Consider the following 259238-nt stretch of genomic DNA (forward strand, 5'->3'; position numbering starts at 1 on the left):
AATTAGAAAGAAGAATCTGAGTTTTATTTTCTAATTAAAAAGAAAAATTCATGTCCATGAAATCCATCTGGAAAAAACCCTCAAAACTATGGAAAAATAGCCATTTTCTTCAATGCAGAATTAAGAATTATTAAATCCTACCCGTATATTTTTCTGAAGGGTTTTACAATAAATCCAACATTTGCTGTAATAGATCTTTGTAAGATACTGTAATAGGATGTTTTGCCCTTTGTGTCTTCCTTTTAATCAATATAATTCTAGTATTTATTATTTCCATATCTCACTTTACTGTAGATGCATGCAAGTCACATTGCATCTTGAGACAGAAATAGAGAATAAAAGGATCCCCACATTGGTGTTTGGCCACAAAACCTTGCATTTCCAAAACATACAATGAAATTGTGAGTTAATATAAACAAGGATGACTGTTGCTTTTCACATGAATGAAAGGCAGTTACTTTAGCTTTGTGTCCCTGAGAAATCACCTACTTATGTTGCAGCTGAACAGGAAAACCAGCTTTTAATTCCTAAAGTAGAGCAACCCAGCCTAGGATGCTCAGAAACTAGGGCACCATTGCTGATTGTCTCAGTGCACAGTATGGCAGCTTTAGCTGAAACCCCCAGCAGCCGACTGTTTTCCTCAAGCATTGGCATCTCAGCTTCTGAAGTCCAGCTGCAATAAACCCTCCAGTTCAAAGAAGATCTACATTTTGTCCTGTGCTAAGTTCCCCTCAATAGGGAAGGGGCAAGTTACAACCCAGAGAATCTGCTTTAGAGAAGAACAGCACACTGAGAGATGTGTATCATGGACATGGCCTGGCATTACCCTCATGGAGTAATGGCACTGCCCACTCCTGATTCACCACATGGCAGACAGGCATGAGTGATCTTGGGTGCCAGTGAGGGGAGGCAGCAGCACTGCACCAGCAGTGCAAGAGCTGTGGGTGATGTCAAATGAGACAAGAAGATTTTGAGTCAGCCTGAAGCTTCCTGAGTCAGGGATCCATATCCTGTTTATTCCTAAAATGTTTTATTGTCAGTGCAAATGTCAGATAACAAAAGGTGTAAAGCTCTACAGTCCTGCTTTCTCATTACCCAGTTTATGGGTTTTGGGGCCTCACTACTCCAAAGTTTATGGCATCATTTACAAAATCAGAATTGTATATTAACAAATCAATATATCAATACACATGGTAAAGCATGGGGCAGAGGAAACACTGACCTTCATATGTAATTGTTGAGCACTGCTAAATAGCAAACAAGGGCACATGCAATAGCTGGATACATGAAATAAAATATGGTGCTTTCATTAGCACAGTTGACTATAAAAGTGTTACTGTTCTGTTCTTGATATTAGACATGTTTTCAATTGAAACTCAAGGTGAGTGTAAAGTAAGGTCTCTTTATGGACGGAATCACTCTTTTCCAAGTATCTGATAAAGAAGAGCATACATTTTTTCTAATGCAGAAGACCATGATTTGACTGATGGGTGCTGGTGACAGTAATAAAGATGGAGACAGAAAGGCTGGGCATTTTATCACATTAACTAGAAACCAGAAATAAAACTCTACACTTCAGACATGCTACAAAGTGTGCTTATGAATCATAAAAAGAACCTGTAGTCACAGTGATTTGTACTTCCAGTAGAATTCTGGTGGCTGAAGGACTTGGGGTAGTTGGTTTTCTGCAGTACAGGAGCAGGGGAGTGAGGGAGCACTACATCTGGGACTTCACAAATTTACATTTAGACTATGGCAGTGAATCTGCCTACATACTTGCTTCTAGCCTGACTCCCCACTAGCTGCTCCTTAATGTACCCACTTTGCAGACAGTAGGAAAGTTGTTACTAAAATGGCAATTCTAAAATGCTAAACAGAAGTCTGTAGAACAGGTCTTGTACCAGAAATTCAGCTTGACATGTAGAAATTTTAACAAAAAAAAAAAAAAATTCCATTGCAGAGTTTGATAGTAAGGAAAAAAGCTGAGAATTGGTTCCTCTTGTGGATGCAAGAGACACAAGTTTAATGCCTGCAGTAGAACCAAACTCAAGAATATCCAAAGTGGATACATTTTTATTTGAGTCACAGAATGGTTTCTTTTGGAAGGGACTTTTAAAGGCCTTCTATTTCAAGCGTCCTTGCTGCAATAACCAAGGATGCTTTCCTCTTGATCAGGCTTCTCAGGGCCCCATCCAACCTGACCTTGAACGTTTCCAAGGATGGGACACCTACCACCTCTCTGGGCAACCTGTTCCACCCTCACCATAAAAAAACAGGTTCCTTATATCTAATGTAAATTACCCTTCCTTCAGTTTGAAACCATTACACTTTGTTCTATCACAACAGGCCCAGCTAAAAGTCTTTCCCCATCTTTCCTATAGGCCCCTTTTAGGTACTGGAAGGCTGCAATATGGTCTTCCTGGAGCTCTTTCTTCTCCAGGATGAAGACCCCCAACTCATTCAGCCTACTTACCTATAAGTAACTATACCAAACTGATGTGTGACTCAACAGACGAGCAGCCACAATGCTGCAGAAGTATAGCTGCTTTGCAGACTTTTACTATGCTTAGCAATTAGTAGTGCTGTGTTAGTGATTCGAGGAACCTTGCATAAAACTGTAATTGGGGTGGGGACATATCACATGCATGCATAAATATTTACCCTTGTATTCTATACTTTTTGTCTTAGCCATCTACTCATTTGGCATGAGCAGGTCATTATTTTCAGAACATCTAGAACAGAAAACCAAAAAAGTTAACTATAATTATGCAAACATCTTGGTTTCTCCATTAGTTTCCTCTGGACCTCTCTCAGTTTATGACCTCTCTTGTTGGGATGCAAAGTCTAGATTTCAGCAAGTCTCTGTAAACACATTCTGGTTTAAGGAACTGTGCTTTACCGACCTGCATTACTAATGCTACTGATGGAAGGAAAGTACAACCATGGTGACCAGATTTTAGAGAGCAATTCCACTGCCTGAAAATGATACTCTCCGATAGGCTGCTTCTGATCTCGGTCTCCACCAAGACAACCAGGATTGGGGCAGGAATGGTCTGTAATGCCTTTTCACATCCCAGCAGTCTCTCAGCAGTCTCTCAGCTTGCCCTGTCTGTGGACTGGAGAGGGAGGCACAGAGATGATAGGAAGGGCCAGCTGTGCGTGCTGGAAGCCATGCCCAGGGATGGCCGGAGCCAGATCCCACAGCACTGGGCCAGCGCTGGCCCAGCACACCCAGCGCCTTCCTACAGTCACAGGCTGTGCCCCTTCCACCTCAGCTGATCCTTGCTCCTGCTCCTTGCCCTGTTGGGGCCCCCGCCCCCCCACACTCCCTGCCATGTTCCGAAATCTCCGGAGGCACTGATGTCCTGAGCTCCGGTTGCCAGGCAACGCCGAGTTCCTCACTCTTTGCCAGGGACTAGGTCCCGCAGAGGCTGCCGTGGCCGTGGGTCCCTGGGGCTCCCTCCATAGGCTGTTGTCCATAGCCCAGGCCACATTCCCTGCGCTGCCCTACGTGGTTATGAGACCACTGGCCACTCCGCGGCTCTGAAAAGCACAATGAGAATATCTCGTTCATAGTTTTGTTCACTAGAAGCAGAACCTGGGCGTGCAGGTGGGATGCACTACCCAATAGCATGCACCCCACTGTGGTCACGGTTCAGCCAACAGGCAGATGTGTTAGTTCCATGAATGTCATACGTTGGCAGAGTTAGTTTTATCTGAGGGGACTTCAGGGAATTGAAGAGTGTTTGCACATGGGCGTGCACACGCCTGTGGAGGGTCAGAGAGGAGACATCACGAAGGGATCATCTGGGATGGGAAATAAACCCCTAAAAGCATTTGGTTTCCTTTTCTAGAAAAACTACACTTACCATTTACCACTCCACCAGTGAATTAGCAAGTAAGTAGTGTGTAAAACCATGGTTGTAATCCTTGGCAAGAAGCAGAATGGTATAAGGGAAACTCAAAACCCTTCTTGCAAATTGACTTTACTTTTGAGTAATTTGAAGAAGCCGCTTTAAAATTAGAGGGGCAAGGGCACTTAAAAAGACACCAGCCCGCAAAGCACAAGAAACTTATTCATTCAAGCAAAATCTGAAACAGCACAAACCTATGACCCCTTTGCAACATGTAGGTGGCTTTCCTGGATAAACAGCTTCACCTCCTTTTCAGTATAATTGTAGGGTAACTTCAGTTCTTACAGTTTTGATGGATACATATAAAACAACTTTGGTTTTCTGCTGTTGTTCCAATGCTTTGTGAAGGTTTGTGAATTGGTAGCTACATAGTTCTTCACTGTTTTGCTGTTGGGTCACCAAAACTGTGACTGAACCTGCTTTTTCCTCAGCTGAGAAGCTCTGAAAAGTTTCACATGTCTGGTAGAAGTGGAAAACCATGGACACACTGGCAAAGAGTAAGGCAAAAGAGATACCAGAACCTGGAGTTGAGAGATACCAGAACCTGGAGTTGCTGGAGCAGGTGAAACACAGACGTGCCTTGAGGACACATCTCAGAAATAAATGGGCTGGACATTAGCAGGAGGGTAGAACAAAATGCAGAAATACACAGAAGACTGTAAAGAAATGGGCCTAAAATCTTCAGTAACCAGAAACGGGGTGATGATTTACCTGAGGGTTTCATTCCTTTTGGTCAGAATTTTGTCCCCTGATGGTGACTTGTGACCAGTTTCCAATACAATCTCAAAATATATTTTTGTGGGTCAAGTCTTGGGGACAGGACTGAAAAAGTGATTATGAAGAGGAGGATGCAAAGAAAGAAAAGGTAATTGAATAAATTTTATTAGTTAAGCAGGATTTAACAGATATATTCTTTCAAAATATATCAAATATTCAAGTGGTATTTCTGCAAATTATTTCTGTAGTTGTTCAAGTCTGTTGTTAATCAAAGACTGTGTGGAAGGTATGTTATTTCAAGTGTTGTGATATATTTACTTTCTGTCATCTATCACACAAAACCTTTTATTTTGGAATCTTACAGTGTTACTGAGGTCACACAATGAGTATTTATTGGTTTAAAAATGTCTTTATTTTCAATGAAATAAATGTTAATGTTTTTATTAAGTGGTACTAATACAATACAACTGAAAGTAATGCATAATTTTCTTTCACAATAAATTCTAAAGAGTAGCATTGGCATCTGAAAGTTGGGTGAAAACGTAAAATAAAGCGTGAATTTGCTCAAAGATATTATAAGCATTTAGAATGTGCTGTTGAATCACAGAATCCTAGAAGTGTTAAGGTTGGAAAATACCTCTAATATCAAGTCCAACCTTTAACCCAGCACCACCACATTCACCACATTCACCATTAAACTATGTCCTCAAGTGAGTAGCAGCACAACATCTGGCATATATCTATGGGGTTTTTGCACGAGCCATTTCTCTTCCTCCAGCTCCAACAGGGAGATTTTTCCTGCAGAAAAGACTGTGTTACAAATATGGTTCTACCCTATCATAATGAAGAAACTGAGAATGATGAGAAAATGTTTTGTTGTGAATTTTTCTAAGTCATTCACCTCATTTTGAGACAAATGAGCTACATTTGAAAAGATTATTATGTTAATAATTAATATTTTGACTTACATGATGAGCTATGTCAAGAAGACATTAAAATTCCAATTTGTAAGATAGAGCAGAAAAAGAGAAACAAAGCAAGAACCTGTACCACCTTGTGTTAAAACGAACAAATATTTCAGCATTTTTATCAAAAGACAAAAATAAAGGAAAATACATTATTTATTATACAGTAATAACTTTGGGTTTTCTTAATTTAAGATAGGAAAGGCAGAAAGATGTTTTAATTTTTGTACTGCTCATTTCCCAATCAATTCTAATGGGCAATAAATTGATGTTCCTCAAGTCAAGTCTGTTTTCCAAGTAGTAGTACCTGGTAAGAGATTTCACTGTCTATCTTGACTGTCCTAAGCTTGTCCACCCTGTTTTTTCCAATTGGTCCTGTTCAAGAGGGGGAGTGAGAGATCAGCTGGGTGTTAAACAAGGCTAAGCCACTAGTTTTGCTGTCCAACATGTGGTTGAAGGAATTAGAGATAATGACAGTAATTGGGAGAGGCAATCTACAAAACTTGAACTGGACAATGCCAGGGAGTGGAGTAATTTGGGGGAGCTTTTTTTTCATGTTGAAAATTAGTTTTGTGGAGAATGGGGATTAATGAATATTTTAATGACAAAAGTATCTGTGATTTCAGGTTCCTGTATCATACGGAATGTCTCCATAAGAGGCCTTTGCTACAGAGGGATAAAATTTTTTCTATACGTACATGTTAGTTTCTTAGACAAATTCTAAGTTTTCTCGTCAGTGGCTCCTTCTTTCCACCACTTCCTTCCTTATTTCTGCCACTTCCTTCCAACACTTCCTTCAGCCACGTCCTTCCTTCCTTCCTTCCTTCCTTCTTCCTTCCCCTTCCTTCCTTCCTTCCTTCCTTCCTTCCTTCCTTCCTCTTCTTCCTTCCTTACCTTCCTTCCTTCCTTCCTTCCTTCCATTCCCTTCTTCCTTCCTCTTCCTTTCCTTCCTCAGTCCTTCCTCCTTCCTTTCCTTCCTCCTTCCTTCCTTCCTTCCTTCCTTCCTTCCTTCCTTCCTTCCTTCCTCCGCCACTCTCTTCCTTCCTGTTCGCAGTCGCCATACTTGAAGTTCCAGATCCTCCTTCCGCCACTACATGCTTTTCACATCCCCTTCTCTAAGGTTCAAGAAATATAGCATGGATCGAAAAAACTCGGAAATCCCAAAAGGAAAATCCGCCACTTGTTGTCCATTCCTATGAACCTTCCTATATCCATCCATATTCCTCCTTGACACTGTACCTTAATCCTAGTCCGCTCCTTACCTACCTCCTGTCCTCCTTCCAAGTGATATCTTCCTTACCTGAGAATTCCGACATTCGCGTCGTCCTTCCTTATCCTTAGGCCCTATAGTGATTAGTCCGTAATACCCGCTTCCGTGCTTCCGCGTCCTCTACCTTCCTCCTTAGCCTTCCTTCCTCGCTATGCCTTCCTTCCTTCCTCCTTCCTCCTTCCTCCCTCCCCCTTCCTCCCGCCACTCCTTCCGCCAATTCCCTCCGCCCTTTTTCCCTTCCTCCCTTTCCACCCTTCCTCCTTCCTTCCTTCTTTCCGTCCGTTCCTTCCTATGCCTCCTTCCTCCTTCCTCTCCTAGTCCTCCTTCCCCTTCCTTCCATTCCCTTTTTTTCCTTCCTATCCTGTCGCTCCTTCCTTCCCCTTCCTTCCTTCCTTCCTTCTTCCTTCTTCCTTCCTTCCTTGCTTCGCTTGCCTTCCTTCCTTCCTTCCTGCCTTCCTTCCTTCCTTCCTGTCCTTCTCTTCCCTTCCTTCCTTTCACTCCCCTGTAGTCTCTCCTTCTGCCACTTCCTTCCTTCCTTCCACCCCTTCCTTCCTATCCTGTCCTATCTTCCCCTTCCCCTTCCTGATTGCGTCCTTCACCCACTCCTCCGCCACTAACGAGCACCTATCTTGATGAACGTGAGGAAGTAACTTCCTAACTTGCGACGGAAAGGAAGAAGAATTAACCGAGTCCATGTCAAACGTGGATCGGAAAATCCAAGACGACAGACAAGGTCCCATGTAGTCGACAGGCCCCTAGCAACAAAACTAATCCTTAAAGGAAAGCCTCCCTCACCGAGGGATACTTACAAACTTCCCCCGACAGAGCCTATCCTGATCGCCTCGTCCAAGGGCTCGACATCCGCTATTCCTAACCCACCCCCCTCGCGGGGAAGCTCTCTTCAATGTGTCCGGCTACCTATGAGGAGTGAAGTAATAGTCGATTTATAGTCCTTCCACCGCCCCTTAGTCGTTCCGCCGAGAGCTCCCAGGCCGTAAATACGCACTCCCATGTACAATCAAGCCGCGGGGTCCCAGTCTCGCTCCTCCTACTTGCCTGCAATTCCTTCACTTCCTACCTTACCTTCCCTTTCACCGTTCTCCTTCCTTATAATCTACACTATCCTTTCTCTAGTCCTAGGTGTCCTATACAGATAAATGAAACCTTCACCACTGTCCCTTCTTCCTTCCTTCCTCGCTTACCTACTCCTTCCTTACCTGAAATATCCTTCCTCATCCTTAGCGCAGGATGTGTTATTATTTCCCCTTCCCTTTCCTTTCCTCCCCTTCCTTCCTCCTTCCTCTCCCTTCCTCCCTTCCATCCTCTCCACTTCTCGCTTCCACTTCCACCGCCCCTAGAAGTATGAGAAGCTGGAACGAAAAAATCCCTAGATGACGTCCCACAGGCAGTCCAAATCTCACTTACGTGCTATTCCATAAACGTAACCTAAGAGGAGGGAGTGGTAGGACATCCTCTCGACGGCTTCCTCCCATTCCTTAATACCTTCCTTCCTACCTGTACCTTGTCCCTTACCTAGAGGGGTCACAATCCTGTCCTGTCCTGATCATTCACTGCAGTTCCTCAGAGCGTCCATCGTAGAGTGGATCCGTTCCCCTATCCTTGACATCCTATCCATATCCGATCCTCCTAATATCCCTTTCCTCTCCTTCCTTCCGTTCCTACCAGTCCTTCCTTACCTATCCTTCCGTATGAACCTGTTTGACCTAGTCCATGATCACGAAAGGCAAGGCAGGTAGGGGAAAGAGGTCCTCGAAACGTCGTCCTTCCGCCACTTCCTTCAACCCACTCAAACAGACAAAGGGAAAAGGAGAAAAATTAATCGGGAATCCTTCCATTCGCATCAACCCTAGATCGACTTCCTAAAAAGTCCTTCCCTTATCGCTTCCGCCTTCCGATCCTTCCGATTCAATGCTTACGCATATCAAGAATCCCTTCCTTCCTGGATCGCTGATAGTCCCTTTACCTGTTCCTACACTCACATATCCTTCCTTCCACTCCCACAGTAGAGGGGGTACAATTTAGAAGGGATCCAATTCACTATTCCCATCCCACCTAGTTAAAGAAAAAAAAAAGTACCGAGAGTCCTGTCCACGTCCAATTCCTTCCTGATCTTCCTCTCGCAAAGCCCCTATCCTTCCTGATCCTAATCCTTTAAATCTCACAATCCTCACCTGGTGGAGATGGGTTAAGGCAAAATACTAAGGGCATAAGATGATATAATAGTAACCACATATAACGCCGCCTAAACCCCTACCCTACGAGGGCTTATATGAGCATATACACTTAAAGGAGGTCCTACTTAAAAGACCTCGGTTCCATCCTTCCAGTTCCTTTCCCATTTCCTTCCTTCCCTTCCATCCTAACGAAAATCCTTCCTGTCCTTTTCCTATCCATGAATACCTTCCCCTTCGCTTCCTCTTCTAACAATGGACTGTCCTTTCCCTTCGCTTCCACTTCCCATTAATCCTTCACACCCTTGCCGTCCGTAGTCTGAGGGTTCCGTTGCGCCTATCCTTGCACGTTCCTTAGTATCCATCCTTCCCCTGCCCCTTACGAGCCACTTCCTTCCCTTCTTCCTTTCCTTCCTTCCTAAATACCTTCCTTCCCCTTCCTTCCTTCCTTACTATCCGATCCTTCCGTGAAATCGCTTCCATATCCCTATATACACGTACCTTCCCTTCCGTCCTTCCTCCCTATCACTATCCTTCCATGCCTTCCGCCTTCCTAATGCACTATTCCTAAATCCTTCCTTCCCTCGCTTCCTGACCTTCCTTCCGTCCTTCCCTTCCGCCACTTTCCGCCACTTCCAGCCACTTCCGCCACTTCCTTTCCTTCCCTTCCTCCGCCACTTCCTCCGGCCACTTCCTTCCGCCACTTCCTTCCCCTCCGCACTTTATTCCGCCACTTCCTTCCGCCACTTCCTGGTATTTCCGCCACTTCCGCCACAGAATCCAATTCTCATCTTCCTTCGCGCCCCTTCTCCTTCTTCTTTCTCCCCGCCTTCCTTCCTTCCGCCACTTCTAATCCGTCTGCCACTTCCTTCTGCCTTCTTCCCTTTTCCTTCCTTCCTTCTTCCCCTTCCTTCCTTCCGCCACTTCCTCCCCGTCCTCCCTCCCCTCTCTCTTATTCGCTACTTCCTTCCACCCCTTCCTTCCTCCCTCCCTCCCTTCCGCCTCTTCCTTCCGCCACTTCCTTCCGTCACTTTTTTCCTTCCGCCACGTCTTTTCTTTCTCTCTTCCCAACATTCTGTAGAAATCACCTAAACTTATTCTACTAAGTAATGGAAATTAAATGGACAGTTAAGTAACAGCATGGTAACTGCCAATAGGCAGTGCTGACTCCTCCATTTGTTGATGACTTTAATCAGAACCAGTGAATATCATGTGTTTTGGTTAATTGCATGACTCAATATTGGAAGAACGGTTGGATATTATTTAAGCTAAATTTATACAAGAAATATTCATCTTTGTTTACCACATAACAAAAGCCTACAGGAGGAAGTAATGACAAAGTACTCAGAATATTGCCAAAAAATACGAGATGACAACATAAATTAGGAAGAGGCTTTAAAGGAAGTCAATGTCTTCTAGCAAAAACAGTGGCCAACTTAATACAGAAAAAAATCAAAACTTGATGGGGTTTTGTTAGAAATATGATTGCTGTTTTAGGTTTGTACAAATACAGCAATGTTTAAGTTATCCTTCATTTCTACTTTAAGCCATCATGGAGAAAATTCAACGCAAGCTGGAAATACAGACGTAACAAAACTGATAATTATAAGTAAATAAATCCAAACAAGCTCTTTCTTACATTCCACCCTTCATGACAGCAAATATTTTATTTAAAAAGTCTCCAGCAAGTCTGTAGAAGGTTGATCATACTGGGATTGAAGAAAAAAAAAAAGACCTTTTAAAATACAATTGAGATAATGAGATACCTCAAGTCCCAGTTATTATGTAATTAACATCATCTTGAAAAGTTCACTGCTGCTAAGCCCAAGTATTTTACCTTTCAAAGTTGTTACTAAATCACTCTGCATCTGATTCTTCACTGGCAATTTCCTCCAGATACACATAATTTATTGAGACATACCACTGCAATTAATTAACCCATGAGTCTTCCACTTTCTAGAAGGATCTAAAGCAGGTCTGACATTGAAAAAAGCCTAAGGCTTTTTTCTGAGCTGAGAATAAGAAAACTGAGAGAAGAATGATTCACCCTGAGGGTAAGCCTTTTTACTAGTATATTTCTGTTGCTCAACATTCAAGGTCAGTGTTTTTTCATTTATTTTTCATTTATTTAGACTAAGTTAGGATAGACAAAAATCAGCCCACACATTTCAGATGATTTGCAGATGAGATGATCAGTTTATTTACTGAAAACATCCAGTATGCATCTAGTATGTCTGAACATTCCAGACATGTTCAGACAGATTCCTTCTAACAGGTCAAAATGTATTCCCAAGAAGGAATCATATCAAATATTCCTTACATTTCTTTACCCAATTCTAAAAATACTGATATTGGATAAAACTCAATGAGACACATATTCAGAAAACTGTGTAGTTTAGCAATAAAGCATCCTGCATCTAAGAAGTATAATGGGAGCTAAAACTGAGTACTAATTTCTCAACTTGTACTGCAATAACAATGCTCCTTTTACCTGATTACTTTTTATTACTTGTCATTTTTAGAGGGAGAAAGACATCTTCCAAAGCAAGCTACTCCTAGAGCAATTTTCCTGAAGTCATGGAAAGAGAACTGTGTTCAGGAACTAAGTTTCAGTCAACACAATGGCAACCAGCTTATTTCATGGCCAAATGAATACTTTTAGTGATTATAGCCTGTATATTAGGTACCGGTTTTACAACTGGGTTTCCCAAGTTTCTCATATCAAATGAGACAATACGAGACAAGCGATTCCTTCCAAAAAACATTCCTGATTGGTGCTCAGAATTGACTGTATTTTTAGATTGTATTGGAAAGGATGTTCATTTAATAGATTCCAGTTGTCAATTACATCACATTTTGTAAAAATCACTTTTTCTTTCAAAGTCTGATAGACTTTTTACTAGATGTTAAGCACAAAAATTGACAGATACTTGCCTGTATCTCAAAATACTGGTAATTTAGTAGAACAAATTTTAAAAGCTGCAAAAACATGGTTTTGTCACTAATTGGACTTTGCTCTTACCACTGAACCATACAAATATCACTGCTACAGAGTAAGATTTTCTTATTAAAACCAGAAATTAGGTTAGCTATAATTTGTTAAGGTGGAGGCAGAAGGTAGCAAAGTGAGAGAGGACAATTCAGTTGAAAAAAATGACTGGAAGGTGTTTAAACTAAATATGTCTGCTCAGCAAATAAATTAGTTAGTTACTACACCAAAGTCACAACAAAGTTTGATCAAAAACAGCTGAGCAGGAGAACATTTATTTCATAATTAGTAAAATTTATTTTTAAAAACTATCATAAAATCAGAGAGGAATAGAGAAGACTTAGGAATTTCCCCCAAATCCTCTTATTAGCCTTAAAGATAATAGATAATAACAGCATATTTTACAAAATTCACATTACAGGAAGGTACTTAATCTACTGTGAAAAGTAACCTAAGTGCAAATGTCTCAACTAGCTTTAATTCATTAGAGGAAAATTTCTTAAAGCATTTTGGTTATATTCTCCATGTTTCTGCTTTTTGTTCTTAAAGTTAATATATTTAAAAGATTTATAAAATGTTTAACATAAATTCATAGATGTAATTAAGGTTTTGTATTAAAAAAAGGTGCCCTTGTATGAAAAAGGAATTTTAAAAGCTTTCTGGTTTTCTTCACCAGAAAGTTAATGTGCAATTACTTTATCAGTGACATTTTAAGCCATCACAGTGAAATTCTTGAAGACTGAAATCAGAGAAACGTTAATGTTGGAAAAGACCTCTATGATCAGCAAGTTAAACCATTAACGTAACAGTGCCAAATCACAGATCGGGTTGTCAGATAAGGATTTATGTTTTCTTACCAAAAATGTATCTGTTACTGAAATTATTTTCTGGTATTATGGTGTTTCTTTTGACCCGTGTAAGAATTGTTTATAATCAGATAAATTTTAATCATTCCATCCTATTAGGCAATTAATATGTAAGAAATACTGATTAACCTAGTGATTTACCAAAAAACAAATAATGTAAATCTTACTGGCTCAAAAGTGTCATCCATGTAGCAAAGTGAGGTCTTTAAATACATGTTCTCCAGTAATTATTTAAAATTACTGGAAAGAAAATTGCTTTTTTCCTCTTATATTTCTTACGATCATCTTATATTTCTTATGATCATCTTTTGTTTTTATTAAAAGTCAGCAGTTATCTTTACAAAAAAAGTACATTTTCCTATTGAGAATTGTGCCTTTTTTTATGCATCACTTTCCTTTCTTCCTTTTAGCATTCCCACTGTGACCCTGCAATGTCTCCATTAACAATTACAAAATCATATGGGGAGAGTTAATATTTTGAAAATATTCATGGTGTTAATATCACACTTCTACCACAATCTGACAGATAGAGAAAAGGATCGTGCAATCAGATTTCTAGTGATATTCCTAGGTTGGAAGCTGTCCTATAACACTACCTGGAAATAAGAAAGCTAAATAGTGTATACAGATTTTAAGCCTTGAGTTCATTGGAGAATTGGAAATCAAGAAGAAATTTTCTGTTGCACATGACATCTTAAGTCCATTGGAATATATTTTTTCTCTGTTTATCATTACAATGCTTAAACACATTAACAGAGTAATCAGACAGGAAACTAGATAGATATCTACTTTCTTGTGATGTTAAAGTTCTGTATCTTGTAATTTAATTCCAGTGCACTGTTTGCTTTGCACACTCCTTTTACAGCAAAACCTTCACATCTTGCAAATAGAGAGAAGTTGATGAAGTTGTGGTTTTCTAAAAGTTTTATTTCAACCTTCTTCTTGCAAAGATGCCGAGCAATATAAACTGATACTATTGCTTTTCAAATTTATGAACAGTCATAGGAAGAGTGACTGACAAAAATCTGGACTTCCATTTCCTCAAATTCCTAATCTTGTAATTCAATTATCTTTTCTTCAAATTTAAGCATACAGTCCTACTACCACTGCTGGTATCTGAAATGCCACAGCAGGGCACTAACTTGCTATAACACTACATTAATCCAACTTCCCTAACTCCTCTTCATGCCAATTCCTCAGGTCCTGTCTGCTTGTCAGAGAGAAGAGATTGGTGCCAGCTCTTGTTCTTAACTCTCTCTTTACTACTGAATTGTACTACATTGAACAAAACTACATTGCCGTAATGGCTTCTGCACTAAATTAAGTTTGGAATAATGCGAGTCGTTATTCAAAGAGATTATAGAGATTGAAGAGACTCACAGTCTTCTGAAAACTCACCTTTTAGCCAGAAAGCATTCAATCCTGATTGATTCCCAAAGGATTTATATGCAAGGACCCTGCAAAAGTGCTCACCAGAAGTGAATTTACAAGTTAAACAACAGGCATGGCTAGGAACTGCTCACTTCTGGGTAGTTCTGGCATCTACTTTCTGAAAATCCTTGTTCTGTGTACACAAAAGCTCAAAAGACTCAACTTCAAATTCATGTATCCCTTTTTCAAGACAAAATATTTCACCATGGCACTGTAGCTCAACAATGAAAGTTTAAGACATTATGGTTACAGGTTTCTGTCACACTTTCTCTTAGAAACTGTCATGCCTGTAGCAAAGACAGCAGAGGAAGATGCATGTTCCCATTTCAGCAGTTCAAGTTCCAGATTAGAACCCCTTCTTAAAGCCCTGTTGCAGATGTGTTTGCAAATTTATCTGCACTTGTACATTTTCTTGTTTCATTTTGGCTGTGCAATGGAAACATGTAGCAGGGAGATCAGGCAAATCACTGGGAATGGAGGAACCCTAAACTACTGCCCCTCAATCTGTTGAGCAATACTTTCAGTGCAGGTAGCTCAGTGTGTAGCTGCAGTGCAGCTGCAGATTGAGCTCTGGGGGACAGGAGCTCCAGAGGAGCAAGAGGCTGTGAAGTGGTGGCAACCCTTTGCACAACAATGGAAGCAAAGGGCCTGTGGCATTGGCCATGTGATCGGGACACTCAGAGACATGGCAGGAGCCAAGGACTCAGCTGGAATACCTCAGACTATAGTGCACATAGAATGAGAGGGTATAAAAGCCCAGGGCTTCCTTTGTTCAGGATCCCTCCACCAAGGTCCCAACTACAGCTCTGATTCTGTTGTTGCACTGTTATTTTATTAAGGATCCAGATATTGGAAACTCTGCTATTGGAAGCTTGGGGTCAAACCAGTAAGGAAACCTGGTCTAACTGTGAGAGTGTGGGGAGGGTAGGGAGTCAAGGGGAGCACCCATTGGTTGCTGGAGCTGTGAGGGTGAGGCAGCTTCAGTCCCAGCTTTGGTGGTGCAAGTGTGACCGCCAGAATGGTTCGTGGACAGTCACACAGGAAAGTTTCTTTAGCCCATCCACCAAGCACTCCTGACAGGACTCTCACGAGGGCTGTGTCATAGACACTGTTTCACAACATACCTGCACAGAGAAACCTATTGACCAGCCTGGTCCATATATGACTGACAGAAATTTTATCCATATTTATCTTAATTTTCAAGAAAACAAATAAAAATGCTGGTTTTCACACCTTCAGTTCAAGAAGAATGTGACCTTTCTTTGCCTTAACAGAGACAGAACAGGATTCTCTACTACCACCTTAGCAGGGGACTGGTACTTCTGACGAGAAGTCTACACCATGCCCTTCCATGGGCACAGCCACGGGTTTCTCTCCTAGACCTGACCCACGCCTCATGGCACAGACCACCTATGCTCAGTTCTGCCTTTGGCTGTGGTACAAAGAACACCAAGTTCCAGCTCATGTCAAAGCAGGCCATGCGTCTTTCTCCCCCATGCCACATGCAGAAATGGAGGGTGGATGGGTAATGGCCACTTGTGGTTTTGACCTGAGGCTCACCCAGGATAACCCATGTGCTTCAGGTTTACCTAAAAGCAGAGCAAACAGGCACCCTTTGGTTTCTTGGCACTCTTGAACCTCAATGTGCGTTATCAAATTACTCCAAACCTCTGGGCTTTGGTCAGGCACAGCCCCAGCTCACAAACGGGACACGAGGTGCGATAAGAGATAAGCAGTGAGCATTGCAGGTCACTGATAAAGCAGCCTGGCGGATTGCAGGCGGGCTTTCGAAGGTGTCAGAGAAGCTGCAGGGCCATGTAGCCTGAAGCTCCTGTGGCGGGAAGCTACGAGAGGGAAGGGAGGGAAGGAGAAAGGAAGTGAGGGAGGTAGGGCTGGCTGCTCCCGGCACCGCCCTTTGGTGCGCCACAGCGCCCCCTAGCGGCAGCGGCCGCGGCGCGCCCCGGCGCTTAATGTGCCTTCCTTTGCACGGCTGCGAGCCAAGGGGCGGAGCCACTGCTCATTTAAATATCACGGAGGCTTATTTGCATGCCTCCAAGATGGCCAGCCCTGCGATTGGCCGGTTCCGGAGCAGCCCCCCAATGCAGGCCCCTGTGCCCACGGAGGAGGAGGGGCCAACTGAGAGAGGGGAGGAGAGATGGGGTTCATTTGCATAGCGGCCCGGCGTGTGGTGACGGGGGGAGGCGGTGTTGGCGCCCGGAGCGCGTTGCGAGTTTGAATCCACGGCGGCGGCGGCGCCGGCGCCGGCGGCTGCTCGGGCGGGAGCTGCCGCGGGACGTGAGGGCGCAGGTACATCGGGGCGCGCTCGGGGCGCGGGGGCCGGGCGGGCAGGGCACGGCACGGCACAGCGGCGGCTGTGCTCGCTGGTCCGCGCGGCGGCTGCAGCGGCTGCATCAACAGTGCGCATGCGCCGGGAAGCTGCAGCGCTGTACACGCGCATGCATGGGAGCACGTGACCCGGCTCCAATGCAGCGGCGGTGGCGCGCGTGCGCGTCCCCGTTGCTTTCGCGCGTTGGCGGCGGCTGCGGCGGCGCGGGCACAGGTGGGTCTGACGGGGGCGCGCACCGGGAGCAGCGGGCACCCGCCTGGGCGCGACTCGACTCACGCGGCCCGGGCGAAGCGAGCGAGGTGAGGCGCGTGTTTGGGTGGGACAGGGGCGCGTCCGGCGCCTCGAGAGCGTTTCCTCGCTCCGTGCCGGAAATGGGGTGGCGTCGTCTGGCCTGGGTAGTGCTGGGCGCCGCCGGAAAGGGCCGCACCGGCGCGGCGGGCATGGGACGTCGCAGCGCGTGGACTGTGGATGGCATGAGGGGAAAGTGGTGGTGTTCCTACACTGGCAGGAACCAGGGCACCATATTTGTACTTTACGGATATCCTTGTTCCTTGGATACAAACAGTTTCTGTATGGGAACCGTGAAGGCCGAGTTGTGCTTACTCCTGTGAGGCCACCAGTAAACAAGGCCCAAGTGGCTTCTCGAGGTGTCATGGCCGCCCCCAGCAGGCAACATGGCGAAAGAGTCTAAGCCATGTGCTAAGTTAAAGAAGCTACATTCTAACCTTTTTCATAAGCTAAAATATTTTTAATATCAAAACTTTTCACAGTTAAGTGCTTTTTTTCTTTCATTCTGAGGCCTGGTGTAGCTCTGCCCTTGAGTAGTTTGTTTTTCTAGCAAATCCATCTTTCTGGATTTTGCAGTCATTGGCAGGTATTCAGTGGAAATGCTGATAGTAAGATATTTTGTTGCTTAACAGTAATCTTGAAATCATTCTAAGTATGTCACATGACTGCAAGCCTTACCATAGATAGACTTACTGGAAAAATTGGATGGAAATGTTGGTGGAAAATTACCTGTTTAAAATAAGGGGGTGAACAGCTCTGCTATTCCAGGAAGCAGTCAGTGAGCTTAAAAATGCAAGCTTTAGCCACAGAAAAACGTCACTTTACGCATCTAGATACTTGTGATGCTAACCAGCGGAAGTAAGAGCACGTTAATGTTTGTTTACTATCCCAAACTATACAAGGAAATGCAGCATTATTATGCATAGGTTTATTAGAAGTTAATCCTGCAAGATGAAAATATTTTACAAGCATGCTCTTTGTCTCTCTTTTGCAAGTTAAAATATAGGCTTGCGTTTGTTACAGTTCATAATGCTTACATTCGTATTTTCAAAAGCAGAAGAGTGAAGAATGTTCTTGAGCTCTGCTTAAATGTGGAGTGAATAAGTTAATACCTATAATAATGAAATACCTATACACTTATCAGCTATCAATGTAAAAAATAAGTGGCTTTCTAATTAGGTGCTGATTTTTTCAGTCCTACAGGAAGGTATGAAGGAGAGTGTGACTGCAGATATTAAGAATTTCTTGGAGGGGAAGAAACCAAACACAAAAATCACTGCTGTTTGATACATGTTCTTGGGTAGGTAATTTCTCAGTTTCAGATCTATGAAATGGGGCTAATGATTGTTATCAGGCCAGTTGTAAAATAAATTTGCTGATAACTGCATGATGATTTATGCAATCCTCATGAATCGTGGTAACTGCACCCACTATTTATTCTTGACATATGACAATTTTTATTTTATATGCTCCAGAAGTACCAAGTTAAATTTCTATGTCTGTATAATCTAGGGAGCATTATATTAACAATTTTGGGTTCTTGTTATAATTTTAGTTTAGAGAACTTAGTATGTTGCTTGGAGTAAACATTTCTATCAGCTGCAACCTTTCTACCAACTGTAGCAGTGCTGAGCTGGTGCTTTCTGTGATAATATGGAACAGTGTTGTATTTCGTTGTATGAAATAATTTAGCAAAAGTGTGTTGGATGTTATGAAACTTACCACAGCACCATTCATTAAGTGATACAACAATAATTATAGGCATCAATTGTTATTTTGCTGACTTTTTTGTGAGACCGTTTATCTTCTACCCCATTGGTAGTCTGTTTTCAAGAAGATGCTGATTCCAATAGATATGCATATAAGTTTTGCCACATTTCTTGTACCTTTATAAGCTGCGGCCTGTATTATTGTGCTCATTTCACTAACTTACACAATCAACATTTACTATAGTACGTGAATTTCTCTATAAAAGCTCCTTTAGTAATGCTTCCCTCGGGGACATAAAACGCCTAAGCATATGCTTTCCTGCCATCATGGAAGGTGATTCTGCCAGCCAAGAAAGAGCCTGAACAACTTAATAAAAGTCACTAGTTAATAATTAAATACTGATTTTACAGAATTAAGTGCAAATAGAAATGCTGTACGTGTTCAATGAATTTTAAAATACTGATTTGTCATTAGTAACTTGATTTTCATTTTCCTTGTATTTGCATGTGTTTCCTGATATAAACTAGAAATATTTTTGCCATGAAAAGGAGCTGACTAAGCCAAATACTGTATTTTGTTTTCAAAATAAGGGGAGGAAAAAAATTTCATTCCTCACTATCTAGATGTTTTAACGGTATAACTATTTATTAGTTTATCTCAACTTAGTTGTCAAAAACTATACATATGGGGAAAATGTCAAGTTCGTGCATGGAATGTAAGCAGTAAGGCCAAAAGATCCTTTAGACCAGTATATTCTTTTTACTTAGTAGTTTGCACATTAATGTTTTGTGGGTTTTTTTTCTATTTGTTCTACTCTGAATGTTTTTTTCTGTATTATGGGTTAGTTCCGTCTTTAAATTATGATTTTATTTTGGGAGTTACAGCAATGACATGTGTTCATTGCAATTTTCATAAGGGGTAATAAATGAAGAAAGTAAGCTGCAAGTTACAAAACTGTTATGTGAATATGGGAAGTTGGGATTTTTTTCCCCTCCCTGATGTGTTTTTATTTAACACTGCTCTTAAATACAATGAAATGTAATATTATTTTTGAGAAACATATCTCATTGGTCTCCTTGGTTTTCTCTAGTACATGACATTCCTCTGAGAGATTGGCCTATTCACATAAAATAAGTGGGAGTTTGTAAACTGGTCAACAAAAATGCTGCTTTCATGATGTGTATTTGTAGTCCCGGTGTTTCAGTTCTATTCACTGCCCTGTGTGTACTGCATGAAAAAGTTCTTCTAGTTCTACTGTACTGTAAGCAGCTGTTTATCAAGCAGCACTGACTTATCCAAATACAGGATGGGGTGTGTAAGATAGGGCTGTTGTGTGTGGCAAGTTTTTCTTGGTGTTTTGTTTTTTTGGGGTTTTTTTTGGGGTTTTTTTTGACAGTTCATTAAAAGCAGAAACTTAGGTTGTTTCCTGAAGTTATATTTTTCTGGTCAAGTCAGATAACTGTAGAATATCTTGATCTCTGAATATGGTTTAGATATGAGTTGTGTAATACCTAATATTCAATATTTCTCTACTCTGGCTTTGGTTTAGATACTAAAGCCTATTGGATGATGCCAAAGGAAGTAACTTAAAATATTTTTAATTCTTGGGTAGGGGGATCTTGTGTCAACTTTTGAGTTCTGGTTATCCTCTTAAGAGAATAATTTTACACTGTATTGTGGGAATCTTAGTTTTTATTTGTCTGAAAACATTTTGTGTATTGTTGGTAGCATTTTTAGATTTTTTCATGTTTTGTTCGTGTTTAGGTTTTTCTAATTTTTTTCTCCATTTTGTATTTTTATAGTAATGGCAGTCAAATTCTTGATTTTGTACGTATAATGTGTAAGTTTGAAAACTTTTAACTGCAGTACAGTATCAGTCTACATTGACTGTAAAAGTGAGCATCATTTGTTGTAGATATAAAGTACTGACATTCATTATCTAAAAACTGGATCTTCAGAACGTATTAATATTTTACTGTGGCGAACCATGGAAGTGTGAAAGAAGAGTCTGCTTTGTTATTTTGGATTTTTTTTTTTTTAATCTTAAAATGCATATTCTGGTTTTAATGAATGCTCTAGTTCTTAGTACTGTTCTTCCTTGGCTGTTTGTCTGGAGATATATATCGGCCAAAAAGCATTCCAAAGTTGAAAGTAGATTTCTCAGTTGCATGTGACTTCTATGTAGCTTCGTATTTCATGCTCTCATCTGCTGTTTTATTAGATAGTGTTAAAAAAGCCAGAATATTTTAAGTGAAAAATAAGTCATAATCATAGAATGGTTTGGGTTGGAAGGGACATTAAAAATCATCTATTCCCATCTGCCCTGCAATGTGCAGGGAAACCTTCCACTAGACCTGGTTGCTCAGAGCCCCATCCAACCTGACCTTGTAAACTTAACACGGGTGAAGCATTCCCAGTTTAACCATCTCACAGTACAGTGCCTCACCACTCTCACACAAAGGGATTTTTTTCCTAATATCTTATGTAAACCTACTGGTTTTCAGCTTGGATCCATTACTTTTTGTTCTGTAACTACCTGACCTTGTAAAAAGTTTCTTTCCAGCTCTTTTGTAGATTCCTTTTATAAAGGTACCTACAGAGCCTTTTCCAGACTGAACAATCTCAGTACTCTCAGCATTTTTTTCTGGGGAGAGTTGATCCATCTCTCTAATCATCTTGGTTGCCCGCCTTTGGACTCACTGTTTCATGTCCTTTTTGTGCGGAGGACTCCAGAGCCATGCAGCTGGGGTCTCAGCAGAGCAGAGGGGCAGAATCCCTGTCCTCACTGTGCTGCCCATGCTGCTCTGGATGCAGCCCAGGATACAACTGGCTTTCTGGGCTGCAAGCGCACATTGCTGGGTCATGTCCAGCCCCGATCCACCTGCACCCCCCCAAGACATTCTCAGCAGGGCTGTTCACCATCTGTTTATCCCCCAGCCTGTACCAATACCAGGGATTGTGTTTACATGCAACTTTAGCATTACATGGAGGCATAATTTTCAGGCTCGCATAAAACTTTAAAATACGCGTAGATAAGGTTATTAAAGTGACGCTTACAAATTCTGCTAGGAGGATAGGTGAGTCTAACAAGTTTATTTTTCTAGTTAAACAGAAAAATTGCAGTGCAGATATGTGGCAAAAATTTCAAATTGTGCCACAGTCCTAAAAATTTTAAAAGAAGCCTGCTCATTTCTAGCACAGTAGTCCAGTTTTATGTGAACATGGATTGCCAGTTGTTCGTAGTAGTTCTTGGAAGACTTGTTGGTTTTCAATAAATCTAAAGCGTAGTAAACATCAAATATAATTATTAATTACTAGTTATTAGTAATTAATACCTGCAAACTTTGTGAAAACAAACAGCTGGAGTGAAGAGAGGCTACCAGTGTTGGCAGCGATGGAGCTTTGAAATTATGTGGTGTTTTGGGGGAGTAACTTGCTGTCAGTCAGTACATAGACCAGTGTCCAGTGTTCACTTGCTTGGTAGCAAGGCACCAGTGATAACCTGAATAAAAAGTAACAAGACAATGTTTATAATCTGTAGGAAATGTAGATTCGCTAGTTCCTTGTTCACTCCTTGTTTAGTACTGCTGGTGTATATTTTTTTAATTGCCTGTATATTTAACAGCAGGTCTGCCCTCCTGTTTCCATTCCTCTCCCCGTCTTTCAGGGGGTTTTTTGAAAGCAAAAACTCCCTTGTAGGTGTAGCTGAGAGCATGGTACTAACTATATGGTATTAAATAATTGCTTGATTTTCAGTTGTATGTCAGTTTCCATCCCATCATAGTGGAAGAATTCACAACATTGTTTAAGTGTATGTATGTTGTATAAATACCTTTCATGTTTCTCTGGGAAAGTTTTTGTTTGGGAAACAAAAGTAAACTATGCCTTTTGTTATATTTTAGCTGTGCTTGTACAAATGATTAGCTATGATTGTACAAATACAGTTTTTAATCATTTGTACAAGCTGTGCTTGTACAAATGATTAAAAACTGTACATAGGAATTAATAGCACTTCTTTCATTAACAAATGTCAAATCATTTGAGAACTTAAGGAATTAGATGGCTGGGTGCAAAGTACTTTTTTTTGATGTATTTTAAGAAATATTTGTCTCAACTAATAGAGGTACTTTGCTATGGGTAACATGAATTTTTGCAATACAGGAAAAATGTTTTCTTCTTGATGTGGTTTCTGAAAATGCTTTCAAGTAAACTCCCATAGTCAATGCACAGATTTTATTAATTATATGGCTGTGGATATGGGAAAATACACAGGTTATTTTAACAACTGTCATTTTGTGCTGTCTCAAGAATTATCTTTCATTTCACAGTAGTGTAAAGAAATGTTATGGTAAAAAAACCCCAAACAATTTCCCAAACAAAACCACATCTCTCTTGTCTCCTCCTCCAAAAGAAAAACAATCCAAACAATCCAAAAGCTCCATGTTACTTCTAGCTTTACTTCCAACATGCTGCAGTTTCCATAAGATCATTTTTAAAAGAAGCTGCATTCAATTTTTTTGTTTTCTTTCAGAAATGTGTTTAAACACATTAATATAAATGCTTGCCGACTTCAGTCAATGCACTGAAAATTTCCCTCTTTGGTCCTACCACCAAGCAGCTTGGAATAATGAAGTGTCCTTAAATATTGTGAAGACCTTTGTTTTTCTTAATTTTAGTACTCCTTGTCGTATGATTATAAGCTCTTTTCTTTCCCCCAGCAGTTTAGGTAGTGTTTATTTGTGAAGTCCTAATGAGAGCCAAGATGTTTCTTGAAGTCAGTCTACTGGTCTGTGTAAAAGCAGGAATAAAAAAGGGTTTCAGTGGATTCTGTTTAGAGACTTCAGTTGAAATGCATACAAATGGTAGTTTCTCCTGAATTTTGTCAATGTAAGAGTTGTTTTGTCTACTTAAAGTTAACTAACATATAAATCCCCACACCACAAAACAAAAAAGAGCAATAAGGGAAGAGGGTAAATGAGAAAAGTGAATAGGATGTGGTTTGGACACAAGGATTTGTGGATGATAAGTCGCTGTTTTCTAAGCATCTAATTTGAGGAAAAAAAAAAAGTATTCATGCTTTGGCTCTTCTCTCCTGCCCTTGTTATGTTTAAATGCACAAATCTTGTCTGAATGGGCAGAAATTTCTCCTTGTCCTTGAATCTTAAGGGAAGGAGCCCTGGTATGAACTGTGGCTCTCTGTAATGGTATTTAAGAGGTGTGTGCAAAGGTGATGTTACTTACACAGGACAATACCTAGAGAAACAACAGGGTGCCATTCTCCTGCGGTTCTTGTTTGATGTTCATGAGAAATTTGGAAAATGGAAGTCCTGTTTTAATTTATGGCTACAGTAATTGAACTTACTGAGATGATATGGGAGTGTTTTGGCGTATTATCAAAAGAGGGCAGGATTAAAGGTTGTTTGAAGTTCTTATCATAACTTCCATTGTCTAGTCATATAAAAATGCTTTATTTTCTTGGGATTTTGACTTGAGAATCTGTATGAATGCCGTGCTAGATAGCAATGAAAAAACTGTAGTCTTGTACTGGTATAGAATTACACATTCGTGTAGGTTCAGTCTAACATTTCCTGCGCCAAAGTAGTCTCAGAGGACTTTCTCCACTCATAAATCTGTGTTTACTTAAACATCAGGTTCTATTTTAAAATTAGTTTGATTAATAACTTTTTACACACTTTTTAACATGCTTTTGTGTGATAATGGAGGTATATTGAACTGGACATTTAAGTTAATGCATTTGATTTCTTACTATTCAGTAAGATTTTCTGCATCCATGTGTCTGTGTTAATGTATTAGTGCTTCTGCATGTTCCTGAAGCTTTCTGACAAGGCAAGATGTTTGTAGCAACAGGACTGTCATGGACTCTGTTTTCTCTGGCTCAGGGAAAGTGTTCTGTGAAATTTTTTTGTGAACTTCTTTTGCTTGTTCAAACCTATTGTCATCCATACATCAAGCTCCAAGACTCAGCGTTACATAAAACACAGTGTTGTACAAATGCAACTTTTGGATTCTGGGTTAGAATATCTGTGTTTTTGCTGATGTTCTTGAAATTGTAAAACTTGAAGTCAGAATTCACATTTTGATGTACAAATTTTGTAGATATACTAAACACAGAATTCTATTTAAAACGTAGTTACTGAGGAAATCATATATGTATATTTGTTATACAAATGGAAAATTTAAGTTTTAATTTTGGAGTCTTACAAGTTACTGTAAATTTCCACAAGCTAATGGCATGGTGTACAGATTAAGCAATGTGGGGTATATAATCAGATAATATAAAATTTTTGTTCTGAATTGGTTGTAGACTTGATTTTTACTTTAATACACGGTGTTGGTGAAAAAAAGCTTCTTTGTAATGGATAGTTTTAGATTATCTGTTATGAATTTGTTCTCCCATGTTCACGAGTTTCTTTTTGCAAAATATGTCTTTTGAACTTCAAATTTATTTTAATTTAGTTTTCTAAATCTGTACTGTACTATCAGAGACAATCAGTGGAGTGGTCTTCTATGTGGCATGTGCCCTTTCTTGTACTGCATGTCATGGTAATACAAGGACAAAAGGAAAAGCCAGATGGTGTATTTCACCATTTTTAAAGTTAGAAATACTGACTGTAGTGCTGATGAGTGCATCAGACAACTACTGCTGGCCTGATTAATCAATCCTGAAATAACTAGCTACAGCTGGCAACAGACATGAACAGTTACATGAGTCTAGACCTTTTCATAATTGGAGTGGTTGGCGGGGGGCATGTTCTTCTACTTTTTGGGGAGGTGACTTACTATGTTTGGCTAATTTTGGATCACAAAGACTATTTTTTGTTAGAAGACTAGGTATAATTCCACAGTAATTTTCTTTAGAATTGCCCCATAGACTCTTGCAAGTATTTTGTTTTTAAATAGACAAATTTTGTTGATGTAGAAGTGAGGTAGATATAGAGGAGCTCCATCCAGAAGTGACCCAGCATTGCCTCTGTGAGAGTGTGTGATTGGTTATTATTTATGATATTATTACAATTAATATTGTAATGATGATGATGATGATGATTATTATTATTATTATTATATTGTTATTATATTACCATAAACAGATAGTAGAGCAGAACCTGTATTTGATTTAATTTTATATTAAGCTTGTGTCTTTGGTTAACAACCCCCTTCACCCCACCATAGGTTCTCAAACCAGTTCTTTAGGAACTGCCCTGTTACAAGATTCCATCAAAATTCCTTAAGTTATTCCAGATACAGCTCTTCCTTGAAAAACTTAGCCAACAAGCTACATTGCACTCATAAATAGTTAGATACTTGATTTCTGCAAGCGCTGAAGTTCTGGAATGTTCTTGGGATTTTTGCTAGCTTTCTTTTAAAGTGAACATCATTTTTTCCTCCCCAAGTAAAATTTCTATTGGGCAATTAATACTGCAGACTATTTCAAAGTAGATGGAGCAGTATAAAGCTATAGATTAATTTCTTAAGTGGGTTGTTTTGGGTTTGTTTTTTTTTTTTTCAGAAGCATTGAAGTGAGCCTGCTGTTGAAAAGCATTCCCAAAAGTTTGTCAGCTCTGTGCATGATCCGGCTCTGTATCCGTGACTGTTAATCTGTGACATGAATTCATGAGTTCTGGACTGCCTTGCAGTTGTGAGAGATTTGAAGCATGTGATACAAACCCTGGATCACAGGCCTAGAAGGGCTGCCTCTTGCTCCTTTTTGATTTATTTTGATTTTCTCTTTATCAGTGGTGCTAGGAAGCTGCAGTGCTGCAGCTGTGCATTAACCACTTCCTGCCTGTCAAAGAAACCACTCCTCTGGTCACATGTACCCACCCCTTCCACCTCTGCAGTTTGTTGCAGTGTGGTAAAGCCAGAGGTGCTTTGCTGTGTAAATGTTTTACCTCCTGCTGAGTTGTCACTGATTGGCTTGAGTGAGCACTGCAGCCATCTTAGTCTTATTTTCAGTACAGCTGAGACAGAGCAGTTTCAGAATGGCTGAGAAAGTGCTTTTCAGTGTAGCAGTTCAGCTTGACGGTGTGCAAATGAACAGAGCTGTTATTATCATCACGTGCTCCAGACCTTAGAGGTGAGCACCAGCTCTACTCTGCTGCAAAGCAATTTAAAACCTTGGTTAGGCGCAGTTAAAACTAATTCTAAGCTATATAAAATACGTTGAAATGCTGTTGGGGTTTTTTTTGGTCAGTTGTAGTGGGTTTTTGGGTTTTGTTGATTTTTTTTTTTTTGATAGTGGTTTTGTTTGGTTTTTGGAGTTCAGTTTTCCGCGGGTTTTTTTGTTTGTTTGTTGGTATTTGGGATTTTTTTGGTTTGTGCTTTTTGTTTTCTCTTTGCTTTCGCACTGAATTAATTCACAGACCTCTACCTTGTCTCAGTTACAGGATAGATTAGATGGGACAGGTTAAATATATCTGTCTTGCTAATAAAATTACTTTGTTTTGCCTTATCTCCTTAGCAGGCCAGAAGAGCACTCTTTCTGTGCTGTCCCCTTCTCTAATGCTTTCCTCATACTTTAATTGAAAAATGAAATAAACTCTTTACAAACGTCATTAAACTTTTGAAACCAAGCAATTAGATTTATCATGTTTTCAATACGTAACTTCTACAATGGTAGATAATTACAATGCCTGTATGAATATATTAGAAAAACAGTCATTATATAAATGTTAACTGTTCTGCAGGTAGCACTTGTTTGCTACCCAAGTATAAGACTTACAGATTTTATGGAATTACTACAAATGAGAAGATGGAATTTTGAGGTTTATTGTTATTTCTTTTGTATAATTTAACTGAAATCTGAGTTTCAAAGTGTTAGTGGGTTCACATGGCCTCATGTATTCTCCTGTGAGGTACTAGTTGGTAACCTAGCTGTCATCCTTAAATCTCTTCAGAAGGTACTGTTTGTGTCTAGAGAGATGAAGAAAAGTAATGCTCAGCTTTTTTTCACTGGGGAGTTGGACAACAGAAGTGAAGAAAGAAGGCATTTTTGTTCATGACTCTCTGTATTGTTTTGTGTCTTATACCTGGTTCAGGTCTTCATGGGTTCTCTAAGCTGCACATAACTTAAACCAAGAGTAAGTAAACAGGAAGCTTCTTGAAGTTCTCCAGAAATATCAGGAGCAGCAGATGAGCTGGGTAACTCACCTGTGGGTAGGTCCGTATTATTAGTATTTAGTATTTTAGTATATATAATACTATTTTCCTGGCTGAAGCTGAACTTAGCTAGGGCTGTGAAAGCTAGTCTAAATGCTGACACATTTAGTCCTTCGTCAGAATTTCTGCATATTAATTTGGTGCTTTCACCAAGCATTATGCTTTTGATCCATAATGCACCATGGTGCTTTCACCATTAATTATGCTTTTGATCCATAACAAATCACTTAGTGATTAAATTAGTAGTAAACATCTCTTCTGATATATTATCTTACACAGTTAATGGCAACACAGTATTTATGAAGACACTGAGTATTCTGTGCAAACATTGCATGTCAGATTCTCAGGAGACATTGTTTCTTCATGTTTATTTTGTTCATTTGATAAAAAGAAATAAAGTCAATAAAATCCAGAATTTTTAAGGCGAGATGGTTTGGTGACTTCAGTTAACAGTAATTTTCTAAGCAATTAGTCAAATAATTTTGCTGCTTTAGGACAAGAGATAAGAGTATGTGCAAGTATGTGGTTAGATGAGGTGATGAAAAGCAGCTAGTTTTATTTTTTTTATTGCTAGGGGAACTTCGTTCAGTGACTTTGATTTACAGCATTTTTTAGTTTGTAGTGGCTTCTTTTGATTGGGTAAGATCCTGGGAACATTTGGGTCCTTTAAAATGTCTGAAAATTCAAACCACAAATTCCAATTAAACACATTTATCATGATAAAATTTGCCAAAGATTTACGTCATCTAATGAATTTAGATTAATAACAATTTAACAAAATAATAAATTAACAATAATTTTTCTGGTTTTCTGCAAGATACTGAGTTATCCTTACCCCAGTCTTACAAACGATTACTGACGTTTGTGTCTGTGTGTTTTTTAGTCAGTTATTGTTCATTAGTTCCAGATGTTTATAACTTGTATTGTTCAAAGGAAGCAGAAACATTTCATTCTTTGAGATCACCAAACTCCTACTTATAATCTCTGAAGGGGGTGAAATTTTATGTCTAAAACATGCTTTACCATACACATCCTGAGGTGGTTTATTGGTTTTTTTGGGAGTTGGGTTTTTGATTGGTTGGGTTTTTTAAAAAAAAATAGCAGGCATATAAATATTGCCAGGTGCTCTTTGTTTTGTTGATTTAAGATTTCTCTGTTAAACTCTTGCTTTAATGGAAGTGTGAAAAGTAGAGTATTTTGGACAATCACTATAAGGAGTGGTTTTTTAATATGTATTACATTTGAATAAAATACTGTATTTTCAGACCAGGTCTTTTATATAGTCCTTCTAGTGACTTTTTGTTGGCCATGGGTTTTTTCTGTGAGCTGAGTAAGCTTACTCCCATTTTGCAGAAAATGAGTGGAGCAATTGCTAGAGCTCAGAGAAAAGCTCTTGACTCTGTGTGTCCTGTTCCCTTTGGTTTTGGTTTCCTTTGCTTTTTAACAGGCCATTTTGAACATGGATACATTTTTGGAAGTGCTGTACAAAATGTGACTGGCCCAGCAGGGAGCTGTAGTGTTTTGTTCCATGGGTAGTGTGGTTTGGTTTGGGGTTTTGTTGGTTGGTTTTCTTTTTTCTTTCCTTAAGTAGATGGTGGAATGCTAAAAGTATGGCAGGTTTTGCATATGGAGTACATTCCCGTTTTCAGAAATCCAAGTACATTGTAGTGCTTTTTTAATGATTGTACTAGTAGCTGAAAGCATAATCTCTTCCCTCTTCACTCCCATGGTGCTAATAGTTTGGGTCTTACTAATCAAAAAGAAAATTAAAACCACCAATTTATGTGTGAAGGAACAGGGTACTTGAGCGGATCCTAAAACACCCCCTTCCCCCCACTGCCTTTTTTAAATACCTAAATTAGATGTTCATGCTTTGAATTAGAAATAGATGCATGCAATGAAGTAATGACTTCAGCTGCATTGATTGCTATACAGTTTTAATGCAAGATGCGTTGTCAGACTGCGGTCAGTATTGTTGTGTCTGTGTATTCTAAAAGAAATAGCTTTGTACTGCTGGCAGGTAAACTAAGGATAGACTATCAGGAGTTAGCTAAATTTCTAACAGGGTAGTAGTCTCAAATCTACTTGATTTTTCCAAGGGAAATACAATTTCCAAAAGAAAACCAGTAGTTAGCTCTGAAAAAATTTATAAACTCCCTTTTTTTTTCCCCTTGCAAATCCTGTACTTTAAAAGAAGAATTTTCCTGTAATGACTTTATTTTTTCATTTATGCACCAACTTATTTGGATAGTTTTTCACTACTAAATCATAGTTGCTTGGAACCATTGTAACATGGCTTGATTATTTTTTATGTTCCTCTTAATATTCTGAATTGTTTGGATTTGTACAGCTGCATCTTCTATTTTGATAGAAATTTGGGAGCAAACAATTTCAGGCAGGATTTGCAATGGACTGGAACAGACTGCTGAATGAATTCAATGCTGTTTAATACATGGAAATCAGTTTAAAACAGCTGACTTGTTTGGTTCTTTAGGTGGAAGTAAATGGTTACCAAGTTCTTAGAACTGTCTGGAATCTTAAATACTTAATCATGTTATGACTCTTATTGAGTAGTTGAATTAGACCTTTATTTTTTAGCTGTAAAATTTAGTCGATTTTTTAAGCATGTACTGTCTTTGAAGGAATTATGAGTAAGCCTATTATTTACTGTCTTCCATCATCTTGATTTTCGATTGAGATCAGTCAGCTGTTTAGTAAATAACAAAATTCTGCATGTCAATTTAAGTGAGCAAAATGTGGGAGTTCTGAAGTTGATGAGAATACTCATACTGAGGATTTTCCATTTCTAGAAGAAAGGGACTGCAACATATTAGACTGTTACAGCCTGGAATTTACCCAGGTTAGACACTTTGTCACCCATTTTCTACAACAGAAAAGCAGATAGAATTATTTTCAGTCCTCCCTCCCCCATTTCCTGCCCTTCCTGTTCTTTCTGCTGATACAGGCTTCTGCTGTAAAATATCTTCAGATAAAACACAGCAACTAAGATAATGATTTGATAGATGGTTTTCTGCTTCAGGAATGTACATCATTTTCTGTGTCTTTCAAACACTAATGTGAGAATTTTTGGAATTACTAAACTTTTAGCTGACTCTTAAGTGAATAGTAATTTGATCTCTTTTGGTTTGGGGAAGAAAAGTCAGGGAAAGGAATAAGACAATTTTGGACTAGTGTCAGAATTTCAATTTCATTTACTCTGTGGTGGGTGTTTGTTTAAGGTTTGTTGTTTTGGTTTGGTTTGGTATTTTTAGGTCAAGGTACTAGTGACAGATTTCATAATGGTTGGATTTATGGTTTGTTGTTTTTTTTTTTTTTTTCCCTTTTATTTTAAACAAACTTTGTCAATTAAATGCTTCAATATTTAAAATTTTCTGGATTGGGGAAATCATTTTGTGTGACTTTTTCTCTACCTATTTTGAGAGAACTGAGCTGGTATTTTAAGATGTTGTCTTTGATTAGTACCTATTGAACCCATTCAGTTAAGTTATTTTGAAGATCTTACTACTTTTGAGTGCAACATCTGCTCTTTAAGGTCACTTCTCGTGGGGGAGTAGGAAGGGGTTTGCATGTTGGAGGGAGAGAACTTGCTCTGAGACTGTAAAAGCCTTTAGGCGTTTCCACCGACACGGGCAAAACGTGCACAAGGCATGCAGACATTTTGGCTTTTTCTGTAGCGGCAGTCACCGGAGAATTATGACTTAGTACATGATGATTTTATGGTTTGTTGTTTCAGAGTCTCCTATTAAAAACAAACAAAACAAACTACAAAACAAACCATGCTCCCCTCCCCCCTCGCCCGAGGATGGGGAAGGGGGGAAAAAATCCCGCCCAAATCCAGTACTTGGGAGGCTGCTGAAGGGTCCCTGTACTTAATTTGGGGTCGGGTGCGAGCCCTGTGCGCGGCAGACAGAGGCTGCCGCTGGTCGGGGCTCAGCCCCTCTGCCCTGCGCGACCGAGTTCGTGCGTTTCTAACTCCCCGATCAATGGCTCCTCCTCTCTGTGAAAACGTTTTGTGTTAGAAACTGAGCTTTGTCATAGCCAGTGGTGTGAGAGGGAGGAAGGCGCAGCCGGTGGGGGGGGTGCGGGTGACTGCCCGAACGTTCTGGAAGCGGGGTGGTGCTTCCCGCAGACTGCAGATGCAGCGCTCGCCCGCGGGGGCTGCCGGCAAGTTCAGGCGTGGACTTCCCATAGCGGACTGGAGCCTGGAACAGAAAATGCTCCAAGGCTCTTAGAGTATGTGTTTTAATGTGTTAAGAACCATACTATTATTCAGGTATTCTAGCATAACGCAGTAGAGCTGGGGGAAGGGCAGGAACATGGCTATATGTGGGAAATCTAAGGGGTTTAATTGTTTGGGTTTTTCTCTAAGCAGCACTGGTGCCTTTTCTTTTTAAACTCAGAAGCTGTTAATCCGATGATTCATTCTGCAAATGACAGCAGAATCACTGAAAGATGTATTCTGCATGCGCTTAGACGCTCTAGCATACATATATCAGTCTGAAAGTAAGGCAAATCAAAAGATATAGGTAACATAAAAGGGATGTTAGTGATTGTCACTTTAATGTGACAGGCATTCTGGAAAAATAATTAGCTTTCCCTTACAAATCACTCTGGTGTTTTGGATGCAAAAGGTGAGGATAAATTATAACAAGAAGTTAGGGGTACTTTACATTGCTAAATATTTTCAGATACAAAAATAATACCTTTTTGACATTACAGATGAGCATATTGTGTTATGCTCAAAAAACCTAGAACCAGCCATAATGAATAAATTATGCTTGCAGCAGAAAATGGGACATATGATTTGACTGTATGAAGCCTTGACACTGTTGGCATTCTAAAGAGGAACAATGCAGGGAACTAGAAGAGGCCAGGGGTGTAAAGCAGGCTCTTTTGGTCCTTAGATGCTCTGCCATGTTCAGATTAATAAGCATCCCTGTCTCCATTACTTCGCTTTTTCACTAAATGGTGCCAGGCTGCAACTACAGCTACATATTGCTAAATGTGTAGCTAGCCAAACTTGATTTTATTTAAGGTTTCACAAATTTGTGTTTATAGCTAGTATAATAATGTACCTATTTGTACTGTTCTTTCATACCCTAAGAGGTCTTGCAAGGCAGCAGGTGAGGAGGGGTGAGGTATTGGCGAATTAATCCTTTACACACACACACACACACACACACACACACACACACACACACACACACACACACACACACACACTCACTCTTAAAGCCTGGCTTCTTTTTTCTTTCCCCAAAAAGAAGTACAGTGACTTCTAGAACACGCATTTGTCAGATGTAACATATTCATTTACGTAATTGGACTTTGACTGGAAGAAAAAAGATAAGAATTTTAAAATAAGGTATTAAAAGCCAAAGTGAGGCTGAAACCCAAGCTTCTGCTGCCACTTGTCACTCTACCTTAGAGGTACTTGAAAAAATAATGATGGTTGAGAGATTTTTTTTTTCTTTCACTCCTACACCCAATTAAGAAAAGTTAAATGTGAAGTAGAGACAACAAATTAAATGGCCAGACATGTTACTTTCAGTATTAGGTTAAAAATAAATTTGTCTTACTTGGAACTAGTATTTATTTCTTACTGGAGATCTGCAAAATAGTAGGTTAAGAATACGTGGTTGCTGAGCGAAGTGTAATTTTTCTGGTGTTATTTCTATTACTGCACAATGACTGCGAACAGTGTGTAGCATCCTCCTTGAAACAGGCTGCAAGGTGAAATTTATTTTGCAGTCACTATTGTCAATTTTAATTTATATGAACGAGAGCAGCACTTGACTTCTGACACGGATCTGGATTATTAGTAAGCAAATACCTAGAAAGGTATATTCTAGAACCTGTGGGAGGGACAAGGCTTTGCTCAGCAATATCCTGCTGCAATTTAGTCTTGAAATCAGGCCCCTTTATGTAAATGTTACTGGCGCCAGCTAGCTGTAACTGCAGTCTGGCTCCCTGTCAGCAGCAGCGAACATGTGTCATGGACTTCTCCTTCACACGGGCTCAGGAGCACTCTGGCTTCCGGACAGAAAAAGCAGCGCTGATGAATGTGGAAAGATGTACAAGGAATCTAGGTGTAATTAGATTGCTAGTAAGTGAAAATCCTGAGGGAATGTCAGCTTTCTTGGGTTTTTTTCAGTGTGCTGTCTTGCGCTGTGCTGTAATAAATCTTTGCCTGTTGGTACTACTGTGTGGTGTGTGGGAGGTACTTCACTGCACATAGCTGCTGCAGCACTAATAGTTGGCAGCACAGAAGGCAGTACAAAGAGTACAACTGGAGGCACTTGCAGTTGCAACAGTTTCCTTAGAGGCTGTGGCATGCTCGGTGAGCTGCAGGGGCACTCTGACGCAGTCAGCTACTATGTGGAGAAGTAGGAATTCCAGCAGGCTTTAACAAGCAGATGTAGGCTACTAGCTGAGAGGTGTAACAGCATAGCTCAGGCTAGATGGAAGCCAGTACTCATGCTGCTGTGTAAACAAAACAAGATCTTAGTATCAAGATGGCCGACCTGGAAGTCTACTTGTAGCTCATAATACTTATGCAAATGAGCTGCATGTCAGTGGCTTACTCAGAGGAGGAAGCTCATTTTGCACGTGCCATCTTCTCACCAGGTAAGAGAATCAACTCATTTTCTACATTCACATTTTAGAGGACTTGGAAGTTAATTTTTCATTTAGGTCCCATCCCCTCACTTTGGCACAATGCCAGGAATTAAATTTCAATGTAAGTGGCATTTTCTGGGAAACTCAAAAGTCATTTGTTCTGGTTGTAATTATATTTAGGCTGCTGTTTTTAGGGGGAATGTTACCTAGAAATTATTGTAGACTATTCACTTTAGTAAAACTAAGTAGTTAAAAAATATCAAAATTTCAGTATGTAGTTTTTGTTGGTAATGCTACTGCTTTTGTTTGATTCAGATCTCCACTGTTTTGCTAGTGTGTTATTTTTGTCTCTATACTGACACTGGTTGATGCACATGGAGGCTTAGCAATAGTGAGAGCTTACCCTGGAGGGGGTGTAGGGTTGACAAAGTTGAATCCACCAATTGTGTTTCGGCTTCATGGTGTTATGAAAGATCTTTGTTATCCTGGTTGTAGTGTGAATTTTCTTCTTCTTGAGATTACAAAGCTGTTAAAGCAATTAGATACTGAACTGTTGTCCATGAATCTTTTAGTAGATATACCTTCTTAAATGCCTGTATGTACATTTTAAAAAGCTGGTTTTGTAAGAAGGGAACTAGATCAGAATAGGGTGTTTTTGTGATCCCTCCCCCTGAGAAGACAATAACCTTGAAGTATTGCTAATTACGAATTGAAGTATTGCTAATTACATAATATGCTCTATTGTGGTTATGCATGTAGTGCATGAAATGGCTGCATGGGGCAGATGTGCTGGTTCTGCACAAATACATTTGTGTTCTTTCTATTTTACAACTCAAAGTGATGACAGCATGGAAGACTGGAAAGGAAAGATGGTAGAAGAAAATTAGTTGAAAGGATGGTCACTGACCTAGAGAAAAGAGATAATTGGAGATGCATTAGCAAGCCAACAAAACATGGCTACTTAAAGGCAGACATCAGTTCAAGATACACATATGGAACTGGAAGTAGACAGGCCAGATCTGGTTGAAGGAAAAAGAAGATTAGTTGAAGAGAATGACACTAAAGAGGTGGAAGGACTAAGTAAACAGAGAAATTATTACAGCCTAAAATGGCAGTGATAGATACTGAAAGCATTGGAGGCATTCTGAAATGGCCTGGGAATTAAGGCTGAGAGAGTAAATGTGCTAGGAAGGAGAACCGTAACTGGTTGATATTGTGGACGAGAGAATTTAGTGGTAATAGAGAAAGGTAAATTTTTGCATTCATATGGCAGAGAAAAATGCTGCATGCCTACAATATGGGCCAAATGAGTTGCAGTTAGTAGATAGCTCATACACTTTGAAACCTTCCTTAACTTTTTAGTGGTAACTTAAGATTTTAGATGGACAGAATTTTGCTTGTCTGCTTATATGCGTGTCCAGACTACAAAAAGTAGAAAAATAGTTATGTGTGTGTGAGAGTACAAACACAGGTGTATGGTAGATTTCCCCACATAAATTACACTAGGAACATTTAACGCCTATAAAGTTTTCCATAAATGTCAAACTCTGTTAGAACCAGTCTTGCTTTCATTGGTATATGAAGGAAGTTTAGGGCCCCTCCCTCTTTTCTGTGAAGTGTGAGTGTTAGTATGGTAGAGGAGAAATGGCACTGAGTGGGGCATGAAAAATGTAGAAAACTGATTAAAATAAAACGTTCCTGAGAGGAAAACCTTGACTGGTAAAGGAAACAATAACAAATGTGATCTTTGTTAAGAATTGAGGATTCTACCAGTAATGTAGGTGATAATAACAAAATCATAGTGAAAGAAAAAAGATATATCACAGATATATCTATAAGATACATCTAAGAGATACATATATCTATAAGATATATCTAAGATATATTTATATCTAAGATGTATTTAATATATAAATATTTTGGCATTATTTTACATGAAAGTGAGATTATATTATGAGGTCATGTAGACAACGTAAGTTTTTGAAGCGTTGAAGTTACAAGGAAGATACTAAAGATTCCATGATAGATATTTCTTAGCAAAAGTTATAAGGAGGTCTTCGTAATCTGCATCCAGGAGTTTTAAAAGAATTGGCTGATAATTCTGAGATCCCTCCCAGTAACTCAGTATAAAGTTGGAATTGTGAAAGACCCTGAAGACTTTTTGAAAAGGTCTGGAGAAAAATCATGGAGGATTAACAGTGTGTTAGTAAATGTGAAAGAATATTATTTCTGTCAATGTGGAGGTGATTTAATTGCTGAAATACTATTATAAAAAAAAATCCTAATTAATTTGTTTTAGAACAAAATTCTTCGGTGCAAATACCGAGTCTCTGTAATGCACTTACTTCTTGATACTCCTTAAATAACAACTTCTCCTCCCCAAATCCTGCATCAATAAAACATTAAATTGATTTTTAAAGCTTTTGAAGGGGAGAGGGTAGCAATCATGCTCCAAGTAGTTTATGGTTAGTATTGTAAAATAGTTACTTCTTGTTAACTTACAGAGGATGGAAAGATTGACTCTTACGGAGTCATCAGGATAATTTGCTTAGTGAGACCCAAACACCATTTATTAGATTTATTAAATTGTGTGTGTTACCCTTGCACACCAAAATCCAATTTATACATCTATAGACAATCCATTGCTTGACAGGACACTCTGTCCTGGAAATAAGTGGGGATCACACAGACAAAATAGATAGGTAAAGCCCAAAATAGACAGGTAATGCAGAGGGACTGAGATTCTACAGCATACAGAGAAAGAGTAAGGAAGTCATATTCTTTATGAAGTTTTGTTTCTGAATTACACTAAATACTGATGATGTCAATTGTGCCTCAATACAGGTTGCAGTCCTGTTGTATTGGTATTTTAGAATGCTGAAAAATTAGGAGGGGTCCTGGCAAAAAGCACAAGAATGATTATGACCTGGTCATATTCACCTTGGAGCTATATAGATAAAATAGTTTTATGGTTGCAAATGCAAGCCTGGGAGAGGTGTTCATTCATACAAATTCAACAGGAGAGTCTGTAGTTAGTCTGGAAAATTATCAGGAAATAGTTCAGCAACGCTATGTGCCAGCACATGAAGAAAGGATGTATAATGATTCTTCACTTATTCAAAGAAAAATCTAGCCTTTGATTTTTTTGGGTGAGGTGAAACTGCAGCCTGTCTTTTCCAGGAAGCAAGCAACCATGTTGGCTTGCTGGGTCACTAGGCAAGAGACAGACTGTGGACAAGTGTTCCTTTTGATGTTAAAGGTTTCTGGGCAGAACCTTTCTGGAGGTTGACTTACAGCAAACCTTAAATGGTCAAAATTAAAGATGCTTTCCTTTGTGTCTTTTATACATTTTATTAATTGAGGCATTTTTAAGTATAATTCTTACTGTCTGCTTTTGGCATCTAACTCTGAGTCGTATTTGGGAAACTTCCAGGCAAGAAAAATGAAGTTTCTTTTAAATGGTCACCATGAGTGATTGTGTAGATGCATTTTTCTCCATATGATTTTTTATGAAATTTGGGAAGGCAAGCAGTCTAAAATAGCTGTATAAATTTTTTATGTACTTCTCTGTCTCTGAAATGGTATTACTGGATTGTTGCTTCATCAGCTGCTTTTCTGCCTCAGAAACAGTAAAATAAAGAAATTTTTTTTTAGTATAACTGCTTTGAGCTCTTCACTGAAGAAGTCTTTTGCAGACCAAGTACTACCAACTCATGAATGCATTGGACAGTATCACTGCAGCCTGGCCACTGTTTTTTGGGACCAGGCTCAAAATATTTTACATACCGTTCTGGTAAAATCATTGCCAAATAATGTATCAGAAGAGGTAAACTTGCAGCTCTTTTTTTTGGTATTATATTATACTGTGAATCCTAGTTTGATGTTCTGCGCAGACTATCAATGCTTCATGAATTTGTAATACTGTTTTCTTTATTTTTGAAAATTTGCATTAGCAAGCAAAACAATGACCTCATTACTGGAAAAAGTGTGTTCTGCTTTTGATCACTTCCATCCTTTCCACTTAGGAATGCAACACTGGAGTTGGCGGTGGCTCTAGGCCTGGTTTTTCTGGTGTCCTAGACAGGTTATGTATCTAGGTGCATTTCAGTAGCTCACTGAGTTAATGTCTGATGTCACCAGTCAGCATGAACAAAATGTTGCTGGCTGACTTCAGTCCACACATCTGCTGCCAGCAACCATGCAGAGGTGATGGTATTGAGTAACTGCAAACTGGGGTTTATGAAAAGAATTCATCAGGAAAAAGAAATAAAACCTGTCATCCTAGATGTGAAGTTTAAGCCCGCAAAGCCTTCCTGAATTACTTGTGTGTCTTGCATAATAGCAGGTCTACATTGAGGTCATTAATAAACAGGCATAAGAAATACTTTGGGAAGTGTAAGTTGATCTCATTTGAGGCCTGTAGCTTCTTAATCTAAAAGACAAAGGTCTTTTATTGACTAGATGGATCATATCTTCAATCTTCCTTTTTATTTTGCTTTTGTGTCCTCTAAGAAGCAAAGCATGAGAACTTGCTGACCGCTGTGGACAAAGAACACTTAGTGTTCTTTTTCCTGCTTTCTTCTTCAGCAATCTTAGACTGTGAAACCAAGGACACACAAAGATTAATTCTTCCATTGTTATGGAAAAGAAATGCCTTCAGACTACAGATTTTAATTTCAGTCTCTTATGTTTAGAAGTCCATATTCCTCTGTAATATTAACAAGCTGAAATTCACAGAAAATACTTACACTCCTTTTACTAGGATTTTGCTTCAGATATGGCTGACATTTGGTCGTCTCACAGCACAAAAAATAAATAGTACTTAGCAGCTAAAGTGATACAGCACTTGCTAGTTGACTCCCTTTTATTAAGATTCATACTGCAAGATGAGAAAATCCAATAGCTGAGTTGCTTTTAGTTAATTGGTTTTTTTACTCTACGTCTTTGAGGCTTCTGTGTAACATTCGGTTTGTCATCTCCTATTTCAAATGGGTAATTAAGCACTTGCTTTTTCCCCTGATCATTTTAAGGTAATGATTTGAAGACCTGTTGCCTGAAGTGCATGCATGATTCCACTTACTTAGTATTTCATAAAAACATAGCTATTTGCAGTTCTTATCACAAGAGTGATACACCTAATTATTTGCATTTCATCCTCTCCCCTTTCTTCCTCAATCATTGCTTAATCTAAAGGGAGATGTCACAGTATTTAGTTAATGTAACAGAACCCTTTTAAGAAGACACTGAAGAGTACTTCTTAATGCTTAAGTGCTAGGTAATAAAGACAGGAGAGAATGGGACCCTGTGTATGGATATTGACTGAACTATTTAAGATGGTACTGCGTAGCAGTGGTGGTGTTTATTCTGCTAGAGTTCTGAAAAGCTTGTTGCCTCTTTTGAATATTATTACTGAATGCAAAGTGTGCAGAGTAGCTGTCCAGGGCATAGGATGCTGTGTTGTTGCATAAGAAACCCCTCTGGATTAGATGACAGTCAGTGTGGGCAGTCTCTCAAGGAGCAGTAACCTCATAGCAATATTATCTACAGAAATGTTGACTGCATGGATTTTTCCCGTCTGTTTTCATTTCCTGCCACTGTGAAATCTGCTGCTTGATGTATGTGTATTGGTAGAGTCACTCAAAGTCATTTATATTGGCTCTTTTTTGTGAGGTAGAAGGAGAATATGTATGAGCTCGTGTCACATTCTTTAACTGAGGAGGCTCAATCTTATGTATCAGAATAGTATTTTACTCCATTGTAGAATAAATCTAGATAATATGCTAATTGCTATGGTATGTTATTTTTTTATTCCTGTTAGTATGAAGTTCTCTACTTTCTGTCCTTGCTTAACTTAGGTGAAGAAACCAGAAATCGGGAAAGGTAAGATCATTGCTGAATGTCTGTGGGGTTTCTGTAGCAATTCTTGTCACATGCAAATATTCTAAGATATTTTATCTACACATAGATTCTTAGAAAAGTATAGGAAAAATGAAGCTTCCCCCGCATCCCCTTTTCCTCTCTGAAAAATCTATTTTATTGCCTTTCATAAAACAGTTCTGAAAGGAATGGAATGAAATGAGGTTATTTAAAGAATAAGTAGGGTTCCAGTGCATATGCCAAAATGGCAAATATCAAAATTGAGATGAAACTAAGATGTTGCTTAGCAACTGTGGTAGTCTCTGGTAGCCACAGATGAATACACTGCTGCTGTAAAGTGAGTCTGTCTGAAGCAGGATTTCTAAAGAAATCACTTCATGAAATTTTATCCTGATTTATTCCTCATTTTGGTGAATCTTTTAAGTGTCTTTGTCAGGGTTGGGAAACAAAACCCTGGCAATAAAACTTATTTTGGAAATTTCTGTTTTTCTAGAGATAAACAAGGCTTTCTACCATATATTTTGGTTTTACATTTTATATTATCATAGCAATAAACTCCAGCTTTCCTGTTCTTTGACTGGTATTCACAATTGATGTGGGATTATACTGGATTAGTCATGCACAGGCTGCAGTTGCAGAACGGGGAGAAAAAATTATTTCATTATATCTGAATAATATAAATTGCTTTCAATATTTTTCCTCATTGCACCGTATTTTGAAATCTAACTTCTTAATTGTTGTGAGCTGTTTGAAACATTCTTCTGAAATGAAATTTTGCAGGTGGAAGATGGGTTATGATGGTTGAAACCTATGTATGAAAACAGTTTAAATTTGTGGGAATTTTAAGAGTGCTCATTTTAACCAAGTTGTGAAAGTATGAGGAGCTTATAGGAAAAATGTGTTATATTTCATTGCACTTCAAGTTTATCCTGGGTTTTTTTTTCCATGGGAATTCTTAGAATTAAAAACCCACCCAAAAAGGTGTTATGTTTTTGACAGGCTCTTAAAGAATTTGTCCATTTCTTGGCGTTCCCTAGTCTGGACTTCCAAAAAAACCTTTCCCATGTAAAATCGGATTCTTGGGCCTTGCAGTATACCTTGCCCTAAAAACAAAGACATTCATAGCAGTTTATATTTGACATCCTGTTTGTCTACGTTGTTATTATGTGTATTCATAAAAAAGAATTGAAAATAACTTTGTATAAGCCTGTCAAACTTGATACTCTTGCAGTGTCTTTAAATCTACTTCTCTGTATTTTTAGCAGAGGTATTTACTCAATGAATAGTTTATATTGCCACGTCAGAATGAATTGAAGAAAAATATGCAAAATGAGCCACTCATTCAGTTGGTTGACCAAAGAAGGGAAAGTGAAGTGCTTGGAATCCATATCTCAGGTGTGATAAAAGTCGGTATCTTATGAGTTAGAAATTAAGTTTCAGAAACAATCTTACTCTAGCTGTACAAATTTTTTTTCATATCTGACCAGAGACAGGAAACAAGATTAATTTGTTTTTCTGGGAGAAAATTGCCTTAAGGATAAGGTCACTTATGCTTATTTCAGCCTGATGGTCTATTGTCTCCATATATTTTTTAGCTTCCATATACAAGAATTACATTTAAAATGCTATACAAATAAAAGTAGATCCTGAAGTTCACACCTAATTACCATTTTAGGCTTTTCTTACTATAAACCATCTGATCATGTTTTCCTCAGCCATATGTATCTATATAAATACAAAATGCATGAAGTATATAAAATGTCTATGTACATAATATATTCACAGAAGAGGGGTGTTTTGTTGTTTTTTAATGACTTAGCTTATTAGTAGAAGATGGCCTATCTTGAAAGGTACCTTCTCAACTGTGCAATTACTGCTCTCTTGCTTAAGATGTAACAGTCCTTCAGAAGACTGGTGGACTAGTCATCTGACCACCTTTAAAAGTCCCATTTTAGAGGGGTTTTAATATCTGACAGTTAATACGGATCTTCTGATGATTGAATCAGTTGTACAGCTTAGTTTATAGAATATCTTAGACTGGAAACAGCCTTAAAAAAGATCATGTGTTCTGGTCTTTCTTGGCAAAGAGAGCCTAGATGAGATTATCTGGCATCCTATCCAATTGCATCTTGAAAACTTCCAGTGATGGGGATTTTGCCACATCCTTGGGGAGGTTGTTTCAGTAAATCATGTTCGCCTTGTTAAAAAAAAGAAAAAATGAAAAAAGCATCTGTCTTATATTGACACACAAGTCTTGTGTTTTCCCGATTTTTTACCTACCAACTGATTTCAGCTAAACTTTAGCCCCACCCAGGTAAAAGAAAGGGATTTTCCCATCAACTGTGTCACAACTTTCAGGACACTACTCTCATCTTCCTTTGTTTTTGTTTAAATAGCTTTGTTTTTCAGAGTGTGAGTTGACAAGAATTGTTAGCATTAGGTGTAAGCATCTCAGAAATGAACACACTGTGCTTTGTTGCTTAAGGTGCTGCTGATATAGGTCAATACAACTGTGCCACTTAAAACTAGAGAGGCATCATTTCAAAACTTATTCCTGCTGGTATTGAATTTAGAAGTCTAGCCACAAGATGATAATCAGAAAAAAGTGTCTCTTATATGGTAACAATTAAATCTAGAATATTGCATTTGGTCTCCTAATGAGTCAGGTAAATGGTATACAGCGAGATCATATGTCTGCTGTCTATGCAGTAAGTATGGTGAGTAGGTGGGTGTGTCACAGGTTCTAGACAGGAAGAATACAGTAAGAACTGGTACCCTTTCAGGCTACTTTTTTCATTAAAGCCCCTTTCAAAGCTAGTTTTGTTTTTCTTATTTATTTCTAATTGGAGCTATATTAAGAAATCATAGGTTTGTTTACTTACTGCTTCCTGTTCCTTGGGCAGTTTAGCAAATAATTATATCTGGCAATCTGTGACTCTAGAGCTTGTTCCAGACATGCTGAAGTTAAAGAATCATCTATGCAATGGTTGTTAACATATTAGCTAATCAAACATTTAAAGTGACCTTCTGGGTGACATCTCAGGTAAATTTTGTTGCAAGTCTTTACAAATGTGAGATGTGACAAATCTTTGCCTAAGAGCAAATACAGAAAAATAATTGTCCACCCTCTGACCCAACATAATTTAATCTGCCATTATAGACTTTTACTAGAATAAGTAAGTCTTACTCTGGTTGTATGCTTTGTACTGTAAGAAAATGATTGCCATAGAACTTTATTAGAATGCAGCTGTTTATCATTGTAAAAACATGAATTATGTGCATTATCTGGGGTCCTTAGCATATTAATACAATGTGTTACCAGTACTAAAAATGTGCCTTTTTTTCCTTCTTCTGTATCTAGTAATGAATAGAATATTAGGTTGACATTTTCTTCCCTAGTTACCATCATTTCAGAACATCAGTTTCCTTTGGAAAACATTTAGCCTCTGATAAATGAAAAAATGTGTTCTGTAGGAGACACAGTTTCTAGTAAAATGCATTAGGAGTAGTTAGTTAACATCTATGCAGTAAGCTACCTTTCCTTGAAGAATGCTTGTGACAAGCAGTCCTAACACTAGGTACAGGTAATAAAGTTTGGGTAAACTGTAGTTTTCACAAGAAAATGTGTGTGTTTTGGTATGTTTGGTGGTGGTGATGGTGGGGATTTCCCCCTGATTTTATTTTCAGGCTTTTTTATACGCAAATTTTTGTCTAATTTCACTTTGTGTTGGGATTTCTGTTTAATTTTTATGATTCTATTTTATTGAGTCATTCAGAAGATACCAACTGTTTTCAGTGATCTCTGTGACCTACCACCTGCTTTGGCCACTTTTTTCCTGATCTCCTTATTGAATTGTGACAGAGAAGATACCGTGTTTTCATTCTAGCAGCGCTTGTGAGTACCCTGTGTATCAGGTGGCACGTTTCAGGCTGCCCAAGAGCTAGGTTAACTGTACATGTCCTGTGTGCACTGGCTGCTTCATTCACCTTACAATGTTGGCTTTCACCTGCCTTTACCCGTTCCATGAAACAGAAACCAGGGGCGGATGTGTTGAATAAAAAGGTGTGGGAACCTCTTTACTTGCTTCTGCTGCAGTCAGAAGAGTTTATGCTATCCGTTTCAGTGAAAATGAAACTTCTGTAGATGTTTCCTGTTTTGTAGGTTGAAGTAATAAAATTATGTACATGTAGGTTATTGCTGGAGTTACTATCATAGAACATGTACGTACATAGTATTTTTAAGATTTTGTGTTTTACAGGCTTCATTTTGTATCTGAATTTTATTCTTAAAATGCCTTCTCTATTTACAGAGGTTTTTTTTCTTAGTTCATCCTGCTTGCCCTTCCAAATCCCACACAGTCTTTAGTTTCAAGTGGAGGAATGGTACAGGTGTTTCTGGTGAGGTGTGATTAACAAGGGGTAACTCAGGAGCCAAGAACTTTGTGTGGGAGTCCACATCTAGTGAGGATTGGGTGTCATTTGTTGCAGGTGTTGTGGATTACTCCATTGCCGTCTCACTATACCGACATGGGATAATTACAGTCAGAAAGATGGTTTCTGTTCCAGCTTGCCTGGAAACGAAAGTGAGAAAGAAGATAGTACGCGGATTATCACAGTTTGTTTTGATTTGAAAAGAGAATTACTTAAGAATTTACTGCTGTCACTCAGAAAGCCCCACCGAAACCCCAAGGGAGGTGAGTGCGCCGTGCCCGCCCGTACCGTCACGGTAGGATGGCTGCGCGTGCCTTGGCCCCTCGCGTGGGGCCCGCCGCGCTCCCGCCCCGCTGCGCTGCCGCTCCCAGCAGCGGGGCGGGCTATTTTTAGCCTGTTGCTAGGCAGATTTAGTTTATGCAAAGCAGCTCTGCGGCAGCCAATCCCGAGCGGGTATGCAAATCTCCGTCACTCCCCGCCGTCGAGGAGGGAGCCGACGAGAGGACAAGATGGCTGCCGAACTGCTGCCTTGCCCTGCCTCAGACACTCCCTGAAAGAAAACTCATCCTTTCAAGTGGGAAACGGGGAATAGCCTCCTTGCCCCGAACAGCTCAGAGTCCCCACCAGGCTTCAGTTTCTGGAAGAGCTGGTTTCCTCACACCCTGGCAGCGTGCCCCTTCCATCCTGTGTGCTGTGCCAGTGCGGGGCAGGCCTGGTGCGGGCCAGGCAGGGTGTCTTCCCCGGGGGAAACCCTCCCAACACCCAGCTTGCCAACTGCTGGTTCAGTTCCACTTTTAACTTGCTTTTTAAATGTAATCTTTGCAAAAAAACCTCATAAAAGGCGCTTATGTGCGTGGCAAACGCTTACTAATTTTCCATGCAGCATTGCCTCTTTTGTTGCAAGTTTTCTTTTCCCTTCTGCTGCTGCTGGCATTGGAGAAGTGACTCTTGGGATCCCTGTCAGCATCAGGTAGCTCACTTCTGAATTCTGATGTCACTGAGCAGCCAGTTGGAAATCTGAGGTTACATCGCTACAGCTATAGTTGTGTATGTGATACGGGAACTAATCTAGACAATAGAATGTTCAGGGTAAATATGTCTGGTTTTTCATTGTAATAGTTATTCTGTATTTTATCTAACAGAAAACAAGGGATGCAAATGTGCATATGTTAGTGATACCGTGTCAAAGTTGTAGCCTGTTGAATTACTGAAAGTTACTCATTTAAAATTTATAAAGAATTTCCTTATGAAAGGAAAAAATAATGTATTTTATAATGCTTAGAAAAGCTTAAGCATGATCAGAACATCTTGCCTTTTTCTTGAGATTGTTCTTTTTCCACAGAATGTCTCATAATTTTTGATCTCCGTGTGCATGAACAATTAATTTAGATTGTTCATGTTTAAAGTTTGGAATATCAGAAGTTGAGTAAGTTTTTTGTTGTAGATGTGTTTTGGCAGTAGCTGACCATACCTATGGAATTATTAGTTCCTACTCATATTCAAGGATAAGGGAAAGGAAATTCAAGCTGTTTATCCTATGCCAGAGATCTGCATAAACTGCAATCTAACATTGAGACTGTGTATAATAATATTCATCAAACGGATCTTTAAGTGCACAAATTCAACTTCATACTCCATAAATCCTTTCTTTTTTAATTTAAAAAAAAACCCAACTTCTTTAGTGTTTGAGCTTGTGCTAAAAAAATCTTTCTATAAGAAAGTGCAATTTTGCTGTTACCACTGTTTAAAACAGCAGGATTTGTTTAGTGTTTGGAGATGTCACAGCTGAATTGAAAGCTGATGTTTTGAATTGTTGATAAAAGCTGGAATCTCTAACACTTGTGGGAAGTAAGAAAACTCATTATCACAGCCTTGTTGCTCTGGCTGAGTTCCAGTCATGCAGTTTTATTAGTTTAATAATCTTAAGTAGCTATTAAAATTCAGTATACAGAAAAAGATAAAGTTTTTTTTGGAGAATCAGCCTAAGCTCCGTGTACTAAATAGTCGGTGTTTCTAAGGGACTTAGTTGCTTGTAAAAGTTACGTAGGAAAGACTCTCCACTTGTTTTCCATTTTTCCATGTTCCAAAGAATGCAGTTATCTAGGCATAAAGTGATGAACATGTAAGAAAAACTCTGCAAAACCACCAGCAGATGAAATGTCTTAGCCAGGTAAATAGACCTGTCAGTCATTTTTGTCCCATGAGGAATTCATTTTTCCCACAAGGCATCAAAGCATCATGGGGGAAAAAAGCCTCACAAGTTTAGTACAAGAAATAGATTAATGAGCCAGTGTCAGAGGAAGTATTATCCTCTTGAGGTAGAGGAGACACAAGAGAAGTGCTTAACTTACTGTGATGTAACGTAATGAGAGCATAGTTCAAGTTAGTACATGACGCCATCACATATACAATAAACAAAACCAACCTCTTTGAAATTGTACTGTGAGTTTACTCTGGTTTAAGAAGGCTTTAACCATATAGGTGCCTGGTTTTTTTAGGCAGAGATACATGTGTGGCCTTAATATTTTGCTGAATTTGAGAAGGCAGTTTTTTGCAACGGCAGGGGAGATTGGCTTTTCCTTTCAAGGAAGGAGTCATACTGCAGTCATGACAAAACACCAATTTTGTGTTGGAATACTAAAAAAGCTGCAGAGGATCTGAAGAAAAGAAGGTTTTCCAGATGCCATACTTAAACCCAGGATGGATCTCAAGAGGTTTTTCTGATTCAGCATTCAACATCCCCGGAATTCAGGGATCGCCTAACAATGCTCACTCGCATTAAACACCCGTTTCATATCGCGGTTGTACACCCGCACTCGTGGGTTAGCGCTGTTGTGCAACTCCAGGACTCAGACGGAAAGCCCTTGGCTTTCTAGAGTGCCCTTTGGAAAATCCCGCTCCTTTAATGCGCGCCCCCGCGCTCGTGCCCGCGCCCGACGTCTGCCGCGTGGGGCTTGTTGCTGGGTGGAATTTAAGGCACTCCCGTCTGATTGGCTGCCGCGCGGCCGCTCCGTTCAGCCAATGGGAGGCGGGCCTGCCCGTCCGTCCCGTCGCCGCGCGGGCTGCGGCCAGCGGGGCCCCGCAGGCGCCCTCTGGGGAGCGCCCGCGCCACTGCAGGGCTCCGCCGCAGGGGAACGTGCCTCTCGCTGCGAGCCGCAGCGCTTCGGAATGTGGCGGGAGCAAATGAGCCGAAGGGGGTTTTAATTACAGTTCACCTTGTTCTGCTGTGTGTGCACTAGGTGAAATAGGGCAAGATGGTGACGTGATTTTTTTTTCTTAGAAAATTTTATATTTTTCTCCCTACTCTTAGCTAACACAAACATAACTTCAGCCTAAAAGGGACAAAAACTAAAATCTTCTGTGGTGTGCTAGAAGAGCTATTATTTGCACATACAATAATAATGTGATTCTATTTTGTTTATTACATTTGAAAACAAAGGCACAATTTTATGTGGAGCTCAGTAAGCTGGTGGTCTGTATTACATTCAGCCAGATCAGTGGACTTGTATTGGTAGAAAACCAAATTATTGGTGCATTATTTAATTATGTCTTTTATAAGAATAGGTCTCAAACAATATTTTTTTTCTTCTTTGAAAATAGTTCATAAATTTCTGAACACTTGTATCAAAATTGCTATGGAGGATTTCAACTGACAACTGCTTTTTATGAACCACTACTTAAAAGGTAGGTTTTATTCGCCACTTTCATTCTCTGGAAGTCTCCATCTAGAACACAATACTCATGACCATTTGCTGCTTCACTTTCTTTGATTTGGCTATGCTACATTTTAAGTAGGCTTGCACCTGATGTTCATTATTAGTGAATTTTACTTCTTCCAGGTAGTTCTCGTGCTTTGACAAACGTTTTATGGTTGTGGCGCATTTGGCTGGTGCTGCATGCCCTCGAGGACCCCTTGGCTGGTGCTGTTCTAGACCCGTGATGTTATGCAAACCCCATTATGCACTATTGTTCAGATTGCAGCTTCTCCCTCTCCCCCCCCCCCTCATTTTTCCATGACCTTCCCTTTGTCTGCTGCCTGTCACTAGGCAGGATTCAGGCATCTCCGTGCTGATTGGCTTCTCTTTTTGAGCAGCTCATGGGCTGCTTACCTGAGCACATGATTGTAGGCTGATGTATACTAGCTAATACAATCCTTTATTGCTTTAGAACTATGGTCTCTTTACTGAGTAAGAATAATAAAAAATAAGGAAATAGAGGGGAAATGGCTCAGAAGGGAGACCATCCCACATTCCTAGCTGCACAGGCACGTTTTGTGCCATGTAACACACATTTCATCATGAGAAGAATTTCTAAATTTTGGAGGGAGGTGCCTGATGATGTGTTCATGTCTCACATGACTAATTATGTATGACTTTAAAGCTTAAAATGAAAAAGGGAGTTTTTGTATCTAAACAAATGAACTCAGTGTGTATGTTGGCCTGTCAAAATTGTTGACTTTAATAAAACAAAAAAAATCAGCCCAAAGCCTACGTCCTTATTTACGGCATTTAATCCTTACACAGGTAGCTGTACATGCCAGAGTCATTTTGTGCTGATGCATACAAAAGCCATTCTTTGAAATAAAAGGTGCTACTTGGTTGGCTTGGTGCCTGGGCCGTTGGTTTCCTCCTTGTGGCTTGGTCACAGGATGAGTAAAAAAGGAAAACACCCAAGCATCAGATAAGGGAGGTGCTTAACAAAAATGGCTGAACTTCATGTTGTTAACTGTAAAGAGAGACTACCAAATTGCATTTTTTTAGAATAGTAGTAGCTTGATAGGTTTTATTTGAAGATAAAATGACTGAATCCATGTAATTTGCTCTGTTGCTCCCTGAAGGGGTGCACCTTGCCCCTTTGAAAGACTGGCAACCAGTATTTATCAAATGGTGGCTGACTGGCTTACACTGGTGTGACCAAGTCTGTCTGGACTGGCTACCAGTTGATTTATTTCTTTACACTCAGCTGTCACATGAGTCTGTTCTTTGGCTGCACTGTGCTCCTTTGTGGGTATGGCTGGAAATGCTTTTAAAGACTGGTCTGCCCTTAGAAAATATTTTAAAACATCATTTTCAAAGATAAACCAAAGCACTGGTTCATCTCATCTATGCTTATAATTTTGTCACAGTAGTTTTTAAAGAGTATTTTTTGGTAGCTTTAATATAATACTCTTTGATTGCAAAAGACTGGAATTGAGCAGGAAAATACGTGTAAGTTACTCTCATAACCATTTAACAACAGAATTTTGAGAAGCCTGTATTTCCTACAGGTTCTTTCTAGAACTGTGTTCGTGCTTTGTTTTTATCCAGATTTTGGATAATATCTGAAGTTAAAAAGTAAGCACAATTTAAAAATATATAAGCAATTCAAGTTTGTTTCTCCAATTTTTTTTTCAATAAAAAGTAAGGATGCATCAATATAAAGGGATTCTGATGTTTGAATTTTTTTAAGACTGTTCTTCTTGGCAGATGTAAAAAGAAGTATCCTTTACTTTCTTTGTATTTACTCTGTATTAAAAATGTTAATGAAAACTGCTTAGATGACTTAAGGAAATTAGAACAGCAAATTTTAGTTTAAATTATGATTATTCAAGTGATGCACTTACAGATTTGATTTTAAGACATCTGTAAATGTTACATTAATCCGTTAGTGTATTTTCTGGTCATAGGAAAAGTTAAGACTGTGAATTTTGTAATATATTTTGCCAGTTCTGGGTAATGCCTATAAAAGAGCACACTGTAGTCTGGGAGATTGAACTATCCTATTGTAACTTTGATGCAGAGGCCCTGTTCTTGTACTCTGCTACCAGGGGGTTCTCACTAGTTGCTCATCTATTGGGAGTTCTGGGACTTGTTCAATGTTAGCCAAGCCTGATTTCTTTCTCCAAATTGCCTTGACAAGCTAAATATCTGTAACAGCATGTGTGTTGGTTGTAGGGATTTATATGAATGAAGGGGTTTATATGATGATGTGAATATGTCTGCCTTCTATTCTGAGTTTTTGGGAAGACAGAAGGGATGTGCTTCCCAAAACTGTACTTGAACTTCCAAAGTATTACAGATCTTTACGTGCTTTTTGTACTCTCAGGTCTAAAGGTCTTGCTTTAAATGTATTCTCTTCTGAAGGAATATGAAGAAGTTGTATTTAGCATGTAGACAGCTCTGGATAGGCATTAACAGCTCACCTGGAGTTCATAAGTCATCTGACTGAAAATGGTTGTGATGTGAACCTTTTTTCAACTCATGTAAACTGGTGTTTCAGATCAGTGTTTCTGTAGGTGTTCTTTTTTGCTCCCACTAGTGGCAATGCACTAGTAGACAATCCAGTTCAGAAAATTTAGGTCAGAATGGAAAAAAAAGTCATCATAATGGTATTATTGCGAGCTCATAAATAGACCTGATACAACTTTTTGTCAAAATTTGTTCATCTGTTTTGAGGTGTGAGTCAAACTGTTAAGTACTACCAGTAACACAAATCTGAGGATTCTAGATTGTTTTGTGGAAAAGAACTCAAAAAAAGGGTAAGGGAAGGTCAGTGCTAAGTTACAAGGAGATAGAAAAAATTGCTTTGTGCTTTGTCTCTGTTTTTGTCAGGTCGTGTTAAAATAAGCCTTAGAATTGTGTGGGGTTTACAGTAGCATTCATATTGTACTTTAGAATATATATTCTTACCTTACAATATAGAATGTAGTTAGGGATAAATGCTAAATAAATTTCTTCACAAAAAGTTATTCCACATAAAGTAGGAAAGATCCAGCAAACCAAAATGTTAGGAGCTAAAGCGTGTGACCCATGATGAGATGCTGAGGGAGCTCAACAGTTTCAGTCTGCTGAAGAGAAGGCTATAGGGCAATCTTAGCATTGCCTAGATAAAACTTGTAGATGAGGTCGGCTACAAAATAGAGTGGAGCCATTGTTATTTAGAGGCTGTGGCATCTGTGTTCTGAATTTTGCAGCTAGGTTTGTAGAATTGTCAAATATTCTGAGTTGTAAGGGACCCACAGGGACTGAGTCCCAACTCCCTGCATGGCACAGGACACCCCCAAGAATCATTCCACCTGCTCAAGAGGGTTGTTGAGACACTCTTGAATTTGTGGTTACACAAAACTGTCATTGATCTGAGTTGGTGTTGGCAGTAGTCCTGCTTTCATTTACCAAAAAAATATAAAATAATTTATATCCCACCTGAATAGACAAAATGCAATCTATTTATTAATTTCTTAGCTCTGTAAATGAAAATTAATTGGGAGCTGACACAAAATGAATCATACTAAGTATTTAAAGTGCATCATTTCCCTAATAATTCTCCTGCGTCAGTGTTATAAACATTTGTCTGTCTGGTTCTTGTCGCCAAAAAAGTCACATTGAGATAACTGTCTGATGATTTTTCTCTTTTAATTACTGTTAATATAATTTTTGCATGTTTTTGAAAAACTTAATAAAGCTGTATGCTTGATGCGAGTAACTTTATGGTGGTTTGTAGCTTCACCAGATCTAAACTGGTTAGCATTAACTGGTTCAAGATCTTAGTTGTCGAGTTACATTTAGGATATAGGAACTTTCTTAGCTGCCTTCTGCTTTTGAACATTATCTTATGTAATCCTTTAAAACTGGACCATTAAGCAAAACCACGTAGGGAAAAATATATTTTAAAAATCCTTATGGATTTGTTTTGTTTAATGGAAACAAAGGAAATCAGATTTTGGTGTATTTCAACAAAATCATTATAGTTTCCTAGGTAATGCTGGATTAAACTCCATGTTTTGATTTGATAAAATATTTTTTCTAATGTTTTTCTTACACTTTTTATAAACATTTATATTTTTCTTAATACTTGTGTGAGTGGATGGAATGAATATTTCTGTTGAGGGCAAACCCACCAGTTTTCCTTGAAAGAGGGAGTTTTTCTACAAGGTGCTCCAATAGCTGTAGTTTTTATATCTACAAACAGTCTTAGTAAAATGTTACTGCAAACTGAATGAAAGTGGTCTAAAAATCCAAGTTCATTTAACCATTGTATAGATGTGGAGGATGAAAGTCTATTGTATTTATGGAGAAAAAGGTATCTTACTGATACATTAAGAAATTCTTTGTGTATAATGAAGTTTTCTTAAAAGTGATTTGATATCCATCAGTTTCCATTTATTTTTACCTTTTGATGAGAAGAGAGGCTGCTGGCTCTTACCTTAGTATAACATCTATTTTTAATAGAATACTATGAGACAAGTGGTCTAAAATGTGTAGTTAGAGTATTACTGCTTGATGTCTTAGTGTGACCTCTGTGACCTTTGCATAAACGTGTTTGTGCAGCATATTGAGAAACTTGAATTCACTTTTTGGGAAGTCAGATAAAATTTAGCATTGACAGGTGTTTCTTTGTTTTTGTCAGCACCATTTCAATTGGTTTACTTTAAAATGTGCCTAATGTTATCATCTCTCTTAGTAGCAGTGTAATATGACAGTGATAATTCTTTATCCTCACAGTTCTTTCTGAATTTTTTGAAGGGCTAAGATGGATAGCACAGAGGAACCTCAGAAAAAAGTCTTTAAAGCACGAAAAACAATGAGAGTAAGTGATCGGCAACAACTTGAAGCTGTCTATAAGGTTAAAGAGGAGCTGCTGAAGACAACTGAAGTGAAACTGTTAAATGGAAAACATGAGAATGGAGACTCTGATATAAATCCCCTTTTAAGCAATACAGATTGTACGGAAGTCAAGAAAGAAATTAATGGCGTGGTTGACTTGGGTGTTAACTCTGAAGAGGGAAGAACAGCTTGTGATGAAATTAGTGAGACCAAAAGACCTGAAAGTGGGGCAGGAAACACAGTCAATGACATAGAATCTAAACCTCTAGTGCTGTCTTCAGAAAATGTTACTCCTGAACAAGCTAAAGATACTGACATTGCAGTATCTTTCAGTGAGGCTGAAAATGGAGTTGGTAGCAGTAAAGATAACTTGCATGAAGAAAATGACAGAAAAGATCATTTGGACCAAAGAAAGAATGATATCCCATTGGAAGGTGAAAGTAAACCAGTCTGTGGTATTAGTGACTCTTCCGAAGAGAAGGGAGAAACAAATTATTTACCTGTTAACTCCAGTTCATCTGGTGAGGAAAAGAGGACTGAAGTAACTGTTGAAGAGGTTGTTGGAGAAGCAGCCATCTCTAGCAGTATGGAAGTTGACCAGGAAAAACAGGAAGGCAGTGCAGGACCTGCAGAAACCACTGTTTCAAAAACAGCAGATGAGCCAAGTGAAAGTATCTTGGACAATACGGACTGTATGGAAACAGATGACATTATTCCAATTCTGGAAAAACTAGCCCCTGCTGAAGATGATCTGAGCTGTTTTTCTAAAAGTTCTCTTCTACCAGTGGATGACACAGTCCCAGATTTAGAAGAGAAAATAGACAATTGTTTGGGTTCACCATCTAAGCAGGAAAGCAATGAAAGTCTGCCAAAAGAGGCTTTCTTAGTGCTGTCTGATGAAGACGATCCCTGTGATGAGAAGGAGGAACTTGTTGAAGGGATATTGCCAAACAAGTCAAGTCTTCCAGGTAAGAATTTTCTAAATCATTAATTTCTATTCAAGTTTGGGATTTTGTTCATTTCTTAGAATGACACACTTGTGTCAGATTTCAAGATCAAAGAGGCAATCTTACCCACCAATATTGTTATGGAGTCTTAGTTTTCACGGGTGGTATTTGAGGCACAGGAAAAAAAAACTTTGCACTGAAAAATGGTATTAAAATATTTTGATATTTTTAATTTGGTTTGGACTTAGGTTTTAGTGTTTGTTTGTTGTTTTCTTGTTGGTCTCCTTTGGGTTTTTTTTCATACTCTATAAATTTGGGTGCCAGCTTGGGTGAGGTAGTGGGTAGAAAAAGAGGAAAGATGAGTAATTGTCAGAGAGGGAACAGAATGTTCTGGGGGAAGAGGAACTGCATTCATTTACAGCTTTCACAGGGAAGAATATTTCAGCTTTCTTTAGCTTGAAAATAAATGATAAGGAAAACACACATATAATCCAGGTGTGCCTCATCTTCTCTTTTAACTTTCTTTTTCCCATTGAAAGACAGTATTGGAAAAGTTTAATGAAAAATGCATGTCATGTATTGTTTTTATATCATATAGCTTTTATTCATTTAACTCAGTGGTTTTTATCTAAGTTTTCTTTAGTGATTATGGCAACTGATTGAAGCTTTTAAATGTTAAGTGTGGAATCTCTTCATGTAGTTAGCAGAACATTTTTCTAAGTTAAACTCTATGGATGTCCTTTGTAGTGTACTGTTTAATAGAGTTTTGTAAGCTTTTTTTCTTTTCGACAATGGACAGTCATTGTTATACTATTGCACTTCTGAAAATAAAACAGATTAATAATTTACAAATAAATTGACAATGTTCTTTTATCTGTAATTAAGAAAGATGTTTCAGATTATTTTAGGGATGGAATTTTGTTGGGTTTTTTTCATCCCCCTCTTCTCCCTACCCCACCCCCCGGTATAGCTGTTATTAAATTATAACCATATTAACCCAAGTGTGTTTAAATGTGGCTGACTGTAGAAATTTCATAGCTTATATAAGATTCAGGTTTTAGTCTGGGAGGTTAGTGATTGTAGTTTCTTAAATCTTGTTTTACTAATACCAGACTGTGGCATTCTGAGTCTTTAGTCTCTAAAACAACTGGAGAAACAGAGATAAGAACGTCTCTTCAGTCCTGTTTTAGACTCCTCCTTTTCTAGTATTTACCTTTAATAATGCTAGTTAAATAGAGATAAGGTAGGTTCCATAGTTTCTGCTAAGGATCTTATTTAGGCATTAGCTGTTGTCAGTGAGATTGAAAAAGTGATACCATTGTTCTGCACTGAAAATCTTCCAGAAACTGTTGGAGGTGGGGGAAGCAGGGGGAAAGAAGGTTGTTTGTAGTTGTGTCAAAATTGTAGTGTTACGAGTCCCTTTTATGAAATAAACAGTACAAATAAATTGGTTATCTTTGTTCTCACTGCAGTTTAAGAGTTTTCTCATTGAAGCCATTAAGTTTACTTTTTTCATCTTACCAATGAGAAAACACTCTGATATCACAGAGGAATTTGCTATGGAGCAAAAAGATTGAAGTGAATATTAAGTACTGGACTACAGTTTGAAGAAGCTTAAAATTAATGTATCCAGCAATAGATTTTTAAGATTCTAAATTTTGGTGACCAGACAAATTCTTTTGACTAGTTGTTTTATTTATTGGCTAATAATAGTTTATGACTCCAACAGTTGTGTGGCTGTAACTGATGCTGTTTATGAAATGAAAATTGGTCACTGTGATGTTCTGCCTTAACCAGCAACAAAGATAGTAGCAGAGAGGGTGCATAGGCAGGAAACAGTTGTATGAGAAAACAGGTAGAGTTACTTATAAAGAGTAACTTTTGGAGAGGGTCTGGGAAAATTAAAACTGGAGACCATATGGAGATCATTTCAAGATGCTATATTGGAGATAAAGTTGCAAACTGCTCAGTTAAGAAGCAAGATTTCAACAAGTCCAGATAAAAACCAACATGGCTAAACAACAGTGAAAAAATGGTACTAGAAGACTTAATTCAGATGGACAGATTAATAGAATCTTTCCCAAGTGGAATTAGTAACTATAATAGTTGTGTTGTCACAGATTTTTGTAATGAAAGATCAAACATCAGAAAGCCTTGGAGCTTTTTGTGTAAGCAAACAAGCATGTGACAAGGAAGCCCTGATGTGAATTCTCTTGGATATCCAAACAGAAGTGATTTCTTACCAAGAAATTTTGGAAATGAAACAGTAAAATGGAAAGTCCTGAAGAATAAAAAATAAATTTAGAGTTCCAGAGACTAGTTCCAGAGACTGTGCTATATGACCAAATTAATAAATTGCCTTAAATGAATGGTAACTAGTGATGTCACAGTTTCCTGATACAAAGAACTGAGGCAGAATTTTACAATGCTGATTGACTGAGAAACAAACATGGCAGGTGAAGTTCATTGTGGATATCTACAAAGCGGTGCACATGAGTACAAAACTCATAACTGGGTCAGAAGGTAGAACTGACCACTCAATAAAAATATTTCAGGATTATAGTAGGTGCTTTTGAGGAAACCTTGATAAAATGGCAGCTAAAGAAATCAAGTGAAAAATGATTGGAATAAATTAGGAAACAGGAAAACTTTAATATGACACACCAAGCTCAGGGGGGGCAGACAAGGTTGCATTCCTTGCTTCTGCTTGTCTAGCATCAAGATAATGAGATCACAGCTTAGCAGTGGAAACTGAGCTGATAGCCAGTTGTGAAATCTGCTCCTTAACTGGAGAGTTCAGCTGTGCATCATGCTGAAACCACTTTTAGTTAAATGACTTAGATTTGTTCATAGTGATGGAAGTTAGTAAGGAAAAGGTCTTCTCATCCCTGAAATTACTTGTCCTATATATAGAGGTTTTTTGGGGAAAAAAAAGAAATATTTTTTAAAAAAACTTTATGTATGTGTGTGTGTGTATATATATATACATATATATATATATAAAAGACCTTAGCTTTGAAGCTTGTAACATGTTTTAAAGACATTCTAGGTATGTGTATCTTTCCATGGAATATTTGTGTCTTTCAGCTGAATATTAAAATCTCTGAATTGTGGGAAAAGTTGTCTTAAACTTAGCGATTGTCCTTTAGATTTATAAGTAAATGAGTCCTATTTTATTCATAGCAATTAAATACATAAAATTTATATATAAGTCTTAAAAAGCAGGTGGCATAGGCATTATGCTAATTTATTACCTTAAAAGTAAATAATATTTGGATTGAAGATTTTGTATTATGAATATTATTTTTACATTTATAAGAAAAATGAAAATTTCATAGTGCCAGGTTATTGGGTTTAGACTCCTTCCTTTTTCTGATGTATTAGGTAACTTGTTTTAAGGAATTTTAAATGTTCTTCAAAATAGAAGGGCGACTTAATGTTAAGAGAGCATCAAGAATACCTTTGCAACCAGAACTTTCCTTAGAAAAGCTAGTAAACTCTGCTGTAATAACAAAATGAATATAGGCAAATGAAGATGTGTACAGGTCAAGATGTGCATAACAGTGCTTACTTGCTCTCTTATATTCTGGATAGAATTTGCTGTAAGCTTAAAAGAAATAGTTATGTGTTGTATCTAGCAAGCACAGAAACACATAATGGAAGCTTGTTTCATTCACATATGTACAAAACACATAATGGAAGCTCTGGAATATATAATAAAATTTTTCAGGAAGTGCTACCATTTTTATCTTTGTGTATTTGGTGGCTTCAGAATTTTCTTCTTTCAAGCATTTCCTAAACTGAATATTTTTAAATGGCTAGTCCTAAATTGTGATACTTTGTATTAGCAAGAAACTTCAAATTAAAATTCATATTTGTTAACCTAAATCTAGGCCTTTCCCACCAGTAAGATTATGATTGAAGCTGCCAATTGTAACTAGAGAAACCTATTAGTATTTTAGTATTTTGTTACTGAAATTTTTATGCTTTGTCCCTAAGTGGAAAAGTAAGCTAAAATAAATTGTTGAGAACTTCAGCTGCATGAAAAATAGATAATTTTGTTTCAGAAGTAACTGAAAAACATGTTTCCCTTATAATTACAGTTCAGTAATTCTGGTTAGAAAGTTTAGCAAATTCAAAATTGAGTCTTAATGTGTTGCATGATAATTCAATTTTTTTTTGAGGGTATTCCCTTATTTTTTCATATCTGCATTCCCTCTTTGTCATTTCTCTTGCCTTCCCTCACATGTTTTTTTTTTTAATATGTTTTTTAAATTCGTTTTTCAAAACAGGACTGTTAAAAAACTTGTAGATCTGAGAAAGTGTCACATGGATTTTTTTTTCTTCTGTTTATAGAAGAGGTGGAGGGGGAGAAAAAAAAGGAGTGTGAAGATAAAGAAGTAGAAGAGACCCACAAAGAAGAAGAGAAACAAATAGAGAAAAGTATGTAATGTTAAAACCATTGTGTTTCACTGTGTTGTACGTGTTAGAAGCCCAGAATCATTAGGTTTGGAAGGGACATTTGATGATTATATAGTCCAATGCCCCTGTTAAAAACCAGGGCAACTAGAAAGCAGTTTGCCCAGAACTATATCCTGACAGGTTTTGAGTATTTCCACAGGCTAAGATTCCACAAATTTCCTGTGTTCTGATCCCAGTGTTTGACCCTCACAGTAAAAAAAGTTTTAAAATGTTTGAGTGGAAATTCCTGTATTTCAATTTACATCCATTTCTCTTCTCCTGTCACTGCTACTCACTAAGAATCTGTTCATTCTCCACCTGTCAGGTAATTCACACAACATGATAAAATCTCCCCTAATGGCCTTCTCCAGTTGAACAATTCCAGCTCTTGATGAATGCTTCTATCCCTAAAACATCTTGGTGACTCTACACAGCACTCTGAGTATGCTCACATATTTTTTTGTATTTAGAAACCCAGAACTGGACAAAAGACTCAAGGTCAGGCTCACATTTCCTGGTTAGAGGGGAATAAATACCTACCTCAACCTTCTGTCAGTACTCATTCTCAGGCAGCCAAGAATGTTGTTGGCCTTCTTTGCCAGCAGGGCACATTGCTGGCCCATGTTCAACTTCATGTATGTGGAGACCACCAGGGTCTTTTCTGAAAAGGGGTTTTCCAACCAGTGAATTCCCAACCTGTACTAATGCATGATTTTATTGCTATCCAAGTTTAGCACTTGGACATCTCCTTTTCTTGAACTTCATGAGGTTCTTGTTTGCCCATTTCTCCAGTTTATCAGTGTGACTCAAAACGGCAGCATAACCACTTAGGAATATACAAATCACTTATTCCAGTTTTCTATCACCTGCAAGTTGCTGCAGGTATCTTCTTGCCCCATTATCTAGGTCATGAATGAAGATGGTGGTGTTGGTACCAGTAGCATCTGCTGGTGTGCATTACTGAGCTCCAGCTGGACTAGTTACCAATCATCACAGCTCCTGGAGCCCAGCAATTGAGCCAGTGCAATTATCTAGGCCATACATCAAGAATTTGAGGATGGTTTGGCTGTCAGAAGCATTATTAAAGATCTTCTCCTCTCATCCCCCAAGCCTGGGATCTCATTGTAGAAGGCTGTCAGGCTGATGGTTCCTGATTTCCCCTTGATAAATCCATTCTGTTCCCCATCACTGCTTTCTTGATAGGCGTCGAGATGATTTCTATCTCAATTTACTTGCTCCATCATGTTCCCAGGGATTGAGGTAAAGCTGATAATCCTGTGGTTCCTGGGTTCTTATTGTGTAATCTGAAGATCATTTAAAAGCAGATGTCCCTCTTGTCCTCAAGAACATTCTGGACACATTGCGGAGCTGGAGGAGTGAATGAGGTCTCTTTGGTTCTTTTGTGCTTCATCACTGTTATTAAAAAGGATTTTTATAATCTAGTTCTGTTTTGAGCCTGTTCTTTTGTTAGATTTTTACTTTCCATTTTAACCAAAAAGTGAAAAAAAAGTTTGAATCGTTTTTCAGTCAGGTGTTGGAGGTTAAAACTTCATGGCAGGTAAATACAGTTAATTGCTGGCATAGTTAAATGAGATGTAGTTTTATTTGGCTGGAATTCTGAGAAGGGGATTCCTTTTTCAGAATAAGGTTTTCTTTTGCTTCGCAGAAGCCATTTCTCATTACAGGATGGTGCTCATAGGAGTAGGAAGAAGTAGAGGAGGTTCTGAGAGAGGTCTGGTGGTAGTAGTAGAACCATTTTGCATTTGGGGCAGCAACTGGGTGAGTCACAAAGGAGAGTTCACTGACAGGGCAGTAATGTACAGATACCAGAAGGACTGGTTTTGTACTTTGATGTCATCAAGCACGTTTTGCCAAAGGCATTCCTACTGGTTAGCATGAAAAAGCTTAAACTGAGAACAACTTTATGGTAATTATGGCATTCTGAAGATACCTGTTTTTTCAGGAGTTCCTCATGAGGAGTTGTATGTAATTGTTCCAGGTGAAGCATCAAAGAGAAAACGTTCCAAATCTGAGGACATGGACAATATTCATTCTAAACATCGTCGGTACATGGGAGAAGATTATGAAGCAGAGCTCCAAGTCAAAATTACAGCCAGAAAGGATGTTGACCTAAAATTACAAAAGGTAAAATAGAGGTGCAGAGCAAAGAACATACACACACATCTGTCACTTGTGTTACCATCTTTGAATTAGTAGTCGTTCTGCATACGCTCTTTGTCCCCAAACATTTTCTCTTTTTTGTGGTTGAAATTGGATGTAATTCAAATAACAAAGGAGCTTAATTAATACAAAGTTCTACATAGCCCTCTTTTTAAGAAGAGACCAAATACCATTTGAAAACTATGCTGCAGGAGTTATATTTGAAATATATAAAATACTTGAAGTCTCATGTGACTCTGGATGGAAAACGTTAGTGAAGAATGTATTTCACCATGATGATTTATATGTGATGCACTTTATTCTGTGCCTAGCTTTTAAAAAAGGCGGTCTCCAAAGAAGAGTGTAATCCACCTGGCATTTTGCAGATTTCTGTAGAGCTGTTAATAGCCTGATTGAACCATTGCTGTATAAGGAACCTGTGGTCTTGAAGAAAAGAAAATTGTGCTGTTCTTCTGTTAGTTTGTTAGCTAGCATATGTTGTAATTTCATTAATTTAGGATGGCAAAAACTGAACCACATTAGCAGCTTATTTATTTTCATTTCTTGTGAAAACTTTTTACAGTGCAGTAGGTATAGATGGGAGAAAAACATTAAATAATAACTTCTGTCAAGTAAACTTTGTGAAAACCAGTCTTTTCTTCTTATGTTTTCAGCTTCTACAAGAAAGGCAACACTGAATTTTTGCTAGGAGAAAATATATCTCAGAAAAAAGTTTTTGTTGAATGTCTTTAAGTTTCTGTTCTTTGAATGCCAATGTCCCTCTCAAAAATAGAAAAGTAAGAAGAACAATTAACTTGCGTATGCCCTGCACTTTAAAAGAATACCTTCTGTTGTTAAGGTTCTTTTTATATATAGTAAGATTTTATACCCTATTATACTGCAAGGAAATTAATTTGTTGAATTAATGGCAAACCATTTCTATTTTCCAAAATGATGTCAAAACTTAGCTATGCAACCTCATGCTTATTGCTGACTCTAGATTTATTTGATTGACAAGGTACAACAGTTGTCATTGTTCTGTTTATAGCAAGATATTTATTAAGAGTTGAGAATATTTTTATTGGTGGTCCCCCAGATTTTGGGATTGCATTGTTGTATTTTTTATATAACAATTTTGCAGATTATCCAGAGACTGTTAGAAGAAAAACTTACCACTTTACAGTGTGTGGTATTTGACAAGACTCTGGCAGACTTGAAAAACCGAATGGAGAAAGTAGAATGCAACAAGAGGCATAAAACTGTGCTTACTGAAATGCAGGTGGGTGTTTGTGTGTTCAGCTCCATATTAGGGTCAAATTCAAAAATAACTTCCTCAATGTTTAGTAGTAAGGTTCCTACAGTTGCCAGTAGGGGAAACCGTTTTGACACTGCAAGGGGAGGAGGTGGGGGAGCAGCAAATACTATTGTTCCTTTTGAGTTGTAAAAGTATTTTCCTCCTTAGAAGGAGGGAAGCAACCAGTTAATCATACAGAAACCCCAAAGTGGATCTTCCATCTGGCAAACTGATTAATTAGCTGTTAGTAGCCTGCTTTTCCAGTCTTCTGTTCCATTTAGGCATTTTCCAAAAAAATTCCAAGTATGAAAATATCTAAGGTCTTTATGAAGCTGGAAATTTGCTTAAAAATGGGAACATGCAGAAGGGAGAGGACAGTTGCACTGGATTGAACATCCTACATCACATGTTTCCCCAGAGTGTAAATAGTTGATGCTCTAGCAAGGAGGCAAATAGCTAGTGTTGAGTGCAGCAGGCTTTCCTGCATTTTTAATAGAAACTATGTACATAGCAGTGACATGAAGAACATCACAAAAAATAATTTTGAACTGACAAGACAATTAAAAAGCTTATCTCATAACAAATCAAACCAGAAGGCCATTTTACTTTTTTCATTAAGAGAAATATGGAGTTTGCCAGATCAGTTCTACTATACAACTCTTTCCTCTTGTTGCCACAGACGTTTTATGTTGACTTTTTAAGGACTTTCTAAGATGCTTTCAATATACTTGTTTACCAGTGTTTTTAGCCATCAACCAGAGTGTCAAAGTAATAACATCATATAAGGGTTTCATTTATGTTGTTTTGTGTGAACGTGTCAGATGGATTCAGTTTGTGCAGTTGTGAATAGAAAGGAAAATAATTAAACTTGTCTGTCAGGTATCTTGACTGTGATGCATACATTTGTCTTTCTGCTATAATATAGCTAAAAATATAATAATATAGTTGTACTGGATTTCAAGGAAGACTAATTTCTCAATATGAAAATAGCCTTTGACTTAACAATGTCTTAGTTACATATCTTTTAGTTTATAAAATTTCTTTGGTTCTTGGGGATTTATGGTTTTGTTTGTTTTCATCTTTTCCTGTTTAGGCTAAAATTGCAAGATTGACAAAGCGGGTTGGAGCTGCCAAGGAGGACTTGAAGAAGAGACAGGAAGTAAGAACTAGATTTGTTGGGGTCTGGGGGTTTTTTCTGAGTTAGTCTAAACCTTGTGTTGGAAAACAAAGAAAATTTATATGCAGAAAGATGTGACTTGTTTATTCAATTGCATTGACAAATCGGGTTTTTCTGGTTTGGTTAAAGAAGTCTTAACATCTGTTAGGTAATTCTGAAGCTTCTTTAGCTGTTTCTAATGTGAAGACACCTTAAACTGTATATAACTGAATCTAATTTATTTCAGTATGAAGAGTACCATGTAAATAAAAGTGCATCCCACTACTATGATTCTGAGGGATGAGAGGGGGAAGAGGAAAGAGAGGATATAGGAGAGGGAGGCAGTAGGACCAAGGAGATTTTGTGTAGTTGTAAAATATGTCAAATTCTCCTGCAATGTTGACTTCAGAAAATGAATCTCTCACACAGCAGTTAATGGATATGAAATAGAAAGAAAGCATAAGTTTGCAAGAGTTGTTCTGTTATGGCCTCTCTCTCTCATTCTTTACAGAATGTGGCAAATGCACCTGTATCTCCAGGGAAAGCAGCACCCGACACTGCACATGTAAACAATGCCACACATCGGTAAGCAAAGCACATCACTGGGACCGTGTTAAAATGTACAACAGGACATTTCAGATAATCTCTGTAGTTCCTTTTTTTAAATTTAAGTGGTTTTTCCTTTTCCTTCATTGCTCTTCACTTGTAAAATTTGATTTTTTGTCATCAGTTTCAGTGTTTAAAAAAATTATAGATAATAGTGGAAGTTTAATTTCAAGAACATGAAAATTCTAATGGTGCAAGACAATCTTGGTGCAAGGAGTTGAAAATTTATAAATAATTCCATACTTCTTTTTATTTGGGAAATAGCCAAATTTCATTTGCCTGAGAAGCAAAAGTGGGTTTTGAAAAAATAAATCTCAAAGAAAAGAAGAGCTGTAAAATTAGGGATTTTTTTCACCATTGTACTGTCCATAAATACACCTTATGTGGCTTTTTGAGAGAAATGCCAACTCAGATTTTGTTCCTTAGAAACGCTGGCACAGTAAGGCAGATGCTGGAGTCAAAGAGGAATGTAGGAGAGAGCACACCAGCAACTTTTCAAGCCCCTGTAAATCCAGGTAAGAAACTCCCTATGGACTATAAACACATTTCTTAAAAGTTCTGTTGCTTTCCATTAAAGAAGTAATAACCAAACAGAGAAAAACTGATTTTACTCCTTTTTTTCTGACCTAAAAAATCATTATTTTTAGTTCTCTAGTGCATTCCCTGTTTATATTTGTGTAGTATGCTTACCAGGTATGGGAAAAAATGTGTTGATTTGGCCAAGCTGAACTTGTGGTAAATTAGATGTTTCAGTAGACTGCATGCTGGGTATGGTAGCAAAACTGGCTGTCAAGAGCTGAGACATGTCTCAGGCTTCTAATTGTACTTGGTCATAATAGGATGCTGATGATAGCCTTCTCTCTACCTAATGGCTATAGAAATTAAGTGGAAAACTAAGCAGCAATTATAAACCACATTTCTTAGAGGAGTCATGTTGAAAAATGGAATTTCTAGATTAAAATTTTGTAGAGAATATAGACTCAAACTCACCATTAATTTATTCATTATGGTCTTCCTGTCCTTGGTTATAAAAATAGTTTAATATCAAACGCTGAATCTTTCACACAGGATTATCATACAGCTTGTATGTACTGGCTTTCAGTAGTGTATTTTGCTCCTGATGTTTAGAATTAGTCCTGAAATTTTGTTGCATAGAAGTCAATATCTTCTCTGACACATTAATACTTGGTTTTGGTAGAACCTTCTGGATACAGTGTCCTACCTATGCAAGACAAATTAGTTGTAACTGAAATAGTTTTTCTTTTCTTGTGTTTTGTGAAGCACCAGTTGCTCTGCCATTTCTATAATGGGTGCTTAAAATGCTGTATTTTATGTTTTCAGCTAAATGCTGTATTTTATGTTTTCAGTTAAATCTTGGAGCTTTATGTGTCATAATTCTTCATATATCTTTTTTCCTGACATTTCTTACAAACAGAAATGCAGTGTTGACTGTATCTTTAACCAGACCATTGAACATGAGAGCGTACAACAGAAAAATAGTGCCTATAGCCTTTATTTGCAAAAAGAAGTAATTATACACTACTTTTTTTCATAAAATCGTAGAAGTATTTGGGTTGGAAGGGACCTTTAAAGATGATCTAGTCCAACCTTCCCACCATGGGCCAGGCCATCTTTCACAAGATCAATTTGCTCAAAGCCCTGTCCAGCCTGACACCGAACACTTTAAATGATAGGGCGTTCACAGTCACTATGGACAACCAGTTCCAGCGACTCACTGCTATCATCATAAATTGTTTCCATTCGTTTTCTTTGCAGTGAAACTTCCCACTTGATTCAAATGCTTAATTTTTTTATTTATTTTTTGTGTGTAGTGCCTGCTTCCAGTCTTGCTGCTTCTCCAGCAGTTGTCAGTGGACATCCTAAGCTTCAGACTCCAGTGTCCTCCACCAGCTCTTTGACAACAGCAGTGCTTCCCACAGCTAACACAGCTACAGTTGTAGGCACTAACCCAGTGCCCACTGGCAGCACTCAGTCAGTGTCAGTCTCATTGCAGTCTTTGCCTGTAATCCTGCATGTACCTGTGGCAGTGTCGTCCCAGACTCAGCTTCTGCAAGGCCACACAGGGACTTTGGTCTCTAACCAGCCGTCAGGCAACGTTGAATTTATATCTGTACAAAACTCCTCTACAGTTGGTAGCCTTACCAAAACGACAGTGTCTTTGGCATCAACTAACACAACTAAACCAAATAACATCCCACTTGTGCCCAGTCCTGGTATTCTAAGGAACTCTACAGCCAGTGCTGGGTCAATAGGCACAACGTTGGCAGTACAGGCTGTTCCTACTACACATCCTGTTGCCCAGACCACAAGGACTTCTTTGCCCGCAGTGGGTACTCCAGGACTTTATAATGCGACTGCCAGTCGAGCGCCCCTACAGATGAAGCTTCCTCTCCCTGCGTTTAGTAGTACAGCTCCTACTGAACCACCCACCATTGCACCACCCAAGATTGGTAAGTTATGCTTGAATGTTGGCACTGGCAGAGGAAAATAGTGGTCACAGGGAAACATAAAATTGCACTCTGTGGAAAATTGTTTCTTAGTGTTTTACAGAGATGGTTCTTCTAGATTGCATTTCTATTGAAATTTTCAAGATCAAAATAATCTCTATGACAGATCTGTTTCAGACATTGTTGAAAGTAAACTCCCCTTGGAGTCAGCAGGGTGGCTTTGTAAGCTTTGTTTTATTTAGAGTTTGATTTATATTATTCCTAGCGTGAAGTAAGAAACTCCTGTCATTAAGAACTTGGTATTTAATTTTAACACAGCCTCTCAGAATAATATGAACTAGCTTTTTAAGCAAAGGCATACTGAAAGGAAAGTATAATTGTAACTTAATTTTCACAACACTTAAAAGTAAACAAATTAGTAGGAAAAAACAACTGAATATTAACCTAGTTCCAAAGGAGTACACTTACAGTATTTAAAAAAAGTCTCTAAATACAATAAATGCTCAAATAACAATAATTAGATTAATTATTTTAAATACTTTTTCTCAGTCTTTGGTCCTGCCCTGATGGTTGTCTGCACTTCTGATTTTAAGTACCTTAAATTTGTTTTATAATAGGTGGGATTTAGGATTTTTTATACTAGGTGGGATTTCAGGATTTATGTGTTGGAGTTAAAGCGAGTATCTCATTGGCACAATATAAGCTAGAAGGATCTCAGGCAGAACTTGACATCAGAACTAGTTTCATTTCATTTGTTTGTGTCTAAGTTACATATGCTAAAATACGTGCTCTGTAGAGTTGGACATTTATGTTTTATGTTGGCTCTTAGCTCTAAAGCAAAAAGAAGTGATTTAAGACAACATAAAAAGGGTTGTGGCTGATGAGATACAGTGAAAAAAGGGAGGACCTATATGTCCAAAGAATGTCTCATTTTATGCAGTTTCCATAGATTTACTTTATACCCTAGCAGTTTTCTTACCAGAACTGATTTGGGCCAGCACTGTTGCTGGTGAGCTCTCGTTAAAATGAAAAGGAATGAGAACCGAATTTGAATTTACATATTTGCATCAAATATTAAAGCAGCTTCTTAAATTGCTAGTTTAATGTTGGATGAGCTACTAAAGATACTCAGTCTCCCTGCCTCAGTTACATATTTTGCAGTCTGTTTAAGCATCCTTTCTTCAGTCAGGTCTTTTTTTGTATGGAAATATTTAACAATTGTATTAATTTTTAGTTGAATAGCTTATCAATATGCATACAGGGGGAGGAGAGGTTGGAGTTATACTTTGTGCTCAGGCAAGGAAAGTTTTCATAAAATGCTTTTTAATATATTGTCAAACGTACAAGGAAAGGAACACATTAATCAAATTTGAATACTTATAATTGAAAATAATATAAGAGGGCTAAATATAAGATATGTCACATATTGAATGTTTAGTGTCAACCAGTTTTGAATATTGCCTTCAAATATGGCTAGTGGGTAGCAGTAATTAGTACTGAGTAGATACTGCAAATGAACAATTTTTTGACCCCTCAGAAAACCAGACAAGCAGGCCACCAACAGATACTTCGGCAAACAAGCGACCTGCTGAGGGAAAAACACAGGTAGGCTGTTGATTGTTTCTGTATAAAATTCTATATAAAGTTACAATCCACAGGAGATTATCTTTATTGATTATAATTGAACAATTTTAGTTTCTTTTGTGCCATTCTTTCTACTTTCTCTGTTTATATTATTCTTCTTTTGATTCACTGTTACTTACAGCATGAGCTTCTGATAATTTTTTCAGAAGTGTTCTGATGGGATTTTTGTAGGTAGACGAGTTGGTAAATTAGGAGCAGACTAAAAGTTGTCTGCTAAAACAGAGCTAACATACAAAGAAAAGACTGCCCAATCTTTTTCTGAATGGCTTGAACTTATATAGCTACAAATATTTTATAAATTATCGCAGCGCTCTCATTCCTACACTAATACAGAAGTTAAAATTGGAATTCTAATGTTTGCCATATATCATGGGAGAAACAAAGAAAGGAAAAGAAACCTTCTTCAGGAATAGCTACTTCATTATAAAGGGATAGCTTGCAATACTTCTGGATTCCTTGTCTAAAATTTGTTGAACTTGCTTTGAAATGTAAAATTTGAAATTAAGCTATTTAAAATTCTTCATAAATAATTTTCTTTCTGTCTATAGATGTTTCAAAAAGCACCTCATACTTAGCTCTTCCTATTAACTAGAAGTCCTGTTTTTAAGAGGAATAAAATTAATTTCTTCTATACAACATTTCCAAATTCATTACTGTTTCAAGGTACAGTTAATCTAAATTGTATTTCAAAGCAAGAAGAAAATATACTGGACAATATTCTGGTTTTCACCTGCTGAAAGTAGTCTGGCAAAGGTAGTCAGTATTTTAGAGTATAAACTATGCCTCACTCTCTTTCAATTAAGATAAAGGTTGTTTGGAACTTCATTTTTCAAAGATACCTGTGGATTATAGCTATTCAAAATCCTTGTCAGTACTTGATACATAGTAAATCCAGTACCATAATGGATGAAAGTAGTACAGTTTTACAGTTTAATTTTCAGTATAAGATGCATATTTTGGAATTTTTCTTCAGTTAGAGCCTGAAACCTGGAAAAAAAATTGGAAAAACAGATTGTGTATGATAATGGTATTTAGCAGTGGAAGATGAGCTAGAAGGAGGTAAATAAGACATAGGATGTTTTGTGGTTTTCAGTCTTCTGTTGTGTAGTGTATGTTCTAGGTTTGCTTTCTGTGAAATCAGTTAAAGCATGTGTAATGCCATGGTTATAAAAGAAGAACCTGATGCATTTTAATTGGCTAGTGAGGTATGGAATTGACGTGCCGTTCATTTGAAAACCCAGTTAATGCCACCTGCTTTTTGTTACGTAAAATCCAAAATACTGTGTATTACTCCGCACTTCACAGCTCTCAGATCATAAAGTAGTTCGCTGTGTGCCGTATACCTGTGGCATATTTGATGGTACAACTTTGATCAATTGTTTCGAAAAGCAGTTGAAACAGGAAGAGACTCCATCAGAAAATAAAGAAGCAGTAGAAGCAGCACAGATGAATTTTAACTTCCCTGAGGATGTCCTCTTTGGCTTGGAGGAAGAGGAAGAGGATGCTAAGAGCATCAAAAACACCCACAAACAGACTGGCTGGGCAGCTAACCTATTAAAACAGTGGCTGGCCAAAAATGGCAAGGATCCCAGCTTTGAATTGGTCCCAGTAAGTGAACTCAATGATATCTTAAGAGAGTTTTATTACACAATAAGAAATCACGATGGAAATACCTACAGTGTGGCAAGCTACAAGTCAATGCGCGCTGGCTTAAACCGGCATCTCAAAATGCCTCCTTATAATCGTCAGATTTGCTTAATGAAGGACAAAGAGTTTGCCAGTGCAAACATGGTGTTTGTGAGCGTGCTGAAGATGCTGCGCATGCAGGGGAAGGATGAGACTCACCACCATCCTCCTATAGCTGCCGAGGACTTGCGTAAGATTAAGCAATCTGGTGTGCTGGGTTTGCACAGTCCCCTGGCACTCGTCAACAAGGTGTGGTTTGATTTGCAATTGCATTTTGCCAAGCGAGGGAGGGAAATTCTAAGAGATCTGGCTCCAGATGCATTTGTGGTTGAGAAGGACAAGAACGGGCGTCGATATGCTATGTTTAGATATCCTGGCAAAGGCAAAAATGGAGAAGATCCTCATAAAATGGGTAAAATGTATGATATGCCTGGGGACCCAAACTGTCCTGTATTTTCCTTGGAACTTTATTTGTCCAAGTTGCCTCCAGAGCCCCCTGCCTTTTACCTGCACCCTCTAAAGCTAACATCAGAGCAAATGCAAGAACAGCCTGTCTGGTACAAAAGAGAACCAATGGGTGTGAACTACCTGGGTACCATGATGCCCAGGATAAGTGTGGCAGCCAGGCTCTCTCAGCGGTACACCAATCATTCTCTCCGGACTACCACCATCCAGCTACTCTGTGAAGCAGGACTGGGGCCTAGGGAAATAATGGCAGTGACAGGCCATCGCTCCGAGTCTGCTATTAGGCACTACTGGGGATCTGCAGAGGTTCGCTACAGGGCCTGGTCAGATATAATGGAAAACAATGGCCCCGGTTATCGATATAGCAAGATCCCAAATGAAGTGATAAAAGAATCAGTATCTGGTGCATCCACCTCCTCTGTAAAACGTACTGTTCTAGAACAAAACAAAATTTTATTCCCTGCAAAATCTGTGGTGCCACCTGGCACTAACTCTGTGGCTTTAGTCCCTGAGGGACACCCAGGTCTGAATTACAAAAGCCCGGTCCTATTGAACCGCAGTTCGTCCAAGGTGTTTCTCTCCAAGAGCATGACCAGTGGGAACCTAACGGCTGGTCCCCTTCAAGGCTGTTGTAGCAAACCTGTCTTTATAAAGCGTGTGATAAAACAAGAACCTATGACTTGATGCTTCTGTAATAGAACTGATTTCAGATTAATTGCTAAAATGGAAAAATTATCAGATTTGGTTTTTTATTTGGTCTATGAAGGAAATTCTTTATGGTCTAATTCAGCAAGAAGTATCCTGTTTGCACTCAAGATGTCAGCTATGGAGCAGAAATTTAAACTGAGGAAGGCTTGGAGTTTCTATGACTTTTTGTGGCAGCTGGGACTCTTCCAAGTGGCTGAGCAGAGTTATTTAAAATCATTAAAGGGAGATATTGATTTCCACTTAGCTGAAGATGTGCTTTCTTCCCTAAGAATGTGGCTTTTATATTTTGTGAAGAGTGTTATTTATCATATCATTTTGTGACTGCTGGCACTAATGTAGCATCTTACAAATCAAATACTTGATTACTGAAGAGCACCAAGAAAGTAGGAGCTGAATGAAATAGTCACAGATGCACTACAAATATATACATACGCATGAAAACACCTGGAATTACTTAACCACTGTCACCCTCTGTTCAAATTCTTATCAGACCTACCAGAGGACTGTGCCTTTGTTTCCTTTTTTTTTTTTTAACCTTCTAAATTGATTTTCTCAGTGAGCTGCAGATTTGCATTGGAGGTCTTTCCTATTTAATATTTTTGGCTTAAGATTACAGTCATTCTGTTCTCTGAGGGCACTATTGATACATGTGGTATTAAAATTGGGATCTCTTTGGTTGTGCATGAAATGGGGAAAACATTCTCAAAAGAGCTGAAAACAATTTCTTGCTTAAATGCCAGGTAATTAGTGTTTGTGTTGTCTCTGTGCCTAACTTGTGAGAGGGTTGTTTTTTAATTTCCTCTCACCAACCCCCTTCATTACATGTCACATAATCTTTGCACTCTAGTCTTTATAATAGTATATATAATATATATAATTCAATAAGAAGTACATCTTGTTCTTCCCCACTGAACCCTGTCCAAATATTTTTGGTTTTAACTTCTTCAGGTCAGTAAACTGATCCTGTCATTATCTTTTCCCTAGATTTTTACAGATTAGAAATTCTCAGCATAGTGGATGTTAATCATTTTAATCATAGATTCTGACAAGAGATCTTCCAGTAAATAAAAATAGGAAACTGGTTATAGAATGACACGGTTATGGTTGGTCCACTTTGGAAGAAGAAACAGTGTAGCATTTAAAACTGTTTTCCATAAATTAACAATGAAATAGAAATTTGTTTGTCCTTTTCAAATGTCCTTACACAGATGTACTTCACATAGTTTATCATACTAAGGACTTCACTTGAAGTGTTGATGTTGCTCAGCAATGGACAAAATAAGGAAAAGTCCCAACTGAAATGACAAATTTACCATGATAAACTCTTAATTCTGCAGAGAACTTCCCTGCTGGGATAAGCTTTCAAATTTTGAATGAGATTTATCACTCTGCTATAGTGTTTACTCAGTATAGACACTGCTATAGCCTGTACAGAGGCCTTGATGCCTGATGTTGGAGTTTTTATCTTGGCTGATAATATTTACCTTTGTGACCTTGTGTCAGTTATTCATACTTACTGCATCAATTTTCCAAAGTGTAAGACCAATGCAGTGCTCTGTTTTCTAATGGATCATGATAAAGGTTAAAAGGTTTTAAAAAAGTTCTTTAGTGATCTTATACTCATCTGTGGTTGAGATAGTTGATCAGATGTAATTGTTATTATAGAAATTACTTCTACACAGTCCTGCTTCCTTAGTAGGAGCATTAATTCATGACATAAATGACTAGAGGAAAGAAAGCACGGGTCATCTTGTCAAGCCTAAAGTAAATCAATTAGAGATGGTCAAGAAATGATCCTTTCTAATGACAAGAAAAAAAAGTGAAAAACAAAGGGCAAACAGTTCTCAAAATATAGGAGAACTGTGCAGTAATTTATTCCAGGATATTTTAGGTTAACATAGATTGCAAAATTTTAGGGATTCGTAGAATTAATAACCCAGCAAAACTAGCAAAATTAATCTCTAATCTAAACTTCCACCAGGATGGGTATGTATTATTGTCCTCCCCCAGAAAAAAGTTCCCATCTTTGTCTCAGGTAGTTGCTTCTTCCAGTATATTGGCACTGAACATTTCTCCTCCAGCAACAAGTAAAGTGTGTTGCCAGATGACTCTGTGTTCCCTCTTGTTGCATACTCTGGTCATACTGACCACACACCCTGCTCTGGTTCTAACTGCATCTGGGTGAATTGGGGCAACAGCAAATTGCTGATGGCTTCATTCTTCAACACAAATCTAGTTGGTGATTAAAAGAGAAAAAGGGACTCTCCAGGCCATTCTTGGCATGTCTCTCATTCTTTTTGATTATCATTTGGCTTCTAACTTGACTTCCATTTTGTTGGCTTATAATTGGGTTTTTTTGGATTCTCATTTGTTAAATTGTAATTCTGTTGGCACCAGTTATACAGTGCCCTCTTACTACCTTCAGTTTGAACCTGATATTTCAAAGCTACTGACTGCAGTATTACTACCAAAAAATCCTGCAGTATTACTACTACAAAAATCCTTCTGGATTTTTGTATGGGAGAATTTTTTTTTTTTTTTTTTTTTGGTTTTTAATAAGAAAGTATTCCTCATTTGGGCTGAAAGTATCGTTGCTTCACGAGACCTGACATCATTATTTACTAAGTTTTCTGGTAAACTTTGATTTCTAATTAGTAGAACATCTTTCTAACTTTCCAGAACTGAAAAAATCTTTCTCCTGTTTCCCCTCCCACCTAAAGTGTTAAATATCTCTTTCCTACATGTATTTTATTTCTGGAAGAAATGAACCAAATGCATATTTTCCAGCTTTTGTAAAGTCAATTTTGGCTGTGAGTACAGTGATACAGGGAGCAGGGAGTCAAGTCAGTGCTGTTCATGGCAGTACAGCTTATGTATGCTCTGTGAACATAATGAATTCTATCAAAATGGACATGAATTGTACTCTTCAGTTGCAGTATCAGCAGAGAACCTCAAAATAGCAAGATAAGATAACAGTTTTTGGGTCTTTTCCCATTATTTTTCTGCTATAAGTGAACCTGTTTGGTGAACCATCAGGTTAAATATAGTTTGTTGTCTAAATTTAGATTTAGACAAATCTAAATTTAGACAACAAATTTAAATGCAAATTTAATGCAAAATCACCAATAATCACTTAAAATTAATTTTAAAACTCTGAATATAAGAAATATTCTTTGAAAGAAGTTTATCTCCCATGATTCTTGAGTTTTCTAATTAGATCTTCTCCGAAAATAAGACTTTCATTTCGGTTGCAGAAAAATCCCTAAAAAGCAAAACCAACCAACCAACCAAAAGCCCCTAACCAAAAAAAATCCCAAAAAACAAACAAAGAAAACCACAAAAACCCGAAATAACAACAACAATAAAACCCCCCAGCACTTAGTCCAAGTCAACTAGATTAATAGTGACTGCTATGTTATTGATTACATTCCATTTTCTTTGATGGAGATGATCCTGAAAACAGTGGAGAATAACTGGTTCCTTATATCATGCTTCCATAAATTTAGTTTTGCATCTCATTGTCATAATTCACCTTTGTACTATTGTTGTGAATATAGGACTTGTTTTCCCTGTGCTTTCCTGTTAAGTTTGGAAATCTCAGCTGTTACTTTAAGGGGTACTCTAATTACTTCTTGTTTATATGAAGTTGGCATGGTATCTTAAAGTATGTTACATTTTCTTTGCTTCTCTGCACCTTCTCTGTACCATGTGAAGTGCTCCACTGTGCAGTGTTGAATACCTGAAGGCATTGGAAGGATGCTTTGAAATGGAATTTGTTCTTGGGTTTGTTGTGGTTTTAGTCTAGTACCTCTGGTTATCCTGAAGTGAACTTTTTCTCTCAGTAGTTGATAAAGTTGTCCATAAGCAGCTTGGATGTATGGTTTTGCTGTATGACTGTTTTCTTCTTTTCAGCCTTTCTCTCTGCTTCTTGCTCCAAAAGGAGTGGCTGCAGGGATGTGGAAGGGGACATCTTACTACTTGTATCAGTCTTTCATCTTCAGCTTTTTCCTGTGTACACAGAAATTTAAGGGTTGTTATTTGGTCCCAGTCAGTTTATCCATGGCCATTCCAGTGCCTCAGGTCCTTGAGTTGCATTTCTGGAGACATGACAAACACTTTTACTGCATTGGGGCAAATGTTATTGTTACAGAGGCCGAGGCATTTTTAATTATATAGCAAATCTTTAGAATGGTTTTAAAGTATTTCAGTACAAATCCCGGTTATAGATACAGGATTTTTATATATTATATATAATATATAAATATAGCTATGGTATACTGAGAGAATCTATGAAAGCAGTTTTATTACACTGTAACATAAAGTAACAGTGAGCAAATCTTAACAGGATTTGATGTGTTGAAAATGTCTGGCATAAGTCAATCTTCAAGAATTGTTTGCATTATATTTATTAAATTACCAGGTCAGGTGAATAGTCTTTTTTTTCCTGTTCCTACTTTGTGTGCAATTTATCTTCTTGAGGAGTAAATCTGTTTTTAGTCTAAATTTCATCTGTGCATTTCAGTTTACAGCTACTATTAGTTTATTAAATAAAAGTCCACTGGTGTCCTACCCATTTCCAATTGTTTCTGACACACCTTGATGTCTTTGGTTGAACTACAGTTTAATTTAAGCTATTTTGCTGACTATTGGAAATTGATCTCGTAAAACATTAATAAAGTATATTTATAACTCCTATCACATTACTCTGCAATGTGTAACAAACTTTGTGAGTGTCTCCTAGGAAATAATGTGAGCAAAGTGAGTATGTCAGCGTACAATTTATAAGCAGCTATTAATACTATGTTGTTGAAGCATTATTGATGAATATGTTTCCTTGCATTTCATGGTTTTATCACTCAAAATAAACATATATAGTTATGTATGTAAAATGGGCTGCTTGACTTTTGTCTCTGACCATGGGGTTATGTTCGGGCTGCTTAAAATGCCACTAGCTCTTATTTGTGAGGTGGAACCTTTGCCTGAGACTAATAAGAAAACTAAATTGTTAAAGTTGTTAGCAGGACATCATGTGGCTGAATTGGATGGCTGTTTTAAGGAACACAGAGTGAATCCTTGCTCATGTGACTTTTAAAGTGATTGTCTTTCCCTGCGACTGTGTCTGTGTTACTTAAACTACCCCAACTACTGAGAGCAGTTTTTAATGAGTAAATATACTTGTATATTGTAGGCTCAGATTTGTCATTTGAGGCCAAAGAATTTGGGGGAGATTGTTTTAATATATCCATGCCATTGCTCCAGGCATGGATAATAGCTTTTAAAAGCTGCAGAAAACTAATCTGAAAAGTATTATAAAAATATTTACTGTTCAGTAAGGTGGCCAATATCTGCTCTTTGCGCCAAAGAAATGAGAGGGTCTATAATACATAGGGGTTACTAGAACTGATTATTCATTTTTTCCATGCTTGCATTGTTCTTGTTTGGTAGGAAGTGTAGCACAGTACCAGTTAAGGGTAAGGGGGATGGAGCAATTGTGTGAGTGCAATACATGAAGTGTCTGTTAACAGTATTTTTGAGTATTACACAAATATGCAACCACACACTATCAAAACATGTATTGCAGCACTGTGAAATTTTGTTTGTGTGAACTTTGATCTTGGTAAACTGCTTCCTTTAATACATTATCATTTTCCTTTTATCTTGGTAAGAGATGACAAATATGTTTGGTACCTGGTTGAGTAGATTATCATGACATCTTTGGACGGCTGGAATAATTACTTCAGTTTTGTGGGAGTTACTGCATTGGAAAAAATAACGGTTGAGAAGTGATAAATCTGACACTGAAACAGTCTGTGGCTGAAATATGCTCAAAAATGTATAAAAAAAGTAATTTTCACAACTGCTTAAACTGTGCTTGAAGTCTGTAATTTTGTATACAGATTACTCAAAATGAAATATTGACCTTATAATTATGCATACAAACTCAGTATTGCCACCCTCTCTACATGCATTTCATTCCCAAGACATATTTTTAACATCACTCCCCATAATTTAAGATTGATTTTGCTATTATATAACGCCTTGGTGCGTCATCTATTATTGTGGTGGTGTGATGCTTCATTAATTGTCTGGTTTACAACCTCCAGATTTTTTTCTAGTTTGTTATAGTAGAAACTATTAATAAAATTGTCTGCATTGTGTCAATGTGCCACACATAATCTTCAGAATTTCAGTCTTTACTACCCTGAAACTAATTTTTTACTTTGCAATGTATTCTTTTGTTGTTGCATTTTTTCCCCTTAATTTTTCACTCTTACATACTGAAATGTTCCTTTATGAAAAGCAGGTGGCATTACAATCAATAATGTGATGAACTGAACTGTGGCGTTATATAATACCAAAACTTTTAGAATCATTTATATCATATGTGAATAGAGAAGTGCATATTCAGAACTTTCTTCAAAATACCAAGTTGTAACTTTTGGTTTTTCATTTGGTACAATACCATGTGCATGTTGTTGAGTTGTTCCATTTGAGCTTTAGAAGTTTCTTTCCTAGTTTTCTACAGTAGTTTGCCATTGGCCTATATGTGCTTTGGTGTTGTAACTTTTTCTGTGGTAAATTTCCCAATTGCAGTTATAGTGGGAGATAACTTCTTTTCTCAATATCATGTCTACCAATATGTGCTTTGGTCCTTAAATTGTCTCCTTCCTTGCCTGTGTTTTCCTTGTGATATCAGAATAGAAAAAAATCATGGGGATGGGTGTCTGTAAAAATGCTTTCTCTTTCTTTTCAAAATTGCAAATAAATCAACCTAATTTGCAGCAGTAATGATCTGAAAAAGTTGCTGGATAGCAAAGCTAAGGTAATATGCTTTCTCCTACTCCATGGTATTTTACAACACTGTAAAATGCTCTCTGCAAGTAGAAAAACACATAATGCTACTAGGCTGTCTGAATGTCCCTGCTTTTCTAGAGGCAGATGAGGAAACTGCTTCAGAATCACTTGAAGAGACAGGGGCTCTTCAAGCCTTGCAGTAAATGAAGGGCTGCCAGAGATAGCCCTTCATTTATTGCAAGGCTGATGCCCTTCTGATTTGCCTTTGTTAATATATTGTTTTCTTGTGTGTGGATTAATTATTTGACATTGCAGTCAATGACATATGGGATATTATGACAGTCTTCCAATAGCAGGGAAAAACTTCCTAATTATAAAACATTTGCATTGGTTTTATTGCCAATCTTAATTGGAACGTCAAGTTCAGGTGACCCTGTATTTACCCATTTTTGACAGGTTCCATGATTTTTATCTTACCTCTAAGAACCCCTTTTCTGTTATACTTACTGTTTAAATTTCTTTAATATCCATATGCTATCCACTGGTTTTAGAAAGTCAATATATAATTACTTTCTTTTTCAAGGAAACTGTATCATTGCTGCTTTTTCCTAGCAATTATCCCCACAAGTATATCTTATTTGTCAGTCCATTTATTTCTCAGTACTTTCTTCCATTCTTAAAGAGACTTAAGTGGCTGGGATTGGAAGAAAGCAATTATGTTGTCTATGCACACACAGTAGAAAATGCAAGAAATTGTGAGTATAGGTAATTTTTACTGATTCTTTTTAGAAAACCCTGAATTGAAGTGTAATTACTAAAATATGAATAGAGCCTTTGTGTAATTAAATAAAATTTTGTTCCTAGTAGTTTTCATGGTCAAGAAAATATGAAAATGTTAGTTTTAAGTGAAAGCTTTGCAATTAGTAGAACACTTAGAAGTACCAATTTCTAATATGAAGTAGAAAAAATGTACAAATTTGAGTAGTTGCATTCATTTTATGCATACTTTTCATTGTTTTCACTTCCATATGCACTATAAAGCAGTTTTCATGTAACTGATAAAGAGAAATTTAGAAGAGGTTATGATGTCTATTTCCGGACTTGACAGGTTTCACTCAGATACTTCAAAGAGAAGAGTGTTTACACTTTCAGTTCTGCCCTTTCTTGTAAGGTCTTTCAGCTGCTGCTTTCACAAGTTCTGTGCTTGCCATTAAAATACTTTTCCTTCACACTTGCCAAGTTGATGCTTGCCTGGGGCATCTGACACACAAACAGATCAGATCATTTCATGTTGGTAGTTGCAATAGGCGTGGACATGACTTTGCAGACTAAAGCAGCTGGGGCAGAGGGCCTGCAATTTGACAAGCTTTTCTTTAAAGAACACACTTTTCAAAGCAGATCAAGACTGTAAATGCCAAGGGCCTCTCCTCAGTGGGCTGTTTCAGGGAAAATACACAACACTGGGAATAGCGAAGTAACTTTGCAGTACACTTGCCCCATCTTCCGATGTTTGTGGTGGTGCAGGCTCAGTTGCTGCAAGGCGTGTTATTTTCTTTTCCCCTACCACCTTTCTTCTTCCTTCTGCTTCGTTTTTTCACCTTTGTTTCTGCTCTTAGTTGTACCTTGCGGTCCCCTCCCCCCACTTCACCTTGTGTTTTGCCTTTCATCTCCAAGTTGTTATGTGTTGTCTTGGGCTGGAGCTACATGAGATTTCAGTATGAAATGTTCAATTACAGGACACATTGCTTTTATGCAAACATTTTAATTGCAATTTGAAGTGCACCTACCAGCTGAAGACTAAACATGTGGCCATATTAAAACTGGGAAGTCAGGAAAAGATGAAGTCTTGTATTTTTCTTACTTTCATCCTATTTTTTTTTTTACATACGCATTTAAAACTATGGCATTTCAGAGTGGGATTTGTTATGGTGGATTTTTAATTCCATTTTTAATTCACTTTTCTCATTCCACTGTTGTGTGTTAAGACTGTTACACTGCTGACAGCCATATGAAAGGAGAGATTCTTAAGCTAAGGCAGCTCAGATACAGTTGTGATTAACTGGATGGTTCAGTCCATGATGTTGCTATTTCCAGGCTATGCAAGCTTTGCTCACCTGCTGAGATAACACAATATTTTGGAGGATTTCTACTTACTTGGAATTTCAAGGCACACACATTAAGATACATGAGCTGTGAAAGTATGGGAAAGGGGGTTTGGTAGTTTACATTTCTTTTAAATCTCAATGTAAACTTTTTTTGCTAGATTACTAGAAATTGCCCAGATGCTGTGTTAAACAATCAGTTTTAAGTGCAGCTTCTCTTTGGTCTGGAGACAGGTGCACTGATTCTGACAAAGGATGACAGGTTGGCTTGTAGGGTTGTGATTTTGTTCCTTTGCTTGGGCTTGTTTGGCTTTGTGTTTGTTATTTGTAACTGTGACATTTTAAATATATGTAGATCACTTTATGATGCCGTGGTTGTTTTGTTTCTGTTTCAGCTTCTTTGTGTTCTAAGGTGTGTGAATCCTTTGTTACTAAGACTTGCTGGGCAGTATGTAAACCAAACCATCAGGCAAGCAAATGTTTGAGGTTCTCTTTAATGGTTTTCATTATTTCACTGATGTGGCTGCACTGATAGAAAGGTGTTAAAATGGCATCATCTGTTCTTCTGCAGAGATCAGCTGAAGCAGTTTCATGTTGTTGGCTTCCTGTGTGTCTGTGTGTGGAAGCAGAGAGCAGACCAGAATGCTTTGACTAGACTTTTCTGCTTTACTAGTTTCTACCTAAATGCTTGCTGAAATCTAATATTAGGAGCTGAAAGACTTGTTCTCTTGTTTCAGTTTTTGACACAAATGGAAGTGTTGTTCATATATGACTGAAAGTCCAGTGCCAGGCTTCTTCTTGACTTCCTCTGGGCTGCAAGCATTCTGAAGTTGTCTTCTAATTTTTCTCAGAACAGCACATCTGAATCTCCATTTTTTACGTGTAACATGGCAGCCTTGTCCAAAGAATGCAATTCCTTCCTTTTCATGGAAGAAAAGAGCAGTTGTTTCTCTGTAGTTTTTCCTCAGACATAGTTCTGTTGTAAAGTGGAGTTTTCACAAGTCCTTGTACTACAAAAAATTTCCCTGAGAGAATTTCTGGGTGAAATAGTCATGATACTAAAAAAGGGTGGTTTTATTTTGTTGTTTGGTTGGCCACAGGGTTTTCTGAAAACTCCTTATTGCTTGCATTTCACAGAGATGATGCCCTGTGGTTAAATAGGGTTTAAAACCTGTAGGTTTTAACCATTTTGGTGGAGTCAGTACTCCAGAAGCATCTGGATAAGGTGATAAAATTGCTCTTTCAGATCATGGTGATGCTTAATTTCACCATGGGGAAGTAGTGTGGACCAGTCCTCTAACACCAGATTGCCAGTTCTTCTTGGATTTCCTTTTCGTTCTCAAATGAAATCTTGAATTTGAGAAATCTACAAGTATCTGAAAACTGTGTGTTCCAGCACAAGGGGATATGGAAATGGATACTCTTCCTTCTCCTTAGGAGTGTAGGTGGATGCTGCAAATAGTCAAAATCCTGACCTTTATGACAGGCATAATGAGCAGTCTGTTCTGTTTGGGGATGCCCTGCCTACACCATGCTCTTCTAGGTAGGAAACACTATGTTCAGCCTTTTTGGTTTTTCAAGTTTCCTTAAGATTTTCCTGTACCCCTAAATTTCATTTGAGGGAAATGCACGGTTGGTGAAGTAAGGGGGAATCTGGCTGGAGACTTCATGATGTGCTGTGTATTGAGTACAGCATCTGCTGGGGGTAGCTGGAGTGTCTTGGAACCAGGACTGGGGGTGTTCCACAGAGCTCTGCTCAAAGGCTGCCCTGCAGATCTGCAGCTTCTGGGGATATGGGGTGGGCTGCAGAAAGAGCCTAACTGCTTCTGGATAGCTCCTGTTGAGGAGATTGCTGTCCAGGGTCATTTAATAAAAAACCTTGAATAGTGTGGCCAAGAGAAGGTCTTTCTTCCTGAGAATTGTATGTATGAGAGCTTGTTGACTTAATAAGCCTGTTTAACTAAGGCTTATTCAGGATTTTGGCCTTCCAGACGTATCAAAATAAAGAAATGCATGCTGTGACACTTGCTGACTTGGAAATTCAAAGAACTTTCTCAACTGGCACAGTCAAGCAGGGCTTCAGAACAGTTAGCTGTCATACAGAGTATTTTTCTAAGGATTTTGATTTCCTTGCAGAAGAAGAATTGAAAGGAAATTACTTCAGACTAATGTATTTTTTAGTGGGAAGGAATTAATAGCTTGATACTCAGTTTTCTTCTTTTTGTAGTTCCTTTTAAATCTCTCTCTCCATTTATCAATCTGCTTTCTCCTGGCAGAGAGAGCCATGGTTCAAAATACACATTGTTGGCTGGGAAGATCATTTAGTTGGAATGAAATTCCTCTTGACTTTATGCTAATCAATTTATCATTGATTATTTTAATGTGCCTTTTTCTTAAGCTTCACATAGTTAAATCAGCTCATCATAATAAGAAACCTGAAGCTAGAAATTCTTCGAAATAGAAACCACTCAACAGAAGAATTCTGTGGTTAATAATTCTGAAATATGTTTCTCTATGTATTGGAAAGATGAATCCCTATAGAGATCTCTTCTCTCACCTGTGAATATAAGTAGTTAGATATTTTGTACTTAATTTTGGTATTGTATTTTATTAGCAGAATTTCATCAGTGCCAGCATCAGTAAGGCAAAGACAAAAAGGCAAAAAGAAATCAGGTTGTAATAATGGCTAATGAAGAGAACTGTCGTGTCAGGCACTCCAAATTCAGTGACTGATAATTCAAGCAGCTTCTACTTGCATTTAGTAATCATAAGATGCCTCTTTTTGCCTCTCCTTAGAGCCTTGCCTGTGTGAGGATTGCCTTTAGGCCTTCCTTAAAGGCTTAGTTTTTCCAAATGAAAGATCATAGAACAGATAATCTCAATGCTTAGGCTTTGTGCATCTGTCACCATCTGACTGCACAGAAAAATCTCTAATATTCCTAGGGTGTATCATGTCAGCATTTGTACAGACCATGTGGGTCTGATAACTTACACTTTTTTCCCCATGTTAATTGCTCAGAGATATTTGATGATTATGGTGTTTTTCTTACTCTTTGTCTTTCCTACGGAAACTTGTTGACTCTAATCCATAAATCTCTAGCAGTTCAATCCAACAATCAGTGATAATCTCTCCACAAAACAACAACAAAAAGAAGAAACCTCAACTACTTTTGTAGCAAGTTTAAGGAAGTAGAAATTCATATAATCATGATTGTTTTCTAGAAAGTGTCTTTAAAATCACAAAAATATATAAGACCTCCCCCATATTTTTCTCATCACCTAAGGGAAAATGTTAGTGATCTCTGCAGTCTGACCAGCCATGGGACAGCAGTTGATCTAGAAGATAAATCTTGGTTGGTGGTCTTCTAGGGTTTTTTGTTAAAACATATAACCTGGGCAATAGCTTGAAAAATCCCTTTATGCTCTCTAAGGGAAAGTTTAAAAATAGGTTTGTATGTAGAATAATCAATGCTAAAATTTGTCATTATGGATGAGAATACAGTAATGAAATTACTGAATACAGTTGGAGTTTTCTGATGGTTTTTGATGTATTTTGTAAGCATACAAGTTCCAGTGTAGCTTTTCCTTTTTCTTAATGTCAAGTCAGTGTCTTCATAAGTACAGAGGCAAAGCTGTCTCAAAATAAGTAATGCATTGTCTGATGACTGCTCTGTCAGAAAGTTATGCCACTACAAAGGAAAGGACAGATTACAACCAAATTAAAATGTTAGGAGTCATAGTTGAAATATACTGTATACCAGCAAATTGTTATGCATTTACCTGTAAAACAGCAAGGTGCTACTATTCATCAGGGGGTTTTACTCCTTACAAAGCTGAAAATACTTTATTACTTGTTTCTGCAATACAGTCGTTTGGTTATGGCCCATTTTTCCTGGGATATTCATCTGAAATTACCTTCTCTTGATCATTTCATCAGTTCCTTTCTAATAAATATCAATTCTGAGACCTCTCCTGAATGTTCAATGTGTCCCTTTTCCACCTGTGTTCCCTGGATCTGCTTTTGCAAAACAAAGGAGTTTTGTCTTTCAGAGCGGGAAGTTCACAGGAAGTGAATCGGGAGGTGTCATTGATCTTACACTGGATGAAGAGGATGACAGCTGCTCTCAAGGTAGGTGAAAATACTTTCCTAGTTGCAGGGAGAGTTGAGCTACTTTCTGTGAATGGCAGAAAGGAATAAACTTCTGTTTCTGCTTAGTGTATTTTTTTCCTTTGGTGTTTCAGTTAGATAGGACTCTTGTTAAAAAAATTATGTTAGGTATTAAAGAAAAGGAATTTTGCTTACAGTCTTAAAGATTTTTACTATTACTTTACTTTAAGCATTAGTGCTATCTGTGCATAAATACTTCGGCTTGGGGAGTAATTTGAGATGTTTGAGTTCTTGATGATCTTTTCAAAAACTCTTCTGGATGTATTTATTTTTTCTGTTTACTGATTATAATTAAAGGCCTTTTAATTCTACAGTTGATATTTAGGCATTAGAGTATTACAGCTTCTAATCTTTTGTTTAACTAACACTTTGTGTGCAAGAGTTTAAAGACTGAATGCAAACTTGTTTGCTTTAGGACTGTGTGCCAAGAGCAGAGTAAATATAGTTATGCTCTTATGTACTTTGGCAGTGTGGATGCACTTCATCATTTAAAAGAACACATTTCTTTTTATATAAATCTTGTGTAAATGTAGGCCAGTCTAATTATAGTTAGCATTGGATTAGTGAAGAATGATGGTACTTCACAGAAGTAATGAGTCTCTACTTAAGGCCATGTATTGTGCTGTCATTTCCATAGGAAAAAAATCATGTGTCTACTACTGGAGGTAAAATTTTTATTCTGTTTGGTCTCTAAATGCATGTCCCTGTGCTACATTCTGAAGTCCAGCCACCAAGAAGTTTGATTTGTCTGGGCAACCTTGGTAGTTATTTCTCTAGCTTGTCATTCAAGTTCTACACAAACATTCTTATTACCTTGACTTGGTTTGCATTTGTATGACACAAATGTAGAAAATAATTTTGGCATGTGGTAGCATTTCTTCAGTAAGAAAGAAATCACAGAGTTTATAGAATGGTTCAGGTTGGAAAGGATCTTTAAGGTGATCTCATTCCAGCCTCCCACTAGCCCATGTTGCTCAATGCCCCATCCAGCTTGGCCTTGAACAGTTCTATGTGATGTTATCACCAAAAGGGAGTGTGTGAGGTACACAAGTATTAGGGAAGCATGATGCAATTCAGATAGCTGACTGTCTCCTTTTCTTATCAGTAGAGGATATGTGGTGCACAGTGAATTGAGTATGAGCCAACAGTGTGTTCTCATTTCAATTTAAGTATTCCCCCAAACTGACACTGGTGGAACCACAGCTGAAATAGGGTGTCCAGTTCTGGCTCCCTTTTCTTCAAGCTCAGAAGAGTTGTGGTAGCACTGGAGAGGCCCCCCGATGGTGTCAGGATGGTGAAGGCCTGGAGTGCATGACCTGTCAGAAGAGATGAGACCAGGACACGTTTGGCAAGGAGCTAAGCAAGAGACAGTGTAAGGGCAGCCTACAGCTCCTTGGAGGATAGTTACAAAAATGACAGAGCACAACTCTCTTCAGCAGTGCATTAAGGGGCCGTGCTCATGAACTACAAGTTCAGGAATGAGGAGGAAAGAAATCGGCATACTGCTGCACAGAGGGATGGTAGAAGCTGTCCTCTTGAATGTTTTTGAGGTTTAGTAGGGCAAAACCACAGATAATCTTAGAATAAGTTGCTATTGACAGTCCAGCTTCAACAAGAAATTGGACTACACAGCCACCAGAGGTCCTTTTCAGCCAGAATTTTGACTTGACAAGCTGAGTGGCAGAATAGCTGAGGCAAACAAGTTTTTATCACTGTCATCTCTTCTCAGGGTTAGTTCTCAAAAAGATAAAAAGGTGGATGCCTTGAGACTGTGCAAGCCTGTCAGACAAGGTTAACCTCCCCAGTCCTATTTAATATTTTGTAAAAGACACCCAGCAGATAGGAAAATATTAGCTGAAATATGTTACAATACTGTGACGTGCTACTTTAAAATATACCACAAATCCATTTTAATCTATCTTAAAAGTTTCTGAAAATAACATTTTCCAGAGAGCTTTTTTCCTTCCTATTTGCATTAAGTAGATGCTCACCTCATAATTGCCATAAAAGATCAATACCACAGTTGCACATACAATTGTAAGACTGCTTCTGTAGGTAGGAGTTGTATGAGTTGTAGCTCCATTGCAGCTTAATTCTTCCTCAGTTTCTTTGTTGTGTCTTGAGCCAGTATCTTAAAAATTTATGCAGTGGGATATTCTGAGATTCTTTCCCCTTAGTTGTCAGGTCTTAGAATACTGTTCTTCCATTAGGAGGAAGGTTAGTGGAGTACTTTTGTGCTGGGTTAGCTTCCGTGTGTCTCTTCCCTGCAAAGCAGAAGCTGATAGTCTGAAGCCAATGCAGATTAGTTCATGTTTAGAATTTGTGTGAGAAATCAGTGTTTTTTTATAAATGCTGTAGAAACATAGGAAACCCTAATAAAAGCTTGAGATTCACCCTGCAGTGAGAACACAGCACTAGGATTTTGGAGCAAGTTTCTCAGGAATGTATTCTGGTAAAAACTTCAAGGTTAAACAGAGGAAGAGTACACTTGTAACAGCTTTTGCATGATCATAAGCATCTATATACCTTTGGCCAAGTGTTATTTCCACTGAAGTTTGTGTACAGAAAATGTGGAGCAGGTTTTGTTTTCTCCCAGATTTACACAACCTCAGGATAGAAAATACTTTCAGTATTATGTTGTGTTCTGCAGGAATATTAGCTCAATACTAATTCAAATGGAAGATCAACACTTACATAGTGTTGGGAACACTCAGTTCCTGATTACGTTTTTACAGCATTGTCACCCACATAAAAAGTAAGCTTAATTCTGCTACTTATAAAAGGTATGTAAATAGATCTTAATATCTGCTAATATCTAATAACATCTTCTGATTTGTGTAAAAATTATGAATGAAAAGGGTGTGTAATTTTTGAGAAACCATGTTAAGAGTAATCTAGATACTTTCCTGTCTGCAGGTATATTGCAATATTTGCACTTTGGACCTTGCTGGCCTTTTTATAAAAGGATCATCAAATTATTTTGTATTAATATTGAAACAATTAATAGATTTAGTCTAAAGTGGGCCTGTAGTCTAAGAAAGATATGTAAATGTACTCTTAAATTAAAACAGCTATGTTCTGCTTTTTTATTATTTTGTAAGAAAAATTATTAAATACATAATCAGTTTTTTTATTTTATAAGGTGTTTTATCTGATTAACAAATCTGTAGTTCTCTGGATAATTTTTTTCTTATTCTTGAACATGCCTGTGGCATGCTTGGAGTTCTGTAATCCACCTATACCAGTTAGGCACTAGAACACTGTTCAAAAGTCCTTTGTGCTGTAACTGCAGTGTTGTAGACTGTTTTTGGCATGGGAATTTGTCCCCCTTCTGTTTTGTGTATTAGAGTAGGAGTTTTGCTTACACCTCCAATAGTAACAATTTCCATTTTATGCTTATTTCCATAAATCATACATTTCTGTCTCCTTTAGGTCCACATTTGTTGTGAATATGATGCTGTTGTCATTCAGTATTAGAAACTGTTCCTTAATGACCTCTAACCTTAGTCCTGGGCTTACTATGTACCCAGTCTTCCTCACTGTTTTTTGGGTTTTTTTGCTTAAATAGCCTTTGCCTCTTATTTCCATTTATTTAATGAAGTCTAGTTATTTATCTGTCATAATTTTCTGTGGGTGGTGCAATGCTGACCTAGTTTCCAGTCACTGGAATGTCAGCAGGGCTCTTCTTGATTTGTCAAGGGTCAATAACCTTTGCTCTGTGTGAAATCAAAAACAAAAGCAAAACTGGAAAAGCCCTGTTGTTTGTTCAGACTGTCATCTTTTCTTGAACCACATTTACAGCAGTAGACTGTGAAGGTTTTTACTTGTTGGACTGTAAGTGCATCTCCTAAGTCATGACCAAGAAGGCACTCAGGTCACTGAAATGATTCAGTAGTAGTTGAGATGTGCATCAGTCTCTAAACATTTGAAGTAAACAGATGTGTATACATGTCTGTAGGAATCTCTTTGGAGTCAAGTAGTTTATTGAACACTGGGAAATCTCTCATAATTGTGGACAATAAAAGAAGCTTGAACCAATCACAAGGCCCATTAGTTGATCAAAGAGCAGGAAGGATCTCACCTTTTGTTTTCAAAATAAGCATCCCTTCACTGCTCCGTTCATGGACTTTGGAAAAAACAAATAAACAAACACAGTATATTTTCATCCAGTGGCTTCAGTGAAGTAGCTTGGCTGTTGGGTCTACAAAAAGACAAAATGGGCTGCAATTAATACTATGTTTTATTCTTGAGGTCTTGAATTTGGGGGTATGGTCTGGGGGTGATTATGCTGGTGCTGGGTTGATAGTTGGACTAGATGATCTTTAAGGCCTCTTCCAGCCTTGATGATTCTGTGATTCTCTAATTGTGTCTCATAGAATCATACAGCAGTTTGTGAAGGTACTGCTACTTCCAGCTGTTAGCAGCTAGTATCAAACACAGCTCAGTGAGACCATCAAAATAGTCTCAAACTGCCAGAAACCCCAACACTTTGAGCTGTGCTGGCTTTAACCCTGTTCTTAATGCTTTGAAATCTAGTTGGTATGCTTAATTGGACATTTTAAATATGGTCCTCCCTATATTGTTTTATTTTCTCAAGAGTAAAATGAGTATTTACATATTGTCATCTTTATATTCTATGCTCTTTTACTAAATTAGTGGCTGATGTGTGTACAGTTTTATTAGGGGAGAATCCTTCTGAGTGTCAGTCCTTAAAATCTACTCCTTTATCTTGTGGCCTTTCGTTCTTTAGGGGTGCCTCCTCTGCCCATTACTGCTTTAATGTCCAGATGAAAACTTCTCAATTTTCTCTTATTCAACTTGTACAAAGTCTTGATTAGATACAGACTTGCACTCTAATCAATATTTGATGTAGCCACAAATAAACTAAAGCAGGAAAAAGTATTGCAGTAGTCAGCTACAGATACAAGCAATATTTGTCAGTATCACAAGTCAGTAAGTCATGCTGAGGAGGGTGTCAATGTGATAAAACAAATTGTCTTTTTAAAATTTTCTATAAATAATAAAGCAATTTTTCCCTTTTTAAGTAAATACTGTGAAAATTCAAAATAGCAGCAAGAGGACTAAGAGATTGAACAAAGGAAAGCACAAATAAAAAGATGTAAACATCAAAGGTAGACAAGACTTATTTAGGGAACAAAATTTGAGTATTGCAGTGCTCAGGCCTTTAAAGGTTTCAGGATTTCTTTTTAATAACAACTTTTAAAAACTTTGGCACAGTGTTCCCTTGAATTCAGGTTTCGAAATTGCTCTGAAATATGCAGACTTCATGATAATAGAATAAAACATTGTGGAGTGTGTCTGGGCAGGGGAAATTGCAGTGATGAAAGTGAGGAGAATTAAATGAGTTTTCTGCAGATTTGTTTGTGTAAGCAAAAAAGGTGTGAGAAATGTCATGCTTTGAATATCCTCACCAGTCTGTAAATGGGAGAGGGAGGAAAGGACTGTAAAACTTTGTGATGCTTGGAACTGTGATTCAGAAATAAAAATTTCTGTTTGCTATTGCCTATATCTTTTGTTTCTTTTAAAGCAGATGGCAAGAAGCAGAAGCAGAACCAGAGCCAGGCACCTGTGACAGGACTGAGCGTACCCACCCAGCCCTTGACTCGACCCCTGCAGCCTTTGCCACCTTTGCAGCCAAGCCCTGTGCAGCAGCCAGGTGTGCCAACAAGTGGCCCTTCCCAGACCACCATCCATGTATTACCAACAGGTAACTTCACTTGACATCACTGTGTGAGTGCAGTGGCTGCTTTTTTCCTTGAATTAGACTGCTGTGTGCTCTACATTTTGCTAATTTTTCAAAGTGAATATGCAGAATGTTTGAGTCACTTCATCATCTTTCATTCTAGTCAGTTTCCCATAACATTTTTTCTTTTAAACTGATAAAGGGGAAGGGTAGTACTATTAATTTGAAAAGAATTCAGGATCAATTTTATTTATGGAGAGGAAGAAATCCTGCTAAGGATAGTCATGGAAGTTATTAAATATATTATTGTTGGTAAAAGTGAAGGAGAAGAAACCTGTACCTCCTTTAAGTAATGGAGGAAAAACATTACCAGCATCACTCCTGTGTCCCTTGGCAGTTAATTCTTTTGGCAGAGGGAATGGCAAGGCTGACATTGAAGTTCTAGCCCCAGTTAAATATTACTTTGCAGTGTGATTGTTTTCTCCTTTCTAAAGAAATGTAGATCCTCTTTTTTCTTTCTTTTATTCTTATTTCTGTATGTGATTGCTGAAGATTAGTTGGCATTGGAATTCCCTTATGATTACTGTGTTCTGAAGACTCCTTGGTGGATTTTATAGGATTTTATATTCTTCCACTGTCCTTACATGCAAGACCTTTGCAGGGAGTGGGGGAGATACTATATTTATCTTTTCTGTTAGGAAGATGTATATATATTGACTTCAATATTTCAGTAAAATACCATTTAGGCTGTTTTCACTTTTCTTGCAGTACCCAAAGCAGACGGTTTTTATTTTACATGGCTCAGATGAGTCAGTCCTTTCCAAAGGAGATGTGTACTCTGGAATAGGCATATGAGTCAGGGAGTTCAGGTTTAGGGTGTGCTCTGTCTTTTTTTCAGCTTCGACAGCAGTGAATGTAACTCATCGACCCATGGCTCCAGCTAATCCCAAGCTGCCTATCCCAAGAACTCCTGCTAACCATCAGGTGGTCTATACCACTATTCCTGCACCACCAGCTCAGAATCCTGTAAGAGGAGCTGTCATGACCAGCCCAGGCTTAAGGCCAGTCACCCCACAGACTGGAGGTAAGGGATGATTCCTTCCATGTGCTTCTTACCGTGACACAGCTTGGTACATCCTACCTCATGGATGTGGCATTTAGGTTTTTGATTTGGGTGTGGTGTTTGGTCTTTTTACAGTACTGGTACTAGTTAGAGAGTTTAGGGGTTTTTTCCTAGTTTACAGAATTTAGAAAATTCTTAGGCTACTAAGAAATTCTACTTGCAGCTATGTGCATGAGGAGAAATTGGAGATAAGTCATCCCAGGCACTAGCTCTGCCAATTAAGTATCTGTGGTTGACACACCCCATACTTTACAAGGCAGTGGCAGGTAATATGACAAGCATCACCGTAGAAAATCATGTTTGATTTCCTGTCTAAAAGTTATATTTCTATCAGGCATCCTAGTGTAATTCCTTAGCAGTCTCTGATGTCCTGTGCTCAGCAAATTTCTTTCCTTTCTCAAGGCCTCAAGAGATGAAATTTCTTACTGGATGTATCAGAAATTGATACATGCTTGAGTTTCCTTGAGATATTGGCAAGTTCCCCTTGACTTGGCAAATGCATAACTGATACCTTCTCCTAGCAATAAACTCATTTTCAATGAGTAATAGATGTCAAAAATAAAGAACTTAAATGATGTTTTGTTACAAAGTGGTGGATTTTAACTGGGTTTTTTTTTTTTTTTTCTCCCCACAATTTCTACACTATGGTTATTTTAACACCTTTATGTTTAACATAAATTTCCATATTTTATGAGTATGTGCCTACTTTTGTGATGTCCTGGTAGTAATGCTGCTACTGATGTATATTGATTTATGTTATTGCAGCAGCCTTTAGTGCCAGTAGCAGATGCTTCTTGAGTAAGAGTGCTGCTGCACATTGTCTTTGAAAAATTGAGAACCCATCCAAAGTGTTTTGCAAATTGCAGTTTTGTACTTCTGCCTCAAGTGAGTAGTATCCCTATCTAGAAGTGATGCTATGTTTGTATCTTATATCTTAAGGCATTTCTGACCATCTTCAGATGGTTGTAGTTTCCTGAGACAGAACTACAGTCATACTAAACCAGTGTATCTTACCAGGTTCTCATAGAGGAAAAATAGTCAGCTCAGGTGACAGTTTAAACCACAGGAGTTCACACAGCTTCATCAGCTTCTTAGAGAGACTACAATAAGAAAACAAGATAGAAAGCACCTGCCCTGTGTTTAGCACTTTATAATTAAAGCATTAAGATTTAGCACTCTGAGCTCCCTGCCTTGCACTCACAGATTACACAGACTTCTGACCCTCATTCCCTATGGATTGTGGCTTGATGTGTGTTTATCGAGAAAAGAAATTGCCATACAATAACTGTGGTTTCCTGATAATGTGTTGCTTTGTGAGCTTGTCTTCTGGAGTATAAGAATGCTTCAGTCTTACACAAGTGTAGAACTATAGGGTATCGTAGAGATTGCCTCAAATCCTGTATTTCCAGACAGAAATGGAGGGATAACCCAGGCAATCCATAACAATGAGCAAAGGCTTTAAGGTCACAAAACATAAATGTTCCAACAGTGAATAGATAAAGTGTTACTTAAGATAATTAGATGTGTTATAAAATGAATGAAAACTTGGTAGCTTGCAAGAGTTTTGGCTATTATTTACAAGGCTGTAAAACTGTCTAGTTACTCCTGCCAGGCAGGTCAGTTTGCTGTGGGAATGACTGAAATGGTGATGCCTGTGAGTAGTGTCCATCATGGAGTCTGTTCTGGGAGGGAGGACAAGCTTCTTGGACAGTGACTTAGCTTTTTTGCTGTCAGTGTTATCCACAGCACAGCCTTCTGAGTGGTTAACATTGTGCTGCAGCAGCATTTCTCTTTTCCTTTCTGAATCCCAAAATTATGTAATTGTACTTTTCATACTTAAGCTCCCTGTATCTCCCACGCTTTTCCTCCTCACCCATTTCTTTCATGCTACAAAGTGCTAAAATAACATTCTGTGCCCTCTGCAAACACAAGGGCTCGCTCTCTCTCACTTTTACAGCTTCAGGGGATGGGAGGTGATTTTGTTGTTACACAGAGCTTCATCAGTCTGCTGGCAGCTGGAGGAGTCTGTCTGAAATTTGGCTTCTTGCAGCCGAACCAAGGAGTTGGTCTTCCAATGTTGTGTTTAGCTGCCTGTGAGTATTGAATACTCAGAGTGTTCGTTGTGCTCCTGGCAGGTGTGACCGTGCGGATGCCTCAGACAACCTACGTGGTGAACAACGGGCTGGCCCTGGGCTCGGGAGCGCCTCAGCTCACAGTGCACCATCGACCGCCGCCGCAAGTGCACACTGTGAGTGGGGCTTCCCAACCACCTCGTCCAATGTGCAGCCTTGTCTCTGCACTGGGACTCAGGCTGCTGTTAGTGTGAGCTGCAGAGCAGTCAAATGCCTTGTTGACACTTCACAGTCAGTTCTGCGCATGGCACCACCCAGTCACCTACAGCAGCTCCTGCCCAGAATGGTAAAAGCTGTGCAATCTGTTGGCACACCCTGGCCTTCACCAAGTTACCAGGAGAACATACTGAAAATTAGTGCGTGAGTTGTCTGCAGGTGACTCATGGAGTCAAGCATACAGAAAAGCTGCCAGTAAAATGTTTTGTCATGGTTTGGCTATGAACTGGGTGGCCACTTTTTAGTACACCTCTTTACAAAACTGAGGTAGGGGAACAAGGTACAGACCAAATCTCCAAGGTTGCCAACTCCCAAACTCCAGAGGTTTTTAGTCAGTGTTGAGAGCGATCACTTCTGCATCACCTAAAACCCCTTTTGGTTAGAATTTGAGAATTTTCTCTTACACATTTAATTTCATTTCAGCTATGTTGCCTGTACACTCACTGTTGGGCAGTCATGTTACTTACAGTGTCCTGAAATGGTAAATATATTGTCAGGAAGGTGACTTACCATCCTTTCAGTCTAGACATAATCAGCTCAATGTACTCTTCCATGATAAATAATGAGAATAAAAGAAGCAAATATCACACAGAACACTTAAGATGCCAAAAACTGCCCCAGATTCCAACCTGAAGGATCTCAGGCTTGAAGCACGGTAACCACATTCCTAAATTCATCTTAACTAATGTAAATGAGAGACCTAGGACTGTTTTTGCAGTATAAAAAAGAAGTATCACTGAAAAGACACATTTGTGCCCTCATTTCAAAAGTTTCTGGAAAGTGAGGCTGAGCTTTTGTAATCAATTTAAAGTGATAGAATCTATGTGGGATCATTACCCTGTCCTTCTTTTGTGACTGAATACCTGTCTGTAGAAGGGATGATGAGTTGTCAGCTTAATGCCCTGTCTGGAGTGCCAGGTAACGTGGGAACAGCAGCTCAAATGTAGATTGGTGAACCTGCTTGCCCAGTCCTGGTAAAGGGCACAGTGTTGAGTTCATCCCCTCCTGGCTGGGAAGCAAAGAAGATACAGGGAAACTACTGTGGCATGATCATTTGCACAACTAGGGATGTAAAAATGTAAGAATGACGTAAGAATTTATGGCATCCTTGCTCCCACCCCTTATCATTTGCAGCTGCTGCCTTGCCTGTGCACACAGGACTGAGAGTTCTGATGGCTGGGTGATTGCAGGCTCATCTGCTTCCACTTACCTGGGGAATGATGAATTAAAGCCTCCTTCCATTGCTGTAGATTCTGACCTCTCCCTTATTGCTCTTGTGCTGCTTAGGAGCCACCACGCCCCATACATCCCGCTCCACTTCCAGAGGCACCACAGCCGCCACGTCTGCCCCCCGAAGCTGCCAACACTTCTCCACCTCAAAAGCCACAGCTGAAGCTGGCCCGGGTACAGAGCCAGAATGGGATTGTGCTGTCATGGAGCGTGATGGAGGTGGACCGGAGCTGTGCCACTGTGGACAGTTACCACCTGTATGCCTACCACGAGGACCCCAGTGCCACCGTGGCCTCGCAGTGGAAGAAGATCGGGGAAGTGAAGGCGCTGCCGCTGCCCATGGCGTGCACTCTGACACAGTTCGTGTCTGGCAGCAAATACTACTTTGCAGTCCGGGCTAAGGATGTCTACGGACGCTTTGGACCCTTCTGTGACCCCCAGTCCACAGACGTGATCTCTTCCCAGAGCAGTTAAACTAGAGATCCTTGGACCCTTTAAACCTGTCCTGCTATCAAGAATTACCCCAGATTTGGGAGGAGTTGATCCCATGCATGTAATTCACCTTTAAATCCACTCTGCAGGATTATTTTAGACAGTTGTGTGATACACTACATGCACTCAGAACCAAAAGAAAAATAAAGTCTGACCTGCAGCAAGAGAGCCTGTTTTTTCTAAATAGTTCATGCCATTGGCCATTTGAAAATTTTGTTTTTCCTTCCGTGACAGGTGTTCCACCTAGATACCTACTATCCTTTATCCAAGAGCATCCTGAATGCCTGGGGTTCTGCTTCAGAGTGAAAACAAAATAGTAAATTGCAGTTTGCCTGAAGTAAAACATACACATCTGTAATGTCTAGTGAGACACCAACACAAGGGCAAAAATGATCTGCCTCTTGCCCCCCCAGCATTCTGTGAGCAGAGGTGCCATGAAGGGTGATCCAAGGTCTCACTTTTTGTACTGGAGGCTTGAGTGGTCTGGTCTTACCTTACAAACTGTAATAAGCTCTCTGAGGGGAGGGAAGGGAACTTGAGTCTGGCCAGGAACCCATGTAAATTTGGAGGTGATAAAGAAAAAAAAAATAATCACCCCACAACCTCCTACCTTTTCTAAGTAAGAATGCTCCTCTGTTTTCACTATCCTGCCCTACTCACCCTGGGAGCATTCCCAGATTCTGAAACTGGATTGTAAAGTCTCCATTCATACCTTGATAGTTCCGGCAATTTCTCTGTCCCTCCCCTCATACATCCAGCCCTATTTTTTAGATTTATTTTGTGCCTTAAAGAATAATTTCAGAAATAAAATGTAGCCAGATACCTTGTGGTGTTCTTTTATTTGCTTGGAGTTATTTTTCCTTTTACCCTCCTGGTCTTTTATCAGTGCTTCTCATTTCCAGGCCTGCAGTAATTGCTATTTATGTAAAGACAAGAAAGTGTAACATCTGCTGATTTTGAATTTGTTCTTATCTGCAGTATCACTCAACCCTTTCCTTACGGTAATTCCTGAGTAGTTTTTGTCCTGTCAAGAATATGGAGTATACAGACATTATTTTCCACCAGAGCTTTTCCTGGTTCTTTTGGGAAAGCTGCAATTCAGCCAAAGAAGAAACCCCCGTGGTGTGGTGCCATGAAAGCTTCTGCCTGTTTGCACTCATTTGGATTCTCAGTGAGCATGAAAGGAGGAGCTGCTTCCCAGTGTGCTTCTCTCTCCCATCACCTGCCTGCCTCTGCAGAAATCAGATGTCACCAAGGGAGTTTTAGAAACTCTTTTAGACACTGGCCTAAACCTTGTGAGCGATTGCAAATGTTAATAGATGCTTTCATGAAGCTTCTGAGCTGAGAAATTGGTGCATCTCCCCCACCGTCATTGACATGTTAAACTTGTTTTTTGCAGAACAAAATTGTAACGCACCTGGGCTAGAAAGTAGATGCAAGATTGAATTTTGGCAATTTTCAGTTGCATTCCTACCCAGTAGAACCAAACAGTGGGTTTAGAGGGGAAAGATTTTTTTTTAATCCACTTCACCGTATAGCAGAGCTGCAGACTGTGACATTTTTTCATTTCAGTGCTCTCTTTCTCAAAACCAGCATGCTGAAGTGTGAAGCAAGATTGAAGTATTAGAAAAGCTCAATCCCCAAACCAGGCTGATGAAATATGCTAAGATATTATGGGTTCTGTAGCTGTTGTTCCTTTGTTTAGAACCTTTACAATGAATGAAATGGCACTGTAGACCGCTGTCTGATTTACTGCACTACTTCATGTAACTGGGAGTGTCACTTCTCTCAGGTGAGTTATACAAGGCTCTGTATGGAAACTTGCATTTAAAAGTTGACTTTGGCAAGCAAAAGTTCTGGGTAAATCCAAGCATCCTCACAGAAGGTTCACACTGTGGATGAACAATGTGTAACCTTTCCTTTGAACTGCAGTTGTCCCTGTATTTCTGGTGCTATTATCAAAAATTCCTTGAATTTTACTGTGTTTAAGTAAATGTTCTGTTTGCTTATTTTAAGGAATAATTACTTAATAATGCATTTAGTTTGTTTGTGGAAATAGACTAAGTTATGATTCTTATAAAGACAGTTCTGTAATAGAGATTAGAACAGTTATTTCCAGTTTATGGCTGTCAAATCCTTGGGCAATTTTTTGTTAATGTCTTTGAGGTGGTACCAAAGAGCCTTTGGCTGTATCAGTAGTATGAAATTTTACAGTTTGAAAGTTGAAATAAACATGAGGATACAACCTAGAACTTCATTTATTTAGTTGTGATTCCAGCCCAAACTATAAGTGAGCTTTGTTATAGTTTGAGCTTCCATTTAGATATCCCTTGTTAGGTTTGTCTCCTTTGGGATAGGCAGGGGGTGAAAGTCCTGCATTAGAGTATTTTCTTTCCTCCAGTGGAGGTATTAAATAGGGACAGTGCATCATTCCATTTGGAGATTTTGTGGGCTGCATCATTAGAGAAAGAAGACTCATACTTACTAAAGATTCAGTTCTTAACTGACTGTAAAAAACTGGCTTCTGTCTTACCAGATCCATTTCTGGTCTGTATGGCAGCAGTTGAGTTTTTGGCAGGATTTTGTGAGACACCTTTGTTGACCAAAGACATCGCAGTTCTGGGGTAAATGATCACTTCCCTGTTGTTTCATCCCAGCAGGGCTGTTAAAGGTCAGATTTCAGTATCTTGAGCAAGTACTGGTGGAGAGGTGTGTGATAAAGCATGGCTTGACTTTGAGGTGGCTGGTGTGGAGACCTCCAAGGGAGCTGGTCCTAAATCACTGATGCCCAAAGAGAAAACTTTGCCAGTTTTGTGCAGTCACGGTCACTGTGGAGCAGATCTCTGCAGTGAGTTTGCTAACAAATACAAGTAGTGCTTAATTCCTTACCTCATGGCAGTTTTTCCCATGTAGTTGAATGGGTGATGGTTTTATTATCCTTTACCTCCCATCATGATTAAAACTATGGATAAGCTTTCTGCTAACAACAATCAACCAGAAAAAAATTGTTTCTTTTATAGACTTTATTTGAAAGTATTACCAAAATATTTGGCAACATTCAGTACAGGTCTGTTAATACTCTGCTTCTAGACTTCTTTAAGGAAAAGTATCAATCGCTGAAGCCTTCCAAAAATCCACTTTTAAATACGTTAAAAATTTCTATATGGTTTTTAAGTGGAAGTGTTGAGTTTGGTTTCTTCTCTGCACTTAATGCAAAATTTTCCATCTTTCAATAGCTTGGTATAAAGGTGTTCCTGATTCTGTGTCTGAATTTTGTGATTCTGTATTTTGCTGCTGCCTCTGGGCATGTGACATTTCAGCAGCACTGCCTTGGTCTGAGTTGCCCATGTTTTAGCAAACACTGTAGCACTGACTACAGCTGTGTTTTCCATCCTCATTTACTTTCGGTTGTATTTTAGGTTTGAATTGTTTTCTCTGTGTGTGATACAAGGGCATCTGGATGTCCAGGTTGAAACTAATTTGAGTTAGTTCATCTTCTTGGAGAGGATCCCTGCTGTGGAGTGTTGATGGCAAAATGGCATTCTGCATTTCTCCTACTCACAGCTTCACTGGCCTGTTTTCTTGCAGTATGGCTAAAAAACTATTGGATACAAAAACATAAATGCTAGGAGGGGACAGACTGCAGCTGTGGCATCAGTACTGTCTCTGGTGACAGCTTCAGAAAACACAAGGATGCAGATCTCTCAGACTGTAATTATTTGCAGCTTCCCTATGCATTGGTCTGACGTTGCTCCTCGGAATTGTCTGTGCTGCCCTTGGCCATGTTAGATCACTGAGCACAAGCACTGTGACACTCATTCCAAAGGTTTTTAGCACAAGGCTGGAAACACTCATGGTGTTCTCCCAGTAAAATTAAGGGGTCTTACCCTGCTTCCTTTGAAAACAAAGGCAAAACCCCTCAGTCTTCACTGGGACCACGACTCAGCTCAGTAGTAGGATCTGAACATCATTTTGTACTGTAACAGAAATAACCACTTCAGCTCTTCCTTGATGCTGTTAGTCTTAAATGTACAGTAAATAAAACAAATATTATATAAAGGGATGGGTCGCATCTGTTCCTGGTCCCAAGACAGCCATTCCCCAAGATGAGTATTGCATAAACTGTACAAAATCAAGCTGTGATTCTGCCTTCTTATAGACCCTTTGAGTATTCTCCTTTTGTCAAAAATATCTATGCAGATATTTTAAATAGAAGCTTGATATATTAGATATATATTTTTTTAATTTGTTGATTTGGGTAGGGGTGGGCATTGTATGAAAACAGTGGAGGGAGAAGAGATTAAATGACACTAAGGCAGCCCTGCCATGAAAATCTATTCCCTTCCAAACACCTTCTGAGAGGAGAAGGAAAAAATTAAGGATAGCTAGGAGAAAACAAATCAATGAATTTTCCTTTTCATCTTTTTTAAGTTAAAAAGGCATCTTTCTTTCTCATTGTCATTATGCAGGCTGAGCATTCTTTTCTTCTTTTATATACATATGCCTATATATATATGTATAGATGTGTGTATATATACATATATATACACACACATATATATTTGTATTGCTGTCTTAAACTAATAGGGTGTAGCTGTAAATAAGATAGCTGAGTAGTAGTTGTTCAGGGATTCCTGTTCAGCTTTAGTAATTTATTGGTTATCAAAAGTCAAATGTGCAAAATCCTTTGTTGGAAAATTTCAAATCTGATTTCTTGTTTTGTTTTGCAGTTGGAACTGTAAATACAAAGGAAAAAAATGTAGGACTGATTTAATGTCCACTCTAAACTGGGCAGTTGCCAGCTTTCCCCATTTTTGTATGTACTATAGATTAGTGTGTGTCTGTGTTAACTGTTAGTGGGGTTTTGTCTGACAAGCCTGGAATTTATACTTTGAAATAAAACTACTGGGTTTTTAACATTTTGAGTCATCTGTGCTTAGTTCGTGACACCACAGGAGGCAACTCAAAAAAGCCTGCTCCTCCTCTCCAGAGGTGTTGCCACCTTGCTCAACCAACACTGAGCAGCAATGCTTGGGCTCTTGGTCATTCCCAGGAAGTCAACTGCATGGTGCTGCCCTCACAGAAGCAAAAAAACAAAGCAATACTGTAACCTCTGGAAAGTTATCTTCCATGCATTTCTGCAAGGCATGGACAAAGAGAATAAAGTGACCTGCACCCCAAAGTTGCCCCAGATGAATTCAGGAATGGAAATCCAGTTGCTGATGCTGCTCTCCTTGCCCTCCAAGATGCCAGGTTTGACCTCTGAAGCAATGGTCATTCTTTCTTTAAGAGGCTTTGGACAAAGTACCGGAGTTTTTCAGAGCACCCTTCAAGCATGAAGACCCACTCACCTGGCCAGGAAGCAGCTGCTGTGCACAGCACAAAGTGCATCACTCAGGGATAATTAAATCAGGATTAATAAATCATAAATAAATAATTATAAAAACATGTTTCAGTGCAGGCACCATGAAGGGCTCTGCCCCCCCCCACCCACCTGCTTCAGGGGTAGAAGCCAAGAACAGCACCATGACAGACGTCGTGCAACTCGTTTGGGACCAATAAACAACTGGACTAGAAGGCAGTCTGGGAAAATCTGCCTCTTGGACCCAACTCTGCTGCCAAATTGTAGAGAACTCAGAGTACTCAGAACATGGAGTTACCGACGTGCCGACCCTGCGTTAGTGCTGAGCCTGTACTTTGAGGGCATATAATTAATTTGTGATGCTAATAATTAGTTTCCATGCACTTACTAAAATTTACTTCAAGTCACTGACCAGAAGATGATGGACTCCTGTGAAATAATGCCTCAGCACAATCAGACTTGAAAGTCCTGAGTTTCTCAAACTGCCTATTTAAACTACAAGTATATGTACTGCACATAGCACAGAACCTATGTTTTATCATCAAAGAAAGCATAACTACTCTGCTCAACCACTGCTTTAATTGTAGTTCCTGCTGAAGTAGAGCAAAGTGGGAGTGTGAGCATGCAGAACACTCACTGTTTGCTGCAGAGTAGCTCTGGCACACACTCCATGGTAGGTCTGGAAAGTGCTACAGCCCCAGAGCAAAGTCCATTTCTGCACACGAAACTGAAAAAACCCCAGCAGTCAGCTGAGAAGCAAATCTGAGCCAGCAGCACAGCACCAGGACACTGCCAAAGGAGTGCTGCTGGTTTCTCCCTGAAGTACTGTGCAGCCTGGCCTGGGCAGGCACTGGTAAGACCTTGCCCAGGTGTCTCCTACTGTGACAGACTGTGGCCCCTGTTAGAGCTGAGGCTGTGCAGGGTATGACCACTAGAACCAGAAGGGGCAAGTTTGCTACTGAACTTCAGAAAAGGGGGGTGGTAAAGCATGTGAAAGCTTGTGTTCAATGTGACAATTTTGATGGTCAATTTTGATTTTGAGAGGAGTAATTTCCTCTAGGCAGTGACTGAAGAGTATTTTTTCATTATGGCAAGAGAGATTAATCACTACCACCTCCCAGTTCCATCTCCCCATCAACTAAGTCCCTCTTCAGCCAGACCTGGAAACCTGAAGTTAAAAGAGTCAGAAGCCACAGGACTTGGAAAAACCTGAAAGCAGGGTATGAAAAAGGTGGCAACTTCTGCCACAAATCCTCTGCTTAGAGCATACCTTCTCCTTTTTTTATTCCAAGTGGCATCTGCAGAAGGAAATAAGATACTCAGAGACCTTTAAACTTCCTGTAGCTGTCTGTCAGTTCTTTTGCATCTGCCTACAGGGCCATGCAACGCTATCAAAGCCTCCTCTGGTCACTGATGCAGCTATGCAGGGAAGAGGAGCTGGACCCAGCTGCTGTGGTCAGGACTGGCAGATCAGCCCTGGCTGGCCTGGCAACAAAGAAAGCACAAAGGACAGCACAGCAAGAGGAATGCAGTGGCATTTAGCAGCACAACCAAAGGCAAAAAGTAGCCACAGTCACACGAATTGGGAGTCCTAAGGCTCACAAGCTCCCATTGGTGTAAATACTTAGTTACAGAAAGGCACTCTCAAAAGAAGAGCTCTGATTTCCCAAACTCAGGGTTGGAGCACAAAACAGGTCATACCTCAGGGTAGGAGGCTCAAGGTGAGAGAAAGGCAGAGCTGCCATCTCCAGCCATATTGTCGTGTCATGGGCACATCACAGGTGCGACACAGCTCCATTCCCTGCAGGTGGAAGCATCTAGCTGTGTCCTGGGTCAAGAACACTGTTCACTGCAGTAATCCATTGGCAGTTTCCTGGTCCCTGGGGACCAACTTTTAAACAGTACTTCTCCATGTGTATTTTTATATAAAACTGTGTGAAAAAGCAGTAAATTCATGCTGCAGTGTTGCTGCGTTGTCCAGGAGTGACAGTGAAATCAAGCCATCCTCCAGCTCCTCTGTGCTTCCAGTTTCAAACAAGCAGCTGATTCTTGGTCCTCTGCTTGCTGGCAGCTCAGATCCTTGCAGTGCTCTTCGTGACCCAGATCCATTCCTTAAGTGTCCTCCTTAATGCCTGCTGCAGCCTGTTCAATCCAGGTCAACTCAATCCAATCCAATCTATGGCAGTGGCTCCACCACCACATGGAGGAGTTCTCTGCACACAGCATCTCACACCTACCTCCTACCTCAGCAAACAAATCACGTCAGTCCCTTCAGTAAATTTTCATCGTCAAGAACAGCTTTGGTGTAACTTCTTGTCTCCCTCTTCCCTTGGCAAAAATCACCCTGTGACAGCCAAATATTTAGCTAGAACCTCACCCAGTAACTTGCTCCCTTCCCCATCACACAAGCTAAATGCTAGAGGCTTCATTAAAACCTCACACTGCTCATCATTCTTCACCTTCATAACACAAGGCAGTGCTGTGCACTATTTAGCTTGGACCATCAAGAACATGAGGAAAGAGCTGTTTATTTTGTTTCACTTAATTACACATAGAACATCTAGCACAAAACAGTATAGTGACTTGACTCCTTGGTGTAAACACAGCTAAGAGCAATGTGCACAGCCCTGGCCCTCACACACATCTCGCTGTCAGGTTCCCCTGCCACAGCTGAAAGAGCAGGCAAAGATGGCACTGAGCAACTGCATGGGCTGATCCATTCCAAGAGAGAGATCCCGTGTAAGAGATCCATTGCATCACATTTCTGTCCCTGCAGCCTGGGGCAGAGGCATTTCCAAAGGATCAGGCCACTTCCCTTCACCCTCTTTCGAAGCCTGACATTGCCAGCTGCTCTGGCCACACCAAGGAAGTCTTGACAGTGCCACTGAAAGTCACATCCTGTACATAACAGACTGATCTGCCACAGAGAACATACACTTGATGGGAAGCAACTTGCAGCACACTACTCAGACAAAAGGCAGACATCAAGCCAGCATTGAGGTAAGGCCATCACAGCCCAAAGCAGCCACCTAGTTTGGCCCAGCTACTACCCAGAAACAGATCACTCCCACTGCTGGCATTGCTCCTCACTCCTGCTCTAGGAACAGCTGTGATGATGGCTCAGATCAACACAAAGCTCTGCCACCTGCTTCTCATCAATCCTAGTCAGAGAAAGGGCCACCCAAACAGCTCAGAAGAAAGGAACATGCTTTGGGGCTGCAGAGAAGCAGCCAATATCAGTACAAAGTCCTTAGCAGGCAGGACGTGGGAAGGCAGGTATAAGGCACAGGGATGTGGATATCCAGGTCGATTTATTACACAAGAAATAAAATTTCCATTAAAAAAAAATCCACTCGTGGATACTGACGCTGGTTTTACAGGATGGGCCTCATGGTGACAAAACCGAAGTTGTAGGACTCGGGCAGGCCCTGGTGCCGCGTGCGGTTGAAGCGTCTCCAGCTGAAGACCGGGAGACCGCCCTGCACCGGAGGGCCATTGATGGCGGAGGCTGTGAATGCTGCAGCCAGGCGGAAATCCGACACCTGGAACAAAGGACAGGAACCCGGGGCAAAAGGGCAGCGTGAGGCTTGACACATCCCCACCCCAGACAGCAGGAACAGCTCGGGGAGATTTGATTATAAGGTGACGGAAGAGAGCAGAGGGAAACACACACGGGCAGCAATTTCTCCCCTGCGCAGAGCGATCTCCAGTCATTCAGCAGCCAGTGCTGAAGGGCACCAGGAAACCACAAGCCCACGCTTGCCCTTGCCAGGCTGAAAGAGCCAGAGCATCTGCACTCAGGACAACCCTCCCTGATTTTATGGGGCTGCAGCAGCAGGTGGATGAGGGGGTCTGCCCTAAGCTCTGCTGCATGTTGAGCACTTGGTCCATCCCCTGGGGCATGTCAGGGTAATTCGGGAGTGGAGAAAGGCAGCAGAGTTAATATTGCTACCCAGGCTCTGCACTGCTCCTTCATTTTCTCCAAAGAGGTCCCAAGCCTGCTCCATCTTCCCAAACTCAGACACTAAATGTGTCAAGTAGGGTTTATAACTAGAACAGGCTTGGCCTGGGCTCTGGGTTATTTCTTTCAATGCCCCTCTTAGGCCCCCCATTCCACCTCCAGCACAGCTCGTTCCCCTTGCCTAACTGTGCTAAGGCACTGCAGCATGCATTGACCACTTCCTTACCAGACCCCTCTACAAAGCCATTTTCTGCATTCCTCTTGTATTAACCAGTACTGGGAGTCTCCCACTACTGTCCACTGCAACACACAGCTGGCTTGACACAGCACTGGAGATACCAAAATAGCCTCCCCAGTTCCATCTTAGCAACCAAACTCATAATCCAGAAATGCAGCAGGCTGGACCCCACAGGATAAGACACTGCAACTTTTCAGCACAGCTGCATACTTGGGCATTGCTCTTCAGGGTGAAAATATCATATAATCTGCCTAAAAGAAATGCTGTTTTGTCCAGCACAGTGGGTCTAAGGATTTTCCCACATACCTCTAAAATGCAAAGTGATCTTCACCAAACTTTTCAGAAAGCAGTTTTGCAGAGAGGTAGATCCCCAGAGCGGGGTGGCTTACTAGCAAGCCAGCCTTTTGTAAATGTAAACCTAAAGTGAGACTGCAACCCCTTTCCTGTGGGCTCTGGGAGGCACCCACAGAGTCCAAATGAACAGCAGGCTGAGGTTGTACAACAGTCTCCTTCCCTGAGTGAGCTGAAGACTCATTTCCTGCTGTAAGGCTTTGGGGTTTAACCCCTGAACACCACAAGCTCCCATGGATGTAGCTGTTTCATACACCTCCCCCTGTATCCTGTAACTCTACGCCAGGACTGTTGTCAGGGACAGGAAATGAGGCTCTGCAGAGAATTCCCATCTGAGGAGGTGCCCAAGCACTGGGACAGCATGAAAAGAGGGAACTGACATGCCTGGCCATGCTTGGCCTGGTGCAGGGAAGCAGGCTACAGGTCTGACAGGAGCACAAACAGGCTGCAGCCAACATTCAGCACATACTGAAATTGAGGTAATTTACCTTGGAGTCATAGCAGCCTGCAGGCACTGGTAAAGAAGGATTCAGGTCTTCCCGGCAGCAAATGGTGTTGCAAGGATTGTGTTCAGCATAAGGATCATGCTGATAGTCTGGGGTGAAATGTGGTGGGAAGAGCAGAAGACAAGAAAAAAAATTAGCCCCCTCATAAAAAGCTGATGCCAAGTACTGGAGCCACTAAAAAACTGGGTAACTGTACTCTGTCACATTGTTTGTGTGCTTCTCCCTAGGTACCAGCTACAGGTCAGCACTCAAGACAGGACATTAAGTAGACAAGCTCCTAATGCAAGACCATACAGCTACTTCTGCATCCCAGGGGCACCACTGCCAACCTCTAACCACAAATATCTGCAATTCCACCTGATGAAATTCCACATGACAAAAGCTTGTAGAAACTTTGTCAGGAGAGAAAAGCAGAAGAGAAAGGGAAGTGGCAGTGTTTTTTTATTTTTTTGTGGGGGGGCAGGCAGGAGAGGGAGAAATGCAGCAATGAGAGCCTTTGTTTTCCTGTTCTGGATTAAAATAAGTGTAAAGAAGCAAAACCTTTGAACACCCACTGTAGTAACTGCAAGCCAGGAGGGGAAGGTGGTGAGCTCAGCGTCTACAAGCATGCTGCTACTCACAGCCCAGACAGGAATGACACCCCACCCTGGGAGAGGCCTCCCAAACCTCAAGTCCAGTAATCAGCAAGCTCCCTATAATTGGGAATAAAAATAAAGCATCTAAAGCTATCAGTACTTTGAGATGGGCTTAGCCAGAAGTTAATTAAACTGGATTTAATCCAGTTAAGGAGAGCCCTGTCAGGAAAAAACAGAGCATTACCTACTGTCCTGGTTCAATCCCTGCTGGCAACTAAGTACCACACAACCGCTCATCCACATGCCCCCAAGCCCCACCCCTCATGGGATGGAGAGAAGAACTGGAAAAAGGTAAAAACCATAGCTTGAGATAACAGCATTTTCAATAACTGAATTGTTAATAATAAAAATTAAAAAGGAGAGGGGAGGGCAAGAGGAAAAACCCTTAGAGAAACAAGCGATTAACAATACAATTGCCCGCCACTTGCTGACCAATGCAATGCCCATCCCTGAGCAGGGATCAGGCCCTTCCAGCCAATTCCCACAATAAGCATGAGGTTCAAGGATATGGAATATCCCTTTGGCCACTTCAGGTCAGATGTCTTGGCCTTGCTCTGCCAGCTTCTTGTGCACCTGCTCAATGGCAGAGCATGGGACACTGAAAAGTCCTTGACTTATCAACAACTAAAACACCTGAGTTTAAGTAATACTTAAACAATCAACATTATTCTCATACTAAATCCAAAACACAGTACTGTATTAACCACCATGAAAATTAACTCTATCCCACCTGCAAAAAACCATTTGCCTGAACATGGAAAAAGACCTTAAGTTTTACACTAAATTCTCTTGTCTGATCACATCTAACTGTTGCTTAGGGTTTAAGGCTTTCAGGACTGACAGGCCTTGATGGATTAGGTGATAGCAGTCCATGAGGTCTCTTGGAGTACTCTCTCTTGGAGTCAGAAGCTTTCTGGAAAAGTCAAATAACAAGCCCAAGGGGCCTTGCTCTTGTTAGAGCAACTTTATCCCAGTTTCCTACCTCCAAAGTAAGCTTATGTTAACCTTTTTGCTTTGTGCGTATTCTGCATTTAGGACAATATAACTGATCTGTATGTGAGGCTGCAGCTTCCCACTATAATCCAAGAAATAAAAGTAACTCTGCTTATTAAGATCAGCTCCACAGCACTCAAACGTGTCTTACTGTTGTATCTCATGATGTACTTCATGCTTTCCAAGTTGGTCACCTTGCCCTGGTCTCGACGGAAGATTTTGGCTCTTGGAGCAAGCTCATAGGAGAAATCCATGCCGTACTTGACAACGTATGATGCATACCCACTGAGATTGTAAATCTTTTCATGGAAAGGGATATTGTATGAAGGCCAGTAACCTGCCAGAGACAAACCCCAATCTGTTAATCATTTGGAAAAGCTGGATGCTCTTGCTTGTCTCAGAAAAGGAAAGAAGTAATTTTCCATGTTGTATTGCCTCAGCAGCATGTCGAGGAACAACACAGAAAACTGGTTTGAACACAATAAGGCAACAGTCACTGGCATGACCAGGGCTGACTCCCAGTGTAACACCACTGGAGACTGTGTACCCAGGCAACCCGCCCCCAGACTTCCAGCCTCAGGACTCATCCTGCAAAACAGCTGAGATCAGACTTGCAGGAGCCTGAACATGCAGCATGGCCACAGCCCTCTGGCAGAGGTTTCCCTGCTGAACCTTAAAGGACTGCAAAATCACTTACCTCCTCCCAACTTCACAGTGAATGGCCTGAAGTCATTCTGGTTTTGCCCCCTTCCCATCTCACCAAAGCAGAACAACACACTATGCTGAGATGTCAGGGAGGGACTGACACACACAAACACATGGAGACCACAGGGCTACTTGGAGCAAACAGAAGGCAGGCCAGCACACACACACTTTGTGCAGTGGGGGTTGCACACAGCCATAAAGAAAGATGAGGGATTGCTGCACATTTTGCCAATAGCCGCCTTTGAAGGTTAAGAAGTGATCAGCAGAGCAGAGCCTTGATCTAACTTTTCCAAAAGCAATCCTGCACAAAACTGCCTGAAAGAAGACCACTGTGGAAAGCTCTTATAAAGAAGCAGGAGACCTTCCAGGTCAGAATCTGGGCACAGGAAGTCCAAGAATATATAAGAATATATAACCATACCTTAACATTTAATTTTTTCTATTTTTAAGCAACAAGTATATAACATGAGCTAGGCCCAAGAGTAGTACACTTTCAAGTTGTCTCCAAAGCACTAACATTCCCTGTTCATTCTCAAATCACACACATCGGGATTTGGCTAAAGATTTACCATCTAGGCACTGGTAAATGCAGGCCTCCACATATTAAGATCAGCCCAGCACAGTGTGAGGAGTCTGGTGTAAGATGCTCAAGAAAATCAACTGGAATTCACTGGGAGCAATACACACAAATACAAACCAAACTTCCTGAAGGATATGCAGACAGCATAAGCAGTGGAGCACTGTCTGAGTGGAGGCCTAGGATAGGGAAGACAGGGTATTCCTGTCTGCTGGCATTTGCTTACGTGACCTAGTGCCTACCTGAAGGAAACAGGTTGTGCTCAGGCTGTGTTGTAATACAGGCGTCCTGCAGAAATGCGCAACTTGCCAGCCTGTAACGATGCAGGCCGGAGGACACAGATACATCAGCTTCCAAACCAGTAAGGTTCAGCTGTGATTCAAAAAGGTGCTGTTGTCTCACATGAACGCAGTGTGTACAGATGACCCCTTTCTCCCAGCTGGAAAAACTTGTTTAAATTGCTAAAACAGAGGAAGCTATTAAAGTTCTCCTCCAGCAAGAGCTCTTCTGTGTCTCAGGCTCTGCAAGACTGCAAATCCCATGCAAAGAGTACGGCAGTCAACCTAAGCCAGGCTTTACCCAAGGGCTGCTATAAGCCAGTGAAACCTGGCAGGGTGCACAGTGTTAAAAAACAAGTCAAGAGAGACTGTGAAGTTGAAAGGAAAGGATGACATGAAGGCAGTAAAAAATCCCTGAATCAAAATGCTTTCCTCCTCTGCAATTAGAGAGCAAAAGGTATCAGCAATATGGACAGAGCAATAAGAGTATTGCACGTATGGTGGAAGACACTCAGATCCCAGGCTTTGCTCTGATGTGTTGCTTTTGATCTATTACTCATTTGTCATCAAGAAACATGAACTGCAACCTATTCGGGTGACCTATTCCTTCACTTGAGACAGTGCTGCCCTCCCTCACCTCCTCTAAAGGATTTCTGAGCTTTCTTTGTCAATATACAGAAAGCACCCAGACATCTTTGCCTGGGAAGGGAAATGAAAGAGATTTCTGGTATTGAGAACTCATCTGCACTGCCCTACAAAAACTACAGAGGCCATAAAGAAAAAAAACCTTCCATTTTCAAACCTGCATAAGAAAATGCTTCATTTTTTCCTCAGTACAAGGTTTACTACAGCAATACCTGCTTTTGTTCACCTGAGATTTCAATTCTCATTCTCTATTGTGTCTAGGTTTATACTTCAAAGAGACTTAAAAAGCAGGTGCTGGTGGCAAACTCACTCTCACCAAACTAGCATGCCCAAAGTGCATTATCTTGGGACACCTGCTACATGGCAATGATGGAGCTTGCCCGGGTCAGCTATTCTACAAAGATTTTAAGCCAGCATTGCTCTTGAGAAAGATAAACCTCCTTCACCTGAGCTGCTCCAAGCACCTGGGAACAGGGCAGGGGCCTTGATGGGACTTGTCCGGTGTCCTGCATGGCATGGAGGAGTTCAGATCTGCTGCTTACAGCAGCTGAGGTCTCAAACACTGCACTTTGGCAGGGCTTAGCTCACCCTGTGTGTTGAAGGCTGTCCTCCTAATATTTAAATTCCCAGAGACTGACACTCTGTTATCCAGTATGCACAAGGTACACTTAGATATCTGGGAAAAGACATACTGTAGGTATGAAGTAATGTGTAACCTCTAAAACATGCTGCCACCTTTGAGAACAGAGCAGCTACATCTCAGAGGGAAGAAGTGGTCACTGTGTGCCCAAGCCCAGGAGCAGGGCTCAGTCCTACAGAGAATGCCCCACAGCTGCTCCAAAATCATTGCTGAAAAGGAACTCAAGGTACCTGCCAAGCCTGGCATCTCTGCACAGGTATAGCACTGCCATGCTGGGGCTGCAATGTTTCCAGCGCCAGAGCTAGAGGGTCTCTATCAGCTTCTTTGTCTGCATCCCATGCACAACTCAGCATTGAGAAGCCCAAGGCAAAGGAAGCCAAAAGAGACTGACAATGTTGCAATGCCTGGAATAAGCCAGAACTTTCCAAGAAGCTAGACACAAGGAAAAATTTCAAAGAGAACCAACCCCAGCTGCTAACATAAACAAGTTTCCCATCATTTTGATTTGAGCAATTCATCAGTTTATCCCCTCAGCATGTGATCAGGGGAAGGAGCACAAAGCACCAGACACACTTAAGGCTCAGGCTCTTTTGTTGACGATCTAAGTGTCTAGTAAACACTTGTGAATTAAACCTGACAGTGAGTGTTCTGCTTGACCAAGATTTTTGTTTGTTTTCCATCAAGTTCTTGCCAGTCTTGCTAGGGAATTAAAGAACCTTTTAAAAACTAAATATTTATCAGAAAACAGAGATCCAGAGAAGTTCAGGAGATGAACATAACATAGAACTTCTTTGGTATTCAAAATTTCATCTTCTTGCAGGGTGACCCACTCAACAATCCTTTCGAGTAGCCCACAGCATCACAGTTATTTAGTACTGCCCCAAACAGATCTCACATTTTCCCTCATTGGTCTCTACAACAGGGCAAAATAATACCAGAAAAAAGACAAGGATGCAGCTAAGCAAAGAGACAAAGTCTATTTTCCCTCCTCTGCTTCTAGGAGACACAGATGGTCACTGCATTGCTGCCACAGCATACCAGATAAATGAACACATTGCAATTGAGCCAGATACAGAGGGATGCTCACACAAAGCTGAGGGTTGTTCACACAAGGCTTCCTTACTTTAAACTCAGGACTAGTGTTCAACAAACCCTTCCCTGTACAAAACACAGTTCTCAGTTGACATAAAGAGATGCTTTTCCTAAGCCAATAACTACTATAGGAGCTATTACCTTTCCGGAGAACATTTGTTTGATCAGAATACTCCACAAGGGTTGGGATCTGCTCAACAATGTACAATGCACCATCGTCAAGGCTCCTCTGCAGCTTGACCTTCTTCAGGTCTAGAACCATGTACTGATTGTTGTAGGTTCCTGGGTATGAGAACAGAGGGAGTTACATGTCCTGCCAAGGGAAGGAAACAAGCACAAGAGGTAGAGGGAGCACATCTTTTTTCCTAAGATGCATATGAAGGTGCATATGTACTTACCAGAGTTGCACTTTGAGAAGGTCTCTGCCCAAGTTTTGCCATCATTTGCCATCATGTTGGCAATGCGGACCCTCTGCCAAGCTAGCAAGGATTCAGGCACCACTTGCTTAATGAGGGTTTCATTGAAAACACTGTTGGTAGTCTGCAACATTACCAAGCCACTGCCCAGTATGTAAAAGTCATCCAGGGACACCAAAAAGCCTGAAACAGCAATAACACAAAACTGGTTATCTTTGTGAACCTTTGATATACTCATAAAACAAAACAGAGATAAGTCATGAGGATATGGATGAGTCCACGCATGTGAGTGTGTGAACTCAAACTGTACATAGATTAAAGATGAGGTAGTAACTTCTGCAAGGGCTTTGGGCCCACCTGTCAACACAGTTTGAAATGAGAAGCTGTCACGCTTTCAAGACACCTAATTCTTTGTCTAAAGCATTTGCTTTGTGTTTGTATGCCGAGCCTGGAAGCTTCTCCATAAGTCAACCTATGTCTTATGCTAAGGATTACATAGCCTAAATGCCTGTCAAATGTTTGTTTCTAACAAAGAAGTGAACTAAATAAAAATTCAACAATGAAAACCAAAGCAAAGTACAAACTCCACAAAAACACTTTCATCAACTAGTATCAGTTTTAGATTTTTACTCTATAAAGACAACATAATTTAATTAATTTGAATTAATCCCCTTAATTAACTCCTTCTGTATTAAATCAAGCAGAATAATCTTCCTTCTAGTTTAATGTTTTCCTGTCTAAGGTATCTTAAAAGCATCTCCAAGACACAAGCATCTCTTAAATCATAAACCACATCCTGCATATGAGAAGCTCTACCTATTCCTCTTCCTGACATGTTGTCACGGGGGTTTTTTATGCCTGCCAGCTCTGCAAAGTCAATACAGTGATGGATCTGAGGGCAGGATTCCCTTCCAGGTTACATGCCAAATGAAGTGCTGGGTCCAGTTGCAAACGCTTTGCCAGAAGGTGACATACAGAGCTGCAAAGGTCAGCTATATGCCTTGGATAGTATGGGGACTACTTGTACAGCAGAAATAACTTGGCCTTTGGATTACTCAGCAGATACATGGCTGCCAGGCTGGGGAAGAAAGATTGTTAACCGAGCTGGTCATGGGGAAGTCATACAGAACCTAAACTCTTGTTAAGAAGTTTTTGATAGTATCAGTCTTCAAAGAGTACAAAATCTGAAATGCTGTGTTACAGCATAATAGTTGAGCTCCTCTATGAAATCTCCCACAGCAAATTTTATTAACACAATCTGCAAAGGTCACCAACCTACAACAGCAAAAAAGACAACCCAGCTCTGCCTCCTATTCCTGGGCTTTTATCAAAAGGTAAACCACCTTAAAGCAAAAGTAATGTTTAAGGGCTCTAGTTCAGCAAAATTGCTTTAAAGAAGCAGGTTCTCAAATCAGAACAGATCCAGGAAAATACACTGTGTGGACATCCATTCTCTAAAAAAATATCAGTAGAGAATAGACTGAGCACCCTGGCATCTGGTATTACTCATGGAGAGAGAGGCAATACATTATGTACATTATCAGCAGAGATCTCCCTCAAATAAGTAAGGACAAGAGAAACATCTTAAACTTGGCTCTGCCAGTCTATTTTACACAAGGACTTGGGATACTCTAGCATTAATCTGCTGCATAACAAGTCAAGTGGTGCTTGCCCAAACACAGACAATAATTGAAATTGTTGAAACAATTGTGATGTGAATTGTGCATCAATTCCTGTGGGTGACAATGCCAAGTGTCCTACTTCAAAACAAACCAAGTAATTTCTCTCTTCAATTTCAATCAACAGCTGAGATCGAACAGAAAAACTTGACTCAAAACAAGTGCTAACACAAGGAATGATGTTGAATTAACTGAAGGTTGAACTTTGTAATTCAAATAAACTGCAAAGCTCAGCTAAGCTGAAAAGAAGGGGATTTCCTTGTGGGCCTTAGTATTTACCAAGTTCTATCCTGCAATGTTTTATAACACAACATGCCCTCCATGATACACCATTACCAATAATTCCAAGATGGCATTTTGATTTAAGGCATAGGCAACTCTGAAACAAAGGGAAGCTAAAACACAAGCAACAAGTTATCCATGGTAAAGACATCCAGAAAAATAAAACCTGAGTAGAGAAGTCTAGAGATATCACCAGATGTTTGATGTCCCCTTGAGCCATTCTTCTAAGTGTGTATGAGAATCTGTTGTAATAGAAAGTGTTATCTCACTGTACACTTCTTCTATGTTTTTCCTGTAAAACCATCTCTGCAAACCCACCTCCCATTTTTGTTGGGAACACTCAGTCAAATTTGTTTTGTTTTATTGTTTTTTTGGGGTTTTTTTAACCCCTCTCTCCAGTGAACCTGATAACTCCACAGAAAAACAAGCAGAAGTACTTCTGATTGCATTTTCTGGATCTGATCCATTTAGATTCCATTTCCAAATGCCACTTGAAAACGGAAGTTTCCAGAACATGGGGTTTCACTCACCATGACATTAATCAGCCAAGCAAAGCAAAGCATTTTTTGCAATCTGAGCCACAGTGTTCTCCAGAAAGTCAGCACATCAAAGAGCATGTGGGTGGCAGCACGTTCCGGGGTACTATGCTTTCTGAACCAGACAGCATCAGCTTTTTTGGTGCTTTAAAAGGTCACTGTGCTCTTTCAAGTGCAGCAAGGGTCAGCTTTACAGGTTGGAAGTCAAAGCTATGAGGTCTAGCCCACCTCTCAGGATGGGAGTAGCTCCTGGCTGAGATGCCCAATATGTATAAACACATTTGAATATGGGAAAATAAAGGTATTCTAAGGACTAGCAGAGAATCAGCAGCTGCTTCTCATGTCAAAACTGAACCCATCAGCTGCCTCCCTTGCACATCTCTCCTAGGCACTAAGAAACAGCACATACCACACTCTGGTCTAATCTCCAAAGTTCACCAGACACTTTCCTTTGTTTCTCTCCAAGTTTTAAAAAGATGCTGGAGGAAGCAGGGAAGCAGGAAATGGTCTGGCAATATCTCATGAGCAAGGTATTCCTGAGAACAACGGCTACCAACTTTTCCATGGTTTGTTCCTCCCAGCTCTTCCTCAAGCTGTGGGGAAGGATTACGCTGCATTAACAGCAGATTACTTCAAAGCAAGGGACACAAACTACCTCTGTCTCCTGCCGATGGATGGGTGGATGTGTATATGACATGTGCAGTCACCCATCAATACAATTTATGGCACCTTACTCCCACATCACCACCTAGCTCAACCCAGAAAGATCCCAATAACAGACCAGAGGACAAAAGGTGGAAGTAAAAGTCTTCAACTGTTCTTCTTCAGCTGTTTTGTTTAAGCTGCTAAAAATCAAACTAACATACTTTAAAAGACTGTGGCTCAGCACAGAGAAGGTAGTTCACTATCCAAACCAGAGTGCTTAGTCAAAATGGTACATTCCTGTTCTTAAATGGAGTTCAAAAGAGCTCCATCCAAATGGATGGAAATCCTGGAAGCTGCAACCCTTCTGCTATTTGAAGAAAATCCTAAATTTTACCAGTTAGTTTGGCTCATTTCTTTGAATGCCTCAATGGGCAGTGTAGAGAATTGACTGGAGGTGTGGAGGGAAAGGGGCACAGAGAGAGGAGAGGTGCAGGTTTCTGTCTGATCCACCACTAGATATGTGGCACAAAACATAGAACCTATCTTGTCTCTATTATCACTTCCTTACTCCCTCAAATGAACACAGCTTCATTCAACATTTGTGAGGAACAGTAACATTCTCTGTACAATTTCAGTTCTCTCTGCTATGCATTGATTCACAAGCCACAGGAAGTACTCATGTCCAGAGCTTGAAGAAGACAATAAAGCTCAAGCTTTCTGTTCAGAGACATTCCTCCTTTCCAAAGGTTCACAGAACTGTCCTACATGCAGCTCTGCAGACAAAGACTATGAGCAAAAGTCAAGTGAGAATTAAGGTGAGTTGGTGTGGAAATGAGCAGCAAGTTAAGAAATCATTCTGCAAAAACAGAGATTACAACTTCCAATAATTCTTACTTGACTGTGCCTCTGCAGTACTACTGCTGCTCTGAAGGGGAGAAAGCAGCAGAGAAGAAATGGTGTTAACATTGGCAGAACACTGATAACTGCTGGGGAAGCTGGGATGGTCTCTAACTCCTGCCTGTCCTTCTACCTGCTCACTCACAACATGAGCAAAGAAGTGCAAGGCCCTCCAGCTGTACTACAGTGCACACCCTAACACAAATCATGGTTAGTCAATAGCCTCAGAACTTCTAAACTGAGTCACAGCAAATACTAATTTTTGCAATCTAGTAGCCCGTCTTTTGAAATTCAGTAAATAAAGAAATAATATGGATAATTTTACTCTGTGACCCCGGGAGAAATCATGGATTTGGCATATCCCTTCTCAGAAGACAAATGACCCCTTAACATTTTCTGACACACCTTTTGGACAGCAGCATAGTTTTACTTTATATTCTATTTTACTGGATGACAACAGTCTTTGAATAACTCAGTTAAGTGTCACTGAAGGCCTAGAAGGGCACCTGCCTTTTAGTGCTCTCTGTTTCCTCCAGAAGTTAATAGTTCTGTGTCCATAGGATCATGCTACTATTCAGGAGAGATTACTAGGTTGGCCTTTCTTACTGGTTCTTATGTCTATCAGGACAGAGACTAAAAGCAGGAACATTTATGCAAGGAGACATTACAATTGTCAGGTTGAACCATGGCCAGGAGCTGCAGATTCCAGAGTCAGATGCTCTGAAAATATCTCCCATCATAACACGGAGCAGAGGAATTTGGCAGTTGCCTCCTTCCTACGTGATGTCCCTGGAGCATTACTAGGCCAGTGCTTACTCATGCCATGGAAAACTGCAAGTCTGTGAACTACACCCACAGCTAATGCAATTTGCTGCAGTCAATGGACCCGGCTTGTCTAGTGCTTGTGATAGCACCCTGTAATCAGTGAGCACCCTCTGCACACCACAGACCTCTCAAACTTCACTGTAGCCATGGGAACTATGCTTTGCAACAGTTCTCACTCATTTTATTGGTAGAAGTACACCTTCCCACATCACTATGCCAGAGCCCACATGGCAATGGGAGGCTGTCGTGGTTTGAAAGGAAGTGGTTTTTTTTTTGGAGACAGTGGTTAGCCCAGTGGGGGCTCAGGTGTGAATATTGGCACCTGTTTGGACCAATGAGGAGATGGTTCCGCCTCTGAGAACACAGGGTATAAAGGTAGAACTCCCAGGAAGCGACACTCTCTTGCTTGTCGGTCAGCAAAGGCATCAGGTCAGTTCTCTCTCCCCCTCCGGCTGTAGGCCGGGTGGGGGAGGGGAAAAGGCCACGAGGCGCCGTGAGCTAGGCCGCAGGCTTTGGATCTTGGAGAGAGAGAGACCGGGGGGGGGGGGGGGGGGGGGGAAGTGAAAGGATGGAGGGGTGGAAGTAGTGAAAGCACCGAGCAAATTCCCCCCCCTCACCCCGCTTCCTAGAGAGAGAGAGAGAGAGAGAAGAGAGAAAAGAGATAAGACGCGCCGGGCAGCTCCTGGAAGTCGGCCAAGAGTGTGAAGAGAGTCCGGCACCTAGAGATGATTTTAACTTTTTCCCTTCACGATGGAAACCTTCCAGACGTTGATCCTCCCGGAGGACAGAGATAAGAACAAGAAGAAATGGACAAGTGAAATGAGAGGTTTGTGTGAGTAGGGAGTAGTGGAGTTAATGAGAAGAATTTACTTGGGAAGAGATAAACGGAGGAGCAGTTTTTTTCGGCTGTGGACGGACTAACTTTCTATTGTAACACAGAGACTGCGGTTTTGGGGGGAAAGCAATGGCTCAGACCCAAGAAAGGCAGTGAAGAGTAGTGGTAGGCAGAAATCAGAAATGAGAAGATTTCTGTCGTGAAGCCCTTGCCCCGGGGGAAATGGGGGGGGATTTTGTTATCCCAAAAATGGAGAGACTGTCGTTTTGTGGAACTGACCAAAGTATCCTTAAAAAGAGAAACCCCAAAAGCAATCTTCTGGTCCATGTCCATGGTGAGAGCATGGAACATGGAAAGGGGTTAGTCAAGAAATGGCACAAGGAGAAGACTCCTTCCTCTTTAATAGAATGTATTGATTGTTAGAAGAAGGATAATGGACTGAGAATTAACACCTGAGAGATGGGGACTGAAGGAAGATTGGAATTTGTATTGTATGTTGTAATGTGGGTTGAGAGGGGGAGGAGAAATGTGTTTGAAAGATTTCCATTCTGTTCTCTGTGTGTGTGTGTGTGTGTGTGTTAATAAAGTTTTTTTTCCTTTTATTCCTAAATTGGTGTTTGCTTGCTCTGTTTCTGGTCACATCTCACAGTAGGCACTACGTGGATGTGTTTTCATGGAGGCACTGGCATTGTGCCCAGTCCAAAACCAAGACAGAGGCTTTAAAATAAGCCACCTCTGCAGACCTCAGCATTCTCAGGGAAGCACACTGGGATTTTGTATACCAATGAACAGACCCAAACAATTTCAGCAAAGCAGTAGCTGATTTTCAGGTATCCTGCCACACACTATGCTTTACCAGTCTCATAAAACCGTAATATTTTTATTTCCTTATACAAAGAATCCACAAAAGGGGACAACTGAAAGACATCACCACAGACATCCACTAAAAATAAAATGATAAATGTTCTGTGTGGCTGATCATGATCCCCAGTTTTGAATCTGCAGCACAATGCAGCATACAACAGTTGCTAAACAGAGCCACATTCTTGTCAAGGGTAGTGCTATCATCAGTATTTCAGCTGAGAGATATGAGAGCAAGAATAACCTCATGAACATTCACGTGATGAACAGAGCTCAGAAACCTTTGCTTTGGACCAAATTATACAAGCCTGGCAAAATTCCTTGCAACAAGCAAGTGAAATGCCTCCAAGGCAATCATAAATACCCCAAGCTTTTGAAAGGCTGTACACTCAAGAGACATTCAGATTACCTCTACCCCCTTCCTCAAATTAAAAATCTCAGGTGTCAGAAAATGCTGCATTCCTGAGGAGGGTCAGACCCCCACAGAAAAAGGTTTGTTTTCAATGTGAAATGAATGCAACTGCTTTTCAAAACATTCTCCCAGTCACAGTCTCAGGAGCCCCTGCCATGAAGAACCCTTGCCCTTACTGGTAAGGCCTTATGGTAAGGCATCATAACGCAACAAAGCACATTTTGAAATCAACAACCAACAAAATTTCATGAGAATGAGATAGCCTCCTATGGTACTTACTTAATTTAAAATGTTTTATGAAGATTTTTGACTGTTTAGGTATTTTTGAACTTGAAATTTCACCTCTAAAAACTTATGCAATGTCAGCTCTAAGAGGGCGTTACAGATTTGCTTTGGTTTTTCACGTTCCCATTTCTTGGTGCTATTCTGTACCAAGAGTACATATTTTGCTACTCAAACATTACTTGCTGGCAATTTCTAACATTTGGCCTAATATTCCCAAAAGAATATTTTTCTAAATATTTTGGCTGGCTATATTACTAACACACCAAATAAGCATTAAAACATACTTTTCTCTGCAATAGCTTATAGAGAAGCTGTAAAAAGGAAGATGTAAGGGGAAAGAAAATAAGACCCAAAAAACAACAAAACAACTGAAGGCTCCTGAACCCAACATCAAAGAAGCCGATACAATTTCAAACAGAGCAAGTGTTTGATACTCAGTAATAATCCCATTACAGCACCAGTCAGGTCACAGCGGTAAACAGAAGCGCTCAGAATTGCTGTTACCAAACACATGAATGCTACAGGCATGGTGAGGAGTTCAGCACTTGAGATGACTGCAGACTACACAAGCAGAATTCAAAGCAGTATGCTTGTGCCAGAGGCAAAGTATTTAACCAGTACTATTCAGAGCACTGAAGGTGATTAGTCAACAACAAAAGACAACAACAACAATATCATGTTCAAGACATAAAATTCAAGCTGGCATTTTATCTTCTTGGTGGCTAAAAGTTCTAAGGTAGATTGAAGCCAGTGCTTGTTGAGTTACCATCCTTTTCACAGCCAGGACAGCTACAAGACAGTAAGGTGGTCCATGCCAAATTGAGTATCTACATAGTTTTGGTTTTCTTGAGTTTACCTGGGTAACTACTGAATGAGACACGGCCGGTGCTGGTGTATGGATCAACTATATTGAAGTTCCAATGCTTATAAATTCTCAGTGTGGCTGCATAAGTAAACCAGCTGGAATGGGCAAAATATATATTCTCATATCCAGGTAGAACCTGGAAAACAGAAGCAGAAAGATTAATAATTTCAAACCCCATGATATTCTGCATGTTTTCTACTTGATAGAAACTGGGAGAACTACTTGTTATAAGTAGTTTGATTAATTGCCTTATTGAAGAAAGAGCAGATTCTTGTGCTTTTAGCTGAGTACTAAATGAATTTCTGAAACCTCTAGAAACAATTCTTGCCCATGTGTTTTTGAAATAAAAGATCGTGGGGTTATTTGGGATACCTACATCACATGGTATAGGTTTTCCCCCAGTTTCATTTGGAATATTTCTATTCACACATTCAAATCAGATCTTTTCAAACATATCCAACAACAATTTAAAACATGCTGTTTCTGTGAGAATTCTTCTGGTTAATTTTGAAGTGAAGCACAGAAGCAAATGCAAGTAAATTTAATTTGAAAAGGTAAATATATCTATTGATGGTACATCTCTTGAAAGTATTTCCCTGGTTCTACAATTAGTTGCTAGCTCAGAAACCTCTTACTGTAGGCAAATGCTTCAGTTAATGTTTCTCAAATTAAGGTGAATATTGTTGCTCTGTGATACATTGAGTCTCTGGATGCTGATTAAATCTTCCTTAATAATTTTAACTGAAAAATGTAATTGCCAACATGATGCATCAGTCACTTCTCTTAAAACTGTGGAGTTTTTTTCTGTCATCACTCCTACTGAAAAGCCATTCAAAGGTATCACTATTAACAGAAAACATCAGCCACTTGCATCCATTTGTTTTTATGTTAGCACAGTCCTTTATTTTAAACAATCCTTTTCCTTTTTTCCCTGCCTATCTACCCAATGTATTTGTAGTCACTCACAACACCACTTTTCAGACTTCACTTCTCTAGGTGAATTAGTTATTCTCATCCAGTCTCCTCTCCCTGGTAGTTCCTCATTCCCTAGAAGTTCTAGCAGCTTTTCAACACCCATCTCTGTGGTTTTGGTTTGGCTTGATCTTTTCCCTCCCCTTGAACACAAGTGAGAAAAACTGGACTCAAAATCCTATAGAGGCACAAATGACAACCGCACACATGCATCTTGATCGTTGGCAGAAGTCTCTTTATGCCCACACAACATGAACAGGGAAAACTCCAGAAATGCAGACGCAAGACACTGCAAATCAACACAGTCACTGGAGATTAAGTTCTGGTGCTCACCTTGATCAGTGCAGAGCAGTGTCCCATGTCCCACTGGTATCTCCCATGGCCTCCTGAATCCACATTGCATTGGCCACCCCGTGCAGAATAATCAAATAATGCAGGAATAAGGTCCAACAGGTCTCCAACTGCATTCAGAAACTGGACATCAAAGTTGCTCAGTGGCTGAATAAAGGAGATGACAAAAAAACACTTTGAGACAGAAAAATATCAAGACAGCCTCAGTGGTTAGAATTTTTCTTTTGCTCCAGAAGGAAGCTCTTGTATGGTCTATGAAATGCCAGCTGACAAGGCCCAGATGCTCACACTCAGTATGGCACCAGACACTGAGAAAACTTTCAGGATCTGGCCCTTGTAGTGGTATTACCAATGCTACAATTTCTGATGCAAAAAGGAAGATGTAACTGTAACTCAAGAAACCTTAGTGTGAGTTTGCAAGCAGCATGCCAATCAGTCTGTTGTTAGGGATTTACTGAGATACAATTTTTTTTTTTGTTTTTCTAGATGTCTTTGGAGCATCTTCCACTAATGCTCTTGGGAGGTCTCAGATTTTTATAAACACTTCAATTAAAGACATCCTCAGAACTGAGGAGGAAGAAACAACTGAGGGAAAAAATGTTAATAAATACCAATCAAATAGCTGAATAAGGAAAGTCAGTCAAAAGGCACTCTGCTATGTGCTTTAGAAAACTCCTTATAGTTGGAGGTAGCCAGGGTTAACATCCTCTTTAGAACCTTCTCTTACTTTGCCTCTTCAAAAATAAGAGCTTAATAGTGATATAACCTCAACCTTCAAATACCGTGTTCTAAATCTTTCCTGTTCTTGCTTTCATCATGCCTTTTGTTAAGGCAAGGCTTAAGAAAAAAGTCCGAATGCACATCACTGTGGTGCTGTGAACAGTAATTTTATAATGCCACGTAATCATTTAGCAAAGAAATGCATTACTTGCAACATAAATCATTGTTACTAAACCATATAGCTGACCTCTCTACAAACCCCAGTAAAGGGGGACAAGGAAAAATGAAACGGTGTCAAATCCATTTACTTTTTATTCAGAACAAAGTAATTCTGAATGTTTTTATATTGAATATAATATAGTAAATATAAAAATATTGAATTCTGAATTCTGTGTTATCCATCTGCTGCACTGGGAGAAAGAATCACCAACAGGAAAACCTGGTTTTGTGTTTAAGACTGTCTGATGTGACATCACATAAGCACTGTGCTCCTCTAGAGTCTCGGTAAAACAAAGCATTCAAACAGAAGACATAGGAATCTGCACTGCACGCCCAATCTGAGAATTTCAGGAGTGGTCTGAAGCATCTGCCACATTATTGTCCACTAGTAAGAATTAGACCCAAAAAACTGCATCATAACAATGCATGATATAGGGCATATTACAATTTTTTTGTAATCACCTTTTCCCATCTCACACAGCAATGTCAGAAAAATTCCTTATATACGTCATTTAGATTCTGAAGAAGAATGAATGAACTAAGCTGACAAGCAGAGAGGTGGTAAAGCCACCTCTAAAGTCCTTTTGCTAGAATGTGTGCCTCCTTTAGGGTGCTGTCCTGAACACCAAAACAAAAAATCAATTTGAGTTTGAGTTACATTGAAGGAAGGGAGAAATAAACTTACAAAGGGTAGCAGAAAGGAGAGAACCAGCCCTAAAGGCTTGCCTACATGAGACATTAAAATAGGCAAGTTATTCTATAACAATTATTTTCCAGTAACTTCTCCCAGCCTGAGCACTCTGAGTACAAAATAAGGAAGTACAAATAGAGAACTATCCTGGAGTCATTCTAGTATTTAAAACTCTGACACCTTTTTATTCAAGAGTAATATCCCTGTGTAGACAAGCCCAAGATTAATCACAGTGTTGGAAGAGCATTAGGCAAATGAAAAGGCTTTATGTTCTTTGAGTGCCCCTCCCTCAGAAATTGTCTTGACAAAAGGGTTGGGTTTGTTTACTGGATATAAAATGTTGCTAAACCTGATGGAATGATGTCACATTTTAACATTAAAATGTATTCAAATTTTGACATCACTCTTAAAGATACCTGTAAATATAAAATTCAAAATACAGAAGTTTACAATGTACATTGCCTTCACGCAGATCTTAATGGAAGAATCTACCTAAAACAGTCCTCAGGGCAACAGACTCCATGCAATAAAAACCCAAAGTTTAGAACAATACAATACAAAGCATGTCCTTCAGAAAGAATAAAAAATACATATACTAGTGCTACTATCAAACTATTCAAAGCCCAAATTTCCTTTCTGCAGTAAGACTCAGTTACTTGTGGTAGACACAATGGTTCTACAATATTCAAGTAAGGCAATCTGAATTTTAGGGGAGAGCAGAAAAACAGAACATTTCAGAGTTACGTGTGTGTACGTAACCCAGGCTCTCATTTAAGAAGCACCTGGCTCTGGTTTCAACTACCATGCATAGTACTGGAAAACAGAATTAAAAAATTAAAAGCAGATTAGCTATGAAACAGCTTGTTTTTCATTCTCCTGAAAAGGAAATAGCTCTATACAACTTTGTCAGTTTCTCAGTGTTACAATTCACAGACTTCGTAAACACAGTTACTTTTCTTCATCCCCTTTATCTCTCTTAGCATATCCATGTCAACCAAACACCTTCTCAGGGCTCAGGAGAGCATCTTGTCTATGCATATGATCATGCATGCTGCAGGGAAACATAAAAACCTTGAGACTCATCTCTTCCCCTTCTCTTTCTCATCTCTCTGGTATTTTGGGAGTTAAGGGGAAAACCTTCCTAGCCTTTCTTCTACAGCATTTACTCTTATTTTAAGCTTAAGACAGTGGGAACAATTCTCCTCTACATATACAGAATATGTTGAATTTAGAAGTACACATAGCTTTCCCAACAGCAAGGAGAACATCAGGCAACAAAATACAGACTGTCATATGTTGAGTTTTGGCTTGGTTTTGTTTGGGGTTTTTTTCGCTTTGTTTGAGCGTGAGTAAAAAAAAAAGGAAAATAAAAATGCCCCAACTCATACAAGAGATATTTTTAATATTTATGATGTTCATTACCACCACAAATACAAACTATTGAACTACCAGAGATCAAAAGATAGACTTGTTCCTGAGGATGATAATCCAAAGACAATAAAAACATGGAAAGGATTATTTTATTAATGAAACAAAATAGTATCTACTAAAGGAAAGAGGTAAGAAGAGACTTACAAAGCACTGAGGAAAACGTGCAATAGAAATGATATTTGCTTTTAAAAGCATACAGAATTTGTTACAGACACTTTCAGTATGAAATTTCTTTGATTGTTTTATTATGGGAATTGACTAACAGAAAAGTATTTGTTACTGGAATTGTTGTCAAAAAAAAAAAATCAAAACAATTAGGTTAATAGAACCAAAGTACAATACTTAAAAATAAGAAAAAAAGTCATCCACTAGGTAAATTTATTTACATTTTGGATGGTAGATTTCTTTAATCACAAGGAATAAGGAAGATACTGGTGGTGGTTTTGCTCATTTGGTTGGTTTTTGAGTTTAGTTGGGGCTTTTAAGAGCCAACAGTGTACAGAAGCTGAGTTTATTCTCAGATAAATGGATGTGTCAAAGCTAGAATACTAGCCAGAAGCTTTGCAGCTGCACCTGTTTTTATTGCCCGTGTAAGCTCACAGCAACAGCCTTCAAGCTCTATTTCCTGAAGGAGATCCTAACAGCAATAAATATGCACACACAGTGGTAGCCTAATCTCTCAAAAGTACTTGAAAAGTATCATGGTATCCAACAAAATGAACCCCCTGTACTTTTACAGAACATTTTACAGAATGTCAGGTATCATTCTGATGCAAAGAAAAACTAAGGACCTAGCTGCAAGAGCAGCTGTCCAAAATGTACTCAGAGATAAGGACTGATGTTAACTTAGTGGCTGTGGCAAAGAGAGGAACAGTAGCACCATTTCCAGTAAGAAATACATACACAGTGAACATTTTTGCTTGGAATAAAAGAATATGCATCTCAACATAGGAGATAATGTCCAAAGCTAAAATTGTGCCTGGCATGCAAAAGAGTCAAAATAAATCCCACCAATTGCTGTAAGTACTTCTGGGAAAAGAAAATAATATTTCATGTGTATAATTCAAGAATGGAGGACACATATATTTTAGCCTGAACCACACATCTGAACTTTCACCAAATGCACCATCCTTATATAGACATGCCAGTGAGATCTCTAAAAAGAGGATAAAAATTATTCAAACACTTCAGAGGTCAGTGCTTTTTAGTATCAAATGCATAGTTAAATAAGCATCAGGGAACACACTTTGCAGGCAGGACATGCCTGTTACAAAGAACCAACTCAGACACAAACCAGCACTTTTCCCTACATGAATCTAAAAGATTCTGAAGCAGCAAAAAAGCCAAAAACCTGATGAGCTTTACAGGGCTCTTCAGATACAGGAGTTACAAAAGGATATTAATGTGTTCTTTTCCTAGAAAGTCAAGGTTTCTAGTGTTTTCCCCTACAAACTCAGGTCCCTCAGGATGGATTATTATTACAAACAGTTGGGTTTTTTTCCAGTTTGATCTGGCTTCCCATTCATGAAAGCCCCAGAGTGACTTCCATGCAAGAAAGATGTACATTTTATTAAAATGCAGCTGTTTACAATTCAGAACTCCCAACTTCTCAAAATTCTTGGTATGATTAACCTAGGTAAGAAGGTCAATGACAATTACTCAAGTCCTTCTTCTCACACTGAAAAACCTATTAGATGTTAGACTTTAGGACAGCATTTTAACTGCCACATCTCTAACAGAGTTAAAGGAGTTCTGCTATTACATACAAGCTGATCATCTGGAATACAATTCTAATTGAAATTAAAGAAAAACAAATGATGAAAAAACACAAAAGAAAAAACCAACTAAACCACCACCCAACAAAAACCCAAAATCTATCCCACCTGACCTGCCACAACATAGACCACATCTTTTGTAACCATATATTTTTGAGACTTAAAAAACAGAAAAGTAATTTAATAAAGTAAAACATACTCTAGGATAGAAAGGCTTTTAGGATTTGAAATCTAATGCTTGGAAAAAGAATGAAAGCTTTAATTCATCCTGTTGCAGGTACTCTTTATACCTAAAGGGTCATTTGCTTAATAACAATTGCAAAGTGACAGCAACAAGCACTTTAGAAGTGCCTGTCCTTCCAACATTCACATGGATACAAAAGCCACCCCCAGCTTAATCACCATGTGAGTGCCCAGGGTTCCAAGCCCCTTGTGAAGAATCTCTGGTTACATGGGCCAAGTGCTCAGTCACATTATCTACACTGAACAGCCACACAAGATTTTGCAGAATGGCATAGAGAATGCATACTTGCCACTAAGTATCCTATTTCTGTTTGTGATTTTTAAAAAGTGGATCTCCTTCTCCCATGTTTGTCCACTGACATCCCAGCCCCAGCTACTAAAAAGAGATGCAGTAGTCTTACTGATAGTTTGTGTAGTTTAGCCCACTCGAGGGCTCCCATGTACAGACCATCCAACTGTGCAATAATATAGCCAGCATGCCTCCAAAATGGGTCATCCTTATTATTTCTGATTTGTTGTCTTGTCCATTGATCTTGCTTCCTGCAGAGGAACAAACAAGTTGGGGTTTTCTTGGGTTTTCTTAAGAGTATAACTAATAATGCAGGGAAGAGACAAATACATTATCACCCAAATTGTCCAGTCCTACTAAAGATTTGAGGCAAATCACACTTTGGAAATCCTGCAGATATAAGCATTATGTCCTCCAAGTGTAAATGTTCAGACTTAAGCAAAATACCTTACAATCATGTGCCTCTACCAGATTTTAGTGTCAAAGAAGGAATTGGACTTCATGTTTGGGGAGGATTTTGCTATAGCAGATTTAGTCAGTAAAGGGAAACAAGTATTTGATAGGTCGGATGAAACATTCCCTTTTAAATGTCTAAGAATAAAAATAGACTGACATTTGAAGAGCCTCTTTCTCTCCCCCAGGTTCAAGTGCAATGAAGGCTTTTTGCTGGTGGTGCTCAAACACTGCCTGAGAACCACATCTTTGCTCCTCTGAGTAACAGGTGGGAGGCAGACAACTGTACCCTGTGCCAGATCCAGTCAAGAGCCAAACTGCCCAGGCTTAGGGCATGAGGCAACACAAGTTAAACAGACCCTAGGGAAAGGGCCACCAACATTTTAAGGATCTCTCAGAATTCTCTCTTTTGCTGTGCACAAAGAGCCACAAAAGAACCACAGGAAATGAGAATCAGATGCTGGCCTCTTCCATCCTCCTGTATCTATCCATCCAGCACTATGTAAAGTAGCAAAATAGAGAGGACAAACCTGTAAAGGAAGCAAACTCTTCCAGCAGCATATGGGTGAGAAAACCAACCAGAGTTAGCTTTCTAGAAACAACAAAATGCAAGAAGCATGTCCAAGGAAATAGGGATATGGTTGGAGCGTTTAGGGCTAAGGACTTCCAAGACAACACAGCAATCCATACTGCAAAACTGCTATAAATTAAAGCAGTGATGCAGGAGTTGAGGATAGAGGCAACAGAAAAGCAACAAAAGACCACCTAGTATTGCCCCCCTTCATCCAGCAATGCACCTTGGGAAATACATCTGCTATGCTGTGTCATTCTAGGAAAAAACCACACATTGATACAGCAGCTATCCCATTTTTCTCATAAGGAGGAGCACAGCAATGCTGAAAAATTATAGCAAGGGAGCACTACAATTCTTTGTTCTATGTTTTGGATAAAACCAATTACCTTTATATATGCACACCAATAACAGTCAGATATTCAACCTCTTATGGAAAGGGCAAGACAAGGCAAAGATCAAAAAAAATAGTCCCCGAAAGTGACCATTTCACTCAAGTATTTGTAATGGAATAAAAACACAAGCCTAAGGATATCAAAAATAATTGGTAATCACAGCTGAGTTTCCCAGTACCTGGCCTGGTTCTTCTCCTATTGTAGTTTCCCCACCAGTGTAGCTGCATTATTCAAGCAGCTACACTTTTTTTTACTTTTGATTTTTACAGCTCAAGTGAAAAGTAAATCACAACATTTGTGATTAGAATCGAATTTACATTGGTGGTAGAATAAAATACTAACCTAACAGAAGAAGAAAAGGATGCACAATGCTAAAAAGATTAAGGTGCCAGGAGACCACTGTTCAGTGAAATATTGAAAATATCAACTTTTCAAAAAAGGAATTTTACTAGAATGACCTTCAGAATTCATTGCCATTTTCCCCACCCTTTGGCAGCAGTGGTTTTAAACATTTCTTGGAAAGAATCAGAATTAGGGAAGGGTATATGCACTTCTTCATGTATATTTAGAATTTCTTTTAATAATAATGGCATTCAATCAGAGGGGAAGGAAGCATATGTTTCCCTCAGCCCATAAGGAAGAGAATAAAAAAAGGTTGAAAAATCTGTCATCCTCCAACTCCAAGTCTTGATTGATTTATTTTTAGCAAATAAATACATACGCCATAAAATTCTGAACTCCTCTTCGAATGGTGGGAGTCTTAATTAGCTGTGGATACATATTTGCTGCATGGTCATACATTTGCCTGAAAGAACAAGAGTAAGAGGAGTTATTCCTTTGCATCTTCTGTTTACCAACAAGTTAATTCACATGCCTTGACAGACAAGCAACACAGTCCACAAAGTAAGTTTTTCCTACTCACAGAAAACACTCCAATGCATGACAAATAGCAAAAGTAACACAAAAGGATTGCTAAAATGTGACTTAAAATAAATTACTTTGCCAATGTCTGCTCCAACTTCTGCACAATGGAAAAAAGATAAGCAAAAATGAGATTGAACAACTTCATAAAAACAACTGCACATTCAGGGAATATTTGAAGGCCAGAAGCATCTTGAAAGCATTATCACATTAATTTAAGCACAACAAAAATAGTTTTCTGGAGACCTATGCTATTTGGAATCAAAAGAACCACAGAGGCAAAGGTAATATAATTTGCTGATTCAATTCATTTCATTCTTCAGAGAGAGAATTTCAGCATGATATCTACCATGTTTTACTTGCCAGTAACCACGTTCCTTTCTGTTTAAGCTAAGTATCTCCATTTTTAAGTGTGTATAAGATGATCCTACATGTTGCCACAGAAACTCCTACTCGTGGCAGCCCTAAATAGACTCAGTTTCATACAGACCAAAATTCTTGTGGTTTTTTGTGTTGTTGAATTCAGTTAGCTGTGTTATACACATTAACTATTAAAAACAAAAGTTGAAAGGGCTTTGTTGCTTGTTGGTTAGGGCTTTTTTGTTTGTTTTCTTGAAGTGAAGTACTTCAAGATGAAATCAACTGTTAAAAAAATGCTCAGGAACCCTGAATGAATGTATCCCGTCCTTTTTAGCTGAAATGTAATTGTCTGATCCAAGTCAAAATAAAATTTCAACATTTCTCTTAATGTGAGTCAAACTTGACCAACATTTTTTTCAGTCACTGATTAAATTGGGAGAAAAAAAAAAAAAGGGACATCAGCAGAGAATTATTTCACTGAGGTCTGGAGTTGATAGAGATAGAATTACATCCATCATCAGTACATTTATCTCCTACCAAGTGCTGAGAGAAAGAAAACAGCATCTGAGAAACAGATACCAGCCTCAAGGAAAGCACATGCCAGCAGGGCAAAATTCCTATAATAAAACTCATGAGAGCAGCTTTCTCTGGGAAGGATGCAGACAGGAGTTCTTCCCAGTTTCCCTCAGGGCATAATTAAAGAACACAGACAGAGATATTAAAATGGTTTGCTGATGACTAAAGAATCATCTATTGACCTTCTCCCCTCTTTCTGTCCCTTGCCCCATTCCCAGACAATTGCATGAACTTGATAGCACGATCCTGCTGCTTCTTATCTCAGCTCTGGTAGCATTCTGACAAACAAATCTAATTGTCTCACACGTTCAGGCAAAACAGTAATTGAACAAAAATGTGATTTCTTTTTATTTGTAGTTTGAATTAGGTTGTGGAAGGGAGATGCTTGGACAAGAGGGGAGCATTCTACAGCTTTGCACCATTACATTTTTCACAAAACAGCAGCTTCAGCAACAATTTTAGTTCTAGAGTTTTCTGTCTCCCATGTAAATAATATATTTTCTGTCTTCCATGTACATAAAATATCATAGTCTACTTCCAAAAGACTGCAAGAAAAGTGGAGAAACAGATCAATATTCTCCACCCCTGCATATTCACAGAGAATTTGGCAAATTAAAATCCCAAGTAATTTTAGGAAGGGAACTAAAAACATACTCTATACTAGAAATCAGAGTTCTCATGTCACTAAAGAGGAGCAAATAGCACAGGTTGGTCCATCTGGCAGATGATAATTTAGGGATTAGAGCCAGATGAGGAAGATAAAACCCAGCTAGGACACTGGCCTAAAAATTGCCTAAGCCAGGACAAATGATCAGGCTTCCAACTCAACCATCAGCTCTACTCTCTGTTTTGCACTCAGAGGTTCTGCAGATTCTACAGCAGTAGTATCTTTAAGCTGTTGTGACTGATGTGGAGACTAGGTTAGGTTAGAATTGTGACTGAAAACACCTTCTTTAATGGTTTCACTCTTATTTGCTAACAGAGGACAAACAATTCCTGGAACTGATGATTTTTTTAATGACCAAGGTTATCAAGAATTTTTCCCCAAGTTGCTCTCTTCAGTATTTTTTTTGCTTTAGCAAAGCTTCTACATGCATGCCTTGTGTGTTTTGCAAGGGCATTATTCTCTGAATTAAACTGGATCACTACAGTAAAGCTTTGCAACTACATCTAAGGCCAAACCAAGGCAATTGCAAATCTGGGACAAGAATTCCAAACCTAAAACCAGAAAAGCACAGTCCTCCTTCTTTAAATTAGCAAGGAAGATGACAGGACTCCGGTCAGCTGAGGCTATATGAGGAAAGAGTAAAATTAATGTTGCTTCAAATTTAAATACTGTTTTTAGGCACCTGGCATGTCCTATCTGGAACTGATTTAAAACAATGTCCCAGATTTAGATGTGTTCTACCACAAAGTAAAGTCAGGCCTCTTTAACACTTCTCAGTTAGAAATGGGGAAAGGAAATTCATACCTAAGAAAGCCAGAGCAAGTACCTTGACTAGATATGACTGGACTTTGCAGAAAGGAGAGAGATTTGGGATAAAAACAAGTGCTTGGATCCCCAGACACTAGGATTCAATTTATCCAATGTCTAACTAGGCATTTTAAAAACACAGGGATACTCTCACACTCTGAATCAGGTGTCAACACTAGGAAGATGAAGCATGCTCTAGAGAAGACTTCCATTTCTGCCATCACTGGAAAACTGGTCTGACTATTACTTTTTCTACCACTGACCTATACAGTTAGAGCTGAAATTAATTATGTCCCAGTAATCCAAGGAAAAACAGTTCCAGCATGTTTCATATTTTGATTTTTTTTTTTAAATCTCATTATTTTGCAGACTGTTTACATTCCTACTATAGGCAAGGCATATACTTTTAAGAGAGATACTTTGTCACTCTTTTGCTTACATGTTAAAGGCCTAGCTGGCTCTGGAAACTCTCCTTCATGCCCTAAGAGTAATGTGAGATCTGAGCTAGCTGAGAATTCCTGAAGGTCTCCAAACTGCAGGTCAAGTTGGACATCCTGCTCATCCAACAGCTTCTGCAGGAAGCTGTACTTCAAAATGCGTTCAGGCACCAACATTTCCATCCTATCAATGCATCACATCAGAGCTCTTCCTAGTAGGACTTCTAGGATTTCTGCAAAGAGCCACCCTAGGTCTGCTTCATGAAGTCTTTATCACACACAGATGCAAGACAGCTGGAGACCATGGAATTGTTCAGACTACAGGCAGTCATGTACTAAAAAGCTCTTCAATTACCAAGCACACCCAACGTTTTCACACTGGAAGGCTGTGCCTGAACCACCTGAGGTGCTTGTACAGGTAAGTCACATAAGGATCTTCACTCCAGCAGCTAAGTGGCTGACAATGCAAATAAAGCCTTTCCCAAAGCTAAACACGTACCTTCACTCTCCCTTCTTCTTACCAAGAACCTAAAAGGGAAGCTGAGCTGTGGACACCAACGTGTGCAAAAGTAGAACGAGACAGTTTAGAGACACCTTAAAGTTGTGATGGTGCTAGAGTTTCCCTAAAACATGCTAAATGGGCCAGGCAGCCTGATGGGAATAGAGAAGCTGATTGAGAAAGGCTGTTTCCCAGTTTTACTTCAGAAAACTTGTTTAACTGTCCCACAGATAGAACATCTGCCTGCCTGTTAATTAGGATTCTCTAAATTTCTAGGCAAGATGAAGGAGAAATGGAGTCCTGAGTGAAATCTTTACATCTGCAGACTTAGGGAGTTCTCACTTCTCCTGCAATTTAGGAAACTGCAAACACAGTCTATAAAAGGATTCATTAGTTGCAGTTTGGCAAATAAAACCCCACCAAGGTCATGCAGCTAAAACCTGAAGTAGTTGGGTCTCTGTCTTATCAAGGGTCAAGAGAGTACACCACTACTTAATCTCTGTTCCTTACCTGAAACATTTTCAAAAGGTATAAGCTTCTGGAGAAGCCTTCTTTATCTAAAATAGCTTCACCCAAACTGACAGAAAAAACTTGTTTGTCACACCCAGTGAGAAATACACTTGTACTGCAGGTACAGATGGACAATGGAGCAAAGAAATGGCCAAAAAATTAAATTCAGACAGTATGTATAATATTTGATACTCATTTTATTGATAGCAAGCATTTTCAGGTTTTACACTGAAGAGAGATTTCTTGGTGGATTTTCTCAAAAAGTATCCCCAGAAAAGGCAGACTTTGGCTACTTCTGGTTTTGGATCTTAAACCTACTCTTGCACTTAATCTCCTTTCAAACAGCTAAATTTCCCTTTTTGCTTAAAAGCCTAAGTCTCAAACCATTCTTTTCCATATTAATACAAACCCTCAGCTTCACTTCTGTTCATTACTAGTTTGCTATATCCACTTCTTTACAAAGGGCCACTCAGTGCTGGAGCTGTTAGCCCTAGAGTAACAGCAGTCAGGGCTAGGAACCAACCTCAGTAAGCACATGACCTGCAGAAGGCAAAAGCCTTGAGCAGAACAACTTGGATAACTTAATTTCTGTGAATCTTCACTTAGCATATATGGAAAAAAAAAAAAAGGGAGAAAACCTCCTTCCTCTAAAACTTAGCCTAGAATAAGATAGCAGAAAAATCCCTGCAGACACTGTTTCACGTTCAAACCACATAAAAAGGAACAGACACACACTTCAGTTTCTTTCAAACCAAGGAAGACACATAAGTCTACTGTGGAGGCAGAAGAGGAAAGGCTGTGAGTTGTTCCTACTACAGCACTACTTGCCATCTAATTGAGCTTAGCATGGACTGGGCTGCCTGTAGTATGACAAAACTTAAGTTTAATCACCTATTGATTAACACACCTAGGTAAAGCCTTAGGAAAAAAACCTGCTAGCATTCCCTAGATTCAGGGATAGTTTACATAAACTGGCCGAACAGTGCAAGGCATTAATCTCTCATGCCGAATAATCCAACAACAGATGTCTCATGAGCTTAATTTCCTTTTCTGTCTGGAGTACAGGTTGTGTACTATGAACTTTAGGACTCCTTCACTCTCAGAAGTGTTTTGTTACTGACAAATATTACTTTATTGCATTTCCTTTATACACTTCAAGAGGCCTAGGTGCCTCACCAGTAAAACCTACTAGAGAATCACATTATCATATGCCCAGAGAACTATCCATAAATATTAACTGATCTTATAATCTTACTAATTAAATGATTATAATCTTGTCCAGCAGCTGTATCTGACAAATGTTCAGCAGACAACCTTCCCTTGCTGGCCTGTGCAACACAGCCTATGGGTATTTATTTCAGTGCTCTGAAAGCAAAGCTGGTGAAGCCAAAATGTCAAGTCACAGCAGCCACCACAAACTTCTCCCAACATCAGAATTTTGGAATTTTTCTTCTCCTATGACTATGTTGATACAGCAAAAGATGGAGCTTGTTCAACAACAAGCCACGTTGTCATGTTCTTAGCTGTATCACTAGCTATAGAGAGTCATGGAATCTCTTAGAAGATTGGAAAAGACCCTTAAGATCATCAAGTCCAACCTAGCACCGTCATCTGATATGAGGGAGTACTTCATAGTATCATTTTGCCTTCCAATTTAGCCATGCAAAGAACAAAGTTTGGTTAATTTTTTTGGTTGGCTATTTTTGGGGGTTATAGATTTTTCTATTTGTTTTATTTTAGGAAAAAAACCCCTGCACTAGATTCGTAACAAGTACAAAATTCTCTCACTTTTCATAGATGTGCACTGTGGGGAAGGCTCGGTCCCTCAGGGCTTTCAGGAGAACACTAACCCTCCTAGACACACCCCAGTCTGCCTTCAGGCCTATAGTGTATATTTTATTTCTTTTTAAGTTGGCCAAGACAACTCCACATGCTGTGAAGTTTCAGTATCTGCTCTCCAGCAGTTTCAGTTTCTTGACAATATTTGCTAAAAACATCCTTAAGGAAGCCAAGCAGACCTTGCTAGCTACATTTCTCCCTGCCTGAGCTGCTCTCAGCTGCCTGATCAGCCACCAAACTACAAGCTGGGGAAATAACCACACCTTTTGCTACTCCTTATGCACTTCCTTACACTTAGATTATTATGTGATTACATTACTTAAGCAGTAATACAGATAGAAACCCATCTATCCTACCAAGGTGTTGGGAGATCCTGCAGGATGAGAAAGGGAGGGCACATCCTGATCCCATAATGAAGAAGCTGTACTTCATACCTGCTAGTAATTAAAAGAATGGCACACAGATGGAAAATTTATCCTTAGTTTAAATGGAAAGGAATTTAGGACAACGAAAGCAAACAAAAACCTCAGAAGTACAGAAATCCACTGGAAGTGCCATGAATTGAGCTGCTTCTTGAGGTACTTACGGAGCTGTGAGATAGCCTTCCAAGAAGCCAGCAACATACATAATATCTTCATTGCTTAAGGTCTGAGAGCCATAGCCTGCTCTGATCTCCAGGACTCCCCAGCCTGTTGTCTGTAGACTGTTGTTGTAGAAGCCATAAGCATCTCCACTCCTGTCCAGAGTATTCCGGACCTGAAGTATTTTTTCAGCTCTATTCCAGTACACAGTTGCATAGCGGAGTTCTGCGGTGGAAAAGAAAGGAGACAAGGGAAACAAATGTAAGTAGGTGTTTCCTATGTAATACTGAAATGTCAAGACAGTATTTTAGCAATTTAAAAAGGTTAATTTCATAGCTTTCCATCAGGTTTAGTTCTACTACAGAGATCAACACTAATGCTAACGTACTAAAAGGGGGCATGAAGACCAACAAGAGTTTTACAAAAGCTCACATCTAAACATTCTCATGTTATTCCTCTGGAAGTTATCTACAACTCTCTCAGTGTACAGCTCCAGCATAGCAGTTTGTCGACATAAAACTCTGAGAAGTACTTCCTTACTTGGCCCAAGAGACAATCTACACAAATCTTACTGAAAGCAGCTTTAGAAGACAGCAGGCCTTAGCAACTGCAAAGGATTATAAACTACTGTTGACTTAATTTTCTACCTAAAGATTCAAAAACTTCCAAGAGCTTTCTACACAGACCACCTGGGAAACCAATCCCTGAGATGGCATAAAAGAAGCACTAGGACTCAGTGGATCACAAACTTAAAGACAAAAGCACAGCAGGTATGCAATCCTTTACAAGGTACACAGCGTCTGTCATTCATCTGAAATAGAATTGATCCCAAGCATGATACAAACAGGAAGGAAGGGCAACAGACTTCTCAGAGCTCCACTTAGATTGCTGTTTTAGAAAACATTCTTGATTACTTGCGTTTTAATCCTGCAAAGCAGAAGAACAAAGAGCAAGGTAAACTGCTCTCTGGAAAAAAAAAAAAAACAAAACAAAACAAACCACTATACAAACAACATCAAAAAAATCCCACACCCTACAATTCTAATTGACTCCTCTCTAAGAGGGGCTGTGATTACATCAGCTCTCTATGCATGACTGATCAAATCACTACTATATCACCGTGAGAAGAGTTAAAAAATTGTATGTCAGAGGTCCAATAATCATTTGAAAAGTATAAAGGGATAAATTCATAAACAGCCCTTCTGAATGACTGCACAGCCCTCTGGAATATCATCAGCAAACTGAGGGAACACTGCCCCATCACCGAGGCCATCAAGGGAGATGCTGACCAATATCAACCCCTGGCATAGACCACTTGTTACCAGCCTCCAGCTAGGCTTTGCAGCACTGTGCACTAGGTCAGTCTTCATGACCTACTAGAGACACTTCTCATGGGAACAGCAAATGCATTGGCAGAACCAGAATTTTAGTAGTGAAAGAACTTTGCTTTTTCCACATTCTATGAAAAGAAGTTGTTACATGAGTCTATGCAGAGATGAAGTAATTCAGGGACTTGGAACACAGTGTTTAAAAACGTTTTTCATCTGCCAGGTACTGAGGTTATTTCAAGGACAGACATGACAGACTTTCAGTAACTCTTCACGCTGCTATGAGCTTAGTCTTCTGTTGTCTCCTTAACTATCTTCTAGTAATAGAAGCAGTAATTTCTGCTTTAGATTAAAAGTAAACATGGGAATCACTCAGATGGAAAAATCTGTACACAGAAGAGCAGGCTGATAAGGGTCATCACTGATGAAAGCCAAAGACCACTTACAAAGCTAAAGCTTACATACCAAAAAAGTCAGGGAAAAGGAAGTTCTGTGAGGGGGTGATGCAAGGGGTCAGAGCAGAACACAACTTGCCTGTCCAGCAGTAAATGGGAAGGCTGATTCCAACCAAGAAGCCCACTGCAGGGGCAGAGGAGAGACTGCTTGCACAGTAAACAAAGACGTTGAGGAACAGATAAAAAGAGAAAGAATAAAGTAAGGCAAACCATGACCATCTTTCCATCTCTTCAGGAGGCTGTGGAGAGGTGGCTGGAATTCAACAGGAATCAGGGCAGCTGGGTATTGCTATTAGTGCCTGCCAACTAAATAGTGATGTCAGAATACCTATTACACCTATACAGAAGCTGTGTCTGCCTAAGGCAAAAGAGCTGTGGCTTTCCTTTGGAAAAGAAAGTTGATGCCAAAGCCAGACAGACCCATCTGACACAGGTACTCTTACACACCAGGCTGGGTTCCTTTGTTTTATATTCTGCCAGAGCATGAACATGCAGAGCTATTTTCAAAAGTCCGATCAAACTTTTGAATTACCGATGGATTCTGCCCTGTCCCAGCTTCCCTACGTGACAAATTTAACCTGAAGAAAACCAGGACTCAAAGAAGATGGGAGGGAAGGGGAAACATCAAATTACAGGATAGTTTGCAACAAACCTTGAGAGGCCTTTAAAGGAATAGCATCAAGGTAGCTGTTATGGTTTAACAACAATGCTGGAAACCACTATTTCCCATTACGGCTTTTTCTTTTGATTGACTCATCATCTCATTTCACCTTGCAGCTGGAGTTAAAACTACAAGCTTAAAAACCTGTCTACACTACAATGTAATCAAAGCATTTAGTACCACCTAATCTGTTACAATTTTATTTTGTATTCATCTGAACAAGCAGGACTGCCTTTACTAAGAAAACCATCCAGAAGTATAATACAGAATATATATATACAAAAAGCATGTGCACATTTTCAAACAATCCTGTTTGAGTTCTGAAGAAAACAGGGGCCTTCCTATTGAATAACATTTATATTTGAATTTGAATATTACATTTATTTTTGGACGGTGAGACAGGAGCCCTAGCACCTCTTATCCCAGCAGTCATATTGGTCAATTTTTGCATATAAAGCAATTGCAATGTCTCCATGAACCTACAAATTCTTTCATCATCAAAGTTAAGACCTCCAAGTGTTCAGCCTGCTATAACTCCGACGAATCAGAGACTGTAATTTCACAACAGTGTTGCTTAGAATAACCTCAATAACACACCAAAGCACACACTATCTACTGCAATGAACAAGTCAAAATCCTGGGGAATAGGGTGGGCCAGTGGAATCACTCTTCCTATCCATGAGCCAGCCAGGAGAACTGCACAGCATCAGCAAAGCAGAGTTTCATCACAAACACCAGTGGGGTGGGAGAGAGACAAGCAGAAGTGCAATGACAGAACAAGACTGGAAAAAGAGTTTCTTCTCCTTTCTGGGACTGGGTGGAACTCTCCTTCAAGCTGCCTGCTTTTAATGATACGTAACCCTTCTCCCAAAGATAGATCCAGAAACAGGGACAATAGCTGGGACAATGCTGGAATTTCTACAGCAAGTGAGAAATATCTGCTTTCTGTCAAAATTATTCCCTAAATAATGGGAAAAGGATATTCAGCCAGGAATATAGGAGGTGGTAGTGGTCCCTTTGGGTTTTAAGCTGAAACACCAAATCTGTTCTCTGCCTTTTGGGCTCAGTACAGGCATTTTGAAAGTTATGTTAAAACTGGACCTTGTCTTTTACTTGGTGGCAGCTGGAGAGTAGAAATACATACATGTGCATTAGAATATGAAACAAGCAATTAAAGGAAATACTAAGATAGAGGACAGACATAAGATGAAACACAAGGAAAGCAGATGGTGAAGAAGACATGAAAGAATGGCAGCAATTTGCAATAAAAGAACAGAATTAACAGAGAAGATGAAAAATGAAAGAAAAACAGTATGGACATGGCACAAGATAACCTAACAAGCACACTATTACTAATATTTATTAAATAAATCAGAACTACAAAAATAACACCTGGCATGCATTAAGAACACCAGTAAGATTTATTTGGCAATATGCAACAGCTGCTTTTCCTTAGGCTTTCCCAGCTATAAGTGGTTTTTAAAACCTATGTATATCAAGTTAGGTTACCAGATTTTATAATTAGAGAAATTAGTAGAGCTCTTTTCCTTGCAGATGAAAGAACTACAAGGTCTGGGGGTGAGAAATAATATTCATATTTTTCCTTAGTCTGCCAAGCAAGCCAACTCACAAGCAATGGAACATCGGTTAGTTCACACGTAAGAAGCTAAATTAACAATTGTGAGCATCTCCTACTAATATGAAAACTACTGGTTTCCTTAACTACTAATTTAACTACTAATTTTTATCTGTGGCTTTCCAAATGTGAAGCTATTTTGTTGTAGAGGAATTTTTCTTCATAGATTCTGCCCATAAACTTTCTACTAAATAGGGAAGATATCACTCTCCTGTTTCATCAAAAAACAGTTTTGCATCACTTCAAAATACAAAAAAAGAATCTAGAACAAAATTGCACATTTGATTTCAGTATACCCGCCTCTACAACTAATGATCAGTAGTAAAGATTATATTATCACAGTATAGCATTTAAATATTTCAGGTCAACCATAATAAGGGTGCTTCTGTTCAATGTTTTAATTTGAAAGAGCTTGACCTGTTTTTCCATTAAAAATTTTATAGACTCAATAGAATGTTAAGGTTTGGATGTGACCTTAAAAATCATCTAGTTCCAACCTCCCTGCCATAGGCCTGGTCACCTTTCACTAGTCCAGGTTGCTAAGGGCCCCATCCAACCTGCCCTTGAACATTTCCAGGGATGAGGCATCCACAACTTACTTGGACAACCTGTGCCAGTGCCTCACCACCCTCACAGTAAAGAATTTCTTCCTGTATCTAATCTCAATCTGCCCTCCTTCAGTCTAAAACCACTACCCCTTGTTCTGTCACTACCTGCTCATATAAAAAGTCCATTTTCCTCCTTTTTATAATCCCCCTCTGGGTACTGGAAGGCTGCAGTCAGGTCTCTCCAGACTGAACAACCCCAGTTCCCTCAGTCTGCAGGAGAGGTGCTCCATCCCTCTGACCATCTTTGTGGCACTCCTCTGATCCTGCCTATTCATGTGGTTTGTTGTTTTTTTTTTTAGAAACATCCTTTTAACTATTTTTAAAAGGCCATATAACTCTAAGGAACAAGGGAGATTTCAATAAATGGTTATGATTGGAATCTATTACAAAACAAAAGTGTTTCAGGGCTTCTTTAGAGATTAGCTTAAGCCGCACAAGAAATTAACTCAAAGCCCAGTAATTTTCAAATAAAGGAGTAAATGCTTTCTTGATCTGCCTGAATATAAGATATTTGTGTTTTCTATTCTACTGGCCTTAATTAATCCTACTTCCTCATGCATTTCAGGCCTAAGTAATTTTTCAATTTGCTTCCAGCAGGCCTGTCAATGGAAGCCTAATGCCCTGATTTGAGCTTACATCAGTGAAAAGTAATATTCAAATGTGACTTATCAATTAAGAGTTTCAGTCTTGTATGGTTTTCACGGTCACAAGGATACTTACTAGTAAAGCTTAGCAAATGAGGCAAATTTGCCAGAACAGTTAAGGGTATCTAGTATAGGTCACCCAGAGGAAAGAAAAATAGCCATTCAGCAAGTTGCTTCACTAATCTCAGAACACCTCAATTTAAGTAATATTAAAGAACATTCTCTAGAAACATTTTCCAAAGTGTATGATGAATCATCTTCAAGGCGTTCAAAGTGCTAAAGAACAATGAACCAATTTTCAAAAACCCAAACAACGGAATTTAGACAATTCACAATGTTGAAAGCCATTTACTCTACTAAATAGCCTAAAGGCATTTCTATTTGCTCCTTTGTAGCTTTCCTAGTAACTCAATTAGGATGTTAGAAATCAGTTGGGCATTTGGTGAAACTACTTCTTCCTTTCATTTCCTCTAGATAATTTACAGCTGACCCTTCCTCCCCTCCTCCTAACTGAAGTTTTTGCCGATCCAGGTAAAGTTTTGAAAGTATGTCTGCAAGATGAGATAGGACTGCCCACAAAATGGACGCTTATAACATTTTGCACACGTTGAAACAACCGTTCCATTAATTTCTTTTTGGTTTGTGGCACTTCATACATTAACTGGGAAATTCCTGGAAGCACCAAATCCAGCCTTTAAAACCTTCAGAACGTATTGAAAGCAGCACAAGAGCGAGATACTGTGTCCCTGCCCGAGGCAGCGTGGCTGGAACAAGAGGATCCTTTAGGTCCCTTCTAACTCGGACCATTCTGGGATTCCGTATGAGTTCTGAAGCGCAGACCTATACCCCACAAGGCAGCACTAAAACTCTGCTAGTCACGAGTTGCAGCACGCTGTAGGGCCACACCACAACGAAGTCCTCATCCTGAACGATTCCCGTGCCTACATATGACTTTAAAAACCAGCTTGGCTGGGAGCTCAAGGCAATTTCCCACCTGTTGGATCCACAGTTTAAATCCCCACGCCCCTTCTGGGAACGGGGAGGATGTTTAGAAAGCGCCGGCACCGAACACCCACGAGGCAGCACGGCCGCGCCGGCCCGGCCGCCGGGCACGAAGTGCTCGCGGAGCAGCCCCTGAGGGGCCGGAGCCGGCCCGGCCTGCGGGTCCCGCCGTGGGGAGCGGGGCCCGGTGGCCTCGCACCCGCGTCCCAGGCAGCACGGGGCGGAGGCGCGGCTGCCACGGGCGGGGCACGGAGCCCGGCGGTACCCGGGAGAGCTGCAGCCTCCGCCGCAGCCGAGCCCGGGCCGGGCTGCCCCTCCCGACCGCCTGACAACACTGGCGGGACAGCCCCTGTGACTCCTGTCGTCCCCCCAACCACGGCGAGGTGGCTTCGGCCGGCCATCCCCTACGCCCCCGCTCGCCTCACCTGCGCGGCCGCCCGCCGCCGCCGCCCACAGGAGAACGAGAGCCCAGCAGCAGCAGCGGCACACACCGCCGCCCGCCCGGGCCATGCCTCCGCTCCCCCGCGACTCCTGGGAGCGCCGGGAGGCGGCGGGACTTTAAGAAGTTCCCTCGCTCAGGGCAGGTCTCGGTGCTGCCCCCGCCTCCTCCGGCGCCCGCCCCGGCCGCGGCGGCCCGTGCTGGAGGTGGCCCTGCCGGGGGCGGTTGTTCCCCGCGCCGGCCGCCGGGATGTGCCCCGGGAGCGGCGGCATCTTTCCTGCCCCGATACGGGTTTGGGGACCCCAAGGCCTGGCCGAGGTGTGGAATCACTCCTGGCCGAGGTCCGGCCTCGCAGGGTAGTGAAGGCGGGTCCCCAGGCAGGTGCCTGTGGCGCCCCTGGACTTCCCGAGGGTGATTAACCTTGAAAGGACGAAAGTTTAACAAGAACGGCTGCGAAAAGACACAAGAGGAGTTGGGCGATGCCTCATCAAAATAGGCGTTTTGCATCACAGTGTGAAAAACGACAGCGAAGGGCAGCTTTCAGCCCTGTTAGAACAGTAACTGCTGTGTGTGTCCCAGCAGAAGAAATGAGGGACAGAACTTTGCCTAGGGTTTACAGATTGACACAATTTTCCTTGGGGTTTTCCTTTGCACCCGTGATTCAGAAAATTTTGAGGTACTGCATTTTTTCTCACCCAGTGTTGGATATTCTGCCATTATCTGAAAAAGGCCATTTTTTGGACTTTTTGTTTCAGTAATTGTTTAAGACAGTTTGAATTTGATACCGGTGCCTGTAATAGCCTCGTATAACAAGCTCACATGCCAACCAGTTCAGGCCAAGTAGCAAGCCTTGGCCCCAAGCCCTGGTAAGAGCACTGTGTCTCCAGGCTGCAGGGATCCTTCCATACCTTTTTTCTGGGATACTTTTCACTTAGGGAGAAGGAAAAAACAGACATTCAAACCAGAAACCAGAATTTTTTAAAAGAGTAGTCAACGTTGATTTTATTGTGGTGTGTAGGTAACAGGTACTGCAGGGACAGAACCATGTGAAAAAGAAATCTTCCAGAAGATGGGTCCATCAACTCATTGCTAAGGCATTTCTCTTCACAAAATTATACAAAATTTATTATCTGAAGAACACTGGAAAGAGAAGGGCTGCTGAAAACTAAGCACTTTTTTAAAAGTGTTTTTCTCAATCGATGTCAGCAGACGTGCTCTAAAATAATTTGTATCTCAGGGGTGTCAAGGAACCCATAAAACTCTTCTTTAAAAAGAGGAGTTAGGTCACTTGTATCACTTAAAAGATCAGAACAGCACTGCTTGGGTTAATCATAGTGGTCATCTTCAGGCTTGACAAGTCCAGCACTTGTAACTACATTACAGCTACACTTGCTGAGTGTTTCAGCCACAGCAACCAGAACAGCCCAGCAGTGCCCAGTAGCCCAGCAGTCACACCCAAAACCACAGACATAGAGGCAAAGCTTGTGGATTGGCACCATGAAGTAGGAAATAGCAGACTTTATATTTTTATTGTACTCATATTCTTTTTAATACATACCAGTTTTGTTGCAGTGTGATGTCATAGTTTGTCTCAGGTATCCTGATCCTTCCCAGGTGCCAATCACCTCTCCTTTCCCCTACCCTGAACCCTGCTGGGTGCTGTCAGTCCGAGCATTCCAGAAGGGCTTCGAGTGATTGGCAGAGTTCAAAAGATGCCCTGCACCCCTGGGGGCCATTGGCCCATCCAGGGGTCCCTTTCACCTGAGACCTGCCTGCCCTGCACCTGGTTGGTGGGATCCCTACCCCTTCCCTCCCCCTCTCCCTGGGCTCAAAAGAGCCAACAACCACGGGGTTCGGGAAATTCTGTTAGAGCTGTTATGGGATTCAGAAGCTTGCGGGTCGGAATAAAACTCTAGATTGAAACCCTTTAGCAGAACTGACTCCTTTCCTTCACCTCGCTTTAAAGCATCTCCAACAGAGGTAAACCAGAGCTCCTGCATGTCTGGACTTGTTTCTAGCGCCCAGCTGCAGCATCCACCAGCCAGAGGTGTCTCTGAGGTGAAAACACCGCAGTTGCCGCCTTTTGGTCAAGCAGCAGAGGCTAGACAAGCCCGGACACGTCCTATCCAGCTATATTGGTAATCATTCCAATACAGTTTTAGCACATCAGGGTTTGTTTTTTGGTCTCTTTTATCCTCATCCCAATGAGTGTTTCCATTAGGACACAGAGGATGGTATGGTATTAATGCCAGTTTGAGTTTCAGATTGGTTATATATCATGTGAAAGCTGTGGCTGTTGGGTACACACTTTCTGCTACTTGTCTGTATCGTGTTCCTGAGTGTAAGAATATACATTTATTAGATAAAAGTATAAGCCCTATAGAACCTCATTATTGAATTTTTCCAGTAATCTTTGCACTTCAGATCTATTTACATCTATATTGTTCTTTTAATGTATGTGTGTGTGTTCTTAAAAGCTAGCTTTTCTTAAAAAGAAAAACCAGAGGCAACTGATCTCTTTTAATTCTTTTTATGTTGTTTAGTTGAGCAAAAATGCTGTTCAAAACTATAAAATAATGATTTTGCACCAGTTTTATTGTTGAATAATGACCAATATTTGACAATGGTGGAAGTAGTTCTGCTTTGAAAGCCAACAATGCACAAAAGGCCCTTGCAAAAGCAGATGTTCTTCACTCACTAGATGTTATTTTTTCATGTGAATGCTGATTTTCTTTTATATGTGACCCCTGTGCTTTTGTTGCTTTTTAAAGCTGTTTATTAATACCAGTGCCATGGTGTCAGTTGAAGAATGAGTCATCTGAGTAAAACCTGCTTGACTGTAAAACTTCTTCCAAAAGTTGAATTGAAAAGGTCTGAGGTGAAGAAATCCAGATAATTTTATTTCCTTAATTTCTATTTCACTTCTGGTTTGGGGGCAGAAGCAGAAGTGGTGAAAAGATATGAAAGTGTCTTGTTTTGCATGAATGAGTTTCATTTTTCAGGCAGGCCCAGGAGATTCAGCTAAACTTTACAATCTTTACTTCTGGAATAATCTCCCACTGTAAATAACAGAAGTGTTGTCTCTTGAACAAAGTCAGCTTGATTCAAGAAAACATTTGAAACCCAGAGGAAAATAGCAGAAGAAACAAAATAGCAACATATCCAGGTTTTACATATGATATATTTAATTATATTTTCAAATATATTACAACAAATCTTTCTTCACATAAAAATTACAAATTAAATACACCATCTAAAGATCATTGCAAATTAAGATTTTGCTGTGAATATTTTCAGAAGTGGATTAATGAACAGGCTATCACAGTTAAAAAAACTTGTCTAAAACAAAAACCCCCACTATTTTCCAGACTCAAGTGCAAACATTTTCATTTACCTCAAATCATGCTGCTTGTGTCCTAACAAAGTCATCCAACAATTTCAATGTTACAGGGAAGAGAGGTTTGATTGACTGATAGCAGGTTGGATGGTAAAAAGGACGCTTGAAAAGGTGTTTTCTTTTTCCTCTAATTGTGTCTACAAGCCTCCAGCCTCCACATGAAGTTGTCCAGAGAGTTGCTGCAGCTTTTTGAGTCATGCTAGACATCCAGTTTTAAACATAAGTGGTAAAATTCTCTGTGCTGACCAGTTGCAGGTATTCCAGGGTACCTGATCGGTGGCTACCTACCCGCGAAAGCTCCTGTGCCTTGGATCCTTCATTTTCCCTTTTCTGAAGACTATTGGTTATCATCTCTGCTAAGTCATCATGTAACCGCTGCTGATTCTCCCTAAAATCAACAGGATGGGGAAAAAAATTCAGTGATTCACATGTTTCTGGTGATCCTCAGGTCCCCAGAGATTTTTAAACATTTCTATTCCCACGTTTATCCTAATGACACTACTGATAAAAATTGGGGCCAGGACTAAATTTGGGTTCTGAATTTAGGAATAGAAGAAGGATTTTCATGTGAGTTTTCCGGATAGTATGGATCAGTGTCTTTGCACAAGAGGTCTATAGCTGTGTCATTATTGACCTTAAAAAGTCACGATCACTTGCACGAAAAGGAAGACACAGATTCAATCCTAATCAAAATAGTTTGTAGCTCTCAATATCATTATTTTATGGCACCAGGGCTTTAACTATTCAACTTCAGGTGGCCTTCAATAATAGAGTTGCCATTGTTTCAGAAACTTCTTCAGTGTATTTGGCTTTTGCTGGAGCACCCCACATATGACAATTTTTAAGGGGCAATCATATATGAAGAAGTGAAAACAAAAGCATCACTGTAATCCAGCTCAAGAGGTAGTTTCAATTGTTGAATTTCAGAAGATTGCCAGTTCAATAATTCTGATAGTCTCAACAGATCATAATAATTTTTAAAAAGGAGTTCTGAGTTTAGAAAAGAGATGTATCAAGGTAGCCTTGACAGTATTTCCTGCTCAGCCCAAACTCTTGTACTTTCCATTAAAAAAAATAACAAAGCTCATGAGATTCTGTAGCAGATTAAAAATTTTATTATTTCTGTTTTGCAAATGCCCTGAGAAAACCTTTATATTCCACTTAATCTTCTCTTTTCTCTTAGGGAATAAATGGACAGAGAATTTTATTTGTGCAAAGGACACACTGTAAGACTCAAAATTTATAGTAGAAGCAAGCTGTAACATTTACTTATGCATGTCAGTACAAAGGATCCCCATGTATCTGGCAAACACCAATTTGCAATGTCATTGCTTCAAGTTGTAGTGAAACACTGTCATTTCAAAGCAGATGGCAACAAATTCCCACTCAGTGAAGAGCAACTGTATACAGGTGTTTAGAGCAGAAAGTGAAGAACTTCCACATTTAGTGAGTTTCCAGGAAATAAAGAGGCACTTATATGCAAAATACACACTAAAAAAATGCAACAAGTTTTCCTGACTTCAATTTTGCATAGTTGCTCAAAAACATCACTTCCACTATTGCTATATTTTATTCAATTCTAATGCAAAATGATGGCTCATCTCCAGAACATCAACCTCATTTTTTTAAACTGATAACTTCTCTAAATATTAGCAAGTAAGCTCTTGTTTAATTTTTAAAGGCTTTATTCCTGTGCAGTACTACAGTAACTTTGTCCACCTCTTGTAGCAGAGAAGTGCTTGAAATCCTGCAAGTTTCATCCCTCTTGCAAATTCCTCCACAAGAGTTCACAGGCACAACAGAGCTGTACACTCAGTTGTGGTTATCCTCTTCCTGTAGTGTGACACACAGGTGCCACTAGAACTAAACTTGTGGGAATATAAGTGTTTTTCATTTTCCTGTCCCTCTCTTGCTCTTATCACATCAGCAAGTTGTCCTATAAGTCTTACAATCTTTCCAAGGCAAAGAACCTGCTAAACATTTTTATAGACAACCTTCAGCACACATACAGTCCCACTTAATGAATATTTACATGTTTATATGCATATACACTATCAAGCCTTTAACAACTGAAGGCAAATTCAATGGTATAAAAAAACTACAAGTGCCAAGGAGGAACAATAAAGGCTAAAGTGAAAAGACTGGGAATTTCTCCTCCCTTTTCACATTAAAAAAACATCTTACACAGAAGGAGGTGTTGGGAGATTGTATTTCTTGTCCTCAGTACCCGTCAACCAGTAGGTAATTTCTGTTCCTCTGCCCTAAAAAAGAGAAAGCACAATTTTGGGATTAGAATGCAATTTCCTGTAGTTAATTTACTTAAACTATAATCTCTTGCACATTGCCATGTTTGCCTTTGATTATTTTCTGTAGCTGATGCTGACAGCAAAGGGTTACAAATTAGATGTGAGAAGAAGGACAATGGGGCAGATGCGGCTGCACAGTCACTTCCTTGTTCCATGACCTGAGACACAAGTCATGGGAGAGGTGAGCTGTGCTGCCTGCCATCAACTCCTAAGGACAGACAAGTAGAATAGATTGAAATAAATGGATTGGTAGATATTGGAGCATTAACAAATTAACACTAGATTCATCTTCCCTTTCAGCAGATGACTTCACTCTACAATCTTCTGTTCCGCATGGTATGTTTCATTTATTCTCCACATTTTTATGTTGCTTTAATGTATGGGTTAGGGAGCTCTTCATTGTCTGCATTGTTTTTATAGAAGTGTCTTCAACCACTAGAGACTGTGATACCAATTTTGATCAGTAATCCTTGTTCCCCAGGTGTTAATTAAGTTCCGGGGTACTCTCAGCTTTTTACAGTTCCTCTTCTCTGTGTTCTTGGTTGCACATGGTAAAGGTTACCTTCAAATATGTTTCTCCTCTCTCTTCGTACTGGAATTGGCAGTCTGTTCTTTTCAGGATGTTAATTGTGGAACCACTTACATGAATCCTTAAAGCTAAAAAAAAAAAAAAAAAAAAAAGAAACAATGAAAGCTCAGCTTGGAAGCATCTCACATACATTAATCATATGTGAAAACTGGTGCTATAACAGAAGCTCCTTCAATTGTTATCATCATAAATTCTGAGAGCCAAATTAAATGAGAAGCAATTACGCTGCTGTATGAAAACTCTGTCTGCACTACAGAGCATATCCAGGCAGGAAAGCTGGTACAGTCCTTGATCTGAAATACAGGTGACAATGGTATCTGTAGTAGTTAGATGTCAAAAGGGAAATAGTAATTGTGAGTGACCTATATAGAGAATGCTCGTGTGAAGACACTGGGCAGAAGGAGGAAAAACTGGCTTTTGCCACAGTTCCCTAATGGTGAAGTTGATGACATAATTGCTTCAATTTAAAATACAGAGTCAATATATTTACACAACAAAGCCATAATACAATTCTAGGTCAAACTAAAATCTATAGAGTAAAATTAAATTCCAGACACAAAAGTGTCATATCTTCCAGAGGAACTCATGCAGTGAACCAGCCTACAAACTCCCTGTTAGCAGCATCGAAGCATGAACAGGGAGCAACTCTTCATTGCCCAGTGAAGTGCCCACTGTCACTTTGGACAATTAAATAACTGGTAGTCAAAACAAATATGGCTTCTTTATCTTTAAAACTTCTGCAAGCTGATAATATATTGTTCTCAGCTGAAAACAGACACTCCAGTCACAAACTATCCAATAGCCTTTGGTCCTGTTACACTGACAGCTAAAATTAAATCCTTACGCAAGCCTGTGGATTCCATCCGTGAAGCCGTGTTTACTGTATCTCCAAATAAACAGTAACGAGGCATTTTTATTCCAACCACACCAGCCGCACACGGACCTGCAAATGGGATGCAGAGAGCTAAAAAGGGTGAATCAAGAGACTTGATTTATTTGGCAGGTGTCTCATTACTGCAAAGCAGTGCAGTGCCTGGGGAACTCTGCATTCCTCACCAATGGCAATACTTTCTACCTCATTTCCCACAGTATCTTGTGGTCTCCCACTAAAAACCAAGCCTAGCTCTGTTATTCTTGCATAATCCAATAATATAATAAAAAGGACACAGCTGCACAGTATTAATTGAATTTAAGTGGAATTTAAGTGGAATAAATGTACTTTAAGAAGTACATTTATTAACTGTCACATTTGGAGGCAAGAGAAAAATAGAATAAGTTTGATTATGCAAGGGTGAATAAAAAGTAGTGCCTCAAGAGGCTTCCCAGTGTCTCAGTCACTTTCTCTGATGTGCTCCTCCCCTGGCAGTTGGTGTTGAAGTGGCTGAGGAATTTCCCAAAGTTGTTGCACTATCTGGAGTTCATTTTTGACAAAAAGTATTTTTATAGATAAATTAAAACATTAAGTCCCACACAGACTCAAAGAAAATTTTGCCTCCAAAAGCACAAAATACAGGCTTGCATTTTTTTCCTAGATAAGCATAGCTGGCCATGACTGATCTCTGCTTCCGTCAGCGAGAAAAAATCTGTGAAGGCTTATTTGATACAACTGGTTTAATCACACCAGGAACAGTGGCTGTTGCTCATGCTAGCTACTGACTTAGGCTGTCAATTAATGGCTATGGGCTATTTCACTGCAGCAGGAGCAATACAGTGACTTATTTACTTCTGTTACTCTTCCTCTATAAACATTTTTTTCAATCTGATTCTTCATGAGGAGTGCTGTTGTGTATGGTGTATTACCAGATCTTGTATGGGTGTTAATTCTATGCAAAACCAGGCAACAACATTGTCACTATTGATCTAGCATTACTGTGTACCAGAGTGAATTCCGATGCGAATCCAAACAGGCAGCCCTGGCAGATGTCTCAGTTCAAAAGATCCCATGAAGCTGAGGATGTCCAGAGCCATCTTGGAGATGTCCACTGCGTGCCGGTTGCCATTCCTCTTCGGTAAACCACTCACCACCATGTACGCATCACCAATGGTCTCCACCTGTGGAAATAAAATCAGAACTCACCATTTCCAGACACAGAAAAGTACGTCTTTAGTTAAAAGCAGAAATATTTCATCAGATCCTCTTGTTCACGACTAAACATGTCTTCCCCTGAGGACAGGATTATTTTAGTTTAAGGTAGCTGACATCATTTGGGTATATGAGTGTTTATAACTATAGCCAGCATTCCAATTAATAAATGTCTGACCACCTGCTGTAGGAAATTTGGTATAAGTAGGCCCACTGCAAGCATATTTAAATGAAGTAATAATTTAAATATGACCTGGTTTTCTCTCTTTTGCTTTGCTTAGAAGGCAGATTCCCAAATCCACCACATCATGCAATTTGATTTGTGTGTCCACTGGTTGTAAATGAGCAGAAGTACAGAGCTAATCACCTTGTAAACATCATGATGGTCAAGAATGTGGTCAAAGTTCTTGTAGATATCGTTGAGCATATCTACCACCTCCATAGGGGTGCTGTATTTGCAGAGCGTGGTGAAGCCAACAATGTCACTGAAGTAGATAGTGACTTCTTCAAACAGCTCTGGCTCTACCCGGCCAGTCTCCTTCAAAGACTTTACTACTGGCCTGTGGAAATAGAGAAGGTAGGAACACAGATGACTAGGGTTTACTATTAAAGGTATTTTTTCATGCAACCCAATTGCAGTATTGCTTTCAGTGTAGGAAACATTAAATAGTTTGCTGAAAACTGCCATTGTAATCACATTTTAGATGCCCAGAATGCCTTTCAGCCAGGGACCTCGAAGCACTTACTAATGGTAATTAATGCAGACTTTGAAATCCAAGTGTGTGAATAGCCATGAGGAAACTGAGATACGGGCAACTGAGCTTCTTGGTTAAGGTCAGAAACAGGGATATTGAGTCAAATTTAAAAGTGAAATTCTGAACTTCCTGATATGTAGACCTACATTCTACCCATACAATAAGTAAGAACAAACATATTTTTCTGTTTTCCCAGCACAGAAGTAATTTCATTATAATAATTACATCAACTCATCCTGATTTCAGATGAGGTATCTTAGTCTGGTAATTTATGGAAGAAAAATTCAATACCATGATAGTCAATGTCTATTCAAGAGGGACCTTCTTTTTCTTGCAATTCTAAATCCAGGGAAATATCTGTTCCTACTGGTGGAACTAGAAGAGAAGAACTGAAACTGACCCAGAAAATTATAGGCTTTGCACAATGCTGTGTTCCATATACAATTCAATGGTAACAGACTGGTAGGAACAACAAAGGGTGAAAGGAGACATGAATTCCTTGTTGCATTATCTATACAGCCAGATCATTCCAGATTTCCCCCAAAACTGTATTCAACGCACTTTTTTTTTTTTTTTTTTTTTTTTTGGCTGATGAGTCATAAAATCAATAACTTGACTACTGAAATACCCTTTACACAAGTAATGACATACCAGGATAGTTTTACTATTCCAAATGTGTGCAATACAAAAATTATTGGTATTGCCAATATTAGAATATCAGTAATACTTATCCTATAGCATACTCCGAATGATCTATCTAACCCAGTATAGCCCAGGCAATCTCAGCCTCTCTCTTGCATTGCTAAACCCCAGCCTGAAGTTGGACTCCACTCCTGCTTTTCAGCTGAAGACACTCCTAACCAGCAAGGTGCTAGAGCAGAGCAGAGCTCTGTGATGTGGGATCACTGTAGATCTGTGTTCCCTAGAAGGCAGTGAAAAAGAGGCTTGTGCTGGAAAGAGGGATCCTGTGCATGAAGAAATGTTGAGCAAGAGAATGGGTCCCAATACAATCTGGGCATGAAGCTCTACCATAGGGTGGAGAGCTCAGGGACAGCTGTTTCTTCTTTCTTTTCTCGCAGGATTAGATTAGATGGGAAGAAAATGGAACATGAACATTAATTCTGTCCCCTATTCTGCAACAGTCAGGTGTGTATAAATAAAATGCCAGCAAAATTCCTCGTGGCCAGTTACCTTGGAAGTAACATGAAATTAAGCCTGTCTGCTCTGTCTCTCTCTGCTTTGTACAGCTCTGTCCTCTCCTCCACCAGGTGCTCCAAGTTCCGGGAGTACAGCTGTAGACGCCGGATCAGGGTATCCATGTAGCTTTCATTGGTCTGGCCATGGAAATTACTGCAAATAACAGAATTACACAGGAGGCAAGAAGAAAGCACTTGTCAGTCAGAGCTGGCAATTCTTAAAGCACCCTTCAATCACCTAACCCTGCTAATATTGTTTATTCCAGATTACCTTAGGTAACCCAGGAATATTCATTTATAAGAAGTAACTGAGAAGCTCAGATTCTGAGAGGAAGCTAAAAATAGTAGGTAGAAAATTGCACATAATGTTTAGATAGGGACTTCAGCAGAAGAATTAAGACAATTTGGGGCTGTCAGTTTAGAAGACCAAAGAATACAGTGGAACAATGAACAGCCCCAGGGCTAATTTTACTCACAAAATCTTCCAGACTCAAGCCTACTAACCCCTGGAAGCAGAAGTGTGGTAACATGAGCTACTCAAACCTCTGTTTGTCTGGGCAGCCTGCACTCACCAAAGCACTCTGAAAGTAATTGGAACCAGGCTGACTGGAAGAGTCAGATTAGTATTGTATCCAACAGGACTTAAAAATCACTCTTACTTTAAACAAATTTTGTGTCAGGGATTCATCATCTTAGACCCACCCATATTGCATATGACAAGAGGCAACCTCTTTGCTTTTGTAGGATGGATGTCACCGACATGTTCTATGAAAAATCCTTTCCTTAGGATTTTTCCCTCCTGAGAAGCTGAGAGGCCTCAAGAACAAAATGTAAACAATGATTATCTGCTGCTGTGGAATGCAACAGGTGGGTCTGTGATTGGTCTCATCTGGTTGTTTCTAATTAATAGCCAATCACAGTCCACCTGTCCAGACTGTCTCGGTCAGAGACAAGCCTTTGTTATTCATTCCTTTTCTATTCTTAGCTAAGCCTTCTGATGAAATCCTTTATTCTATTCTTTTAGTATAGTTTTTAACATAATATATATCATAAAATAATAAATCAAGCCTTCTGAACATGGAGTCAACTTTCTCGTCTCTTCCCTTATCCTAAGACCCCTGCAAACAATGCATCAGATGGAGGCTTAGGAGTGGAACCAGGAGGCCTTTATATTCAGCTGCAGAAAGTTTATTCAGCTGATACATTGTTATGCATAGTACAGCTGTCCTGCCCATGTAAAATGTAAAATGGTGCTGTTGAGGTTTGTTGATTGGGAGAGGTTTAAAAACTGGGGGAGGAATGTCCCAGGAGAAGTGATTAAAAGCTCACGGTTTGGTCATTGGAATAATTAATTCAGAGCAAATTCTGCAGGAACAATGCAGCATTGTCCAGGTGAAAGGCCTGTGTAACCCCACAGGGTTTATCCAGCTATGACCCTTATTATTTCCCCACAACTTTGTACCACCAAAGCCCTGTAATTAATACTTGTGAGTTACAACTCAGGATTTCTAGTCAGCCTAATTTGGGACCATCCAGACTTTCAAATCATGATTGAAACATCTATGTGCATTCATTTACCAAAACTTAAATGACATGAGTCACTATCCAACACTTGACTAGAGACAGGGAGGGAATTACTTGATTGGTAAAAATCCCTAATTATCCATCTTGCTCCTTTCATAATGTACCAATCTGAAGTATGGTGATCATCTCACCCTCATTTAGGTGGGAAATTGTACACAGGTGTATGTATACGTAACATATGCACATGCTCACCTACTTTTCTGCCAAAGAATAAAAGAAGACCTAAGTGAAGACAATAAGGTTTTCCACTGACTGAATCATAATCATATCAATTTACACACTTAAAAATATGAGCTTTCTAATAGAGGAGGAGTTTGGAGCATCTTACAAAAAGCACCTGCTACTCACCTGAATATTTTAGCCAGAGTATTCTCAATTTTCTTAAAGTCAGGCCTTTTCTCTGGATCTTCCTCCCAGCAGCTCTTCACTAGTGTATATACCTTTAAACAAAAATTTAAGGAAAAGTCTACCTGAGTAATAGATATTGACAGAGAGTAGTGCTAAACAGCACTAGTTCATTAGGGAATTTCTGGTTATTCTTGACTAGCAACATATTAAATTGTGTGACTAACTGTCTTGAACCTATGGTTAGGACACTCATTGCAGGCATCTCAACTCTGTGATGACTGATCATGTGTGATATGATCTTAACTTGAATTTGCAATATACAAATGAAAGGCAAGTAATTGGATCCAATCTTGCAGACTGGTGCCAGACACAGTTACTGACATGGTGGTAAATGTTGTGGTAATTTCCAATATCCCATGTTTGGGATTTTTCTGAAACTGGTTATTCAGCCAAAAAGAATGAGGCTGATTGCTGAATATGTGACTATCTACAACACAGACATTTTCACCCATGCAAGAAGCCATAGGGGCTATGCCAGTGAAGAGAGGTATACTTGAGGAGTAATTCATCCCATCTCAAGGATACATAAAATAGGTCAGAAGAGTGGCACCATAAATGTTTATTTCTTTCCAGTGAAATAAATTCCATTACTCATATTCCATATTGCTGCTAACAACTATAGAATGCAATTTCTTCCCACAAGTTAGGGCATTTGGCATAAAAGGCATAGCTTTCACCTTCCCATGCTCATAGGCTTTAGTTTGGCCAGGACTTCCACTCTTCACCCAGAAAATGGCTTCATTAATTATTAGCTTACTTCCACCTGTCTTTCTCCCACTGTTTCCAAGGTCAGGTCTGGTCGGAAAGGCTTTACTCCTTTGCCATTCTCCACTCTGTAAAGTTTCTCTAGTACACGAAAAAGATCCAAGTTTAAAAAAAAGTGTAAGAAGGACATTCATTGTCTATAGCAGTCTATGATGTTACAAGGTACTGTACAAGCAGAACTCTTGACCACAGTTCCCTCATTTTGATGTGAATTTCAACTTTGGAACTTTTCTAAATATATGGCACAAGACCAAAAAAGATTGGCTTGAAGGATCCTGAAAGCAAAACAAATAGAAATGTACCTGAGTATTTACTGGTCACAGTAGACACCGTGGTTGTGGCATCTTCCCAAATGAATGTTGGGCATTTATTAGTGTGCCTCTCAGCATGAAGTAGAATTATAGTAAAAAACAATGTGAAAAGCCCATTGCAACTTGATCAAAAGTGTGGAGACATACGCTGCTCATTAGAGCAGTTCAAATCATCCTGCAGATGCTTAACTTCCTTAAAACTAAGCTATTAATATTAATGGGTTAAAAGCATTACATTTGTTAACTCATTTGTACTCCTAGTCATTAAACCCATTCTATGAAAGTTTTTTGGACTCTGAAGACATCAAAATCAGGCTGCATTTGCACAACTCAATTTAAGCACAGTAAGAGAGGGCTAAAGCAAAAACATCTTCCTTTGTCTTTTTCCTGCAGAGTTCAAGAATTCCAGGGAAAGGGAGGTGTTTAAAAAAGAGAAGTAATTTTTTACCTCTGGAGTAAAGGGAAATTGTGAATCAGAAAGATTATTTATATTAATAATGTCTGATTATATTTTGGATACAATTTCACTGAAGGAAGCATATAATGACATGAGGAAGATCTATAATTGCACTGGTCTAGGGCAGCTACAGATGCCCAAACATGCCATTGTGCATGATCACCCCAAAATGATACAGCAGCTTCCAACTTTTTGGTTCAGAAATTACAGACTAGAGAAGGAGCAGGAAACTTGAGTCTCCCAAATGCTATAGAGCAGAGAAACTGCTGAGAAATTTTCTGTGGGCTAAGAGACAACAAAGTCTGTGTGGGGCTCATGTATGCAGGAGGAATGTGATGGCTTTCCATGCTTGGACACACACCTGAGAGACGAAGTAACAGCACCTATTAGCAATACTGCAATTAGTCAGTGACAGAAAGTAGTGGAACAAGAAGGCAGCTTGAATTGAGCATTGGTACGTGGCAAGATTTCACAGTCTTGAGCAGTGAATGAGGTGTTTCTGCAGAAGAGTGGAATAACCAGATGGGGAACAGCTTCCTGCAGAGATGTCAGTGGACTATGACCTACTTCTACGCATTAGAAATCCAGTTCTGTATACCTGTCATGGGACTTCTTCTCTCTCATTAGTAGCAATATTATTGTACATTAAGTTGATTGATACATATTTTCATGTTGAGAAAATTGGCTCACAGAGTAACTGAAAGTAGAGTTTAATTTTGCTAAGTTGGTGGATGGAGCTCAGGTATGGGGTTTTTAAAAATAAGTCTTTTAAAGTCTGAACACAGTCTTTGCTACTGTCATTTAAGCCTGGAGAAGCAGTTATATCAGTTATCCTGAAATACCAATATCATGTCTTCTAATTTGCAGAGACTAACTTCTGATAGCCTAGCCACTGAAAGAGTTTCTCTCGTGACTTAAAAACCAAATGAATCTAACATACAACAGGGACATTTCTTTGTCCACTACCACTGACTCTAATTTGGTACTTTTTCCCCTCTTTTTATCTTGGACATTTGTAAATTAATGGTCACCCCAAGTTAAAGCTACTGTTTTCCAAAGTTAGATGATGCCACAAGCAAAATGCAGAAGTGTTTGAATAAGTGTGGTTCACTGTCTTGCTCATCTTGGCTAATGAATGAATCAGGCATTTAAATGAGGAGACACTTCAGGAATATGTAATAAAACTACTGTTACATGAAATTTGATGAACTGATGAACACATTTTACTCAACTTGCATAAACAAAGTCAAGAATAACACCAGAAGCCATTAGACCAGCAATCTTAGACATCTAATAATGCTTTTATAGAAAAAAGGTTTTGTGGAGAAAACAATCTCCTTGGTGAATGGAAAATGTAACATTTCATCTGAAATTTACAAAGCAGATAATTTTTTAAGTTACAGTGGACCCAGGCTTAGCAAACAGATTTCACGCCTAGTAAATTTACTGTTGTCTTACCTCACATGTTAATATGTAACCATCCCCAGCAACATCACTTAGGTGCTGTTAGGTACCTAGCTTAGGTGCTACAAAATCTTTAAATTTCATGGATTGCCCTCTTGCTGTTTGAAAGGGACAGTCTTTCCAAAAAGACATAATACAGCAACAGGTCAAAGATAAAACAAGGAACCAGGTTCTGGCTGTGACCGCCAGGGTCAAAGACAGAGCAGTGAGGATGACACCACATCTCAGAAAAGCAAAGAAACACTATGTCTGAGGCTAACTTAATACCATAGCACAACACAGAAAGACTGCAAATGCACAACAAGCCATCAGAAGAATGTTGTTTGCTATGGATTTGCTTTACAAAGTGCAAGGTAGGGCATTGCACTTTCCTTTCTCCATGTTGGTAATATTTGTAAAATTCTTGCATTCATAAGGATTTTGCCTGCCTCTTCCCAAGAAATAGGAATAGAAAGGCTTTATTTTCCCTACCTTTTATTAAGCATGGAATCCTGAACAGTTTGGTTTAAGGAGAACAGCAATTTCTAATCTCCATTAGATCTACATTTATATTATAGAGTTGGTGATGTAAAAAAACTGTGTTTCCCCAAATATGAACACAGATTTGGGATAATATAGGATGATGAATATGCCCAGAAACTATTCTCAAATGTGACTCAGTATAAGGGCTATTAGGCTGATGAGCTGCTGCTCTAGATGTTTTAACAAATGTGAGGCGGATCTAACAGAATGACTCAGAGGTAAAGGCTATGTCTAAATTTGTTGTTAGTAACCATTGTTAGTCACTAGGAAAATCCCAAACCCACACATGTTTCTCTGTCAGTTTTAGTACATAATAATGCCTGGATTCTGGGAATTGGGATTGACTGGGCTGGATTGGGGTGGATATTGTCCCAGTTTTAGCTAGGCTAGTTAATTTCTTCTCAGAAACTGTTAGCAGGTTGTGTTTTGATTTTGGAATAAGAATGGTAACACACTGATGTTCTGGTATTTTGCTAAGCTGTATTTATCCTAAATCAAGGACTTTTTTTTTTTAAACTTATTTCAGGTCCCCTGCCAGTGAGAGGGTACACTAAAGAAACTAGGGGACAGCTAGCTGATAGCAGATAGCTGGGACAGGTGACCCAGACTAACCAAAGGAATATTCCACACCAAAGAACATCATGCCTGGCATATAAACTGGGGGAAGTACCTGGATGGGAGGATTATCTGTGTTCAGGAAAGGGAGTCTGGTATCTGACAGCAGGTACGGAGCAATTTCATTGTTCATTATTTATTTTTCTCTTTTTATTATCATTAGTACTATAATTTATCATTAATATTGTATTTTACTTTATTTTCAATTATTTAACTGCTCTTATCTCAACCTATAAGTTTTACTTTGATTCTCCTCCTCATTCCACCAGTGGGAAGGATGGTAGAGAGAGGGGGGTTGAACAAGTGGCTGCATGGTGCTTAGTTCCCAGCTGGGCTTAAAACCACAACAGCTACTCAAAAACAATGTCACAAAATGCACAATACAGGGTTTAATAGATGCACTACAGGAGGAGATGATTTTTCTGACAGAAGTTAAATTGCTAAAGTTAATTATAACCAGCTTGAATGAAGCCTGAATTGCCAGTTTTTAAATGCCAACTGTTCTTGTGTCACGCAGCTGAGTTTTTGTTTTTCTGTGTTGACAATGCTGATTTATGCTGCCTAAAATAAATGGCATATTACATGTTGTTTCCAAGTCAAAACAGAAAAATCTTTGAGGCCTTTAAAGGTTACATTAAGTCTGGACAGCATTGTATAATGTTAACTTCCGTATGCTGTGCTCCAGGTGAGAAGGGAAGAGAAAGGGCAGGAAAACTCAATGCAAACTTTATTTACAGAAGAAACAGGGACACTTGCCCCCAAAGTGAGATCCTTCAAACAGGTTCTTCATTCACCACAGAGAAAGGAGCAGCTGTTCAAGCAGTTATCAGAGACAGTGCCTTTCACAAAACATGGAGAATGGGCCAGTTACAGCTACAACCATCGCAGAAGAGGAGAGATCGGTGGAATTACCTCTGTTGTCCCAGCAGTGCTCGGTGTAGAACGTCTCTCTGCGCAGGATGATTTCTTGGGCAATGATCCCATAGCTGTATACATCACCCTTCTGAGATACATCAGCATGCCGGAGATGCTCAGGAGCTGTCCACAGGTCTGAAGATACAGATGGCAATGCAGAATGATGTAAAGGGGAAAGGAGAGAAGTAATTGCAAAAAAGGGTGATCCTTCTCAGACCATCCACTGGCTATAATGATATTTCCTTTTACTCTTTTCATATCCAATCCAGAACACTACTGTTGTGTATTTCCTACTTTAGCATTTTTCTTGAGAAGCTGACAGCAATATAGGTTAGATAAACCTCTGATGTAGTTTTCAATTTTCTGGGATTTGCTGACCCTGCTATTTTCCACTGTAGCTGCAGACTCTAGTACTTTCAGAAAAGTTATGTTTATTGGCAATGAACTTGCTTTTCTTAGCTATGTTTCAAAGGTTTCTTAGAAATAGTCTATGTATCTGGATAAGACCAAGGAGTGCCAGTACTATAATAAAAATACTCTGAGCCACAAATTATTGAGCTAGGAGATGTAAGGAGTTTTTATACACAGTGTCTGATAAAAAGACTGCAATATTTCCCAATGACCTTGATATCATGAAGCTACTGAAATAATTTTCAAGTGCTTTTGAGTCTGACATATTACCTGCTCATAATTACTTGCCTTCTACAGAAATTATTAATCTGTATTTCTAGTGCAATGAGCACCGTTGTATCAAAACCAGAATGCTGCCATGGTACAACAGTGACATGCTGGTGACATATCATAACAGAGACCTGAACACAGTGACCCTGAAGAAGTGTTATGATATTAGGCTGTAATATCCAGCCACAATGAATCTGTAGATCTCTTGTGAAACACTGAGTTTTCATCAAGAACATAGACTAAGTAGCCAGAAATTTTGAGTCTGCTTACAAGCAATAAAAGAAGATAAATACATTACAAGGTGGTGGTGGTAGTAGTAGTAGTAGTAGTAGTAGTAGTAGTAGTAGTAGTAATAATAATAAATTTCTAAAATGTAAAATGAAGAATTAATAAAATATTTATGTTCAGTGAACTTTTCTTAGTCCTTTTTAATGTTCTTATTGCAACTCTCGAGTATGTTTGTGTCTTAATGTAAAAATTTTCTCCAAACTTGTTGCAACCAGTTTCTTTTCAGGTCATATGCTGCAGTTACAGCACAGTGCTGTGCTTATTATACCTCAAGCTCTACTCTACATATTCATATGACATAATTTCAGATGGGCTCATCTTTTCATTCCAGATCAAGTAAGAAGGAAAAGATGAGTAGAAAGGAGTGTTCTATTTTACGGAAATATTCTATGAATGTGAGGTGAATAGAAAATGTAGAGAAAAGCTATTAACATTATTTCAATCTGATTGAGCATATATTACGAGATTCCTAACTAAGGAATAACAAACAGAGTTATCATTGCATATCAATACAGATTTTTTCAAGGATTATCAGAGTAATGTCTGTTACTGTTTAAATGATATCACAGAGCACTGTGGTAATACGTATCTAATCAATTACAAGATTTATGGTAAATTAACTCATTTTTTTCTTCACACAGTTTCAGTACTACTGCTGAAAAGAGCTGTTTGCATGAAGGACTTGAACACTGAAAATGTTTCTCACATCTCGATCACAGGGGAAATTTCTGTTTTCTAAACTAAAAGCTGAATATTCATCTTTCCTTCATTCTCTGGCTGTCTGCTAGTAATTCTTCCATTGTGCTATTTAAGTTAAAAGGATATAATGGCTGATACAATATGAATCAAAGTTGCATTGTTTTCTACTGTGTACAAGATGTAATTAGACCTTACTGGTCTATAAAGATAAGAAAATTCCACTGGGTTGGAAACCATGAAGGAGAGTCCAGGTGGGCGTTTTTTTACCTTTCCTTGGAGGCAGAATTGAATTACAGCCAAAATCAGTGATCTTCACTACCATGCGATTGTCTACTACGCAGTTTGTGGATTTGAGTCGACCATGGACTTCAGTTTTGCTTGAGTGCAGGTAAGACATCCCCTGTGGTTGAGAATAAAAAAGAAAGAAAGCACAACTACATGTGAGACACTCAGATGTTACCAGACTCAACAAGAATGTGAATATTAGCATAATATCTGTGCAAGTAATTAAATGAACTTCATCTGCAATGGATATACATAAATCACAATTATTTTTCATATTACTATTTTACAAAGGAGACTTTCCAAGGTCGTAGGAACAGTCAATATTGAGAAATAAGGAAGTGGGTCATGCCATGGGAGGCCATTCTTACTCTTAGTTAACAACAATCTGACATAGCATCTTGGTTTTGTCAACATTAGAGCACAAGTAATTAAGGAAATGTATTTCCTCCCACAAAAGTTTTAATTTCACTTTCAATAAATGTTTTTTGGCAAATTTAATATAGATTTCTTGGAATATCACACAAAAAATGCTTCCAAATACACGTTCATCCAACAGACACAATAAATGTGAGAAGGATTGCTCCTTATGTCTGTATTGTCTTTGAAGATCACCATACACCAGAAATGTTTTCTGAAACATTGCAGCAGATCCTCTAACTGCAAAGCAGAGGGCTCCAAAGCAGTCAATGCAGAGAGTGTCAGATGATGCACTAGGGTTTAGATCAGACAGACGATCAGACTAGACAGACATAAAGGTCTCTGCTGACCTGACTGTGTATGGTTTTCTCTGTACAAGGCAATAAATAGCAGCTATCCATGAGCTAAATCCGAAGCCTGGCCAATACAGTTTCATCTTTACCTCCTGAGATTCAGACTCCTGACTCACAACACACAGAGGCATACAGAGGTGTGTAGCTGCCCCTTTTTATTCACTGCCTCTAAATTACCTGATCTAGTCAAAGACACTCAAATACGGTGCAAAACATGAGAAGGGGCACACTGAGGCACAGCAGGAAAAGAACATTATTAAGTGGGTGTCAACTGAAGAAGGTAATAGATATGCTAATTTGTACCCTCTTGCTATTATTTATTCTGTTTCATCTCACTCTTCTGAACTACTTAAATTCACACCTACTTATAACCTACTGCTGGTTGTTTTTCTTCCTATAGTCCCCTTTTCTTCATGCTCAGTATATGAAGTGCAATCTCTATCCTGTGGAAGCTAGAACAGGTATGTCATATCTGTTCAATTTCTTCTCTGAATGATCTTCCACTTAAGCTCCTACATGTATAGCTCATCCTTTTCTATAACTGGTCAACAGAAAATCTCATGAGGGTTACATGGCTCGTGGGGTCATGATACACTGTATGACATGCTGGGTTTTCTTTTCAAATACTGGGTTGCTCATAATTGGGAATGGATCAGCAAATGCTACAAGAGATCGCTGAGATAGGAGCTGAATTTTGGGCAGAGCAGATGTATGTCTGAGACAGAAGCAGCCTGCAAAAGATGCAATCTCTGGAGAATGTTGTTAAACTGGTTATCCTGGACCTATCCAAACCATGCCAAATTTACAAGATTGTACACACACTATACCCAAGGAACACATTTCTTGATTAAGCAGCTTTTAGCATGCCGCCCTGGTGACACTACCAGGATGTTTTGCCTGCTTTAGGCCCTTTTTCCTCCAGCAATGCCTTCTTCCAGCTCCTGCTTTCATTAGCCACAAAATATTCCCATGACTGCAACAGAATTCCCAATTTGTATCAGCATCAAGTGACAGGCAAAGCAATTTAGATTTCCTTACCCCAAGGCTTTGTTGTTAACAGCTTCTGGAGGCAAAGGTCTTGTAAATGTACCTGACAGAATTTTCCTCTTTCCTCCCCACTATCCTATGCACCTACCTGAAAACACAGAACCTATTAAAAACCCACAGTGTGATTTTCAAAATTTATAATGACTTTCAGTACAATAGTTCCAAATATTTCAGCATTCTTGTAACCTTTGCTCTGGAGCTCTGAAGCTTTAGTTCTGACTGACAAACCTTTTCCTGGCACAATGCAAGACTATAACAACCCCTTGCACAATATCCTGCAGCAGCCACTTATTTAATAAACAGCATTGCAACGACAGTGTATGCACTAATAACTACAAGGCTTGATTACTGCAATTCCTTCTCAGCAGACCTTTCATCAGAGCTCTTTGGTCACATGGCCAAATCCATGTAGTTACAAGGTGGTCCCATTAATCCAAGAGGCAGCTATGATAGCAAAAAAGAAAGAAAAGACAGAGGGGGGGAAGTAAGCAGAGTAGATTTAGGGCTTCCTCTTTGGCCACCCCACCTTTTCTATTGAACTAGAGACTGCTCCAAGAATAGTCATCACTTGGCTATTTGCTCCAGGGAATACAGGAGACCCAACCTTTGTTCAGAAACAGATGCAGCAGCTTGTCATGCAAGCATAGTATGAGGACTGTTTGGGCCATGGTAAAAGCAGAGTGTATGAAAGTGGTTGTCCTTATGAAGGACCCTGAAACCTGGAAGGTTGAGGGGCCATTTGACCTGGTAACATGGGGTCGTGGATACGCATGCGTGTCCACCCCCACCGGGCTCAAATGGGTCCCCTCAAAGTGGGTAAAACCCTTCCTCCCAGGGAAGGCACACAAACCAAGCGTCACCCCTCAGGTGACCCAGTCCGCCCTGAGGAGAAAGCGCAAAGTCCATGTCGTGTCCGGTGTCCCCCAGGCTGAACCATCCACCCCAGAGCCCTCGGTTTTAACTTATTTTCTTCGTTTGTTTCAGTTAGAACCCGATTCATCAGTTTAAATTTGTTGCTCTGTCTCACCCACCTGATTTTCAATTATTTATAAGCTACTCCTCCGTCTTCTGTCCACCGCCGCACCACAAGTGAACCACGTCTCCCTCCCTACTGCTACGAACTCTAACCAAGAGACCTCGCATTATGAGGAGATGCAACCACTTTCAGTTTCACCCACTCCCCAATGGTTTGCTGTCTCCGAACCTGCCAACGATGCCCACCAACAGACATCAGCGAGCTCCGAAACAGACCTTTAAAGACTGAGTTTTAATTTTATTTTTCCTAAAACAAAAAGGGTGAGATGTTGTGGTGCGCGGTTGGTTTCTAGTTATGTTATCTCCCCTGTTTTGTATTGTCCCCCCCATTTTGTGATGCTTCCCCCAGTTACAACCCTATACCCAGTTCGATGGTTCAGTCCAGAGTTTTAATGTCTCATTGTCTCTAGGGAATCCAGGTGGGAAAAGGCAAGGGACAAAGGGCAACAGCAGTATATAAAGGTGGTGTAACATAGGTACAAGAACCAATGGGGGAAACTGAGGAGGGGAATTGAATATAACTGACATGGACAAGAACTAATGATATAAAGGTCAGGGAGGGGCTCGGAGCACCGGCCCAATCACCCCCTGAGGAAGGGAGAAGTTTCTGGAAGGATGGAGGGGGGTTTCAGGAGATGAACAGGGCTCTGGAGGAGGGGAAAATGTAACGAAAAGGGGCAGTTGCTAGGGGAACGGGGGTGGAGACAAGGGCTTGGCAGTGAGCCCAGACAGGGAGGACACCATTTGAGGGAAAGGGGGAACCATCGAACTGGGTATAGGGTTGTAACTGGGGGAAGCATCACAAAACGGGGGGGACAATACAAAACAGGGGAGATAACATAACTAGAAACCGACCACGCACCACAACAAGTGGTGGTGTGGAGAGGGAAAAGCATCTCAAAAGGAAGGCAAAGGAACTGCTACACCAGGTCATAAGTATTCTAATAGCCTGGAGAGCTGCAACTAGACTTGAAAAGGACAGATACTGAGATGAGAGGAGCTGGAGTTGAGTGGCCATGAAATTACTTCTTTAAAAAGAGAAACCATTCAAGTAAATATAGACAGGGTGCTTGGAAGTTTAGAAGATATGGTTTGGAAAAAGCAATACTAGAATTTCATGGAAATGTGTAGATCCCAGAAGCTTCACCACAGTATCAAGTTAAGGAATAGGAGAGGTGGGCAGATCATCCAAACAACAGTAATTTTCCTGATGTTCCTAGGTACCTACAAGTTTTCATGAAGAGTTTGTGAACCATCTCTCCTAACACAGCTAATAATGCTCAGGAGCCATTCCACATAACAGATGCTATGTGCCAATCCATCCTCAGGCGCCATGTCCCCTTTACCAATGGTGCAGCAAGTGACTGGCTGTGCAGTCTCAGTACAAATGCAGTTATTGGGCATTTGGTCACCCTTTACCAATGGTGCAGCAAGTGACTGGCTGTGCAGTCTCAGTACAAATGCAGTTATTGGGCATTTGGTCACTTCCTTCAGAGGGCCTGAGATTTCTCTTTCCTCATAAATGGCAACAGTACTAATCATTATTTTCTAAGGAAACATCTGAAGGTGATCTGAAGGAGCAAAGGGTTAAAAAATACCCTGGGTTTTGAGGAGGAATGGAAACTCCTCTGCTGCTATTTAAAATGAAACTTTAACTGAACGTTAACTGAACTTGAAAGTCATTAACAAGGCCAACAAACTGTGACAATTTGGATTAAGTGGGCTTTAATAAAGCACAAGATTTTCAATATCTCTTTAGAACAGACACAGTGGAGTCATTCATCGTGGAGACCAAATCTGAACTGGTGCATGTAAGGAAACGGGGAACTGTCCAACTGAAACCAGCAATATGAAGAGGAGAGCAGCTGAGCCCTGGCAAAAAGACTCAGATTGTAGAGAGGATTCTCTACATTATCTGTAGAGGTATAATGAATTATTACACCAGTGAATTACATAGGGTCCTTACCTACTAGCCAAACAGTTAAAGTATCTGATGTAGAACAGAATTTCCTTTACTGTGCATATTGATTTTTCCTACCACAAGGACCTAAAAAGCAAAGATCTATTGAAAGCTACTGAAAACCAGCCTTGGTTTCTGTATATGATTAATTTTTTCCCTCTCCAACTGCTTGAAATGGATAGCTGTAGTGAGAAACTAGAGTGTCTCACTCTAGTGAGAAGATCGGGATGATACATAACAGTTTGTTTAGCAAAAGTTGATCCCATCTCTGGAGAGATTTTAGAGTAAGCCTGTGATTTGAAAAAAATACAGTTTTGCTCTGTATGCTTTACCTGAGGCCACAAAGCAGTGTGTTTTGCAGAGCTTGTGACTGCATAAGCCCTACTTATCAGAGCCACTGGTCAGCACACTGTAACCCTCTGATCTCTGGGCCACATTTCTTTGGGGTATACTTCATTTGTTTATTTATAAATAGCCCCAGGCCAGTTCTGGCCCCTATTTCTTCCTTCAGTCTGAAAGCCACTGGCTTCTCCTGCCTTGGATACCTGTCCCCAGAGGAGAACAGACTGGAAGGGCATACAGCTCTAGGAAAGAAGACTTTGAGAGCTACACTTCTCAGAGGATCAGTTCTGCAAGACAGCGCAGGTTGATTTACATTGCACTGTCAGCAGTACACTTACCTTGGCAATATCATACATGACAGAGATTTTAAATTCCCAGTCCATGAATGTGCCATCAGGGTAGGATATTTTATCATTTAAAACATCCTGTCAAGAGAAGTTTTTCAGGGAAAAATCAGAAGATGAGACATGGCTATACAAATTGCATGCCTTTCAACAAGCAACTTTGTTTTTTATAGAGAGTACATGCACTAGAACAGAAGTTGACTCAAAAAATAGGGAATATTAAATACATATAAAGGTAAACTTCCATGAGTATGCCAGTTTACCAGAAAGTAACTTAGAGAACAATTATTTTGCTGCCTTGCTGTGAGTTTGTTCCAGAGACCACTGCTACTGATGACAGTCTTTGTATGATCACAGAAGCAGAGACAATATATACCCTCAGAATAGCTGATGATTATCACTTCATGATTAGCACTGAAAAAATATTGGTAGTAATAAACCATAAGTCTTTCCATACTTTTGCCAGCATCAATTTACCATTTCTTTTTATAAATAAAAATTAAGGGTTGTTTTCCCTTATAATGCAGAACTTGCCATTTTTCTCCCTTACAAATATTGAATATATTCTTTTTTCTGTCCTTGCATACTCTGTGGTACACAAGTACATCAGCAGAGACAACAGCTACAGATTGGAAAATGAACAACTTATATCCTATATGCTTCCAACAGGGGTCACAGTACAAATACTGGGTGTTCCTGTGGCCTGGGCCTGTACTTTTCCTTGGCTCCCCCTCACATCGTCCTTTTGCTGCTGAGAACCATCAAAGGGACACAGCAGAACCTGGGAAGGGATGGAGAGGGCCAAGCAAGGGAGAGGAAACTTAGAATCAGAAACCTGCCACCTCTCGCTCAGTTCATGGCTGCTGCATGAGGTTCAAAGACACAGAGATGGGGATTTCTTTTCTTACTTTGAAATTTGATAATTTGGGGGTAGAAGGAGACCCTTAAAATTCTTTACCCGCAGAGAACCTCTTTCGCAGTATTCAATCACCCCAAAGATCATGGTGTCTATCTTCACCGTGCCATAGAACTTGGTCAGGTTGTAATAATCAATCTGTAGGAGCTGGAGCAGAGACATTTAATCTGTTTTTAAAAGCAATCATTTTTAGTACAGAAACATAGGACATGGGTATTTGTGTGACATGGCTTTTTATCTCAGGCCCTGATAAGATGTATGAGTTTCCCTTAAACCAGAGTGTACTAAGGCACTGAGTGAAGTACTTGAAGACATTTGTCATTCCAGAATCTTCTGGATTAGGGAGATAAGAGTGGCTGCCGTTGGATACTCCAAGTTAATTCCAGAGCCCACTGTAGTATCTATTACTGCCTCTCTATCAAACCTCCCAGCTGACCAGAATAGCCATTATGAGTGACAGAATGGTGTGAATCAGTCAGTAAATGAGCAAGTAATAAAAATTTAATGATGCTGCATGATATTATGGAGTTTGTCCATTTAAACAGACAACTGTAGTTTACTTTGAGGCATTTTTAGAGTTTATTGAATTCACAATATAGCAGTGTTGTGTAATACGAAAACCATTCAAAAAATATGCAGTACTGCAGCCAAATTAATCTCTCACGTTGAAAGAGTCTGCAGAAGTCAGCGGAGAGTAACTTATATTTAAAGAGCTGCACTTGGCATTCAATAATAAGATTTAACTACAGCATTCCACTACTGATGAACTAGTATGATATGAGCCAAAAGAGTGCAGTGCCTTTTAGCATCAGCTATAAAAACTGATTAAGTAAGGCCATATGACAGCACATGAATTACTTCATTCATCCTCAGCTTGACTGGCACACAATTCAGACTCTAAAGTGGTGATGAGATCACATAACAAAGATAAAGTTCATCAAGCAATATCCTTTGAGGAACTCATTACCTGTCCACCTCACAAACATGCACAAGCATATGGCTGTTGGAGTTGACAGTGGAAAGCAATGACTTCACTCATAGACTATCCCACCCTGCTGCGTCCAGTTCCTATGTGCAACAGTTACCTTGTTCAGTTCTACTTTTTGCTTCTCTGAGAAATTACCATCACTGTTTTTGAGATCCTTTAGGATCACCACCTGCAGGAAAAATACCGGGGGGGGTGGGGGAAATCACAGGTTTAGTACAACAGCAATTCGTCTTTCTTCTCCAAGAAATGTCCATACAAAGAAATACTTCAGAAACACCTGCCTACTGCTTCACTGTCAGAGTTTCAGTTAATCAGCTAATAAGTACTGGAGCAATATTTTCTTCAAAGGATTTAGATCTATCAGTTGTGCAGATTTTAACTCAACAAGAATATACCTCAATCAGGCAGATAGCTCTACTGAATGCACAAGAATTGCCATGTAAATGGCCTGTCCTCCATTAACCTATTCACCTCTTCAGTACCAAAATGTACCAGATTTCTGATTCCTGTGTTTATGCTTCTGTACTCCTGGGCTAGGGGTTCATGGAGTCTAATATTTAGCCTTCTATCAGTAAGCAAAATACATAGCAGAAGATAGGGAACAAATGGCTTACTCCTTCCATGAGAACTAACCATTCTACAAGGTCAGGGGAGGTGGAATGACCTCCTCCCAAAAAGTGCCCTCCTAAAGGTGAGGAAGGGAGCATGGACTCTGCAGTCAGGTTACCTTCTTGTCATACTTGCCCTGGCGAAGTCTCTGGGTGGTGTCACGTCTCTTATCTTCATCAATCTGAGAACAAAGAAGAATAATTAACTTGCAATTATCACCTACTCCTCACTTGACAGGTCCAGAGGGATTAGTAATGTCGGTGTGTGCCACACAGAGAAGTATAAGCCTCTCTCTCTAGGGAGGGTCACTAAATGCCGCAGAAATTGTGGGACATCCATGCCACTCCCAGGCCCTCCACCTGCTGTTTTTGTGCTCTTTGGCATTACAGAGGCATAACAATGCACAGGAAATCATTTGTAACAGAGACTGGAGGTCCATACCCAGCCCATCCCCCCATCATACAATGAGCTTTACTGTTGGGAACAGGTATATTCTATTAGAAAGCAATAGATGGGGAATAATCTCTATTTCTTCAAAACAACAAGTGTGGGTAATTAAAAAAAAAAAAAAAAAAAAAAAAAAAGTGAAGAGATCTTAGTCCTACCAGAGCCATAGGGTGCTGTAGTCAGAACATGTCAAAACCCCAGCAATGATTGTCTTTAGGAGACAGAATCCAAGATCCAGCTTTGGACACTGTGCTTCTCTTACCTTTAAACTAACATAACTTGTCTCACTGGTCTCCAGAGGCAGGATTTCCTCAGGTGGTATATGGGACCATTTCTTCCACCGGCGCTCATTATCTCTCCTGTACTTCCTGAAGAACAAGAGAAACTTTCTGGGACATCCTCCCAGGGAACCAAAACCCACAACAGGAGATTAGGACAGGGAAGCATCTAGTGTCAGGATGACACAAGGATGGTGTGACAGGTTGATGAGAGTTGAGCAGAAGCCCTGTGGCTCTCATCCAGTTTTCCAGTTTGAGGAAACTTTTTCATTCTCCCAGCTTTGGGAAAGCCTAAATGCTCATTCATTCTGTAGCAGAACAGAACAGATTTAGCAGAACAACTGCTAGGCAATTGCCAGAGTCTTGGGGGTGGGTCAGAAGAATTTAAAGCATAAAGGCCCATCTGTATCTTATATCATTTTCTCCTCCATGTTATTAAAAGTACTTGGAAGAGAGGTCCCACAAACATGCAAGCCAAAGGAAGTCCTGCCATCCACAGTGGATAGTAAGAACTGCTGTGAATACAAAGCCAGGAGAGGAGGTGCTCAGTGATGAAGTGCCTTTTTGTGGGTGTCCCTTGTATTCTGCACATTTTGTAAAAAGGAGGGAAGAGTCCTTGGAAATGGGAGATAGAAACTGCTGTCTCACCTGCAGAAATTCAAAGCAAGCCCTGTCTTAGAGAAAAGCTACGAGACAGCTAGTGCTCATCAAATTATCTCCTTCCTCTACTAAAAAACTCCATAGGATTGACTGGAGAGTTTGCAGGAGAATCCTAACACACTGATAATTGCTGGCAAATGCTCCAAATGGCAGAACCCATACTACTGACTAATAACACATATACTCCCCTGTTCACTACATTTTTTAGTATATATTTGCTTAACAAAAGGAAGACCAACAATTGCAGTAAGAACTGCTTTTCTCTGCTCTACCTTGTAGGGTGTGTCTGCATGTCATTAGGATGCACTGCAGTTCAAACTGGTATTAGCTGGTGATTAAGAACATATCAAACTGAATTAAAATCTACTAGGTCTAATATTTAGTTACAAGTTTTTCAGGACTTGGACTTTTCACTTTGCAGTCAGAACTTCACAGATAGCTATGGAATAGTTCAAGTGCCTAGAAACTTGTGTGATAAAGAACAAATAATGAGGCATTTTGTTGATTTTCATAGGAATTTCTCTTCTTTGCTTGTTAGGGGACAATCTCTGGTAGAAATTATATTTGAGAAGTTTCCTATTGTTTTGACACTAAAAGTGCAAGTTTTATTCTAAAAAATTCTCAGAAATCTCCCCTATATTTGATGCTTGGGAATATCACAATGATTTGTATACAATAATCTAATCATCTAAACAAAATATTTAGATTTTATTCATCTGCAAATATGGAGAAGTATAGAATATTTTAAAAGTCCATGCTTTTGTTTATTAATTTTCATAAGCATTGCAAACTTTACTATCTGTTTGTCAGTGCTTAGATGTGACAATGATTAGCTCCTACGTATCTTGAGTACAACTGGATGTATAAGAGTTGCGTATCTTTATCTTTTATTTTTCCCTTGTTTTAGTTAGCAAGGCAGATTGGTCTACTCAAAATAAGAGAGCCTGAATAGCATCTGTTTCTAATAAATTTTTCTTAAGATCTGATGTTCTTGCTTTTCCTGAAATTCTCTGATATATAACAAAGATATAGACTGAAAATGGAGGCAGGTATGACAATTTTTTTAAAGATTAAAGAAAATCCTATACTTTGCAACTGTGGTGGGATTTCTTCCATCAAAAGGAGTCGTCAATGAATTCTATTTCTGCTTTTTGCATAATGATAAAGCTGGACTTGAAATGCTGCATGAAATTCCAAGCTGTTAGAAAATTTTTAATGTAGGGTGTTGGACTAAGTTAAGGGAATGGATCCATGCAATGAAAACACCAAAACCTCATGGTGTTTTGACTTCTACAGTGTCTCAGAAGAAATACCATCTTCTAGATTGAGCTTTTATGTCACCAATGCATTAAAGAAATATAAGTGAATCCCAAGAAAGACAAAGCTGGGTAGTAAAGTGGAAAAATTCTGAAGATTGGTGTGAGACATATTTCTCTGTGTGTATAGGAATCAGAGCTTTTTAGCAGATGCAAGAACACTGAGCCTTGCTGCATCTTCTCCCTTGATTATTAACCTGTCATAACACCACCATGGATGCAAACACTACTTGGCAGATACCAGAGTTCACACTAGGGACAACCACACAGGTCTGTAAGGTAAGCTAATGAATGGCTCTTCAAGGAGGGATCAAAGACATTGTCCTAGTGGGAAAACTGTTCAAGGACAAACAAACAGAAAGCCAAAGGGGTTGGTACCTTAGAATCAGCAAAGAGATGATCAGAACTAGAATCACAATTCCTGTGAGCGTAAAGACAGCAATAGTCAAGACCTGTGGGCCTGCAGAAAAAAAAAAATTAAAGATAAACAACTTCATGGAGGATGCTGAAAAACAACCTCGTGTTTAAGAAATTACCCTCACACACATGTGGAAATCACAGTAGCTGACCAAAGATACTTTTTTTGGTCACATCCAAATTGAGAGGCTTTGGTAAAGTCTAGCACTGCCTTGGGATCACACTTGCCTCTTTCAATGTGGGATGAAGCATGACCCAGAGCAGTGCAGTCTTACATCCCCACCTGAGGCATGGGCAATCTCTGGGGACACCCAGGCAATGGTGCTACTGTGTGGACTGTACTCTTCATAAAGAAATTAATATCCTTTAGAGGGAAATTAATCTGGTGGCAGCACAAAGCCAGTAAAGTGTCCTTGGAAGTGGCCAGGAGCCAAACAGTTTTGAAATCATGTTGTTCAGGCATCTGAGGATTTAGACCCAAAACCTACAGAGCACACAAGGGTTCTAATCCTGACCAGGTAGACAGGATGAACAAGGCGGGGAACTGACTAAGGTTTTCATGTTGATTGTCTTACTGTGGAAAAGCAAACGGAAGCCTCTCTCATGTCTGTTCTTGGAGCTTGGGGGTACTGGGAAGGAAAGTTGGCAGCCACCACCTTCCTTTGAAGAATGACAAGCCATTATCACAAAGCTTCAGCTGGTGGTCACATGTCTAGAGTGAACCTACTTTACTGAGCAAGTGTCTCAGGCAAAGAAGGCAGAGGAGATCCAGATTACCATGTTGATTAAGGACAGTAAAAGAGCTGAATTATTCAGCCTTACTGAGGCTAATATGTTTCTGTATGTGCTCAGGAACAGAAATTAAGGGACACAGAAAAAAAAATCAAAATTAGTAAATAAATAAAAACCAAATGTACACACACTAGCTGCCTTCAGAATTAAGCAGCAATTGAGGAAGGATTTTCAACAGACCAATTTTTGTGCCTGTATCTGACATAGGATTCAGTTTATTAACTCCTCTGGATTTTGGAGTCAGATTTCTGCTTTGATTTTTCTTGTTCTGGGTATCACATCTCCCCACCTTCTTTCAGTATGTTCATCAGGACCTCTTTCAGTATGTCTAAGGGACTCACAGTAATTTAGTATTAGTCTGATGCTCTCTGATGAAAACAATCAGTACTATCATTCTCCACAATTTAAGTCACCACTATAAAATGAGGGATAAAAGAGAATGGGCAAAAACATTTTGAAAATTGTCTGAAACTTCAGGTTTGTGAATTGTGGCATGCAGCTTCATAAACAGATCACATGCAGCTTCCCATGGAAGTGCTGTGGGACCGTAATTTCCCTTTCCTGAGGTTCTGCTGCCACCTTCTGGCTCTAAGTTTTACAACAGGCAGAGGGAGACATTGGTCCTCTGGAACTAGAAACGTTCGTCTATTGAAGAATGATCTTATCTATGTTTAGAATGGGGGTTAAAACTTTCTGAATAAAGGGAACATATGGATGAGCCCCCGTTTTTTTCACGGAATTCTGGGAGGAAGGTAGGCAGCAGAATTGGGTCAGCTGTTCTCAGTAACAGCTAGGAAGAAGCAGGCTCTCTGGTTGTCTGTGCTGTTCACCTACCTGGACGAAAAAAGATATTCTAGGATGGAAAGTCTTGACTGGCTTTAGCAAGACACGGTGATTACTTAAACTTTGACACTCTCCTTTGTCGGGGGAGGGGGGAATATATTTATTTAGAATCACAATGAAGGAAGGTTTATTTTTTTTAAATGTGCAAACAAAATAATCAAGTGCCTTTGGGTGGCGGTTTCACTGTAGTTTAGTATGGCTTGGCCACAGTGTCAGGCTTCAGTTAAGCACTAGATGTTAAGCTACTGATATTTGTAGACATTGGCTTTCTGCAATTCTCCTTCTCCCTTGTACAGCAGCTTTAAACAAGGACATACTGAAGGGAATATTTGAAGGATATTTCAGATCCACTGACAACACAGCATGGTATGGGGCCCGAGGGATGGAAGAGAATGGGACTAGAGCAACATCACGACAGGAGCCAGAAAGCACAAAGCTCATGGAACTGGTACAGGGAGACCTTGTGGCTGATGTGTGCAGTGCTGCTGTCTCTGCACAGACAGCACTCATGGTCAAACCAAGGGAGACCAGAGATTTGACCAGAGATGAAAAATCAAAGCTCCACTGAAATCCCCCTGCTCCTCCCAGACCTAACTTGAGTCTTATCAAAGCTGCTGCCTCCCTCATCCTGGTAACTCCGATGTGTCCCTGGCAATAAACCACTCCTCCTGCCTCTCTTACGAGGGATAAAGTCTAATTTTAGGGCATCTGATTTACTTTACTGAGGAATAAAAATGTTTGAATTTTATCACCTTACTGTGGATGGACTCTAAGTTAGAAGAAGATGTTTATCTCTCCAGCTTTGCCTATTCCCCAATGGAGGCAAGCAATACAGCAAATTATTGGGACCACTTTAGCAGAGACTTTTAACAGCAGCATCCCTGGATTCTCACTGATGGAATGACTCAGGTGAACAATAACCCACTGTGCACTAACCCTTGCAATTACTGCCACTGCAATAACCCTGAAGCATATGCCCTTCCATTGCCAATCATGATGTGGCAGCAGTCTTAAAGGGGGAAAAAATCTCAGTCTGATCAGACTGCCAAGGCTGTACTCTGCTATGCTGAATAACAAGGGACTTCATCCATTCTATCCAGAAGTCACCAGAAACTCAAAAGGAAAGAAGGTGGTGATTTCTGAGATTTCAAATTTAAAGTTTGGATGTAAATACAGCCATAACCTAGTTTCCCATGGTCTTTCTTCAAAGAGTCAGCTCTTCTCAGAGCCCCCTGAATCTGCAGAGTGCTGCGTTCTCTCTCCAGTTCCCTACAACAAGGATAAAGCAGCAAGCAGAAGACACTATGCTCCATCAGATACAGAAATGCAGAGTCAGATAACTCATCATAACCTTAATTCTGCTGCCTTTCCTGAACAGTCTTTCAAGTCTTTCAATCTAGTGAAGATTATTCATTTGGGGATGACTTCTTCTGAAACACCCCATGGTATTCTCCATAATCACTGGTACAGTATTGGGTTTTCAAGAAACTTAGTATCAGCACCAAAACAGAAATAAAGGTTTTGAACTGGACTGGAGACAGAGAACATGGTGGGGATGAGGCAGGAGAAGGAAAGATGCTGTTCTGCACCCAGCTCCTAGCATCACTGGCTGGGGGCAGTGTGAAGGTAGCATGCTGGGTCACACAGCAGGTGGATCTCAGGACTGTGACTTGTCTTCAAAGAGGTAGGTGGTAGGTTTAATGGGTATCTCACCAGTGCCTGGAGTATCACTGGGCAGCTTGTGGTTCTTCCAAATAAAATCCGGACTGTTAGTCGCCTTGTATGTGTCATTGCTTTGAGTGTTGAAATACAGGAGAGGTTTGAACTACAGATGGGAGGAGGGAAGAAATGCAGTCAGCAGCTGTGTTCTCCCTCTTTTGTCCCTTGCTACAGACTACCTTTAATAAATGTATTGCCCAAATTCTTCCTGCTGCAGTGGTGCATTTCTCAGTGCAACCATATGTTTGGCTGCCATATTCTTTCTTATTCCTCCCCTCTTTCTGAAAATAAATTTACCAATCCCACAAAATACCAGCTGCACTTCACTTACTGAATCACCAGATTACATCAATCCTGTCAGTCTCCAGCACACCTCACATGACCCCCTTCTGGCACACACAGAATGCCTTGGCACTCCACCACGCCTCTGCAGTTATTTTAATCATTCTTATGCAACAGTACAGGGCATTCTGTTTCTCCTTTCATATAAAAAGCTGAACAGTTGCACCCTGCACATACGTACATAATTTGCAGTCTGTGATGTGTACAGCACGGTCAGATTGGTATCAATGTCTCCAAATTCATCTAGAGTCACAGGACCCACTACACCTGCAGACACAAGGAATTAGTTAGAGGGCTTGCATTTTCAGAAACACAAATATGGGGCAAGAAGGATGGGATAAATAAAAGGATTTCTGATACTTAGGGTATGTTTCTTCTTCAGGTATGTGCTAGATATGTATCAGCTCAGTGTGGTGCTTTTAACTTTTCTTTTAATACCACACCACACTTTCTCTACAAAATCCAATAAAAAGTGTTGAACTGACAGCACTGAAGAGGAAAGTCTCCATCTAGCTACAACAAAATATGTTTGTCAGATTTCTTCAGCATACCAAGAATGTCAGAGTCACCTCCCTTGAAGAGACCATTTTGAAAGTGAGAAGCAAAATAGTCTGTTTCCATCTGCAGTTTGAATCTATCAGCAGTAAAGGAAATACAAGGATACTTTTCCCTTTATTCTTTTGAAAGCTCTAATAATAATGTTTTTACCACATTGTTTTTGCCTTTAGCCTCCTCTCTCTGTACGTCAGCAAAGGTGCACATTGAGAAATTGCCTGTGTAGCACATTACAAGAATTTTAAGGCGGAACTTCCCAAATCCCTCAGCACAGCTTGACTTTGCTTCCATAAAGTCAGTTGCCTCAACATGAGCACAAGCTTAGCCAATATGCACTACTCCTGAAAGTCTCACCTTTTCCCCTTTTTTTATACGAGGATTTTTTTATCAGCTTCAGATTGTCCTTTTGCTGCTGTTGATGATGACTTGTTTTATTTCTCCTGCGTTCAGTATCAGCATTATTTTAGTTCAGTAATTACCTTCTCCGTTTTTACCTCAAAAACTGATGCTAACTTTTTCATGGTCTACCTTCTTAATATCAAAATAATTATTGTATGAAATCCCTACTGTACCAGACTCCATCACAAGAAAGAATGAAGGTGGTTCAACACCTATCACTTTCAGAATTTTTTTTAGACTAAACCTATAAATTATGATGAGCATTACAGTGCTATATTTTGGATGAGTAAAAACCTTTGTGCAACTTAACTTTCAAACTTAAACAGAAGAGATGAGTATACTGACATTCAGAAAGGGATGCTGTCTCCAGAAGGAATTTTACTAGGTATTAGATACCATGGTTAAAGCAAAGATAAGCCTGCAACTTTTCCTATCTTAGGAAAATCTGGGAAACTTCTACACACATATTTGCTGAATGTAGGTGGGGCATATGCACAAAACTTTGACTCATCATTTTGGTACAACTGGGACTATACTCCCAGAGAGGTAATGTTTTTATTTCTTCACGTAAGTTTTACCTCTGTCTTTTCCTAATGATTGGATTCTGATATTTTAAGCCCATGGCCTACAAAAAAAAAAAAAATCCCACCAATGCTAGACAACCTGTGAGAGGAACAAGAAAGTTGACTAAGAAGAGCCAACCCACTGTCAGCTGTCTTACACCCACACTGCAGGCACCCAGGCCTACATGGCTTTGTAAACTGGAAAAGGTTGAAGCTACTTCATTAAAGCTCAGCCAAGTGACTTCAGAGTCATTTTGAACAGCAAACACTGAAAATAACATCCTTGTAAAAATTTATAAAAATAAAAAAGTCTGTGAATAAAACTCATTGAAAGGCTTGGACTTGTTTAGGGTAGAAGGGATTTGTCCTAAGAGAGTTAGTATGAAATTTTTTCTCCTCACCAATTTAGTGAACCCTGCAAAGGGCAGTACTCTTTTTTACCTTCAAAAGTGGTATTTCGGAATTCACGGATTAAATTGAAAGGTGACATTGGGCTCTGTGAGATGACAAATTTCTTGACACCATGTCCAAACAGCAACACTGCATTAAAATAGCCAGCAAGAAAGTCATCTTCCATCTAGAACAAAAGAAAATAAAAATGACTCTTTGAGAGTTCCTGTTTCTGCCATAAAGCTATAATAACCTTGATTGGCTCCATTTGGCAGAAGTTCCAGCATAGAAGACCAGAATCTGCTGAACACTGAGTGAGTAGATGGCCAATGCCACATGAGTGTTCTCATTCCAAAAAAGAAAGGCAAACAAAATATATTATTGATGTATGAAGCAAGCAAGGTGCTGAAAACTTAAAAGAGGCCAACGTAAAGGTCTGGCATGCTGATCCTGATGCAAAGGATTCAAGAAATCCTACACCATAGGTTCCTGGCAGTTCTGCTTTGCTAAGTGCGTCCCAAAGACCCTGGCTTTGGATTACAGCTTCTGTGCAGATAATTCAGTGTGGTGCCAGCAAGTTTGGCTTCCCAGTGGTCACAACTCAGGGGCAAGGAGCTGTGCCAGAATTTCCAGCAGCCTGCCATAGAGCTGGCACCCAAAAAGCATTGAGCCCAAGATGGGGGATCTAGAAGCCCTGCAAATCCAGCCAGAAGCTTCAGGCTGCTGGCTGAAGAGCTGGAGCTCAATGCCACAAATCCTGGGAGAAAATCTACATGAAGGACCTGGTTCCTAGGCAGATAGCAGAAGTATCAGTTTCACTAAACAAATACAGCATTTTCATAGGTTCTGCTTTTCTGGAAATTAAAAAAAAAACACCTTATTTCCTATGGGGAGAAAAAAAAAAAGTTCCTGTTTTTGAAGCTTATCTGGAAAGCCACTGGAAAGAAACTGCAACGGTTGTCATCTCTTAGACATATCTGCACAAATTAGTCAACAATTATTAGTTCTGAACTTTCCACGCTCACATCTCAATTACATGTATAGATCTTTCTTGAGTGATGCCTTGCAGCTAGGTGTCCGATTCTCAATCAGTTAGATGTGGAGTAGTAAAAGCATGTACCTATAAGTAACCCTCACGCCCCATGATATGACACTTGCAGAACAAATTAGAAGTTTGAGTTGAACTTCACAAAGCAGGAATAAGACATTCTGCAGATTTGCCTTATGATACTGTATTTTGACATCATTACATCAGGACAAAATACCATCCTGCAATAACATAAAGAAATATCAGCTTAGAAGCATGACAGGGGATGATTACAGCTGCATTTTTAGTTTTCATTTCCTCATACATGAACAGGATTGAACCAAATGCAATAATCAGATATAAAACAGCGTTCTTACCAGGATGTTGTGCTCCATCTCTATGTAGTCTCTAATTATAGTATTGTAGCTGTAATTAGCTGGTGGCAGAGTCAGAACAAGCACGTTGTTCATGTAATCAGCTGAGATGTTCTTCTTGAAGTACACATTACTGCAAAGCAAAGCACAAGAACCCCGTGAACACTGAACAACAGGGTCAGTAGTACCCATGATAACCAGTCACCTGTTCCCAACAGCTCTGTTATTTAACAGGTTAAAACAGGAGTTCTAAAAATAAAATTTCATCATGCACACAACTCTTTATATCATTCATTCCCTGATGCTAGCTTTTGTGCCTAAATATATTAAAAGGTAATATCAAGGCAATCTGCCAATCTGACACTCAAAGGTTGTTGTGAACTACGGTTATTATTGTAACTGTTTGCTTTCTATCCTGTTTATTTCCTCATTTTTGTTTTTCAAGTAGAGTTTATATTTATTAAAACTCAGTTTCTTTTTGGAATCCATGATACTGCAATCATAGTTTCTTCATGTTACTGTGCCTGTCTCTGAGCTCTTCTGCACTTGTTCCTCTAATTTTGATATTTCCTGCTAGAATTGAGCACAGCAGGAGTTGCACTAAAAGGATTTAACAGGAGGGAATGAAACAATCACAGAGGTGCAGAAAGAAGATTATTGATTCATTTGTTTAATTCAGTGAGATAGGAAAATCAGAGGAAATTCTGTCAACCTGAAAACTCTGCTAAAACAAGCAGAAGTTGTAGCTTTCAGGTATCTTTGGTTTCATCACCCTGACAGGCCATCTGGAAGTGCTTCACAGATTGGCCACCACCAGATTCACATGTTAAAGAAGAATTTAGGAATAGATATTAGTGTCAAATGGCAGCATCTGTCATTGCTATGGCTATACTGAGAGAAAGAAAATAATTGCGTGAGCCTTCTCTCATTATTCATGCTTGATCATCCTTTTATTTTGTCAATCAGTACTGACTGACCATCTGATTAGATTCTTACACCAGAGCCCTGTACCTGCCTTTCCCTGAACCTTCTGACTCTTACAATGCACTTTTCACCCTAAAGAATTTCAAAATGTTTTTCATCCAGGCTTGGACTGAACTAGACAGTTGAAAAGGAAACCTCATTAATCTCCACCAGACTGGATAATCCTCCAGCATCCCACCTCTCTTGAGGGAGACTTAAAGACTGTGTTTGTGTCCTGCTTGCCAGACAGCTCAGAGCTGAAGAAAATTTAAATCTATCACTTTTTCAGAGGCACTTCACTTCTGGAGTAACATGGGACTTTGCCTATTCTCCCTCCTACAGCTTCAGTTTTCATCTAATACATCTGTCTGTATTTTCTTGGGTTTTTTAAAAGAAGAATAATGTGATTTGAGATTCTCAGCAAAATAAGGGGTCCGTAGAAAGTTTTAAGAAGGGCAGCATATTAAAAAGCCTGAGGCAGCTGGGTATATCAGAAGGATGCATAAATTGGATGCATAAATCACAGCAAAGGATCCCCTAATCAACCTCACCTATTGTAATGCAAAATTTTACCTACAACACCAGTGTTAGAGCACTCACATACACTGTTCCCATTGTGCATTTGCAAAGAAAAAGAGTTGAGGCCAGTTGCCTCGGGAAGAGCAAATGGCAGTTCCTAATGCCTGGATAAAACTGGAATGCAAAAGCTCTTAAAGGCACTTCTGAAAAATAGATATGGTAAACCTGAAAGTGTACAAGATAGAGAATATCCTATTAAAACCTGAACAGGATCCACTTAGGAACCAAAGGTTAAATCTCTGAAATCACTAACCCAGAGTTTCTTAGAACTGACCTGTTATGGTCACCTTTAGACACAAGAGCTGGGAAGTCCCACTGGCCCTAGAAGTTCATGGAATCTTTTTGCTATACCAACAATGAAGTTACATCAAGGCATGGGCAAACACACCTACCTTGCAATCATCCATCCATCCATCCATCCCACCAGCACTGCCCCAGGGAAGTAACTTTCTCCCAGACTGTGACTTGCTATGGCAACTGGGACAATACCCAAACACCACCTGGTTTAGGTATCTACACTTAGTTCTACCGATGTAATCTCTGCTGTGTCACTTAGGTTTAGGGCCAGAGATCAGCTCTCAGTACTCATATATAGCCAAGGCTTTTGAGCATACCATTGGTAAAGCAAATTTACGTCAGATGTCTTCTATAAAGAGTTTTGCAATTAGCAATGTTAAGAGAAAATTAAGCAATAGAAAACCTAGGTTGTATGCTAAGAAGCTTCTCTGAGAAGTTATGTTTCTGTGGTTATAAAGATGTTGAAGAGATGGTTATAAAGTGCAAGAGTTATAAACTGGGAGAACAGTTATATCAGTTATTTATTATCATAAATCATTTTAAAATTGAAAAAATGGAGTCTAGAAAAATATACTGTAAGTGCTATTTACATAACTGTCTGGTTGAGCAGAGTGTATGAAAAATGTACCATATCTCAAATGGACCATATCTCATGGCCATTCTGACTCTGGACTCCGTGCTTTCATGGTTTCCTGCACTGAGGAGCCCACAGGAAGGCATTAAACCTACCTGCTCTGTCACTGCCTTAGAAAAATATTATATGAACCAAAAGGGAATTTGTAGAGGATATGCCATGAATTAAACACTACGCTCGTTATATAAATGGCAAGACATGAGGAAATATGGCAATAGAAAACATTTTGTGAAAGAGCATTTTTTCAACAAAACAGTTCCACTCACACTATTTCCATGACCTATATACATCAGCAAATTGCAGAGAAGAGAAAAAAAACAAAGGTGATACTTTACTTGAAGAGATCTATCAGGATGATAACGATGTCATTATCCACCTTCTCTGTCCCTAGGTCTGAGCTGACGTCTGCTGGAGAGCCACACATGATGATCACTACAGAAAGGGCAAAAATGGAGAGAGATGGTGAGATTTACAGACAAGAAGAGGATGTTTGCTTGCTCCCCCAAGTTTGAGTAGCAGGCAGTAGAGCAACTCTGGGCTAAGGCACATTATCTGTGCTGTACTGGGGCCCAGGCACAGAGCTACAGCCTCTCTGTAGTAAAACCACAATATCTGAGGGGAAGTGGTAAAAGGTGCTTCAACACCTGCACCATTTTCTGTCTGATTGCACCAGAGCACTACTATTATCCCACTCAAATAAGCACTAGGAGTTGTGGTGCCATAACAGCTACTCAGTATGAACATTTCTAGGTTAAATGGCCTTCAAGTAATGATTCCATTAGCTTGCTTACTCTCACAGTCACTTGGCCTGCTGATGCCAGGTGCTTAGTCTTAGGAGAAGATGAGGTATTTATCCATTCATTTTTCTAGTTTAGATTAATCATTTTCAGAAGTGCCCCTTGATAGCAAAATCAGGTCTATAAATGTACCAGGGCTGCAAACACGAGTGATAGAGAGCTTGCAGTATCTATATTCTTGAAGTATTTAAAGCCCTTCTTAGAGAAATTGTGATCCCCGGATTTCTGAATCTCTCACAAAAAAGAGCTTGTGCTTAGATGGAATAATTTACCCCCAAAGCTCTCTGGAACCAGGATATTGCCCCATATTTTATGAGGATGAAGAGAGGAATCTAGGATCTTTATGCCATTTTATATTTACATCCATGTAGAATGGTATATCTTTGTTTTCACCACTGCTGGTGGAAGGCTTTCCCTATAACCTAACTAAGGGGTGGGTTTGAGTTCCTTGGAAAAGCAACTCACTTGCTGGGACAGTGCAGCCTCAACCCCTCCTTACCATTGCTCTTCCGGTTTGGATTTTTCACAGTTTTTCTAAGCAGCTCTGGAGTTCTCAAAATATCCTTGAACTTGAGTTTTTCAGAGAACTCTGTGATTCCAGCATCTAAAGCATTCATGTACCTGGCACAAGGGAGCAAAGATATCATCAGGAAATTGCTAACTCCTCACATTTTCCTGAATCAACCATAGTGCAAGATAGGCTGTTCAGAGCACACTAGAGTGTTTATAAGCTGGTATGAAACCTTTTCTGCAGCAATAAAAGTGAAAGAATCAATGAAAGATGCAGAAATGCTTGGAAAGTCAACCAGAGGTATTTGAGTATGGTTATAGAAAGGGTGAATTTGGAAAATGCAATAATCTAGTAAGACATTAACAATTAAGAAAAAATCAATCAGGGATATGAGGAAACTGCAGGAAGTGCGACTAACAGGGAGGCAGAGCCAGGCCACTCTGCTATTTAAGACATCAGTGGTAATGTAAGAAGGCACATGTGAAGGTCCAAAGGACTAAACAGGAACTACAGAAAGAACTGAGATAAAAACCACACATGTACCCTGACTGTGAGAGAAGCAAAAGAAGAAAAGCAGCAACAAAAAACCTATACAGAACCACTTAAAACTTGAAGAGAAAAATGAGCTTAGCAAAAAGAGCAAGCAAGTGAAGTTTGCTAAAAGATTAAGGAAAAACAGTCAGCTCCTGAATTTTACTCTTGCTTCAATATGTTACTTCTGAGAAGAGTTATTCTATCTGAAAGAAAGTTAATGCAGAGGAGAAAAAAAAAGAACACTCTGGTTTTAAACTATGTAACCTTTGATATACCAGCACTTAGATCTCAGTCCTGTGAGCTACTAAATAACTTTTGCTTCCTTTTTTTCTTCAGGAACAGAATCATTAACTGCTAATTTATAGAAACATATGCATAGTTGAAGCCTGATTTTGTTATCACTGTGGGTGTTCATTTATTTTTATATATATATGGGGAAAAAACAATTAGCTCATACAGTAATATTTGTGCTTTAGAGAAAATGGATCTTTTTAAATTAGACTTCAAAAACCTTCACGTTGACAGTTTCTTATTAAGGCAGGATGAGATGCATGGTTAAAACTAAATTAGGATGAAAAGTGGGCAGAGATACAAAATTAATTTCTTTGTTGTTAATTCAGCAATAAACAGACTTGAACAATTCTGAAGTCATAAAGAAGGTCCTGGTCAGAAGCACTAAAAAAAGTGAAATAAGAAATGCTTGGAAAGGTCAGAAATAACTTCCAGGCAATTATTTCACTGAAAGGTATGAAACCTGTAGAATTAAAGGGATTTAGCTAACGTATGTGTGGTGCATTGGCAATTACAGCTGCAAATGTGAAGGAGTAGGGACTGTAGTAAGAGGTGAATGAAGAGCACTGATATTTCAAAGCATCAAAGAGAGGTAATCATAGCATTTATAACATGTGATCAAGTTGCTATCTATACTAAGAAAGAAAAAATAAAAGTCCATAAATACCTACAGAAGAGTTAAATGGAGATAAGGTTTTAGTCTCCTAATTCAGGAAAAACTCTTTTATTCCATAATATTCCATAAGTATATGCTTCTATCAATCTGAAGCAAACACAGTCATAAATTTTGCTTAGACATCTGCAAGTCTCTCAGGTTATTAATTAGAAATACATATAATAGTTATTTCCATGAACTCTTTGCTACCTCTCAGCTACATTTATAAAATTAGTAGGAGAAATGAGATTTTTTTTAATTAATCAGCTTTTTATATCCCAAAATTGGAAAAAAAAAAAACAAAGTAGCATAGACACACTCACATGAGCTGAAAGTTAAATCAGACTCAATAACAGAAAAGTAATTATAAATACTGGTATATTAAAGAGCCTATTTGTCTAAAAGCAGCCTTTGTTTTCAGGCAAGGAGAAAACCCAGCATTTCTGAGATCCAAGCACAGCCTGATGTTTCAGGTCACAAAATGAGAGCTGCCTCCTTTGCTCTGAATATAGCTTAAACTCTGCAATCATTGGGGTAATTTTGCTTGAAGAAATGTAAAGTTTGAATTTTGGAAATAGCGCCTATGGATTGAAGCCATTAATGTGGAGAAACATTTTAAGAGCTTAGTAAGACTCCTGACCTAAAAAGGCACCTATGGGGAGCCTGTGGAGGAGCTTCTCATGTCATACTATTTATATTAGGAGGCTGTAAACAAGTATTTTCATCACAGACAACATGTGGGTTATGTTGTCCAAAGGAAAAGCAAAGGCTTGCAAATATTTAAAATAGACTGAGAGAAACATTCAGGCAAGAGCTACAGCTAAAACCTACAATCCATCTTTTCTTTCTCTCACTCCTTGGTAGTAGTAAGGCACCTTCCAAAGTGTAGGACTGAGAGAACACTTTGCAGAAACCATGTCTGAGGGTGGAGATGGCATTTATCAACAGCTGGGTCAGAGGTGGATCCAGATCTTACCAGAGGCATGCCTCTGAGGTTTCAGTTCTCTTGTAAATGTAGACAGATTCCCAGGTCGTGGTTTTGAATGGCAGTTTAGAATGTCTCCAAAAATGAAAGAAGAATTGGTTCAGTTTCCTGGCTGGGGTCAGAAGGCGAGTTAGGTTTTCTTTGTAGTCACAGGACAGTCCAAAACTCCCTACAGAGATCAGAGGCAGCCTCAGTATTGTTTCAAGTCTGAAGGAAGAGATAAGAGGACAAGTCTGAACAGATTGCTGTTGCACCAAGGCAGCTACCGATTTCCATCCTCACCTGTCTCTCCTCTTGTGCCCCCAGTTAGTTTAACACAATTTAAACCTAAACCAGAAGGTTCCTCAAGAACACAAGCAGATTTCAAGTCTGTATTGCTACCAAAAAGCCCAGTTGAACTGCTCTAGGCATCTTCTTGCACTGTCCCTAGTTCCGCCTGCCCTTCTGGGCACCACACACCATTTCAGCCCCAAGGGTTGTGACAGGAGTCCAAAGGCTCAAGACAGACTTCTGCTACCTGGCTGCCATTACCATGGGATGAATTTCATCTCCTTATTGGGACACTGCTGCAGGGCGACAGCTTTTTGCCATCAAAAAAAGCTTTACTTCTACAATTCAAAGGAAAAATCTTTTTGTTTCACAAAGGTGTATTTTAGGAGCTGTGCAACAGCAGTAGTCAGGAAGAAAAAATTAGGGCAACCCTCTGCTGACAAGGAATTTGTAAAACAAAGATCATTTCATACACAGAGACAGTAAGCTTTTAAGGAGAAAAGTATATTCCTGGATGCTGTGATGTTAGACTAAACTCAAAATGGTTTTGTTCTTGTATGCTGTTTTCTTATAACAGGGAATTTTGCCTGCAAAAACCATGGCCATAAGAGTTGTTGGCATTATTGTGACAAAATTTTATTTTCCGGGTAACGTTCACTTACCCAATTACAGGGGTTTTACTTATTGCAATAGAAACAGACATAGATGATGTAATATATAATGACAGGGAGAGTATTTCATTAATTAAACGGGCTTTTTTTTTCTTTTCTGACAGACTTAGAATAGAAGAGAATGGATTATTTCAGTTAAAAGGGACCTACAAAAATCATACAGTCGTGATTATTTCAGGACTGACCAAAAGCTACAGTATGTTATTCATAGAAACATAGAATGGTTTGGGTTGGAAGAGTTCTTAAAGATCATCTAGCTCCAAACCCCCTGCCATGGACAGGGACACCTTCCACTAGAGCACTTACTAACTGCATTGTCCAAATGCCTTTTAAACTTGACAAGCTTAAGGTATGATCCAGCTCTCTAGGAAGCCTGTTCCAATGTTCAGCCATGCTCCTGCTAAAAACATGCTTCCTAATGTCCAACCTATACACACAGCTTTGAATCATTCCCACTTGTCCTGTTGCTGAATCCTAGGAAGAAGAGATCAGCACCTCCCTCTGTACTTGTCCTTCTCAGGAAGCTGTAGAAAGCAACAGGGTCTTCTTCCCTCAGCCTCCTTTTCTCCAAACCAGACAAACCCAGTGCCCTCAGCTCTTCACAGGATATGCCTTCCAGCCCTTTCACCAGTTTTGCAAGCATTCAAAGACCTTCACATCTTTCTGAATTTTTTGGGGCCCAGAACTAAACACAATGCTCAAGGTGAGGCCACACCACTGCTGAGTACAGCTGGATAATCACCTCTCCTGACCAGATGGTGATGCTGTACTGATCCACCCCAGGGTAGGGTTTGCCCTCTGTGCTGTCTGGGTTGACTCTGGGGGTGCCAACCAGCACCCCCAGATCCCTTTCTGCAGGGCTGCTCTCCAGGTGTTCCTCAATCAATCACTCAACTTCCTGCCAGGAATTAGCAGTTTCCCTACTAAAGTTGGGCTTTGGAACTGGATTTTTTTCCACCTACCAAATAAAATGGCTATGTGTAAAATTCTTACTGTCTTGACTGTAGACTTCAAGGTGTCTGATGTACTCTAAACACCAATGTCTCTGCAGGTTTGTTACTCACAAAACAACTTTGTTCAGCAGCTGACATCTTTAACATCACAGTATAAGGGGGAAGAATTGGTACTTACGAGACCATTTGGAAGGTGGCATAAGTGCAAGCAGGTCCTATGACAGCACAGCCAAGTGTGCCAGAATCCTGCAAGGAATCAAAAAGGGTCATTTGGGATAAAGCAAAGGACTGGCAGAGAGAGGAGGACGGAAGAAATTTGTAGGATATCAGGGGTCACAGAATTTACCTAGCAAAAAAAGAGAAGAGAGGAGCTACAGAAAGTTTAAAAGAACAAACATAAAGAGGAGGAGGAAAGAAATCACTGAAAGCCAAAAAAAGAGTATGACATTTGTTAAGACACAGACAGCAAGCAAGGATTAAAATATTGTTATAGGTGCACATTTGAAATTAAACACCCCAGAAGAGTTTGCATTTGCACCACCTGAAGACAGGGTGGTTAGTATTACAAGGTCCTGTGTATCAGAAAAATTATTACATAAGTGTATATGACACTAGTATTTTAAAAAAATCCTTCCATGACCATCAAATGAGGCCTGACCTGTATCTTTGTGTGTCATGAGAGACAATTTCTTACAAAGACTAGAGTATTTTCATAGATTAGTAGACTTAAAAATTCTCATTGGATTGACCAAGTTTCACTCAGAGGTGTGAAAATCTTCAGAAACTCGGCTTCTTCTAATGCACCGATTTTAACTGAAGCTTTTCCTCATATTAAAGTATTCACATAGTTTCTCTCACGTGACTTCTGTGATTTCTAATGAGAAGCAAGCACTTCATCTTTGCCCTTTGGGCATAGTTCCATAACCACTTCATTGGTAACAGTGCCAGCCTAAGGATTTCTCTGCCCACGTCCCCATCCTCACCACAGCTCTCTCTTTTGTGTATTGTGTAAACTGATGGTGAACCAGATCAGTATCTGATCCAGTTAGAAACGGACCTTTTTGCTCTGCTTGGGCTGTTTTGAGTGTTTGAGTTGCTGGTTTGGTTTTTTCAGTTAATTATTATTTGGGGTTTTTTTAAATGGATTGCTTTGGCTGTCTGACCACACAAAGAGTTGTGTAGATATAAAAAGGAGGTAACTTAAGCACAGGAAAAGGAGCCAAAAGCTGAAGGCAGTCTCTGGAAAGCATTCATAGAATCTCTCTTCAGTATTTGCCTACTTCTTTTCACAAAACATATAGGAACATCTTCTCTTTAAAAACTTCACTTCCCTGTCAAGTTTCTTTGGAACTGAATAGCAGGATCAAAAGTTAAGAAGGAAAGATAGAGACACACACGCATACCCAGGCAGAAGGAAAGAAGTCTGCTACTCACATAAATGGTTTTGATGAGCTCCACGCCTTCACAGGTGCTAGTACGGCAGGCTTGGGAGACATAGAATGATGAAGTAAAGGGGTGGAAGATGGCATCCACTGTAACATTTTCTCCTGTTAACACAAATGGAAAAGCAAACAGCATCATGAACTGCAGGCAACCACTAATACACTACTATCCCTCTCCTTCTGACACAGGTCTGAGCAGACTTACACTCTGAGGTCTCCCTGCTTCTGCAAAGTCTACCTACAGTCTACATCCTCTACCATGGATGTGACTGTGAAGCCCGGTCCAAGGTGGACTCCTGACTTCTGGTGAGTGTTAGTACTTTTAGTAAAAAGTACTGCTAGTGTTGACCCTTACTAGACAAATTTTTTAAGGTTCTGTAAGAAGTAACTGAGACACCACTTTCAGATAAAATTGGACAAAATCTCTTAAACTAGAGGGCAGGTAGGGAATAGATACTATTTCTTTTATTATTTCCTTGGAATCTCTTTTTCCCATGATATTCTAGAGAGTGACAGTAGATTGGTGATGGTGAAAGGAGAGGTAAAATAACAAAATAAATAAAAGCAATATGATTCTAAATGAAGGAAAATATGGACTGCAGATTCTTCACACTTCAGATTGTGATGTGATCAACAGATAGGGTCAAGAGGAAAATTATTTTCAGAAAGCAGAGGGTAATCCAGTCAGGAGAGGAAGCAAGGGCAACCCAATTACTGTATGAGATGGATCACTGGTCTTGTCTGATCCAGTTTAATAATTTCCACACGACCAAACCCAGCTGAACATCTGCAGAGAAGCATGCAGGTAGAGTCTGCCCAAACACCATGAAAATATATATGGTTCTGCCCATTTGTAGAGCACTTCAGTTTATACAAAGAGAGGTCATTATTTCCGTAAGATCTACATAAGATGGGCAAGCAAGGAGTCCGTCTGAGAAGCACCTTGCTAAAGGTCAGATGAGTAGGAAACTGTGACACAAAGTGTGACAAGAAATCACAGGAAGAGAGGGGTAACCAACACCCATTGGCTTACCTGTCATCTGGAATTCCTTTTGTACCCTTTCCAAGGCTTGTTTCACAGCTAACTTCACACTATCAGTACTTGATGGGAAATCCGAGTAATTCATGAGCATCACATTGATCACATAACTGTTGTTGCTACACCGATTTGAACCCACTTGCTTCAGCAGCTGCAGTGAGGAAAACAAAGGCCAAATGGCCAGCACCAATACCAGTATCTTCATCATTGCTCAGTTTAGACCCATTGTGTGTGCTCTCCCACTTCTTTTTGTCTTCTAACTCTCTTTCTTTCAGATACTCTACATTGATTTTGTTCCTGGATAGAAAGAAAAAAAGAGATTTCCACTCTGTAGATTCAAATACAGGCTGTGCGATCCTTCTCTCCTGCACTTCCCTATCCCCTTCCCTTCCTTCACCTCTGCCCGTCCCTCCAGTGTACTAGGTGGCACTTCAAGGTGAAAAAGTAGCAGCAGCAAAACTCAGGAAAAGAGAGAGGCTAAAGGTTGCTGAGAATGTTTGCTCATGGAAAGGCTGAGGCTATAAACTGAAACATTACCAGAAACCTTGCATGATAAGTGCACCAACTCTTCATCACATGCATAAGCTGAGAGAAGAAAGAAGGGGGGACAAATGAACCATAAAGACAACTCTTCAAAATGGAAATAAAATATAAGGTCTGTTAAAGCCCAGAGGAAAACAGATGGTTACTTCATGTTTGCATTGCCCTACATCTCTTGATTGCATTGCCACACCAGCTCTGCTGACTGAGCTCATAAATTGAGGGTATATTTTCTTCTGAGATAAGTTACCAATTTCATTCCTTTAGCTTATATCAGTGAAGTACTTTTTGCGTTGGCAAAAATGTCTCACTTGCAGACCTTCAGACCAAAGCCTTTCTTTCTTCTTACAGACTCAGTACAAGGCTTGTCCACTCATACTCACTCAGCACTGTGCACCAAAGTGCTTGGGTCTGCCCCAGACACGTCTGCTCTCATCACCCTTTCCCACCCCCTCAAATGGGGGCCCCAGATATTCATACTTTATGTGATGAACCTCTTGCATCAGGTAAGGATTAGCAAAGCTGAAGGTCTCTCAGACCTGCAGGACCAAAGCTAAATTTTAAATGCCATCACTAAAAAAAACCCACAAAACAATAACAAACAACAAAAAACCCCACCAACCCACAAGCCTTATGGAAAATTCTAGGCACAAAGGAGACAAATTTAAATAAAGTATAGAGTATGCTTTTGCTGAATATGGGGTGTTTATGCACACATACAACAGGTTCTGTTTTTCTACTGAAAGCTACACTGAGGCTGTCAGATAATAAATCAGTTAACTTTTATTATCTTCCTGAAATAATTTTAAGACAAATACTGAAAATAATCAGAAACAATGTAAGTAACAGGGCTTGTGGTATAAAACAAGACTGCAAATTCATGGCTTCTTTTGAAGCCTATATTTAGAAGGTATTGAATACACCTCAGATATATTTGCACAGATCTTTTAATGTGATTCTATTTTAATACCAAATTACTATTGCTTGAATCTAATACCCAGAGAAGACCACGACCCAGCATTTAAAAGTAGTTCATAAACATCTCTGCATATTTAATCTAGCATTTGTAATTAATAATACAGTAGTTCTAAATTAACAGTCTGTCATGTAAACGTGGACTAGTATTGTTGGCTAGAGCCACAGACTGGGAATGGAACACGGCTTTTCATGTGGAGATCATCTGCTCATCACTGGCTCATTTTATAGGTATTTCCAATGTCCTTGAAACTTATCCCATATAAGTCAATAAGAGATTTATCATTAACTTCAGCAGAGCAGGATTTGCATTTTTATACTCTTCTTAGCCTATCTGGGAGAAACAGTCAGCATGAATAATGCAACTAGTACTGAGTATTTTACACAGCTGGTCACACAGGGAGTATGTAATGGCACTGAAGTCTCCCTGGCTTTGTATCTATTAATGTATTTATTTGGTTTTTTAGCAGGTTGAAACTGTTCTTTAAAAACAAAAGTAAAATCAAAGATAGCCTTATCACAGCATTTGTTTTCACTCCCTCCCTAGTCCTACACCATCACAATGCCACAGACCCAGCCAAAATATGATATAAATTTAACTGTTGACTTATCAACTTTTTAATTGCCTTGTGTGTGTGTAGTCTCTCAATGAATTCCCATGACTGGAATCATGTGAATCTGGTAACCTGGAGCAGCAGGGAGTGTGGCAGGAGGCAGCAGCTAGGATAAAACAAGCTCTCCATGAAACCTGCCAAACAGCACACTTTCCTTTGTACCTTGGGGGTTTGGACATCAAACACAGTTGCCTGGCAGACGGATCAGTAACATCTGCCTCATGGCATAAGAGAGACAAAGAAAAGCTGTGTCATTGCACTGTAAACATGACAGTTACTGATACTATAGATGTTCACGAGGGTGGAGAGAAGAAAGAGTAAATAAATGAGTCAGATGTGTAAAGCACAAAATGTGATAGGCTTGCCACAAGGAAAAAAAAAGCTTCTGTAAGTTTGTCCTTGTTACTGCCTCTGAGGAATAGAAGAGATGAGACACAAATGCCAGTCCATTCATAGTATCCTGGCTGCAGAACACAGTTAAGCTCCCAAGGAGCCAAACTCATCTAATTCCTTCATGAGGTCCAATCTAGCAGTTTATAAACCCAAGAGGTTAACAGTGATACAAACCAGACAGCCACTCAAAGAAACCTTCTATATCTCTCTAGAGCACTCTCTCCACCATCTCAGTAACCTTTCTTCAACCATGAGCCAGCTCTCACACTTCCAAAATTAGTCAGTGAAGGATAAGTTCAGAAGCTCAGAAGACAAATAATGTGTTGGAGGCAAAAAGAAAGCTTTTTGACCCCTGAAAGTGACTGCAGCTTTAACTAGAAATACTGGCTTACAACAGAACTAGAGGTAATGGGAGCATCCTGAAAGCACATGCAAATAACTCTGCCTTCCTCTGAAAGAGTGTCTCTCATAGGTGGAGAAACAGAGCAGGAAATTCAAACACCAGCAATATCCTGCCTAAGGTAACCTCTCCTGACAATCCACAAAACATTTTTAAAGCACATCTTCTAGAACAATTTATTCTCCCTTAAAAGTTCTGAGATAAAATCACTGTCTAAGGAATAAGGTGCTAAAAACCAGCATCTGACATCCCCTGTGCAATTCTTTTTAGCTGTTGCTTCTAGGCATCAGCTACTACTATAATCTTGGCAGAAAGGTAAAAAAGATCCTCAATGTTACATATCTTCACTACCTGCAAGTGTCTATCCAAGAAGTCAGTTCTTAGGTGAACATCAGCTTGAGACCCTCATCTTTGTAATCAGCATGATTAACAGCTCATGGAGGTCTCCCCTTGAATCACTGTAGTTTATAATTTATTTTGGCTTCAGCAGCACAGGGATGATTCAGATTCAGATAGGCAGGCCCTGTATTTATTTGTCTGAAGAAAAAAATTCAGTTCCTCACCAACATTATCTGTCCATATATTGTATAGCTACAAAACAGCATAATAGTTCTCTTTAGGTAATCTTCCAGTCAGTGTAAGATTAGAAATACCACCTCAAATTAACTCACCAGAGAACTGTATCATTGGTTTTAGTGAAAAGTGACTTTCAGTGCCTGGTTCTACAGCACTCTAAAGCACTCTATTTCTTCTGCCCTAGGATTTACTGAATAATGAACAACTAGATATTATAGGGTGTAATTGCAACTGATAATCAGCACTGACTTCCTGATCTAAAAGTACTCTGAGAAGTTCTCTCTGTCTTCTGGAAAATTCAAGGACAGTCAGAGAAAAAGAAGAGCGAAAAATTCCAAAGACTTGTTCCTCTCTCAGCCAATGAAAGACTATGGTCTATAGAACATTTCCCACTCCTTTTTTAATGCTGCATGTCATGGGGTTTTCCTCATTTCAGTGGCTTCTCTTTTTTTGTGCAGAGTCTGAAAGTCCTGAAAATGGGAATGATAGTCCAGCCTGGGCACCACCGAGTCCCTTTGCCTATCAGCTCATAATGCATTGCTAGTGAATGATGCACTGTCTATCTCCAACACCTTTACCACATTCATGTTTAGGATCTTATTCTGGCACTCAGCCTAATTTATTTTTTACTTGGTTAAAAATCATTACTTCCACTTGACCACTCATAGAAGATAAAGCAGAGAAAATACATGGAAAGAAAATTCCAGAAATCTCAGGAAAGCTAAAAACTTATGTTAAGGTATCAAGTCAAACTGCTATTTGTGGTACTTAGTAACAATAGTCCTGATAAGTCTGAAACTAAGACAAACATATTGTCAGCTTGTCTTCAATTTCTTTGGTACCAAAGACAACCAAGGTAGCATTTTTCAAGCCACTAGTTTGTGAAGAAGCATGCATTGTGATACAATCATCTTATTTTGCAGAATAACATATTTTGACGGTGTCCTTTAAAACGGAATTTTTCCATTAATATTTCCTACAATTATTTTTCAATGTCATTTAATGACAATTGTTGCGATCAGCTTATGTTTTTCACTGTTGCATGTTATTTTTTATTTTCTCCAGAGCCAGGAACTTTGACAGTATGCAAGAATATGAGGTTCCATTAAAATAAAAGAGATGCTGCAAGTCTCCAGCATTGCAGAACTGAGAAATGTGAAAAAGGGAGAGACAAAAAAAAATCTGAAAAGATTATAAATAAAAATAACAGTAGATGCACTTATGTTCTTAATTCCCACTAACTCTGAAAACAAATTTCCTTAATTTCAGTGGAAATTAAGGATATAAGATAGATAGAAATCTATCATGTCTATGTTTTTGAATAAGCAAGGCTGTCAACATTGTTTGCATAAAATACAGAATTTTTAATAATAAATATGCATGAGACATTATATGTTGTACAGTTGATCATATTTAGCCAACAGGATAAATGCTGAAAAACATTGATGTTGTTTTGAAGTTCTACCCACTGTTGCTAAGTCTGATCACAAATTATATTGATTGTCTGGGACTTTAACAGCTTCTACCCTGTCTTCAAAAAGATTTCAAAAATCAGATTGAAGAAAAATAAAATAGAAATGTTTCAGTTTCCCTTTTCTCAGTTTTGTTAGAAGCTGGAATCACAAATATGGTTACCAACAGAAAAGAAAAAAAATACAGCACTGTAACATCTGGGTTTATTTAATGTCAGTAACTTACTGGTGTCAACTGGAGAATATAAACTTTCAATATTAGAGAGGAGACCAGGGATATGAAATAATGTTTTCCCATATTTTAAATTATTTTTACAATACTATCTAGACTTAGAGGACAATAATGTAAACTATTATGAATTTAGCTGTTTAGTATACATATACAGCAGCTGTATACATACAGTACACATGTATAGAAGCTGCATAGCAGCTATATTGACTTTTCAGAACTGATATTTTTTTCTTTCTCATTTACTACAAAAGAACATAAAGAAAGATTTTGCAAACACTATCCTTTGGAACCAGCAACTGATTAGCAACAAGCCTGTAAACCAACATAAAAACATGTGGGTCATGTGATACACTATCCTGATAGTACAGCACGATAATATAGCCATTCCCATGGGTTATTGAGAGTTCAGGTTCCTGCCATAACTTAGCTGCTGACACAGATTAGAATGAAATTACACTGCAAAGCACTGACTATTACCAACAGCTTGGGTGGTGGCCCCATCCTCCTATTGATCTATTATGTTGCCACTACCAGAAGAGGAAGCTAAATATGTGATGTGTTATAAACATCTAGCTCAATTAAGAAAGTCTTCTTCCTGTTAACTCTTTCCCAACACATATACATTTTGATGTGAATATTATTTATCCACCTAACTTGTATACTACAAAAATAAATAGTAGGAAGTCTTTCCTCTTAACTACTGTTTTCTTTCTCTAAAGGACTCTGCTTTCAGAGTGACAGGACACATTGACCTTTTCAGCATACGGTTTGCCTCTTTTATACACTCAGCAGGATACATCTCCGTCAAGAGAAAAATGTAAGCTATCCTTAATGGACAAACATCTGTTCTGTTTATCTTTACAAAGGTAAATGGCTTGAATGTGTAATAATTTACATCCTGGACATATATTTCAGTTTCCTTAACCTCTTTCTATTAAACATTACACATGTTTATACTATGTGCTGGGATGGAGTTATGAGATATTCAGGCTAGTGCACACTTGATCCTGTAAATCCAGATGGCAGTGGAACACTGCAAATATATCAGCATATCTCCTGAGCCAGTACAACTGCATTCTTTGGGAAATAGTTCCTGCAGTGATGTGGCTTTCTGGCTTGGATAAGTTTGTGCAGACACAGCTCACCATGCATTCCATTTTCAGTTCTATCACTGACTCATACTGGACCAATGGATTGTCCTTTGGTTCTACATATATGAACTTCTAAAAACTTACCTAAAATCAAATACAAGAATGGCTTTTTTTATTAGCTTGACTGAATCTTGATGACAAGTACATGCTGGAAATATCAGAAAAATTCTGAAGGTGCATTTCCCACAGACCCATAAAAAAAACAGACATTAACATGAGTGAAAACTAAAGTTTCCCCTTTCCAAATAAAGATAAAAATGATGAATTTTCATGTCACCATTTGGAGGTCTTTAACTGACAGGACTGTTGTTTGCCTTCCTGAGCTGGGTAATAGAGACAGAACAAAAGCATAAAGGGCACACATGATCCATCAACTTACGTGTATCAGCTTCCCTCATCATGGGTAGTCTGTCCAGGGTAGATCAAGACTCAGAAGTTGCTGACACCATAAAAAAAAAAGAAGCAAGTATTGTTCAAGTTCCTTGCTTTTAAAGGGATCATTTCCATTTTCTCATCAAAGGGATTGCCTTTGTAGCAGGGGAGCATTCCATTGCTCTCAATTTTGTGCATCATTTATCTTGAGATGTCAGATCTTGTCAGGTGCACTTTCAAAGGTATGAGACACAGAACATGGTGAACCATCATTACTGAAAGAACATGATCTTACCCAGATATTGTGGAAATTGAAACACATGATTGTTGCTGATTCAAAGGTCATGTCCTAACCTCTTGCTTTAGCTCATACTACAGTGAGGTTTTTTCCACTTCTTGCTTTTGCTTTCTTTCTTTTTTTAAAATTTCCTTCTGCTCCTTCCTCTCCCTTTCTTAGACCTCACTTTCCAGTCTCTGATTTTTTATTTAAATACTCATTGCACTCTCTTATTATTATTTTGGTGTTTAGTTACAGGTGCATGATTTCCCTTTTGCTGCCATTAATATAAGTAAATTCCCATTCTCCCAGCAATTCTGTGTGGAAATAAACATGATCATTAATAATTTTACAGCTCACAGACTCAGAATAATGGCACTGGTGAAAAGAATAGTGGAGGTAAGAACTGCAGCAGTTTTCCAGTATTATTCCAGAGTAGACAAACTTCTTGACTTGTCTTTAATTTATGAATCATCATCTTAATGTTTCATATAAGGAAAAATTATAACATCCCCACCTACTTTGTATTGCATCTTAGTAAAAATTTCTGCATAGACATGCTAAAAATATTTTGGTCAATTTGAGGCTGCTATCACTTTTTATCACAGTTGACACTGTCATTTTTGTGCTCACAGCTAACCCACTGGCACTGCACATCTGCTAGCTCTTGTGCATTCCCCAGCTTTGGATCCACCACATACAAATTTAGGAGCCACTTGGATATGGGAGAAACCAGTGGAGCAGCTGAGAGCTTGCCTTCATTTGAGTCAATATTTTAGCTGTATTTATGTTGATCCTTAGAACAACAGGGTCTTCTGAAAGAATCTGTTAAAAAAACAGAAGAAAGCAATGTAGTAAAATTGAATTTTCAGTTACTTTTTCTTCAAAAAAGAATCTTACCTATTTTACTATCTGTTTGACCACATGAAATCAAATCTCTGGAAGGGCAAATAATTTCAGAATTATTTATGGAAATTAATTTTCTCCTGACAGGAATAATACCTAACATAATAGAGAAGAGCTATAAAAGCAGACTAAATCACTAGCAAACATTCTTTATCACTTTGACTAAGTAATTAAAAATTAATTTCTTGCAGAGAAATCCTTTGTGGGAGAGTGGATTATCTGCCTTCCTTCTTTGTGGCCTGTGGTGTGGAAGCACACTCATCCACAAGGGACACTGTCACAGCGCTGTTGTGCTCCAGTGGTTTCTGGTTGCAGAGCAATCTCTCAGAGCTCCAAGCTGGGTGTGTCATTCCTAGGTCAAGCCATCTTGAAGTGATTGGGACACAGTGAATATGGAACCCATACTCTAAAGGGGCAGCACACAGTTCTTTACTGCTGGTCTGTATCGCAGATGACTGGAATATGACAGAATATATTTATTCATATCAACAAAAAAAAGGGGTTTTTTTTCTGATAAAGGTAGAAATACAGCTACTTCATTATTCCTGTTCATGAATATGTGCTTTTTAGTTAGTTGAGTTGTCAGCAGTAGTGTAATGTTTTAGTCCTCTGCACTGACATTTCTAATCATAGAAGGCTGGAAAAGATCTTTATGGTCATTGAGTCCAGGCATCAACCTAACACTGCAGGTCTGTCAGCTCCACATGTCCCTAAGTGCCACGTCTACTTGTCTTTTGAACACCCCAGGGATGGTGATTCCACCACTTCCCTGGGGAACCTGTTTCAATGCTTGACCATCCTTTCAGCAAAGAATTTTTTCCTAATGCCAAATCTAAACTTCCAACAACATAACTTCAGGCTGTTTCCACTTGTCACTCGGGAGAAGAGACCAACCCTCACCTTGCTAAACCCCCCATTCAGGTAACTGTAGAAAGCAGTAAGATCTCACCTGAGCCTCCTTTTCTCCAGACGAAACAACTCCAGCTCCTTCAGCCACTCATCATTATGTTATTAACCTTAAGAAAATATGTTCTTTGATTTTTATCTTTCAAGACTAATCAAAAAGAGATTTAATCTGTGAAACAGGGAGCAACTAACAAGCAAGCTCTAAGTGATGTCCAGGTGTTAGAAACAAATTAGTTGTTGGTAGAACTGCCTTGTTAAGGTTTAGGGCTTGACGTGTTTCAATGATCTCAGACCTACATGGAGGTGAACAAAGCTTGGGAATAAGGATGTACCACTGACAGAGGACACAAGGAATGTAGAGTTTACAGGCCACAAGGACATTTGGCATAACCCTCAACACAAGGAAGAAACTAATAAAGACAGCTCAGAGTCTTTATTAGTTTTGAATCAGCCCCAGCTGGGTAAAAGGTAATTGGCAGTGGGTAAATTCTGACCACTGACCCAAAAGGTTGAGTATGTGGACTAATCAGCATGAAAAGTGAGAGAATCATTAACCAACATTAGACAGAACACTGATTACTAAGGGAACTATGTAATCTGAAGGTAACGGACCTTAATGCCTTTGTTTGCTAAAATGGATAAACAATGAAAAGTTTTGGTAGTTGTCACGCTGGCTTTGTGCGTTTGCCACCCAGCACCCCCTTCTGTGCAGAACTGTAAATACAACAAAGAACTTGACTCTTGTGTGGATTGGCCTCTTGAACACCGGGTGAAAAAAAAATATATATTTTGGGACAATTAGACTTTTGTTCCAGACGGCTCAGCAGCTTCGCTGCCCTCCTTTGGACAAGCTCCAGCCCCTCAAAGTCCTTCTTGTCGTTTGGGGCTCGAAACTGGACACAGGGTTCGAGATGCGGCCTCACGAGTGTACAGGGCTGGCCACATTGCCATGGGCCTTCTCGGCCACCGGGACACGCTGGCTCCCGTTCAACCGCTGTCAACCAGCACCCCCCGGGTCCTTTTCGACCGGCCGCTTTCCAGCCACTCTGTCCCACACCCGTGCCGTAGCGGAGACCCAAGTGCGGGACCCGGATGTTCAGGCCGGGGAGCAGAGGCGAGGAGAGGAAGAGTCACGGGGTTTGGGGGAGGAACCAGCGCGCTTCTCACTGAGGCGGCCGCCGCGGAGACCGCCGTCCGCCGCAGGGGAGGCGGAACCCTGGGGACGGCGCCTGTCGTCAGCCGGCGCCCTTTCGCCGAGGCCTTCCGCCGTCCCGCCGTTACCCCGGCAACGGAGCCGCCGGCGCAACGCGAAGCCCGGGCCCGGCCGCAAGATGGTGAGGAGCGGCGGGGTAGTGAGGGATGGTGAGGGGCGGCGGGGCGGTGAGGGATGGTAGCATGGTGAGGGGCGGCAGGGCGGTCGGGGATCGCAGGATGGTGAGGGGCGGCGGGGGAGGCACCGCCGAGCGAGGGCCCACTCTGACCCGGTTCTCCTTTGCTCTCTGCCCAGATGCTCTCGAGGGCCAAGCCGGCCGTGGGGGGTACCCCGCCGCCGGGAGACAGGCGGAGGAAGAAAGGGAAGGAGGTGCCACAGTTGGAAGAACTCTTGGCCCACAGGGACTTCACCGGCGCGATCGCCTTGCTGGAGGTGACGGGCTCCCCTCGGGAGAACGGTATTGTCGCTGCCAGCCCTGTGCCCCCGGGGCTGCGGGGCGAGAGCACCCCTTCCCCTGGCTTGTGACCCTCTCGCCCCCTTGGGGCCCTGCAGCGGCATCTGTTGCTCCCGGCTTCACAGAGCTTGTTTTGGCCTCTGAGGGCTTCCTGCTGCTGCCCTTGGAAATGTGAAAGCAGGTCCACCCCAGCAGCATCCCCAGCTGTCAAACCATCCGCGATGTATGATAGCCTAGTATTGCTTTGGTTATCTGTGGAGCTTTAGAAACTGTGGCAGCTGACAAAATTCTTACATTCTTTATTCTCTGCAAAGTTTAAACAGCACGTGGGTGAGAAGGAGGAGGATGGCAACCTTTGGATCGGATACTGTGCTTTTCATTTGGGTGACTACAAGAGAGCTCTGGAGGTAAGGTGGGGAAATCCTGCTTCCCGAGGTTGGAAATTGGGATGTTGTGATAAAGTCATGACAACAGGAGGAAGATGGTCTGTAATAGAGAACAGCCCTGCTAGCCAGTTAAGGTACAAATGTACAGTAATAAGGCAGATGCTCTGGGAAGCAGTTTGATTGGGGGAAAAAAATGGTATTTTGCCTATGAAAATAGAACTTGTTAAATGTTATGTACTGACTTATTTCATACTAGGCTTGGTAGCTTAATTTGTTCTGTTGAATGTCATTGTTCATGTCCTAAACCCATCATTCCCTTTTTGCAGCTAGGTTTCCACAGTTTCATTTTTCAGGTTTAATAATATTTCTGTCTTCACTGTGTAGCTTATGTGTGATAGGTATGAAAAAATTCTTTCTTTATAGGTTGATGACCCTGACTAGTTAATGTACTTTATTGGTCTTCTTTGCATTTTCTTTTATTTGGTAATTCAACTAAATGAGGTGGTCTTCTTTTCTAAAAGCTTTCAGTCACTAAAATATATGGTAATTGTTCAAATATGTATATTTTTATGTTTGCCTCTTACAGTTCTGTTGTGTCCCTTCACTGTGAAGTGTAACTGAAGTGTAGCTGGTTTTGCAGTCTTTGAACTTGCTTTCCCCAGAATCAATATTTAAAACAGACGTTAATTTAGAGTATTAACAAAAGTTAATAAAAAGAAAATAAATAGATTCTAGAACAATGATGATATTTTCTCTCTTAGATAAATGGTCACATGTACAAGATGCATACATGAGGTGAAAACTCTAAAGCTTCTAAGTAAGAAAGGCACAAGGCACTCTGGCCTTTAAAAAAATTGAAGAGAAAAACATCTATTGGAGATATTAGAAATGCTCAGTGAATCAAATGGATGGTAAACACAGTATAGAAGTAGTACAGGACATCACAGTAAATTAATATTCATGTTTATACTTGTGGAATTTAGATATTATGAACACAAAAATCAGTTTCTGTTGTTAATTTACATCTAGGTATTAGGTGTTAATAGGGAGTGAAAGTTTAAAAAAAGAAAAATGTTCATATTCAAATTAAAAATAACTTGCAATTTCTTTGAAGTAAGAAATAATATGAAAACAAATTTGAAATAAATTCTGGTTTTTGAAGTACCAGTAGATGCTTTTGTAGCCAGGGGAGATTTTACATGTTTCTTTCAACGAAAAGGCGATGGCTTTTTTAAAAATTTTCTCAATTAGTTTTTGCATGTGGTGTTTGATTCACCACTAGGTGATGCTCTTGATTCAGACTTTTAAACACAGCAGCATAGCCTTCTTTTTCCTGGTTATCTACCCAAGAGGGAAAATAAAAGGTTTGTATGATCGATTTTGTTGTTTGATTGATTGTGTATGTTTTAAGTGAGAGATTACAGGGCTTGTCTTCCTGAATTTAATACTGGTTTTTTTTGCACAGTGATAAGTCCTGATAGCTTTGTCATTTTGTGGTGACATGTGGGAAATGAGCCTGTGCATCTCAACCTAGTTTCTTCGGGGACAGAACACTCTAGTTTTAATTTCTAAGACTGTAGGTCTCATTCCACCGTGGCGGCTGAACTGCCTTTTAGTTATCAAATTCCATGTTGAAGTGTAAAATGCTGTTATCTCATCTGCTATGTTACAGAGGTGTTGTTGCTGTATTCTCAAGGACAAATTCCTTGATAATCCATACCCTTGAGATCTTGGAGCATTCTTTGGGGAGTGCCAAAAGCACTGTAAATAAAATACTATGGGTCAAAGATTCTGCTGAATTATCCAAAATGACATTGCACATAACCTAAATGATTCACACTGCTATGTGTTCCTGCAAGTGATAACACATAGTCTGTGTTACTGTATTAACAGTTCATGGTCCATGTTCCTGATGAGGGTCTGCAGAAATCACACTGTTCCATGCTTTTATTAATGATGATACTGTCATAATGAGCCAGGTGTGTTGGTTGCATAGCAGCTTTTGGAGAAGCTTGCGAATTGTGGTGAGGTGGCCATCATGCACCACCAGGAGAAACAGGGAAGAAGTGAAAAACACACAGATGTCCATTCCAGCTCCAGGAGTATCTTCAGAGAGAATGACAGCAAAATCTCTTGTCACATTCATGTGAGAAAATTCACATTCTCTTATTACAGGCACACCACAACAGTTAGGTGTCTTCTAGGTCGAGCACTAACCTCAGCCTCACTGTGGTCATACTTTCCCATTCTTAACAGCAGATGCCTTTCTCAAAGGTTATGTCACTGCCACTGGTCTGGTGGGTTCATCCTTACTGCTGTACCCCAGTTTACAAATGCTATTGCAATGGGCTTGACTCTTCCAGCAGTGATGGTGCATTTTTTCCTGGGGGACTGACTAGCTTCCTTCATGGATAAACTTATTTTTACTGAGTAGCTCATGTCTTCCCGGCATCATGTGGCAACCAGAGCTTCCCTAGTATATGGTGACATCTAATTAGTTTTCTGGAATCTTCCACATCTAGTGTCCATAATGGTAATAAACGCATCTGTCTTTGTGCAGCAGCTGCCACATGTTCATGGCTCTAATCTTATATATTCTGAAAAATTTCCCAGTGTCACCCAAGTACCAGAACTAGAGCATCAGGCCAATTATTCTGTTTCTGAACTGCCTGGTCTTATAAATTGAATCAGCTGGGGCCTTAAGAAAGTGATGGTTTATTATATTTTTTAATATCTGTATCTACATCTACATCTATATCCATACGTATATTTTTAAAAATTTATGAGACAAATTGGCATGGGCAGGTGCACTTCTTGGTTGGATTCAAGAACAAGTTTCATACTTGCAGTCTGTACCCTCTGCTTCTAGGCATATATGGTGCAGCTGCTGGATATGCTAATGCCATTTTGGCTCATCAACTGCACACATGAGAGCAAAGAATAATCCCTGGGCCAGAGCCTTCAATGCATTGTTTCTGCCAAAATCCTACAACCAGCCAGCAAGAGTCTCTCCAATCTGCCACCTCCCTCCTGGCAGAGAAGTAGGAGCTATTCCACCACTTCACTGATCAGGACCTCCTGCCTTCTTGGCTCAGGATGATTTTAGTTGAATCATAAGTCATGGAAGGAGCAGGGCTGTACGAGGGTAATTGTTCATCCATGGGCAGTTTCTGGTGTTGCTTGAGTAATTCTGTGAGAAGTGTGAGAATACAGGTACACTCCAGTTCCTGATAGCTGAAGACAGAAAGTAAAATGTGGATTTTTTAGCTCTAGGAGTTCTCTTGGCCTCTCTATGATGTCCATAGCCAGGTTACAATAAGTATCTCATTTGAGCACATGTTGAGCAGCCATATTTGTTGGTTTGTTTATTGGCTCTTCAGCATCTGTGTTTATGGGCTTGGAGAATCCAGACACGTAATAAGGGCATTGACCTGGCCCTCCACATGGTCAGTACACCTGCACAGTTGTGGGCAATTGACCTGGCAGACTGCTTTTGAGGAAAACTGCATGTGTCTAGTGATAGAGGCATGAGGAGGAGGGACAGATAAAATAACAAGGAGTTGTTAATGCTGCTGGATGGAAAAAGCATGACACAGGTTGACTCTTAGGACAGGTTTGAGAGTATTTCATTTGTTTGGGTTTGTTGGTTTATTTAGAAAGGAGAGGGGAAAGTTCTTGTGAAGTAGTCTTTGAGAGACAGATGTTGAATGGCTTTCAGTGAGGAAAAGGGCAACAGCACATAGTCCAGACACATGGCCCAGAACTACAGGATAAGGAGCACTAATAGTCCTAATTTTTGTTTAATGTTTCCATAGATTCACATTGGTACTGCTAGAACACTCTTTATATATTGCTTACTTTGAATGGCCAGGCCAGAACATAACCTGTGTTTATGCACTTTTTCTTTTCTAATTAATCTGCCTGAAGCCCTAGTTAAGAGAGACCTTTGGGTTCATTTAATCTGAATGAATTTTGAAAGATTCCAGATGGTCCCAATAAACAGCTGTGGCCTATATCTCAGAGCTCCTTGACAGGCCTACGTCAAGATTAAACTGGCCTCAGTAGGAAAGGTTGGCCTCTATGTAAATGCTTTATTATTCATTATTATTATATTACTTACTTACTTACTTATTTACTTATTTACTTACTTACTTACTTATTTATTGTAAATACTGTTGGACAGCTAGTCCCTGAAACACTAGCAAGACTGAGCAGGCTTTTAAGGTGCTCCTTATGAGTATCTTCTCAGTTTGAGAGTGCAGTTTACTTTTATTTGGCAACAAAAAAAAATTCTTTATGCTTGCAAACTCTAAACTTTATTGTTGTCAGCATATTTGTATTCTTGGGATTTGCTGTCCTTTGGCCATAGCTTATTTTATCTCATTATGTATGTGTCATGTGTGTGTGTGTATGTGTGTGTGTATATATATATATATATATATATATATATATATATATATATATATATATATTTATTTATTTATTTATTTATTTATTTATTTATATTTATTTATATATATATATATATATATTTTTTTTTTTTTATATATATATATCTGCCCTTCTCCCCAGAGGTAAGAGGTCTCCCACCCACAGAGGCCCAATCTGCTAAACTGTCCCTAGGTAGAGGGGACTTCCAATTCATGTTTGGGGAACAAGTACAGAGTCAAGGGGTTGTTTTGCAGGGAGGGATGAGAGGCCTGCAGTGATCTGGAGTACATGGATGACATTCCTTCAGCAGGTCTTTTGAGAACCTTGCATTATCCTGCCTGCTTTGCCTTATGCTTCCTGCCTCCATGGCTGGATGAAGAGCAGGAGAACCAGCAGCAGGCATTTCAATTGGGATGGTCCTTCCTAGGAATCTATCAGAACTGTGACACAGGAAAAAAATGGCATTTAGAGATCTCCATGCCTCTGTTTTTCATACCTGTTGTTACTCTGAGAAAAGATGCTTATCTTCAGGAATATAATTGTTTAGTGGCTGCAAAATTTTTTTGTTTGAAAGAAGTAAATTGAAAGATTGATCTGTTAAGTTTTTGATGTTTCACAAATAACAAGAAATAAAGCAGTGTGTGTGGCAGAATTAAAGGATGTGTAATCAATGTGGATGTGTAAGAAATATCAGAATACGCTATCTAGAGCCTTTCTATAGCTGTTGGCTGTAAATCTTAAAATGGGAAATGGTAAAGTTAGGAACAGGTTATTAATATTTACTACAAATTACTAATCTTCATCTATAAGGAGATCTTGAATTTGCCCAATACCGATTTATAGGCTTGCATTTTAATGCACTGGTCTCCAGACAATTTTGCTGTACCCCTATTAGTAAAAAAAAGTTGAGTACACGCCCCCAATGTATATGCACACATCTATACATTTATAAATTATATACATGTACCACTGTACTAATTTGTAATTATAAAACATATACAAAAATATGAACTAAAAAAAGGATGTGATAAAATGAATCACAATTTAAAAATACTTATTTTAGTTATTAGTAATAAAAAAAAAAATTCTTCCTGCACTTGATGTTATTATATTGCATAACCTCAGACTTGACACACACTTCCACAGGTTTAATATACACTAAGACACTACCTACAGGTTTTCAAAAACACCTTTAACACTTGCTCCAGTACGTATTCACAACAAGATTTCCCTGGTGATTATGGCTCCCAGGCTTTGACTGGAGGAAAACTTAGGAAAGCCACAGAAGTTGGATATATTGATGCTTTTATAGCTTACGTATATTGGGGCTTATATATGTAAATAATATTTTTATAATAATATATTTACAAGATAAATATGTTTTATATCTCTGTAACTTCAATACTGAGTCCTGCTTATGTGGATGATTTGTGGCACTGCTTGTCCCTGTTTTCTGTTATATTGTTGTAAACAAAAAAGTAGGGACATAGCATAAAGTAACAGTTTTGTTGTAAGGACTGCAGTGAACTTCAAAATAAATTGTTTGATCTCAGTAATTTACTGATACATTGTAAAATCATGGAAGAAAGAATTAGATTTAATACAAGTATGTGCTATTACACTTTTTTTTTTTTAAATCAACCCTCTCTTCTGTTACAGGAATATGAGGCTTTAACCAAGCAAGCAACTTGCAAACCAGATGTTTGGGTGAACCTTGCCTGTACCTACTTCTTTCTGGGGATGTACACGCAAGCAGAACAAGCAGCTTTGAAAGGTGAGATGTATGGCTCTGTTGGAAAAGACTGCTTATTGATTTGAGCGCTTAAAGTAATTTCCAGACAAAGTATGCAATCAAAGATAGTTTAGAGTGAAGTTTTTGGGGTTTGGGGTTTTGTTTGGGGATTAGTTAATTTTAACTTTCATTTAACGGCAGAATTATGATGCAGTTTCCTTCCTAAAAATACATTGGGCATGTGGAGCAGCTGGAACTAAAAGAAGCATCTGGAAAATAATTTCTCTTAATAATTTCTAAATACAAAACCCAGGATATGCCAACCAGCAACAAAAGGTTGCTTTTCTTTTGCCTGATTCTGTGTCCCTGAGCCAGCGCAGATGAAGCAAATTAAGCAAGTGAAATTATAAAAAACGAAGCATCTGAGAGAGCTAAGCATTCTCCCTGGTGAAGACAAGAGCTCTGTTTATGTAGTTTGAGTGACTTAGTAGGTGGTCTCATTGCCTTATAAGTCTGATGTTAGGGATCTGATTCTTCAAGGCGTGGAGTTCAGTAGTCACATTATTACAGTTCTACTTGAATCTGAACATGCATGGGTTCATGTAAAGAGGAGGAATGAAATTTAGATTCCAGGGCAATTTTTACTGCTTAAAAATGTTTCTGTAGTTTAATTTTGTTGCCCATCACTTTTTATCTTAGTAATTTATATTGTTTTCTATAACCATAGTATCTCAGTGCTTTTTAAGTAGAATTAATAGTAGCAATATCCCACTCAACTTCTGACTCTTGCCTTCTTAGGATAAAACTTATTGAAGGATGCGTTTTCTTCTTTCTTTCATTAATTTTCTTGTCTTGGGCTGCAAAATAGCATAGGAAGAAAATAATAGTGTACTTTCTTCTGCTGTGTAAGAGTGCCTTCCAAAAGGACTGCTTTGTAGCATTTAAAAAAAATAATTAGGTTCTCATATCCCTTTAAAATCCACTGAAAGATCATGCTGAGCTTGAATCCCACAACTAGAAATTTTTTTTTAAATTTTCAATTGTAAAAAAATCTCATGCAAAGCTTTGTGATTTGTATTGTTCAAGAGGTGTGTAAATTTCTAATATTCACAAATAATTTAATCTTTAATGTACCAAAAATTTGAGCTTTGGAGATTGCAACCTAGAACTTGAAGTAAATCTAAAAGCAAAAGGGGAATTGAGATTTGAGGTGTCAATGTGACCTAAAGCATGGACAAAGCAAGCAGCTGCATCCTGTACCAGTTGGAGCCATTGTCATCAGCTTCACATCTTGTGAGTTACAGTATTCCATTCTAGAGATGATACATACACAGCTGGCATGCACATTTATTAACTGGAGGGGAGGGAAGGTTGGTGTTTGTCATGCCTCTTCAGATTAGTTAGTAATAACATGGTGAGTGGCAGAGCAAGAGGTGCAGTTAGTGGTACTTGGGTACTGGACACAAGGGTGGGAATATTAAGAAAGCAAGAGCAGGAAGGAGTGTAGCTGTGGGAGGGAACAGAAAATTATGGTGTGGTCACATTAGTTCAGTTCCTGATCAGTTCTTGATTTTACATAATTGTTTAAGAACGACAGCATGCCAGTTCTTATAATGAGGTGCTAAACCTTTGTTGTGAGTACTGTAATCCTGGTGATTTCTGGCTACTTAAGCTTGGTGGGGAAGCGGTCACAGCTGAGGATTTGTAATGCTTGTCTTTTCTCCACTGAAAGCTTGCAATTGTGGTATATTCCCCTTTTAGTCTTTCTTATATTGAGTTTAAACCTTTTTATTTTTACTTAAGTCAGATCCTCTTTTAGGTTTTTTTTAACAATTTGGGATTTCATCAGTGGCTGTTTGCAATATAGTGTTGACAGCTGAGACCGTATCATCTTGTGCTCTCTTCCATGGTTTTGCAAAGACCTTGAAGAAAAATAAAAATACAAAATACTTCCTTTGAAGAGGAAAAGTCTTTAGAAGAGTACCATTTATCTACTATTGCTTTGAATACCACTGAAAAAATGATAGGTAGTGTTAACATTAGGCTCTTTACCATTGGTATTTTGGGATTATTTTGCCTGAATTCTTGTATAGTGCATGCTGTTTATTGCTGCAGTTTTCCTTAACCCCTGAAAGTGGCATACTGCTAAAACAAATTAAGGAGAACAAATTTAGTTTCAGCTATAGTTCTAAATTTCTACAATGACAGAATCTCTGTGTGAAAGGGAGTGCTAGCTTTCTGGAATAGGTTTTCCACACAAACATGTAAATATCTTGAAATCAAATCAAGTTCTTTCTTGCCATATACTGTTGTTGCTTGAGGAAGTTGTTGTTAACCATCATTCCATTAATGAGAAAAAATTTGCAGGATACTTAAAATTTAGGAAACTATCATTAAAAGCCATGAGGTAATTAATGTATTGATACAGATACATAATCCACAATCTCTTGAGGAGCAAGGTTTTATCTTTATTTTATAATAGACGTGAATTGATCTCTTAGCTTGTTGTTTAATTCAAACTTCATGGACTAGAGGGGATAGGGAGGTCATTAAGGACTGCCAGCACAGCTTCACGAAGGGCAAGATCTGCCTGACCAACTTAGTAGCTTATCTTTGATGGAGTGACTCCATCAGTGGGCAAGGGAAGGGCTCTTGATGTCATTTATCTGGACTTCTGTAAAGCTTTTGACAAGGTTCTTCACAACATTCTTCTCTCAAAATTGTATGGATATGGATTTGATGGGTAGACTGTTAGGTGGGTTAGAAATTGGTCAGACAGCAGATCCAGAGGGTAGTGATCAACAGCTCAGAGTCCCAGTGGGCATCAGTGACCAGTGGTGTCCCTCAGGGGTCTGTTCTGGGACCAGAGTTATTTAATGTCTTCATTAATGACACAGAGGAAGGGATCAAGTGCACCCTCAGAAAGCTTGCAGACAACATCAAGCTAAGTGGTGCTCTTCACTCACCTGAAGGATAGGATGCCAGCCATAGGGATCTGAATAGGCTTGAGAAGGTCAGTCTGTGAGAACCTCAAGAAGTTCAGAATGACTGAGTGCAAGGTGCTGCACCTGGGTTGGGGCAACCCCTGGTATCAACACCAGCTTGGGGATGAAGGGATCAAGGGCAGCCTTGCCAAGAAGGACTTGGGAGTGTAGGAGAACAAGAGGCTGGACACAACCCAGCAATGTGCACTCAGCCCAGACAGCCAGTTGTATCCTGGGCTGCATCCAAAGGAGAGTGGGCAGCAGGATGAAGGACGGGATTCTGCCCCTTTGCTGTGCTCTGGTGAGACCCCACCTGCAGTGCTGCATCCAGCTCTGGGGTCCCCAGAACAGGAAGGACATAGACCTTCCTATGAGTCCAGTGTAGGCCACCAAAACGATGAGAGAGATGGAGCAGCTTTCCTACAAGGAAAGGCAAAGAGAATTGGATTTTTCAGCTTGGAGAACAAAAGGGTTCAGGGAGACCTCATTGAGGCTTTCCAGTACCTAGACAGGACTTAAAAGAGAGCTGAACAAGGACCATTAACACAAGCATGTTGTGATAGGAGAAGGAGGAATGGAGGAATTTTATGAAATGAATGAAAGAGAGTAGGTTTAGATTAGATACAAGGAAGAAATTCTTTACTGTGAAGGTGGTGAGGGGTTGCCCAGTGGAGTTCTGTCCCTGGAAGTGTTTAAAGCCAGGCTGAACAGGGCCTTGAGCAACCTGGTCTACTGGAAGGTGTTCATGGCTACAGCAGGGGGGTTGGAATTAGATATCTTTAAGGTCCCTTCCAATCTAAGCCATTCTATGATCCTCTCAGGAAAGAATAAGACTGAATATCAAAAGTCATATAAAAAAGAATTACTGTAAATATAACCTAAGTAGAGCAAAAAGGCAATAAAGAAAAATCCCTCCTTAAAGGTTTTTCATTACTATTGTATTTTACCTCCTCCAGGCTTTCTTCCAAAATCCTTTCAGGCATTTCTGGCTTCTCCTTTTTCCCCTATTGTCTGCTCACATTGCAGTTACTAATGTTCCTGGTTCTGAGGTGAAGGTAGAGTTACTTCCAAGTCAGCTACTGTTGTTTTGAAGTCATCCCATAGTGAAGCTGTCAAGTGATGCTTTGCTGACTCCTTTTGCATCTGTGTTCTCGTGCATTGGCTGAACATATGTTTTCTGTGCTGTGAGTAGCCAATCTTGTCTTGAGAGAATGAGACTTAAACTATTGATCTTCATTAAGAATATAATAATAACAACAAATTATTATTTTTTTAATAAAAACTAATACTCTTATGTTGCATTTACAGTTCTTTGCTTTGCAAAGGCCCAAGAACAGAAACTCAGCCTGGCACACTTGGACTGTCATCCTGACAACTGATCCAAGTGTTTAGAAGCCAGCATAGTGCTTTCAGAAACCATTGGCTTGCACTAAGAAAGAAACTAAGAACTAAAGCATAAGAACTAAAATTGTTCTTTTAAACCACAAAATGTGCACATAAGTGGGGCTACAGTTAAGTCTGTTATGAAAAACAGTCTTTTCAGGATAAATGGAATCTTAGAATAAATTTAAGATTCATGCACAGACAGGGTTGTATTGCTGAACCATTCATTAAAGTTGGGGGTTTGTTTCATCCCTTCCAATTTTTGATGGAAAAAGCTTTGTAATTACTTTGCTTCTTCACATCTCTGCATTTGTCAGATCTGAATGTGGTTTAACTGAACAGAGAACTCATTTTACAGCCTATATTGAAACAAGCAATATTGTACAAAAGCAAAACAGAGATGGGTTAGTAAGAACAATGACCTTTTCCAAACCAGTTTTTCTTACTTGTGAAATGATGTTTTTCAGGTGTGAAATAGTTGTCACCAGTGAAAATGTTGAGTTACAAGCAGGCACAGAACAGTTACTAGGTTTTTCTTTTCTTATGATTGCATGTTCAGCTACATGATTTTTATCTGCTTTGTTGCTTGTACTCTGTCTTGAGAACAGTAGTTACTTTTGGTGCATTTTAGCTGAGGTTTTGAACCAACCATTACATATATGGAACTTTCAAAGTGCACAAGTGAAAATATCACATGTTTAAACTCTAAAAGCTACTAACCTTATTTTCTTGTTTTGTTTTTTTTTAAGTATAGTGGAAGCTACAGCCCAGGAGTAATTAATTTGATGATCTTTAATTTACTTTGTGCTTAGTATGACTGAAATTAAATGTGTGTGTATTGCAAGTAACTGAACATAGCTAAACTGCCATTTAAGTTTTGTAGGAATGGGAAAATTTCAGTGAATATCCTCTGTAAATTTTATTCAAGAAAATTCTGAACAGTTGAGCTGTTCAAATGGGTGTAAGTGTAAACCTCACTGCTGGCCCATGGGTTTTTTGAACATTTTCCCCATTCCCTTTCATTTTCCCCTCCACCAGTGAAACTTTGGTTTTGTGACACAGAGGGCTTCATTCAGCTAATGTGTTCAGATGAGCATTATGTGCTATGCTTATGTGTCACATTCTCCTTCTCAGGGACAAGGAGAATAAGGTTTCCTCTGGTTCTATTTTCTACTGTCAGGATGGAGCCTTCTAAGCCCTGCTCCCTTCCTACCAGCTCCTGCTCAGTGTGTTTAACACGTGTTCTATGCCTGTCGATGTGTGAAGGGCTGCTCTAGAATATGCATTATGTGCTAGATGGGATTTGTTAATGCTGGATGCATGACCAGCAGTGCCTTGCACTCTTATGAGAGGGCACAAATTCCAGCTTATCTGTGACTCTATTTCATCATCTTTTTACTGCCTGAGACAGCAATATGGAACCCAGGAAGATGTGAGCTGCCATTTCTAGTAAGTTTGACATTTTGTTTAATAACTAGTGAAGACGTCTTCAACAATGTCTTCATTCTTACTGTAATTGCTTATTATATTTTAACAAATACTTCAGTAGGTGCGTGTCAGTGTCAGCACATAAAAATATACAGAACACTTTTCAGATCTATGACAGCTGTGATGCAAGTGCCTGGAAAAACAGCACTGATCATGACAAATATTCTGGCAAAGGAATATCGATGCTTTTCCTAGGTGGAAAGAAATAAATCTCATCCAGCTACATCAGTGCTTGAGTACAAGGCCAATACTAGACCTGAAGCAGGGTCCAGTTTGTTGCCATGCAGCATTATCATCATGTATGTTATGATCCTAAGATTTCTTAGTGTTGATTTTAAAAAAATAAAAAAGAGTCATTGTCTTGAAAGAATAGAGCAGGAAAAGGAGATTGTGCTTCCTTGTAGTATTAATAGATCATTGTCAATGAGATTTAGTAGCAGCAGAGAATAATAGAAAAACAAACTAATGTCCTTTAAATGTCCCTTAAAAATCATTGTCTGATGAGGCAGTTGTATCACTTTCTGCTCCAGTGATTGACAGCGTCTTTATCCAATATTCATGACCCCATTTTTTCTGAAAACTAATCTGACCTTGTTCATATGTAGCCTTGTCTTCCTTAAAGAATGCATTTGACACTGAGAGAAAAGAAACTGCTGATGTTGAATGTTTCCATATTTCTGCTTACTGTATTGACAGGGCTATATTTGCATGGGGTTTTAAGCAACTTATTTTCAAGACTATCAGATAGCTAGTATCATATAATATCTTATGAAGCAGGACACTTTTCCACCCTCCATATATCCATGCACACCATCAAAACTAGGATTTCATCTTTCGCCTGTTTTTAAGTGTTAAATAGTGTGGGCTAACATTCCAGCTCTTGCCAAGAAGTAAATAACAATTTTCATGTTAGATCAGATGCCAGGTTTGCAAGGGTAGCCTGTACTCACTGGTTGACCAGTGAAACAAAAATTCCTTGGTTTAGATTCTTGACATTATTGCTTGCAAGTCACAATTTGCACAGTGAAATTAATGCTAAAAAACACTCAGAAGGGGGGAAAAAAAAGGAAAACCTACTCAAAAAAGGAACATTGGTGTCTTTACCCATGGTGCTGTGATTATACAATATGTTATTTTCAGTATAAATCCCACAATCTGTCCTGCTTGTATTTTTGGAGTCTTTGATGACCAAATGTTTTGAATTGTGAAGGATGGTTGTGGTTGAAGTTTCTCACAAAAGCACATGTAGGGTCCATGTGCAACCCTTCTAAACTTTGATATTAAAACCTATAAATTAATGCTGGGGAACATGTAGAGTGAAGAGCATGCATTTAAATTAAGGTACTCTCACTTTCTAACTCACTGAGTGAAATACACATACTGTCATGGCAGTTATACTACTACAGCTGACTATGCAGTATTTGTTGTAAATCAGAAACTTTCTGTTATTTAATAAATAGCCTAATTCCCTCAAAAATCCTAGGCTGAAGACAATAAGCTTCTTCAAGCAACAACCTGATGCTCTGTTAGAACTGTTACAAGATGTTGTGAGAGTGCTTTCATGCCACCTTTGTATTTTGGTCTTCTATTCTAGTAGTTCGTTAAAGATACAATTAACTGTCCTAATTTTTCTAGAAACATGGTTGAATAACACAGCTTGCTAAAGAAAAAAGGGGAGAAATAATTGCTGTACTTATAGAAGTAGGTGGGCAGCCTTGTGCTGCCAGTCTTATCAGAATGGCCTGGGTTTTGGCGCTGTCCACTGTGTTACAAAGTTTACTTACTATGTGGAGAAAGAAAAAGAAACCTGGAAATCTGTCCCTAAATTACTTAAAAAAATAAATTCCATCTTCAGGGGGTGGTAGGGAAGAGGGATTGGTGGTTTGATCCCTCTTTTATGGTTTAGGATGTCAGAAGAATTACAGCCTTGTGTTACAGGCTATTGCTATGCTAACTCTGCAGTTTTGTGGCCTTATAAACACAGTAAGTAATTCTGCTTTTTGTAAAGATTCCATGTACACCCCTTCTGTGGAACATGCTTTGCCAGCTGGTTGGTCTGAGCAAGAATGAGAGTGCTCATTAGGCTAGGAAAAGTACAGGAAACAAGGGGAGGCTTTTTGGAAGATTGCTTGCAAAACAAATGAATAGCTCTGTTTGACCAGGACATGTGTCACTCTTGGTGAAGCAAAAGTGACTTAAAACTCTGCAGTTTACAATTTGTGTCATATGGGGGAAATCAATGGAATTCCTAATCCTGCTGGAGCAAGAAATTTCATTTACTTTACTGGCTCTAGTAAGAAAATATCCCTCTTCAATTTCTTGCCATGTCTTAGTTTGAATCTTATCTGCTCTGTCCCTAGAATTCTTTTGTGTGCCTTTCATTCCTAATTACAGAAGAAATATTAGAGGTAAAATGTAACGTGCATACTTAACAAAGTGGTAGCAGCACTGGGTTTTTCAAAACACTAGAAGTTAACGAGATTCCTGGAATTATAAATCAAAACTTATTTGAAACGTGACACATATAGAAGGAGCCTTGAGTTCATCTGTTGCTGCTTTTTATTTTGAAACAGTGCTATGCTTATGTGTCACAAAAAAACCCTCAGAGAATTATTGAGAAATCGCTGTAGGGAAACGATAATGCAATTCATAGAATTGCATTATCGTTTTAAGGCTCGTTGAAGGTAGAGGCCAATGAAAAATTATTTTCAACAGGGATTTAAAAAGAAATAGTCAGGAAGTTAAGATAGGAATGAGGAAGACCTCTAAACCCCAAGGCATGACCTGCAAAGGGCTCTCAGTGAAGATCTGTACTTGGGCTAGTTAGGGGTGCATTCATGTCTATTGAGAAAGAAAGTTAAAAATATAAAGAGATACCCTGTGAGTAGTTCATTATAATAATACTTACTGAATTTCCCTTTCAGCACCTAAGAGTGGTCTCCAGAACCGTTTACTCTTTCACCTGGCACATAAGGTATGATTCCTTCACTCCTGCTTTGTTTGTTTTCTTTTCAATTTACTAATGTGTAATTTATGCTGGCAACCTGGCAGAATATTAAAATGCCTGTGGTGGCAGAAGAGCAAACATTTTTCATAACCACCCTACTGTATTAAAATGTAGAGGAGAAAGCAAGTAAGAAAACGTGATCTCAGCATGTTTCTAAGGAAAGTATTACCAATACACTTCACATAATGGTATTTTTGATCATGAGGAGCCTGAAACCTTAATAGAATCAGAAATGTAGAAGCCACTGTTTTGCTTTTTTTTCTAAATGTACCAAGTTTTCTTAATGTGCAGCTCTCTGACATGTAGCAATTTGACCAAAATGGTGTATATGCTGTTACTGGTCCTCTTAAGTAGTTCAGTATCCAGGAAATCATATTGTTAATAGCATGAAATTTAATTTAATTTCAACAACAATTAAGTGCTTATTTCATTTACTACACATAGCTATCTTCCCTTAAATTAGGTTTTGTACCATCCTGTACCAGAATATGTGAGAAGCATTCTGCTACTAATGATACTGACTTAAAAAGAAGTATAAATCTTTAATGTTAGCTTCAATGTCAAATTCTCTTTACTTAGATATCTGTTAGTTTTAAGAGAGAAATCTTAAAGCCTTTTTTCAGTGGCATTGGCACTTACAGATGTCTATGATGAACTAGGAATTATGCAACTTCTCTTTATCTAGTTAGTCGCTGGAAATAAATGGTTTTACCAAAACAACGAAGCCCATTGCCTTTAGTTCTGTCAAGCAACTTATCTTGCCTTTTAACTTTGTGAATAGCTCAAAGAGGGAGAAGAAGCATTTGAAGAAAATTAGCAGATAGGTGGAAAAACAAATATATAATATTACAATTTGTGTCAAAGATAAATTCATAATTACTACTGAATCAGCAAAACCAGCAAAGGAAAGCAGTGGAATAAGTGATTTGAGCAGCCCGATTGGTAAATAGCCTCAACTTCACTATTGTAATACAAATATAATGAGTACGTTTAAATCTGTTCCTTGTTTTTAGCCTTCTGTGTGTGTGTTAAATGTGCAATTCAGCAATGCTTTTAAAAATAATCATTTACTCAAAGAAACTAGAAATTAGAGGCTGGTGAAAGTGAACTTGTTAGTGCTGTTAAGACTAGTAAAATTAGGGCTCATGTGTTTGCAAGTCTTGTGTTTTTCTGCTATGCATGAGACATTAGGTTTGGATCTACAAACAGCAAAATTTTTGCTGGCTTGAATAATTACAATGAAATTTTGTGTTGCGAAATTCTGTTTGTGGAATAATTAATTCAGTTCTTTCCCTCTTATCCATCAAAGCACATGACATGTAAATATATCTAAATCACACCTTAAAGGAAAATGTGTGCTTAGTTTTAGCCTAACATTTATTCAGTTTGAACTCATCTGCCTCTTTATGTTTGGCTTTCTCCACTGGTCAAATTAACTTTAAAGTAACAGCAGTTTTCCAGATATTTAATGGTGTTTACCAGCAAGGACAAAACTAACCTGTTTAATTAAAAAGCTTGTTTTGTTGAACTCTTCTGAGAAAGTGTCCCACTCTTTTTAGTTCAGTGATGAAAAGAAACTGATGAGCTCTCACCAGAACTTGCAAGATGTTACAGAAGATCAGCTTAGCCTGGCATCTATCCACTACATGCGGTCCCACTACCAAGAAGCTATTGATATCTACAAGCGCATTCTGCTGGACAATCGGTGCGCATCCCTAAACCGTGCTGGAACATCCGTGTTGTTGGTGGTTTTTAAATTACAAATTGTTTGGTTTCTGAAAGTAGACATTTTCCACAACTGCTATGTCCCTTTCTCATCACAGAATGTGCACCAGTTGCAGCTCCTTAATTTTGTTCATTCAAAGTATTATTGAAAACCCCACATTTAAAAATGTCTGCTCTCTCTTGTTTTTCTTTTTGTGAAATTGTTGGTTAATTCATTCTGATATCTTTTTTATTTTGTTACTTTTTTCTTCTGAAATGATATATGGTTATGTACCTGCTTTGTCTTTTTATTTTTTCCCCTCTGATGGCCAGTCTTGGGACTTTGCTTGAATTATTGACTTCTCCTTCACATCTTAGCCTTCCTTAGAAGGGTTCAGTTCTTGGGTTTTATGGAGAGTTCCTTGCATTCCTTTAAGTCTGAAATTCTTTCCTTCTCTGTTTATCTTCTGTGATACTTGTTGATGGGTTTTTCTGTCATGTTCTGCAAATTTTTAGTTCAGACTTTAACAGCAAACAAATTGAACTGGCTGGAAGTATTTTTTAGAAAATAGAAACTGCTGTCCTAGAATACTGCTATCTTTTGATCTATCTCCTCTTGAATGCTTCCGAGAAATCTATCATAATGCATGTATCATGTAATGCTTGGGAAAGAGATTTTAACCTCCAAGTCCTGCAGAAATAATCACTCACAGCTAAATGAGTAACCTTCATAACAATTATCCTTTTACTTAGAGTTTTCACCAATGCTTGTCTTTTTTCTGTCCAGTTCTTCGGGCTTGACTGCTTGTAATGACAAGGATTTTTTAAAATAATTGTACTTGGTACAAACTTTTATGTGTACATTAAATATCTTTGAGTTTATTGTTTAGAAAAGCATGTTCTGCCAGGCCAGTTATGATGCTCATGTTCTGCATGTTTCCTTGGTGTGAAGTTGCCACAATTTCTTTTGCAAAACAAAAGTTTTGTTGGTAATTTTTAAAAGCTGCAGTAGCTGCTGTGGAAAAAAATACTGTGAATGTGTCCTAGCTGACAAACTAGAGAAGCCCTAAGCATTTCTCAGAAGCCCCAGTTTTGATGTGTTTGTAAAAAATGAATAGATGTGAGAGCTTTCTTTTTATTTACTGATTTTAATGCACTGTAGTGGGGAATGTTAAACTATCTAGTGGGATTTAAAGGTTCTCTTTAATCCTCTTTCCTGCAGGGAATACCTGGCTCTGAATGTATATGTGGCCCTGTGCTATTACAAACTGGATTATTATGATGTATCACAGGAAGTGCTAGCTGTTTATCTTCAGCAAGTTCCTGACAGCACCATTGCTCTTAACCTTAAGGCTTGTAACCATTTCCGACTTTACAATGGAAAGGCTGCAGAGGTATCTATTGGACAGTCCTTCAACTCACCTTTATTTTAGTTTAAGATTCCATAAAGGTTTCTTTTCCTTTGTCTTAATCAGTAATGTGGATAATGGCCTTTACCTTGTCACTATGCTCTAATAGGAATATCACCTATTTCAGTTTCCCTGGCATTAACCCATCTGTCCACAAATGTGCACAGTGTCTTACCATTTTCCCAGTATCCTTTTGGTCTTGTGTTTGTATGTATTACCCAATTGCTTAAATGATTAGATAGAAGTGGAAAGGCAAAATCTTCTAGTCATCCAACACCGATGGAGATGTTTTGGTGTCAGCTTTGAAGCTCATTTGAAGTTCCACTTAGGCTTCTGTGCTTTTTTGGTTTTATGTTAAAATTTTGGAATGTATATAATTCCAGGCAGAGCTCAAAAACTTGACAGACAGTGCCTCATCATCTTTTGAGTTTGGCAAGGAGCTCATTAAGCATAATCTGGTAAGTAATGCATTTCTGGATTTAATGTGAACTGCACTTACTTGTGGAGCTTTTCATGATGATTCATAAAATGGAGTATTTTGAAAAACTGCAGACTTAATTGAGTCTCTGCTGCCATATAAGTCTCATTCCAGGAATCCTACCAGTATAATGAATGTGCTTTCAAGTGTATTTGCTTTTTTTCCTGGAATTTTTCCCTGACAGTTTGAGACTGTGTCAAGAAAATAATAATGCTGTTGCTTTTAGTCTTGAAGGCATATTAAAATAATGTCTATTGTGTAAGAGTACCTATGCAAGATACTTTGTGGACCCTGCTCAATAAAGATACTGTAGAAACAAGTCAGGATGACCCTGAACTCTGTTTAGTACCAGAACAATTTGACTGGAATAAAGGTAGCTCATGAAAATGGCCTTCATCCCAAAAGTACTAAGCAGGGAGTTCTAGGAAAAAAGATGCTTGTAAAATCAAAATACTTTTGTGTTCTGCAGTAAAAGAGTTACTAAGAGTAACTAATGGTTAATTTTCCATTCAGTGGTATTATTATTTTGCTGAACAACTGGTAACAGTAGATTGCTTATGTTTAATGACAGGCAGTTACTTGCCTTGTCATTTTTCAAGAGCAGTCATTCTTTCTCCAAGAGTTAAAACTGCTTTCAAACTGGACTTTTGTAAGTTAATGTTGTTTATTTTGTAAAATAAAACAACATTAACTGGTATTTTTGCCAGTGCTTTATTGAATAAGTACATTAGATCTTGTTGGATGAACTGTCACGTGAAACTGAAGTATAACCGACTGCTTCTGATCATTTTAGGATCCTGTGTCATTCTAAATAAATGTGGAGTTGTTAGCCTAATTTTTTTTCATATGAAAACATCATAAGCAGTTTATAGTTTTGTATGTGTTCTCTTCACTGAGACTTTGTTATTCTTTTAAATCTTTGATATATAATATATCATTCTTTTGAGCTGCTAAAAGCTGAAATAAGTTAATCTTTATGTATGGATTTAATACTTATATTCTTCAGAGTAAAGGTTGTCATACTGTATAATTCTACAGCTATATTAAAGCAGGAATTAAACTAATGCCAGAGCCACTGACCTTTTCGTACTGTTTACACAGGAATTTAAGGATTAATTTCCTTGAATTAACTTATCATAGAAAAGATTCTGATACATGATTATCAATATGCTGCTTTTCTCTGCAGGTGGTTTTCCGAGGAGGAGAAGGGGCTTTGCAAGTCCTGCCTCCTCTGGTTGATGTTATTCCTGAGGCAAGACTGAATCTTGTGATTTACTATCTCCAGCAAGGTAAATGCACCTTCCTCTGGCTCTTTCATAGCTTCAGGCATGACATTAATTCATCTTATCTCAAATTATTCGATTTTTTTTTCTTTGCAGTAAAATGTAATTTATTTCACTTTCTGTTCCTCTGTAAAATAGCGAGGTAAAAGTTCCCATGGTTTGCAGAGAAGGGCTTTAATACTGTGCATTCAAAAAAAGCCTACTTCATCAGAGTTTTGGAGGTTTTGGGTTGCAGGAGATGGCTTTGGGAATGGTAGTGTTTATTTGTTTCTAATGAGAGGACCAGTCCTCTGCCTGAATATATGAGAATGGTAGGCATATGTTCTGTAAAGGCAAGGACAACCATTTCTGTATATACAGCACTAACAAAATATGAACCAAAGTGACTGTGAATGAGATATTTCATAAAAGTCTACTCTACAATTCTTAAAGAATGCAGGTAGGTAGCCAGAATCAGTTGGTAAGGATTTTCTACTTGTATCTCTCCTGTGTTTGCCGGCTTCTTTGAATTATATCTGTGATTTTCAGATCTATTCGTATTCTCCCTTTGTGTTATTTTATTCAGCAGTGGGTTGACTGGCTGTGTGATTCAAGATAGGTTCAATTAGATCAGGTTGCTTAAAGCCTTGTCCAGACAAGCATCCAGTTAGAATTTCCTCTGTTCTACCTTGAGTCCACTGCCTTTCTCTCTCTCTGTGGAACCTGTTTCCATCTACTCTATACCCTCCTATCAGTTAATTGTAGACAGTGGTAACATCTCCCCTGAGATGCTTTCTTCCAAAGGCTAAGCAAACTCAGTTCTCTCAGTTTCTCCTCAGCCCTCTTCCTGCCATGTGAGCCCTCAGGTGGGCTCATTCCAGTGTTTCAATGTCTGTCTTGATCGTCAGATCCCAAACCTGGACACAGTACTCCTGTGTAACCTCACAAGTGCCAAATAAAGATTTCCTTCCCTTGCCATGATGGCTTCATTCATGCTAATATGATCCAGTGTGCCTCCTTTGCTACAAGGCTGCACTGTCTGCCAGATTGCCTTTTAGCTGGTTCACTTGCTCAGGCATGTTTCAAACCAAGCAAGATGCAAGACTTGCATTTTTCCTCCACTGAACTTCATCAGATTTCTTTCAGCCCATTTTTTCAGCCTACTGAGCTGCTTCTCCATATCTGGGGGCATTCTTCACAGTGTTTCATCATTTTCAGACTTTCTCAGAGTAGTCTATGCTATCTGGATCATTAATAAAAATAAGTTATTCAACAGTATTAGTCGCTGGGGCATTTGACTCGCGATGAGCCACCTGTTGGATTTTGTACAACTGGTCACTGTCCTTAGGTAGTCCAGCCAGTTTTCCATTCCTTATAGTTTTACTTAGCCAGTCCTCTCTTTCAAGTTTGTATGAGAGATCATTTCAAAGATATTGCTGAAGGCAAGGTATACAGCATCAACGTTTATCTCCTTATTCACACGACTGGTCACACCTTGAGTACATTTTGGCATTGGTTAATCCATGTCTGCTGTCCCCAGCCACCTTTCTGTCCAGTATTATTGTTGCTAGTGTCACTATAGGCAGTTTTGGTACTATTACCAATTATCTTGCACAACAGTATTCTTGATAATAACATATGTGTCAAATTAAGTTCTACTTACATGGAAACAAAGTGCATCTCATGAGTCAGTCTTGTTTACTCCTATGCTGCTAACCTTGCAGTAATTTTCATTAGTTAGGTTCTTCTCTTTACTGTGATATACAAATGATGTGTACTGACAAAGAGCAAGGGGAATTTGGACTAAGACCTCTTTTCTAAGAGGCCTTTGGCCAAGTTTCCATTTTTAAGTCTTGCTAGGGTAGCAACATTGGTTAGGAAAGTGAGAAATTCTTACTTCTAATGACTACAGCTGTCTCTCCAAAACTGAAAAGGTCTCTGATAAATCATTGTGCTGATGATGTATGCTCTAGACTGGAGTGACTGAAGCACAAACATGCATTCTGTTTTTCCAACTCTTCAGCATAGTGACTTCTAAAAGGGTTTGAGGTCAGCTGGTATCCTGCTGTAATCTGCTGCTGTGAGATTTGCTAGTCACTTCCGTTGGAACCTGAAGAGCATAGTTCTGTGTTGATGGTCTACACTATGTGATAAAAATAAGGGTTACAGTCTTTTTTTTTTTGTCTTTTTTTTTTTTTTTGTGGTGATGTGCTAGCCAAAAAATATTAAAAAAAAAAAAGGAAAAAAGAAAAGCAAAGGTAATGCTGCCTTACTGTGTGACTAGTCAAGGGAGTAGGTAAGAAAGCAGAGGTTATGGATGGGAGCCTGGCAGTTCCAGTGCATATTGCCTTAAGTGGCTGCCTCTGATTGTATGGTCTAGTGAAAAAAAATTTTGTTTGATAAGGCTTATTTATGTGGGCAGTTGGTGTAATGCTGTATTAACAAAATTTTGCCACTAGCAGAGGATCTTCACTAGGTTGATTTACAAAGCCAACCATAGTGCCAACATATTTTTTAATTCAGGGAAAGTTTATGATCTATTCAGTTTATATAATTCTTGTGTGGAAATGAAGTAATTTATAGATTTCAAACTTCACATTTAAACTTCAATACTAGTAGTGCTTTTTCCTTTTTAATTAGGATCTGCTGGACAGATGCTGAAATATTGCTAAGGAAAAGATGAAGTTTTCATACAGCATCATGTTACCATGTTCTCTTTGTGGGCTAAATAAATATGAGAAAACAAAGTATAGGAAGATGATGGATTTATTATTTTGACCTTGTGCTGTTGAGAAGGCAGCCACTGGATTATGAGCAAAGGGGCCAAACCATCTCTGCTAGGAAAACTGTAGTAATAAAGGAGCTATTACTCACTCTGTGTTTGTTATTTGAGTTATAGAAAACTATCACCATTGTGATAGAAATTCACAATGATTTACAGTTACCTTTCTCCTCCTGTCTAAATAGTTTATTTCTTAGTCTATGACTGTTGGGGAATGTTGTAGAGGATGAGTGATTTGTTCTAATACAGTGTGCTATGAGTTGTCATACATTCTAATGTCTGGCATTTCAGATGATGTGCAGGAGGCTTATAACCTGATTAAGGACCTGGAACCTACAGCTCCACAGGTAATTGGAAAATGACGTCATGACACATAAAGACAGAGGTTATAAACTGATACAAAATCTGCCACATACAAAACTGGTATCCTGAGGACAACTTTCCCCATTTCCACTCTTAAAACTCTTGTGTTTTTAGCCCTTCATCAACAACAAATTTAATGTGCATGTATAAAGTATTATATATGTGCTGATATGAGTACTTTTGCCTGTTTATTACTGTACCACCTGGGTGCAGCTAGGAATACAGCTCTGTTGAGTGCAGCGTTGATTTTGGGAAATGGACCATTACTGCATAGGTAAAAGCCCCCTTACATCTATGTCTGGTTGTCTGCCTGGTATGGCTTTCATCCCTCAGATTTGCTAGTTCCGATGCTCATACAGTCTGTCCTGAAGCCGTTTCAATTAAAATGAGCTAGATTAGATTAAACAGTTTTAGTAAATGGTATGTTCTAATCCCATCACACTTTGGCTGCCATAAGTGAAAACTACAGTGTCCCTTGGCTGCTACTGTAATTTTCTTCTGTGGCTGTTCCAGCATCTTTAGTCTCTGATTTATTCGTCTTTGCTGTTTCTTTTCCAAAGGTCACATAGCTGGGCATAAAAGGGACCTTTCATGAGTCTATGTAAGGAATTAGATGGAGAGAGGGAGGGAAGGAGGGAGGGAGGGAAAAGGAAAACCTCAAAAACACAGATCTGGTGATTCTGTGCTGAGGAGTGAGGAGTGTCTTCTGATGTCGCTTTACACTTTTCAGTACAGCAAAACTTACTTGAATGGTTTTCTGCAGCTGTTGTTCCTATTGTAGGATATTGGCCCGATATACTTGGCTTATAATTCTTGATCACATTTTGAAATGAGAATCTTTGTGCTTTTTTTTTAATCATTTCTCACTCACACTTTTAAAGAACTCCCTGCTAATACTTGCAAAACTACTTATAAAACCTACTTGAGTACTTCTCAAATTTCTTCTTTATCACAATGCCTGGAGGATAATAATTTGGCATCTCTAAGATAGCTGGTGTGCTAAAATAATTACTTACTATCGTGGCTAGTACTCTCAGGATATTTCTTTACATTCTGTCATTGGTCTCTTGGTCTCTTGAAAGATGTCTCTCTTCTTCTGTGTTTACCTCTGTAGCAGGGCCATCCTGGTTTATCAGGAGTATCTACTAAAACAGGTTTATAGATATAACTCTTAATTATAAGATTTGGGTAAGACAAGAGTCTCTTACACTCTGAGAAAAATTTGTTCAGAGAAGAATTAAACTATTATTGTTTCTCCTACTAGAGGTTACAACATATTCAACTTCTGTTGCTAATTTTACTGGAGTAACATGGCCACAGAGCACAAACCTTTTTGGCATATTTGTCCTGATGAGAAACACTATGAATTTTGCAGCAAGGATGTCAGTGGTTATGGTTAACCAATGTGCATATTTGAAAGGGGATCTGTGCTTTAGTATAACAATTGTGCACTTCTTGGTGATATGATGGTGAAGAGGGCATGAAAGGATGTTACCACATTCCTCCTGGTGCATTGTCTTTGACCATAAAACTTACCAGAAAACACAGTACTCCTCTGCATCCAACATATTGGTAGAGGGAACTACCTAGCAAGTAGAATGTATTTTGGGGGACTAAATTAGTACAGTGCTTAAGCACTGCCACACTAACCAGCTGCCTACTAAACTGAGTTGTGATAGAATTGAATTAATGAAGAATAATGCACATGTAGGCTTTTATGTGTCTTCTGAAATCTTCACCATGTCTTCTCTGATCCCTTTTAACTTTTTTTTTCCAGGAGTACATCCTCAAAGGGGTGGTAAATGCAGCACTTGGACAAGAAATGGGCTCGGTGAGTAAAGCCCGTGAGGTTCTCCAGCTTCTCCAGCAACGCAATGTGAACAGATCTGTAGAAACCGGAATGGAGTGAAAGAGGCAGTCATTTCTTATTTAGATTGCAGGATTTTTTAGTGTCATAACCTCCTGTACAATAATCAGTCCAAAAAAAAAATGAGTGAAATGTAAATTTCTGTTCCTGGTCTTGATAATAAATCAAGATGAATTTGATTTCTGTATCCTGTTTCCAAAATCCCCGTTTGCTTTGTATGGTGTTCTTCTTTATCTAGACACATAGAATGTCACATTTACCTTTTCTGTTTTTGCTTCAGCCCTGATTGATTTGTTAGTTGCTCCCTAAGTGTTCCTAAGAGCATATTTTCACTGTGTATTGTAGCATCAACCCTGTAACTCATCTTGGATTTCTTTTTTATTCTTCTTCCAGAGAGATCATCTGAAAATTGCTCAACAGTTCTTCCAGTTGGTGGGGGAATCAGCCAGTGAATGTGGTATGTTTGAAATGTTCTTTTTCCATTAAGTAAGCAATCTTAATATATCCAAGTATATATCATCATATCTGTGTCTAACTGCTGACTGTTAGCAGGAATATTGCTAGGCTTCTGTTTCTATCGGATGAGTTTCAAAAGGTCTAAAACAAATTTCAAAGTTTAAATTAGAAGTCTCGATTCCAAACCTTACTGTATGACTTCCTCTGGAGAACAGGCTGTACTGCAAACTGCAAGTCTTTGTGAGAGACTCTGTGGCAGCTTGCTTTTGCCTAATAATCCCATTAGAGAAACAGAAGACATCAGCCTAATTAATTAGATGAAGTGAGCAGCTGAAACCTCGCAGGCAGAGATATACAGGTACAAATCTAAGATCACTAATGAAAGCCTGTCGAGTACATAGAGTCCTAGCATGGAGTGTGCTCTGAAACTGAGGGTCATAAAAATGTAAAGAAGACTTTGGCTACGGGGATAAATGGAAGCTCTGGGACTAACTTCTTGCTTAAATAAGAGAGAAAAAAAACCCACCCACCACCATGCCCCAAAATCAGTATAGGTTTCAATATTTAGTTTTACTTACTCAGTAGTAGACCAAACCAAGTTCTTCTTTTCACTTATCTTTGCCAAAACCAAAATTCCCAAAAGAAGTCAGTAGTTGTAACATAAAAATTCAGACTAAATGGGGCTTGCCAGTTTTCTCTGTAGGCATTGTCACTTAGTATTGTTTCTTTAGGTTGGTAACTTGTGCATGTTTATGGTGCAGACAGCTCATGGTCCTCAGAGAGTGAATGCTGTCTCCAGTGTCCATGGTGACTAAAGAGAAGGAGCTCCAGAGACAGAGTGGCATCACTGATGAAAGAAATACTCAGAAATACTATTGAGCCAGTCTGTTCTGTTCCCCTTGCAGCCCTGGTACTATTGAGGTTATGCATCAGAGAATTTCATGTTGGAAGGCTGGAAGTGGTTCCATAAATAAGATTTCCCCAACTCTTTCCTTTTGTATAGAAGCTATCTCTTTAGAGTTGGGATCCCAGAAAACAGAAGAAACAATATGAACTGTAGCAGTGGAGGACTTGGTTAGTGGGAACGTCTTAATGCCTGTAACAGTCATGCAGTGTGATGTGACCAGAACAAAATGGATAAAAATAATACAGAGATATTCAGGGAAAAATAGTCAGGGAAGGATTTCTTGTGAAAAATATAGCCCAAAATTGAAATTGCTAGGAAGCCAAAAGTCTGAATTTTACGGGAAATACTTTAAAACTTGTATGCAAAATAAAAATAGAGAGGCTGAGACTTCAACCTTGCAATGGCAGGGGCAGTGGCAGTAGAAATGTAGTGCACTTAGGAAATTGGATTACTTGAAAAAAAACAAACCCATAAGAAAGATTGGTTCCAATCAGAGGTAAAAGGAAGCATCAGTACTGCGAGCGTCTTACCCTCGTGGTACTTCCATGTAAGAAGTGTTTTTGCATCTTCTTAAAAGTTTGTGGGAGGAAACTGCCATAGAGAAAAGCACACAGTTCATGGCAGTTCCTTTAAAGATAAAATGGTGTGAGGGGTTTTGTTTAACCTCAAATGAATAACTGATAGAGGTCATCAAACTGTACATAGGAAATAGAAGAGGCAAACAGTTCTGTTTAGGTAGGACATAACAAAAAACCAAGCACATGAAGCCCAAGTATGTAAGTGTTTTTATACAAATATTAGATGTTTTTAAAGAAGTTGGATAAAGTGGAATGTCTGATTTTAGAAGAGGAAGCTAAAAACTAAAATGATTTCTTAGTGTGATAGGAGGAAGGTAACATGTAGGATATTAATGTATTTAACAACTATGGGATGGGATTTAATGTACAATAGAGATTGTATGTTAAATAAACATAGTTTGTACATAAATAAACATACATATATGTAGATAAATAGGTTGTGCTAGTGGAAAAATTGTTCTAAATATTATAGAAAACTTCTCTCAAAATGAATATATGAGTAATATAATATTGTTTTCAATTATATGTTTAGATAGGCAACTTACCATATTGAAGCCAAATTATTCACCAGCCAGCCTTGATAGGAACAGTGAGTGGCATATTAAACAGATTACAGATTTTATATAGAAAGATTAATAATTGGAGACTTTTGTTCTGCCCATATTGACCTAATAAATGCAATTCCATTGCATAATAAACAGCATGAACTTTTTGTTTCTTTCTTAGAGAAAGCACAAGTGAACGGGTAACTCTGGACCAATATTGAATTACACAGCACCTGAGCTGAAATTTTATTATGAAATTACAACTGTACTACAGTCATTAGAGTATAATCAGATTCAAAATCTGCATGTTAGCAAATACCTCAAAAAATGTCCACAGTACTAATCCTAGGAAGAGAAGCTACATAATAACCTTTCTCATTTCTAGCAGAAAATTAGAAAATTCATAGGGAAGTAGCAGTGAAGAGGATAAAATGCACCTGATTTGAACACTTGAAAGAACCTTTTGTTTCTCTAAAGAAAGGGCTTGTATTCATAATTAATGAGCTATAGGAGACAAATAATGACATGACTAGGTTTGCCAATGGTACAAAATTACCCATAGTAGTACAAATAAAAGCTTCCACAATGATGAAAGATGTGAAAGACTATATAAGACAGGGTAATAATATGCAAATTAAATTTAGCAAAATTATTGGAAAAGTTGAAGAGGATCTTAAGAATCGATGAGGAAAGAGAAAACAAAAATAATTACTGCCATTGTAGACAGATGTGATTCTTTTCCTCGAATAATTTCTACAGTTCTGGTTCTTACATTTCTTTAAAAAAATGGTAGATAAAGAAAGTATACAATAAATACAGCAAGGATGATCAAAGAAAGGGTATGAATTCTTGAAGTATGAGAAAGGGAGAGATTAAGTAAAGCAGAATACATGGGCTGAAAAATGATGTACATTTGATGATGTCCATCATAAATGACTAGGAAAATTGGAATAGAGAAATATTATTTACTGTACAATACAAAAATCAAAGAGCCTTGACATAAATTATCACTTAAGACAATTAAAATAAACAGCATTAATTGCTTTTTCACATAACACAACTTATTTGATAGAGAAACTTGTGAGAACCAGAGTGTATAAAAAAAGTTGTAGATGAAAAGGCCGTTGGCTGTTTAACACAAATTTTTCAGCAGTGATTAAGAAGTCCTCAGTGTAGATTGTTGAAAGCTGGGATAAACTTCAGCAGAAGTGCCATTACATACCAGTATGTATTATATTAGAAATAGAATGAAATTAGAATATCTTCTTTCTATAGCTGCATATTCTCACCCAGCAAGCTCTGAAGTAGACAAACCTTGGATCCAATATAATAGGTTTTATGTTTTTAGGTAGCTTACCATATTAGCCATATGTTGAATACTTGTGGTCATTTTTCTTGCTGGATTTAGAGCAGAGAACAGAATTCTCACTGTTTTTATTCTTGGGCTTTTCCTAAGCAGCCAGTCATGCTGTTCAAGTGTGTACATCATGCTTCAGCACTTCCCATCCAGCTAGTCCTTCCAAGGACCTTTAAGGTCTTTATCAAGTTGCTTAGCTGCTTTGCAGATTTATTATACAGAAGCAGGTTGGTTTTTGCTAGAATGAGGAAATCCTTTGCTGTGTCTTTGCTTGCAACTGGGCCTATGTTCCAGTTTAGCCTGGGATAGAGTTAAATTTCTTCTTAGAGAATGGTACAGTGCTGCATTTTGAATGTAGTATGACAATAATGTTAATAACACAGTGAGGTTTTAGTTGTTGCCAAGTGAAGGAGTTTCCAGTTTCCCATGCTCTGCCAGTGAGGAGCTGCATGAGAAGTTGGGAGGGAGCATGGCCAGGATATCTGATCTGAATGAGCTGAAGGGTTATTTCATACCATAAAACACCTTGGCTAGTACATGAACCAGGGGGAGCTGACTGGGAGGGCCTTACTGTGTTCTGGGGAGGGCCTGGGTTGGTGGTGAGCAATTGTATTGTGGGTTATTTGTTTCTCCTGAGTTTTATTCCTCTCTCTCTCTGTCCCCTTTTCATTACTATTATTATTAATAATAATATTTCATTTCAATTATCAAACCATTCTTGTCTCTACCCACAAACTTTACTTTTTTTTAATGGGGGGAGGATGGAGTGAACAAGGAGCTGAGTGGTACTTAGTGTTGCCAGCTGGGGTTAAACTGCAACAGTCTACAAGGCTTCTTCTTTTAATGTGGGTTATCAAGAAATAATGGATTAAAATGAAGATGTGGAATATTTTTTCTGACTTGCATTTGTTAACTGTAGAAATCCCATTGACTGCATTAAGAAAAGCAGCAACAGGAGTTTAGGAAGAACACAGTGTCATTTATTTATAAAGTAATTTGTAGTCATCAATTAAGTCCTTTGCTTTTTTAAATTAGATCTCTGCCTTGGAGGTTCAAGGAACATGGAGTAAACTGAGTTAATGTGCAAGTCATTTCCATTAAATGTACACGTTTTATCTCATGTTGGATGTTGTGCACTTTAACAGGGGACAGACAAAACAAAAACTAAAAAGCATACAAGCAGCACTTAGAGTATAGGAGTCAATATTCATTCTCTACCAGCAGATATAACACCCAAACAGCAGCTTGGGATCTTTTTAAGCTTGATAAAAATTCTTAATTCTAATGACGTGAAATGACATTATGAAGGAGGATATAAGTAGATTTTTATAATTAGTTCTCATTCTCTTCTACTAGGGTCTCAACTGGATGGGAAATTAAACAGATCCATTTTTTTTTAAGGAGGAAATGGGGCAAGAGGAACATCAGTGAAAACAAATTAACATTCCCAATAAATGCAGTGTTTCTGGTGCTTAGCATAAGTCTTACAAACTACCCAAAACCACTGCAAGTATAATGAAAAAGAGCACCCCATTTTTTTTCAGTGGTCTTGTTTTAGGACCAGCTCAGGCATATTTGATGTTGGGTGAGAGGAATGAAACATTTCTTCTGAACTTCATGCAGATTTTTCTTTAAGGTTCTCTTAGGTCACCCTAAGTAATTTTTTCAAGGGACAAATTTTTCCTCTTTCTGCATGAGCCACATGGTGTGAATTAGAAAATTCTAGATTTTCTCTCACTAGGTAGTTTTCATTGCTGAGTTATATGAGATACACAGATGTTTTACTTGTTTGATTTTTTTTAATGGAATCTTTCAGTAAAATATATGAGGGATGGTGTGCTGGGATAATAAAACTTTCTGCCAAAATGTGGACTTAAGAATAATTACTAATAATACTAATAATAATTAAGAATAATTACTAAAATTTAGAAACACTTGAATCATTTATTGGAATATTGTGTTTCTAATATTTTATTACTGTGATTGATTTTTACTAAAAATGCATCCTCAATTTAAAGTCTTCTTTGCATGTTTTGCATTTTTAAAATTTTGTTCAAAATAAGTTGTGATTTTATGAATTTCAGAAATCAAATTTCAGAGAAAAGGGGCATTTTTGACTTATCTCTAGTCTTGTTAATCAATGTTTCTTGGCTCTTTTTTATAAAGCTGTTTCTGTTATTGTCCAGTAAAGGCATATATTTGTCATGAAAACTATACCTGCATGTAAAAAAGGACAAATAAATATACAGGCCAGTTTCTGCTCCCAAGTGAACACTTCATAAATAACCAAATAATCTTCCGAGGCTGGAGAGCTGAATGATATGGTTCAGACATAGATAAGGATTGATTGTCTCTATATGGAAATGACAGGACATCCAAGCTCAGTATATCCTAATGCTAAAAGATAAAAAATGAGAATATTTTGCTTTTCTTTGAAATGTATTTTGACATCTTATATATTATGACATCTTATATAGTGCTTTCCAGGAATAATTACTACATTCCATATTTAAGGGAGAATATACAGTTTTCCTGTTGAATTCTCAATTTTGTGTGGTGGTATGGAATCAAAATATTAGTCTTCTGTTACATGAAATTTCTTTATGCAGAGAAGGTATTTTAGTTTTTTGATGTGGATGGATTGATGGTAACCAACAGTCAGGAGCAGATTACTTCAGGGATCTTACCTCTTGTCACCTTTCCAAGCTGCACAGAGCAGCATTCTCTCTAACAATCGCTTGATGTAGTGGAATAGTAGTGATTTGATATCTCTTCCATTTAGGCCGTCCCAGCTGCTACCTGAGGTCATCCATGTCTGCTAGCTGGGTCTTATAAAAATTAGTCCAAGTAAGCTTACTTCAGAATCTTTAAAAAAGCTTTGAGATAGTTTTCAGTGGCACAGCTTGCAATGTCAGAGTAGGTGACAGCATCATATGGTTGCAGCAGAATTTATGATGACATAGATAGCAGCAAAGTTGAGTGACGCTTGTTCCAGCTGACATATCTAACTTATTTATGGCTTTACCTCTTGTGAGCAATGTGGTAATCCACATGCATGGACATTTATTTCCATACTGTCTGATATCACTTAGTATTTTACCTGTTCCTGTATTAGTTCTTTTTTATAACAATATTTTCAGTGTAGCAAGTTTACTCTCTAACTCAAACTAAAATTAAAATATGTAGAGTTTCTTTGTCCAGAATAACCAAAAAGCATAATTTTAGAGAAAGAAGGCTAATGGTGTAAGAATAACAAACTCAGGCTTTGTATAAAGGGTAATTTCCTACAAGTAAGAATAATTCATGGTAAAATTATATTATGTAAATTGTTTCACAAAAAAGGCCTGTTAGGTAAAATTGTTCTTTGTCTCTGTAGATTTTGCTGTTGAACAAAGTCTTGCAAAAGTTATTGGATGCTGTAGAGAGAGTTGACAAGATGAACAAGTGTTTTTTTCTTAACCTCCAGTATGGTCCTTTGCCTGAAAAGGCAAGCTACACTATTTATAGAAACTAGCTGCTTTCAGAGGGGCCAGCAATCTTGGCAGTGATTTCCATTACCATGTGTTTTTAAATTCTACAAATTTGCATTTCTCTTTTGAATTTTAGATACCATTCCAGGGAGACAATGCATGTCCTCCTGCTTCTTTCTTCTTAGACAATTTCCTAATGTCCTAATTTACCTCAACTCAATCAAGGTTAGTATTATTATTTAGTATTGGTACTACTATAATGTGTGGAATCACTACTGTTAGACTGTACTATGTGAGAAACAATGGAAACATAAAAAGATACAGAAACAAATCAGTAAAAATAAAACACAGGAGTGATAGTGGGACATAAGTGGTCAGTACAGTAAATGGATTAAAACGTAAAGAAGCAATTTAGAAAATAGTACCATGCAGCATGGTGGGCGTGATGGACTCATCACACTTGTAATCTAATCATTATCAGGCTTTCTGGGGGCATCACAGAAGGTAAGAAATATAATTAAAGGCAGACAATGGGGAAAAAAAGTGTATATTTATAGGGTGGGCAGCATGGAGGAAAAAACCCCAAATATTTTCTTAAGACTTACCAAGTGAATGATGTAGATTATTGTCATTGGTTAATAACTGGGGACAACATTTTAGTGAACAAGAGTGTGTAAGGAAGATAAGACATGAAGGACTCTGAAAGGAATAAGATTTACATTTTACAGAGAAATCAATCACTGAAGGGCTAAAATAGGGCAGTATTACCAAAGCAGTAAGTTAGGAATGTTACAGGTACTCAGTTATCTGAGTACCCTGCAGGCAATACTGCATTTTTCAAAATAAGAGAAGCTTGAAATCAACATGCAGCATTAACAGATCAGTGAATAGAATGGGTATAACTTATAGATACACAGTTAAAGTCAGATGTGAGGAAAGAGGGAGGCTGGAGTGTGATTATGGTTTAAATGATTGCAGTCTTGTTCCAGTGGTTTGAAAGCAGACTTGAAACAACTCTGTGTTTGGGAGGAAGAGGAATGAGAATCTTAAAAGAAATTATTAAAATAATTGAGAGATACACAAGATGAGCATAACTACAATGTTATAAGGAATATGAGATCTAAAGAAAAACATGTGGTTGTAATGGTGCCCAAAAGCAGCTAGTGAGTGAAAAATGGTGAATATGTAGTGTTTTTAAACTTCAAAAGGAGACTTTTGAAGAAATCCCAGTGGCTTTAGCCACTGGAATGGCTCCATTGTAGTGGAATGAAGAGATACACCACCACCACTCCAAACTGGAGTATGTGTGTAGTTGAAGAAAAGGAAATTAACAGTAAGAATTGCTTTGCCTTACTTGAGCTATCTAAAAGTTGGATTTCTAGTTAGAGCCAGTCATCTGGTCTCAGTTTATTGCCAATGGGTATAGATGGTAATTTCCATCTATAATTAATGAGAATTAATTCTGTGTATTTCTTACATTTATAATGCAATTAACTGTTCCACAGATAAATTCAGCTCTTTCCATTTCCTTGAAAAGTTTCTTAAACAACTAGTTCTAAACTGAAAAGGTCAAAGTTTAATGTGATTACAAACCACCTCCAAGGTATATGGGACAAAAATTTACTGCCTACTGCAACTTTTCTTTCTTGTTTCTTTTGAAGTAATTGATCATTCTCATAATTTTGCAGCTGTGACTAGCCATGCTCAGATTAACTTAAGTCATTTCCCTTCTCTATAGGTCACAGGAATGCAAAAATTATTATTTCTGTACCATGGTATAGGCAAGGTGTACATGGATTTACTTTTGTGTTTTATTCACAGGAATAAACTTCAGTTGAATCTCTGCAGCTCTTAAAATAGAGCTGCCCTTTATGAAGATTATTTGCTTGGTATTCTCTCAAGAAACAACACTTTCATCCATGATCAATTAAAACTGCTTTAGGCATAAGAAAACCTCAGAGGACATAAATGTATTGCCAGCTGCCCCGAGGGTGACATTATAACACTGTCAGGGATTAACTGAGTAAAAAACAACCTGATTCAGGCTCTGCTGAGTTGTGGCCACAATGGGAATTCTTCATTTTTAAGCTGGGTATCTGAGTATGTTATTGAAAAGGATGTCACTCAGAGGACAGTTAGTTTTATGAAAACATTGAAGATCTCTAAAAAGACCACAAAAGAGTAAAGTCCAGTATATACAATATGGTAAAAAAAAAAAAAAAAGAAAAAAGAAATTAGCTGCTGTGAATGTGTTGCATTATCAGCAGCACTTGTTAATTTCCCCTGGTTTTGGTTTTGCAGTAGATCTGGTCTCTAACACTTATATGGCCAGGACAGAATGATACATTTTTTGAGTTTGATTGTTCACAAAGGTTCTTCTCCATTTTAATTAAAAAATACAATGGGGTCTACTTGAACAGAAGAAATCATTCATGCAGTAAAACTAGCATCTGGCTCACCAGCTTTGCTTAACCTGGGACTTGTGCTGATTCACATGAAACTGCTGTTGAGAAAGAATGCAGTAAAATGTCGTAATCCTCATATGTGAAACCTACAGTTAGTTCACCATAAAGGCACTGAAATATTTTCACAAACTGAGCTTAAGGTTCACCCCAATTGGTTCATCCTCATGCTGTCACACAGCTTGCTGTATTTGCTGGCTTGTGCATGCTGCCATAGACTGTTTGGGTGAAACTTGGACATCTGGCAAATAGTGGCAATCCCTCACCTTTCCTTTCAAGGCACTAGTTTGCTGTGTGTGGTGAACTAAATCAGTACCCTTTTCAGACTCCCTGTGACAGTGAAAGGGAGATGTTCCTCTGTGTCCCTACATCATGAAAGAAGATATTACTGGGAAGGGGATTGGTGCCTTGCTTTATTTACCTTTTATACAGTCCCAACCATGCTTTTTACCTCCTCTTCACTCTAAAGAGGGGGAAAAAAACAATATTTAATCTTCCTACACAAGTTCCATTTCCTTTATAAATGTTGTAGAAGGAAAAACATTTCCCTACACCTTGCTGTTATGCACACAGAGATGCTTTCTTGCAGTAACTATATTGGATAAACCACCTATTTCTCTATGCTCTCTCTAAGCACTGCTCCGCTCCTGGACAGGGATCCTCAATCCCATTCATGCTTGCATCTGGTGTTGTGTTCTATCTTACCTCTGCCAGCTCTACTGGTCCAGCAGTGTGGGACAGTGCTGAATGTAGAACACAGCTGAGTTTTGGTCATCTGAGTTATACTTCAGACTGACCGTGATCAGGTCAACCCCAAATATCAGCCTAACCTGTACCTTGAGTTACATTTCTTGCTTTGACCCATGTAGCTTTTCAGAGAAGATACAGCTAGTTGAATCTGATGTGTCTTAAACCAGATGTTTCATATCTAGTGTTATGGGAGGGCAAAACTCAGTGTTGCACTTCACCTAGACAGAAGGCTACCTTTAAGCAAGGTTTGCTTAAAGAAGTGCTATTACCTGGTGTGTTGCCTGCTACAGCCCAGTACTGTGGCTTCATCTCCATCATGAGATCCATTTTTTCAGATTAGAATCCATCACATAACCAGATGCACAGGATCTCCTGATAAACCTTAACAAGTCTTGGAAGAGCAAACTGCTTTGTTTGTCTTAAACTGCCTTTAAGACTCAGGGAAGCCAACTGCCTATTTACCCACCCTAGTGGTGAAAAAAGTGCTTGGGAGGTGAAAGAGGCCATGGCAGCACAGCATGTCTTCACATGCCCCAAGTGAAAATTATACCCACAAAAGCTGCCACGGCAATTTTAAGCTTGGAACATTTTCCAGATCTCTCATAGTTAATATTGTGGAATGTTTCAGCAGTGTTTGTAGTCATGAATGTAGGAAGGAAAAGCTAGTCCATAATTTTTCTGCCCGCTGTTTATAAATACCGTATGTTCCTAATGTGGGATTTTCTTTTCCTTCCCATTGTCTCCTTTATATGGTCTAACTCAGATTGAGGTGGGGGGGGGGGGTGTATTTTTAATGCTGTTTTATCATGGGAGGAGGTGTTTTTGTTGTATTTATTTGGGGTTTGTCCATATTTTTCAGAGTTACTTCTACAACAATGACACTTTTAACTTCAATTATGCCCAAGCCAAAGCTGCAATGGGCAATTTTAGTGAAGCTGAAGAGGTATGTATTTATTTTCTTTGAAAAAAAAACAATGGAAACATTTCCCCGATATTCCCCTCTTTCCTTCCTTTTCTTCACCCAGATCTTCATGTCGGTTGAAAATAAGCAGGTTCTGTGGAACATCTTCTTCCCCTTCTTAGGGGAACTGAAACTCTCAGTGAGCACCATTCAGAAAAGATTATCTTGCTAATCTTGTAATGTGAGGTATACAGGGAGTCATGCTGCTGGTGGTGCATCACAAGAGTGCTTGCAGCTACCTCTAATTGATCAAAGAATGGCCTCTTAATCAGATTTGCTATGCTTTGTCTGGGATCCCAGGCACTCTTTTTGTTCAGTCTGAGTAGGGCATGCTAAGTAAAAGACACTGAATAGTTAAGAGCTTCTAGGTGTCCCTAGAAATTTGTTTAAAAAAACAAAAATCTTCCTCTGGGGTATGTGGGAGGAAAAGAGGAACTGCTTACTATCTTATTCAGCAGCATTCATATGCAGCTGGAAGAGATTAACTTCTACACCCAGTACTTTTTTATGTCTGTGTGCAGCAGAAACTTAATTACATCTAAAATATGCAAAAGCAAATAGCTATTATGAAGGTGGAAGCAACATTTTCCACAAGACCAGAAAAGAAGACAAGCCACAAAAAAAATCCCACACCACATGGTCTAAAGTGAATCATATAGGTTTGGTTGGTTTGGGGTTTATGTTTTGTTTTTCCAGTCTATCTAACTCTTTAACTATCCAGGTTTGTCAATAATAGATCCCCCCTGGCTTTACAAGTTGTCTCTCCCCCCCATCCCTACCCTTCCCCCCAGAACCCTCACTCCTTCATTTCTGTGACCCAAAATTGCATCTCTCTTTAAGAAAAGCATCCAAGACTGTAATGAAGATGGATATGTATTTCAATTCAACAAGCTTTCAATTCATTTAGCCTCATGAAAATCTTTTAGAACTATGCTAGCAGGCTATGCTGATTCCTGAAACTCCATAAAAATGATAATGCTATAAGTAAGTTTTGGCAGCAGCTGGGCAACAAAGAAACACAAAGTTGTAAAGTCCTGTTAATCTACGTTTTTCCTCTTATGTTTTTTAGAAGCTGTTCTATAGAAACTTGTGTTATATAGGTGATGCATTTAAATACCAGAATTATTTAATTACAGAATTATATAATTACATTGATTCATATGGCCTCATGTCTGATCTTTGGTCATGATGACAGTTCCATATAAAGCTCAGCCTTCCCCAGTGTCTCATAAACTTGTAAAACATCTACATATAGCACTTACTAAGTTATTTATAAGCATGCCTCCCTGGACATAATAAAATAAAACATATTATAAAGTGCTACTTACAGTGATAATGCTGCTTTCTTTTTATTTCTTCCCTATTACTACTTCTCCTCCCCCTCTAAATTAGGGGATCAGCAATGTTTAAGCAATACAAATGTCAGCAATTTGTATAACTCACTGTTCCAGTACATGCATATATGTTTACATGCGTATATGCACATTCATATAAAGGTATTTTGATTTTTGCCAGTAGCATCCAGTATAGTTACAAATATACTTGAGAAAGGCATAAATAGCTTTTATTCTTCTTTGAGCAAAGCCAGAGTACATTTTAAAATGTATAACTTCCCCCATACATCCCTTTTTATGCAGAATGTAACAAACCTGTATTTGTTCAGTAAGGTATAAAAGATGAATGCTTTGCCTGCAAATCTTACTGAAACTGAAATGGTTAGAAATGGCTTATTGCAGACCTGGAATGGTCTGACATGTATGGAAAGAAAGTCTCATCTACATGTGAAACTTGTAATATTTCAAGAAGATGCTAATACAATTGCTTGCATTGCTTCCTAAACAAACACATTCCAAATAGCTTTTCCCACAGGCCCAGTGTTCCTTTGTGCTGTTTGTGTTGCATGGCCGCCCACTGGCACTTGTTCAGGGCAGGCCGCACCCTCTGCACAGCTTGGTGTTCTGAAGCTACACAAGTCCCTTGACCAACAGGGCACTGTGTGAATCCTCCACCTACTCCACATAGAGGGATGCCCCCTACACTGCAATTGCATACCCAAACTCTTCTCATGAGCGGTTGTTTGTGTGACTTAAACCTTATCTGTGTGTTGAAATGAGGAAGGTTTGCCTTCTGTTTGTTTAAAAGTACATGTGTGTATAATCTTTCATTTTCCTTCTTCCTGCAGGTGTTCCTTTTGATCCAGAGTGAGAAGATAAAAAGTGATTTTGTTTACCTTAGCTGGCTGGCTCGCTGCTGTGAGTCACTTCACTTTCAGCATTGCAGAATACAGATCCTCCTCTATTGCGTCAGTCCTGGCAATCCACTCTCCTAATTGAATTTAATGTTGTAGGAGGATTCAGGACTATGAAAGTGAAAAGCTGATTACATTAGTTATAGTGTGGGTGGTTATTACACCTTTCATACCTCTGGCTTTTATAAGCAATTACTGCTTCAGTGCAATGCTGTTATAGTACTGTCAGTGCAACTTTGTCCTGACCAGTGACCCTTTTTCTTCTCAATTGTCTACTCAATTGCTTGAGTGAAGACTTCCTGTCTTAAAAGACTGAGTTACAGCTCTAAAATGTTGTGTAAAACACAAAATAGAAGCATTCATACTGGGTCAGGCTCAAGGGTCTGTCTGCCTTTAAGGTTAGCCACTGTCAGATGCCTAGGAAGAGAAGAATCAGGCAAGCATACACGGTATTTTTCTTCCTACCATGTTACTCTACATGTTATCCAAACTCCTATGCCTGAGGGATATCCTCATAATCTCCAGCATGTGTTTTTCTTCCAAAAACTCTTAGAAGAGTTCTTTCCTTGAATTTCCTTGAATCCTGGAAATTTTTGCTGTGTTTAATATTCTATAGCAAATCTTATTTACTTTTATTTACTAGTTTTTAAAACACTGCAGAGTACAGCTCAGTACAGAGACAGCTGCAGTGCCACATACAAAATAGTATAGAAGTGGGCTTTTCTAAGGACTCAAGTCTGAGACTCCCTGGGCTAATTTGTTTTCCTTACAGGCCCTCAATACAAAAATGTTTTCTTATCAAACCATTTTCAGCAGTTATATCTGGAATGTAAATATGTATGTTTTGGGATGTTATACCATATTGCAGATGTAGTAAACATCTCCTAACATGATCTTTCCAGGCATGCACATCACACATAGGGATGCCTATCTATGACTCTTGTTTTAGGATGTGCCAGTTTATTTCCTTTTTAATTAAGCTGCAGCACCAGATTGTGTTTGAGTGTTCTATATATGAATGTTTTATTTGAATTTTTATGGGAATTATGAAATAGTGATCTTTTTGTGTCAAGTATGTAAATTACTAACAGATCATAGTATAGTACATTAATGTCAGAGTATGATTAGGGTTGAGTAGTAAACAATTCAATGCTGAAATATTTCGAAGGAGCAAAAAGTACCAGAGATGCATCCTTTTGCAAGACAGAATGTAATATTTGTTTAGTATGATAGTACTTTTTATACCTGATTCTTCTTGAAGAGAAGGTTAAAAACGTTGGATTAGTGCAGAACTGCATTGCTCTAGGTAGATTGGTGTTGGAAATTGAGAACTGGCTTTATCACTGTATATGGTATTTGAAGCTGATGAGAGATAAATCCAATTTGATGTCTTGCTGCCTCCTAAATGAGAAGAATCTGTAAATTCTGATTTGGTGTTGTATGTTTATCGTTGATTACTATCCAGTCTTCCTGCAATATAAGTATAGACACAGTGGAGACAGATAGAACAAGCTAAATTGTTCCTCTTTTGAAAAAGCACAGGAGTGATCCTTATGTGAATAGCCAGGTACTCTCAGAGCAGCTGTTAAGCTTGAAAAATCAAGGAAAACCTAATTTAATTTTCTTTTCTCCCAGTGTTTGAATGAACCTGGAATTATGAATACCAACCATAGATTCAAGAGAATGGCTTCTTATCACCAAGAAATAGAACCTTTGTGTTTAAACACCCTAGTAGAATTTCTACTCATCGAGATAGAAGATTCAGATTAATTTATTTCTAACTGTGATGTTTAAAGTTAAAGATCAATGAAAAATTCTAGTCATATACACAAATTTAAAACCAGCATGGGATCTCAGAAATTTAGAAACATTTTTTTCTAGTAATGACAAGTTTTGTTATGCTTGGAGGGGCTTCAACCTCTGCCATTTCCTTTTGATTTGTTATGAATCATGGAAATTGAATGTTTAGACTGACATGGGCACCAAGTATTAAAGACCTCAGTTTGGTGCCAATTAAAATTTTTTTGTGTGTAAGGACACACAATTCTAAATCTTACCGTATAAATGGATTGCCATAGTTCATTGTCCTGCATAAAAAACTTCTCTGATGCTTTCCGTTCTGTTCCTTAATCACATCTGAAATCATGAGAGTTGTTCTTGTTGCTTATCTGAGAAATATAAATTAAGGTGTAAACACTCGAATTGTTCCTTTTGACACTGGTGTTCTCTGCTGAATTGGCTATTATCACTAGTAAGGCAGAAGATAAGGACAAGTTCCCCTTCCCAGCCTCATGCTTATGGCTGAGGCATTTACATTAAACAAAGAAATACAGGAATATCTGTTCCACCTGCCACTGAATAATGTGCATAGCATATTCTTTTCACAATTCCAGCTTTTTCTTGCTATTGCAGATATTATGAATAAGAAACCACAGCTAGCCTGGAAGCTCTATCTGAAGATGGAAACATCAGGGGACTCCTTTAACCTATTGCAGCTCATTGCAAATGATTGTTACAAAGTAAGTTTTCTCTTTAGAGCTTGGTGTATGGCGTGTTAATTCAGTGATTGTACCAACAGTCATTTTTGATAGGTTTTATCATTATCATCACTAGTGAATTTTCTGTTATAACAGCAGGATGTCTAATAATGTGGATGAGTTGGCAAGGATTAGTCAGTATTTTAACCTACAGGCCTTCTTGGTAGAGAACCCATTGATTAAACTGTTGGTAAATTACTGCATGCTTGAGCTATAAATAATGATAACAGTTCCTTCTCCTACTAGGAATTCATTATGGGTATAAAGGACAAAAACTTTAAAGGAAAAAAAATCTAGGATAGATTCAGCAAGATGCCTCATGCTTTTTTTTTTTTTTTTTTTTTTTTTTTTTTTTTTTTTTTTGTCAGGACAGTATTGTGTTTTCCTTAAAGTTTGTAAAGGGAGATACTCCTTGTGATTTCAAAAGCAATATTCTAAAACTGAAAGAATTGTCCCCTGTACGTCTTTCAAGTACTCAGTTACCATCTCATCCTAAAAGTCTAGATGCTCGAGCAAGTGACTCTGCCTCTGGTGTTTCCCAAAAATGCAATTTGTGAAAGCAGGTTGACAATCAGACCTCATGTAAAATCTCTCTCTAGATCATTTAAAGTCTCACTTAAATCAGTTGATTGCTTTGTCTAAATTCTTTTCAAAACCTTCTTGTCCTGAAGAGGAGAAGTAACTCTACATTTTGGACTTATATAGAGGTCTTAAAAGCTGCATGTATAGAGCTAAATTTTTCAGCCTGTTATATGTCTGCATATGGCCATAAATGACTGCTCCAAAATTGTTACTTAAGTAATGTGTCTTTCTACACTAGCAGCCATTGTACCTCTTGAACTAAATGGCAAGGTCCATGTTGTTTGATTTTATGTGTCATTTTTCAGTTGTTTCTGAAACATTTCATTATATTGGAGATCCACAGACAGCACCAGAGATGTATCATGAGAAGGAAGTTGCATTAGGCTTTGCTCAGTGGAAAACATGAATGAGCATGAATGGAACACTCAGCAGTGTCCTGAAAGGTGGTGTAGCTGGATGCCTCATTGCTGTGCTGATAGAAATTGTTCAGTGAGGAAGCTGACATGCAGGATTTCATGCAAATTTCTTGATGCTTTTTATGCAATAGCCCATCTTGTCCATATGGGGAACAGCACATGACTTGGGGTGAAGCATTTCCTAGATTTATGTCAGATAGAAGGAGAACATTAAATCTGTATCTGCTTAGTGGAACTAGATCAGATACTAATTTGGATAGATCAGTATTCTAATTTTTCTTTTTAGCTGACACATCTGATAGTGTTCATACTCACTATCTTTAATCCCATACATTTAAGTGTTTGCCAGTCACCAGTGGTTAAAATCAACATTTATGCGAAGAGAGAGAATTATTACTCATCCTGTAGTACCAGTGTTTCTCTGAGTAAGGTTTCCAAATGTAGCTCCCACAGCCGGCACGTTTTTCTCTGCAGGCTTCCAGCTACCAAAGGACAGGAAGTTGTGCTCAGTCTACCTTCTGTGATCTCTCATGGGAAGATGCTAGTCACAAACAACATTGCCCTTCAGGCTTGCTCAAGTGGAGAGCACTCATACAGCCCACATGAGATGTGCTATGCTGACTTCAAAAGCCACAGTTAATCTGGTCACTCCTTTTGCATTGACTGTTGCCAAGCAACTTGCTCCTGGTTCCCAATTACAAGTAGAGAACCTCAGGCAGAAAAGATAGGGTATACATAGGGATTTTCCTATGCTAAGGAAAATTTTGGATTTTAGAGTCACCGAATCATCTTTTGTACTGTATTGTGATAGCAAAGAAAAAAGTTATACCCAGAAAATAAACAAATATGTGGCCATGTCTACATGAGGAAATGTGGTTTCATTTTCAAATGTCTGCACTAGTTGGAGGTTGATATTCTGTCAAGGGTTTTGGTATAGTTGGTACGACACTAGATAAGGGCACCTCAGAAAAAGATGTTGTAATACCACCTCTTTCCCATTTCTTTAACTGCAGTGTCCCTGTTCTGTGTCACTTGCTGCCTGCAGAAAAACAGGAAAATGCACATTGCTTCTACAGCTTACTGCTCATTTCTGAAAACTGGGTTCAGTGTTTTTAATCCCCTTCTGAAAGATGGTCAGGAATAATGTTTCACTTTCTGTGCAGATGCGTCAGTTTTACTATTCAGCCAAAGCCTTTGATATTCTGGAGAGACTGGACAATAATCCTGAATACTGGGAAGGCAAGAGAGGTGCTTGTGTGGGTGTATTTCAAATGATCTTAGCTGGCCGAGAAGCAAAGTGAGTATTCTGTGTTGTATCTGAATTTATTTTGCTCTTTTCCTCTTTTCAGCTAGCTGTAAGCCAGAATCATAATCTCAGCTTTAGGACTACATATCATCTTCTAATCTTTTATTGAGCTTTCAGAGAATAGACACTCCATCCAGAGGCTCCATATGCAGTCTTCAGCTGGAAGTCTATCTTCCACACCAACAGTTACAGAATATATGGTAGAGAATAATTTATGAGCAATTGCTGTGGACTATAAAATACCAAAATACTTTAGTCATCATCACTAGGAAAAGCTAGGTTGTAGTGTAGTAGTATGTTCATGATCTGGGGAAAACAACATCGTGTAGAATGGAAAACTATCACATGATGTTTTTAAAGGCATAGAACAGAGCTAAGGAAACATTTACTCAACTCTATAGGAAGGACATGATTTCTCTAAACAAAGAGTAGATGAGACTGTGCTTTTGTTAAAATTTGCCTTCTGAAGACACTGACCGTGTCACACAAATATACTTACTTGATGAAAGCTTAAAGGAAATCATCTGTGTTACTGATAATTTTGTTTTCGGCCCATTTCACTGGATGGGGAATGAGAGAGTGTAGTGAAGCTGTATTTAAGAACTGCTCTCTTGTGAATATTCTGCTGTGATGCCAGATGGCCATTGTCTTCTGGCCAAAGTTGCTGTTTCCTACATGACTGGTAGGTGTGTATCTTGGCTTCTACACCTTCCTTCTATTCACTTCTCTGCTGGAATAATCTCATTAACTACTATACCTTTCAAGTGTCCTTTTAACAATCACTGCAGCACATGCAGTAAAACACACATAACTTGCCTGTTTTTCAAAGTATGCAATTAAGTTCTTATTGTAAACTAACTGGCAAACTGCATCAGGATCTATATAGGTTGAATAGTATTAGGTCTCTTCTATTAGGAATGTTGATTTCCATGTTATTTGTGTTTATGTGTATTGTGTTATGTGTAAAGTGCTTTGGCAGCATTAAGCTAGATGTTGCCATACTAAAGACTAGCAAATAACATTAAAAATTTTTTTTAAGTTTGGTTTATTCTGGGGAACAATTTTGCAAGAGTGAGGGTATGTATACAAATATACACATATGCAGACACTAAACTAATTACATTTTGGTTATTTTATTGTTTAACTTATCATTTCTTTACAATTGTATACAAGACCTTTTCATTGGTCACTTTTTTGGTCTCTGGGATCGCATCTAGTGTGCATTTTAACCTATTCCAGCACTGCAGATGAATGGACCTTTCTGTCTCAGAGAACCTATGTTTTGTGAAATAGCTTGATGTGAGCAGTTCATGTGTATCATATGGGTCTAACCCTCACTTAAATCTTTGCTTTTCACCTTTGTAGAGAGACTCTTCGGGAAGTTCTGCACCTTCTGAAGAGCACTGGTAATTCTCAAGTAGAGTACATTGTTCGTGTCATGAAAAAGTGGGCCAAGGAGAACAGAGTCCCTCTTTAAGTCAGTGTCACAAAATGAACCAGGTCAGTTGCTCCTGTATGCCTGGCTGCAAGACAAGGGTTTTGGTTTCTCCTGTGCATTCTGGGTATCTCCTTCCTTGCAGGACTTTAGGCATTCTAGCAGGTTGACCCAGCAGAGGAAGAATGTCCTGCAGTGAGATTCAAAACATTCAGCAAATTGGTTTCGGTTTTGGGTTTTTTTTAGTTTCTATTATAAATTAAAATTTGATTGGCATTTTTTCTGATGCACCACTCTATTCCTCGAATATTTTTTTTAATAGTAGTTCCAACTGTCTACAAAATCAAGGTGCTCCTCAAATGTTCCCCACATTCCTCCACAGAAGTTACTGAACTGCATGGTGGGTTTTTCCCCAGCAAGCCTTTTGGCCTCTGGAGAAGAACCATTTGTTACATGACTCAGACAAACCTACTTCAGCAAGTGATAGAATGTGGCAAATAGAGATGGTGACAGTGATACCATCAGGCACTGCTAGGGTATCAGATAATGCAAAAGGCTTAACATAGAATCATATGATCATAAAATGGCTTGGGTTGGAAGGGACGTTAAAGATCACCTAGTTCCAACCTGCCATGGGCAGGTACAGCTTTCAGACAGTTTTTTTTTTTACTCAGAGCTGCTCAGGTTCCTCAATGCTCTATCAACCTGGCCTTGAACAGTTCAAGGGGTGGGCCATCTACAACTGCTCTGGGTAACTTGTTCCAGTGCATCACCACCCTTATAGTAAAGAATTTCTTCCTGATACCTAAGGTAAACATAATCTCAGTTTGAAACCATTCCCTCTTGTCCTGTCACTACACCCCCTTTTGAAAAGTCTCTTTTCTTAAGGACTTTTATAGATAACCTATCTGGGTATTCTGAGGAGTATCCTTTTCTGGATGAATTTCAATTACCAATACCTTAATTTGGGGGGTTGTTTGTCCGTAAGGATTGTTTTCTCTCTTATCATCTTTTTCAGAGCATGGAGACTTATTTGACTGACAGTATTATTCAATCTCACTTTGAAATTTAACACTCAGAACATTTATTCATGTTAATATAGTTCACATGAGAACTTTAGAATCTGATGGATAAAAAGATCTTTTGAATTATTTTGTTCAGCATTTACCACCGTAATGAGCAATATATTCATTTTTCTTTTGGATTTATTATACCGTCCTGTTTTTTTAAGGAGAACAGTTCAGGAAATACATAATTCTAAGAGAAGGCAACAGTTATAAAATAAAAATGTCTTATACATTTGATAGTAAAAACATTTGTATATTATTTGTAGAAGAAAACTTTACATTTTATAAATCTGTAAAATACTTGAGAAGTATTTTTTTATCTTTTGAGGGAAATTCAGAATACCATATTCTCTACTGTCTGTGCATTGATTAAAGCTCTTATTTGAATCTACAGTTGAATGTCTGATTGGTCTGTGTTGCTTCATATTGCAGAAGTTGAAATAGTGTATTCATTTTTCTGTGGAAGAGGGCAGGTTTGTGGCTGATTGCTAAGTGTATGTTCATTAATCAGTCAAAGGCAAGCCAACGGCCTTGGTCCTCATTTTATAGTAGTTTGCTGAAACTAAGGCAGCTGGGTGTATGTGGAACATGCATAACTTTCTGCCATATAATATGTCTGGTTTTACTGCTTTAAGCAAATAATATGGGTATCATTGTTCAAGTGTCTAGAAGTACATTGATAGTTGTGGTTACTTGCACTTAAATCTAGAAACTGATCCATCACACTAGCAACAATGAGCCTTTCAGCAGAGGCAGTGTTACACTCATTCAAAAGAGGTGTGAAAGGAGCAGTATTTTCACTGAAAGTAGTTACAAAACACTTCACTCATGAACAGCATTTTTCTTTTCCATCTCAGTTTAATTAACTTGGAAACAGATTGGGAATACAATTATGAATCTTGGTACAAAGCTTCAAAAAATCATGTTGGTGGCTTTGTAGCAGATGTTAAATGCATCTAATTACTCCCTTTATTGAAGCTTAACCTGCAGGAGAGCTGAAGAGCATCCAAATCTGTTACACACCATTCTACATGTTGGTTGAATCTTCTGAAATAAGTGTGATAGCTTTGCAGCATAAGGGCTTGGGGGCCAATTTTAACTTCTCTTGTCTGTGACAAGAAATTTTAATGCAGAAGGGAAGAAGTTTTTTATTTAAACTCACCTTTATTTACTGTAGCCATAATGTCATATTTGATATGCTAAATAACATGGGGTTTAGCACAGTGCCTTTTATTGACTGGCAATAAAGCTTTTATCATTTAAGATAAAACAGGGGACTGCAGGGCTTTGCCTTGAGCAGTGATGAAATAAGGTATTTTACATATTGTCTTAGCATTTTTAGGTCTTGGTAATAGAACAGATATGTAGGTACTATTAAAATGCAGAACAAGAAAACTACTGAAATACTGGTGTTTATTTTACCTTAGAAATACATCTAGATTGTGTCTTCCATTGTTTAATCTGAGGTCATATTCAAAGAACAGAGATGAGAAGTTGCCTTAGCTGATACAGAAATGAAAGGTAGTAAAGAATAGATAAAATTTTATCCCTGTCCATTTCCATATTTTCCTAAACTGTGGAAATTTAAGGAGTCAAGGTACTCTAAATGGGATGGCTAGGAGTGAAGGCAGATGACCTATTGAGCAAGCAGACAGTGAAGAATGCATGTGCAGAGTCAGGGAAATGGGTAAATTTATTGGGTCAGGAGTAAGTGAATATAAAATTGAAACAGTGGCATTTCAGATAATGTAATGAAAGGAAGACTAAAGCAGAAAGAAATTGCTGCATCATTATAATTTCAAGGAAGAATATGGAAATCAGAGTTAGACTCTGAATAAACATCTGATTCTGGAAAAATAAGCTACAGAGACTGCAGAGAAGCTGCTCTGCTAGCAATCATAGGATTAATAGTCACTAGCAGAGAAAGCCAACCCCCAAACAGCATGTAACTGCTTTTAGTTGAGCGCTGACCCATTCCTGATGGATAAGAAAGTCCACCTTGAATTAAACTTGTTAATACCTGAACAACAGCTATGACAGAACACCTAAGTGAATTAAACTGGAGGCAAAGGGCTCACTGTGAAAGAAAAGTCATGTCACATTATAGCTCTGGACTGTAGCAGGCATTTAGGTTTATTTGGTTCCCTCAGCTGCAAGCTGGCTCATTGATCTTCATAAGAAAGCTGCCTGAGTGTGAATGAGGAACTTGGCTAGTAGGTAGTCAAGCACAAAGTAAACAATTACCTAAATGGCTGTGGCTACCTGTAGCTTCACTATATGGGAGCTATAAATACATTGAAGAAAACATCAAGATTTTGCCCACTGCTTTACTCTTTGACCATTTTTCCTCTGTATTATCTCCAGAAGTAACTTCCACTCATTCTTTTTGAAGTTTCATTTCCAAATTTCCTTAAGCAGACAATTGCATGAAAGTGTTACCAGTAACACTAAAATGAAGTCATTAATCAACTGATAGATAAGCTGGCCTGACACTATGTAGTGCAAGATGGTAGATTTCACCAGTGTTAAATCCAATAACTAACTCGACTTACCATAAAATATTTGCCAGAAAAACTTAAGAGTGTTAATTTGAAAATGGATAATGAAAAATCCGTTTTATTTTGAAATTTATTCAAATGGTTAAATCATATTTGCTTTTTTAGAAATTGTACCTTAATTCTAAATTCAACTTGTTTAGCCTTGTTTTCTAATATTCAGTTCTTCCAATGTTCATCATTGCTGTTAACCATTAAAGCCCAGCATTCTTTGGTTTGGTTTGGATTCTTGTGGTTTTCTTTGGAGTTTTTTGGGTTTTTTTGGGCTTTTTTTTTTTTGTCTTTTAAAGTGCAGCAAGTCAATTCTTGTTTGTATGAAAGACAGATTCCCCTATAAAGGTGTTTTGCTGGCAGTCGGTTTGCCAACAGATTTTTTTTGAAAACATGGCTGCTTAGCCACTGGGCAAAATTTATCTCTGTATGTAACACTGGAAGATGCTTCTCCATAGTGCTGCTTGCTTTTCTTCTGCACGAGTACTCAAAGACTGCATTCACCCTTTTGGCCATGTTATCACAGGGGAGCCTCGCACTAAAGTAGTTCTTGGCTGGGACATGATAGCTAGGATGTTTCCAGAATACAGTCTATCCTTTGGAAGAGACAACCTACCTTTTGTTCTACAAAAATACAGTTTGTTCAAATTGGCTTTGTTTTCCACATTATGCAGATCACTCTGCATGACTGCTTATGCCCACTAAGTACTAGTTTCTTTCTCTGGAGCTATTTATTAGCACAGTTTTACAGCTGTATCTGAGTCATCCAGGGGTATGTTGGATCCTCCATACTTCCAGGATCCCCAAGACATTGTTATTGATGACTGATGGCTGCTTTTCATCATTTATCATTCTCAACTTATTTAACATGTACCTTTCAGATAGGGTATTATGCTATTCTTTAAAATTAGGTATATGACATCAGAAATGTATGCATTGCACTTGCAGGAACTACAGCACTGTTATATTCAGCTAAACTTGTATAAGATCCATGTCATAGGAGATACTTCCCATTCATTCTTTATTAAAGGAGCCTTTCAGCATCCCACAGAGACTGATAGGGTCGAGTTGCTCCAGTCCTTTTGCGTAATTTGAAATAACTCTTTTTTTTGGCCACACACTAAAAGGTTACCTGTGACTTTGTAGAGTTTAAGCTTTCATTTGGAACAAATAAAGCAGGCATTTCACATCTCTGGGCAAGGGACAGCTCCTAAATTCCTTATAGGTCTTGCTTAATTGATTAATTACACTAGCATCTATTTATAGATTTAAAAATAAAAGTAATGTCTATATTTAGTAAGAGCTGTGACTTTTGAGAAGACACAGTGACACAGTGTATTCAAATAAAAAGAGAACTTCTGTTTCAATTCATGCTTACATGCTTGAATTGTGCTTAGTTGTTTCACATTGTATTATTCTTAGTAATTCTTTAGAAGAATTTAAAATAATGCAGTAAAATAAATAATGGTCTTTAACATGTTTTTACAATAGACCTTCAAGACCATGGGTCTCCAGTTATTTGAACAGGAAATAAGTTGTCCCATAGTTTGTAGTGATTCTCAGATACAGTTGAATTGAACTAAAAAGTGGGATACTATGTATGCTGTTCCATGAACCTAGGAATTGCATTAAGTTTTTTGCAGCCCTTAAACCATACCTTGAGCTGGTCCTTAACTGGAGATGAGTAATGAGCCTTAGACTCCACCTTGATCACTGTAAGCAACTTCCATGTGGTCAGTTCTGTGGAAAAAAACACACACAACAGTGCAGAATTATAAAAGGTAACATTTTAAGAACATATGTAATAATGTTGACATGTTTCCATCATGTAGTAAAGAACAATGCTCCAGTTCCAACAGCTGCATTGCTCATTGTAACAGCTACAATTTTCTTGGATGATTTTGTCCTTAAGCATGATGGGATCATTATGCATGTCTACTCTAAAGCTACTAGTACTCTTTTTCTTGCCTTACATTAATGGGTGAGGCCATTATTTGGGAGCCATTATGTGACAAAACTCAATATCTTATTTTGCAGAGCTGGTGAATTAACTCAGATCACATGATGTCATTGTGTCTCATGAATCCATGTGTGAAAGCTGTCTCTAAGAAAATGTTGCAAAAATTAAATTACAAAACCTGATAAACCAAGTCATAAACTGCCTGATATATTCCCATACTGATGATTATCCTACTGTTTTCATTCTGCCAGTTCAGTCTTACTTTTGTCTGACTTATTCATGATGCCACATGTGCTGAACTTAGTCATTACTGAACAAACTGAGAAGCTGTCTCTATAAAATTGTGGTGGTTTTCCCCACTGTTTAAAGGCAGAAGAGCTATTTTCTGGTCACAGCAAAGTAATTTCTGAGGCAAGCTTTACAAGACTCCTGACTCAGTTTAGCCAGTTGTTCTCAAGCAGCTTTTATCACTTTTCATTCTGCACATCCTCATTCCCTACTGAGTGTTTTCTCTTCCCGTCTCCCCATCAATGTGATGGGCCTTACAGGACTACCAGACTGCTGCTAAAGTGCTGCTGTTTTCCACTTCTCCCTTCCTCCCCTTGCACCACCTCTGAGCATGACTTGCCTCACTCCCACTTCACAGGCATTCGAGGCAAGATATTTTCAGATTTGTAAAACGCTAAGACCTGTTGTTAAAAACGAGAGCAGGCTCCCAGTACTAAAGTGATTTCAGCATTTATTAGAAGAAAAAGAAAGGCCTAAAGCATGGGGGCCCGCGGGCCGAGCAGGAGCGTTCCCGTCGAGGATGCGGCAACGCTGGCGCTGGGTCTTCCTGAGCAGCGATGTCCCCGATGTCCCAGATGGAGCGGCACGCATTCGGTGGGTCAGAAGCCCCTTTTTATCCTGGTTTTTTTTTTTGTCTGGTTTTTTTTGGGTTTTTTTTGGTTTGTTTTTTTTTTTTTTGGCCCTTTGGATTGGTTTCTTTTTGGAAAAGAAACCAAAAGGTTTCTTCAAGGTTTAAGGCGCTTGATTGGCCCATTACAGTTCTGTCCAGGCTGGCTCCTTTCGCTTTGGGGCGGTGCACTTTACTTAGGTGTATTATGGTACGTTGAGTACCGTATTTCTTTTAACTACCCTTTTAACCCCTTTTACCATAACCAAACTAACAGTACATGTTTAATGATCTATCAACTATTTTACAACAGTTTCTAACCTATTTTTAACACTGTGGAAGACTAAAAGTCAACATGACACTCAGAATAACTCAGTCTCTTAAAACAGTGAGGAGGTGTTCAGATAAGAGTAGACTGTACTATTACTTACCAATGTCAGGGGTAATTCTTTTAAGGTCAGAAAAATGACATCTGAAATAGGAATGTTATACAGAAAATGTAGTTTATTTTCACAAGCATTTTAGGTATGTACCATCCACTCTATCCTTAAAATCATCACTTCTATTGCTGCTATTCTACACTTGTTTTAATGCGCTCAAAAAATTTCACAACATGTCTTCTGAAAATCCAACTTGAGGTGGAAAAAAAATTAGTTTTAAAGAATTTCATTTGTCTATTTAAATTATTCATATATGAAAAATCGTTTTTCATATGTAATTTTTCAGATTTTTTTTTAATGCTGTGGCAAATCAAAAGAAGCTTTGTGTTGAATCTGCAAGTTCAGTATGTAGTTAATTCTTGGTGATAAATATGTGCTTTGCTTTTTTGAAGGCAGTTTGGCTTGGAAATAAAATCATGGAAGTATGAAAATGCTGAACTGCACATGCAAAGTATGCTTCTGACGATTCTGATCATAAGCTTGTATGAATGTTAAAAATGCGGTAATTTGTTTATGCAATCACTCTCAGCTGTCTGTGATAATGTGCACTTACCTAGGTGTGGAACTTATGTCAGTAAAAGCAGTTCCAAAGTGCTAAGAGGCATTACAAAAACTTGGTTAGGAAATTGGAGTTTTGGTAAAACCAGTCTGAAAGTGAAAGGAGGGAGGAACAAAAAAGGAAAATATTTCTTCAAGGTCACAGAAAATATTATGTTGTATGTCTTAATAACTTTTAGAAGGTTGCTTTGCCATCTACATATATGTATTACATGAAATTCTCCTTTTTGGGAGGATGATCAGTGTGTGACAGGTGTTGCCTAACAGTAACTATAATAATCTAAAATCTATTACAGTATTTAGTAAAAATAGGTTTCCTATAATTATCACAATATTTATATTTCACTAAGAACTAGGAAATATCACGGTGACAAGTGACGAAGGCTCCTCTAGCCAGCAGTCTGCCTGAGTCCACTCTCAAGGACACTCTCAAGAGTGTTTGTCTTCTGCTAGATCAGCACCCACAAGAGAGACCCTGAGAGGGCAAATCTGTGGCACATTACCTTTTGTAGTTCTGAGAATTACTTCCAGACCCTTTTACCTCATTAAACAGCATTACTACTGCTTTTAGTGTAAAAATTGCAATTCACACTGAGAACTCACTACCTGGCTAGTCTTTCTTTCTTGTTTTACAGGTGGGTGGCAGAGCTACAGGAAAGCATGACTCATATTCTTTTGTGGCTTTCATTGCTATTGGGAGAATAAAACGGCAGACAACAATGCAGAGATAAGACAATAACCTGACTCCAAAGTTTCAGACAGCCTGGTAATCTTCGGCTGCCTCCAGGGGTGCTGGCCTGATGGAACAGGCTTTTCATCGGAGATAAGCATCCCATGCCACAAGTATCTTTAAAGAAATAGTGCAAATGAGGAAAAAGTGGGGGACAACTTCCCAGTGCACATAATCCCTCTCAATCTCTGTAAACATCTAGGTGTTTTTACACTTTCAAATGAGCAGGTGTGAATCATAAAAGAGCTACCATTAAGGAAGTCTATTCTTTTCAATAACAGCTCCTCTTCAGTTTTAAATTCTCCTTACGGTACAGTTTAAGTGATTGTCACGATCAACACAGGCAGATGCTCCTCAGTTTAAGTTTCTTTGTCAGTTCCTTGAAGTCTGCTCCCTTTGTTGTATTTTTACTTGTATTTTTAAGGAAGAAAGTGTGTGTGTGTGTGTGTGTGTGTGTGTGTGTGTGTGTGTGTGTGTGTATGCCCACGCACATTACTGGGTACTCCTCTACAAAATCCAGGATTTCAACTAAAAGGTTATTTTAAAGAACTATTGAATCGTTCAGGTTGAAAAATACAACTTTAAGTTCATTGAATCCAACCATTTCCTCAGCAATACCCTAGCCACCACTAAGCCATGTCCCTAAATGTCACATCTACATAGCCCTTAAATACCCCCAGGGAGTGTGAGTCAACCACTTCCCTGGGTGTCCTGTTCCATTGCTTGACAAACCTTTTGATTAAGAAATTTTTCCTAATATCCAATTAAAATCCCCTTTGGTGCAATTTGAGGTCAACTTTATCTTGTGCTGTCGCTTGTTATTTTGGTAATTCAGTGGCTTTAATTTTCTTGTGATCACATAGAAGGTAACTAATTTTTTTCCCCTGTTTTTTCTTCCTTTTTAGAAAAGTAAAGAATAAACCTGCAAAGAGGAATTTCCTAGGGATTCACTGCTTGGCAGAGAAAACATCTCAAGGGCTGACATCCCCAGATTAATGTCATTTAAGACAGAATCCATACACCACCTAGAATCATTACTACTATAGAAGTTTACAGCTTATTTGTCAAACTCTACTGAGTTCACCCTTAGCAATAGGACAAAAGTTGTATGCTTGCTCCAGCAAGAAACTTTGACACCAGAAGCAGAAACAATTATTAACAATTAGGTAAAAAATAAGATGTAACTAGAAAAGTGTTCTTATCTTTTTAGTTACAATTGATTTTGCTACTGTTACCCAAAGGAATGACTGACCCATATTCTGCTTAGTAAATGCACCTACTTAGGAGCTAATGTTTAATGTCTTAATATTTCATCTTCTCTCCAGGCTCAAAAGTTGTTCCCACAACAACTTCTCCAAGCAGCTTGCTCTTCCTTGGCAAGGATGCAATTCTTTCCTTTTTCTCTCTCTGCTTTTTCTTCTTAACTTGCAACTCCATCTAAATGGAGCTCTCGAGGCTTTGAATTTTCTCTGAAGTTCCTTTAAATCAACAGTCTTATCCTATGTATTAGGTTAAAGAATGTTACAGTGTTCTGTAGGCCATAAAAATCACCAGTCATTCAGAACTTGTGTCAGCTTTAAATTTCTCATTGAGAAAATTCTTCTGAACAGCAGGGATGATAACACCCTCACCTTTGATTGAGGAACTCACACTACCATGACACATCCTTTCCTGTAAGTCCCTTGACTTCTTTCACATGATGACGTGCCCTGATTTCTAGCTTACGTGAGATAAAAGCCAACATTTTGTTTCCATCAGCTACCCCTGAGATACACAGTCATGCCATTTATGTTGTTCTGACACAAAACATGGTGTTGGAAAACCTCTCCTCATCTCAGCAAGTGAGCAAAAGATGCACCTGAATCCACTTCTAGGGGTAAAAAGCACTTCTGGTTACAGGAGCAGTATTTTTGCATAAAAATTGTTACCATTTAAAAACTTTGTACTGCCATTGAAACCTTGCACTTTTGGTCAGGTTTGTTCAAAGCATTTCTTAAAGCTCTGGAGAGGAGTTCAGTGTCTCCTGGGCTCAAATTCTCCAGTAAGTGAGGCTTGAGCAATTCACAGGGAGCAAATAAAAACATATGTGATGAAGTTCATTATCACAGTTCCTCTGCCTTGAAATTGTGACAAATGAATATTACTGCCCCATCAAAGGAGATCCTAATTACCTGAGCTAATGCACACAGCCTTCCTAAAATGAATTTGGCATTTCTCTGCCTGCCTACAGTCCTTCCAAACAGTTTATTTCACTGAAAAGTGTACTTCAGACTTCTCAAGGCTATGGCAGAGCTGCTGATAACAGCTCCTAAATACATGTGCCTGAGGAAAGAAAGCTAGAGGTGTATTCTTCAGAAAACAGTATTTTTCCTTAAAAGAACAATAGTAAAAGTATGAGGGGGCAGGATCCTGCATATAAATCTGTTTTCTACATGGTATGAAAGGCATTGGTGTTTCATTTTGGAAAAAAAACAGGTGGTTTATATCTTGATTCTGGGTCTACCAGAGAGCAGCTTAGTAAAGCTGAAAGAGAAAAGAGAAATTAAAAAAAAAAATCGCACACTTGAATTCAGAAATCCTCATCAAACAGAAAACCAGCAATGCTAGCCATACTGTTGGTGCAGTGGATTCTGGTGATGCAGCAGCAGTTCTAGTAAAAGCTACATAGACACCAACCTACCTGCAGCTGTATCATCTCCTGACACAGAAATGGAAGCTGCAGCTGCTGTAGCAGCAGTTCCAGTGAAAGGACCACAAGGATCAACAAGATTTGTGGTTGAATCATAAGAAACCAAGGATATAGTGAGGAAGCAGCTGATGGTAAATAAGGATTTTCTCTATCTTGGAGACGTTGGAGCAGCAGAGATGTGACTGCCACTGCTATGAGCTGGCTGCCACTACAGCTGTTACCTCTAATGTAGATCCCAGTGCTCACCTTAAGGAAAGGAGAGAACAAACTGCTATCCCATGCCACCTGAGCTTACTATGTAGTAATAGCCTTTGAAGCTGAAAACAAGATCCCTGGAGACAGATATAATTGATGATAAGGACAGCTCTGCTTTCTGGTGGGACCCTGAGCCTGCTGCTGTGGGGTGTCCAGCCCAGAGGAAGCCAGACAATGGCTTCCATGAGGTCCAGGAGAGCAGTGACCTCTTGTCTGTAATGAAACATGGTACAGCTCTGTACAGCTCTACCACAACCAACACAGCCCAAAAGCATGAGAGTGCTGCAGAGATAGAAGCCAGTCCAAAGCAGAGCAGGAGGATCCCACCTGCACCAAAGCAGAGGCCTCTGCAGTTTGCTGGTCTGTCTCTGTTGTTTTCTGTGTTTGAAACTAAGTCAGGTCAACAAACTGCTGCTCACTGATGTGGCTGTAGCATCTGTAGTTCCAAGCATCCACTTTGTCTGATCTACTCATACTAGTTTTCACCAGTGAAATAAAAAGCTGTTTCAGTATCACCTCTCTTCGTGTAGTTAAATTTTTTTAAACTCTTAATGTGCCTCTCTGTGTCCTTCATATAGCATACAAAGGGAAGGAATCCGTATTCAATGTTGGACTATTTTAACATGTCCATTTCCTGAGAGAAAGCCAAGTAACTGCCACACATCTCTAATTACTTTTTAAAAACTATACTTGTTAAATTTGGTTGTACTGACAAGGGCAGCACATTATACTATGCACAGACAGTACCTGAGATGGAGCTTAATGACAAAGAACAAAACAGGGAGAAAAACAGAATAAAAAGTATGGATAAATTACAAATCTAACTCCTACTGAATGTGTTTGAAATAATACAAGCCTGGAACTCCTATGGTGTATTCAATACCCAATTCCTTGTGAGGTTATGATCTAGTGAATTTGGTTGTTTTCTTTTCCAAATGGTTCTAGTATCTTAGACCAAATGTAACATTAACATATTCCAGTAACTACTGTGCTTGGATCTGCTGCCAAGGTTCTTTTTGATTTAGTTCAGATACACAGAGCAAAATGTCTTTAGTGACTTCACTTTAAATGCAAAGATACAGAACTACTGTTTGTCTAGTTGAATAAACAAATACTAAGCCTTATAAAAATGGTATGTGCACTCTAAGATGCTTAGCGATTAGATAATACAGAAATATGAGGGTTTACTTGTCTAATTAAATTCCTTGGAGAAAGGAAAAGGGGGTATATGAATTACTATTTCATAGTAACCTTAGATATCAAAGGCTGCTTCTAATATCAGGGTCTACAATCTCAGAACCAATGGCCACCTCAAATATTTCCAATAACTACTTCTGGTTTTCTCTGTAACCCTACCATGGGTTGAATGATGATGGTTCCTTTCCAGCTTTTTTTTTTTTTCCTACTTTAAAAGCATGTTAAAAATCTGACCAAGATGTGGTTCCAGGTGTATCTACACTACAAGACAATATGAAGCACTGGATTCAGGTACTCGTAAAACTGATTTTATTCTGGCATGCCCTACATTGATTACTTCTGAATATAGTCCCCTATATCTCAGTTAGGAGACTGAAAGACTGAATGGAGTTTTACATTAGATACTTAAAATACATAGTTTATCACTTTCCATGGATATATCCAAGTATTATCTGTCAAGAAACTACCTGTTGTATTCTTCTTGTACTTTTTTCAAGGTCTAGTCTCCCATCTGGTAATTGAAAACAGGGTTCAGCAGAGCTGCAGAAGAGCCTGTGACTTCCACATAAGATTTCTGTTTGATATGCAATAAACTGCTCTTTTTCTAAGGAAAAGTCCCTTTTTACCATCACAGGATTTAATGGCATAGATGACACAGAAACTTTAATGAGAATCAGAATCTTACTGTCAGGATCCAAAGGTCTGGAGCTTAGGGCTGCTCACTCAGTTTGAATCCAGAAATACATTTCCTATTTTGTGCATCAGCTGAGAGCTGTATGAAATTCTCAACAGAGAACAAGTGCAGCTACCAAATCATGTTATTATGATGCTGAAAGCCAAAACATATTTGAGGAATAAATCCACCTCTACTAATCTTGTTAGTCGCACCACAACATGCAAGGCTTTAAGATAAGTCCCTCCGACTATAAAGCTCAACAAAGTTTCAAGGCTCAAAAGGAAAGTTTACATTTCTCAGATCGGGTCAGTCATTCCAGTGACTTGCTGCTGCAAGGAGTATTCTGGAATGCCATCCATTCCCTGTCAGTGATGTTATAACTTTCAGTAACATTGTTCTAGCGTCACAGATCTTTTCTGGAGTCTAGATGAAATTTAAAAATCAAGTCAAAAGGCTTCCCATGCAAAGATAGGAAAACATCAAGCACAGTGATGGATGTAGTTTGAAAAGTGGAGTAATGTGATGCACAGAATAGTCTGTTATCATTATGCAAAATAATAGATGTAAATTGCCTGCTTTGCATGAGTACATTTTTAAAGAAGAGAATAGACCCACTCCTACCTAGTATTTCTGAGACTAAAAAATGCCCCCAAAATGGTAATGTCTTTTTCTCTGCTCCAATGAAGCTAGAGGATACAATACTCATGATGTTCATAAGCTTCCCTGAAACTTCACATCGCCTTGGTGGCATACCTCCATCTGGAAATACCAGCCATCAGTCTGTCAAAGTAGGTGGTGACAGACTGAAACACTTGCAGTATTTGCAGGCAG

General features: G+C 39.1%; 4 protein-coding genes across 30 annotated transcripts; 2 read left to right on the top strand and 2 right to left on the bottom strand.

The window, feature by feature from the left end:
- The first annotated feature begins 16413 nt into the window (after nt 1–16413).
- Nucleotides 16414–95774, top strand: ATF7IP (activating transcription factor 7 interacting protein). Of its 25 annotated transcripts, none has more exons than XM_030238330.2 (16): nt 16482–16651; nt 18175–18279; nt 53315–54363; nt 58699–58785; nt 60767–60948; nt 62105–62242; nt 63351–63416; nt 63925–63998; nt 64446–64534; nt 65852–66490; nt 68025–68092; nt 83938–84016; nt 89604–89783; nt 90658–90843; nt 93018–93130; nt 94518–95774. In XM_030238330.2, the coding sequence occupies exons 3-16, from the start codon at nt 53322–53324 to the stop codon at nt 94932–94934; spliced, it is 3360 nt and encodes a 1119-aa protein (XP_030094190.2). In that variant the 5' UTR covers nt 16482–16651; nt 18175–18279; nt 53315–53321; the 3' UTR covers nt 94935–95774. The 25 variants fall into 25 exon arrangements, with proteins under 25 accessions (XP_050826106.1, XP_050826088.1, XP_050826089.1 ...); XM_050970145.1 differs by having other exon boundaries at nt 16484–16651; nt 89607–89783; XM_050970146.1 differs by having other exon boundaries at nt 16487–16651; nt 60803–60948.
- A 7052-nt stretch (nt 95775–102826) lies between these two features.
- On the bottom strand, nt 102827–141692 carry PLBD1 (phospholipase B domain containing 1). Its single transcript, XM_030238340.2, has 11 exons — nt 141540–141692; nt 134786–135005; nt 128305–128388; nt 126277–126415; nt 120779–120943; nt 119465–119609; nt 111334–111534; nt 111077–111217; nt 107150–107335; nt 105353–105459; nt 102827–103856 (listed from the first exon to the last, which is right to left on the bottom strand). The coding sequence occupies exons 1-11, from the start codon at nt 141622–141624 to the stop codon at nt 103689–103691; spliced, it is 1641 nt and encodes a 546-aa protein (XP_030094200.1). The 5' UTR covers nt 141625–141692; the 3' UTR covers nt 102827–103688.
- A 3119-nt stretch (nt 141693–144811) lies between these two features.
- Nucleotides 144812–189832, bottom strand: GUCY2C (guanylate cyclase 2C). Its single transcript, XM_009086575.4, has 27 exons — nt 189622–189832; nt 188581–188693; nt 187325–187392; nt 185244–185459; nt 182776–182897; nt 181815–181911; nt 179010–179139; nt 177657–177792; nt 175880–175965; nt 175351–175462; nt 171964–172045; nt 169594–169699; nt 169003–169065; nt 168373–168444; nt 167330–167434; nt 166366–166452; nt 160856–160988; nt 158918–159055; nt 154629–154717; nt 153812–153903; nt 151875–152033; nt 150296–150488; nt 149723–149897; nt 148690–148788; nt 147819–147913; nt 147135–147211; nt 144812–145338 (listed from the first exon to the last, which is right to left on the bottom strand). The coding sequence occupies exons 1-27, from the start codon at nt 189830–189832 to the stop codon at nt 145164–145166; spliced, it is 3231 nt and encodes a 1076-aa protein (XP_009084823.3). The 3' UTR covers nt 144812–145163.
- Nucleotides 189833–199666: 9834 nt separating this feature from the next.
- IFT56 (intraflagellar transport 56) lies at nt 199667–246854 on the top strand. 3 transcript variants are annotated; one of them, XM_030237969.2, is made up of 18 exons: nt 199667–199775; nt 199949–200086; nt 200423–200515; nt 206585–206699; nt 215437–215486; nt 217079–217224; nt 218446–218617; nt 219016–219090; nt 220297–220399; nt 223446–223501; nt 225295–225348; nt 225778–225841; nt 232834–232922; nt 236769–236852; nt 239053–239122; nt 241531–241637; nt 243817–243950; nt 245325–246854. In XM_030237969.2, the coding sequence occupies exons 1-18, from the start codon at nt 199773–199775 to the stop codon at nt 245434–245436; spliced, it is 1665 nt and encodes a 554-aa protein (XP_030093829.1). In that variant the 5' UTR covers nt 199667–199772; the 3' UTR covers nt 245437–246854. The 3 variants fall into 3 exon arrangements, 2 of the variants coding, with proteins under 2 accessions (XP_030093829.1, XP_050826080.1); XM_050970123.1 differs by lacking the exon at nt 199667–199775 and having other exon boundaries at nt 199954–200111; XR_007776626.1 differs by lacking the exons at nt 223446–223501; nt 239053–239122; nt 241531–241637; nt 243817–243950; nt 245325–246854 and having other exon boundaries at nt 236769–236826.
- Nucleotides 246855–259238: the final 12384 nt, after the last annotated feature.

This window comes from Serinus canaria, chromosome 1A, assembly GCF_022539315.1.
Source record: "Serinus canaria isolate serCan28SL12 chromosome 1A, serCan2020, whole genome shotgun sequence".
In the NCBI taxonomy this organism is placed as follows: Eukaryota; Metazoa; Chordata; class Aves; order Passeriformes; family Fringillidae; genus Serinus; species Serinus canaria.

Bases quoted from the DNA above. Each gene is read 5' to 3' on its own strand.
- ATF7IP (XM_050970131.1), top strand. From the start codon at position 53,322: ATGGATAGCACAGAGGAACCTCAGAAAAAAGTCTTTAAAGCACGAAAA. The intron at 60,949-62,104 runs GTAAAATAGAGG...ACAATTTTGCAG, and splicing joins TTGACCTAAAATTACAAAAG to ATTATCCAGAGACTGTTAGA. The intron at 62,243-63,350 runs GTGGGTGTTTGT...TTTCCTGTTTAG, and splicing joins CTGTGCTTACTGAAATGCAG to GCTAAAATTGCAAGATTGAC.
- PLBD1 (XM_030238340.2), bottom strand. From the start codon at position 141,624: ATGGCCCGGGCGGGCGGCGGTGTGTGCCGCTGCTGCTGCTGGGCTCTC. The intron at 128,389-134,785 runs GTAAGTACCTCA...TTGTTCTTTCAG, and splicing joins GAAGGCTATCTCACAGCTCC to GCAAATGTATGACCATGCAG. The intron at 111,535-119,464 runs GTAAACTCAAGA...TTGCTGTTTCAG, and splicing joins CTCATTCAGTAGTTACCCAG to GCTTTTTGGTGTCCCTGGAT.
- GUCY2C (XM_009086575.4), bottom strand. From the start codon at position 189,832: ATGAAGATACTGGTATTGGTGCTGGCCATTTGGCCTTTGTTTTCCTCA. The intron at 166,453-167,329 runs GTAAAGAATTTT...TTCTCTTGACAG, and splicing joins GCGAAAGAGGTTCTCTGCGG to GATGTTTTAAATGATAAAAT. The intron at 159,056-160,855 runs GTAAAAAAACGC...CTGTATCTTCAG, and splicing joins AATTCTGCCTCCAAGGAAAG to ACCTGTGGACAGCTCCTGAG.
- IFT56 (XM_030237969.2), top strand. The intron at 217,225-218,445 runs GTGCGCATCCCT...TCTTTCCTGCAG, and splicing joins CGCATTCTGCTGGACAATCG to GGAATACCTGGCTCTGAATG. The intron at 220,400-223,445 runs GTAAATGCACCT...CTGGCATTTCAG, and splicing joins GATTTACTATCTCCAGCAAG to ATGATGTGCAGGAGGCTTAT.